General features: G+C 43.2%; 8 protein-coding genes and 2 long non-coding RNA genes across 19 annotated transcripts in view; 4 read left to right on the top strand and 6 right to left on the bottom strand.

The window, feature by feature from the left end:
* Positions 1-112,060, top strand: part of LOC110015804 — a 123,206-nt gene extending 11,146 nt beyond the window's left edge. Inside the window, exons 3-4 of the long non-coding RNA XR_002874040.1 lie at positions 110,246-110,431; positions 111,762-112,060. This is a non-coding gene — a long non-coding RNA (uncharacterized LOC110015804). The remainder of the gene's footprint in view (positions 1-110,245; positions 110,432-111,761) is intronic.
* Positions 65,858-68,617, bottom strand: LOC111948046. 2 transcript variants are annotated; one of them, XR_002874038.1, is made up of 7 exons: positions 68,272-68,617; positions 68,027-68,159; positions 67,782-67,873; positions 67,512-67,698; positions 66,979-67,445; positions 66,250-66,872; positions 65,858-66,166 (listed from the first exon to the last, which is right to left on the bottom strand). It is a non-coding gene; the product is annotated as an uncharacterized LOC111948046 (long non-coding RNA). The 2 variants fall into 2 exon arrangements; XR_002874037.1 differs by lacking the exon at positions 68,272-68,617 and having other exon boundaries at positions 65,859-66,166; positions 68,027-68,253.
* A 15,077-nt stretch (positions 112,061-127,137) lies between the features above and the next one.
* On the bottom strand, positions 127,138-143,940 carry LOC101174513 (protocadherin-12). Of its 2 annotated transcripts, none has more exons than XM_023959416.1 (5): positions 140,773-143,940; positions 132,826-132,917; positions 132,446-132,597; positions 128,932-129,099; positions 127,138-128,836 (listed from the first exon to the last, which is right to left on the bottom strand). In XM_023959416.1, exons 1-5 carry the CDS (start codon positions 143,635-143,637, stop codon positions 128,595-128,597), a joined length of 3,519 nt encoding a protein of 1,172 aa, XP_023815184.1. In that variant the 5' UTR covers positions 143,638-143,940; the 3' UTR covers positions 127,138-128,594. The 2 variants fall into 2 exon arrangements, with proteins under 2 accessions (XP_023815184.1, XP_023815185.1); XM_023959417.1 differs by having other exon boundaries at positions 132,826-132,914.
* Positions 143,941-149,251: 5,311 nt separating this feature from the next.
* Positions 149,252-152,512, bottom strand: gm2a (GM2 ganglioside activator). Its single transcript, XM_004073683.4, has 4 exons — positions 152,330-152,512; positions 151,265-151,417; positions 150,179-150,361; positions 149,252-150,111 (listed from the first exon to the last, which is right to left on the bottom strand). The coding sequence occupies exons 1-4, from the start codon at positions 152,426-152,428 to the stop codon at positions 149,956-149,958; spliced, it is 591 nt and encodes a 196-aa protein (XP_004073731.1). The 5' UTR covers positions 152,429-152,512; the 3' UTR covers positions 149,252-149,955.
* Positions 152,513-154,941: 2,429 nt separating this feature from the next.
* On the top strand, positions 154,942-173,430 carry LOC101174274 (shootin-1). Its single transcript, XM_023959415.1, has 17 exons — positions 154,942-155,313; positions 157,418-157,478; positions 161,161-161,255; positions 161,830-161,998; positions 167,053-167,150; positions 167,223-167,304; positions 167,369-167,463; positions 167,588-167,734; positions 167,811-167,964; positions 168,241-168,415; positions 168,483-168,553; positions 168,623-168,726; positions 171,535-171,549; positions 171,656-171,715; positions 171,807-171,936; positions 172,491-172,764; positions 172,880-173,430. The coding sequence occupies exons 1-17, from the start codon at positions 155,278-155,280 to the stop codon at positions 172,983-172,985; spliced, it is 1,872 nt and encodes a 623-aa protein (XP_023815183.1). The 5' UTR covers positions 154,942-155,277; the 3' UTR covers positions 172,986-173,430.
* A 3,495-nt stretch (positions 173,431-176,925) lies between these two features.
* thoc3 (THO complex 3) lies at positions 176,926-178,891 on the top strand. Its single transcript, XM_004085920.4, has 6 exons — positions 176,926-177,140; positions 177,662-177,818; positions 177,893-178,097; positions 178,175-178,336; positions 178,403-178,503; positions 178,588-178,891. Exons 1-6 carry the CDS (start codon positions 176,961-176,963, stop codon positions 178,749-178,751), a joined length of 969 nt encoding a protein of 322 aa, XP_004085968.3. The 5' UTR covers positions 176,926-176,960; the 3' UTR covers positions 178,752-178,891.
* Positions 178,892-188,060: 9,169 nt separating this feature from the next.
* Positions 188,061-241,791, top strand: cplx2 (complexin 2). Its single transcript, XM_023959414.1, has 4 exons — positions 188,061-188,187; positions 228,034-228,193; positions 235,135-235,310; positions 236,143-241,791. The coding sequence occupies exons 2-4, from the start codon at positions 228,163-228,165 to the stop codon at positions 236,338-236,340; spliced, it is 405 nt and encodes a 134-aa protein (XP_023815182.1). The 5' UTR covers positions 188,061-188,187; positions 228,034-228,162; the 3' UTR covers positions 236,341-241,791.
* LOC111948045 (sarcoplasmic reticulum histidine-rich calcium-binding protein-like) lies at positions 195,419-199,420 on the bottom strand. 4 transcript variants are annotated; one of them, XM_023959410.1, is made up of 10 exons: positions 199,139-199,415; positions 198,584-198,670; positions 198,406-198,513; positions 198,240-198,335; positions 198,056-198,169; positions 197,872-197,985; positions 197,688-197,801; positions 197,504-197,617; positions 197,368-197,433; positions 195,419-195,623 (listed from the first exon to the last, which is right to left on the bottom strand). In XM_023959410.1, the coding sequence occupies exons 1-9, from the start codon at positions 199,194-199,196 to the stop codon at positions 197,378-197,380; spliced, it is 861 nt and encodes a 286-aa protein (XP_023815178.1). In that variant the 5' UTR covers positions 199,197-199,415; the 3' UTR covers positions 195,419-195,623; positions 197,368-197,377. The 4 variants fall into 4 exon arrangements, with proteins under 4 accessions (XP_023815178.1, XP_023815180.1, XP_023815181.1 ...); XM_023959412.1 differs by having other exon boundaries at positions 198,056-198,064; XM_023959413.1 differs by lacking the exon at positions 197,688-197,801 and having other exon boundaries at positions 199,139-199,420.
* An 11,421-nt stretch (positions 241,792-253,212) lies between the features above and the next one.
* Positions 253,213-276,071, bottom strand: LOC101174032 (NLR family CARD domain-containing protein 3). Of its 5 annotated transcripts, none has more exons than XM_023959407.1 (13): positions 275,964-276,071; positions 272,878-274,077; positions 268,562-268,703; positions 268,351-268,467; positions 267,559-267,675; positions 267,175-267,272; positions 265,288-267,097; positions 265,046-265,222; positions 262,880-263,035; positions 262,483-262,653; positions 254,960-255,133; positions 254,831-254,877; positions 253,213-254,517 (listed from the first exon to the last, which is right to left on the bottom strand). In XM_023959407.1, exons 3-13 carry the CDS (start codon positions 268,687-268,689, stop codon positions 253,958-253,960), a joined length of 3,555 nt encoding a protein of 1,184 aa, XP_023815175.1. In that variant the 5' UTR covers positions 268,690-268,703; positions 272,878-274,077; positions 275,964-276,071; the 3' UTR covers positions 253,213-253,957. The 5 variants fall into 5 exon arrangements, with proteins under 5 accessions (XP_023815175.1, XP_011478895.2, XP_023815177.1 ...); XM_011480593.3 differs by lacking the exon at positions 275,964-276,071 and having other exon boundaries at positions 253,213-254,218; positions 254,309-254,517; positions 272,878-274,485; XM_023959409.1 differs by lacking the exon at positions 275,964-276,071 and having other exon boundaries at positions 272,878-273,043; positions 273,552-274,482.
* Positions 276,072-276,347: 276 nt separating this feature from the next.
* On the bottom strand, positions 276,348-284,586 carry slc25a48 (solute carrier family 25 member 48). Its single transcript, XM_004073687.4, has 7 exons — positions 284,459-284,586; positions 283,515-283,558; positions 283,260-283,331; positions 282,895-283,147; positions 281,345-281,632; positions 279,299-279,432; positions 276,348-277,808 (listed from the first exon to the last, which is right to left on the bottom strand). The coding sequence occupies exons 1-7, from the start codon at positions 284,508-284,510 to the stop codon at positions 277,704-277,706; spliced, it is 948 nt and encodes a 315-aa protein (XP_004073735.1). The 5' UTR covers positions 284,511-284,586; the 3' UTR covers positions 276,348-277,703.
* Positions 284,587-288,358: the final 3,772 nt, after the last annotated feature.

Below are 288,358 nucleotides of genomic sequence, written 5' to 3'. Positions count from 1 at the left end.
CCCTGGGTGCATGCGGCCCACTGACTCAATCTGGTCTTTCTTGTGGTATGCTGTGATCTTGTGTTTGTTATGATGCAACTCCTCGGTTCTACGAGAACATGCTTCCCAGGTGGACTCAAGTGACCGAGGTACCTTGAAAAAATTCTATGGAGTAATGATGAAGATAATTTACCTTAGTTTTCTTTCTTCTTGCCTGACCTTCCTAAATCAAATTGATAATCTCACAAAGTCTTCTGGTCCATCCACTTCCACTCTTGAGTTTATGACCCAAACTTTGGTTCAGACTAGGCCTGCACCATATGAGGAAAACTTGCGATGTGCGATATTAGTGATCAATATTGTGATAACGATATAACTTGCGATACATGAACAAATAGCAAAACAACCAAAAACATCAATTCAATTTTACTGCAACAGTTTAATTTAAATAAGAGTCAACATAACTTAAATAATACTCAAAATGACCCTCGTCTACATAGGAGGCCAACATCTGACATAATTTGGCTGCATCCAATTGAACGTGAAGGCGTCCATCCGATTGGTCAACAACGTGAAGGCGTCCACAACAAATGCAATTCCAATGGATTCTGAAGCCAAGAAAATCGTTTTTGTGCTGCTATGCAAACACACTTTGAGGGTAGCGTGTTTCTACTATTACTGTCAACTAACTGATTCTGATGAGAAGAAAAGTAGCTATGCACCGACATGCAACACTTCATAACTGTAAAGTGTTGCATATTGATGCAAAGCTGCTTTTATCTACCACAGAATCCACTGGAATTAACTTCAGCTGTGTAAACTGTTAAAGAATTGTTGTAATTCAAAAATAGTGTGTGTTATTCGTTGTCACTGGAGACAGCTCAGTTATTAAAGTGTTTAACCTGTCAGTCCAGACATTTTTCTGACTCCCTTTGACCATCAGCTTTGGTTTTCAAATGAATGTATATCAGTTGAAGTCTTCCCTTTTGTTTATGCGATGACACCTTTATTTGAAGAAACTTTAAACCTTACTAAACCTGTTCTGACAAAATCACATCATCCAAAAATCTGTTCTCCTATTAAACAAAAAATGAATTGGAGCTGAAGCCTAACAGTTTAATATGTTTATTGATTATTTAACAGTTGCTGACAGAGCATTTGTTTAAAAAAGAAGCAAGCAAAGGAACGTCACTGTCATCTTTTTAAACTTACTATCTTTTTTTTGTATTTATATCTTTCCTTTTTTATACCTTTTTATGTCCTAACTTAATTTAGTGTTATTGTGTCAGCAGTTGCTCTTTGACCTTTTTTTATTACTGTTAATACACTACATTTATGAAAACTTGACCCTTTTCTTTGCAGCGACCTTCAATAATCTCAGTAATCTGTACACAACAGACTCTGGCAAATGACCACAGGTTCTGTGATTCACTACAAACTACAACAATGGCTCCTTTTCTTCAGAACCAAAGGAGCTCTGTAAAAGGGTGAAGTGTCTTCCCAACAGATCCTGTTAAATGTGAATTAAATGTAGATTCTGATTGTAATAAAAAGCTGGAAAATGTTGGCGGCTGCTGACAATGGTTATTTGCATAAAACCTTAGCTATTTTCTGATCAACGTATCTTTAAAATGTTGACCTTTTCCTAAAAGCGCTCTCCCAACAGGGATTTCTGACGACACAAATGTCAGCTCGGTGACACAAAATGACGAGTACTCTTGCTCACTTCCTGCCTTTCAGCTCCTCGGGCGGTTTGTTTTGTCTCTTGCTCTGCAGCGTTTCGTATTTTTAGATGGAAACGGACAGCGGCGAGGGAGGGTCAACGCGAACACAAAGGTCACGGCTCACCTCATGCCCCGCGGCAAAGTGCCAAGAAAATGATGTTTCCGTTGCTGTCATTAATTCCCATGAAAATCACAGGTTGGCAGGGAGGCTGCCATTTTTGCCTCCCTCGCCCCCTCACCACAGACAATTACAGGTCATCCAGGCCCGCTGCCATGCTGCTGTTGTCTGTGGAAATTGCAAGCTGTTGCTTAAGAACCCAGGAGAGTGACTTTAATTAAAGGCTGCAGTGACCGACTGCTGCTGGCAATCAGCAGCCGCCTGCTCTGACTGCTGCCTCCGTCTGTCTGCTGTTTCCCCATCTCTCGTCTCCCCCAGGCTCCTCTCCACTTCTGATCTGTCGGTTCCTCTCTGTCCACTGCCTCAGCTCCAGGTTCACTCCTCACAGAGGTTATTTTGGGTTTCCACAGGCAGTTAGCAGCTGCTAAAGCTGCCACTTTTAGTTATTCACTTGGTTTGTTTAGGATTAGAAGATGTTGCCTCCTGACAAGTTTGACAATTTGTTTTTTCAAAGTCATGCACATAGTACCAACATCTAACGGGCACAGTGGAAGCACAAGACACAGAATCTCCAAATAATGTATTTTTAAATGACACTGTGTACCCATAAGCCATGGCTTAAATTTTAACACTGAGATGAAAACTATGTTGAGAAAACGTTTCAAAGAAAAATCTCAAGGCTTGTTTGAAGCAGAATTGTTCAAGTGGATTTCTTTACATGTTTAAGACTTGGTTTTGACTTGTTTTAAAACACAAGACCCAAACAGACTTGTGACTCAGAATTTCTGACTTGACTCGAAGATTTGACTAAAGGCTTGAGATTTGACCTGGAATAGTAACCAGAGGTTTATAAACAAATTATTTGGAAACCATGAAAATGAAAAAAACAAAATCTAAATAAATAAAGTGAATTGATTTGGAAATAAGTATCTGTTGAGTTGAACCCGTGACATGAACTGTTTGTCTTACTTGAATATAACATAAGCCTGGAGTATTGACTGTTTAAGAGAGCTGGACTGAGTGACTCCTTACCATTGCTTTCCAAACAGGAAGTACCTGCTGGCTCCAAGAAGCCAAAATCCCATAGACCTCCTTAAAGAAAGAAACAGCTATTACTCAGTCATTCGATAGGTCAGAATAAGCATTCTTGATGTGATACCTTTTTTAATTTGTTCTTGATAATCCTTGTTTTTTTTCCATGACATTTTTTCTGTAGTTTAAGCTATTCAAGTTATAAAATGACCAATCAGATGCCTCTATAAAAGGAGGTAGTCTGCTGTCAAATGTTCTAAACATTTGATCGACAGATTCTCTCGACTCTTTCAAGTGGTAGGGGTGTGGCCTTCCAACAAGCTCACTCCTGATCCAAACCGACTTGGACCAATCTCTGGTTACTGTGACTATTTCTTGATCCAACATGGCAGTTTCTGTATCACTACAAAATGGGGACGGAATTTACATAATTTGGTTGGAGCCAAAAGAAAACCATTTTCTATGGCTGATGTCATACTCACTCAGTCCAAGTCTTTGATACAGTCATTGACCAAGAGTCCTAAGACCTGATTTGGGGTTGTATCTATAATGTCGATTTGCTTTAGAAACTTTAGTTTGAAGATTGTTTTCAAGTCGTTCACTCTAACATGAAGTCTTGATCATTTCTTAAAGTTTAAATTCCATGTTTTCAGCTGTAAGACAGTCCAATTTCTACCAATCAAGAAGAGTCCAACAGCACAGAATGGCTTGCCACCAAAACCTTACGGTTGTCACTCAGTCAATTATAAATGTGGTTTTCATGTATGTTGTTGTTTTAGTGACCAGTGAAAAAGCGTTCAGCTTCCTCCAGCTCCAGTTTGTTGCGATCTTTTACTTGTATCTGTTTTTACCGTTTTTTTAAAACTATATTATTATAATAACTATATATTATTTATTTATATAAAACTATATTATTTACTATATGGTAGAGCTGTGACGGTGTGGGATTTTTGATCACCGCGGTGATGAACCAGCAGGGGGCGAGGTGTCGCGGTTAACCGTGGTGATGCGGTTAGCGTCAGACCCCTACTATATGGTCTGTGCCCTTCTAGCAAGTCCCTATGAACATCTACCAAAACTATTTGACTCTCCACCAAGTCTCCATAGCAATCCACTGGAACCGGTTTCTCCAACTTTCTCTGTGCCTGGCGAACCTCAGCGGTGGTGCCGACCCTGACTTGCTGTGAGCTGGGCAGTCCTCTTCTCATAACAGCTTCAAATCTCACTAATGATCATGTGCTGACGATAACAGCCAAGTTCTAACATCTGGTGCAGTGACCAACTCAGAGAATTGATACTTGAATTGCTGGCCTCTGCCAGTTCACCTCGGATGTCCTCACCCTTTGTTTCAAAGTTTCACTACTTCCTCTTGGCGTGGATCTTCGGTTTGGGTAAACGTAAAGCCAAGTTCTTGATTTTTTTTTTTCTCATCCCTTCAGTCATGTTTGTATTTGTTTTCTTTGTGATGTTGTTTTTCTGACATCGGCACATGTGCTCTGTCTCTCCATCTTCCTTTTGGCCACATGTCTCATTTTCTTCTCATTCTTCATCTGTGTGTGTGCTGAATTGATTGTACTTCACATTCTGTCCACATTTCTTCTCTCTACGTCTGTGGAGTGCTGGCCGACCGTGGGCTATTACTGTCTCATTAAAGGGAGGCTGGGGAGACGCAGGCCTGATAAATCAATCAAACTTCCCCTCACTGTGCCAGAGGGGAGATGGATCGAAATGGATTTTGTCCCAGCGAGAGAGTCTCCCAGGGTGCATCTTCCAAATGGTGTCAGAGGATGTATATGCTGAGGCAGCACGCTGACTTCAACAATAGCTGAGCCTCCATTTTCATACATTTAGTGGGATTACATTGGCAGCGGAAGGATGGTCTGTGCTTTCAGTCCGTCTTATCACACGCTCTCAGTGTGCATCACGGTCAGCGAATCCTGGTAATTTGACAGAAATCAAACTTGGCATGCGAAGCGAGGTGACGGAGTCCTCCTGCAGACATTTAAACTTATTTCACTTTTCTATTACATCGGTTTATGCAACTGATGAGATTAATAATGTAAGAAGGACTGTTTATGATTCACGTTTCAGCTGAGTCTGGTGAACATGCTCTACGCTACTGACCATCTTTAATCCTGTTTATACTGTAGTTGTCTAAAAATAAAATCTACTTATGGAAAACCATTAACAAATATCAAAGGAAATAACAAATCTTTAGTAAAGAATAACCATAAAATTGCACATTTTATAAGTTATACCTGTTTTTAGAAGGATTTTACTGGCACTGTTGATGTTAACCTTATTGTATTAAAATATATACTACCTTTGAAATGGCTAATCCAGAATGACTTTGTCAAACAGATAAATCTACTACACCTACATGTTTTCTAAAACAGCTTCCAAAGATCTAAAATAACTAAAAAATTGGCAGTAAGCAGAAAAACAGTCATTATTTCATTCCTAAAGTCTGCTAATGACCATCTGGGATAAGAAACTTGCAAGAAGCATCCAAATTAACAATTTTTCATCCATTTGTTGTTGTTCAAATCAAACTCACAAAGTCTGGGTTGATGGACACTGGATGACATCATAGTAAAATGTATCTGAACCTGTGAACCATTTTGTGGCTTGTTGTACACTTACCCTATCACACTAACACATATAAAAACATGTGATGCTTAAAACAAACTCCAGCTGACGCCAGGCTAAGTCCTGTCCTGACCTATATAATCTTTCCAGTCTTTCCAGACTGTAAGGGGTCTGAGACTACTCGTCTTGGACACACCAGTCGTCCCCCGTTGTACTACAATACTACATGTGACGAAAAATAATCTGAACTGGCATTTTTCTTTTTGTTTCTATTCCTTTTAGTTGATCAAAAATAGCAGACAAATCTGTCTAAAAATGTTTTTGATGTGAGCAGCTTTTCATATCATTAAGAATAGCTTTTATGTTAACATAATTGCTGCAAGGGAGGGTCACAACTTCCAACAAAGCTTATATCTGCAGCTAAGGTCAAAATCGTTAGCCTCTTGTGTCAAATCAGAACGGTGGCTCGCTGATGAAAATTACAGTGACCAAAAGTGTCTGTTTATTTGAAGAACAAAGCAAAGTCTCCATTAAAGTCATTAAACTTAATGAGGAGATTTTACTTGAACAAGACAACAGTTTAAAAGGCTAAAAAAATACCCCACTGATATTTCTCAGTGGTACAGTTTTTCTGACCTAAAGCTGCTAGCTGTCTCTTCTGATACTTGTTGAGACAGGAAATTATTTTGGGTGGAGGACGGCATCTTCTCCAAGTATCTACATAAACGGGCGCCTCAAAAGTAGTTGGCACCTATTGAAAATTTGCTGCCTCTGAGTGAAGTAGATTTGTGCTACTTTTTGTTGCTGAATAAAAGTTTCATTTTGTGCCTTGCAGCTAATAATCAGTAGGGCTGCAGCTATCGATTCTTTTTGTAATCGATTAATCTAGCACTTAATCGATCGATTAATCAAGTAATCGGATAAAACGATTTGTGTGTGTTTTTGAACGACCAAAACAAATAATGCATAACAAAAATGATGTGGTTGTAAAATGAACAAGCATTTGATTTTAAAGATCCGCTCTGATGCAAATGTTACTTTTGGTGTTTTTAAGTTGGTCTTGAGAAATGGTGGAGCTAGGACATTTTGTATGGGGGGGGGGGGGCAGAAGACTTTGAAAGGGTGGCACAACACCAAAATGGAAGGCCATTAAAAATGAAAGAATCAGAAAAACATATTTGATCATTATCATTGTTTATGTTTCGTGTAAAAATAATGCTTTTGTTATTTTTGCAATGCTTAAAGAAGCCTCGCGGTCCGCCGAAAGGCGAGCTACCGCCTGTCCCAGCCCCTGCCTCTCGGCGCCGCCTCGATGCTCTTAGCTGAGTGTCCCGCGGGGTCCGAAGCGTTTACTTTGAAAAAATTAGTGTTCAAAGCAGGCCCGGTCGCCTGAACACCGCAGCTACGGGCTCTCGCCGCCCGCCGAGGCGGCCCACGCTGGTCGCTGTGGAGGGGGCGCGGAGCGGCTGACGCCGCCCCTCGCTCGCTGCCGGTGGCACGCGCGGGTCCCGCGCCTAAGGCGTCGGGGTTCCAGCGGTCGCGCAGATGTCTTCTGTCCAGATGCTGAATCATGGAAGATGTGCTGTTGTGGTATGCCAGCTCTATTTTGCAGTAGAGACACTGCACCTTGTTCTCTTCTTAATTAAGTGTGTAATGATCCCACACTTTAGATAATTTCTGCCGTTTATTTATAGATCAATTCTCCGCCATCGCGCCAACTAAATTCAAAAGGTCCGTGTGAACAAACGGTCCGTGTGACACAATCAAATCCCTGCGCCGCGCGTCATATGAATTTAACGAGGCTTCGAGGCAGAGTTTTTGCCTCGAGGAATTTTTGTAATCGAGTAACTCGAGGAATCGTTTCAGCCCTAATAATCAGCATATCTTTTTTTGTAAACTGGCCCTAAAACTCAGTCGTACTCTTGCATTTCTGCTGTTCAGAGTAAAGTCAGTCTGTCCATCTTTTGCGCAGATGTGAAAACAGCGGCAAGCAAAGGGGAGCTACTTTGGCAAGGAGGAAAAAGACAGAGAAAAAACTAGCGCGCCTCAAAACATCTGCTGCATTGATCTTCAAACATTTTTACAGCTTGTATTAAGTTGAACTTAGTGTTCAAGACAGTTCCCAAAAGAGTTAAAATTAAATAACTTTTGTTAAATATATTCCATCCTTTTCTCACCTAGATATTTTCAGATTCTATGATGCTACAATGCTATGATGCTATGCTAATGAGCTGTCCCATGTGTTGCCAGTAGGTGACCACAAACAGAAACAATTCATTTGTGATAGAAAACTAATCACTGCATTGAAGGTGTCTAAGTAAATTTACTTTAAAAACAACTCCAAGGTCTTGGAAGTTGCGTAGTAGATCAGCAGTCACAGAAAAACAGGTTGGAACTCACATCTGTCAACAGTGATAGAGGAGAAGCTCCATTATGGAAGAATCTGCAGGTTTTTCAGAGCACAAACACTGTTGTTACACATATATTCATTACATAAAGACTTCTATTCCGTCAACACAACATGAAAATGCAATGGAAGTCCCTGAACTTACCTACACTACAGACACCATGGGCGCTTTTTACTCTCAGCTGTCCAGCCTGCTGTGTTGTGACTTTCTACTGTTCTGTAGACAAACTGATTTTTTTGTCTTCTTGATTGTTTTTGTGCTTCCTTAATGTTGTTATTGCGCCGCCTGCCTGTACTCTGAAGACGAGTTAACTTTTCACTCATCTTCATAAACGTCAAAAGCGTCTGTGACCTCTATAGGCCGTTTGTCTGATTAAATTAGAATCTATGCTCAACGTGTCTTTGGCGTTTTTACACTGGTCCAGTACTGGGACCAATCATTTTTGTGTTTGTTTAAACAAAAGTGCTTTTCTTTGTTACTCAGTATTGAGCTGATGAGTCTCAAAAAATCCAAAACAGATATGCATGTAGGCCTGCACAATATACCGCAAATTTATCGTTATCGCAACATTAAGCTGTGCAATATGCATACCGCAAAAGAGGGCGAAAATCGCAATAGATGGTTACCTTAAATAAACTCATGGCAGCTTGAAATATTGAACAAATTAAATGAATCCCTTTAGGCATTTAACCAATCAGAAAGACTCATTTACGTTGATGATCGATCAGATGAGCCCTTTTATGTTTCATGTTTGCCTCCTACGTTGACAAGGGTCATTTGGAGTATAATTTTTAAACTGTTGTAGTGAAATGGAAATTATTTTTTTGGTTGTTTTGCTGTTTGTTTATATACCGCAAATTATATCGTTATCCCAATATTAATCACCAATATCGCATATCGCGAGTTTTCCTCATATCGTGCAGCCCTATATCCATGAAACACTTGCACAAACCAAACTGACATAGCCTCCACTGAAACCTCCCTGATTTGTTTACAGACTAAAGTCCAACCATGTGCTTCAACATTTGACTCTTGTACTTTTGTGAAGCAGGCTTCCTAAATTTTGATGAAAATAAAACCGATTTTGGAGTAAATAAAAAAGAAGGGAATATAAATGAAGCCTCCGCTCGCTCTCTGTCCATGGAGATATGAAATGTGTCGGATTCATCAAATCCAGAGGAAGGTTTCCCCTGTGAGCACTTCCTCGGCGGCTGTCCAGCTTCCTGTAAGGTTTTAACAGCTGATTGACAGGCTGCTGCTGAGTCGAATGGCTGCTGTCAAACTGCAAATGAGCAGAAGTCAACAGGTGAAAATGTGACAAACAGAAACAACCCACAGAGAATACCTCCTTCCTCTTTTTGTCTGAAGCATCTTAAAAAGCATTTTTATCCGCTCTCTTAGACCTGAAAAAAAAAATAAACTAGTTAAACACAGCGCCCCCTGAAGGTTCATAGACAATGTTACCCACAAAGCCGTTCAATATTTACTGTTGGTGCTCGTTGAAGTACTATTAGTTCTAGTTATTAAAAAACATTAAATGACTCAAATCAGATACAGTAAATAGATGTTGCTGATTAAAAAAAAAACAATATTTTAATGCTGATCCTTAAGAGACTCGAGCTTGAAGCAAAATATTTTCACTAGCCTGTTGCAAACCTTTACCTCAAGTAAAGTAAATGAACTGATGTTGATGCAAACTTCACTGGTGCTGCCTAAAGAAACATCTGAACGTGTTCTGAGTGAGATGAGCCTCAAGGCTCAAATCTTTAAAAAATAACACCACCACAGGTATTAAAGGGCCTATATATTCCAATTTTTAAAAACTTTTTAGTGTGTTATAAAGTTCATCATGAAAATGAACCGCAAAGCGGTATTTTGATCTCTAAAAACCTGCGCTGCAAGCGCCAGCCCCTCCCAAGTGGTTTTTCCCATTTATACATGGATAAGTGAGGAACAGCCCCTTCCAGGAAGAGTCTGTGCTGCCAGCTCCACCCCCCAGACTAGCACAGCTAGCTAGCGGTGTTTGGTAAAACACTTTATTTTAAGTGCACAATACCAATACAATATCTTCAAATTGTGTCCTGTCTCCAATAAATGCCGGGTCTAACAGGTGCTCGTTACTTTAGACGCCCGTCTCTAATAGTGGGGGGCTCCTTTAGGACGTCATGAATGGGCAGCACCCACAAGTAGCGTAAGGCGGTGTCTCAGAGATCAAGTTGTCTTACTTCTGAGTAGGAAAAGAGTTCACGAAAATACCGTGCCGTAGGTAGTAATATGATCATATATATGTGGATATATTTTACTTTGAAAGGCTTAAGAAAAGCAGGAGATAGGTCCTTTAAACTCAAGATTTGAGCAGAAATGTGTTAAATGTTTATGTTTTTGAACCAAAGGGAAGAAAGGATCAAGAAAAACAAAATAAAGTACGAAATGAACACAACTGAAGAAAAGGGAAAAATCTTTTCAGGGTGTTCAGTAATTGTCTTTTTTGTGATTGTCTAAATAAAGATTTTAGATTTTTTTTGTTAGTCTGCTGTTCCACTAAATGAAGGCAAGTAAAAGGAAATAAGAAAACATTGAAAATGAACCAACAGTTAAAGAGTTTTTTCATTTTTAAGAACTGAACAAGGAGGCACTTGCTCATGTTGAAAATTAAAGCAAATTTGGTGAAACAAAAACAGAAGTCCTCCTACACAGAAAGCCAGCCGGAGAGACCTTAATTATCCGGCACAGCTCCTGCATCTAACCCTCCAACTGCCATTGATCCGCGCCGAGCACTCAGACACTCTCCTGCTAATGACCTCTGACAGCAGGGATGGTTGGATCACTACAGCTGTGACATTAATACAGCATGTGTGCTCTACATGTGTGTGTGTGTGTTTACAGCTTAAAACAAAGGGAAAACCGCCTCAAAAGGCGGCGTTTCGTTTTCCATCCAATTACTCAGAGAGCAGCCTTCCTCTGCTTTGTTGGACCCGCTTCTGCTGCAGAAACAGAGCTGTTAAGCTCCGAGCTCTGCCTCGCCTACTGCTAATTCAAGAGAAATTCTGATGTCTCCAGTCTTTTCAAACCCCAATTTGTCTTCTTTTTGTTCTTTTCCTGCATGACTGTTAAAATATGCTGATGAAACGAGGCGAGTCTTCACAGGGAAACAACTGTGAACCGGTGTTTTTATACCCAAAGGAAACCTGCCGCCTTGTTAGGCTGCTTATCTGCCTGACGTGACACTTTTGCCGGATCAAACGTCTCATCACAGAATGCAACCAAACAAAAGTGCTTACCCATAATCCATCAGTGCAGGTACACTATGCAGAGGGCTCTGAAATGAACAGAGGAGTTTGTCGTTAATCCTTCAGACAAGCTTCTCTCTAATTAACAAGCTTGACTTTAGCAAAACAACAGAAAAGAAATTGTGTTTTCTTGACAAAATGTATTTGTGTGGTTCTCCTGCAGCCTCTGTTTTTGGCAGATTGCAGGAGAAGCTGCATCCATCAAAGGCGTTCAGCTAATTAGCAACATGATTTACTTTCTGCCCACAAGGCCCACTTTCTCCTTCTTTTCCTATTTTTTCTTCCACCCGTCTCCTGATTTGACCAACTTTTCTTGGGTTAACAGATCGATGCGCCATCTTGCCTTTGTCTCATAAGATGTTCACCATTATTTGAACGACTAAACTCATCCAGGTGGAAAAGAACTTGGTGATGATGCAATCCAAACATCTTTTTCTGTTGTAACGGATGAATAAATGTTATTCTTTAAATTCAATTTAATTTATTTGTATAGCCCAAATTCACAACAACAGTTGTCTCAATGGGCTTCGCATCGGTAATTGAAAAAGTAAAGCATAAAATCAAAGGGTTCATAAATACATAGAATTCAATAGGAAAATACTAAATTGAACTAACTAAACAGACTAAACTAAACTGGAGATCCCCAGAGCACCATAGCTAACCCAGCTTCAAACTTCTAGCAGCCTACTAACAACTAATTGTTATTGTTATTAAGTTTAATTCAAACACATTAACATTAAGTTAAATTATCTCTAGCTAGTCTGACAAAAGGCAACAATAAATGGACGTCTAATGTCAATCTTTAATTCAAACCAATTTTTTTTTAAATATTTCAGCTATAACATCTGTTCTTCTCTATTTTAGAGTGAAAACACATTGGCTCAGTGTTGTTTTAGCCACTCATCACTGCAGATATACAAGTATGACCAACATCAACTCTGCCCTTAGAGTCAAAGGAGAATCATATCAGAGAGTCTGTTATGTAGACGTTTTCATCTTTGCTGAAGGACATACCTGCCTTTTAATGCAACTGCTTTTCTGAATCATTTGTCTAATAATATTGAACAGCTGTAGTTTTTATAAATACTCTTTTCCACCACCCAGATAATAAAGTAACTTTGTGACACCTTTATGGACAGTGATGGTGCAAAGGTGAGTCAAAGTGTCTTTGGGCAAGACACTGAACCCCACCTCGCTTCTGGTCAAGGTTGGCGCCAGTGTTTGGAAGCAGAGTGGAAAAATCAGTGTAGGATTGTGTGTGTGAATGAGATGGTGACTGTTATGCACTTTGGGCCTTCAAGGAAGGTAGAAAAGAACTATATAAGTATACCTCATTTACCAATATCCCTTTAACACCGGAGATGTTGACAACACCTGAATAGCACTTGAAAACTGTACTTTTTTAAAAAGTAGTTTAGTTTAGTTTTTTTTGGCTTTTGTCCTTTTTCAGTGATCTTGAGTCCTTAGAAAAGTGCCTAATAAATTAAATGTATTATAATTAACAAACGCTCTATGAACTACCATAACTCTTCAACCGTTCGATGCAATCAATGTAAATCAGCTGATTCTGACATGGAGAAAAATGTTGTTGTAAAGTTGTGCTAAGCTGCTTTTTCAGCGTCAGAGTCCTTTGGAAATAAATTAATAAATGTTCGAAGAGTAACGTCAACTGAAAGAACGTCAACTGAACCTAGAGCTCTGGTGTTAAAGGGCTACACAGAAAAACTTAGTTACTAGGTATCTGATATTCAATTAAATGTTATTTATATAGCCCAAAATCCCAACAACAGTCATCTCAATGGGTTTTGTATCAGTAATTGTAAAGTAAACATTAAATCAAAAGGATCATGAATACATAGAATTCACTAGAAAAATTATAAATTGAACTAAGCAGACTAAACTAAACTGGGCATCTCTGCCCTTAGACCCCCTCTTCTCGGTAAAGAAAAACTCCTAAAAACAAAAACGGATTCTGGGATAAAAAGAAGAAATCTCAGGGGTGTCCACATGAAGGAGGGATCCTCCCCCAGGACGGACAAACGATGTACCCATGTGCAATAAATAAACTCTACTGTGAAATAAACTAATACTCGGGATTTCCAATACACGATAGCTGCTGCTTTTCAGACCCAAATTTAAAGGCAACCCAGTAGTACCAAAAATGCTCCACATCCTCAAATGACCAATAGAGGCTGGTTTTAGAAAGACGAGATTTCCCCATTCACTCCAATGGGGGCACTAATTTGTACCTTAACGGCAGTGTATTTTTCTATGTTGGCTGGCAGGTGGACCTGTGAATTGACTCAACAAACTCACCCGACTTGGTCTCCCCCAGTTTTGGAACATTGTAGAGTTAGTGGAGTAAACCTGAATCACGGTGGCCAACCCACTTAAGACTTCCTTTCTGATGGTTAGAGCTCTTTCTTTCTCAGTTTGGGCTCTTAGACCTGCAACAGTGTTTCTGCGCCTCTACCAGGATTATTCCAGAGGATGAAATCAAGAGTTCAAAATGAGCACTGTGGCTGTGAGACCCTGCATGTTGAAGCAAGCTGCAGCCACACTGTCTTGTCATAATCGAATGTATTTTGAAAAACTGTCCAGTCTCTCCTGTTGGGATGAAGTCTAAAACGAGCTGAGGAGTACGAAGCTGGAGTTTCTAAATCTGGCAGCAGAGAGTGGGAGCACCATTAAGTTTGCAGCTACAAAGACAGGGACATCAAACATGGAGAGCAAAGGCTCACCTGATTGTTGCTGCTGCAGAGAAACCTTTTGGGGGGGTGAGCGGGACATGTTAACACTCACCCAAACAGCCCGAGTTGCTCTTAATGGCCTTGCCAAAACTTTTCATTTCATAATTGGCAGGCAGCCGTTGAGAGATTGACAAATGAGTGTCGGCCATCAGCGTTTTTTTTTCCTGAGCCAGGGATGCCAGAGATGGAGGAGCGGAAATCAAAATAATTAAAATAAATAAGGTGCCAAGTGATGGCAGTGCTCCCTCCAACATGGCAGATGAGAGCTGCCAGCGAGGAGGAGAAGCAGGGATGGCTCGAGTGTCAGTCTTCACCTCCTCTCAGAGACCTCTCACCACTAAACCGTTATTAGTGACAAAAATCTGCCAGCGAGTCAGTTGGCTGTGTGTAATTGTGCAAACGTGTGAGTATGTGTGTGCTGATTATCAGAGTGCACCAATGTGCCGATAATGAAAAGTTTACACTTCACCACGAGGTAATTTTCACTTTCTTTTTTAATGTTAGACAAAGGATCAAGTGTAACTGCTGCAAACATGAATGTCTGCTTGTGACTCAACACACTTGAACGCAACTCAACTGTGTGTTTATGGACTATATTTAAACACACAACTGCATGACTGAAAAGCTGACACTGACAGGTGCAGGTCAAGGGCAACATTCAAACAAAGCTTTTTGAAGAATTTCTTCTTTAGATGGATGAAGGTAAACGTTTCCCATTAAAGCTGTCGTGGTGCTGCTGCTTTACGGGGTTCCAATATGCATAAAATCCAGTTTCAACTTAAGAGTTTGCTATGATCCATGACTGCATTTTTAAATATCCTAAAGCATGTTTTTTAAAAGACAAAGGGAAAATTTTTTGTGTCAATGTGTTTTTTTAAGGTTGGGGAGAGGTTATTGTCTTGCGGCTACAGCAGCACTTTTACACTTTTACAATCCTACTTTATTTATAAATGTTCGCCAACAGGCCAAGACCCCTTTACGCCCATTAATAGGCCAGTTCACAGACTAATATACCAGTATTGCCTTAAACCAAAGACATTGCCGACCCAAACATAGCTGCTGGTTTTAAAGAATAATTTAATTCAGGACATACCTATAAAGAGATTCTGGATATGCTGTGTACTAATGACAAAACTTTAATGTTTTAGCTTAAACTTCAGCCCAGTGAAGCAATGTGAAGTCCCACTCCAACTAGATTTGTATCGGTTTTTTCAAAGTGTTCCCATCCATCCATCCATCCATCCATCTTCCTCCGCTTATCCGGGACGGGTCGCGGGGGCAGCAGACTGAGCAGAGATGCCCAGACTTCCCTCACCCCAGCCACTTCCTCCAGCTCCTCTGGGGGGACCCCGAGGCGTTCCCAGGCCAGCCGAGAGACGTAGTCTCTCCAGCGTGTCCTGGGTCTTCCCCGGGGCCTCCGCCCAGTGGGACATGCCCGGAACACCTCTCCAGGGAGGCGTCCAGGGGGCATCCGGACTAGATGCCCGAGCCACCTCAGCTGGCACCTTTCGATGTGGAGGAGAAGCGGTTCTACTCCAAGCTCCCCGCGGGTGACCGAGCTTCTCACCCTATCTCTAAGGGAGCGCCCAGCCACCCTACGGAGGAAGTTCATTTCAGCCGCTTGTATTCGGGACCTCGTTCTTTCGGTCATGGCCCATAGCTCATGACCATAGGTGAGTATTGGAACGTAGATCGACCGGTAAATTGAGAGCTTTGCTTCCCAGTGTTCCCAGTGATCTTTTAATCATGATTATGCATTTTGTAGCCTAAACCTAAAACACTGTTATTTTCTTGGACATAGTTTCTGCAGAGCAGCACGATTTCAGTACCTCTGAGTTGTGGGTGGGACTGTTGGCGTGGAAGTAACCCTCTGCTGGTATCTCTTGTTTACACTCTCTCCCACCACTTACAACCCCGTCCCAACATAAGTGGTGTTGCAACAAGGATGGCAGGAGTATCGTAGCTATCCAGCCATACAGTTTAGATCCAGATTCCAGCTCAGACCAGGAAAACAAAGACCTTCATGGATCTATTTGTCTGGCGCAGTGGTTAGCGCTCTTGCCTCACTTGCAAGAAGGCCCCCTGTTCAAGTCCTGGCTGGGGGACCCGAACCAGGCTGGGGGACCTTTCTGTGTGGAGTTTCCTCCCACCGTCCAATAACATGCTTCATAGGTTAATTGGTTAATCTAAATTGTCCCTAGGTGTGAATGTGAGTGTGCATGGGTGTGTGATTGTGGACAATCTACCCTGCGACAGAATGGCGACCTGTCCAGGGTGCCCCCTGCCTTCGCCCACAAGTGGCCCCGTGACCCCGAAAGGGAAGAAACGGAAGAAGATGAATGAATGATTTGAATAAAGAAATACTCAAAAATGCAGTTTTAATCTTACATTCTTTTAAATGTGTCTCCATCATGAGAAAAATGCTCGACGAACATGTTAAAAACACCAAAAGCCTGAATTGTATTGGAGTGGGACTTTGAACACTTCTTTTCTCATGTAATTAATCCTTAATACAGAGCTATGTTTCAAACAAAGAACTTTTTGTTTACCACTTTGTAAGTCAATCATTTTCAAGTCTGAAAGCTGATATTGACGGTGAAAGAAAAGGAAAGTGACCGTGTAAAAGTTCTGAGTTAAAGGCAACGTGGTTGAAAAGTTAGGCACACTGGTGCAACCAGTGGAAACATTTAGTCTACAGCCCTGATAGCAGATGGAGGGAACCACAACTGCCGTCCAGACCAGGGCCAGCAGGACCGCCGCAGGGGCCCCCAATGCCAGAGAGCAGGGAGAGCCCCACCCTTTCTGATGAGCCCACCCTCAACGAATGAAAATGTAAAATGACGGCTAGAATCGTACAGCAAAACTGAATAGAATACAAGTGATGGAAACAAAGCACCAAAATCTGCCTTTTTATACCTGCACCCCTTCTGTTCCCATCCTTAGCCTTTTTATACACATAAATGTAGTGCAGGAATGCATGAAAGCCCGCTAAAAATGTGAGTTTTCATTTAGAATGGGTCAGAACATTAAACTCATGACATTATTATTACATTACACTCAAAAGTAATCCCAAACTTATGCTATAAATATTCATCCCTCCATTAGACTTTTATTTACCTAATTGTTAGTTTATTGTCCGTGCATCCTATTTGCTGTGTGTGATACCATCCTGTGTGACTGTACGACTCCTGACGCACCCATCCACACAAACCCATCTGCACACACACAGACACACGGCCATTGTCTGGTTTGTATTCCCGTTTCATCTCTCATTCCCCCTCTCTCTTCTTTCATTTTACTCGGCTCTCATTTTGTGTCTTTCACTGCGCTGTTATCTAATGGAGCTCTGCTGTGATGTCCGATGCTACGTGAGATGGCAGCAGAGCAGACAGGTGAAAGCCACTTTGTCATCACTAGAAACCACCTGCGAGCTTCCAGCGTGCTCATTAGCACTTTTTTTTTTGCCTCTCCTCTGATCACTCGCCTGGCTGTTTTTACTGTCGCTAACACCCTGCTGGCTCTACGCTTTGTTCCAAATGTCAGATCGCCGTCCTGTCGCTGACAAACGCTGACGCTGATTACAGAGCGAGGCTTGGACTAACGGTGCAGGAGGATGATGGGAGAAAAAGTTCCCTCCAGCGTCTTTGCCTATAATATCCACCCATGAGTCGCCAGACCCAAACCAAAGTCCCCTATTTCAGTCCTCCTCTCTAAATGATAAGCTTTGCCCCCTCCCATTATTACATGTCTCAACCCCCTCAGAAAGGTGAGCCATTAAAGCAGCAGGTGAAGATCTGTGTAATGGTTTCAGTGAGATGCCTCCCTGGTGCTTGAGGCTGAATGCAGATTTCAGTTCAGTGCTGATTTCATGTATGAATGAGCATCCTGCAGCTCCACACAGAAATGGGAGAAAAGCTTCACTTCGGTCAGACTTTGTAACATTTAAACCAACAGATATTTGTTTTTTTCATGTTGTGTGTGACGGTTCTTTCAGAACGTCACAGTGATGCATGTTCCATTTTAGGTGCCACTACTCTGCACTTTAATCTAAGGTCAAATCAAACTCATTTATTTAGCACTTTTCATAGCACAAAATGCTCTACAGCAGAATAAATAATTTACAGCAAGTAAATTAATCTAAATAATGGAGCGGCCCCTTTAACTCCTTCCACTTTCGGCTTCTCCCATCAGGGGTCGCCACAGCGAACAAGTCGCATGGTAAATTTGGCTTGGAACCGGCAGAGGTAGAGAAGGGAACAGGGAGCAGCCCGGAGTCGAACCCGGGTTTCAAGGACGGAAGGCGCCGCAAACCAGCACGAGCTAAAGCGGCCCCTTTAACTGATGCAGATAAACAGTGGACATCAGGCTGGTAGGTGGAAATGCTAATATTTGGGAGCTCTTCCTCTGGTGATGGGTGCAGGAACAGCATCGTAGAGGGAACTGCTTTGGTTCCCCCTACATGCTGCGTAGGTGGTGAGGCAGGGCCCCCATCTAGAGCTGCAGCAGAGAGGATCCAACCAAGGAAGCACTGGAAATAAAAACCATCGTAAAAATCCAGATATAAGCAAAGAACACTTGAACATAAAAACGTAAAAAATAAGGAATATTAAAATGAGTCATAAATAAACCAGCATAAAATTGTAAATCCAAAATATAAAAAAGTAAAAATAATAAAATAAGCTAAAAGCCAATAGATGGGTCTTGAGACCTCTGCTGCAGATGGTTCCATAAATGAGGACTGTGATGCTGAGAAGATGCTCTCCATAAGTTCCGGGTACGGTAGGGAACCACCAGGAGTGGAGCCTGCGGCTTAATTTGACTCATCACGGGAAACCTCGCCCGGCCCGGACACGGAAAGGATTGACAGATTGATAGCTGTTTCTTGCCATTGCCGCAAATACTATGGCTCATAGTGACTCGGACCAATCACTGTCGACTGCAGGGCTCCAGACTGCGAGCAATTGGTCGCATTTTGCGACCAAAATTTGAGAGTGTGCGACTGAATTTTACATCCAGTCGCACATGTGCGACCAGTAAATTTGCCTCCCCCACCCTTCGTATTTTTTTATACATCAAACGTGGAAGGGGCACGTCAATGATCAATGAAATAATCAATGAGACGCAAGCCACACGGACGCAGGCAGACACACACACTCGCGCACATACTCATGAAACGCGAGCACGTACACTCTCGCGTGATACCTGTCTGTGAGGCGGCCACTGCGTGTGAGAAGAATAGGGAAAGCCACTGTGAGTGGCTAAAATGCGTGGAGGGGGCGGGGCCTAGAGATAATCGAGCGCGCGTAAAAATCTGTGGGAAGGAAACTGAGATAAATATCACAACCTGATATGTGCGTCTGAACTATGGGTAAGCGAACTATTGATTCGTTCTTCCGACCTGCGGCTAGTGTACCAGTGCCAGAGTGTACAGCAGGGGTCTCAAACTCGCGGCCGCAGGCTATTTGCGGCCCCCAAGATGATATTTTGCGGTCCCCGCCTTAATATGAAGGTTTAATGTTACTGCAGCCCGCCAGTTTGTATGAAAGACACTTTTTCATTGTCGTGCACGGAGCTGACCAACCAATCACAGTGGGGTATATGACTCTTGGGGGCGTGACAATGACAGGGTTTGAAAGCAGGAAACCTGACAGCCCCCCCCCTCCCCGGGCCACATTAAGAAGTTCCTTACTTTCCTTTTGAACGTATTTATTCGCTCGTAATTTTCTACATACATGCAGTCCGTGCTGAACTTTTCTCTGGGCCGCACAGAACCGGAGGAAGGTTTAGGTTTTGGTTACGGCGGCGCATCAAACGGGTTACGGCAGCACACCGCTCCCGTCCCGCGGGAGTCGGGTCAGCTGAGGAGAATAAATGTCCCACACCTACATGCGTGACAGCTAACGGGGCTTGAACTTTAAACACGTGCGGGCAAAAACAACATTAGTTTTAGACACACTGAAAATACGTGGGGAAAATGCAACGATAGACGTGTTTGAGATGAACCAGCACCTCGCCTGGATCGTTGGGGACACCAGGCGGGCGGGGGGGGGGGGGGGGGGGGGGGGGGGGGCTGTGAGATGAAAGCGAATCTGCAGCAAGACTGAAGGACAACAGTTGGAGTTGTCCTTAACATTCAATTTAGTTTTAATATTCTTCTCCCCCTTAGTATGATCTGTGTTATTATATATTTTATGATTATTTTAATGTTTTGTGATGTATGTAGCCTTTTTTAATGAATTGGTATTTTAAATTATTTTAATTAATCACTGCACTACAAAAACCATCAGGACACATGTCCCATAATGCATTGTTTTGTAGTCTCTAGTTTCCAGCTGTGTCCGGGTAGGTTTGCCCCTTGCTCCCACCCCTTTCTCGCGATATTTTTGTGATGATTGACAGTTGATGTTGGAGCAAAAACAAAAATATATGTCTCACACCAGGTGATCTGCGCAGCGTTGAGTTCACCTGAGTGATCTCAAACACGCTTATTGTGCATCTTGGCTGCACCTATTTAGTGTCACAAAGATAAATTTCCATCAGTTTTCTTTACTTATTTGTACTGTCATGACAGCGATGGTGCTGTCAGTTTACCTTCTTGTTGCATTTTCAAAAGTGCAGAATAAAATGTGACACTGCATTTGAAACAGCACATTGTAATTTCTGCATCTATTATTAAAGTATTTATTAGTAATACAGTGGAAGTTAGTAGATTTGGTTAGAATGTTGATTTACGGTATGCGCCCCTAAATTTTCTGTTTGCGCCCCTAAAATTTTCAGTTAGGGGCCACTGTGCTCCTAGTGAAAAAAGTTAGTCTGGAGCCCTGGACTGGTCTCAACATGGCGGCGCCCGTAACAGGAAGCATCGGTGAGGGATTTGGCCTCATTTCGCGATAGCCGGAGGTACAGCATTTCCCGTGGGTGACGTCACACCTCCATCTGTCCATTGTCTGTGGGTTTTTCCTTCCGGTTCCGGGTTACACAGCAGGACGTATTACAGGAGTATTGCTCTGCTCTGGCTCCTTCCTCTTACACACACAGCGCACTGACACACACACACACACATAGTCATTCTACAACACCTATATAGTTGGTTCATTAGTTAGTTAGTTAGTTGGTGCTGTTATTTTGGCATTGTAATTATTACTCGTACTGGTATTCATTTGCGACGTGGCCGCCGGGGGATTTTGTGTTAGGGACACCTCAACTCCTCAAAAGTCCCACACCGTCACAGCTCTATTCCAAACAGTGCATGTGACGCAGCAGCAACATGGTAGTAACAGCACTAACTAGGGCTGGTTAAAAAAAAAAAAAACATACCGGTAAAAAGTCACTGAGAGCAGCAGTAACTTATAGGCGCACGCCTCCTGTGCACTGAATCCATGGAAGTCTTCCTCCTCAGTGTGAGATTGGAATAGCGTCAGATAGTCTTCACCACACTCTCTCAGTCTCTCCTTCGTCGTAGCTTTCAGTGTCACTGAGGTAAATTCACTCCTGGTCCATCTGCGCTGTTCTGTCCGTCACGCAGCAGACCGGCTTTTCCAAACCCGTTGGTGATGGTGGATTTTTTTCACAATGCTTTTAACAATTGCTTTTAACTTGAAAACTGCGTCATATGCATTTCTTCTTGCATTTTCCATGATGAGGGTCTGTTGGTGCTATTCATTCACAAAGCAGGAATTTACATTAAACCTGCGTCTTCCTCGACACGTATACCGTATTCCCCCTGTCTCACTCTTACCCTTTCTGCTCGAGCACCCCTAGCGGCCATTAGAACAAATGCATTAAAAAGAAGAAGAAAGAAAGGCATAAATTAGCCGCAGGGTTGAAAGCGTGTGACAAAAGTAGCGTCTTATAATCCAGCAATTATGGTAGTTTATATAAACATTCAAACTAACAGTTGAGACACCCCCTCAAAAAGACAACAAAACAAAATGACCAAAAAGAAGATGGGACTGATGAACTCTGACACACTGTACTGTAGGGGTGTAACGGTACATGTAGTTGGACCGAACTGTATCGGTACAGCACTTTCGGTTCGGTTCACTCTTGTACCGCATCGTTTTTAGGTTTATTTATTTTTTCCCTCCAAATGTGTTAACTTTACGCCGAGGCTGAACTAATGTTAACTCTCTCCTTACGCTCTCCTGTGTGGGGGGAACACTTTGGCTTTGTTCAGCATCCATGAAGGGAAAAGACAATTGGATAAATCAAATGCTGTTGTGTTGACATTGTTACACAAAGATAGTTTATGCCACAGATCTGTTAATGCTCTTAAAACGGCATCACCCGAGTGTAACAATCGGGTCTACAAAGAAATAAATCTGCAAGTTAATTTTTCAGGCCAGTGTTAATTATCCAAAGTTTTTGGTTCCTGGCAGCTAATAGTTTATCTTATTTTATTAAGCAGATCACCTACACAGGTAAATTTTATTTATTGCAATAAAGGCATTTTGCAAGTTATTTTTTTACTGTCTTTTTTGTACCAAAAAATACTGAAAATAGGTAAAAACTTTATTAATCTCCCAAGGGAGAAATTAAGGTGTCCGACAGCAAAACACACAAAATAAATAACAATAAAATAATCGGTCATAAAATAGCAGTTCATATCAGGCAGATTTGTTAAACAGCCGTACCGAACCGAAACGTATCGAACCGAGCCCTATGAAACTCTGAATCGGACCGAATTGAGATTCAAGCGTATCGTTAGACCCCTACTGTACTGCATTAGAACTCACCATCTAAAAAATGTTGGAACAAACAAAGTCTCGACTAATTTTCTGTCTGAAAAGCTCGGTTACATCGGAACCTCACTGAGGAACCTCACAAGGACTCATCCTGGAGATTCTGAAAGAGGCAGAAGTGGACGGACCTGAACTGGACTCACTGACTGACTTTCAGGTCAGAGTTCATGATACCACAGTCAGAAAGAGACTTTTAGAATCCAAATATTTAGTGTTCCTTCAGTGGATTGACATGAGTTTAGGTAAACGGCATGTTAGGACTATTTCTACAACAAATATATTGAACGTTCAACATTCAAACATTCAAATTGTTTGACCCAAATGACTAAACGTAGAGAATTTTTAGCCGATTTGTACACATAATTCTTTTTACATTTGTTTTTCATGTTCGTGAAGCCCAGATGCTGAAATCCCTTTTATACCTCATTTCATGTCTTTGTCCATCTTTAATTAAAATGATTGTCTCCAGATTGAGTGAAAGCCTCTCGATTGGCCTCTTTGCAGACCTGAACATGCTGGCTTTGACCTACAAAGCTGCCCAGATGAACAAAGAGTTGAAAAGAATACATCTGTCAATGAAAACACTGCTTTGAGTTTTCACTCTTTTTTTCCTTTTATTCATCCTCCCAGAAATATACAGCAGCTGAATGCAGAGCAGCAGACGGCACCGTCTCCCAGCAGAAAGAGCATTCAACAGGGAGCACAGAGTTGCTTTCTGCTTTATTTCCTTAGATATGAGCCTGAATAAGGTCAGAGAATAACCTTTCAAGTTGTGCACTGTAAACCACACAAGAGCCGACTGAGACAGAGACTGCGCGAGCTGTGACATTTCCTTCAATCCTCTAATTTGAAGGCGATCCACTTTAAAGACGTAGGAGGTGGGGGGACTTTAGCGATTCAGTGTTTTTAGAAGAGTTTATCATTTGTTGACCTTCTCTGCCACAAAAGCTGCCAACAAAAAAGAAGGAAAGAAAGGGACGGAGGAAACAGAAAGCTCCCGCTGCTTTCATTTATGCTCGATAAAGACGTTGGTTTGTGTCATCCAGCAGCGTGTGATCAAAACCGGAGGAGGAAATCAGCCTAGATCCTGTTTTTAACAGTTTTATGTGAGCATTCAGCTTAGAAAATTATCTCCTGTTTGATTGAATGTTTTCTTACCCCCCAAGGAGTCTCTGCAGGGTGCAGAAGTGCAACAAAGCAGTGATCTAGTAAAAATTGTAAGCAGTTCTGGTCGTTTTAGAGGCTTGAATGAAAAGGAGTTTTGACCCTAGCGAGGCCTAATTCCATGATTCCTGCGACAAAATGATACACTTACATCGATTTCAGCAACGGCAGTCTATTTCTTAAAAAATTTGTATCAAAACACAAGTTTATGACCAACAAATAAGAACAAGTGTTTACATACTTTATCAGGCAAAAAAAACCCAACTTGTTAAGTGATATTAACATATTTTGTTGCGTTCGTATCAAACGTGATTTGTACGTGAAATTTTGAACTGCTGCCTTTGTTTAGACCCGCGTCAAATTTGCTGTTCAATGCTTGTCCAAAAGAGTGTTCACAAACCTGCCACTCCCACCACATGTGGGAGGAGCTACAGTCAATCATTTTTAGCCTCTACGTCAGGGGTGGGCAACTCCAGGCCTCAAGGGCCGGTGTGTCTGCATGATTTACAGATAGTCTTGCCCTACTCATGGCTGATTAACTGGTTCAGGTGTGTCCAGCCAATCAGAACATGCCAGAGTATGTTGGAAAACATGCAGGAATGCTGCCCCCAGTGCCTACCTACGTCATGGTAGTTTAGAGCAGTGTTTTTCAACCAGTGTAGTGTGCCGTAGGAAATTGCCCTCATTAACTGATCTAAAAACATTTACATCTCCAGGATCTCAGCTCTGTGTTCATCCAAACAAACCCTGATAAAACACTGAGTAGTTAGGAATATGAAAGATCATAAAATACTTTTTTCTCTGTGTTAATTTGATTCTATTAAAGTTATTTTGATTAGAATGACAGTACCGCGATTTAGCCACAGCTTCAGCTGTTTTAGGAAAAGCCCCGCCCCTTCAACTGTCTCCACCAATCATTCTTGAAGGCTTAATCACACGTCATCAGTCTGACCAATCAGAAGTGGTTAAAGTCTTCACTTCCTTGTTTCGATTTACGTCATAAGTCTCTGTTCTGACAAAAATACCAGCTAAAGCTCGTCTTTAGCGGTGTAGCTTTCCACAGAACCCGGTGTCAGACCGTGGAACAAGTGAACAAAACAATGAAGCTCAGAGACGCTTGTCTGTCTGCGGTCGGCGGATTTTCGGCACTACATCTCCCATGATGCATTGGGTTAAAGTGACTGTCTTAGCGCACAATGAGTCTCTCCTCATAACGTCTTAAAACAACGAACACACATCAAACAGTTTTTGAATCTTTTAACTTAACTTTTAATACATCTTTTAGAAAAAACAATTGCAGCTTTTTCTGCAACAGTTATCACAAAAATGCATGTGAGATTGTGGAGGGACTGTAGATCAATACAGACTTTAGAGTTTCTACTTTTTTAAATTTTTTTATTTATGTATTTATTGGATTCTGGTGTGCCACGCGATTTTTGTCAAGGTTAAAGTGTGCCGTGGCTCAAAAGAGGTTGAAAAACACTGGTTTAGAGATCAGGTTGATTAATTTTGCTGAGCTCTATAAAAGCATCACGTCTCCATGTTTTCGGGTTCTTGACTTTATTCAGAGTCTCTCCCGGATCGGTGAGCTTCAGGAGCTGCGACTGAATGACGGCGCTTTCAGCGGTCCTTCCGTCTCTCTGTGACCCATTCTTATGACCTGCTGTCCCGCATTAGTCCCAGGAGGGAAACATAAAAAATAGGAATTAAAACAAGAGGATCTCATTATTATTGTCTCCATGCAAATGAGACAAATATAAAGTTCAGGAGGAGAGCAATCAGCTTCTCCTCTAAATTAGTTTTGGACTCCACCTGCTGATTACATCATCATCACATCACTGCTAAAGCTGAGTTTGGTTAAGCTGATTGGTTAATGCGATGCAAAGTTTTTTGGTCTTGGTTGAACCTGGTTGACTTTCACGATTGTAACATCTCTACAGATAGCTGTTCTTGGCAGTAGATTAAATCAGTGTTTTTCAACCAGTGTGCTGCGGCACACTAGTGTGCCGTGGGAGATGGTCAAGTGTGCCGTGGAAAATTGCCCTCATTAACTGATCTAAAAACATTTCCCTTCTCCAGGATATCAGCTCTTTGTTCATCCAAACAGGTCCTGAGAAAACACTGAGTAGTTAGGAATATGAAAGATCATAAAATACTTTTTTCTTTGTGTTTATTTGATTCTATTAAAGACATTTTGATAAGAATGACGGTAACGCGATTTAGCTGCAGCTATAACTGTTTTCTGAAAAGTCCTGCAGCTTTTACCGTCTCCACGACTCCACCAATCATTCTTGAAGGCTAAATCACATGTCATCACTCTGACCAATCAGAAGTGTTTAACGTCTTCACTTCCTTGTTCCGATTCTTCTCATAAAGTCTCTCAGTTCCAACAAAAACACCGGCTAAAGCTCGTCTTTAGCGGTGTAGCTTTCCACAGAATCCGGTATCAGACCATGGAACAAGTGAACAAAACACTGAAGCTCAGAGACGCGAGTCTTTCTGCCGTTTTCTCGCAGTATTCACACTACATCTCCCATGATGCATTGGCTTAAAGGGACAGCGCCTCAGCGTACAATGAGTCGTTCTTGTTACATGTCTTGAAACCACAACGAACATACAGTTTGTATGTAACTTAACTTTTATTACATCTTTTAGAAAAAAAACATCTGCAACTTCCTGCTTTTTCTGCCACAATTATCACAAAAATACACGTCAGATTGCCGGGGGGGGGGGGGGGGGGTAGATCAAAACAGACTGAGTTTCTGCTTTTTTGTTTTGTTTTGGGATGCTGGTGTGCCGCGGGATTTTTGTCAAGGTTAAAGTGTGCCGTGGCTCCAAAAAGGTTGAAAAACACTGGACTAAATCACTAATTTAGCTCATTCATCTGATCTCCCAGATGAATGAGCTTTCTGAAGGAGATCTCTGACAACCGTCTTCCAAGGCTAGAACTTTCATCCACTTAAAAAGCCCCTCTTCCTCCAAATAAACTGGCACAAACTATGCATCACTGCTTCTGTGGGTATGCTGTTTTCAGTGGTTTTTAAAGCTCATTATTTTGTCAGACTAGAATTGTTCCTTGGCACGTTTTGGTACACCTGTGGTGTTTTAAGGTTTTTCAAGAATTATAGTACTAATCATTTCCATTTCAGTTAATATTACTGTACAAATTAGTTTTTCATTCAATTCAATGTTCCATTGTTCTTTCCCCTCCTGGCCCCGTGTGTTGCTACGGCTATGCACACAGCAAACCCCCCCCACACACACACACACACACTAGTCGGTGCTCAACCAACTCCAACGATTGAGATTCTGCACATGGAAAAACTTGTACTCTGAATTTAAAATGCTTTATAAATTGACGAGAGACTGACTTCCCTGTGGTAAAACTATAAATATGGACTTGGTGCCAAAACATACGGCTGGCTTTTAAATTCATTTTGTTACGTGACATATAGTCAAATTTAGTAAACTAATGAAGAACAGAGAAGTCACTCAGATGTTTTCCTGGCTCCTTTTGTATCTCATTTTGGCCTCTGTACTTTTTGAAACCATGGAAACCTGAGATAACCTGCACTTTTCCTGCCGTAATATAAATAGCTACGTTCTTCAACTTTTTGTCAAGGTTTGATGAAGTTAAAACACTTCCTTCTAAGTTATTTTCCAGAGAAAATGTGTAAAAGAGAAGTTTGATATCCCGCGTTCCCTTTCCCAGACTCTCCTGAGACTGAGTCTAATTTCATGACACAGTGAAGCATCAGTGAGGCCCCATGTGTGATATCATTTAGAGGCATCTGATGTATTCCTGTCACAGACAGCTCATTTTGCCATCTTACTTATTTCTTTGATTTAGACGGAGAAATAGATGTTTGTTTTATTTCCAAGTGTCCCCTTGCTTGTTGGAGCGGCATTATTAAAATGTGGAGTTATGGTTCAGGAGATTAATAGGTAATGGTGAGCTTTAAAGGACTTTTGTTATGCATCAAAGTGTGTTTAAAGCCATCCGAACACATCTTTGTGCTCCTGTGGTCCTGATTTCAGAAACATCGGTTTTCAAGAGAGCAATATGACTAATCAATTGTATACGGTTCAGATTTGTAGTTAATGGTAACAAAAAAAAAAGAACTTCTGATTTTATGATCTGAGTTTGGTGTGGCATGTGAGATTGTTGGGCGGAGCAAACCCACCCCCACTTCCCATCATCCATCTGTTTACACTGTCTCCCGCTAGCTTACAGCCCCTCACACCCTCAACCCAACATTAACACAAATGGCAGCAACATCAGAGCCTCTCAGCTGTACAGTTTAGATCCAGATTCCAGCTCAGACCAGGAAAACAAAGACGCTCATGGATCTAATTGTCTGCAGGTAGATGATCAAAAAGGGGTGGAGCAGGAGGACATTGGCCCACCTGCTGTAGTTTGTACTTCACTACTAAGCACATTTCCAAACTGCATTTTTTCCTCTGCTCCTGATTCACAATGATTTGAATCAAGAAATGCTCACAAATGCAATTTTAAGCCTAATTACTTTATTTATGTCCTCCATCAGAAAAACTGCTAAAAGAAAATGTTAAAAACACCAAAAACACATTTTTCATTAGAGTTGGTCTTTTATAAAAAAAAACTTTGTTTAAAAATAAATAATACAACTTAGTTTATTATTGTTTTTTTGACAATAATAACCTTTTGTTTTCTAGCGCCAGTGGTTACACTGTTTACATGCTTAGTTTAACCAGGTTTTATGGTTGAATCTACACCTGAAAACTAGGCTCCTCCGCCCCCACCTGCCTGTAAAATATATATCCATATACGATGGACGATATCATCGTCCATCGTGATGGGTGACTGACATCCCGATGGGGAGACCACCATCGTGATGCCACGCCCCCGTCACGTTGCGCGTCGACACCATAAGCCGCGGTTACATGTACAAAATATCTTGATGGGATCAATGGTCGGATTAGAATCCAACCGTGTAAATGGGCCCAGAAAAATGTTTTCAGAATATAAAAACGTTCACTAAGGTCACACTTTCCGTCGGAATAAATCATTCGCACATGCGCAGTAGGGTTTGAAAACCGGAAGGATATAGATTCCGCCGAGCGGCTTATTTTTTTCAAACTTTATTGAATGTAACAATTCAATACAAAACAATGTTAAACAGCGCCGAGCGGCTATATACAGTGACATGTCAGCTCGGTAAAATACGAGACGATCTTCTAAACGTGCTTTTAATAATGTTACGGTTATTATGAAACACCTGTTCGCTCATCATTTGAATTTTAATCCGTGTGGTCAGTGCTTTTTCTGAACGAAGCCAGGATTAGCAGTATGCTAACACGGGCTAACAACATTAGCTTTGGGTGGTGCTGCTTGCTGGCTGCACGTAAACATGTAAGAATAACATCAGCCTTTATTTAGTCGGGACACGACTGGAAACACAAATCGGCGTGATTGTTTGAATGAAAGGACTGAGCGACATTTCTGCTTTGAAGCTCAAACCGCTGTGTGTGCTGACGATCCGAGCTGTGCTCAGACACACACTTTTAGACCCGGTTCTGAGTTCGGTTGCTTGTACCCATAGAGCTGCGGGACGGATCGCAGTCTTAAGTCTCACACACATAGCGCTCATGTAACAAAGCACCCCCCCCCCCCCCCCCCCCCCCCCATCAAACACAGAGCTGTAAGTCCGCGCTCCGCCGGTCCACTTCACTAGTGAAGTGCGGGAGCGGACTACTTCTTTTCTCTTTTGTTTGTTACTTTTTTTGTTAAAGTCACTTCCCTCAGTTTATACTGGATCATCGCGGATTAGTCATTAGTTGGGAAATAAAATGAAAAAAGCCAAAAAAACGAATAGCAGTTATATAAGAACGAAAAATTTAAAAATACCCCCCCCCCCCTCCCGACGATGTCATCTTCCATCCCGATGGTTGACAGCAAACATCGTCAACGGCCAATTTAGGGGACATCGCCCAACCCTAGTATTTACACAACATGCTTCAAATGTCAGAGTTGAATCTACATAAATTTAGGTTAAATGTGTTTCGCTGCTGTGTTCAGGATTCAGGATTATACTCTTTATTCAAAACTAAATCTCAATATTCTTCTAAATGTTTAGCATTCCTTTCATATTTGTCTACTTTTTTAATAAGATGGCAGTTTTTTCCTGCCATTTAAAAAAAAAAAAAAAAGAAATTTTCCAACCTCAGCTGAGCATCAGCAGCCCAGGAGTCTGTCATTGTTGAGATCCAACAGTAAGGCAGTTCCTTTTGGGAGCTTTCTGTAAAAGTTTTCTTTGCTGAAACCTCAGCAAAACTGGAATGAAACAGTGTTTCCTTTGATTTCGACCTCCCAGTTAAAGCTATCTTCTCTGTCCAGGCTTCCCACCTTTTTCCGTTAAATACGTCTGACTCTGCATATAAAAGGCAGCCGTTTACCATTTCCAATACACGGAATTCTAACTCCAAACTCCTGGGATGTTTTTTCACCTCATTACTTTGGAGTAGAGCTGCATCTCTTTGCATCCGTTTCCTCCTGAGGCAGAAAAAAAAACTCAACAGATGTCACGTGGCAACGATTGTTCCTCAGCTGCCACGGGCAACGCAACATCTCCCATCAATCAAAGCAGCTTGTCCCGACATGCAAACATGCAGTGAGCACACAGCATACATGCATGTGTTCACACAAAAAAACACAGGCACCATGTGACTTCATACACACTCAAACCATGGGGAGTAAATGGGCTGCAGTTGCTATAGAAACAGTCGAGTCCCACAACATCCATTCCAGAGAGCCTTCAGAGGAAAAAGAAGTGTTTGTCTCATTTTTCAGATGTGTGTCTCAACACCAGGAGACACAAACACTCAAACGCACACATACAAGTAGTGCATGTGAATGTGCATGAGTGTGTGGTGGATCTCCCCCTCTGTGATCACAAAGAGCAGCTCTCATCCCTGAGAATCCCATTTCACGGCCAGGCTTAGCAATGCTGCTGTGTTAAAGTGTGTGCGTTGGTGTGGTTGTGGGGATTACAGGGCCGCTGCTCATACAGGTCGGAATTATTTCAAATAAGATGTGAAATTCCTTCAACGCTCCACCGGCTGCCAATTGGAGGAGCTGAGTGTGAAGCGCGTTGTGTATCTAGACTCAGTTTTGTTTTTTATTAAACTGTTTTAAAACAGATTTACTGGTCCAACGGCGTTTTCCAAAATAATCCATGTGGTCTTCCCTGATTGGACCACCATGCTCCAGGCATTAGTGCAGTTAGATTGAAATATGCATAAATCACAGAGCTGGGAATAAGTTTTCCCCCTTCCTAATATTTCTGTTTTATCCTTGTTACACTATAATGATTCAGATCAGACAGATTTTGTTATTTCGCCAAAGCCCATCCATCCTCTTCTGCTTATCTGGCGCTTGGCCATGGGGCATCAGGCCAAGCAGAGATGCACAGACCTCCTTCTCGACAGAAAGTTCTGAAACTGCTTCCAGTTTTTCTGTGGGACTCCCAGGCTGCCGGGGAGACAGAGTCCCTTCAGGGCATCTGGTTCCTGGCACTTCCTCTGGGCCTAAACCCAGAACTACATGCCTGGAAAACCTCCCCAAGGAGGCGTCCGTGAAGCACCTACCCTCAGTGCACACTGAAGGTTCCTGCAGAAAATCATTGTTTGTAAAAAGTAGAGGTTTGGTCTGAGATCCCAAACCAGACCCCATCTCTACCCCCATCGTACCTAAAAATTCTGTCCATAAAATTGATGCACAAACAAAGACAAATGACATTCCTGCCAGTCCAACATCCACCAGGACTAAGTTCAACTGACTGTCGCAATACGAACCAAAGTCCTGCTCTGGTCGTTTAGAGAAAGGACAACCTTTAGTAGGGGCCATAAACCCCTTATTTTCACAGCACCTTCCGCAGAACACAGCAAGGGACAAGGTTTGGTAAAGTACATGTGTACTGGACAGACCCTCAAGCGGTCTATGTAAAGTGTAAAGCTGTCCACGACTGACGCTAACACTTTTCCTCCTGAATCAGAGGTTTGAATATCAGAAAAATTCTTCTCCAAAGTATTCTGGAGAATACTTTCCCTGAGAGGGTAAGTACTTTGATCCCACTGTGGTTGGAGTGCATCTGTGGGTCGCCCTTCTTGAAAAGAAGGACCACCACTCTGGTCTACCAGCCCAAAGGCACCATCCCTGAACACCATGCCATGTTGTAAAGGTGTATCACCCAAGACAGCCCCATGACATCCAGAGATATCATCACCCAACAACACCCATCTGCTAGCTTTTTGACAACCTCAGTGACTAGAGCTTAGGTGATGGACTGGCCCAATACTGGGTCCTAAACCTCATATTTTTCAGTGGAAGCCAAGTCGTCAGAACACATGTGTCAAACTCAAGGCCCAGGGGCCAAATGTGGCCCTCCATGTCATTTTATGTGGCCCCGCGAGAGCATAAAAGGTTTTAATTTCTTAGAATTAAAAATAAAAATTGGTGTGTATTTATTTATATCTAGGGGGAATCTGACTTGAAATATCAGTTCGGGCAACCATACATTAGGACTGTCCATATAACCTAACCAAAAAAATTCAAATTTAAAAGGATTAATGCTAGAGTAGGAAGCAAACTCATGTTTTCTATGTAACAGTAATTGTCACTTCAAAAAGTTGTAATAAATAAATAAATGAGTTGTTTAACATTAAGGAGTAGTTACATTTATCTTTCATTACATTTAGTTACATGTATAAGTTATATTTGGCCCTTTGAGGACAGCTACTATGCTGATGCGGCCCTCAGGGAAAATGAGTATGCATATGGTGCGTGATTGGAACTATAATCAGCACATTAAACACATTCATCTTTGCTGAAAATTTACTTTTTCTGCTAGTCCTATGTTCAGACTTCACGGGGTTTCTGGGGGAAACCTTTTATTACTGTTCTCCTTCACTCCCTCTGTCTCGCGAGGAAATATGACAAATTTACTGCATTCCTTTTTTTTTCATTCAACAGCCCTGTTTAATAAGCACAGGGTACGAATAAAAGAAAAAGTCACATTCAGATGTCTGGTCAAATATTCCCGTAGTGGAGTGGACTCAGTACAGATGAATATTTTTGCTGCAGTGCACTGACACTCATGTCTACATTATGGGGTTTCCTTGTTTGTGATGCCGACTTCACAACAAATAACCTAATTTCATCTTGCTAAGCTCTTCTAGGACATACCGTCTATGACCCCAGACTGTGATGTTGGGCTAGATCCTTTCCACGAACAGCCCCAGTCCACACCTCCAGAGAAAGTTCAGAGGGTAGAGTAGAGCTAGTTTGAGGTTTTATCATCCTCTTTTCACAGCTGGGGGCGGGACATGGCAAAGTGATTACTTTTTTCATGTGGAGGCGAAAGAACGTCCTGTGATTCTATACGTCAAATCTTCTGAGTCATGCTGAGGGGAAAGTCTTCAAAGGTGGAGGTCTTCCTTTAAAACATCACCTAATCCTGTTTTGTTGAAAAACTGTACATGGAAACCTTAACTGTGTAGAGGGAAGATTTCAGCGTTTATGACAGGCACATTTTAAACAACAGAATAATTATAACCCTTGTATGATAGTTCCACTTGACCATGCTGAAATCTGAGACTGTCATTAAACATAATCAACAACGATGTCTTATTAGAGGGTAAAGTATTCAACCAGCTTTTAAAATGCAATATTTATGACAAATTCCATTCAAGCGAGGACCAACAGAGAGCTCTGAGGCATTTCATCAGTTCTTGTAGAAAATAGACGAAATAGTTTGTTCCTCTGAGAACAGATGATGTGTCATCAGCTGCTGTCATCTCTGTAGTGTGTTAATTATTGATTATGACAACACGTCAGGACACGCAGCTGTGTTCTTTTACTTTTAAGACCAAGAAACACTTCACATATTTGTGTTGGTATGTTTGAAGTGAGCAGATCTCAGAAAGACACCATGGACAAAGACTTTAAATCTTTTAACAAAGGAACATCAGATCTGTGCAGTCATACTCAGAAATGATGTATTGGCAGTAAGCCCTACCGCTGCACCCGTACCGTGGTGCAGCGGTAGGGCGGTCGACCCATTATCGTAAGATTGCAGGTTCGATTCCTGCCTTGCACGCCCATGTGTCGAAGTGTCCTTGGGCAAGACACTGAACCCCACCTTGCCTCTGGTGGGAGGTTGGCAACAGTGTTTGGCAGCGGAGCCGCCGCCAGTGTGTGAATGTGTGTGTGCATGGGTGAATGGGACTGTGACTGTAAAGCGCTTTGGGCCTTCGTAAGAAGGTAGAAAGCGCTATATAAGTATACGCCATTTACCATTTTAAAAATATTTTTAGCTTTTACACATTCGCTTGAACAAGTATTTAACCATCAAAAGTGAATCAACACGTGTTTTACTCATTGACTGCTCATGAGAACTGAGTGGAATGTCACTCATAGAAAATAATTTACTTCCTGCTCCAACCAAGTGACGTCAACTCAGTCGCCATAGTGATATGGACACCACCATGTTGGAACCAGGCGATGTCAGTAAGCGGTGACTGGTCCTTGTCGTAAAATATCATGAAAAAAATTTAGGATAATCAGGAACGTGTTAAAATCGAGAGGTAGGGCTGGTCGGGTGGAGATCTGGAGACTGGGTAGGCCACTCCAGGACCTTGAAATGCTTGTTATGAAGCCACTCCTTCGTTACCCAGGCAACGTGTTTGGGATCGTTGCTGAAAGACCGTTTCATTTTCAATGAAACGTGCTGATGGAAGGAGGTTTTCTCTTTAAATCTGACCATACATGGCTCCATTCATTCTTACCTTTACATGAATCAGTCGTCCTGGTCTTTTTGCTGAAAAACAGCATGATAAAGCATGATGTTTCCACCCCCATGCTTTACAGTAGGTATGGTGTTCTTTGGATGCAACTCAGCATTCTTTATCCTCCAAATACGACGAGTAGAGTTCCTACCAAAAAGTTCTATTTTGGTTTCATCTGACCATAGGCCATTCTCCCAATCCTCTTCTGGATCCTCCAAATACTCTCTAGCAGACTGTAGACGGGCCTGCACGTGTACTGGCTTTAGCAGGGGGACACGTCTGGCCCTGCAGGGTTTGAGTACCTGGCGGTGTAGTGTGTTACTGATGGTAGCCTTTATTACTTTGGTCTTAGCTCTCTGCAGGTCATTCACTAGGTTCCCCGTGGGGTTCTGGTTTTCTTGCTCACCGTTCTCGTGTTCATTTTTGACCACACGTGACGTCAGCCATAGAAAATGACATCACTGACTAACTCCAGGTGTCAGATACAGTCAATGGTAGCTACATTGCTAGCTAGTCACTAAGTGTTTAAGACCATAAAACTGGTCTTTTACTGAACCGATATTTTACCATAGAACTTGAAATTCAGTCATGGTATCTAGACGTCTCTTCTCATTTTTTTTTTAATTTTTTGACTCAATTTCAATGCAGGAATGAGGATCTTCTTCAAAATCTTATGTTTTGTAGGTGCAAACAGATAGTTGCTAATAGCTAAAGCTTGACATCTGGGTCAAACTTCTGCTGTTGTGGTTTGGTAGGTGCTTTTTGTTGACATTGTAGGAGTGGTAGTGACAATTGTTCAAACTGTTTTGCCCCTTTTCAGCTTTAAGTTAGAATTTTGTAGCAAGGATAAAGAGGGACTGCATATATTCACGATATCTTGATGAAAACCTTAAAAGAGGAGCCATAAAAAGCATAACATTCAAGATTTTAGTCATATCAGGAAATATTCACCTTATCTTTGCTTGTGATCATGTCTAAATGCAAATTCTCCATGTAATCTTATCTGATTGTCAGATATCATCTGTGTTCCCTCTCAGTTTTTAACATTTATAGATGTCAGGGAGGATTTTAGCAGCTGCTGGGAGTCTTATCAGCACTCTGATCAGTAACTTACGAAGTAGAGATTGTTCTAGTGACATGTATTATCATCATTTTCTGTCGAAATCTCTTTAAACTGTACTCATTTCCAGCATTGACATTTATGTTTTCCAGCTTGAGACTTTAAAATCCTTTAAAACAGACCATCTCAGTTTAAACTCTGTTTTTTCCTCCAACCACAGGGATGTCATTTATTCCTCCGAGACACGTTTTTGTGTTGGCGCCTGCTCATGCTGGGTCTTCACAGCAAGGGTCTTGACAGCGACTAAAAGAGAACTTTGATCTAGTGGAGATCAGTCCATTAGGGCAAGAATCCTCTAATCATTTCACTCATCAATCGACAGGCAGAGCAGCTTGCCTGCTGTCTTGTTTTCTTCCCCTCTTTTAGGTTGTTGTGTTTTCTGGGCGCGGTCGATGTTACTCGCGGTCGCCACCTCAGGTGTCTGGATTGATCTGTCTGTTTGTTGCTCTCATACAGGAGTCATTTGCACCAAACATTACGCTTTTTATATAAAAATAGTTTGCTTGGAGCCACACTAGCAAGATTTAGCTTATACTCTTTACACTAGAGCGATTATCAGGCAATGTACAGGTGCAGGTTTATTTCCCCTTTCTATTCACAACATAGTATATTGTTAGAGTTCACGAGGCTGGACCCAGAAGCAGGACAGAACAGAGATGGTTGGTGAGAAAGAGTTTTTAATCAGTCCCAGTGGTGGTGGGGAAGTTCCGGCTTAGACGGCTGGATCCTGGACGGCAGATGAGACCAAAGGTGTGGAGGATGCTGGAGGCAATGTCTGAAGGAAACAGATTAACAGTGGATTAGGATTCTTGGCATAGGCATGAGCATAGGCATAGAAATGGTTCTGACAAGGTCTAGAGTTTAGCATAGGTCAGTACTCTACCGCTGAGAGCAGACGGACTGACATCGGCTGGAAGGTGAGGAGTCCATAAATAGGCTGAAGGTTGACGAGGAGACTGGAAACAGGTGAGGCGATTAATCCCCGGTAGGAGTGGGAGGAGCTCATAATCCTAAAAGGACCCCCCCTCAAGGGACGCCACCCGGCGGACGAAAACGGTCAGGGTGTAGGCGGCGAAACTCCCGCACCAGAGCAGGGTCCACAATAAACGAACGAGGCACCCAGCAGAGCTCCTCCGGGCCATAGCCCTCCCAGTCCACCAAGAACTGGAGGCCACGACCCCGCCGACGCACATCCAGAAGGCGACGGACAGTGTAGACCGGATGGCCGTCCACCAGCCGGGCGGGAGGAGGGCGTCCGGACGGAGGGCACAGCGGACTGGAGACCACAGGTTTGAGGCGGGAGACGTGGAAGACTGGATGAACCTTCATGGAGCGTGGGAGACGTAGCTTGACACTGGCAGGATTAATGAAAGAGTCCACAATGAAGGGTCCGATGAAGCGAGGTGACAACTTCCGTGACTCTGTGTGAAGGGGAAGGTCCTTGGTGGACAGCCAAACCTCCTGTCCAGGAGCGTAAGGAGGAGCTGGAGAACGGCGCCTGTCAGCAGAGGTCTTAGCACGCTGTGTAGCACGTAGGAGCGACTGTCTGGTCGCCGACCAGACCCTGCGACAGCGTCTGATGTGATCTGCTACAGAGGGAACAGTTAAGTCAACCTCTTCGGAGGGAAACAGAGGGGGATGGTAGCCCAAATAGGCCTCAAAAGGGGACCTTCCTGTGGCGGAAGAGACCAGACTATTATGGGCGTATTCTATCCAGCTCAGATGGTTAGACCACGAACTGGGGTTCTGGGAACAAACGCATCGAAGGGCAGTCTCCAAATCCTGGTTCGTGCGTTCGGTCTGCCCATTGGTTTGGGGATGGAAACCAGAGGACAAGCTGGCCGTGGCACCCAGTCCCTGGCAAAAGTTCTTCCAGACCTGGGAAGAAAACTGGGGGCCACGATCAGAAACAATGTCACAGGGAATGCCAATGGAGCCGGAAAACATTGTCAGTGAGGCACCTGGCGGTCTCAGTAGCAGTGGGAAGTTTGGGCAGCGCCACGAAATGAGCAGCCTTGGAGAATCTGTCCACAATCGTTAAGATGACAGTGTTCCCTTGAGAGGCGGGGAGTCCGGTGACGAAATCCACTGCTATGTGAGACCATGGTCTGGAAGGGACAGGAAGTGGATTAAGAAGGCCAGCAGGAGCTTGATGGGAGGATTTGCTGGTGGCGCAAATGGTGCAAGCAGCCACATAGGCCTTAGTGTCTGAGATGATGGAAGGCCACCAGAAATGCCCCTGGACTTGGAGTAGGGTCCGACGGAACCCCGGATGGCAGGAGAACTGAGACGCATGGACCCAAGTCAACACTTGAGACCGGACCGACGCTGGGACATACTTGCGATTGGGTGGTCCACCTCCGGGGTCCGGATCAGTGGCCAGAGCTTGCTGGATGGCGGTCTCGATCTCCCAGGAGAGACTGGCAAGCACACAGGACGGAGGGAGGATGGGACTAGAGGAGGTCTCTGGTTCTTCAGGGGAATGCAGGCGGGAGAGCGCATCAGGCTTCACGTTGCGTGACCCAGGGCTAAAGGAGACAGTAAAATTAAACCGGCTAAAAAACAAAGCCCAACGGGCCTGACGAGGGTTGAGTCTTCTGGCAGAAACGATGTATTCGAGGTTTTTATGATCTGTCCAGACTATAAAGGGAAGTTCGGCACCCTCCAGCCAATGGCGCCATTCTTCCAAAGCCAATTTAATGGCCAGCAATTCCCTATTACCAACGTCGTAATTGCGCTCGGAGTGTGACAGTTTGCGGGAAAAGAATGCACACGGGTGAAGCTTCCCATCTGGAGTGCGTTGGGAGAGGACCGCCCCCACCCCGGTATCAGAGACATCCACCTCCACCACAAACTGTCGAGAGGGATCGGCTTGGGCCAACACGGGGGCGGTGGCGAACCGGGTCTTGAGAAGGTTGAAGGCAACCTCAGCTTCTTGGCTCCAAAAAAAAGGAGTCTTGGGAGATGTCAGAGACGTTAGGGGGCGTGCAATGCTGCTGAAGTTGCGCATGAAGCAACGATAAAAATTAGAAAAACCAAGGAAACGCTGAAGGTCTTTACGGGAGGTTGGGCGGGGCCATTCCTTAATGGCAGCGACCTTCGTGGGATCCATGTTAACATGACCCTTTTCTATAACAAAACCTAGGAACGAGATCTTGGGGACATGGAATTCACATTTCTCCGCCTTGATGTACAGTTTATTTTCGAGGAGTCTTTGGAGGACCAAATGCACATGTTGGACATGGGAATCAAGAGAGGGGGAATAGATAAGAATGTCGTCCAGGTAGACAAACACAAACCGATTAAGAAAGTCTCTGAGCACGTCATTTACGAGTGCCTGGAATACTGCTGGTGCATTGGTAACCCAAAAGGCATCACCAGGTACTCGAAGTGGCCTAAAGGTGTGTTGAATGCTGTCTTCCATTCGTCTCCCTCTCGCACCCGCACAAGATGGTAAGCATTACGGAGATCTAATTTGGTAAAGACCGAAGCTCCCTGGAGATACTCAAAGGCTGAATTTAGTAACGGCAAGGGGTATTTGTTCTTTACCGTGATGTTATTGAGCTGGTTTAGCTCGTGCTGGTTTGCGGCGCCTTCCGTCCGTGAAACCAGGGTTCGAATCCGGGCTGCTCCCTGTTCCCCTTCTCTACCTCCGTGCCGGTCCCAAGCCCAGCTTGACAAGGTTGCGTCAGGAAGGGCATCCGGCGTAAAACATTGCCAAGTTTACCATGCGACTTGTTCGCTGTGGCGACCCCTGATGGGAGAAGCCGAAAGAGGAAGAAGAAGACCGTGATGTTATTGAGATGACGGTAGTCAATACAGGGCCGAAGAGACTTGTCCTTCTTCTCCACAAAGAAAAAGCCAGCCGCCAGGGGAGAAGAGGATGGTCGGTTTATGCCCGCAGCGAGGGACTCCATGATGTACCATTCCATGGCCGAGAGTTCTGGTCTGGAGAGACTGTACTGTTTGGAAGAAGGTAAGGTGACACCTGGGAGCAGATCTATGGCAATGTCATATGATCTGTGAGGAGGAAGGGTGGAAGCCCTTTGCTTACTGAACACCGCTGCAAGGTCATGATACACCGGAGGGACGCCAGACAGGTCTGGGGAAACAGGTGGCAAATCAGTAGTCTGTAAAAGGAAGGGCAGAGCGAAGACAGGTAGAGTGACAGTAAGGACTCCAACTTATAATGCAGTTTGTCTGCCAGTCAATGTGGGGATTATGCAAACTAAGCCATGGACGTCCCAAAATGATCTGGCAGGAAGTAGCCTGAAAAACATAAAACTGGAGAGACTCACAGTGGTTGCCAGAAAAACACAGGGTAACAGGAGTAGTCTGGTGCTGAATCAGAGTTAGAGTCTGTCCGTTAGCTGCACTGACCTTTAAGCAGGGGTCCAGGGGGAGGAGAGTTAGTCCAGCTTCAAGGGCTAGGTTCTTATTGATGAAGTTTCCCTCAGCACCGGAGTTGATGAGGGCGGATATGGATCGGGACCAGGACCCAAAAGAGAGAGTGACCAGAAATTCAGTTCTAGCTGGGGTTTGAGAGTCAGAGACAGTGCCCTTCAGTGTCCCCATGATCACTGAAGGGCTCTCTCTTTTGGCTTGAGGGGGCAGACTGCCAATTGGTGATTTTTACTGCCACAGTAAAAACATTCTCCTCTTGTCCGACGCTCCTCTCTTTCCTTTGGTGTTAAACGCGTCCTACCAAGCTGCATCGGTTCCTCAGGGGTTAATGAGTGAGCAGGAATATCGGCAGAAGAAAAAACAGAAGGGGGCGTGACCGGACGTGTGTCTCGGGAAGGCCAGCTGGGACTTGTAGTTTCGAGAGCTGCGGCGCTCGCGGAGGCGGTTATCAATCCGAATGGAAAGTGTAATCAAAGACTCAAGGGAGTCCGGTTTATCATAATGCAATAGTTCATCTTTGATTGAATCTGTTCAGCCGTTATAGAAAACTTCCTGTAGGGCTCGCGTGTCCCAACCTGCTTCCGTGGCTAAGATGCGGAAGTCAACGGAGTACTCAGCCACAGAGCGTCTCTCCTGTTGGAGACTGAGCAGTTTCCTGGAGGAGTCGTGGTACTTTTCTGGCGTTTCAAACACTTGTTTGAAATGCCCCAAAAAGGCTTGAAAAGATAATGGAGCGGAGCTGCGATTAGTCAGGAAGGCTTCTGCCCATTCCAGAGCCCGACCTCGCAATAAACCAACGACGAAGGCGATCTTGGCTTCATCCGAGGAATACATGGCAGACTGTTGCGAGAAGACCAGAGTGCATTGCAGGAGAAAACCACGACAGTGATCGGTGGTTCCGGAAAATGGATCCGGGTTAGGAATACGTGCTTCATGAACGGGCGAGGGACTCACAGGAGGCGGCTGAGGAGGAGGAGCAGCTGAAGCCGAAGGTAAGTGCGTCAGCGATGGTCTGAAGCAGAGATTGGAGTTGTGCTAGTTGCTGTGAGATGGTCTGTTGATTGTTTGACAGAGCGTCGATCATCTGTCCTTGTCGGTCCAGGGTGGAGGCATGGGTAGACAGAGTCTGATTAATGGGGTCTGAGCCTGCTGGGTCCATAATGGTCAGTCCGTTCTGTTAGAGTTCACGAGGCTGGACCCAGAAGCAGGACAGAACAGAGATGGTTGGTGAGAAAGAGTTTTTAATCAGTCCCAGTGGTGGTGGGGAAGTTCCGGCTTAGACGGCTGGATCCTGGACGGCAGATGAGACCAAAGGTGTGGAGGATGCTGGAGGCAATGTCTGAAGGAAACAGATTAACAGTGGATTAGGATTCTTGGCATAGGCATGAGCATAGGCATAGAAATGGTTCTGACAAGGTCTAGAGTTTAGCATAGGTCAGTACTCTACCGCTGAGAGCAGACGGACTGACATCGGCTGGAAGGTGAGGAGTCCATAAATAGGCTGAAGGTTGACGAGGAGACTGGAAACAGGTGAGGCGATTAATCCCCGGTAGGAGTGGGAGGAGCTCATAATACTAACAGTATATGAAAAGACTTGACATCAAAGCTTTCATGAGCTTTCCTGTTTGTTCAGACAACCATGCTAAAGCTATACGCGATAAGATGCCAGGAAGCTCCGGTTCCCTCTACTGGGTGTATATTACACCTGCAGTAATTTGATGAAAGATGAAAGAAAAAAGGTGTGTCCTTCAACAGCTTCTACTGCTTGTGTTGAGTTACAGATTCACAGAAACTAAGTAGTTAACAACAACAAAGACTGGACCTTTTGTACCTCCAATAAAAGCGCAAATTCTGTTTGAATGTGCAGAAAATGCAGATAAAAATCATTTAACTTGTTAGTTTGTTCTGCTTCTATACTTGAGCGACCCAAACTATTTGGGAACACTCGTTTGATTCATTTTTATTGGTAAGCACTAGGTATGAAACGATTCTTTGTTAAAAACCAAACTGTATGTTTCACCCATGAACTAAATCATGGAGAAAGTGAGCCTTTGGATCCCACTGTATGGCAGTTTGTTTACACTGAAAATGTCACACATGTGCTAAATTTGAGGAGGCATTATTGTTTTATGACATTACACCAGGCTTAGTATGAGCCAACTGAAAGTTTTTGTCATCATCACTCGCTTGTTAGCAAATGAAGTTTTTCTGATTTTTATTTTGTTGTTGTTGTTTTGTAAAACAAATCATATATTAAACCTAGGCAAAACTGTGACCCAAAAGGGTTTGAATCGTGGCGAAATGGAATTGTTTCCTCATTATTCCACAAATGTTCTTCCTTTTTGTGATTTTTCTAATGGCTTTTTGTTCTTGTTGGTCAACAAACACTCACAGAAGTTCCCTGTCAGAACATGCTAGAATCCACATGTGGTTCCTGAACCTGAACTGGTCCAGAAAAAGTTTTACAGACTGTGTTTTTGAGTTCAGGCTGCTGTGTGAACTCTTATTAGCCGATGTCCTCCTAAGGGGGGGTTTGGTAAAACTCAAAATGTTAAATATTGGTTCTGATCAGATTAGTTCGATATGTCTCCGTCCAGAGGAGTAAGTTTATATTCGAGCTGCGAAACTTTAGTCCTTAGCGTTTTAAGAAGCTAAAAAATGTCCAGGGGCTTTTAACCGAGTTCATTAGCTACATAACAGACGTTGAACTAGAAGATTTCGTCTGAACGGGATGGAAGCTTTTTTGTGTTCAGAGGCTGATCTCTCTCCCGCTCTCTCCTTTTACTCCTCTTGGCCAATTTTCCCTGGCAGCAGGGGACGAGTGGAATGAGTCTCCTCACAGCGAGGTCCTTATCTGAGTGTGGAGGGGATGATGAAGACTGGAGATATAAGAGAGACAACCCAGAGGTGCAGACAGGCTTCACAAACCTTCTACAGGCTTTTTAAGACTTGAGAGCTTTTTCTTCTTTTGTTTCCTGTGGTTTGTTGAAGCATTTTTGTAAGTACAGTCTGCCTTCTAAGGCTGATCTATAGAGAATGGAGATAATTAATTATGAGCTTTTCTGATAATAATCTCTTTAAACACTTGCATTCAACAGCATTTGACACTTGATCAACATTGGGTTGACATTTGGATTATCCTGTACCTCTCTGAAAATCGATCTCCATTTTATAGAGTTAACATTCTGCCATTTGTTGTTTGGTGTTTTTCCTTCTGTAAATCTTATCTTCAATCTTGCTGTATTTATAACGTCTCAGTTCTGACTAATCACTTCAATTGTTGTGCAAAATTGACCCAGAATGATCTATTTTCTCATTAAGTACCAATACTGCGGTGATTTCTAAGTGATTAGCTCATGACTTTTTAAGGGATCAATGGGGTCTGCCTGTAAATCGCTTCTCTATCTTCTTTATAGACCAGTGCTTCACTGTCACAGGCCCATTCACCCATCCACACACATTCAAGTAGCATTAGCCAGACCACTGTCTGGGGTTCAGTGTTTTGCACAAGGACAACTTCAACACGCATAGTCAAACAGAGCAGGACATCCGCTGTACCATGGCTACCCCACACAGACACACTAGACCAGGGGTGGCGAGCACGCGGCTCTCAGCCAATGAGCATGCGGCTCTTTGCGTCTCATTATATTGTCGCGACCCAGGGGTTAGCCCTGCCTTCAGCCCCTAAGACTCATGGGAAGTGGGGAATCTGGGGGGTAAAACCATTAGTGAGGTGGCTATGAGCAGAAGTGAGGTTCATGATGTTTGGGTACTGATGGTAGAGTTCCAGTAAATGCACTGTTAAGCTGGTAAGAGGCAAATTAATACTTGTTTACTTGCTACAGTGGAGAGCAAGCTGAGTCGTTTCAATTTTCATAAACATGTCATCAATTAATTGTTTTTGTGACAAAGATTCATCATAAAACTTTAAGAAAATGATTTAAGACTTCTTATTTTTTTTACTGAAGGCTTAAATTAATTTATGCTACACTCAACTGAAATAAAACTTGAAATAAACACAATACTTGCTGTTGTGTTGTAGGGAGAGGAATGTGTTATGGAAAATAATACATCTTCAATTGCGTGTTTGTGTGTGCACGTCTTGGCAGGTCTGTGTGTGGTGTGGCTCTTTGACTCTCACAGCAAAAAAATTCGGCTCTTGGTGTCAAACTTGTTCGCCACCCCTGCACTAGATTTAAATCAGACTGTGAATTTTGCTTCTATTTCTTACTAACCTGGTATTGAACAGAAATCACCAGAGCTTGGATCAGGTTAACAGTTTGTCGTCTTCTGCTTGAAGGCATTCGTGTTGTTTAGAGGCCGTCTCTGATTGGTTAGCTTTTGCTCACAATAAACCAAACAGTCATTTTCAGCTAAAGAGCACAAGGTAGTGGCTGTTGTTATAATTTTTTGTTTGTCATTTTACATGGCAACGTTTGTGAAAAAGATTTAAAAAAGTAAATCTAACAACTTAAAAAATTGACAAAGTATTAAGTAGTTATTTTTATTTAAACACAAAAAGGAGACACATTTGTGAACACTTCTGATTAATTCAATTAATTGGGTTTATTAATCATAATGATTAATTCATTAGTTTATCGCTAGCATTCATAGACTGTAATACAAAATGAGTTACATACAAAAAATCATAAAAAGGAATTTTTTTAAAAAACGTTCACACTGCATGTCATGAAAAGAAAAAAATTATTTTGAAAAAATGACAAAGAAGAACACGGATAGAAGAAATCGGTCTCAAAGTTTACAGATGCATAAAGTGTATTTTCATGAGGAGTCTGTGGTTCCAAAGCTGCGCTCCTTTTGTTCTTTTACACAGTTTTGTTGGTTCCCAAAGACAAAAAGCTTTTCCATTCAGGAAACTCTCACACAGTGGGCTGAGTCTCTGCTTGTTTTCAGCATCGATTGCAGAGATCGACCTGCTGAGCCTCACAACACGCAGTCAGTAACCAGTCAGCAACTGAGTGACCGCTGCATTGATCCTCAGCTTTAGTGACTGATTAAAAGCCCTACGCCACTGTTTCCTGACTGGTTATTAACGTTCTGATTGCTTTGCTGTTTAGACAGCTCTGTTTTTCTCCTTTTATTCCTTTTTTTCTTGGTCTACAGTGATGTTTTCTCGTGTGGAGGATCAGGCAGCAGGGGCGTTCTGTGCGCAGCAGGCCGTGGGTTTGATCCCCGCTGCAGGTCGTCTTTCAGTTAAGAGCTGGCACGTTAATAGAACTGCAGCTCGATATCTCAACGTGCGTCTGCACTCGATTGTCGGACTGATAAAACAACTGATTGGCTGAGAGATCTGAGCATGGATTTCTACAGAAGAAAGTGTCTGCTCTCTTTGCAAAAGCTTTGCTGAATATTTTCTGTTACGACGATGACAGGATTTCTCCTCCCACAGTCAGTGAAAGGCGTCAGAGCTGCATGTTTTGATGGTACAGTCTTCTGGTGGAAACGGATTTTCTTCCCCACCCTTTGCAAGCTCGTCCTCCCACTCTACGCTTGTCTGGAGCTCAGCTCTGGCAATCTTTAAAGCTGTTGTGGCTTTGGTTGGCGAGGACGAATGTACAAAGACCCTGGAAAATCCCATAAACCTCCACTCTTTGAAATTCTCCAACCTGTGTGATTTTTGACATCAGAAATGCAGAGAGAGGCGGCAAAGATGTCGACGCAGTCCATGGAGGGAGATCAGGTTTCCCTTTCCAGGGTTTTTCTCACTTTTGTGATGCTTTGACTCATATAATCCAGTTATCCAGCAAGTCTGCTGTATTTATGATCTATACCAAAAAAGACAAAACATCTCAGCAGGAATGTAGATGGTTTGCCTCATTTGATGCTGTGGGGTCTTCCTAACCCACAAGCCCCAATGTCCCTCAGACCAGAGGATTTTATTTAAACTCCAGAGGAACCACAGTCCTCACCTTCTACTTTAAAACTCATGTAGGGATATGAGAGTACCACATAGTTGCCATCACTACAGTCTTTGTGGGTTTTTTTTAAAAAAATATCTACTACTGGTCACACAAGAAGGTGAAGAAGCTGAACCTCAGGTCAAACCTTTCCACTGTATGCATCAACCTTACAAGGTTTTTGTACCGAACTAAAGCGGAACTAATTATAGCTCTATGGAACAAGTACTGAATGCAGAATTAGTGGCGACTGGATCTACCAGCCTTTGTGCGGAGCTAAAGTTTCTGATAATACGACTGAACACCCCAGAGGCTAAAAACAATCATTTTGTCAAAGGCCTTAGGACTCTACAAAATAGCTAATTAGTTGTACACTATGCTGTAATTAGTTTTGTAGAGGTGAATATACAGCAGAGGGAGGACTTAGTCATAGATGTTGTTACCCCCAAAAAAGTAATTGCAACATAAAAGTATTTAACCCTTTAATGCCGGAGCTTTAGCACCAGTGTTGACGATAACGCCGTAACACTTAAGTCATTTACACAACTAACATAATTCCAATTGATCCTGAAGCGAATAAGAGAAGAAGCTTTGTTTCGCACACTTTCTATTGGCAGTGTTCACACAATCAACCCAAACCAGCTGGTTCTGATGCGGAGAAAAGCGGCTTTGCGCCTATATGCAACATATCATAAAGTGTTGCATATCAATGCAAAGCCCCTTTTCTTTGTGCCTGCATATGTTTGAGTTGTGTTAATTTTCTAAAAGGTTGAAGAATTACAGCAGTTCAGAGAATGTTAGTTTGCTGTCACTAATTACAGCTCTAATGTTAAAGTGTTTGCTTCCAAATTCTGAGATCGATATCCCAGATATCTGGATGAACTAAAACTATTAGAAAACAGCTACAATAGCTCTGAAGTGGGCAGCAGATGGGACTTCTTGGGTAGTCTATTGGTAGAGTCTTCACCAACACAGCAATAAAAGCAATCATAATATGCAAAATCTACACCAATCCTGAACTGGACCAGCCAAATAGTTTATCAAAGGATGAGCCTAACATGGTAAACTCTGCTGTTGGTAGTTTTAATTAGTTTGTAACATTTCTAGTCTTGTCGTTGCGTAAACTTTGAGTCGACTTGATAAAAGACAGTTGATGTGGATTAAACTGACAAACTTCTGCACTTTCAGGAAGGAGGAAGACTTTGTGTTTGTGGTAACAGCCACTTGCTGCCTGTGAAGTGGTTTGACAGCCAGCCCTCATAAAGAGCTTGAATAACAAGTGGTGTAACGGTGTGCTGCTGTTTCCAGACAGACGAAATAAAACCAGCTGGGAATGTTAAACAAGTTCTATCTTTTGTCACACTAGTCACAGAGATATAACATTCAAAAAATGGCCATTCCTGCTTCACATCAGTTCTTTTTATTTATTTATACATGAACACCTCCAGAACTTCCTCCCACACAAGTGATCCAGGTATTCTGGGTTCTGATTGGGATCATACTCTTTCCCTGCTGAAGGGAACTGGTCAGGGCCGGCACCAGAGGGGGTAGCTAAGGTAATTTTAGGTGGTACTCCAAACTGATTTGTTATTATCAAAACTATTTTCAAGCACTCTGTCCTCTTAGTTTGGTCTCAAGACATGTAAGTTTGGTCGGAAACTACGTTTTATTATTTTGTTTGTTGATGATTGGAAATATGATGGGTGATACATAAAATGTTCTCCAATTCTACAATGACCTTTACGGGCCTCTCATTTGTTTGTAAATCAACCTTCACCGCTCCAAACATCGTCCGGGTCATCCATGAATAGAAATGAGACACAAAGACACCCCTCCATGTACTCTTCAGGCAGAAAAACATCTGGTGGTAGCTCCTCCCACACGTGGCTGGGGCGTCAAGCTTATGAACACGTTTTTGGACAGGCCTCAAGCTATGGCAGGCAAAAAGTATCATAAATCGCCAGGAGAAATGGTGTAAAGAATGGCAAAAACGCCGGGTTTTATGCTCAAGCAGCAAATATGCCACGTGGCGAAGAAGAGGTGGTTGACCCCGGTACCCCCATAGACTCTCAACAGCTCCTCTTATGCATTACTGGTAGTTTTCCTACCACACTCCAACAACTCCTTCTTTAGACTTTTCATCTTATGACAATCTGGAAAATGTAATTTTATATAAAAATGAATTAGCAACTCCTTACAGTCACTTAGCAGCCCCAAAGCTACTGCAGTGAGAAAATCCTGGACACGGCCCTGGAACAGGGTCTTTAAAGATTATTGATGCTCCTGAGGTCATGTGGTCTGACCTGTAGGTCCGTTACCAGCTTTTACTGATGACCACAGAGCTGATGGCAGAACCCCGCCAACATGTGGGCAAGGATCAATCATCGCCTACACTGTCTCAGATTTCATTAGAAAAAAGGGAAAGAAGAAGTGATGATGTAATGCTTCACTTTATTCATGCTGTGATTTTCCCTAAGGACCTGAGAAAAGGTCCAGTTTAACACAACTAAGTAGAATACCAGCCACTTCACATTTAAGCTGTAACCTTTTATAAGTATCTTACGACTTTAGTTCATCCTGCTGTGGCAACTTTCTTGCTATGTAGCGTTAGACACCACAGATGACAGCGGTAAGGCCTGGTCGTCCTCAGGGAGTCTGACAGGGAAGTAAGAGGGGGAAAACTCAGATTGACAGGCATTTATAAAAACTTTTCAGGGTTTACATGCAGAGTCCAGGGTCCTTTCCTCTACACCAGGGATCTCAGACACGCTTATTGTGCATTTTGGCTGCACTTATTTGGTGTTGCCAACACGAATTTCCAATTTTTTTAGCCTTTCCTTGATCTCAGGTATCTGTATCGATTGTTCTGATCTTCAGTGAACAGCACCTGTTCTTTTACGAACCACAGTATGAATTCAGTTTGAAAATCTAGGAGTGGCTGACCGGCTGCTCTACAATAATTTGTAAGAACTCATGAGAAAATCCAAAAATAATTACTGAATTTGTTTCTCCTTTACTGATTTGTGTTTTAAAAAGTAAACTTAAAAAAAACATTCAACACAGACTCTAAATAGGGAGCACTTCCTCTCTGACTTCTCCACCTTCAATTTCAATAAGTCCAAGTCCAGATTTCCTGACAATCATCTTCATCCACACTGAGGGTCTCAGCTGTTTGGGAGGAAGTGCTGCCAAGTGTCCATCAGTAAGAAGACAAAAGAAGAACCGTTGATGGATTTACAGAACTGTAGAATTGGAGTCTTCTTTTGTGTTTAATAGTTATAATTCAACAGTGTTAACTGAACTGTGTTAATAAGGATGTTTAAAAGACTGGACTATTGTAACTCCCTTTATTGCGGGATCGACCAGTCTCTCCTCCACCGTCTTCAGCTGGTCCAGAATTCCGCTGCCCGACTTCTAACGGGGACCAGACGGCGTGATCACATCACACCAATACTGCGCTCTCTGCACTGGCTGCCTGTAGTTGCGTCCTAGCCTGAGCTAGACCCTTCCTTCAGTGGCCACCAGGTAAATTGAGTTTGAGACCCCTGCTCTACACTGAGTAAGCTTTTAGAGGGCTGCTCCGGAGGAACAAAGTCACTGAAGTCTATAATGAGAGCATGCTGGTATTTGTAGTTGTGTAGTTACAATTTCAGTTACCTTGGGTTCATAGATAGAGCTATTTAAACAATCCAAACAACAGCAATATCTTCCTGTGTAAAGGGTATGGATGGAGACCAAACTTCAGGAATTCAATGTTTGGAGTCATTGGTTGTAATTACGACCAGAACTGCGCCATCTCTTGCTAATAAACAGCAGGTCTGTCTAGCTGTTTCTGCTTTGATCTTTCCGTTCCTCTTGTCTGAACATCTGAAATACCCCTAAAATAAGACTGTAGTCCAGAATGTCTGGGTGCAGCTGATACTAGAGAAGAAAAAAACATTTCTAAGCACTCACTGCATTCCTTCTTTTCTAGCACAATTAAGTCCATTATGTCTATAATGATCTTGTATTGTCCATGACAACAGACAAAAGACAGTTTTGGATTTTGTTCTGAGAAGAGATGGGAAAGAAAAGAGGATTTGTCTTTTTTGCTCTTCTTTTTTATTATTATTACCAGGATTCTAAAGATCTTATTTAATGCCATCAGCAGATTGTAAACTTAAGTGAGTGAGTGAGTTGGGCTGCTTATTACCAGATTTAAGGTTACTGTGAAAGCTCAGCTTTGTGAACACTTTGGTCATTCATTGGGGGCATCAGGTCAACGTATAGATATAAGAATTCCTGGATTGCCTGAAGACACATTTAAAGTCTATTTTACGCCATTTTATTAAACACAAGTTAACATCATTAGTGTTGCTATGAAACTGCACGATTATTCTACACCCATTGCACTGAACAGAAACCTACGGTGGCAAAAAAGAGTCTTTATTTAGCCACAGATTCTGCAAGTTGTTCCCCCAAATCATTGACTATGGTCTGAAATGTTCATGATAGAAACACTTCAATTGTAAAAGACAGAATGTAACAGATAAATCCAGCAAATCACCTTGTTTGATTTTTAAAGAATTTTGTTGTATAATGGAGAAGAAAATAAGTATTTGGTTAGAAATAAAAATGTTCCCCTCCATACTTTGTAATGGAGCACTGTTTGGTGACAGCTCTATGCTTTGGTGTCACTGTGTGCAGATTGAAAGGTTTGAGACCAAACACTCGAGGCTGCGGTGCTTCATAGATGACTGCTGTTGGAAAGAGGAAGGCTGTCAACAATTGACGACGACTTAACTATAAAAATAATAATAATAATCGGCGCTAATTTGTTTGTTGTTGAAGCGTCTTTCTTTTTTTTTGTCAATTGAAGTGACTATAATAGTAATGATAAATGCAAATCATTAAAAATTCGGTACAATTCAAAGACTATTTCAAACAGTTTACCGATCTCATTTCCAAGCTTTTTAGCTAAAGGAGAAACTGACTCTTCAGAAGCAGATTTTTAAATTTCAGTCCTTTTGTCATTTGATCCAGGATGTGGGGGCAGAGATGGATAATTTTATAAAAAAATGTACTTTCAACCAACATGATGCAGTTTCTGTAACACCATTGATCTGCTCCAGCTCTAGTTTTGTCTTTTTGTCATTAATGAGTTTTCTGGGTTTGAAGTTAAAATCTTCGCGAGGTAAACCTGTGTGTAGCAGACTTTTTATGAAGTGCATCTGTCTTCAGGATCTTAAATGACTGATCAAAGCATCATCAGGACTGATGCTTATTTCCTGTCAGGCAAGGTCAATGTGTGCACAAAAGTCAATTTAGTGGATGATCTGAACTGCACACATCTATTTCTGAACCAAATGACAAAATAACTAAAACCTTCTTTTTGTTTGTTCCTCCATCTTTTGTTGTAAAAGTAGTGTTGGCATCAAACCAGTGACACCCATGTGTGGTCCGGCAGCAAGGCCAGAGGCTGAACAATGATGTGTAGCCTCTGGATGCTGCTGCAGATCCACATGTTCATCTGTAAAGGCAACAAATAAGCCAAAGATTCCTCCATTTCCAACACTGTCGAGCTTCTGAAGGGGCATCATGCATTAGTAATGGGCACCCAAAAGGCTGAGTTTCCTTTTCCATTGTGCATTCCTGAGCACGTTCACAGGCAAGAAGCTTTCTATTTTCTGGTGAGGGGTAGATGTATAAGAGAGTATTCTGAAAAATTCCTTAATCATGCTCGTCTGTTGTGTTTTATTGGTAATTAGCTGCAGGGTTTGTAGTCTTCTGAATAAACCAAGAACATCCTGCAGGCAAAGGAAGCAAAACTTTCAATAATCAAGACAATCAAGTTTGTACTTTTTTCTTTTTTATTGCATTCTAGCAAACTTTTTTTTAGCATTAGCCTTGCTAGCTTCACCAGGTCTGTGCTAGCATACTATGCTAGCTGCAAAGTTTTTAATGATCTCTACATTTCTGATCAGTGACGCCTCACCGCACGGGGATCCTGTAGCTCCTCCACGTCTGTGTCGACACAAACCACGGCAACAGGAGCACACTCTTCTTCTTTGAAGTCCATACATCATTTAGTTGCCATGGCGACTCATACAGGGTAACATGTGCACATGCCGCTTTCTGCTGTGCTTGTGTTTGACCTGCAGTGGCACACAGCAGCACAATATTAAGATGCCTCATTTCCCACCCCCCACCCGATTCTGGTCCCCCATCGTTATTCATGACGGATCAGGCGGAGCAGCAGTCGGTTCACACTCCAGCGCCGAAGTGTTGCCTTCATGCTCCAGTATCACTGACTCATCCGGAGTCTGATTCCATCACGATAACAGCCGCAGCTTTCCCTCTGACTGCGAATCCATTTGTTAGAAGCGGTGATAAATTCTACCGATGGGTTTCTGACGCCGAGCTAAAGACCTGAGAGTCCTCCTGCGTTTATTCTGATGTGTCGTAGCTGGAACAGACTTTAAAATATTCATACAAAAATAGTTTAGTTTTCTTGTTGAAATCACAGAACAGCAGAGCTGTGTTTATAGCGATCAACACTGATGCTTTTTCATTACGTGAAAACAGTAGGAATCTGGAAGCCCCCCCCCAATCATGTTAAAGAGGCAGATATCCTAAGAAGTAGATCATAAAAATGGACTGTTTATCCTCCATTATTGAACACGTTTCACCTTTCTTCTCATTTACTTCACATCTTCTCTTGACGTTAAGCTGTTTTTATGTCATTAAGTCGTCTGTCTCAAAACACTGCAGCAGATCCATTGGCTGACCTTTAGTTCACAAAGTTCAAGCTTCAAACATGTTCACACTTGTAAGAATCTCAAACTCTTGTTAGTTTAGTTTCTGTGTCTGAAAATATGAGGCGATTAGATCGATAATCTGAAACAGACTAAATTTATGGTTTAAGACTAAATCGTTTATTTTAAAGTCTTTTCCTTGATAAATCTTTTATTTGTTGGTAGACCAGGTCTTTGAATGAGAAAAGCATATGACTCTAAAAATCTACAGTCTAATTTAGACTAAAACCTAATAAAGGTTCAAAAAATCAAGCAAGCATCCGAGGAATCTCCAAAGGTTGAAGGTCAAGTTTTGTGTTCTATGTAGATGTTGACAATGTGTGGTTGTGGTGTGGGGGTCCCACGCTTTGTTTCTCCGGCAGAAATGATGCTTTTCATGATTGGGTTCTCATCTCGTAAACCACGACTTTGTGATCCTAAGCTTAGAAAACCCGGTGGAAGCTGAAGCGATGCCACTGTGCAGCCAGAAGAACTTTCAAAGATCCTTCAGACTTTCATCAGATTCTGGCTGCATCCTCATCCTCATCATCATCATCATCTTAATACCCAAGGTCTCTACTGGACTCTGTGAAGCTTGTTTGTAATGAGTTGGTCCTTTTATTCTATGAACTCAGTGGAACATCAACATGTATCAGTGTGACAAATATGCTGACGAACACGTCATCATCATGTCTCAATCGGACACAATTTCAAGAAGGAAGATGTTTGTTTTCCATTTTTGAAAAAACGAAGTATGGATTTTGTGTGTGCGTGTGTTGTAATCCTGTTCTCCTCTGTGGTTGTAAGCTGTGGTTGAACAGATAAGATCAGGAGGACCAGAGGAGGAGATGAGCTTCCTTTAGAGGAGCAGAGCCTCTCACAGATGGAGTATAAAGCTCATCTATCTGAGAGGAGCTGAGTTCAAGAAAGGACAAGCAGAGGTTTTCCTGTCCCGCTGTTGTTGTCATTCTGGGGGGGGCGTGGCCGGCCCTGGTGAGATGCAGCAGGTACAGATACCTGGGTGCTGTAAGTTACACCGTAGGGAAAGGGAATCGTTGCATCTCTAACGGACCCATCATGATTCAGGCACCACAAATCCAGTTGAGCTGCTACATTAAATCTGCTGTATTCAACAGACCTTTATCACATCACCACATGACCCAGAAGAACCTTCTAGAGCTGACCTCTGACCTTTGAAGAGGCCGCCAATGCGAGGCTAAATCAGACGCCTCGTTCCAGACGTGTTTTTCCATCCCTGGCTTTAGTGGACTGGACGTAGAGGAATGACGCCCACAGAGAGGCGTGGGTGTTCTTCATCTTTCCTTACATAACCACCGCGTATAGAATAGGAATCAACCGTCGTTTGGTTTGACTGCGTGGAAGCACAGTTGTGTTGACACACAAGAAAGATTGTTGTGATTTGCGGCGATAAATTCTGAAACGGAGGCGAGCGTCTTTGTGGGACCTTCATAAGAGGCAGCGTAGCCGCACTGGTTCTCCTCTCATCTCCCTGGATGAGAGCCACACTCGCTTTGTTTGCCACCAAGTTCCTCTAAAATCTACAGTACTAGAAGAAATGTTTAATATTCCTCTCCGTACATCAGATATTTTCTTTTCTCACAAAATCAGATATTTGCTCCATTAATATTCTCTAGTTTCCATTATGCAGAAAGAAAAATATAATGTTTTATACTCTGACCAAGGAAATGATGCCTTGGAGCTGTTTCACTGAAGGTGTTGGAATTGCACTGTAGGACAGGTGAAGAGCCACAGTGCCCCCTACTGGACAGAGAAGGTAGGACCTGTCACTGCAGGCTGAGCTGAAGAGGAGCGTCTAAAGAGGAGGAGGAGCTAGAAACAGGAAAAAAAGGACAAAAATAACAAAACTAAAGACAGTTTGTTGGTTTTGAGTTTGTTTAAGAACTGCTGAAATGAAACTTCAAATCCTTAAAGAGTAGACAATGACTTCAGCATTCTCACCTACAGACAAGAGTTTATGTTATGATGTTAATGAAGGGATCATAACATCCTTTTTCCTATTTTGAGTTGTTTTTGTCTTTGAGGTCATTTTCTTTTCCTTTAGCTTGTAATTCCCGTTGTACTTCTAATAGATGTAAAGAAAAAGAGATCTTTTAAATCAGAACTTTCTCCAGAAGAACTGCTACGTCCTATTTTAGTCTGATGTTAGCTGTTGGGTTGTAGTGTGTTCATCTGCAGGCAGGGTTTAAGTTCTGGTCCTGGTTTTCCTGTCAGAATGACGTTTCACTGAATCTGAACCTTGAATTTAATAACTGAATAACTGTCATTAAATAACTGGATCAATCTTGATTTGTCGTAGTTTTGGCTAATTTTCTGTTTAGCTGTTTTCGTGCAGAGGAGTAGAAGTAGCTCAATTAAAACCTTTATGGAAGTATTTTTATGAATAATCAAAGTACCAACATTTCTTAGTCTGATTTTTTAGATGAACTTTTTTATAGTTCTGTTCATTGGGTGGTCCTTTCAGTCTTTCTTCTCCTTCAGCTTTAACTTCATTGGTTGTTGATAGCTTTTCTATTTTCTCTTTTTCAGTCATTTTAATTTCCCCTCTTCAGGTGGACATCCCTGAGGTGTCTTCTTTATTTCCGGATTCCCTTTTTTTAGGATTTTTTTCTCACGGACAAGGAGGGTCTAAGGGCAGGGATGCCTAGTTAGTCTGTTTAGTTTAGCAATTACCTATTTTATGATTTCATGTTATTATACAATTACTGGTATGAAGCACATTGAGACAACTATCGTTGTAATATTGGGCTATATAAATAAAATTGAATTGAATAAATGTCTGTTTTTGAAAAGATTTCTCTGCGGGTTTCAATAATAACCAGACTAGGTGTATTTTTCACCTCACTGCTTCTGTAATAATACATTTTATTACTTTGTACTATTTATATTTTTATCATCATCTGTTTCCAGATCCCAAACTTACCCTGGACTTTCCTCAGACTTTATTTCAATACATTTCCTGGATTCTGTTGCGTTCAGGTCATTGATTGTGTTCAGATGTTTGTTGAAACAGCAGGACTCGCTCATCTCAGCTTTCCCTTCATAATTGAAAGAGAATCGTTGTTTTTATCTTCTTCTTAGTTGTTAAAGCTTGTGTCATTGTGTGTTTCACCTTTTCACCACCTTTGTTATGGGGTGGGTCTTCCTCTTCATGCTGTCTTCTCAGTAATGACTAGGCCTGCACAATATACCGCAAATGTATCGTTATCGCGACATTAAGCTGTGCAATATGCATACCGCAAAAGACGGCGAAAATCGCAATAAATGGTTTACTTAAATGTGCTAAAACAATCTCATGGCAGCTTGAAATATAAAACAAATGAAATAAATCCCTTTATGCATTTAACCAATCGGAAGGACCCGTTTACGTTGTTGATCAATCAGATGAGCCCTTTCATGTTTGATGTTTGCCTCCTACGTCGACAAGGGTCAGTTGGAGTATAATTTTTAAACTGTTGCAGTGAAATGGAAATGATGTTTTTGGTTGTTTTGCTGTTTGTTTATATACCGCGAATTATATCGTTATCGCAATATTAATCACCAATATCGCATATCGCGAGTTTTTCTCATATCGTGCAGCCCTAGTAATGACTAAATAGAAGTAGGTCCATAGTTGCTGTGACATGATAGGACGAGTTTGACAGAAGCTTCACTCACATGTTTTATAAACGTGAATCAGCAGTGGGGTCTACAGTTGTGACCAAAGGTTTTGAGGATGACACAAATATGAATATATGCAAATTGTTATTATAAAAACTTAAGCCGGAACCTTTTCAAATTCCAATTTCTATGTATGTCTCAACATTTTTGGCCATGACTGTATATGGGCGTCAGAAAATGGTCTGTAATTTCACCCTTTTTTATAAACCAACATGACCAACCTGAAAAAGTCCCCCCCCCCCCCCCCCCTGTTTTTGCCTCCTGTTTTTTGAGAGTTCATGTTCATGGAGACCCACCAGAGCAGGTGCTGCCATATTGGTATGACCGTTAATTACCTGTGGAAGTCCTGCAGGCGCATGGTCACAACACATCAGATGGATACGGCGAAGCCAGGAGGGTCGGCTCTAGTCATGGCACCGGGTTCTCATGATGATGGTGTCTGCGTTTGTGCATGTGTGTCTGCGTTTGTGCATGCGTGTCTGCATTTGTGCATGCGTGTCTGCGTTTGTGCATGCGTGTCTGCGTTTGTACATGCGTGTCTGTGCATGCGTGTCTGTGCATGCGTGTCTGCATTTGTGCATGCATGTCTGTGTTTGTGTATGCGTGTCTGCATTTGTGCATGCATGTCTGTGTCTGTGAATGTGTGTCTGCGTTTCTGCATGTGCGTCTGATTTCTGGATACATGTCTGCGTTTCTGCATGCGTTTCTGCATGCGTGTCTGCATTTGTGCACGTGTGTGTCTGCGTTTGTGCATGTGCTGTCTGTGTTTGTGCATGTGTGTGTCTGCGTGTGTGCATGTGTGTCTGTGTTTGCGCATGCGCATCTGCGTTTGTGCATGCGTTTCTGTGTTTGTGCATGCATGTCTGCGTTTCTGCATGTGTGTCTGCGTTTCTGCATGTGTGTCTGCGTTTCTGCAAACGTGTCTCTGTTTATGCATGTGTGTCTGCGTTTCTGCATGCGTGTCTCCGTTTCTGCATGTGTTGTCTGTGTTTGTGCATGTGTGTGTCTGCGTATGTGCATGTGTGTCTGTGTTTGTGCATGCGTGTCTGCGTTTCTGCATGTGTGTCTGCGTTTCTGCATGTGTGTCTGCGTTTCTGCATGTGTGCAGGCGTTTTTCTGTGTTTGTGCATGCGTGTCTGCGTTTCTGCATGTGTGTCTGCGTTTCTGCATACATGTCTGCGTTTATGCATGTGTTTCTGCATGCGTGTATGCGTTTCTGCATGCGTGTCTGCGTTTGTGCATGTGTGTGTCTCCGTTTGTGCATGTGTGTGTCTGTGTTTGTGCATGTGTCTGTCTGTGTTTGTGCATGTGTCTGTCTGCGTTTGTGCATGCGTGTCTGCGTTTGTGCATGTGTGTGTCTCCGTTTGTGCATGTGTGTGTCTCCGTTTGTGCATGTGTGTGTCTGTGTTTGTGCATGTGTCTGTCTGCGTTTGTGCATGTGTCTGTCTGCGTTTGTGCATGCGTGTCTGCGTTTCTGCATGTGTGTTAATGTGTGTGTATTTCTTTGCCTTCTGCGTTAACTTTTGTTTGTGTGTGCAAGACTGTGTGAGTGTGCATGTGTGTAACAGCCAGAGATTTGTTGCGAGTGCAGACCTGTTTCCAGACGAAATAGGACGGTAACACAATTATCTAAAGTCCAATTCTTTTGGGCCTTTTGTGTCTGTAAACCAAGTGAAGGATTAATGCATCTGTGGGCTTTGGAGGGCGGGGGGTGGGGGGTGGAGAGCTGTTGCTTCATTTCTCCGCTGAAAAGACTCTAAGCTGCAGCCGTCAGCGAGAAGAATCACACGTGGAGGCGGTGGAGGCAGAGCGGGGAGAGGAGGACTGGCCTTCAGTCAGAGAAACACGAGGAGGGGAGACTGAAGGAACATCATTTACACCGTCAGCCATCATGCGTGTAACCAGCACAACGGGTATTAACCACCGTAACAGGGGAGCAAAGCCATGCCTGCTGTCACCACGGCAACAGATGGGCAAAGCGCTTCTCCCTGTATACTCTGTTCCCCTCATCTGGCATAATTCACCATCCAGTGATGAAATAACGGGTAAGAGCCCCAATCTGAGGCTAAGAGAGTTTAAATTTACCCGAGCCGACACGTTGGAGATGTCACACTGCTGGGAGTTTGGCTTCCATCTTCAGTTCCGGTGAAAATCCTCATTTTGACTGGATATCAGTTCCAGAAGCAGCAGTCTGCCGAGGTCCAGACCTCACGCTGTCCGTCATTATGCAACAGAAGAAGGTACAGCGGTTACCAGAACTGATTCAAGGGAAGATTTGGATTAGACATGACACTAGTAACAGTGAAGTCCCTTCATTTTTTTTATGTCTTATGGTTTTTTACTAGTAAAAAAATTACAAGTTTGGTTGAAGTAGTTGAAGGAAACGGAGTCTTTCTTTAATGATAAGTTTTTTTCTCCAAGACGACTTCTCCACATGATTCTGATTTCTGGGAAGCAAAGGTGAAGGCCTTTTCTCAAACCTTTTGTAAACGTTTGCACTTATTTAGTGGAGCATTTGATTTTTTGTTGTTGGTGTTGTTACTTCCATCTTTGATGTTGTCTAGTACTCTCACTGTTGCATACGAGGCACGTAGTTCGAGTTTTTCTATTTTTTAAACTCCAAAGAAGTTTAAGTTTAAGGCGTAAGCCTTTACTTGTAGATTGAATGGTCAGCTTTGATATCAGTAATGCTGCATGCCTAAAAAAGTCAACTTGACTACCTAAACATATAGACGGGGAACCGATACTTTCACACTGAGAACACCAGAAGTCATTCAGGAAGTGTTTCAGGAAGTGTCGGAGCCGACTTCAAGTCTCTGGTAGTTCAGCGGATGGATTCCCCAACTCTTCATACAACCCCCTATTTATGAGCAAATCAATGGAGGCTGGTTTGTGGAGTAATTTTCCAATCATTTGCCCCTGAAAATAAAATGCTGCCTCCTGATCATTTACCATTTTTATATATTGATGAGTCCCACCTGTGTGCAGCTTGCTTTGCCTGAAGTCAGAATCCTAACCAAGCAAAGGTCTAAATATAAATTTTCTTGAAACGGCAGCGTCTTGTTTTTAAGGGAAGGCAGCCTCTCTGACTTTCCACAAATCAATCAAACACAAAACTTTTCCTTCCACACCTTTTCATTGGGTGTGAAGCCTGCAGGCTGTTGTAGCTCCACTGCTTTGGCTGTTTTTTTTTTCTTTTTTTACTCTGCAGAACAACAATAATAGCCTGCCTCACTGTCAAATAATACCCACAATGCAGTTTTTGACTCAGCACCTACACCCCCTGAGGGGGGAGACTTTTACCTCATGTATGGTCAGCTGAACATGAGATGAACTGTTCAAAAGATGTCCTAATAAGAAACTCGACCTCATGACTTATGACCATCCCTTTATTGTATGTGCCATATTTATGACATCAAGCGGGCGCATGAAGTAAATCAAACAGTCACACAATGTGGGTTGGCTACAGTACCCAGAATGCCTAGAAGGGCCAGATGGAAGTCTTCCTAATTAAGTCTGTTCATGTTACCTGCAAAACTCGAACTTAGCAGCAAGAACAACAGGAGAGAAAATACAGCTTTATTGATAAATATTCCCAACATTGGTCATTTCTTACACATAAAATACGTATAACTTTCTGCACAGTGGTGCAGTGGTTAGCGCTCTTGCCTCACAGCCAGAAGGCCACGGTTCAAGTCTTGGCTGGGGAGCATGAACCAGAAGACCAATGGGGGACCTTTCTGTGTGGATTTGGAAAACGTCATTGTTCAGTTGCAGGTATTTCTCTCTGAGTCTCACTGGCAGCGGTTTTGGTTTAAGATGTCCTGGATCCATCTTAGATCACTGAATTGGATCCATTCGGATTGTTCGAAATAAACTGATATTGACTATGAAGTGGATCAGCACCCACCCATTAAAATATGAATTGAATCATTGTTGAAATGAATCGTTACCTTTTGACCATGTAGGGATGTTTTTCTAACAATAAGAGCCACATTTTGGCTGGGTTCAAAAACGTTTAATATTAGGGGTGTGTATTGGCAATAGTCTGGCGATACGATATGTATCCCGATACGCGCACCGTGATACGATACGTATCCCGATATTTTACCGAAGCATATTTTCTTTCTTTCTTTTTTAAATATATCTGTGAAAAAACTCTACCTGAATTTCAATGTCTTCCACTGTAATAAAATGGTCAACTTCAACTTATTTAATGATCACAATGTTAAGCATTGCAACTGTATCTCATATACAAGTTGCGTTTACCAAAGCAAATTCAAAGTGCTTTTATTTTGGTAAGTTAAAATTTAGAAAGGGAACAGTCAACATTGTCTGATTTCCACAACAAAATATTTTTCAGTATAAGAAAAAACAAAGAATGAATGTTCCTCAACCATTTAAACATTGCTTAATGTAGTTTTTCCAGTACTTTTAAACGGTTCAGGAGCCTGAATGGTGCTTCAAAAATAGGGGGGGGGGGGGGCACTGATTCTTTCCAGAAACAATAAAGTGTGATGATGAGGCAGCAGGACAGAACGAAGGAAAGTTGCTTTAATGGGACAGAGGCTTTGTTTACATCAGTCTGCTCTGCTGCTCCTTTGCAGCCACGTTTTCTCACACACAGAAGTAAACTAACGCTCCTCGCCACGATGTCGGCCTTTTTCCAGAGCGTTGTACGCATCACTCTGATCCATCAGGTCGCTAAACTAGAATCTGTTGCTGGGAGGTTCTGCAGAACTTTGGCCCGCTTTGCCAATAGCATTTTGCTAAGTGCTAAGTGCATTAGCCGCTGTGAAGCTGCACTGCTTCCCTCGTTTTTTATCTGAGCCGCTAAAAAGCCCAGCAATCCTCGTTTTTATATGTTACTGGCAGCAACATGGCTCAGAGTTTCAGTTTGGTTCTCATCCCAAGTAAAAACGAAGTATTTCATGTCTCACAACAATGAAACAAGCTGCCTCTAGCTGACGTCTTCCTGTTGTTTTGTGTGGTGTAGAGCTGCTCAAAGAGACTCCATGTTCTCTGCTGCCAACTAGTGGTTGGAGGGTGAAGTGGACAACAAGAGTCAGACGCTTAAGGACATAAATAAATAAATATCGTCCTGGTAGCATTTTGAATCGATACAAGTATCGCCAAATGAACTATCGCGATATTTTGTCGAATCGATTTTCTTTTTTACACCCCTATTTAATATATACATTCTTTATTTAAACAGCCAAAGCACAACCTCAGTCTTGAAAAGGCTGATTGCCTCCATGAGACTCTATATCAAAAACAAGAAGAAAAAAATGACCATTTTTATGTCTTCATATGAGATTTTTGGACTAAAATGTTTCATTTTTGGGGTCTATATTACCTAAATTTTAAACTTTAAATTCTTTGAAATTGTTGATTGATAATTTGCAATAAATGACATGTAAATACACAGGGTTCCTTATTCTACTCTGTATTCACAGATTCTGCTGATTTGCTGGTGTCTCTGGTCTCTAACGCCCGCGAATAAGGGCGGAATCCTGTATGTGGGTTTAAAGTCAAAACCCCATTATATGTCACACACTTAGATGAGTGACATTTGTTCTCCACATTTGACCCCTGACCCCGGGGGAGCGGTGAGCTGCAGATACAGCCGCGCTCGGGAACCATTTGGTGGTTTAACCCCCCCAATCCAACCCCTTAATGCAGAGCGTCAAGCAGGGAAGCATTGGGTCCCATTTTTAGAGTCTTTGATATAACTCGGTCTGGAGTTGAACTTCCAGTCACAAGGCGGACACTCTACCATAACGCCACTGAGCTGGCGGGTTTCAACCATAAAAAACTGATACTTTGTCTTTCTCTGACAGCCGTTCTTCCATTTACTCATGATTGGTATTTGGTGGATTAAAGTTGAAAGAAATGGGACATCATGGAACACTTGTACAGCAAGTGTTTTAAATTCAGGAAGTACTTTATCTTTCTGGACACAACCAGACTTCCAGAATCCATCAGGTGGTTGGTAGAAGAGAAAAAAGCTGGGTTCTTCATCATGCTTGTGACACTGAAGAGAGACCCACACCATGACGACCAAAGAATGTTTCTGTGAGAACACGCTGAACGATGGCATGTTTGTCACACTTTGAATGGGTTTTGCAGCCAGACAGAGATTTGTTCATGGTTATAGCAGTCTCTCTGTGGAGGGTTCTTGTGCTGTGTTTGGCTTGCTTTTGAAAGCGTGTTATCAATAGACCACGTCTGAAAGAGAAAAGCGTCTGAGTGCTGTTTCAATGTCAGTGTCAGCTCACCACACTGCATTATAAATGCTTCCTTTCAAAAACGACTGGAAAAAATGTGAGTAATGTTGAAGTCTGAATGTGAAAGAAGTCATGAGTGTCATTACAAAGAACTTAAAGATGAATAGGCTGACAGCTGCTGTGGGGCAAAGATTCAGAAATGAAGGACCTCTCTTTTTTTTCTACGGGATTTCCAGATATTTAAGCCAGTTTTCATTTTTTAACCTTAAATGAAATGTCATCCTTAAATGTGTGACTCATAACATGGACTTACATTTTAAAAGAGAACTTTTTCTTTTAGTGATGTGATGCCAAAGAAAAGGCATTGAACCAATAACGAGCTTTCTATAAAACCATTTGAAAGTTCATCGCAGGTTGGAGGGATTTAAGTTTAAATGTCTGCTAAAGGGAATTTTAAACCAAAACTGAATTAGGTCTTGAACCTGAGCATAATATGTTCAAGAGCAAACAAACCTGGTTTTAACATTTGTTTTTGCTAGCCAACGGCGAAGGAATAGAAATGAATAATTCGTGTAGGACGGTACGACCAGGGGACGAGTTGACCCGACATCCAGGTCTCAGGTGTTCCTGGAAGTGAGAGTTCTCTGAAATGAGGAGAGGCAGGAGGCGGATGGAGGAGCTTGAAGTGTTGGTGCTTCGGGGCTGGTGGCTGAGGTTTCTTGATAATTCAGACAGGTTTGCAGAAGATCTGTTGTGTTGAATTTTAAATCTGCAAATCCCAAAAAGCTGTTTAATCGTCTTTGAATTTACTGAAACCAAAGTCAACAATAAATAATCTCAGCATTAATTCTAATTAAAGATGAATTGCTATACATCAAACAACGGACAGTTTTGGGTTGATCGTTGAACAGTCGACCAGCCCCCCACTCTCAGTAGGGAGCTGAAGGGTTGTTGGGAATTCAACCATCCCGTCTATATGCAAAGCTGGGCGATATGGCCGAAAAACATTTTTGAAATTCTTTCAAAGGTGAAATATTTTACAGTTGGACCAATTCATTCAGATTTTTTTTCAAAAGTGGCCATTCTAGACTTAACAGTCTGTTGAAATGCTAATGGTCAAAGTTTGTAAGGAAGAAAGTATCAGTTTATTCAGTAAAGTCAAAGCATTCAACAAAGAAAACTGATTGGTACAGTTGTTCAAGACACTTGGATCTAAACAATTCATCAGTTCTGACTCAGCATGTAGTGTGTTGTTGTTGATTTATCTTCTTTTGAACAGAAGAAAAAAATAAAACTGACAGTGTCTCTCATCTATTGCTAAAGTTTGATTTGAGTTCCTTTTTTCTCTTTTCATATCGTCGTCAAAATTTACTGCTATCTTGACAGTTCCTGATTATGAAGGTTGACATGGTTTCCATATGACATTTTAATCACTAACTTCTAAAACACAGCACTCAAAAAAAGCTGTGGAGGTTTGATGAGTCAAAAGATTTTTGTCCGCCATGTTGAACTTGCTTCTACGCGCAAGGTAGAAGCGTTAGGTTACAGGGGGCTGAGGTGAAGAAGGTGCAGGAGTTTAAGTACTTGGGGTCAACAGTTCAGTGTGATGGGGAGTGTGGAAAAGAGGTGAAGAGGCGAGTGCAGGCAGGTTGGAGCGGGTGGAGGAAAGTGTCAGGAGTGTTGTGTGACAGAAGAGTGCCAGCAAGACTCAAAGGAAAGGTGTACAAGACAGTGGTGAGACCAGCTCTGCTCTATGGGTTAGAGACGGTAGCAGTGAGACAGAGACAAGAGGCTGAGATGGAGGTAGCAGAGATGAAGATGTTGAGGTTCTCCTTAGGAGTGACCAGGTTAGACAGGATAAGGAACGAGTACATCAGAGGGACGGCTCATGTTGCCCGTGTTAGCGACAAAGTCAGAGAAGCCAGACTGAGATGGTTTGGACACGTTCAGAGGAGGGATAGTGGATATATTGGTAGAAGGATGTTGGAGATGGAGCTGCCTGGCAGGAGGGCAAGAGGACGGCCAAAGAGGAGATACATGGATGTCTTAACAGAGGACATGAAGTTGGCTAATGTTAGGGTAGAAGATGTTCATGATAGAGCGAGGTGGAAAAGGATGATTCGCTGTGGCGACCCCTGATGGGAAAAGCCGAAAGAGAAAGAAGAAGATGTTGAACTTCGACCATCAGAATAATTGAGCACAATGATTCCCAGCATGGCATCAAACCTGCAGCGCGACAAGTGAGAGACTCGTGGAGTAGGAACAATCCAGACATCTGCTAGACCGACAGTTGTGGGAGATCTGTGCCTAAACTACAAGGAAGGGGAAACCTAAAGGAGTCGTCCAAAAATAGTCGTAACCCTTGTGTTATCCAATGGGGTCCAGATGACCCGATCCTTACGTTGACGTGTTCTCCCTACCATGACAGAGGTGGAGAGGATTTCATGTAATCCATGGACACCAGTGAAGATCACAAATCATTGAAGATGTTACGGCTGTGGCCGTATTTGGTTTTGTTTGGTTCTGTTTGCTCTGTGTTTTGTGTATTATTTCTGTATCAGAGTGGGACTTGTGTTTTTTGTGGATCTTTGGGTTTGTATTCTTTGTCTGATTATTTTCAGGTGTGGTGGCAAGGGTGTGGCCTCCCATTGGACCAGCTGGTGGAGGCAGCCTTTAAAGCCACCATTTGGACATCCAGCCAGTGGGAAGGGAGCCTTGCTGCAACAAGTCTCCACTGCAGCTTGGCCCTCTTCTCCATTTTGTTTTTGATTTCACCTCTTGTTTAGTTGTGTGTTGCACTTTTGTATTTTGTATTCGTTGTCCTTCGTAGTTTTGTCTGTGCCCACTCTGATTAGTCTTTTGGTTTATAGTAGGGATGGGAATCGAAACCCCATGAAGCTCTCATGGGGCTTCGTGTAAATGTGCCAGAAAAATGAATGAAGCATTTGGGGCTTCGAAACCACACAGAATAGCGGCATCTGGTGGCAGACAGGACGTATATCATCTACTCCACTAAGTTCCTTGCCCTTGTAACACTTCAGTGTGGAACTAAAACAAAGACAATGTTTGAAGATTTGTGAGGAAGTGCTTGTGTTACATTGTGAATGCCATGTATAAAGTGAGAATGAGTGCTTGTGAACCAGGGTCTAACATGACTGGGTGGGATACATGTTATAGATTTTTATTTAAAAACAGAATTTTCTCCACTGTGCTGGGCTTCAGCCTGTTTCGTCTTTGGCTGACGATTTCGCCAACCTTGGAGAAGATCCTCTCACAAGGCACAGATGAAGCTGGTGTGCATAAAAACTTCATTGCCAGCTTGTAGAGATGTGGGTATAAAACCTTGTGGGTAACCCAGTATCTCAGTGGGTCCTGAGTCCTTGGGATGTGAGGTTCCTTTAAGTACCTAGAAGGACATTAATAGCCTATTGTCATGCACCAGTCTAAAATGAGCAGAAGTTATGATGAGGATTCTAATCTTTACTGTACCTCTGAACCTCCACTGTTGCACTGGCAGTTGTGCTGGTCACCTGCTGTTGAACCCCCACATGCCTGTCCAGCAGGGCCCAGAGACCACCATCTTCCTGCTGACTTGAAGGACCTTCTCTAGGTGGCGACTGTGGCTGTGCCTCTGGAAGTAGCGCCTGCATTGTTGCAGCACACTCTTTAGTGAGTCGCTCTATGGCCGTGTGGGCAGAGCCTTGGCTGCAGAACCCCAGCTCTTTAAACCTTGGGTCCAACAAGGTTGCCATTGACAGAGCAGTGACCTTCTCCAGAGCTGAAAACCTCTCATGGAGATTGTTCTTCAAGTTAGTGGCCAGTTTTTCACCAAGTGGGTGTGTGATCTGACCACACCTGCTTGAGATGTAATGTTTCAGCATTTTGACCATGGGAATGACTTTGGATGCTTACACTTGTTTTTCTGTCGAAAGCTCAACTGTGGCCTCTTGAAACGGTGAAAGAACGCTCAAGCAGTGGTGTATGGCCTGGTAGTCCTCTGAGGTGAGTGGAGGAAGGTCTGTATGGAGGGTGGCCAGAGCTGCCCCCAGTGGCTCTCTCTCCTTAAACAACCTTTCCAACATATTAAATGTGCTGTTCCATCTTGTTTCCACCTAAGATAAGACAGCAAGCACATTTTAAAGGAGAGAAGAAAGTAACACAATAAACAACTGCAAAAACATGTAAAATCTTAGATTTAAAAAAAAGAAAATGTTTCACCTCTTGTATTAATTTGTGCTCTGGCCTGGCCAGCTGTCGCTGCATCTCTGACAGCTTCTCCTTCGCTGTGGTGCTGGATTTAAAAAGACCGACAATCCTACGCCCCTTACTTCGGATATCCTCTAGTTCAGGGGTTTGGGCAAGGGACTTTTTCACCACCAAATTAAGCATATGTGCAAAACACATTATGTGCCGAAGCAGTAATATATTAGCACATGCAACCATGTTGGGAGCACAGTCTGTAACCAGGCCTGTCACCTGGAAGAAAGATTACATGTTCACAAATCATGTATATTAGGTATTGGGAGGCCATATTGATGAATGATTTTGTACTTTATTGATCTGGCTCGCACCTTCCCTTGAATTCCCCATTCTTCCATGAGAAGATTTTTGGCCTCAGCCAAGTGAGCTGCAGTGTGGGTTTGGGGAAACTTCAGAACCCCCAAGACCACAGAGGCCAGCTCCACCTAGAATGAACAAATTCAAACTGAGATACATAAACCAAAGCATTGCACAAAGCAGGGGATACCTACCTCCTCGGTGATAAAATGGCATGTTACAGCCAAGTAAGCGTCCATGTTAATGGATGTCCACATGTCTGCTGTAAGGCTGACAGCAGAGGCCCTGCTAACCACATCTAAAGCCTTCTCCTTTTTGGCTTTGTACTTCTCCTGTACTATTAGGAATTATGTAGGATGGGTCCAAAAGGTTGACAAAAGCCTAATAGTGACAAATAAAATACAGCTTATTATGTACACAAAAACATAAATAATGTAAATGCTATATAATATTAGCCACCTTACCTTGAAGCCTTTGTCTTCAACAATTGAAAATGGTTGTGCATCCATTACAATCATATCCACCAATGCAGAATCAAGTTCTTGCTTTCTTGACACTGCAAAATATACATATGAAGAAAAAAAAAATTATTTGTAGAAGCTGAGCCTCGAACCTGGAACCTCAGCATTCACATGTCACTGATTTTTCCACTGAGCTATCCATTTTAGTTCTTATTCAGAGTGCCATTAGTTGGATATATTCTTATTACCAATATGAGGTGGATTGAAGGCTTGATTTGCCGACTGCGGAGTTTCAATATGATGAACGGAGCGGAGATGTCGCATCATGGAGGATGTACTATCATTAAATGCAAATTCATGTTTGCAAATCAAACATTGCACCTAAAAAAGAAATGGAAAGAATAAAAATGATTCCTTTCAACTGACAGACATACCTATAAAACTGACATAATCAGCAATGGCTACTAATAAAATAAAGTTAATAGTGTATTACCTTATTTGGAGAAATCAAGTTGAAATGATCCCAAGCCACAGAACGCTTTTTACCGGGTGCCATGACGTTGATTCTTACGATACACGGGAAACAACAGAACTGGTCGGGAAACGTTGTTTGGGATTCATCTGTATTTATAGACAACAGCGCGCCCTTCTGATCAAACACACCTGAGATCTGAAACCTGGTTCAGGTGAATGATGCATTTGGCGCGTCATACGTCATCAATCACGTGATCTGCGCTGGTTGACACACGCTTCGAAACATTGTGCCGAAACACTCTGTTTCATGAAGGTGAACCGCGCGCCGAAGCCCCGTGTCAAACGGGTCATCCCTAGTTTATAGTTATTTAAGTGAAGCTGTAGGGGTGAACCGCCAATTTGTTTAGTACATGTTTTCTCCTGTTTTTGTTAGGTTAGGGAGGTTAGAGTTTTGTCATTTATTTCCCTTTCTTTTCATTTACAGGTAAGATTACATGTTGCAGTTAGTTGGGGTTTTGTTTGTTGTTTTGGCCTGGGTTCACCCTGAAGCCTTTTAGCTTCACTTTTAGTTATTGCTGGTTGTTGTTTATTAATATAATAAAACTTTATATTATATTTTATGGAGACATTTGTTTGGTGTTTTGTGTTGCAGTCAACTTTGGTAGCCAAACCTTTACTTTTTTATGTTATGCCCCCCCCCCTAGCACCCCTAGACATAGAAGGGGGCGTAACAAAGAAAAAAGGTTCAGAGCACTGTCTAGTGGGTCTAGATGACCCAACTCCCAATGTTAAAGGGTTAAAGGAAACCCAACGAACAAACTCTACAACCTTTCAGATTTTCACTGATGCTGTGCAAAAATGAAATGAGTCAAATGTTCAATCATCCTCATCCATAGAGAATTTAAAGCATCTTTGGAACATCGTATCTTCACTGCAAATGAGCCGTAGATGAACAAATCGACTCGAGGAAGCAGTTTTTGCGGTTTGTTTGATTTACTAACAGCTCTGCTAAAAGTTTGATTTAAGCTTTCCTGATGCACAAACGCGCTCCTCATCATGTTGGCTTAATCTGTGTGGACATGGTTCAACTTCACTGCTTCTGTTCTAATTGCTGCTTTGCTCTGTGTTTGCAGATGAAGTGTGGAGCATAAGGCAGAATGTTTGTTTACATCATTAAGGAAAAGATAAAACTGAGTAAACCAGACGAGAGGCCAGAGATAGTTATCAGAGCAGTCTTCCGAATCCTATAACATCAAAAGATCAGATCTTTAAATCCTGAGATTAGAACAAATGCTTCAAGTTTAGAACGATGTTACACACTTTGTTTACCACAAAAACAGTTTCTACTTTGGCTAAAAACAAAATAACTCAGACCTTATGGTGCAGAAACATGGTGAGCAGTCTGATTTCCTTTTAGAAAACGTTGCAGGCATCTGCCAGTAGATGAGGTCCAATCACCTTTAATCACCTTTTATTCCTTGGTTCTGTATCCACAGCTCTTCTCCTCTGATGAGGACAGGAATCAAGCTTATTCCTCTGCTCCCTGATTAATTTTTCTTTTTTAAATGTAATGAAACCATCAAATGATGGTATAATCTTGTCATTATCCCCATCCTAAAACCTTCTGTTAAGTTTGTCAAACACCCACATCCTCTCAAACAGAAGCTTCCCACATCTGAAACAATCCCACTGGAAGCTGAAGGTTAGCTAAACGCGGAAGCATCACAACAGGTGAACCACAGGTGAGACGGGAACGGCTCTGATGCTGCGAACTTTAACCCTTTAACATCGGAGCTAAAACCCTAAAGCACAGGTTCGTTGAACTACTGTAACTTTTCACACATTAACACCATTAACGTAATTCTAACGGACTCTGCAGCTTTGCGCGGATGTTTAACACTTTACGGTATATCAGCATAAAGCTGCTTTTCTTAGTTTCAGAATTACATTCGGTTTTTTTACTTCTGTCAAACAGCTGAGCAAACAAGAGGCCTTCAGATGAGAGCTGAAGGCCTCTTGTGTTGGACACATTTACCTGTTATAATAGGGGGCGATGAATCTTCTGACACACAAGGTGCATATTTGAAAAAAAACCTTTTGTAATTTAAACTACTGGGCTGCCGTGGTTCGATTCCCGCCTTGCACGCCCATGTGTCGAAGTGTCCTTGGGCAAGACACTGAACCCCACCTTGCCTCTGGTGGGATGTTGGCGCCAGTGTTCGACAGCGGAGCCGCCACCAGTGTGTGAATGTGTGTGTGTGTGGGTAAATGGGACTGTGACAGTAAAGCGCTTTGGGGCTTTGAAAGAGGGTAGAAAGCGCTATAGAAGTATACGCCATTTACCATTGATTATATTTGTAGCTGTTATTTGTTGGACCGGACGAAAAAGAAGAGAAGGGGAGAACAGAGAGGGATGTGTGTGTGGGGGGTTGGAAGATCAACAATATACCGGATGCACTTCACACTCAACTCATATGATTTCTGGTTTGGGTCCTTTAATTTGCCCCAACTTCACAAAAAAGTGCTCCAGCGCGGCGTCCAGCCAAAAATTTGAAGCCAACCAAACAGATTCAGAGCGCCACAGAAGCCGAACCGGACCTGATGCCGTGTGAGCCAAGGGTCAGAATGGGGCGTAATATTTACGTATTTTCTATTTTTCACAATTAGGATCTTTTACAAACGGCATTTTTTTATAATCTGCTCCTGATTCACAACGATTTGAATAAAGAAAGGAATGACTTTTTTGGTTACAAATGGCTTTCTTTTTGATTAATTATGAAATAGTTGGGATCAGTTTAAATCAGCTGTTTTGATGTTCGACATTTGTGTTTGTCCTGCAGGTTTTTAGTTTTCATGTTGTTGTGGATCATCATATGAGAGTGTTGAGGGTGATGAGAGAACACAAACGCTGGACGCTAAAACAGCAATGTTCAATGTGTGAGAATATATACAATGAAGAGAGGTGGTAGCAGCATTAGCGTTTGACTTTTTGTTAAAAGAACATTCCAGAAGGCTGCTTTTCCCATTCCACACAAAGCAGCTGGGAGTCTTTTATGTCTTCACAGGTTTTTTTTAAGACCGAGCTCAAACAAAAGGATGGCAGCTTTTAAATGCAAAAAGAAAGTAAAGGGATCCATGAGGGGGAAGAAACAGCTGCATGGAGATGAGCGATAGAGCAGCTAATTGTGTCCTGGGAGATAAAGACGGCAGCTAAAGAGGGAAGAAGAAGAAACTCCTTCTTGGTTATCAGCTTCCCTCTGAGGCAGCGGCTGGTTTGCAGTTTCTTCTCTGCAAAAGAAAAAAAAACGTGTTAAAAGAAAAAGAAAAAGGTATGAGGAGGCACAAAAGACGCTTATCTACCTTTGAGTGAGCAGACAAAAGGAAGAAAATCTCAGCTCCTGGCTAATTACAACCCAGCTGATGAAAGAGACTAAGAGGGAAGGTGCAGGAAGAAAATCCCTCACCTGAGGGGGGTCGCAGAGGTCGTGGTGCGTGGCTGTCTGTGTTTTTCGTCCTTGTCGTCGCACCACATCAGAATTCAAACCAAAAACCGTCTCTAAGCCAAATGAAAGCAAAGTGCCCTCTTAACTTGTCTTTCTCATCCTCCTCTTAAAAACTCCGACTGCCACTTCGGAGCGTTTTATCCTTGTGAGGATTTAAATTCATTTCCCTGAATGAAATGCTTAGCATAGATAAGACTCTGAAGGAAGAGGCTGTGAGCACGTCCAAAGACTTTCACACTGTAAATTCCTCACTACTGGGATTTTGTCCAAGCGTTTGACATCTCAATGTGTCGCCTTTTGGAGCTTATTGACGAGTAAAGATTTGGACGTCTTGTGTTCTGTTCTCTCTGAACAAATCACGTCTTTTTTATTGGAAGACCCAACAAATATGATAGAATTACCAGGACAGTCAGAGTCAGCAGTGGCTCTCAGTTATCTGTGAAGCCAAAGTAGAAGGGAATCCACAGTTTGATTGATCATAGCAGCCTCTTACAGTGTGCAGCAAAGATTATCTATGTTGATCTGGGACTGAAAAATCCAATGAAGGACATTTAAAGGGAATGAGACTAAACAGCCCTGCAGCCTTAAGAAAAACCCGTCTGTGAGGCTGACCGGGAACAAGACTTGAAATGAGGATTAGACTGTGGACTGAGGAGTGAAGGCCATGTAGTCTGAGCCTATCAACACACTGATGGGAAGGAAGGAGGGCGGATGAACTGATCCACTCATCAACCCACAACCAAAGGTGGAGGAAGAGCAACAATCTGCAGTCACTGTCATTAGTTCAGTAGCATGAGGTGCCCAAAAACTGCATCCTGTAAACATTAGGTTAGTTAAGGTTAGGTTAGGGTTAGGTTTGGTTAAAGGATGGTTAGGTTGGGTTAGGATTAAATTTTGGTAGATCAGATTAGGGAAGGTTAGTTTAGGTTGCTATAGGGTACGTTTGGGTTACATTAGATTGGCGTCTGGTAAACTGGGTTAGGTTGGTGGATGTAGGGGTAAGTTAGAGATAGGTTACTGTACATGCTTGACTAGGGTAGGTTAGGACACTGTACGTTAGGTAAAGTTAGGTTACTTTAGGATAAACGCCGGTTAGGTTATTGTAGGATTCTTAGGTTATGGTAGGTCAAAGGTAGTTTATTGTACAGTAGGATAGGTTAAGGTTGGGTTATGGTAGGGTAAGTTCAGTCAAGGTTAGGTAAAATAGAATAAGTCAGGTTAGGATAGCATCAGACATACTTTTCAGATGAAAACGGTCGATGCTCCTCAGACTGTTTTTTCTCTCTACTCCTATGTTAAAAACAGCACGCACAGGTCACATGACCTGACAAACTGCCACCGCAGAATCCAGTCGTGAACTCCTCTGAGAGTCTCTGTGATGTGCTGGAGAAGGCTTGGAGGTCCAACTCTACTGCCACGGGTGACAGATTTTGGTGAAATTAAATGTGAGATTCACTTTGATGTTTCCGGTGTGGTTTTGGGCAAAGCGTGACTTATAAAGATGTTTTTTCCCACCTTAGAGGTCATTGTGACCATCGTCACCTCCACAGGCTGGTTGTAGAGTTTAGGTTTATTCAAACGTAGCAGCAGGTTTTCCATCGTAGAGGATCCTTTAGAAAGTTTAGAAATAAAATAAATGAGCAACATTTTGAGTGCTTGATATGAAAATGAAGCAAATGAGAACCTTTACTTTGGTAAAAACAAAGAAGAAAAGGGCTTTGTTGCCATGACAACGTTGCACTGTGATTCTGTGGATGGGTTGTGTTGGAAGCAGAGGACAACCTTTGCTTTGCTGTTTGTGGAAAAGTAATGTGACATTTCCAGGCAGCTGGAGGGCAGCTTCAGGCAAACAAATGAATTCGGTCAAATGTTACATTTGTAATTATTATATCCTTTATTAACATTTCTGCTTAATTTAAAATAATGAGCTTGATGGCGAAGCTGTCTTTACAGCCAGAGAAATGTGAATTAAGAGACAGACTTCTCTGGTTCCAACAGAGTAAAAGGTGTTTGAGGGAAAAACCACCAATGTTGGACTGCTGATGTTTCGGGAGCAGAAGGGCTCAGCTGGGAGTTCTGGACCTTGTAGTGGACTGACAGTAACATCAATAGCGTCCCTGGAGCCATGCCGCTACCAAGGCTACCACTTCTTTCTATGCTTGGCGTCACATCTTCTGCCAAAGAGCTTGAATTAAGCAGCAGCGCATACTTCTGCCCTCGATCTGCCTCCCTCGCCTGCAGCCGCATGTTCAAAGGTCAGACTCACGACACACACTTCAGACGGTTTCTTTCTCCCTCCTCTGAGGTTGAAAGCAGCTCCTGCAGGTGAAGTCACACGACCTAACAAACGTCCAACCAGCAGCACATACACTCACTGGCTTGTCGATCCGTTGTCGGCGCATTGATATGCCAGATTAAGTGTGACGTCCGCTGAGAGTTAAATCCCAGAAAAGCCGTCAGCGCCTCCACTTCCTAATTTAATTATTAAACTCCTGAGTCTAATTAGTGTGGGAGGGAAAACAGCTGCAGTCACCTGGGCTCTCCACTCCATTTTCGTCCTGGAAGAATTGGAAACGACAAGATGAGTCTGGAGGGATTGGTGGAGGTCTGTGTTTGATGGATGTAGAGGTGCCGATCAGCAGGAAACCCTTGGGATGCGAACACGTGTTCAGCAACAGCTGGAACGCCACCGCCGCCTCATCTGCCAGGAGCGGAGAAGTTTGCTCGGTGGAGAAAGAGCTGTTGGGAATTTATTGACAAGTTGTGGCGGAGGTTGTCGCTGCTCACCGTCTGCTGTGCGAGTAATTAAAAGGGAGTGAATGTAGAAAGCGTTTTTGCAACCAGGGAGTGGCGGTACAAACATCAGGGAGCCCAGGGTCGGATGTGATGAGGTTCTGCAGATGTTCCCCTCAACAAAACCTTCACAGGTTTTACACTTAGCCTCATGGCATTAGACTAAATATGAGAAGGCAATAAAAAGGCCAGGTCAAGTTGATTAACAAGTAAACTTCATGCCTAGTCGTAAACATGCAGGAAACTTCTGCAGCTTGGTGTTTGTCCTGATGAACGCTGTTGGAGGCTTCAAAGCGAAAACAAGCAGCTGCAGGGCGCGCTGCCTGTTCTGGCTGAGGCGCTTTATGTGAGTCCCCATGTTGGATAAACTAAAAGGCCTTGGATGATTATTGCCGAGGGAAAGTATATCTGGGGACTTTGAAAACTGACTTTTTCTGAAGATATTTTTAGCAACAACTGCAGAAATGTTAGAATTATGGATATGGCGTTTGCTTGTTCATCCTGCAGGACTATTATTCCTGGTATTTATTTGAGTTTTTAAATGTTGTCAGCATTTGACTGAGGGCGTGGCCAGGTTGCCCCTGTAACACAGCTTGATTTCAGTTGTTTATCCACCAACGTAAATGTTAATAAATATTAAAAATAAAGAAGAAGAAAGTCAAAAGCTCTAGGACAGGGGTGGCGAACAAGAGCCGAATTTTGGAAAGTGTCCACCCTCACTACACCCCTGATTCCATGACTCGACTTCAAGACGTCACCTGAATCAAGGAGAATCGTCTTCCACCTTTTCTGCTCTGACTTTTTCTACCAAAGGTCTCAAGTCTTGCTAAACCTGTGAGGCACATGTGTGACCTCCAGCCTTCAATGGAATTATTTCTGCCCGTGTGATAATATGTGATCCCAGTGTTCCCTCTTTTATTGTGGGGATACCTTCCATAAATAACCTGCAGTAGATGAAATCTGCAAAGTAGGATAACAGATGTTTTAGGCTGTTATCAGATGGACATGAACATTTTCACACGTTTCTCTGCCGTTTAAAATCTCTAAGTTCAACCTTCATAGACTTATGGAACTCTGGCACACTGCATGTGCAGCATCTCTGTACAGCACGGAGGGGATGGATTGACAAGATCAACAGCCAATCAGGACACAGAACACAAACTAATAAAATAAAGCCATGTTACGCTGAAAAAAATCTGCAAAACAGTGCGAAAGGTGAACCACGAAGCTGTGAGGGAACACTACGATTAAAGCTACACTACAAACCCCGCATGAGCTGCTAACCCCTTTACACAATGAAAACCTCTTGAAGACCTGTTGAAAGACTGCGAGCAGCAGCTCTCGCCTCCTGGATGAAGACAAAAAAAATCATCACAGAGCAGTTGTCATAGTGATGAAAAGCATTTCTTCTGAGGCCTCACATTGGTGAGACACCGAGATCTCAGAAAAGTGAGCATCCAGCTGAGCAGTAAACTATTCTGTAACCCTTCAACACCAGAGCTTTAGCTCCACTGTTGACCTTCTTTGAATGTTATTCCAGTGGATTCTGAAGCAGACAGAAGCAGCTTTGTGCTGTTGCAGCTTTCAGAATCTGCTGGAATCACATGAAATGCGTAAATATTCAAGGAGTTGCTGTAGTTTGAGGAGTGCATGTTATCCCACGTTGCCCGCGACAGTCCCGGTTCTAAAGCGTTAATTTGTATTTCTTTTTTACAGCTGGTACTGGTCATTTTGATTTTTTTTAACCAAATACAATTCTGGCTGTTCTGCTAATTCCAGCATGTGGAAGATGATTGATTACTTTGATGAGTCCTCACAAAGATGGAGGCCAAAAGAACGGAAGAAACTTCAAAAATGTCCTGGAGCAATGAGATACACGATATTACCAAAAGTATTGGCTCACCCATCCAAATGATCAGAATCTGGTGTCCTAATCACATGTTCTGGTCACAGGTGTATAAAATCAGCACTCAGGCTATTTTCTCAAACATTTGTGAAAGAATGCAAGGTTCATGAAGACATGGATGACAGAGTCCTGACCTGAACCCCATAGAACACTTCTGGGATGAGTTAGAGTGGAGACTGACAGCCAGGCCTTTTCTACCAGTGTGTGACCTCACCAATGACCTTTGGAAGAATGGTCAGAAAGTCCTAGAAACACTCCTCAACCTTGTGGACAGCCTTTGCAGAAGAGTTGAAGCTATAATAGCTGCAAATGGAGGACCCATGGATGACAGATGACAAGATTCATGACTTGAATCTTAAAGTTCTTTGGGTCAAACTCAGAACTCAACTGGAGACGTGGTGATACTCCTTCATTGTTTCATCTAATCCGTGTTGATATAAAGTGGGCAGATCATTGGTGGTGGTAATATGATGAATGGAAATGCAGCTTCCTGAATGAATGGAAGCACTGGGAGCTGAAGACAGGAAAGATCCTGCAGGAGCTGCCCTGTTGGCCTCTCAGACAGAGAAAACCGTGATTTACTTCAGACTGTTGAGTGTGAAAGAGTGTAAATGTCCCCTCATGTATCGTCAGCATAAACGGGTTTGAATTATTCGTTGTTCCATTATACTAATGGCTCTGCAGAATGCAGCGGAGTCGATTCAGCATCACACAGAAACAAAACGATTGTTTCTGCAGACTCTCACACACAGGTGGGAAAAGGGCAAACTCTCAGCTGGTGACGTTCATCAACGGCTGCTGAAAGGTCACGCCATGTCTGCTGCACCCGCTGGACTGTTTATTGTGGCAAGGTGTCCCCCCAACCCACCCGACCTTTCCTCTGGCTCCTGTGAACTAGCCTTCCTTTTACTTAGCAGCTACAAAAGACGACGTCCTGGTTCAGAACACACCTGCTGAAGCTCCGCTGTTTTTAAAGACGCACTCCAATGAAAATTGTGTTTTTGGTGTCTTCAACATGTTCTTGTGGCATTTTTTGGATGATGGAGGACACATACACACACACACACACACACACACACACACATATATATATATATATATATATATATATATATATATATATATATATATATATATATATATATATATATATATATATATACATAAAATTAAGATTGAAATGACATTTCTCAGTACTTCTTTGTTCAAATCAGGAGCAGGTGAAAGTTGCAGTTTGGAAAAATCCTGTATCTGTGATGTAGCTGCTACAGTTGATGGGCCACTAGCTCCCTGCTCTGCTCTATTCTGATCATCCACCTGCAGACAAATAGATCCATGAACGTCTTTGTTTTCCTCATCTGAGCTGGAATCTGGATCTAAACTGGACGGCTGGATAGATCTGATAATGCTGCCATTTTTGTTGCAACAGTGATGTTAGGTTGGTGGTGTGAGGGGCTGTAAGCTAGGGGGAGAGAGGGTTAAAAAAAAGGGATGATGGGACATGTGGACAGGCTTACTGTCTGACTTACTTATGTCCAATAAAACAACAGATTTTTTTAAGGTTTTGACTAAAAACAGCATCATCATAATGAAAATACCACTGGGAACGCTTTGAAAACAGATGAAAAGATGATTGGAGTGGGCCTCTAAGAGCAGCACAGTAATCCACATAGTAAACTCTTCAACATTTGTTAATTGTATGTTTCATCTCTAGCGAGCTTTGAGGTTCATTCATGGTAGTCTCTCCTTTCACATGTCCAACACCCCTCAATGACAGCTACTGTTCCTGCGACTTTCATCATGATGCATCATGGTCTTTGTGTTCGTCATAACTCTCTGAGATCATGTGACTGCCAGGTACAAGGGTCCGCAGTCCAGGAGACGTCACTGACTCCTGGCACGATTCTTGCAAAGGCAAAAGAAGTCAGTAGCTATCATCAGTTATTAGGATCGTGGCTCTATAGATGCTGTTTTCTTTTGCATAAATCACAACTGTCCTCACAAATGGATACAGGCTGTCTGCGGGGGGAAAATAGTCAAACCTGCACATTGTTGACTCACACAAATGGTACAGATTTTTCCATTTCTTCAAACCCCCAAATCCTGTAGACTGTACAAGAAGCCCGTTAGTGCTTTTCATGTGATACGTGCACGCTCCTTGGTGCACCTGACTATTAAACACGAGGAAATTGGACAATCAGAGTGTGGTTTCTCTGGACGTCCTATGGACATAATCACGTGCACACCTTGTGTGTGTTGTGTTCAAACACAGTCCGTACTAACCACTAGAGTGTGGCGTAAGGACACCGTATGACAGCATCACCTGTACGTGTAACTTTCATTAGCCTTACATCGATACACTTACCACACGCACGACAATGGTACGTACCATTTTCATGAAACCTAAAAATGGGTGCCTGTGACCAAGACTTCCTCTGTATCTTACCTAAGATGGTCTGAGGCATTTTCTTTAAAAAAAATCTGTTTGTTTCCCAATATAGAAGATTTAGTACAGTTTATAGACTAACTGACCTAGTTTCAGTGAAGTAAAAAAACAAAACAGATAAAGGCTAGCCATGACTCTGCTGCTGCGCAATGTTCCCAACAAGTTGAGAAACAATTTCATTATATTTTACCATAACATTACCCTTTTGCAATAAGTCAAGACTTTGTGGATGGTCCCACTTTGAGGCACTGCCTGTTCTAAAGAAGCTCTTAAAAACGAGTTTTTCCTCTGTCGGTTTATTCCTATTCTTTTGTTGCTCGAGCCCTGATGGCTGAGGAATTCTGGAAAATATGTTTGTTGATTAAGCTACATAAAAAAGAAGAGATTCAGGGACCTTTGACCTTAATACCATGCTGCCCTTTTTAAAGTGTGCGCTCCCAACCAGGGAAGAGGACAGTAATGCAGTTGTTCCTGCAGTATTAGTGCACCGTGTGCACTGGCATCGTGTCGGTCTGCAGTTCTACGTTTCACCTCACAACCAAATAAAACCTACAACCGATGCAATCAGCAGCTGCTGTTGTAAAGCAGCCATCAGTTTCCATTGTTGGTAAATGAGCAGCATTTATTTTTCTGCATAGAGGATATCAGTCTTTAACCCAAACACGGAGACGTTTCATGACCCGAGACAGAGATTGCATGTGTCACATTTGCTGTATTTTCACACTTCCACTTTTTGTTGCATCACATCCTTTCATATTGCAGTGTCAGGCTGTTTTGACTTTCTCTTCTTTGAACAAACTTTTTTTTCTCTGTTAACTTCACCCTCCACAGAAATTTCCAGTCGGCTGTGCCAGTCCGATAAATACCAGGACACAGTTATGTGTGTCGGTGAACAACAGGCATTTTTTTGAAATGTTAATTAAAATATTTTGTCCACCCTCAACATTGCGAGCCTTTTTGTGGACGCGCTCTGCTTTGTGTTCATAGTGAGCGTCGCACCGCAGCACAGATATTCACAAACGATTCCAGCTTCCTTGAGCCATAAAAACCCTAAAGATGCTCTGAGTCACATCCCTAATTAAACTTTTACCATTTAGGGGCTGAACTTTGAGTGAAGAAACAACAACGCTGTGTTTATGAAATCATTTTGGTGGTGTTGGATGCCGAGGACGCGGTCGCACTGCAGCCACTGTTAGCAGGTGTTTGCAGCTCTCGCTATATTTTTAACATGTAGGCCGCTGCACCCATTCAGTCTCATAAAGCTGCTCCGCTGTGATTTAGCACACAAGTCTTGGTGGAAGCAGAGGAGGCGTGTGCACTCAGCATACTTTATCAACGTTGAATTTAAAGCCTCCAACTGCTCAGTCAGCGGGTTTGGGCGACGGCAGCAGGCGTGTTTGAGGAGCTCTGCGCTCAGCTGGCCTCCTTTTTCCTGCTACCTCAGCAGCCTGCAGACCAGAGCGCCCTCAAAGCATGCTGGGAGCCCGCCGCAGTCTGATTGACAGGTCCTTACAGCCGGAAGCGTCCAAATGTTTTTCTGTTATTTTTCTTCCGGTCTGTGTAGACACCACGAAGCAGAACTGATGACCGCAGCCGGCCGCTAACATCCATCGCCGCTTCTCCCCGGGAGGCGATTTGTTTGTCCCGCTGTGAGGTTATTGACAGGAGCAGCTTCACACGCTGACTGAGGACGCTGGTCCGTGGAGGAACATTACGCAGATCATTTCATACCGCAGATGAATAATTGTCCTCCCTGTGGGAAACCGTCCAAGATGAAACTAATGAGATCTTCCCTGAAATGCCCCATTTAGAACATTAGACTGAATCTTCAGCGCTGAAGGACTCTTCAGAAAACCCTGACAAGGAGTCCGACTCCAACCTCAACACACACACATCCAAGAAAAACCTTTCCCAGTTTATTAGTTACATGTTTGGAGTTGTTTTTTTCAATGCAATTAAATTACAAAACCAAAGAAGATGTATAAATACATAGATATATCAAACCTAGACAGGATATTTAGCCATGAATTAATTGGAACATGAAAGAAAACACCAATAAGATTCAAATATAATTAGGATCTCTCTCCCTCTTCTCTGATTTGTTTGGAGAGCTGGATTTAATCTCAGTTACCACATTGAGTTGGGATCATTACCAAAAACCAAGGAGAAACAAAAGCATGGAGATGCTTCTCCCAAGGGTCACAAGGACATGTCTGTAGATCTATCATCCACACATGGAAAACACAGGAGAACCTCAAGGGTTAGAACAACCAAAAAAAGCCCAAGAACACCTGGAGGTCATGAAGAAGGAGACGGAAAGACGGGCAGACCTCATTGGACTCAGTTCAGGTCAAAGGTCAAGATACAACAGTCAGAAAGAGACTTTTGGACAAATAGGGATCCATAAAACACTGCTGAGGAATATCTGGATGATCCACTAAACCTCTGGACTGATGGTCGGATGAGACACGAGAGGAACTGGAACCTAGAAGGAGAACGTCTCTAACACTTTGTGAGTTAGACATGGTGGTAGGAGTGTGATGGTTTGCAGCCTCAGGACCTGGATGGCTTGAGATCCTTGATGGAAACATGAATTCTACCAAGAAGAGTTCAACAAAGTTTACCTACAAACCAGATAAACACAAACACGTCCAAACTAAGATCAGTCAGGAATGAGAATCTAATTCTACTGTACTTTTGTTCATAGTCACCTTTACTTCTCATGTCTTTCTTGGATTATTTGCCTCGTCTTTGTCAGCTTTACATCGTCCATCAGTCTGTAGAGGACCTGTAATGATACCAACCATCCATGCTGAGCTCAGATATTCACCGAGGGGAAGACGAGCGACTGGGAAGTAAAGGAAGTCAGATAATGACAGCGGGAAAGAGAGATTTCTTTTCAGCCGTCAGTGTCTGGTTGCAGTTTCCACAGCGGTGAGTCACTGGGGTCTATTTTACACTTCAAGCAACTTGTCTCCTGCTGCTCTGATTTATCTGCTTGTTCAGCATGAATCCAGAAGGAGGCCTCCTGACTTCAGAGGGTTTTATCGCAGCAGAGGCGGTCCGAACGCTCAGAGGAAGCTCCTCACTTTTAATGAGTGAATATCTCTTCCTTCCCCTCTTACCATGTCGGGGGGAGGGGGGTATTCTTTCTACAGCGTCCTTCTTAAAAATGTCGGAGGTAATTATCTGTCCATCAGGTGTGTTGTACTCCTATTGGTTGCTGCTGCAAAAATCAGATCAAGCGCTGACCTTTTCTTTGCTTCTTTTCTTGCATTAAAAACCCAATGAGCAGCAGAGATTTGGAGCATCAGACGGCATTACGACTGTGACATTCATGTTCCTCAGAGCATGAACACTTCCTCTTTGATTCCCAAAGTTCACAGGCTCACATCTCTCTCGTTGGAGTCCTTTTCGCATTCAAGATTGCTTCAAATTGTAGTGTCAGCTACTCGTTCGCAGGTGTTGCTGACCATGTCCGTCCCCTTATGACCACAGTGTACCATCTTCTGATGGCTACTTCCAGCAGGATAAGGCGTCACGTCACAAAACTGAAATCATCCCAGTCTGGTTTCTTCAACATGACAATGAGTTCTCTGGACTCAAACGACCCAACAGAGGACCTTTGGGATGTGGTGGAACGGGAGATCGGCATCATGGATGTGCAGCCGACAAATCTGTGGCAACTGGGTGATGCTTTCATGTCAATGTGGACCAAACCCTCAGAGGAATGTTTCCAGAACCTTGTTGAATCAATGCCACCAAAGATTAAGGCGGTTCTGTAGGCAAACGGGGGTCCAACCCGGTACCAGCAAGGTGGACCTGATAGAGTGGACACTGAGTGTATATAAGCTGGATTCCTATTGGCCATGAAATAGTCCTCAGTTAAAAGATTCATTCCATCCAGTCAGTCAAGAAGGTGAAGGTGCCCAATGAAGTGTCCATTATCAGAAGTTATTGGACGACGCAGAGGCGTGAACCATCCAATGTGAAGCTACCGCTTGTTTTTGTAACAAGATGAAGCAAAAGTTTGTTTCAGAGAAACAAAGATCATAAATAGTTTTCTATATCGCTTTGATTGAAGAAATATCCATCATTAACTCTGATCAGTAAATGTGCATCAACAAACAACTGAACAATTTCCTTTATTGATTTGTAGTATAACTGTTTAAAAACACGTATTCACTTTGTATCGAGCAATAAGGCAAACTAGGTCATCTTGAACAATCAGGCTATTTGATCAGAACCTCTTTTTTAGGTATCTGTTATTACTCTTTGGTGGACACCCTGCAGCCAATCAGAATCGAGTATTCACCCACACCTGATGGACAGAGGTTGTGCTGAAGGCAAGAAGACCCCCCGGTTCAAGTCCCGGCTGGGGGGACCTGAACCAGAACACCAATGGGGGACCTTTCTATGTGGAGTTTGCATGTTCTCCCCCGTGCATGCGTCATAGGTTAATTGGTTGCTCTAAATTGTCCCTAGGTGGGAATGGCAGCGTGCATGGGTGTGTGATTTGTGTGGCCCTGTGACAGACTGGCGACCTGTCCAGGATGTCCCTTGCCTTTGCCCACAAGTGGCCGGGATAGGCTCCAGCAGCCCCGTGACCCTGAAACATGGGGGTGCAAAATCAAAGGCTGTGTCCGAATTCCCACCCTAACCCCTAACTACTGAAAAACTACATAGTGCGGCACTCTGCAGTGCCCTGGATTTTAAAAGCAATTTGGACACCATGCTCACTTTTTTGTTTGTTTTTTAATGGCGGATACAACGTCATTGATCTCATAAAGGTAAAATCTAATTGATATGAGCATTTTGTTATGATTATTTATGAATCCACTGTCTTCTGAAGATAAAAATGTTGATATTTTATTTTAAAAAAGACATTTAATACATTTTTTGGGGGAAAAATTGTTCCGACGCAATGCCTTGTGGTCTACATTTGCCGATCTGGTGAGCATTGATGCACGCTGGTTTTTCACAGAGACTTCTGGGAGATTTCTAGGACACTGGATTTTGGAATTGTAGATTGGGCAGCACTAGAAAATGGCAAACGCCCCATATGTAGTGCACTATATAGTGAGTAGGGAAGGAATTTGGACACAACCAAAGCAGGCATGTTCTTAGGAGGTCATGTGATGCGTCACAAAATGAGGGCTTTGGACTTTTACGTACAACACGCTTGAATCTTAAGTCAAAGAGACCAACAACAACTGGGAAAAGATTGAAATGGTCCGATAAGAGGCTTTCTCTTCACTGGACCCCCCCCTCCCTCACACACACACACACACACACACACACACTTACCAACAGAGTCTGGGATGTCCATTTATTGGCTGCTGATGTCCCGCATGGACGCCCCCCCCAACCAGACAAATCTGCTTGTCAAACAGACCATGATCTGTTTGTAGCTGCTCAGTTAAACAAATCCCTGCTGGCATCTTCACACTTCGTTATCCAAACGGAGGTTCAAGCCGCCTCACACACACGCACGCCTCCGCCCCCCGCCTCCCAGCCGCCACGCATCGGTGATGGGCAGGTCAGCCGCTGCAACTGCAATGAAGGACAACATCATTAAGCTCGATATCAGTGGCGGCTAAAGCAAACAGCCTGTCCGCCGTCATCAGGCTGATGCATTGGCAGTCACTGCCCAGAGGACATTTTAATTGTGTCCGGACACACGCGCAGACACACGAACACACACACTCCTGCACGCGTCTCCCAGGATGCCTCTGTATGTTGGTGTGACTCAGCTGAACAGTTTGCAGAGGAAAATCTTTGCATGTTGGCAGGTTGCTGTTTTTGTGTTATTGAGCGCTCGGGCACAAACAGGAAATGTTGACAGAGCTCAGCTCTCGCTAACCTTGAGAAGAGGAATTTTCCCATGGTGCATTTGGGCTGCTGGGTGAACAGAGCAGACTGAGTAGAATAAATCCTCAGCTCTTATTGAAGTTTTTCTAAGTGCTTAAGTCTTTGACCAAAGCAGTTTGTTTTTAATGGATTTTTTTCATAATTAAACTCGTCAGGAAATCTTTTTGTTAGTCGTTTAAAAGGAGAATCCACCGAGTCCAGCAAACACAAGACTTTACTCACCACATCCGTTCCTTATTATCAAAGGATTCTACTGATTCTACTTTGGTTTTCTCCGTTTTTCCAGATGTGTTCTTTCATTGGCGTTTAGTCCTTTGACCACAGACCACACTGCTCGATTTCTTCTTAAAGCTAGTTGTTTCCGTAGAATGATGTCAGATCCTGCCAGTTTTAAATTGGGAAATATAGAACAATGTGCATTATACAGAAGGACAAGACACTTAACAGGTTTAAGGCTGCATTCTGGCGTGGGGGCGTCCAGTTTCAATGAGACGTACAGACGCCATCTGAGGTCCTACTACGGGTTTTCAACATCAGGTTCAACGTAATTCTGTTGTGACAGCACAACATTCTGTTATGTCTGCATCAACCAATCAGGAACTAAGCTTTGGCCCATGACATGTTGATGATGGAATCAGCGGCTGAATTTCAAAACCAACATGGAGAAGAATCTCCTCCTGAACCTATGATGATTTTTTTTATTTGTATGAAGACAATAGTAAAAAGATCCTGTAGTTCTATTCTTATTCTTATTTTTCCCTCCTTGGTCTAATGCGGGACAGCTAGTCGTCAAACTGGGTCACAGACACAGAAGTACCGCGTCATTCAGACGCTGCTCCTGCAGCAGACGGTGAAACTCACCGTACTGGGAGAGTCTCTGAATGATGTATGAACCCAGACATGGAGAGAGGATTACCTACGCTATTCTAGAGCTCTTTAAAATAAGTAAACCTGATCTATCAACATCATCCGGGTCTTCGATGAGGTGAAAAACCTTTGACGGTAGCTCCTCCCACATGTGGGGGGAGTGGCAGGTGCATGAACACACCTTTGGACACGTGAACAGCAAAGTTGCCTCGTGTCAAAAGAGGCAGAGGACACAAATTACTGTTTGGTGTGAACATAACAATAGAAACTCGGACATAAAAGGGTTGCTGCTTTTAAATCTGAAACATTAGCATTTAGCATTAGCTTCATGTGTTTAGTTTCCTGTTCAAAGCTGTGGCGCCCCCTAAAGGTAGCAGCAAATAGTCAAAGAAGAAGTGAATAAAAAGCTAAAGTAAGAGTAAAAGCCAACGCTGCTCTGACATGGAGATTAGATGGGGTGGTCGTGGCGCAGAGGTAGAGCGTTCGACCTCTGGCAGCTTTAGTCCTTACCTTTAGTTCCTCTTTAAACCTTTTTTTGTGGATGTTGGAATGACTTTGACTTGTTTCCGCCTACAGCAGGTGGTTATTGAAATTAAAAGTAGAACGGTTTCATAGTAGTTCCAGAGGTTGATCCTCATGTCAGTCAAATGAAAAAGGTCTGTGTTAGGAAATGCTGATGGACGGATCAATACAGAGTTGTGTGATGTTGTTTATGGAGGCCTGAAAGCTGCTTTTCCCCGACTTTCTTCCTCATTCTGAAGGACTGATGTGCACTGACACACTGACACTGACTAAACGTTGGACAATGTACAAACCTCACTTCATGGGTTTGTACATTATCCAGCTGCAACAATGAAACAGGGGTGTTTGTTTTCTTTTAGCGTGTTAATAATTAAATAACTGAGCCGTAGAAATGTTTGAACACAATGAATTCCACCAGTTTTATCCTTTAAACCAGTGATTCTTAACGATGGGGCCGTGGCCTGAATGCAGCCTCCCACCACTAGGTGGCAGTGATGCGTCAGTCAGGTGTTGTAGCACGCGCCAATATGCAGTGTAGCTGAACCTAAAAAACAACTACTATGTGTCCAAATTCCCATCCTAACCCGTAAATACTAAAAAACTATATAACTTGGGACAATGTAGTGCTAATTAAGAGTGAGCCTTTCCCCCATTTCACCCAGACTGGAGTTGATCATGGCTAACAGGCCAAGTGTCTCAATAAGAGGTGAACATGAAGTAGGATTTGTAGCATGTTAAAAAAAAAACAGACTGTTGTTTTTAATTTGTGACAGATAATAAGGTAATATTTTAATTAGCACTTTATTTAAATGTAATTAACAGTTTATTCAATTTGAAACGTTTATTTTAAAAATGCCTGTTTTATTACCACAAAATTGTATTTATCAAAATGCCTTATAAATATTTTTGGAATTCTAGTTTGTGTTAAGCGAAACTGCCCTGGTTTTCCTGTTCCATGTGAAAATAAAATGTTTTTGAGATGATCACATTGTATCATATCAGGTATCAGGTTTTACTTTGATAAACCTTAAAAGGACTTGATTTGATTATTGAATAAAAATAAAACAAGACATGGATCAATTTAAATGAATATTTTAATATTTGAATGGGCTGCGAATCATTTTGTACTGGGAAAAATGGGCCCCGGTGTCAATAAGGTTCACGACCTCTGCTTCAAACCCACCCCCCAACAGAAAACAGCCGGTGTTCTGGACTCATTTCTGCTTCTGTGTGTTGGATTTGGGAAAAGGAGGTGCAAACTTGCAAAGCTTGATGCACAAAGTTTGCAGTAACATTTTTAAACTTCAGGCTGAATTTATAGGCAGATCTGGAAGGAGTTGTGGTCATTATCAGAGGTCCGTTGTGTCTCAGTTTCCTTCTTTGTCTGTTCCAGCACCTGCTTTCTCTTTGGCTGCTTTTTTTTGGAACAGCTAAATCGGATCCCCAACTACACCTCTACTCACCTTAACACCTGAGTCACAAAAAAGTCCCTCGTCCATCTTCAGCGGCTGTAGTCGGGTCTATTTGTTCAAGTAGAGCCCAGTTTTCCATTGATTTTCTATTTACTGCTGTTTGTGCCTGTTATTTATTGGGTAATTAGTCTTAGTAAATAACCAGAAATCCAGATTACATGAAAATAAGTTGCATGTTTTTACTGAGCAATGTTAGCTTCGTCTTAATTGGGATTGTCATAAATTCAGCACTAAGAGTCCAACTTTTAGCAAATGGCAGCTTGGTCATTAAAAAACAATTTGCAGTTTCAAAAAATGTGCAAGGGAGCTTTAAAAAGTCTGTTCATTTGGTTTTGCACATGCATGAACACGGATGAACATGTTTAATGACATGACTACAAGTGTAGATAAAACTCTAAAGTCAGATTACAAAAACTTCAACTTTATAGATTTAAGCTTTTCAAAAAGTGGACTGCAGTTTTACTAATACAAGGCTTTCTGAAGGGGGTCAGCTGGGGAGTGGGGGCCAGTGACATTGGTGTATTTTACATTTATATAGAACAAGAGCCTACTGTAAATATAATCATAGCATCAGCATAATTCCATCGTTATTTTCTACATCTTCCTTTAAAAACCCAACTAAAGGACAAATATGTCCGTTTAGCAGCTTTGTTCCCATTTCATGCTGTTCTGCTGCTTTTCATTTCACGCTCTACTTCAACCTATTTATTGGAGATCTGGAGGAGAGAGGAGGTGGTCATTACTAACGACATGCCCCCCACATATACGTTAAGTTATGGACCACCGCGTTGACTGTGTACGGCTGTGTCTGTTCCTGAGAGGAAACACAAAGCTACGTGGAACTGAAGAAAAAAGTGACTTTTCTTTAACCTGAAGGAAGAAGATAAAAGCTTCATCTCTGCTTTATTATTATTTATAAACATAAATCATAAATTATTTATCAACATAAATCATGATAAATTGGACAGAGACACCAATATGTTCCTAAAAAAGCCCAAGCGCACCCCCCCCCCCCCCCCCCCCCCCCCCTACATGGTTCTTTACTGTTGTCCATATTCAGGATTTTTCTTGGGTCGGTTTCCCTGACATACAAGTTCTGACTCGTCTCCTATTGAGACAACTTTCAGAATGATTTAGATTGACTTTTATTGAAATAAACTGTTTAAGTGTATGGGAATGATGTGTTAGCTTTAAGTTCATGTATTGCAAGTCATATCGTCATCGCACTGTTGGTCACTGATGTCGCTAGTTGTCTTCACACTGTGCAGCCCTGTTCCTCAGTGTTCGCTGAAAAGGTCGTGTCAGATCAAGAACACAAATGATAACGTTTGATTTTTAAAAAGGGAACTTTTAGAATCATGCATTACCTGCTGCTAATTAGCCACCATGTTGGTTGTTGCGTCACATGTATAAAAGGCTGATGTGTCACTAAGTTCTGGTCAGAACCATCGAATGGATCAGAATGGACAGTGTTTGTGACGTCACCCATAGAAAATGTTTTATTCCGGCTCCAACCAAATTAAGTCAAGTCAGTTGCCATCGTGTATTGATAATCGATACACACGCTGCCAGACGTCGCCAGTAAACATCGATTGGTCTGAGTCGATGTTTTTATCTCAACATTTTTCACCAATCGGGGGGGGGCGGGGCTTGTTGGAAGGACACACTCCTTCTACTCAAAACCGAGCTATACTAAATCCGTCAAAGGTTTTGAATGTTGGACTTGGGGGGCCAGCAGGTTCCTCCTACCCATCGAGGCATCTGATTGGTCAGTTTATAACTTAAAAAGGTATAAAAAGATTATTAAGAACATTTAAAAAAGTAGCAGAGCAAGAATGGTTACTAAGTAAAAAATAGTTGGATGCATCCCAAAGTGCTGGACAAATAGTACTTTGTGTTTTGATGATGTACACACTCAAATGAACTCTAATCCATAATTTATATAATATAACCAATTTACATATGATAAGGAATTTAATTTATTGCATAAAAAAGAGAACCTAGAACAGAGCCCTGAGGATCTCCACATGTCAGTTCCCTAAACCTTTACATTGAGATGCCAATGTGAAGACAGTATCAAGCAGAAGAGATGAGGGTTTGATCCTTTTAACCCTTGTGCTATCCTAGGCACTTTACCATTGGGAGTTGGGTCATCTAGACCCACTAGACAGTGCTCTGAACCTTTTTTCTTCAATGATTTGTGATCTTCACTGGTGTCCATGGATTACATGAAATCTTTCCACCTTTGTCATGGTAGGGAGAACACGTCAATAGAAGGATCGGGTCATCTGGACCCCATAGGATCGCACAAGGGTTAACAGAATTTAAACGTCATCCAGAGTAACTGAGGACAAAGTGGAACCCTGTGAACAAGATGACGGATCTGAGGATGGGAGACAAAAGTTTGAAAGTCGGATATCGGAGTCGGTTTCACGAACTTTACAATTCTGTCTGGTTGATGGTGTCTTGTGTACGCTGAGGTTCTAAATTAGTACACCACTTTTATAGGGTTATCACTATATTTACTAAAACTTAGATTGTAATGTGAGGATTTCAGAGGTTGCATTATCTGCATTTATTTCATTTTCTAAAAAATAGCTTGAAATTGTTTAAGAAAAAAAAATACTGGAGCATAAATGTGTAGTTTCCTTGAATACATCCTAGAAGCTGTTTATGAAAAAATGAACACTTTATTTATCATGTCTGTTGAATGTTTTGGCCTTCAGCTTTCGGATAAACTTTTGGAAAATGTTCTGCTGAAGTTTAAAAAGCCCCCCCCCCCCAAAAGCCCCCCCCCCCCCCCCCCCCCCCCCCCCAGTGGGCCAACTGGAATCAGACCGTTGGATCTGAAATAATTCTGGAGGAGTTTAGCGTGCAAACTGAACGTTTTTACGACCTTCAGCGTCTGCCTATGAACTTTGACAGCTGCTGTCGACTCCAACGGGAGATTTTTTTCTTTTCCTTTAAATTAAATCTGGCTAAAAGCCTCCAGCAGGGGGGGGGGGGTATATTTTATATTTTACTCGCGGTTTAAAATCTGCCGCACTTGCTTTCTATTACATTTACAAATATTGAGCACATGCATAATTTAACCTCCCACCCACATCCAAAATGCTGCAATCACCTTCATTATTTATTTTAAGCGCACTTGAATAATTTATCCCCGCGTGTATGAAAGCCATCGGAACAGACTGCAGCTCACTTCATTAGCAGAGCTGCCAGCCTGCTCAGGTTCCCCGGTATTAGACTGAGCCTTAGCTGGGATCAGACCACACACACACACTCTCCTTATTTATGGCGGTCTAATGAGGAAGGAGCGAGGCGTGCACGCAGACCCTCCCCTGTGATTATTTAAAGTGAGAGCGGATCCACACCGGCCCGTGACGCCGCGGCCCACATCAGGGACGGACCGGCGGGGATGACCAGCGCGCAGATCGATACTGGATCAAGCTGTTATGTCCACTTAGAGCTGATATCATAAAAATAATGGATTCAGGTTCTGATTCAGGCTTGATTTATGGCGCTGCTGCTTTAAACGTGCCGCTTAAAAAATGAGACTTTTTATAATAAATGCTTTCCAGAGTGCTGCAGATCAATTGTACTCTGAGAATGATTAAGACAGATGTTTTCTCTGTCCGCGGCCCAGTCGATGCTGCAGACTTATGCACTTTAACATCTCCGGTGCCAGCAAAAGAGGTCTTGTGCAGGAGAAGATGGATGAAGTGGTTTTTATTTTGAGTGTTACTTAAGGACAAAGGGGAAAAAAGAAAGAGGCATTGGTTTGTGTTTGGCTGTCTGGACGCTCTGACACACAATCTAATTTATGGAACCTCAAACAGAAAAAGCAACGACAGAAAAAATGCAATATACCTTTTTAACAGCAGTGTTATTGTAGATGCTGGCTTTTCTTCTGCAGGCCAACGCAAGAAATGCTCAGAAGAACGAAGTATAACGTCTTTGTTCATTTACTCATTCCAAACACAGTATTTAAGTTTCAAATAGTCAACAACTACAACCAGTTTTATTCCTAATAAGAAAGAGGAATCCCAAACCATAATATGTCCTCCACCGTGCTCTGCTGGTGGAGTCATGGGTCGTTCCTCCATGTAGGAGTCGTTAGTTTCCTCTGATTTAAACAGACTCCTGACTTTGCCGTGAAGGAGAAGTTCACGCCTACATGCTAGCAGCGCTGAAAACATCTAGCTAGCGGTTTCTCTCAGTGGTTTTAGAGATAGAAATCGTTCATGTTCCTCCTATCAAGGCGTGAAATAGCCTGATGTTAAGATCTAAATTCACCTGCAGGATTACACCTTCAGACTCCAATGACTGTTGGCTTCATTTAACGTCCCAATCTGATCTTCTGATCTATTTTCAAAGTGATCCCAGTGGTCTTTTTATCAGGATGATGCAGTTTTAGACCAAAATCCAGTATCAGAGCGGGTTTTTAACCATTTGAGTCACAGCAGATACAGAAAATGTTCCCATGAGTTCTGTAGATTTCTTGTGCTTCTGAAAAGGTCTGTGATAAGAAACATTATTTTTGTCCTCTTTTAGTTATGGACCCTTCTTCTCTTTTCTCTTTAGACAAAGAACAAATGGAAAACGAGGCTAAACGATAAGAAATTTGACTTTTGCTTTTATCACAACATTTTGTCATATATATATAAACACTTATTTTGCTTCATAAAATCATAAATTAGCTTTTTTATTTTTTTCTAATTTTCTACCCGGGTTAAGACCACGACTCCTTTATTATTAACACCATGATAAGTGTAACAACTGTAGGCTAGATACAGTTACTTTCCAGCATGAGGATTAGTGTGTTTATGTCAAGACTATTACGATAAAAGACTTTAGCAGACCTGTTTTCCCTTCATCCTGATCTGGAGACACGAGTTGCTGCATAAAACTTAACCCGGGACAAACCATGGGGTCAAATTTGACAGCTGTTTTTATTATTTTCTTATTTTTTGGCCGATTGTAATGTTGTAAGGCTGCCACCCAAAATGAACAAGCAATAAACAAATGGTCACATTAACTGAACAGTAAATAGTTGTTGTGTTCTCCAGGGTTAAAATTAGACATATTTGGTCCAATCAGGATGAAGTTTCACAAAATGAAAGCCCTGCCCTAAACAAATTGAGCCTTTATTTAATGGCGTTAGTTATGCATCTGTATCATGTTAGTAAAACTGAAAAAATGTATGACGAGAGAGATAAAAATCACAGCACATTTCTATTAGCCTCAAAAGATGTACAATGATACTAATATTTGTATTTGTTCTTAGAAAGTTTAATTTCAGACCTTTTTTAGGCCAAAGAATAGCTCTATCAATGACCGACACACTGATTATTGTACCGGAAAAACAACTTAAAATAAAATATAAAATAAATGTTTTGCCTGCTTGAGTGTGACATCGCCCATATTCTAACGTCACCAAACCGGGATGTCATACTGCATGATGATGCTGATCTGAGTCCAAAGTAATAGTGCACAATTGAGCGAAGACGGCAGTGATTTCCAGAAGCTGAATCTTTCTCCACAGCGGCTTTCATCTGTAATTAAAGGAACAATATCATATCTAAAGACACGGCACATAAACCCAAGCTCTCCGCCTATCTCCACTACGAAGATCTGACCCCCCCCCCCTGCCGTCTTCATCGCCTCATGAATAACCCCATTATTTGACTAAATGGAAAAAGAATTTAAAAAAAGATTATTACAGCGTGCCATAATGGTTTGCCAAAATCTCGTTTGAGACATGGAGCCTCGCTCTTTATCCCGGCCGACGCCACCACGAGCGCACTGAAGCAGCAGATTTAATTTATGGCGAGTTATTAGACGTTATCGGGCCGGGGATCCTGCCATCGAACGAGGGGGGGGGGGGGAACAGCTGTCCCTGTGCCCCCCACCCCCACCCCCCAAAAGCAGACAGCTCTGCCTGATGGGAGGAGCCGGGAGTTCCGGTTTCACCTCATTGTCGTTTGTGGACGCTGCATTTTCTAATTTATTTCCTTTTATCCATTGGGTGGGGGCATGGATTTGGATGTTTGTGCTTGATGGGGGTTTGTTCAGGCTGGGGGAGGGGGGGGGGGCATCACTCTCCCAGGAACTCATTTATCTGTGAATGTGGAATGAAGCTTCACGAGGGCTTTTTACTGTTCTGCACAGAAATTCCCCATAACAAAAGATTCCTGCTGCCAAAACGCGGCGCCCAGCCTCACACACTGAAACATATTGATAACTCGAAGAATAAAGCAATTTATTTTTTATCGGCTTCATATTGCACCCGGAGCAATGGACCATGAGGGAAATTTACTCTTCCAGCCCTCCTCTGCAGCACGCCGGCGTCCTCACTTCTCCACTTCCTGCGGCTGCCATATTTGCTCTGTAAAATCACTCCTAATGTATCAATTGTTCTGATCTGCCTCTGCTGGAGTGTGAACAAACAAATTGGATTGTGCCCCCCCTTTCCACAAATAGCTTCCCCCCCTTATCCTCCCCTGCCTGGTCTGCAGAGGCTGTTCTCCACATGTTTTCATGGAACATCTCAATCCATGCAATTTCTGCGGCACACACACACACATACACACACACACCCACACTCACACTGGGAGACCTGTAAAACCATTTCCCAAGGTCAGAACAAATGGCCAGACTGTAGTGGTGTAATGATAAAAGCACTCAGTGCAGCAAACGCTAAGTGCATTTACAAAAAGACAAAAATGGCCTCTCCATCCCTGCTGTGAGTCACTCCTTCAGTCTGCAGGGAGAAGCCCAACCTCTTCATAAAGATTCCTGGCTTTTATCTCCACACAATGCGCCTCACCGCCGCTTTTCAGCGTAAAGGCGGGAATGTGGTGCGTTTGAGCTTTTTTTGGGTCTGCAACCAGAGACTCGGCCCCGAGAGCCGGTCAGGATGTGGGTCTGTGTCATTCTCGGTGCAGATAAACACAATGGACGATGTTTATTTATGCAGCACTTTCTACATAATCAAATGCTTCACAAGAATCAAAGACATCAAACCGAAACCCAAAACACACACAGATCAGAACACCCAACACTGACTGGACTCGCCAAGAGTGAAGATAAAATATATAGTGAAGGATGTCTTGGAAACAAACAAAAGTTATACCTCTTCACAAAGGAGGCAATTCTAATGACATGAGCAATTATAGACCAATCTCATTCATTAATAGTATTGTCAAAGTATATGAAAAAATAATCTTCAATCAACTTTTGGAATATGGAACACTTAATAACATTTCATCTCCTTTCCAATCCGGTTTTCGAAAGCACTTCTTAACTACTTCAGCCTTGTAAAAAATTACCAATGATATTTTCTCTGGTTTTGATAATAACATGTTAACTGGCGCCTTATTTATCGATCTTACCAAAGCTTTTGACATGGTAGATCACTATCTGTTATTGGACAAACTTCATTCCATTGGCCCTGATAGATCCTCACTCCTTTGGTTCAACTCATACCTTCATCATCGTCAGCAGTGTGTGCTTTTTAATGGCAGCTATTCCAACTTTCTAAGCGTAGACAAAGGCGTTCCACAAGGTTCCTCACTTGGTCCCCTTTTATTTTCAATTTTCATTAATGACCTTCCAACTAAATGCATTGACAGCAAGATTCAACTCTATGCTGATGATACTGTAATTTACTCATCTAAATCTGATATTATTGACATTCAGCACTCAATTCAACATGATTTTAATTCTGTTCAATTGTGGTCACAATCTAATAAGCTTCTACTCAACACATCAAAATCCTATTTTATGTTGTTTCAAAAAAGATTACGTCCTGTAGCTGCAAATTAAATAAATTTAACTTAAATGGCCATGTTACATATTTCAGCAATAGAACAATTCAAATACCTTGGTTTTTGGCTTGACTCCTTACTCTCTTTTGGTGCTTATATACAGTCCATTGTCCATACAATTTCTTATCGTTTAAAATTACTTTATCAATCCATTTTTTTTAGTTTCTCAGTCAGGAAGGAAATTATCTCACAACTGATCATCCCGACTTTAGATTATAATGACATAATATATCAAACACCAATCTCACCAACCTCCGACCACTGAATGTTGTTTATAACAGTTTGTGTAGGTTTATTCTCCGTTGTCCGTTTAGAACTGACCACTGTCTAATGTTTCAGCAACTGTCCTGGCTTCCCCTCTCCTCCCAACGTCAACTTCACTGGCTATTGTACATCTTCAAATGTATTAACCTCAGTTACCCAGAATAACTCAAACAATATCTAACTCCTTTTCAGTCTTCTTATAATTTACGTCATGCAGATCAAATCTTTTTTGTTGTTCCAAGAGTCAAAAAAGAAATCGGAAAATATTCATTTTATTACAACGTAATAAAATGGAACTATCTTCCTCCATCTATTCGTTCTTTAACCTCATTCTTTGCATTTAAAAATGCCTGTTTAGAACATCTTCAACACTCATGCAACACTCATTTTTGATTGAATTTGATTTCTTTCCTGCCTTTTTAATCCCTTCACCGTAAACTAACTGCTATGAAGTGTAATAAATGTCTGTGTGTGTTTGTTGTCTTGTACATTTTAAGTTCTTCATTATGTTTTTGATATATGTAAACCTTACTCAACTGTATCTGTCGGTATTTGCTTGTTTTGTTGTATGTCAAGGACCCCCTTGAAAACGAGATGACACATTTCAAGGGGCTTACCCTACAAACAAATACATTGGAAAAAATGTCCAGATCTCATCACGGGATCGGAAATCAACCCTGATCACGTGGTTGATGACTCGATCGACATGGGATGTTGTCTGCTGATCAATGATCAGATATTTAATTTATTCTTAGCAGAGCTTCATAGCAGATATATAATTGCTAGAATTCTGCATACCATGAATGCATCACCACATTTAATTGCCGTAAAGCGCAGCAAAACACAGCATCAGTTCCAGAATGAGGCGCCTAAAAAAATGGCGGTCAAGTTAGCGGAGATCTTCACAGATTCAGATTTCCGAAATCAATAACTCTTTTAATACACATTTTAAACTGACAGCCAGTGTCTACATTGGGTTTTCCTAATGCAAACAACCAACAAATGAATTTCAGCGGCATAAAGATCATGCTTTTGTATCTTTTTAAGGAGAACCAGCTCTCCGTGTTGCCGACAGACACAGCTGCAGAGCGTCTGCTAAGGGTGCTAATTCTAGCTGTTGGTAAAAGAGGTTTAACCCCTTAAGACCCGAGCTCTTCTTTGATGTGCCTTTTTGTTTCTCTGACAGAGCACCGGCTAAGGAAATTAACTACTGCAGTAATAAAAGCACCATGTCAAACAACACCCCAAGATTTTTGAGACTCGACTGAAAATAGAAGCTCACAGAACCCAGGCGTTGTCTGATAAAAGGAATCTTATTTTCAGGGGCAAAAATCAGTCTCTGTCTGGATGTTTATGAATAAGTGATTGTTACACAGCCGTGTTTTCATTCTTTTTTAAACAATCCAACAAATTATTAGTTCAAATCATTTTCAGGGAACGAACAGTAAAGCTGCATGTCGTCTGCATAGAAATGATAGGAAATAGAGCTGAACTGGTTGATAAGTCTACCAAGAGGAGACATGTAGAAAACAAATTAGAAAGGGCCCAACACAGAACCATGAAGAACATCACACGAAGAATGAACACCCATTTAATTGGTTTGGTTTTTACCTTCAACAGCATTTCTAACAGAGAAGTGTTTTGTAAATACACGACTAGAAACTGACCAACCTTTGTTACATTTAAAAGATTCTCCTCATCAAAGTAGCTGTGAATGTCATAAGTTCCCGCCACATCAAAGCCTGACGACTAAACCTGCTGAGTCTGAAATCACCTCAACACGCCTTCTGACAAAGTGAGGCAGCTGAGAGAGAAAAATATCACCTTAAGAAACCCAAGGACAGATGAGGAACAGACATGTTTGAGTCTGAAAGGGTCGTGAAGATGTTTCTGAAGCACTGAGACTCCAGAGGACCTCATTAAGATCCTTGATCCACACATGAAGAAAACCAGAGGAGAATCTTCACAGGAGCCAGAGGACTCATCCAGGAGGACTCATCCAGGAGGTACTGAAGGAAGCAGAAGGAACATTTGGATGATCCAATAAAAATCTGGACTGATGTTGTGATGACATCTAAGAGGAACTTTCTGGAAGGAGAACATCCACAAACATCTGGACTCAAACCAGAGGTGAAAGTAAGCCGGAACGGTCCGGAGCGGCGTTCCGTTAAAAGATTTCGAGACGGAACGCCGTTCGGGAGGAGATCCGCTGTGTTCCTGTTTTCACTTCATAACACATGACAGTAGCATTTTTTTATTTGGCGTATCAACCGATAAAATGCTCTGGATCTCTTTCCCGGTCTGCCTCGTAGCTTTCGCTCTCGCTTCCGTAAACAAGCCTAATGCGCATGCGTGGAAACGTGGTACGTTTGATTTTTTGTTGGGGGACATTCAATTCGATCAGCCAACTGAGCATTAATGTTTATGCCACACGGAGGAGCAACGGGACGCGAAAAACAATAAATGAATCAAACTTCACGTCACTAATGTGATTGGTCAGTTTAAATTCAATATAAATTTAGTTCACGATAGACAAAGGAAATCTTGATATGGAAAAATAACGCAGCACGTTATTTAAAAGAAAAAGCAAAAAAAGAAGAGCATGCAGAGAAAAATAAATCAGATATTTAAGAGGAAATTCCAAAGTGAGGATGAAGATGTGCAGACGAACACTTCTGAAGGAGAGGATGAAAAAGTGAAAAGTCGAAATGCAAATTGCATTGAAGAACCCACTGAGACACCAGGGCCATCAAGCTCAGGTGACCCTTTTGTATTGCCAGAGTATCCTTCAATCTGGACAAAAGAACAGTATGAACAGTTTAAAGAGAAAAATGAATGGATATTTGCCAAAAACGGAATGCTTGGCTGCCAAAAATGCCACACTGTAAAAGATCTCGGTGTTGCCTCATCTCGGGGGGTAAATATTGCACCTAACTGGGTAGCAGGAAAGATATGCCCATCTGGACACACAAGAGATGTTCAGCTGTCGTCATTGAGAAAAAAAATACATGAGCACAAAAACTCAGCAGCTCACAAAGAAGTTGTGAAAATTTTAGAGACAGCGAAAAAAGACACTCTTGTAAACATGAATACCAAGAGTCAAGATTTTGCCTTTGAGACAACTGCCAGGGTCTTCAGGACAGCCTATTACGTGGCCAAGTACAATAAACCATTCACTGACTTTGAAAGTTTGATTGATCTACAGGAGACCAACTCAATCAACATGGGGAGATTTTACACAGCAAAACTGTGTGTGTTGATATTGTGGATCACGTGGCTTCACAAATGAAGAAAGAAATTATGACAAAAATTATACAAAATAGGAGCAAGATAACAGTATTGGCTGATGAATCAACTAATGTTGGTAACAAATCAACGCTCATTGTTTTTGTGAAAGCAAGTGTAGATGGAGCTATGGAACCTATTGCTGTTCCCTTGGACCTTGTGGACCTGGACAGCCTATGTGCTGCCCACATCAAAGAAAAACTCATAAACTGCCTGTTAAAAAATGGTTTTACCATGCAGTTGCTGCAAGAACTACTGATAGGATTTTGCAGTGATGGGGCCAGCGTGATGTTAGGGGTGAAGTCAGGAGTTGGAAAGTTGCTGAAAGACGACTTTCCATCTATTGTTCTCTGGCACTGTTTGAATCACAGACTGGAGCTTGCTGTAGACCAGGCACTTGATAAAACAGGGGGGACAAAAGATTTCCAGGCCTTCCTTGACTCCCTTTATTCACTTTACAGCCAATCACCCAAGAACATGAGAGAGCTCAGTGAGTGTGCGCACAATCTGCACATCACCCTTAAAAGGATTGGTAGAGTATTCAGCGTTCGCTGGGTGGCTTCATCCTGGAGGGCAGTCAATGCAGTGTGGCAGTCATATTCAGCCTTGGCACAACATTTCCAGAAAGCATCAGAGGACAACAGCAGAGAGAGAGCCAAGTTCAGTGGTCTGCTGTCTAAGTTGTGCACTGTTCATTTTCTCAAAAGTCTGGCACTGATGGTGGATGTTCTCACTGAACTAAAAAACTTGTCTGAAATTCTCCAGAACAGAAAAACTACTATTCCAAAGGCCCATGAGCTCATGACCAACTACCTGAAGCGCATTGAGAGCCTGAAAACATACCCAGGAAAACACACTGTTGAAGCAGAGCAGGCCGAGCAGAAGATGGAATTTAATGGACATCAGTTAAAGGTGGGCAGGTCTCCCACCATTGACTCTGCTCTCTTCATAACTGCAGTGGTGGAGAGCATGAAGGAAAGACTGTTTACAACAACAGCCAACAAAGCACAAAGTAGCGTGACAGCTGACCGCAAGGAGGTTTACAACAGGCTTATCAATCAGATGGCAGTCCTTCACCCAGAAAACTGGGATCAAGACAATCCTCGATTTGGAGAAGAGGAAGTCAGAACTTTGTGTGAACGTCTCAACATCGATGAGGCCCATCCTGGGTACGTTGAGTTCAAGGCTAGTGGAGGGAGAAGCATTCCTCCTCCATTAAAAAAATTACTTCTGGCAGTAGACACACTCTCAGCCAGTAATGCAGATTGTGAAAGAGGGTTTAGTACCATGAATAACATAATGACTGACCTCAGAGGCACCATGACGACAAAAAATGTCTCAAACCTCCTGTTCATCAGCTCATTTGGACCTCCCTTTATGAAGTGGGATCCAATGCCATACGTCAAAACCTGGCTAGGAAAAGGCAGGAGACCAGCGCACACAACAAGTGGCATGGCCCGCAGATCCCCTAAAACTGATGAGGAATATTACCAGCCTCTTTGGGACATTATGACTTAGTTCAACTAATTAAGGATGACTCAAGTTCTGATCAATTCGGATGTTCACATTTTTCATGTTCTGAAAAATTCACAATGTTCAATTAAAGATTGTTTCACAAAAACACCTTGTCTACACACGTTATTTATGTATAAAATTTGATATCAAGTGCATTTATTTCCTTTAACTGCTTTAAAAAATATATATTTGGAAATAATTTGTCATAGTACCGGCAAAAGAAAAATTCTACTTTCACCCCTGACTCAAACCAACACAGCACCAACCTGGAGGAGAACTTTGACCTGGGCTGGTCAAAAACTGGATTTAAGTCGCTAATGCCGGAAGGTATTTTTTTAGTTGAAACAAGAACACTGGCTCTAAATTCATGCACAGACATTCAAAATTGCATTGGTATGACCATTCTTTTATGCCCTGATCCTGCATTTCCATTTACCGTCTTCTGTGAGATACTGCAAAAAGACGGTAAAATCTGGTTAGTGTAAACTCGAACAAATCAGCCGTTTGGACTGTGGCGGTGTGGATGAGCTCCACCAGCGGCTGACGAGCCTCATAAAGTCAGGACAGGTTGTTGACAAGCAATCTTATATGAGTTCATCATCCGTGTTTGCTCATGTGGAAGCGGCAGAAGACCATTAGGCGCCACAGCACATCCATCACACGGTGACCTGGCCAAACGGTAAGCACCAAATAATGACATCCATTGATCCATTCACTGACTGCCGACACCCCCAACCTTTACTCGCACACACATTGCCCCTCCATTTTGCTCTTCACTGCCTCCATCAATTCCTCTTGAAGAAGGAAAAAAAGATGACGAAACCGTTGGAGAAGCTAATCTTCTGTTAGCCGTGTCACAGCCCTAATCTAATGGAACATTTAAAGATTTACATTAAGCAGCTCAATGAAGCTTGGCCTAACAATTCACTTCACAAGGTTCCTCCGTCATACGTTACGAGAAAAAGCCTCCTCCTCTGATTAAAGCGATTCATTATGTGGGCTGGTATTAAAAACCATCCTGTGTTGTGGAGATGGAGGCAGGAGGCTCTTCACCCGATATGTAAGTGCCCACCTATGGGCACTTACATATCACGTGCACACCCCATGCATGCAGCATTTGTGTGCGGTCAGTAAGCGGCCAGTCCTTGCACCTTACTAACGACTAGAGTGTGGCGTAAGACGCTGTACGTCAGCATCACCTGTACGTCATAAGTGCATGGATCTTCCGTTATCCTTAGGAATACTTCATGATACACTTACCACACAATGGTATGTTCCATTTTCATGATGTCCCATTTAAGATGACTACATAAGTCACAATGGAACTTCAAGACACACCTGTGCTTCCCTTAAGATGCAGCCACTCCACGCACCTGAACAACCCAGAGAAACCAGAGGACCCTTCTGGGTCAACCCCTTACGACCATAGTGAAAAAGACACCAAAAGACCCCCAACGGCCCCAGAACATAGAACCAAGCCCAGAACTCCCCCCTTCCCCCGCATGTCCAGAAGCAGCACAAACACCAGAGGCAACCCCCATGGAGTTCTACCCTCCATGGGGGTTGCCTCTGGTGGGGTCTGCCCCTGGTGAGTGGTCACTTGACCCGTTTACCCTGCACAGCCAGGATACCTGACCTGATTCTGCCCCCTATGGGTCTAGGCCTGGAGCGCTCTTTTGTTCGTATTATAGGCTGCATTTGTTCTTTTCTGTAATGTTCCTTAAAACATGGCTGCTGCTCAGCTCCTGGTAAATTTAGTGGGTTGTAATTGTGAGAGGTGTGACTCTGGTTGACTAAAGAGGTCTGACTGCAGGTACGACTGGAACACGTTAACTCCAAACACTTTTCTTTTTTCTGAGCAGTTGCAGAAAATTCCAGCAGCCTGATGATGCCGTTTCCAAAGGTTAATCCCGCCTTTGAGATCAGAAGAAAGCTGCAGATTCTTCACTTGTTTACAAAACAAACCCTTCATAATATTTTCCCATTAATTGCCACATTAATGTCCAGAAAACAAGCCGGCTGAGCCAGGAAGAGCTGTGACTTGCCGGTTCAATTCCACAGTTTTACAACCTTCCTTCCAAAGCAAAGGGCTGGATTTCTCTTCCTGTCACCCTTCCTGTGTTTCTCGACAAATAGGAGCAATTACCATGAGCCACACATCTCTGAGCAGCACGGCACCGCATCGCCGCCGCCGTTTCCTGGCAGAGCGAAGCTCAGCGCACAGCTCCAAGTTAAAATCGGAGATTGGACAAGAAATGAAAATCCGTTTGCCAGCCGACAGACAGACGGATGGACACAGTTGGAATCTGGACAAGCTGTCAAGTCTGTGACGCTTCTTCATGCAAGGAGACAGTTAATTTGACCCAGGAGAGAGCAAAGAAATTGATTTTAACTCTGTTAAATTAAGTCTACTGAGGGACTCCAGGGCACCGGTCTCATGGGTTCATTTTATCCCGATGTGAGGATGATGAGGAGCTCGGCTGCCGATGGCAACTTTGTCAAGAGGCGTCTGACAAGCTTAACTTGCTCACTTTCTCACTGTCAAATCACACAAAAGTTAGTCTCACAATGGACCGCAGCTTCTGCGTGACGGCGGAGACGGCCATTTTCAAAAACGCCCAAACTCACAGAAAGGACACAAAAACTCAGATAGCATTAATGCTGGAAAAATTAGAGTCCAGAAATAACCAGCGTCCTGTTGGACGTCAAACGTTTCTTATATTTTAGCCTAATTTTTAGCAAAGCATGTTATGACTCCAGTTTAGGACGATTCCAAGGGAAAAGTGTTGCCAGTTTGACATTTTTCTCACAGATTTGTGTCTGTCTAGTTGTGAGCCGATTCCATCTGGTGACACGCAGCCTTTGTCTGACTCCAGAGCTCATTTAAAGACGCTTTTGGCAGATTCTAAACAACCAGACTGACTCTAATTGACTTTCTGACTATTTAAAGAGATTTGTTTTTGTGCAAACTTTCTGAACATCTTCTGAATTCCATCCTGACACTCAGCTCAGAAAATTAGGAACACCCGACAGACATTTTCCCAACACAAACCGATTTGAAAACCCTTTTAGCCTAAATCTGAAGCATAAAAACGTACTTCACTTTGTCACGTGTTGACAAACTCAACAAAGTCTTTTTTACTTTTGGGTTTTGATGCTTCTGAAAGAAAAAAGTTAAGAGAAAAAGTTAAACTGCTGCAGAATAGACAAGTCCAAGGTTGGAGACAAACAAAGGTCTTTAGGGTAAACTAAACCTTTTCCAAATGTAAAACGGATTAAACTGAGGTATAGATGGAGAACCTTTTAGACAGAGACCCAATGAACACACCATCCCCAAATGTGAGGAAGAAGCATTGCTTCCCGTTAGTTCAGGAATTTTAAGACATGTTTTTATTGCAGTATCGACTCTTGTCAGACCCCAAGCCATCAGATCAACACAAACACCAAGAAACCTATGAAGGCAAGTGCTTGCTTAGTTATGGCGTAAACTGAGATGGAGGATTCATGCGACTCTGCTGCTTTTTGAGGCGAGGGTGAGGAGAAAAACAAGAGGGAGGCTGTTCCCCAAGGAGACGAAGACCAGCTCCAAATCAACTGATTGGGATCAACAGCACAATCCACACATATGTTAGACTAATGGGGCAAATCAGGGCTGATCGCGGAGGCAGAGCGGCCACAACAACAACCCCATGTGATGGACAGACTGCAGATCAGCAGATTGAGACCACGAAGGTGTCCAAGCAGGAATTGGCTCTGCAGACGCTGAGCAGAGTGCTAAATTGTGTTGTTTAAGCCAGAAAATGAGAAAATGTCTCTTTTCTTAATGGCTAAAATGGTCTGAGTCGTGACCTCCAGCAGATTTTATTAGTCAGAGGAATTGAACTGGTCACATGTTCCACATCCGCCCACCGTCATCCGTGTTCTCTGCTGTCAGACAGGAGGGGGGGACGCCAAACAGCAGCTTCATCCTGTTCTCCTTTAGCAGACCTCTCAGTACTAAACACTCTAATGTCTTTGCATTTCTGCTTAAAAGGTTCAACCCCCAAACAAACCTATGGCCTTTCCAGTGCGAGCCAAACTCTCCCCACTCCTATTCTAAATCTCCACTGTCAGACTAATAGATCCGTGAACGTCTTTGTTTTCCTCGTCATAACTCTGCCTTTTTTTACTTTTTCTACGCCAATGTTAGCTTGGGGTTAAGAGGGGCTATATACTAGTGGGAAAGAGTTTAGACAAAGGAATGCTGGGATATCAACGTGGGGTTACGTCCGCTCCGCCAGTCCCGCCCAAAATCCAGAGGCACATTTCTAACGAGCTCCTGCTGTCCTGCAGACAATTACAACATTTAGATTTTTCCTAAAAACCACATAATTTAACTTAAAAGACCACAGGGAACAACTTTACAATGAAGATAAATATAGCTGAAGTGGGACTTTAAACCCACACATGTTAAAATCACAGGTGACTGCAGACTTTGGACACATTCTGTCATTCTTCTCGTCAGACGTCCACTTTTGTTTGTCCAACACAAGCAATGAAGGAGAACAAAACAGTTTTAGCTCCGTTTTTTGAAGAACATCTGTAAATTGTTGTCACGGACTCTTTAATGTCGGCCTCCGTTGTGTGTAATCTAGTTACAGTAACACAGTAAGAGATGGTGTCACGTTAACCCAGTGAATCTTGGGAGATGTAGTGAGTTCTGATCCAACTGAAGCTGATCTCTTTTTCAGCGTTTGACCCACTGCTCAGGTCAGTCTTTAGCTGTTGTGTTGGAACTGAGACTCTACCCGCCATGTCGACACAGGGAAGTGAGGAGGGTGAACGCCTTTGATGACGCTGAGCTTAGACACCTGATTGGATGAAGTTGATGTTTCCAGGAAAAGGGAACTGTTTGGAAGTAGAAGAAAAATGTTTGACTTTCTTCCTAAATATTATGCTGAGAGCTTTAAGAAGATGATGTTCTTCATCGCTCTCTCTCTCTCTCTCTCTCGAGTGAAGCTGCAAAGCTCACCAGCCTCTTCTGCTAAAACCTTGCTGTCTTCTGAAGTCAGATTCATGTCTTCCACACAGTGGATGTTAATGATTTCAGAGACTTCGGCTCCACAGCTGCTGGTTTATCAGCGCAGAGGTCGGCTGTGAGGTCCCGCCTCTGATCCCCCGGCTCCTGGAGGAGGACGCCGTCGGTGTTTACCGCTGTGAGGAAAGGGCACAGCCCTCTGCAGAGGCGCCACATGCTTTTAAAATGTCATTTTCTAGTTCGCTGCCCTGAAACTCTGCTCCTCTGAAGAAAAACAAATAGTAGCTTTTAAATCACAGCCGCCTTAAATAAAAATGCTCAAAGGGTAAAATGTCAGCTGAATTCAGAGGCTTTAGATTCACAGAATGTGAACTTGACGCCACATAACTAATGAAATCCAGATCTACTAACCGATCACATGTTCCTGATTTACCAGCAGTGGTTCTGTAGGTTTTCTGGTCTTTATTTAGCAAATGTTACTGCCACATCTATTGTCCAGAGAACACACTTCAAACACACTTTGCTGCTTATGAGAAACGTCTCTTTTCTTTGCTCTAGAACTCTGGAAGCCGAGCCTCATATAGGATCAGGATCAAACAGATCCAGTTTGAATCTGGACTTTGATTTGCTTTTTAACCAATGACAGAGGTTTTTTTTCTCTGGAGTTCTGTCCTGCTGAGAAAAACCAAACCATGGAGCAGCTCAGAGCGTGACCACGTGTGGAGGACCCGAACGCAGCTCCTCTGGAACGAAGATTCTCCTCGTGAAAGTTTATTGTATGAGAAGTTATTTTAGGCTGAACATTTCCGTCCTAACAAATTCCGTTTTTATTGATTTTATTCGAATAAGAAGTGAAGCTGAATCTCTTTAGCCTAAACGTTTCAGCGTCTCACAGCTTCGGACGTTCTCACACAAGCAGCTGGGAAAGCAGGAAGAAAGCATCTGAGCGCGCTCATCAAGGAGGCCCGCACTTTAGAGTCAGCGGAGGTACCGGTTATGCGGAGGTGGGACGTGATGTTCAGGGTCAGGAGGACCCAGAGGACCTGAACCTGCTGTGACCCGCCGCTCTTCATCTGCCTGGAGCTGATCGATTTAGAGCTGCAGAGTGAGTCCAACGCTGGGAGAGACCTGCCTGCAGGGCCGCCGGATGAGTCTGAGAAAACGAGTGGGAAGTCCCAGTTATTATTAATATTTTCTACCATTTCTATCGTTTTTAAAACGTTAACGACAAATTGAAACGTAGATGAAGATGCTGCTGAAGGTCTGAATACGTAGAGATCCTTCCTGAAAGTTTTCTTAGACCGTTCTCAGTCTGAAAGTGCAAATGTGACCAAAGTGAAACTTGTATGCATTCTGTGAGTTCTGGTAAATCGCCTTTTCCGGAATCCGTTTTTTTGGTGGAGTTTTTCCTTACCGTGAAGGGGGGTCTAAGGGCAGGGATGCCAGTTTAGTTTAGTCAGTTTAGTATTTTTCTATTGAATTCTATGAATTCATGATGCTTTTGATTTCATGTTGCTGATGCCGTACGTCAGCATCAGCGAGTATCTTCCATTATCCCTAGGAATACTTAATGATACATTTATCATGCGCACGCCAATGGTACGTTCCATTCTCATGGCGTCCCATCAGGCGGCCATACAAGCCTCAAGAGAACAGGAAGACACGCCTGTGGTCCCCTTTAAGATGCAGCCGCTCCTCTCTACGACCCTCCACGGACCCGGACCACCCAAAAAAAAACAGAACCCATACAGAGCACCCCCCCAGAATGGGTTCACCTGTCAGAGCTTTAATTACTTCACTGTGGGTGTTTCTACCAAACTATCCACATTTCAGTGACCGTCCTGTCAACAGGACACCTCGTTAGAGCCCCAGCAGAAGCTCCTCTCGATCTCCTCGTTGAGAAGGCGGGTTAATGATCTCGCTGTTTCTGAAGGACCTTCATGAATGCTGATGTGTTTCTGTGCTGCCAGTCGCCCTCAGAGCCTTCAGATCAAGCTGTGGATAATCGCCTCCACCTTCATGATGCTAATGCTCCCAGAGGTGTGAAGCATCTGTGGAAAGTCGCTGGCTGGACCTTCCACCTCTTGGCATTCTTCTGGCGCCTCCGTTCACAGACTATTAGAGCGTTTAGCTGCAGGTGGAGCGGCAGCGGCGGCGGCTGAACTCATTTCACAGGTTAATTAGAACAAAAGGATCAGCCTTTGAGCCGCAGACAGCCTTTCCATTATTGAAAGGTTGTGGTTGCTCTGGTCCCTGCCAGGCCGCCGCTGAGGGGAGCGAGAGCGCCGCGCTCCATCGCGGAATAATGTCACATATCAATCAGCTGATCATCATTAGAGTGTTGTGACCGGGGGGGGGGGCGAGCCTCATAATCATCCTGAAGCAAATGGGGAGCGAGGACTTTAAGGTGCTGCACATCTGTGGAAAATGAAATGACAAGCAGGTCAGCTTTTTAAAAAACGATGAACTGATGGAAACCTCAGCAGATGAAGTAGAGATGGAGGATAAAGATGAACATTTCTCCCCCGCAGACCGCCCGTATTTATCCGTAAGGACCGTTGGGATTACGGCTTTACTCACACTTGTTTGCACTAAACTGGATGCATCTTTACTTTCTAAAAATAAGAAAAGGTTTGAACGTCCATCACAACTCCGGAGGGCGGAGCTTCTGCAAACAACAGCGAGTTTAGCTGCAAAAAACTGCAGGAAAGCGACTCTTTGAGAAACCCCTGCAGGCTGGAGTCGGTCCAATCTGCTGCTGAGGAGGTTTTATTCAAATGCAGATGGCTGGAGTTTCTCTGTTATCAGACAGAAATACAGCAGCCTGAAGCTCCAGGCTTCAGCCTCTGCTGGTGCTTTGCTCCAAACTCCACAGAGCCGGTTTCTATTCCTGCAGATGGAGGCAGCGCCGAGCTCGCAGACAAAAAAGGAAGAGAGGCGGTAGTTGAAAACGCAAAACAAACTCTCCAGCCCGGCGCCCGCAGCGGCGATGCTCGGCAGGCGGACCCACTCATCTTACAGAGAGGATTTTCAAATGCGGTCAGAGGCAGAGGCCCCCCCCCCGTTAACAAGAGAGGCCGGCGGCAGCGCTGTCAGTCAGCGGGGGATTGGAGGAGGTTCATCTGTCTGCAGGAACCCACTCATACTCACTCCCTGCAGCAGAAACGCGGCGCCATGAAGCCGACGCCCAGAATGAAAGAAAACATCCAAAATGATGTTCAGCCTGTACATACAGCCACCGGCCAGCAAGGCATGATGGGAAAACGACAGAAAAACACCCCATGAAAAGAATCCTCAATATAAGAGTATGTTCTGATCAATGCAGGTGGTAAAAGATTTAACCGTGACGAGAAAACCAAATGTTGAACGTAGAAAGTCAGGTGAATGAAGTTTTTTAACTGAACATTTTAGGAGGAAAACAGCATTAGGAGCAGATGAACTGAAGATGTTTACACTCTCACGGTCTTAAGCTTGAGCCGCTTGTCCAGTTTTTGCTTCTGAAGGTTTCGGCGTCATTTCATTGATAAGTTGATAAGAAACAAATACAATATTACCCATTTATAAAAGGACCAAAGGTCCAGGAGTGGTCATGAGTTCAGCTGTACAACACAAACCACTACATCAGGAGTCTTAAAACAAGTGCTTTTCATCCGATCTGATGTGATGTCCGTCATGAGATTCACAAACAGAACTTCTATGGTGAAGACCTTTTGGAGAAACGAGAGGCGCATCGGGAGACGTATGATCCTACGTCCACACCGTGCATGTGACGCACGTTCAAGAACACATTCAACGCAGATTCTTGAACACGCCTTTTGCATAGTGTCACTGAGTCCACACCAGGCATTCACAGACGCAAACGGTTCTCTTAACGGGTTTATTGGGTCTTTCCGAGTCCACCGTAAAAACTGCAAAATAGGAATCTTTTGACAACGGACCTACAATGTAAGCAGACGGTTAAAACTAATAAATAAATAAATCACCTCGTTGACTGCATGCCGAGTTAGGAGTTGGTCTTGTCTGTCTCGTATCCACACGTGGTACCTTTTGCGTACGAACGGGTCCGGTTCGTTGGTTTCAGGTCCGGTTCGTTGGTTTCCGGTCCGGTTTGTTGGTTTCAGGTTCAGACAGCAGACAGAAGCAGAACTTCTCTTCAGCTGACAAAGCTTTAGTTGTGCGTCTGGCGTACACATTGCCTTTCGGCTGTTGTGTTCACGCTGCAGCCACTTGGTGATTGTGTGTTCTGGGTGGGGGGGGCCCCAGGCTTTGAGCATTGAGTCTTATTACAGCAAGCATCAATGCAAAGTGGGAAACAGCCGGGGGCGTCGGCATTCGCTCCAGAAAATGAGCAGACTTCAAAATGTCATTTATGGAGGCAGGGCTGAATAAATGGACCACATTTAGGGAAAATGGAAGAATGAGACGCCAGAAACTCTGCAGCTCCTGGATGTTTGGCTGAACTTTAAAAAGAAAAAAACACTTTAGCTTGACTTTTTAAAAGAAAAGAAAACAAACCTTTTCAGACATTTTTATCTGAAAGCTGAGTTTTTTATTAGACTGTACCATTTTAAATATGTTCCTGATCACAAGGCAATATTCTGCTTTTATTTAAATCAATTAGTAGTTTAACTACATATGTAACTTCATATCATTTGATTCATTTGATCTTTAAGGTTCACCCTTGAACCATTTTTCACCTGCAGACAGCCTGGACCCACCTGGAAAGAACCAAAACCTTATCGAGGCACAAAGTGTGACACGGAGGAAAAAGTCCTTTTTTCCAGACTCATCCTGAAACAAACGTCTGTGCCGGGAGGCGTGGAGAGGTCATGGTCAGTCTGAGAAAGAAATTCTTCACGCGTTTAAAGAAAAGTCAATTGAAGTGTTCAGTAAGTGTTTCAGTTTCTATGAACTATTACTATGTGGATAATCCTAATTACAGTTGGGAGTAAAAGCGGCTTTTCACCCAAAGACATCACGCCTCTTTGTTCTAATCCTCCTGCTAGTTTTATTCAGGCCGTCCTTTTGCTCTTGTTGACTCAAAGATGAACTCCTATTAAAGATCTTTTCTCTGCAAATGTTCACTGGTATTAAATCTCTGAACTTCATCTCAACCTTTGTCCAGCCTTCCTGACCTTAGCTCTTTGTTTAACGCTGGACCGAGTACACAGACACTCGCTATCCAGCCGACGCTTCCCTCTGATTCCTGATGTTTGGAAGCATGATCCGGTTCAGAGGAAAACATCTAGGAAAAATAATATAATAGATAATAAAGATAATGAGAGCTGAGTAATGGCTGTTAAAGGGAGGCTGGAGGATCGTCTCAGGTGGAGCTTGAACAGTTAGGACCTCATGGTCTGCATCTGGGAGGCCCGAATAACAACCCCACCACCCCCTTTAACTAGATGGAGTATCCTGCCTGCAGCAAAGTGGGCCCACTCAGGTGGGTCCATTACCCAGGTGTGATTAGAGACAAGGAACGGATTTCCAGAGAACTGCAGGAAGCTTTTCATCAACAGTCGACTCCCGCCTGACGTTCTGAATGTTTTAAACCTCTGTTTTATTTCTGTAGGAGGGACATTTACATTCCTCTGCTCTTGTAGAGCCAGAGATGCTGGATTCTAGGAAGTCCCAGCAGAATACCAGAGAAGAAAAGGGATGGGGAAAAAAAGGCTGATTGTGAAAGCTAACAAACTGAAAAACAACATTTCTGACGCTGCTTTTTATAGCACAGAGTCAGATTTGCTCCGTTTATTTACGGGCTCTATCTGTGCCCAGAGAGGAAACGTCCTGACGTGCATGAGCAGAGGTCAACTTAGGTAGAAAACTGTTTGAAAACGGCCACAGGTTTCCAACACATCGTCATTTAGCATTCGTCTTATTGGAAAAAAAATTCTTATCTGAATTATCTGCATGACGTCACACTGTCTACTATCGGCCGATAATTATTGGTATACGATATTAGCGTGCAACCGTAATTTTAAGATTCCCTTAGTTATCTAAAGTCTTACTTGTGTGTCTTTTTGTCTTAATATTTTTTGTACTGGGATTGTTTCATTAATTGAGTCAGTTAATTCTCCAATTAAAGAATTGTATCAACAGTCAGGATCTGAGGTGTTTCTGCTGAGGACTTTTCATATTCGGGGCAATCTGTCCATCCGAGCCTCTCTCATCTCCTTGCATCTCTTTTCCCATCTCTCATTATTTTCTGTGTCTCAGAAGCAGCGGTAGAGGCGGCGAAAGTCGGGCGACGCCTGATTAGGAGGTTAAACCGAAGGACTGGCCTGGTGGCAAATCAATCTGCTAATAAAAACGCAGCGACAGTTCTATCGGCGCCACCTTTGAGTCTTTGACTCCTGATGCAAAGATTTTCACAAAGGAAAATGCTGGAGCAGCTCTTCAAAATGAAAAACCTGAACCTCCAGAGATACAAGGAAGTCCAATTTCACTCTGAGAAATGAATCAGAACTACATCAGTGACTTCAATCTTTGCAAAGCGTTGCCATAGCAACAAGTCTTTAATGGTAAATTAAATACATCATTTTGATCATTTTGTTCAGAGTTTTGTTGCATATCCTCATCTCAACATGTTTTCCAGCGGTGACCCCGCCCACTAAATTAAGCTACAGTCCCGCCCAACACTGACCCCAGCCAACAAGGCTACAACATTTCCATTCAACGTCAGTCAGGAGCATTGAAGTGGTCCCCCAGGGGCCACAGAGAGGGGGCCCCGAAGACACTACCATTGTTTTCATTGCTTGATATGCGATGAACGTCTTTTCCCTGACTTTGATAACTTTGGAAATATTGGGGTGTATTCAGACTGGACACATTGTAATAAAGTGAACTGGAGTTCCTTTCCCCCGATAATCGTGTGGACCCTGGTCCGGGACCAGAAACCGCTCTCTGACCCATCTTTCAAGGTGGTCTTGGTTTGTTTCGATTCATCTGAGGTTTTCTCAGTCTGAATACAATCCATGCTCGAAGCAAAAACATTTTTTTTTCTTTTTCGTTATATTTTTAGATAATAAAGGAAAGCAAAGCAACTGGAGAAAACCCACGAATGCCAGTGGGGGTCGATCAGATATTCGCTAAAATCCATTTGAGGACATCTCAGAAGACCTGCTGTCATGACCTGCATGAAGCTGGAAAGGCAGCAAAAGTATCTCGACCAGCCTGGATGTTGACGGTGAGACAGAATGGAGAAAGTTTAGCTCTGTTGACGCTCTCTCTGGTCACCCTGCCAGACGACTGCAGGAGCGCAGCAGAGGAATCCTAGAGGCCCAGCCAAAGACTTCCACAAATCTCTGGCATATGCCAACATTTTTGTAGATCCATCTACGATGAGGAAAACCTTAAACACGGACGGAGTTCATGGGAGGAAACCACTGCTCTCCAAACAAAAACACATTCAAGAACTTTGTCCCACAATCAAACCCCACTGGACACAGAGAAGCTAAAGCATCAATTATTTAACGGCTGCAGATATCAAAGCTATACCTCATCGCTCAGATTACACAGGAGCCCGGGGAGCCGCCATGCTATCAAACCTGATGGATGTTGTTCGATGGATTGTGGCAATAAATTAAGTTGAGCCACAAAAGCCTTTGAAGAGAAGAGACGCTTTACTTCTATAGATAACTCCTTCTCTGCCACAACCGATCCATCGAGTGTTAAAAGGAAGTCAAATCAGTGAGAGCGCAGCCGTTTCTGTCAGAGTTTGAACGTGTGGCTCATCCCCATGGGGTTACGATGGCTAATGGATGCCAGTTGTTCCTGGTTACTCACTCTGCAGTGGTATAGATATTACCACAACCAATCAAATTCAGAGGGTTACAGTAACTCTCAAAATTTGAAAGTCTGACCTGAGACAACCCAGAAATTCATTTCAGTTAACTTTGAGGTCCCAAAACTCAAGGAGATGCACCAAGAATCCAGGATCCCAAATATTTATCGTCTTTTCAAGTCATGAGTCAATTTTCCCCATAGAATGATCTTAGCTGTATTTCTAAAATGTGACCATGAGACCTTTGAGCAAAAATCTGATGCGACTGGTTGATTCCCATTTGACCAAACTGTTCACTGAAGTCCTTCTGAAATAAGCAAAGTAAGACGTCCATAAAACTGCAAATGTTAGCTAAGCTATTTGATAAACTGGGACTGAATTTGGAAAAACATGAAATTCATTAAAGCCGAAGGCATCTTGTGTGTTTGGGATGAACTTGACCATGGGGGTCTACACCACAAAGCCTGGACACTGATGGTGGTCGTAGGCCGAACACGTCCACAGCATTGGTCCAGGAGGGGGACGGGGGGAGGAGGGCGGATGAACCATCTAAAATACATAGAGAGACAACCATTCAGAAGTTTAAAGGGGACTGTGATTGGCTGAGCAGAAAGCCAGGCTAATTCACTATTGGTTCAGAGTGACGGCCTAACTGATGATGCAAAACCCAGCATACCTTAAAAGGAGGTGGAGCTTCCTTAATGAAATTGCGCCAAAGCTTCTCCATGTTTTGGTCATTGAAAGCGGACCCTAATTCTACGTAAAATCTCTGTACACGAGTGTGTGCACGTTTTGGGCTTCCAAGTTCAAAATTCTCCCCTTCACACGTCGCTACGCAAGACTTGAAGTCCCTTTTCAGGCTCCACACACAAAACCCGCGGCCATTGAACACGCATTGAATGTTAAACCGTTTGAAAGTTGATCATGGAGGAGAACTAATAATTGCGGTTTGTTTCCCGGCTGGAATTAAATGACAGCAAGTCTTTCTGATATCAGAATAGAGTCTTGAACATACAGCACACACTAAGAACCAACATACACAAATACACGCATGTGGTGGACACGCTTGGGTGATCAGGCTCTGCTGTTGTAGAATGGGTGACTCTGTATCGCCCCTGTCCACCAATTTTAACTGCACCTCTTTAACACACATACACACACAATGAGAGGGGTTGGTCACGTTGCTCCCTGTCCCCTCCCCCCCAGACTGAGTACAATGGACCGGCGTCTGCTGCCAGGGTGTTGGTGGCGCTGTGGGGGGCTCCTGTGTCCCTGATCTTGCGGCTATTTTTCCGTGCAGGGAGGGAGTCTACAACATCTGAGTGGGCTGGGCGGCATCCCCTGGGGCCGGGTGGGGCCCCTCTCTTGGGCATACTTGGACACCCCGGGCTTTACCAACGTTGCTCACAGCAACTAGAGCCTGGTCCTCAGGCTCACCGTCCCCTGGCCCCGTCTGGGGCCTCCGCTGGTTGCCTGCGTTCGCCCTCCTACTCGGGCGTTTGGTTTCTGCCACTTCTCCCCTCTTGACCTCGGTGGGGCTGGCGGGCAGGTTGCACGGTTGCAAAGTGTGGGCTGACCATGGGCTGCGCCGGCCTGCCTCTGGGGTTGGGGGCGGGTGGGGGCTCAGGACTCCCGGGCGGTGGCGTGCCTCTCGTCTGGGTGCAGGCATAGGTCTCCAGCGGTCGGGGCATTGCGCATAGGCCAGGTGCGCCTTGGGGTGGGGAGGGTCCTTGCCAGGGCTCCAGCTCAGCGTGTTCTCTGTTCCTCCTACTCCTCGGCCGGGGGGCTGCTGGGTCCTGACCTCCATCTCTGTTTCTGTGGTGGGGGTCAGGTGCATGGGATGGTGGTTGCTCCTGGTTCTTTGTCTGACGGGGAGGCTCTTGGATGCCTGGACCGGCCGGGTTGCTGCGCTGTCTGCCCCTAGCTCTGGGGGGGTGAGGTGCCGGGCCTCCTATCTCTGCTGGAGCATTCAGTGTGATCAAGGTTCACTCTAAGAGGCACGCATTCATTCAACCCACCTGCTTATTCACCTTTGCACAAATATGGGCATGGGTATAGTTTTCCTTTCTCTTTTTCTACACCCCCCTTCATGAATATCGGTAATGTGAATATTGTGTGTACCTGTCTATGTGCAGAAATCCTGGGAAATAAATCTTTATCATTAGTGTATGATTATACTTCTAACCTGTAAATAGTTTTGTGCAGACTATTTTGTGTCATTTACTTATGACACTTTTATGTTTTAACTTTGTAATATCAACTACCCCCCCCCCCACACACACACACACACACACTTTAACCCCTTATCCCCTATCTCTGACATCCCAATCTGTTTTCTTTCTCTCCTCTTTTGCTTCTTTTTTCTGTCCGGTCCAACAAGAAATGCATAGAATTATATATTTATATTTTCATAAATAAAGCTTAGTCTCAGATACAAAAGGGGTTTATACAAATATACTCTCAGTCTGTCTGTAGATCCATAAACTCCTATTGTAACAATAAAATCGGTCCAATACAAGAGAAACTCAGCTCTGACCTGCTTGCTCTGCTGTTTGACAGGACAAGTAAAAATAAGCAATAAATGTTTGCTCGGGAAGGTTAGGAAAAATACATTTTCTTTGGTGGGATTGTTAAAGTTAATGCTTTATAAAGCTTTCAATAATCAAATATCTTTGATATAAACTGAAGGATAACTTTTGTTTGGTTAATATATATATTTGTCTTTGGGCTAATTACTTTTCTTAAACTCGTAGATGTGTGATCTTCATTGCGACACCTGCTTTCTTCCTGAAATATCCTCATTAATCAGGCTTGTTTGGTGAGGCGCGACGCCGCATCACCTGGTTGGAGCTCGCACATGAAGAAGCAGCTGCTGGTCTTTCTGACGGAGTTGACGCTAATTATTTCGTGTATATGGATCCACTTAAAGAGGTGATCTAGAGGTAAGTACAGCGTTTCTTTATTTACACACAGACACGATGCAATACCACACTGAGCATAAAGAAAGGTAAGATGCTTTTACTTTGGATTCAGCAAAAATAAATACATAAAAACTGCTAGTTTTTACCCAGAATCCATGGGGAGGTTTAATCAAAGAACAATAAAAATGAAAAACATAGTCATCTATTTAAAGAAAGCTTCTAATTTACTAAGTAGCAGATCAGGACTAACCGTCCCATAAACATCTGAAACCAAAGGAATGGAACAAGACTTCCCTCCTGATCAAATGTCCTGAGAAACTATCCTAAAGCAAATCAGTAGATGGGAAAATCCTGCAGACTGTTTTCTTTGCTTAAAGAGAAAAGCAACAAATTAGTTTTAATCTGTGTGCTTCATCCTGAAGAGCGTAAAGGCTCAGTGAAACTGCAATCTGAAGGAATGGTTTAAAAATGATCACAGGATGAAGCCGAGGCTCTCAGACATGAACCTAGGAGATAAAGCGCCATCACCAGCTGCACTTTAGGCTCTGATAAATGTTTGCTGAGGAGTAAATTGCCTGCTGGCCGCTGGCGTTTGACCACAGTCGGCTGTGTCTCGGAGCTCTCCAGCCTCTGAACCCACATCTGAAAAACCCGGCAGAGCTTTTCTGCTGCTGAGGCCGAGAGAGCAGACAAACATTGATGTGGCCCCGGAATGGAGTGGAGGAGCAGTCGTGTTCGTTTGTCCAGCTCTCCAGCTGCTTCTACTCGGCCTCTGATGCAGTTGGACCTCCGCTGGTTTTTTGCATCTGCATCCTGGTTTCTGGAGTCAGGAACGACGGAGCCTCCTGAAGCTGGCTTGTTTTCACAGGGAACACTTTTTCTGCTCCGAAAACTGAAAAACTGTTTGGATCAAACCCCGTAGTTAAGGCCAAAGACTGATTGACGAAAATAGCTTTTGTTTGTTAGAACTTAGAATAGTTGTAACTATGAAAAACAAAGACTTGGATCTTTGTAAATGTGATGCATGGAAGACACGGATGATGTGTGGAGATCAGGTTGATTTATTTTAGTCCTACTAAAGCATCAGTAACCAGGTCTACATGTCTGGGTTTTTGATTTGATTTGATTTGAAATGGTTTATTTCAAGCACTCAAGGAATAATGCACACAACAATACATTAAGCATTCATGCATTCATTCAAAGATGAATCAAACTTAAGATAATTAGATATTAAATCAATGATTGCTTGAAAGGGAGTGGAAGGAAGTGAACTTCTATAATCCCACCCTTGTTCTACTGTAACCATTTAATTACATGTTTATTTTTATTTGGGTTATAACTTTTCATCTGATATCTATGCCTTACCAGCACAGTTTCAGGTCTGTATGCTTAAGTATCAATAAATCATATGACGACGATGAATTACTTGATAATTATGTAAAGTAGATATAACTATTTTGTATATTAACATACCACATACAGATCAGTTATCTAAAATATACTCAGATTATTTTCATTAGAAAAGTCATGTTTATGATTCAAAAATAACACCATCAGATGTTCAGATTCATGACATCATTCAGGCTACGTTCCCTCCCTAAAACTAGCGTGGGACTATCAATCCTTTGATTTTAAAAGCAACAGACGCCATGATCACTACTTTTATTAGACTGCAAATATGACATCGTTGATTTCACAAAGGGAAAATCTGATCGATATGAACCCAAATATTTATGAACCCACTGTGTTTAAATTATGAAAACGTTGATGTTTATTTAAAGAAAACTACTTTTTTTGGGCAGAAATTCTTCCAACGCAACGCGTTTGAGTTGAGTTTTCACAGAGACTTCTGGGAAATTTCTAGGGCGCTCTGGTGTTCTGCTGCTTTGGTGATTTCATGTTTGCTTGAACTGCCTGTTGTCGTCTTGCTCTTGTTAGTATTTTATTTGTGTCGTATTCTTTTTGATGTTCTGTTTTTCTTGGGATGAAGGTGCCTCCCGTTTCTCCGATGTATGTTTTGTTGCAGGTGTGACGTGGTATTTCATAAATGACGATGCATTTCTTATTTTGTTCGATCGTTTCTTTTGGATGAACCAGTATTTGCCTGAGTTTTCTGTACGGTTTAACTGGGGGGCTGATGTGATGTTTTTTCATGGCCCTTTGGATGCGTTCTGTTACTCCTCTGATGTACGGTAATGTAACCATTCCTTTGTTTTCTGATTTCTTCGTCAGTTTCTTCTTCTTCCTGTGCTCCACCTGTGTTTGTCCCTTCTTTATGGCCCATTGGGGACACTGACACCTGGTTAGTGCATTTTGTTTGTGTTTCTTCTTTTCCTTTTTGTCCTCCCCGTCCGTTACCGGTTCTGCATGATCAAATAAGGTTCCAATGTCCATAATAAATATTGGTCTGTGTGAGTTGGTTTCCTGTTTACTTTTATTTTTATGTCCCTGTTTTCGGCGTGCGTGATGTTTATTTCCAGGAAGTTGATGGAGTTGTCTTTTTCCTCTTCATGTGTGAATTTGGTTTGTCCCGTATCGTCCACGGTGTTCAGGTGGTCTGTGATCTGCTGTGTGTGTCCAGATTTGATCTTTTCCAGAATGTCATCGACATTCTCTGATGCCTGTAGGGGGCGCATCCATGAAGAAGCTGCACATTGTGGCTGATAGTGGGTTGGCCATGGGAAAGCCTTCACTCTGTCTGTAAATTGTGTTGCAGAATTGGCCAAAGTCCTCCGCACTGAAGACAACAGACACCGCAGATGGATGAGGGGGGCCTTCCTGCTCTCCCATACCTGGAGCAACATCCTCCAGCAAGAAACGCACATCAAGGGGCGGAGTCACTTGTCAAGGTCTGACAGGTGACTCCGCCTCAGTCACAACCACCTGTTTTTAAAGACGTCAGATCACCACCAGCTGATGATGACTCTGATGAAGGCAGAAGGTAGTCTACCGAAACATGTAAGGTACGTTTGACAGAAACAAACCGTGTCTGAGAAAAAAATAATTCATGAACTCAGTTTAAACCTGGAGACACAATGAACTTCATTGAATTATATAGTGAGTAGTGAAGGAATTCAGACACAACCTCAAAGACTTTCCGTATGGCGAGCTTCATCGTCTGCTGCAGGAGCTGCGTCTGAATGACGGACGCTTTCAGCGGTACTTCTGTCTCTGTGACCCGGTTTAACGACCTGCTGTCCCGCTTTAGACCAAGGAGGGAAAAATAAAACATTGGGATTAAATCAGAGGAACCGTTTAGTATTGTCTCCATACAAATATGGAAAGTATCATAGAGTTCAAACTGTCAGCTTCTCTTCTCTCTTTGTTGGTTTTGGACTCTGCCCACTCATTGCGTCACATGCCCAAAGCGGAGTTCCTGATTGGTGGACTTAAGCAAACAGATATTTTAATTCTTGACATGCAGCGATGATCAAATCCCACCGGTCGCTCGAATCGCCCTGCAGGACCTCCGATGGCGTGTGAGTTCACAGAACGCCACTGAAGCGTGAAACATGGAACTGGAAATGAATCTATAAAATCATGACAACTGTTTCATTCTTTTAACTTAATTTCAGTGAGAGCATCACTTCTGTTGTTGTTTTCAGACAGACGGCTTTGATTCAGTCCATCTTTATGTTTAAAACTCCAGCTTAATTTTCTTAAAGCTACATTGACCTCAGTGACGCCAAACTCAAGAAGTTTGAACTTTGGGGAACAGGAGAGCGAAATATTCAGCTTAAATCCACAAAATGATGAAGAGAGTGAGAAGAGGAGCTTCACCAGCTGGATCAGAGCTTTATGGGGCCTCTGTGGGGAGAGAAAGCACCGTCACCACTAATGTTTTTGAATGAAAAGTGGAGAATAAGTGCCTTGGAAGATGGATGGAGGGTGGAGGGAAGATAAATCCTGTCCCTCCAGCTGCAGGCGCCGTTCAGAGCTCATCTCTCTGCAGATGTTCACATAAATAGACGCTCCGGCAGCATCCGCGCTGTTCCAGGCCGCCAACCGTCTGTCTGTACTGCAGCTGAACCGCCCCCCCCATCCCGGCGTTGGCCCGTTTGAGGAAATGTGATGCTTCGTTCAGAACCAAACACCTGTTTGGTCCGACAGCTTCAGCCCGGAGGAAAAACGGAAGCATTTCCAGCTTCAGATTCTGAAACTTTGCCGCTCACCCATCCAAGTCCAGCCAGCCTGTTTAGTGCATGCCGTTGCCATGGAAACCTCAGTAAACAGCCCTGCTGTTGTCGGAGGGCTGATGGGAACATCTGAGGAGATTGTGTTGATAAACGACGGCTTCTCTGCAGTTTAGACAGTCAGACGTTTGAGCGGCAGATTCGCAGGCGGCTGCTGCCCTCTGGTGCCTCCTGCTGGCGTTACACCTCCCTTCATCACCACAGACGCAGGGAACGTGCAGCAGCGTCTGCACAGCTCATCTAACAGTCAGCACTAACCCAACAGCTTTATTTATGGATCCATTCTGGCCAATCCTCTGTTCGGGGTTTGATTCACGGCGTCTGGCAGGAGGCCAGCCGCTTTTTCTGCTCAGATCCACAGAAGTTTCAGGGCCAGCGGAGGTAATGAATCAAAAATGTGTGCTGTGATTATCATAATGCACCTTTTAGTGACTCTTTTCCATTTTTACGCTGCAGCTCAGCCTTTCATGTTGTGTTTTAAGCCTTAATTAAATACTGGAGCGGCCGTGATAATAGGAAATCTTTAACAGCATCAGTGAGCCACAAAACCAAAACCTCTCTTCACCAGAGGACAGCTTGGAGTTACCATCACCGAGCCGGAGGGGGGAACGTAAAGCAAAGCCACATTAGTCATGCTGTCCCCCCTCCTAAGAATATTTATGAGAAAAATACAATAAATGTTTTCTCCTGCAGCGACACGAGCAGAGAGGAGAAAAACAGCCTGCTTCTGTTTAGGGCTGAAAAATCGATAAAATCTCAGCAAATACAGAAAAAAGAACCTCCATCCTTCTGGAACAGAACATGTTCTGTACAGGTCGGTTCTGCCGTCATGTCTGTTCCATGGAAGGCTTTCTCACCAGCTTTCTTTTTCGGGTTTTTGCAGCATTAGCAAAAGAAAATTGTTGGATGGATGTGAGGAAGTCGTCACACTGACGTGCTATGAAGATTTTCATAGAAAAAACTCCACAATTAAAAATAACCCAGGTTGGGTTTCATTTTTACTGGATTATTTTAATATCGGAAAAAGAAAAAAACATGAATTGGATTCAAATAAACCCACTATAAGCCCTAGAATTTAGTTTTGAACATGAATGAGTCAAGAACTGGCTTGAATGAATAATCCAGGAGTTTTAGGAGAGAACTAAATGAAATATGAAACACAGGAAGACGAGAAAAGCTTTCTAAAGGGAAGGTATGCACGGACTGCAGGTGCTACCTGGCCACACTGGCCCCCGATTACCCCCATTTTACCTGCCCTCACTAGCTGGGGGGCTGCTTCAGGCCACTCACTCTCCCCCCAGCAACCATTTTATTTTTTCCATGAGGTCCATGTCATTTTTGTGAATCTGCAAAAGTGCGTTTTTTTGGATTTGTGCCATCGCAGGTTTTTTGTTGACCACACCCCCATTACAAATATGGTCAAATCATGAGTCATATTGTTTAGTTTAGTTTATGCCAAGGTTTCATGTGTGATAAATGTTCCCAATATTCCGGGTAAAAACAGATGAACGCCCCTCTGCGAGCTCGCCGCACTAAAGCCGTTCTAGAACCCACATGAGGAGTTAGGAGTGATGAGTCAGAAATCTTAGAAAGATTTTTTTGATAATTGAAGATGGAGAATTTTTGGTTGTAGACTTAAACTGATGGGTTTTGTGAAATGCTGTGAAGATTTCTCAAACAAAAGTTTCCAAAATGTGAAAATCAACAAATGCCACACTGTCACAAGCTATAGGTCCTGTGGCCATCCCATAATAGCTTCAAAACTTCCTTTGGATACCCCCAACACGTATGTTTTGGTTTTGTGTTTTGAAATTTTTCCAGCCCCATAAGAGATTTTGGCCCCTTTCTTTCTTATGATGGTTTCTCCCGCTGTGATGTCATCTTTTTCTAGGATGAGGTCATCACTAATTCATATTCACTGGGTGAGGATGTGGCAGGGGTGAAATGCTCTAAGGCACAGTAAGAAAGAAGAATAGTGAAAGCAGAAAAACTACAGAAATGGCTGAAGAGGCTGCAGGACACTCATGAAGAAGAGGTTACAGACAATAGAAAGGGTTCAAGTTGATCATTCAGAAAACAAAACGGACGGAGGGAAACAGGTGTAAAAACCAAAAACTTAAAGTTTTATTTCCCAACAGAAAATCTTTCACCTTTAGATCAATTTTAGTTCCTAGAAGTGTTTCAACCGTCGCTAAAAACCTTGTGTGAAACATGACTTAGTTCCATTTATGTTAACGTCCATTTTCAGATCAAAAAAGGTCCGTTTCATGTCTCCACAGCTCTGTAAACGTCCGTTTAAATAAAGCTTTTGTCCTCGAGCTTCTTTACATTGGAGTCCACTTTTGCCGTGACCTGTGGGGTAATCCTAACCGCTCACAGGAGCCGCCTACGCTGACTGAAGGCTTTGTGGCTCTTTTGCTAGAGGAGCTTTTCTTCTGGTGGCATCAAACCCTCAAACCACCAGCGGTCTGCCTGGCTGAAGGGCAGCTCATAGCGGCAGAAGGACAGAGAGAGAGTGGTTCTTTTGACTTCCTGTGTGAACGGGTTTCTCATGTTCTGCTGCTTTGGTGAAGCGGCGTCAGACATTTCTCTAAAGGCAGAATGAGACGGACGTTTCAGTTTGAACGTTAGTTTAACGTCCTTTGTTTGGACGTGGCTTTATCTTCTGCTTGGATTCCTGGGATTGGTTTGGATCTTTGTCTCACGATGACTGAACGGCGGCGTACGTGACACTGCTCCTTTGGTGACCTCGATCTGTGAAGGACAGGTGTGCAGCTCCAAAAAAAACTGTCTGGTTAAGTTAATCCCTGTTGTTTTGGTTTTTGCTATTCTTAAACGTTTTGTATTCTAAGGTATCTTTTTTAAAATTGAAGAACCCTTTAAATAGAGATGAACAGTAGAAGAGCACATTTTTCAGTTCGTCTGACTTAACATTAAAACCTTCAAAAAATGGCGTCTGACGGTAAAGTCCATCTCGTTGTATTCGTATAAATCACAGTCCATGCAGGGGGAGGGGATTCCCCCTCCCCTTTTGTTTTTCCAACCATTTAACACCTTTGGGGCGGGGCTAAGATGCAGGTCAGAGTCCTTCACCGTCTCTGAGAACCGGACGGACTGATGTCGTCCATAGAAAATGGTTTGCTTCCAGCTCCAACCAATAGGGACGTCGCCATGTTGGAGCCAGTCGACAGTGATTGGTCCGAGACGGTCTGAGTCATTGTTTCTATGGCAACCACTCACCTTTTTTCTTGACATCTGTCAAACGTTTGGAACGCTAGACGCGGGGGCCAACAGGCTCCACCTTCTTTTATTGAGACATCTGATTGGTCAGTTTATGACTTGAACTACAGAAAAAATTTGAATAAAATGAGGATTATCAAGAACGTGTTAAAAAAGGAAAAAAGGTATCAGACCAATAGAGTGACTGAGGAGCAGCTGTTTACTATGGGATTTTGGCCGCTTGGAACCACTTCCTGTTTGGAACGCCAGGAGGGAGGAGCCACTCAGTCCAGTTCTCATTTACAGTCAATGGTGTGGAAGCCAACCACACCATTGACTGCACCGCCGTGGAGGCGTGGTTTAGCTATCATAGTGTTTGTGACATCAGAGGTATTGACTCCTGAAAAAAAACTTTTTTTTTAAAGTTCACCAATCAGGAGCCTTTATGCTGCTATGATGTTGTTTTCTGTCCAGTTTAACCCTTTAACACCCAAACTGTCGCCGGCGACGGTAAATAACTAAAATGCTCCTCGAGCTATTGTTACTCTTCTTCTGTTATTGCAAATGACGTGATTCCAACTGATTCTGATGTGGAGGAAAGCAGCTTTTGGCTGCTGGGCTGTTGGTGCTCTTCAGTCGGCGGTTCTGGTGCTCATCGTCACGGACGGCAGCAGGTTGATGAAGCACCTGTAGATCCAGCGCTGCTGCTCTGCGGTTCTTCCCTGACTTGGCCTGTCAGAGCAGCAGTTGGTGACTCGGCTCCTCCTCTGCGGTTCGGCCTCTGAAGGATCTTCACCTCGTAACGCTGCACATTACACATAAAAGTTCAGGGTTGCTTTTAATTGAGTTTTTATTGGATTTTTTCTCTCACATTCAGTAGCTCACAGGCGGCTCACTTAGCAGCAAACAATGTATGAACTTGGAAGATTTATTTCCTGCCACAAAGCTGCTGCTCCCGCCTGCATGCGCTCCGGCTGGAGGAGGAGAAAAGTGTTGTTTTTGCTCTTTTTTTGGGTGAACAGTAAATCTAAACTGCAGCAGTTTGCCTTTTAAATGAATGTTTTCCCTAAAGGCTTCAAAAGCTTATTGCGCTTTTCTGGAAGTTAAGATAAACTCCTGCAGACTCAGCACAAGTGGAGGAGAAGGAACGGATGGTATTTAGGCTGAACTTTGACTCTCACGACCGGGCAAAGTTTGTCATGAAGGGGCGGGGCTTAATTGAACAGGACGAGACTGTGAAGTCCTCATGTGAGCAGCAGGACTCCCTATAGTGTAAATACTGTATGTCAGTGTTGGACAGTTTAATTGGTTTTATTATTCTAATTTATCAGCTGACGTGTTTTTGATGAACTGTGTAGAGACGACTCTATTTCACCCTCAAACTCTTCCTGAATGTTGGATGATAATCTAAATCCTGAAGTCCTAAATGTACTTGGTAATCCATGGAAAGAAAATAAAGCTGCAGTGAGATGAGACCTTCTGTTGGTTCCTGTCTGGATGAGATGAAGACGAGGGACCGCAGATTTATTAGGACAAGTGAAGAGAAAGTTGCAGTAGTCTGAACTGGAGGAGGCAGAAGCATGGACGACCATCTCCAGGTTGGATTTGGTAACATGGTTCTCAGATGATAGAGGTTGGGTTTTGCCAGATGTTGTGAACAGGAGTCCAGGAACACGGACTGAACACCGAGATTTCTGAGGCTGGACTGGGATCAGTGAGTTCCCCCTCATGTTCTGTGGTCATATGATCTTCAAAATGTGGTCCCAGTCGAGCCCGTTTGACGGCAAGTTCTTAACTGGCTCAGTGCAGCTGGACTTGAACAGGTTTATTGCACTTCAGGGCCGCCGTAGAAGCGTCTGTGATTTTACCTCTACAACACAGTACAAAAGAAACTTAATGGGCTAGTTTACTAAAGTAAAAAATACTTCTTTTTTTTTTTACAGTGTTGATTTCATATATTTTTCTGGGGTCAGAATTTTTGGGTTTCTCATAATTTCAAAGTCACCAAAGTTTTTCACCGTAGTGGCTGGACGGCTTTGCTGGTTAAATGCAGAACTGGCACATGGGAAATCGGTGTTTGATTCCCGGCCTGGGTCTTTGGACTAGACCCTTCAAGCTACTGCCTATGTAGCCATAAGAGGGGCCACGTCTGGGCCCCCCTGTGCCGGTCCCCAGCCCGGGTAAAATGTGTCAGGAAGGGCTTCCGGTGTTAAACCACCAGTGCGACTCAGTGAAAGCTGATTGGCTGAGGGGGAATGCCGAAAGGTGAACGACAAAGTTATTTGTGGAACTGTATCAAAGATTGTGTCTAAGCCAAGATGTTCCACTCTCTCCTGAGTTCTGTCTATCATTGTGTGGAAAGACAATCAGCTGGTTGTGTTGTGGCGACTTGTCTTGCTAGTCTATGTGTGTTTATTGTGTGTATTTGTTTTAATGGAATTTAAATTCCAATTGTTTTTAGAACCTGGAACATTCTGGCATTTTTTATTTTTTTAATCTGTGACAACATTTGAATCTTTAAAAGCTTTTAGATATTTACATTTCTTAAAAAGTCATAGAAAAACGTTTTCGCTTTGATGCCTTCTGCTGTGCAGTTTTATCCCACAACCAGTAGAGGGCGCACAGGTCAAGGAAACCCAACGAATCATGGTTTATAATAAATAATACATTGACATGTAGTTTTTGTACAATATTTATGTACAAACTGACAAACTCACGAAATTCTTTGTGACTAAAAATGTTACATTAAATAATTTTACCTCAGTTTAGACTCTCAAAGCTGTTGATACAATGGGATTACATTTTTGTTTTGACTCTTCATCTCATCAAGCTGTTGTTGTTTTACAGTTTTGATGTTTTGTTTAAAACTTCCTATGATGAAGAGGCGATTCTTGTTGACGCGGATCAATAACACAGAAAAAAACACGTCAAAGTTGAGACAAACTCATGAGAGGAACTGCATAAATAAATAAAACTCTTCTTCATCAGCTGAAACTTGGCAAACTTTCAAAATAAAAGTCTGGAGAAACTTGAGCACAGAAAACACCAACGTTCATTTCTATATGATTACAATAAATGATCAGATCAGAGGAAAAAAGTGAATGGGCTCAAAGGTTTCTCTGATAGTTAAGAGCGCCACATTTCGGTAGAACTGCTGGTTCTGTAGAAGTAAAACGTTTTCTAATCAGAAAAAAACTAAAACTGGACTCTGTCAATACTCGACTCGTCTGTGTGTCATTTCAATAAAGTTATGGTGAGTTTGAAAAATGTTTTTGCTCTTTTCTCAGGTCAACAATGGCTGTAGTCTTTTGTCAGATCCAGAATCGATTGGCTGTTTTGGACCAAACTGTCGGTTACTCTGTGATTTCATCATTCGGTCCCGGCAGGACGTCTGACTGGACCTCCGAGCAGGATGAAGTTTTCAAAAGGATCTCAGATCAACCAACCATTAAAGAAGGGGGCGGAGTCAGGCAATAAAACACTTTTTTGTTTTATTTTTTCTTTTAATCAGTTCAGAGATTATTCATTTTTTATTTTACTTTTAAGATTTTATTGAAAATTCTACAAAATAACTCAAAAGTTGTTTTTTTTGTAACTGTACAAAGTGCTGCTTGAAGCAGAAAAAAACAGCTTTGACATTGAAAAAACGTATTTTTACACAATCAAGACCGGCTGAACCAACAGAAACAGGACGATTCAGGTCTGTGGAAATGAAAAGAAGTGAGTTTTCCACCACAGACGTATTTTTGCAGCTCCCCAAAAAGCGGATCTGAAGGATTCTGAAAGTAGAAGGCACCACTTCATGCCTTCAAAAGGATTAAGACACGTTTCATTTGGTCAAAGTTGCTCCAAAAGTGGAAGCGGTTTCTGTCTGACAGGAAAACCTCTAGAGCGTAGTCCATCCTGTGGACCTATAAAAGAGAACATGGTTCTGGTTCTGGACGTTTAGTTTCCTGAGAGATCTTTGTCTCCTTGGTAGATTAAACTGACCACGTGACCCTAATTCTGGCTGTTTTTATGATATTGCCTTCTTATCATGAGAGTCAATAGTGGTGAGTTTAAGCGCTGGGTCTTTAGTTTTTCACTGTTTTTCCTCCCTTTTTTGGCATAAACTCCAAACTCTGCAACCAATTTCATCACCAAACACTCGTCTTCCCCGAACACAAGTCCAAGAACGACGAAAGCAACTGAAGGATGGGGAGTTTGCCCCCAAACCTCCATGTTTGATTAGCCTCTTCTCCATCCCCAGGTCCCATTGCCATGGAAACCAACCCCAACCATGAAGACCTTTGGGTAACCCTCATCACATCAGAACATGGACAAAAGCTTTCTCAACAACGTGACTTTCTACCTTCACAAAGAACCAAAGCTGCAGAGCCGTCGAGCCTTCGGCTCATTCTGGACGTCCCAAACCTTCAGCAGATGTTCTGCTGTGAAGTTCTGACCCACCAGAACTTTAAGGGACTTAACACATTTCCTGCCTTCGGAACACAGAACACATGTGGAACAACGACCCTGAGGAAATGTGGGCCAAACGAAGACTTTGATGAAGAGATTCAGAGATCTGTGACGGCGTTTAAATCACCGTGATGTTAAACCAAAATAAAAATGACAGAAGACAAAAGAAACGAGTCAAACACGGACGAGAGAAAAGGAGGAGGAGCCAGAGTCTGGCTTTGTTCTGAAGGTCCAGTGTCGTCCTGAACAGTGCAGTTCTACAGAATAACAAACGTCTTCACGTTTCTCATCGAATGGATGAAAGAAGCTGAACTTCTGCTCCTGAGGATGAACACCTGAACATCTTCAGGGCGTGAAGGAGGCCGCTCTGCAGGTCAGAGGTCAATTTTTAGAACCAGCTGACAGAGTCTCAGGTGTGTGATACATCAGGTGTGCCCCCCCTGTCGGGTCAAATGCAGCAGAAATCTCTCGTCTCTCAGTCGTGTGGAGCAGGTTTGTGGGGGGGACGTGAATGCGTCGCCCCGTCTGCCCGCCTGTCGCTTGCCGCCGCCGCATCCAGGCCCACGGAGCGGCGGTACGCCGCTGACAGCCGGTACAGCACGTCGGGCCGGGGGCCCGGGTGGGCGTCGGCCTTCTGGGTCATCAGCATCTCAAACAGCGTGCTGACCTCTGACAGAAGAGCTCCGCCCAGTGGGCCGTCCTTCTCTGGAGTTTTTCCTGAAGAGAAGACAAAAAGAAAGCAAACTGTTTCACAGAAAGACGGAAGTATCGTCAACGAGAAAACCGAAATCGAAACTACATTTAATTCTTACCAAAGGTGGAGAAGGAGGAGGAGGAGCTGAGGCCCCCCCGGGCAAGATTGTCGGTCTCAGAGGATGGAGGTTGGTCGGGAACGAACACGTTGTCATGGTAATCTGCTGTCAGGGGGACGGAGAGTCGGGCCATCCAGGACGGGTCGCTGTCCTGCGAGAAGACACCGTCTGCAGACGAACACAGACGGACGTTTACGACTGGGACCTAAAGTCCTCTGACGGGTCACCGCAGAACTTCTGTGGGTTCAGAACACGGTTAGGATAAAGACTTGAGGCGGAAACCTGTAAGAAAAATGGTTCCAGTTCCCATTAAAACAGAAAAAAGACAAGTGATGCTGTTTGTAAAGGTGGACTTCGTATCCCAGAATGCTTTGAGGTTAGAGCATCTTCTTTTTCTAGCTTTTAAATAATGTTGCGACCAAAAATACAGCGTTGCCTAAAATAGTTCCTGCTTTATCTTTTTTGTTAAACTTCAGTCTTAGGCAGACAGATGAATGCAGACTCGAGGATGGCGGCGTGAAACATCAAACATTGACGTCCTCCGTGTTTGTTTTAAACGTCCAGTGTCACCCCGTGTACTGGGATCTTGTGTTGATCACATGACCTTTGCTGGAATGTTCTTGTCGGGATCCAGGCAGGAAAAGACGGGAAGGTTTATCAGGCTGTTGCTGACAGGCTTTTCCTGCCGCCCGCATTAACCAGCGCGTTCATGCCGATCGACCTTCTGGCCTCACGCCGCCTGCAGTGTGACTGTGGGAGGTGTCTGCGCTGCAGGTCAGGGAGGGACTTATTCGACAAAGGTGGGCGATTGCCCGCAGCCCCCAACAAACTCAGGTTTACTTTGACCGTATTTTCTACAACGGGATGCAGGAAAAGCTCCATACCTGAAGCTGACCTTTGACCCGGTTTCAGTCTTCAGCAGGTTTTTTCTCTAGCACACTTCATATGTAAAGTATTAAGTTAATATAAGTGATTTTTAGACTTTTAGATTTCAAGCAAGAAAAATCAAACCTGCAGTTCTTAAAATGACCACCGAAGGCTGGTGGCAGAAGAGAGCCGTTTCTGGTTGGATCCCGTGTTCAAAAGCTTGATTTGACTCGAAAAACAACATATTAACAGTCTGGTTTCCATAATCCTTTCTTCTTTTTGTTGTGCTTTGCTTGTGTGGCCCTGGGATGGACTGGAGAACTGTTCTGGCTCGACCCCCCCCTCCATCCAACCGTAGCTGGGATAGGCTCCAGCAGCCCTGAACAGGAACAAGGTGGTGTAGGAAATGCATAGACGGATCATTTTTGACAGCTTCTATAGAAAGTCTCCCTGCAGACCAGATAATGTTATCTCCACTGTCTTACAGCCAAAATAAAAGTCCCCTCCCATCATCCTCTGCTCTGTGGTCAAAGCCTACCCAGTCGCCTTTTAATCAGGAGCAACCCCGCCCCCCTCCCCATTGCTGAGAGCTCAGAGCTTGTGGCCCGCCTGGCGTATTTTCACAAATAGGATTTTTTTTGTCTGTTCTCCATCATCAGAAGAACATTAAAAACTCAGAAAGTACAGTTTTCTCCGTTTTCATCTCTGCCCCCACACAAGAGATCAAATATTTTTACTTTGGCGACTAAAACCTTGTGGTCTCCTTCATCTAACCGCAACCAGATGGAGGCTTTAAGACTCAATCTGACACACAAAGGGTTGCCCTGCACATAAGCTCCTCCCCTTTCCTTCCTTTGTTGAGTTTTTTTTTTTTAACCAAAAAGAATTCTCCTAAATGTGTAAAGTTTGAGTTAACTCTTTAGAGATGCATGACTGATGTTAGGAGTTCTGTAGAGCAGAGCTGCTGATAGCAGGCGTGATCTCAGAGCCGTGTTCTCGGGTCATCAAAGCTTCAGCTCTCTGGCTGTCCGTCCTCAGGTGGGAGTTATTTTACGGCCTTCAGGCTAGAAGCTGAGACCAGCGCCACCCAAAAACTCCCCTCACGCTTTTGTCTTTGTCTTCTCCGTCCTTCAGAATGTCTGTTTGGCTGCTTTCATCGGATGGTAAACCCCCATGTTTGCCCCACATCTCCAACCGCCACAATACCAGGAAGACGCAGCTCAGCACACCTACTGTACGCCGGCGGACGCTGGACAAACAAGCCTCGCAGAGCTGAACAATGCCAGTGGGACGGCGCTGTGGCAGCTCAGAGTGCGCGGTTAAACTTCGTAGAGGGCAGTGGTCACGGTTCAACGGTGACAAATCACAGCATTTTTTTACGACCGTCTTCCTGTCGGGACGAGGGAGAAGGCTCCGTCAGCTGTGACTTCCACCAAAACATCACTCTGGGAAAATGTTGGACTCCCTTAACGGTGTCGACAACAAATTATAGCACCTAAGAGGAGCATTAAAAATGGATCCTCACACATAAATAAATAACAATTTAAAAAATTGATCGTATCGAGAGAGAAAATTCATTAAAATGATAATTTTTAAGAAAGATAATCTTCTCTGGCTTCTTGGCAGCTGGTCAAACAGCAAAAGGTTTTGTCTTCAGCTCCTTTTCCTTCATCATAACAGAAAACTCCACCAAGAGGGATTCTGAATTTCTAAAGTGCCTAGGATAACACAAGGGTTACTGCAGTTCCAGCGGATTCTGAAGCAGAGAAGAGCAGCAGCATAAAAAGCAGCTAAAACACGTTACTAACAAAAATTTTGCTTTTCTCCACGTCAGAATCCACTGTGCTATCCTAGGCCCTTTAACGTTGGGAGGTGGGTCATCTAGACCCACTAGACAGTGCTCTGAACCTTTTTTCTTCAATGATTTGTGATCTTCACTGGTGTCCATGGATTACATGAAATCTTTCCACCTTTATCCACCTTTGTCATGGTAGGGAGAACACGTCAAAGTAAGGGTGGGGTCATCTAAGATAGCACAAGGGTTAATTGCGTAAATAGGTCGACTCTCTACAGTATTTTTAAAGAGCGCCGGCGACATTTCTGGTGTTAAAAGGTTAAAGTCGTAGTTTGCTGTTGCACCAACAGTTAAGTCAGCCATAAATCCAACACTACACAGCAGCTCCGTAAAAACCACATGTCTTGACCTTTGACACCAGAGGTGTCGCCCTTTGACCTAGCGTGACTCTATGACAGCAATGCTATAAGCGTCTTTTCATATTGGCAGTGCAACAGTTCACACTTTGCTAACGTCAAAGCCGCTTTTCTCCTCTTCAGAATCCGCTGAAATCACGGTAATTGTAGAAACGGTTGATGAGTTGCGGAACTCCAAAGAATGTCAACCCCGGAGCTGAAGCTCTGCCGATAAAGGGTTAACGTCTTTGTGGTGAGCTTGTTCTTTGGGAAACCAAATCTGCGCTGCAGACATCGCTGACGCTTTAACATCAAACATCCAAGCGGTTGGACTCGACACCATAAACACGTCCAATTATCAAGAAAAGTTCATTGAAGCTTCTTGAGGTGTTGGTAAGTTCAGACACCTGCTATTGGGTTTGTTCCACCAGTGTGACGTCGTGGGGGGGTTCTTTACCAGGGTTGTTCAGCAGGTTGTGAAGCCCCTCCTCAATTTGTGGGTCAATGGGCGACTCTCGTCCCGGTTCCCAGTCCACGTCTCCAGCCTCGCTCTCGCCATGTCCGCTGTCTTTGGTGCTCTGCCAGTCCGAGCCGTCCTGACCTCCATATCTGTGGAGAGACGGAACGACGACAAGGTTCCAGTCTGACACAAACAGCTTCTATCAGCAACTCAACCACAAACGTCACGCCCTGAAATGAATGGCTGATGCTCTGCGACGTAGAACTTTACTTTTAGTTGGCAAAAACCCAAATGCCTCAGAACCAAAGACTCTTGGAAGCTGCTGACTTGATCGGAGCGAACATCTACAGTAGGATGATTGTAGAAGAAGCACACACCTGCCGCTGCGATGGGAGTACTTATTCCCACGAAAGTTGGGTCTGGGCTGCAGCTGACCCTGCCGGAGGAGGGACAAGAGCTGGGAGATCTGCTGCAAGGAAGAAGAGGAGGGATGCAGGTGAGTCCTCCTCTTTGACTGAGTCTCTTTGAAAGAACTAAACTGCACTCTTCACGTTAAGGACACTCTGATGATCGGGGTAAAAAGGTGGTCGTCCGGGGTTCTGCATGACTTTTCTCCTGCCAGCGGTTCCTCGTCAGGATTAACACAACACCGGTTTTACCTTCTGCTGCTCCAAACCCCTGAGTCCTCAGGGCTGTCCAACAGGATCAGCAGGTTTGAAGGGTTTTCATAAAAACTGGACATCAGAACCTGTACTGCCTCAACACCAAACATAAGGCTAAGGATCGATAGGTATCAGTTGGTTAATGTAAATGGACATTCCTCTCATTGCACTCGAGTTAGCTACGGAGTCCCACAGGGCTCAGTTTTAGGACCCATTCTGTTCATGCTTTATATGCTACCCCTAGAAAAAACCTAATCAAGAAACAGCATTAATGTTCACTGTTATGCAGATGACACACAGTTGTATTTATCTATTAAACCTGACCAGAATGAAAATGTAGAGAAACTGAATGCCTGGTCTCTGCAGGTCTTTACAGGTCTCTTCAGGTCTTTACGGGTCTCTTCAGGTCTCTACAGGTCTTTACAGGTTTCTACAGGTCTTTACAGGTCTCTACAGGTCTGTACAGGTCTCTACAGGTCTCTGCATGTCTTTACAGGTTTCTACAGGTCTTTTTACAGGTCTCTGCAGGTCTCTTTGGGTCTTTACAGGTCTCTGTAGGTCTCTTTGGGTCTTTACAGGTCTCTGTAGTTCAGGATGAGAAGGACAACTCTTAAGTATTTTAGTTTTTGTGTTTGGTTGTGAGAACAAAGAGATGCTTCGTCTCACTGCTGCTCAACTTTCTGCTGACGGCTCTTTTTTACAGCAAATCCACACTGACACACAGAAAATACACAAAAACCCACACTCCAAGGTAAGTGTGCACTGATGTGGATTTGACTTTGTGTGTTTTTGCATGAGGATACTGCTGCTGCAGGGACAGGAAACGGCCTCGACGTAGAAGCCTATTCTTCTCTGGACGGCTTCCTTCCAGGATGGATGGATGTGTGTGTTAGTGTGTTGAGGTGAACATTAAGCGCCGCTCCCTTAAGCCGCCCTGCAGACTTTTCCTCTGTGACCTCGGGGGTGTGGGGGGTGGCATGTGGATCTCAGTGAGGGCCAACGGGGCCGGCTGTTAAGGCCCGGGCCAAAAAGCCTCTTCCTCCCTTTGGTGGGACTCACGTGAGCATCTGCCGGCTCTTTGTTCTCCGTTTGGCACCGAGGCTGTTTTTAGGATGGTAGGAATTTGAGCGTAAACGTCCGGCTCTGGTAAAATCAGATTTCCTCAACCTCAATATATAAATATGATGATTAAAAATGATCAAAAGATATTTCTGAAGCTAAAGACTCCAGTGAACATCAGAGATCCTAAAACATGGCTGTGAACAGGATAGAACAAAAACAGAAATGAGGAGGACTCGTCCAGGAGGTCTGACCTCACTGGACCTCACTGGACTAGGTCAAAGGTCATAAGTCAAACATGGATCCCTGCAAAGTTCAAGACAGAAGTAAACTAACCTGTAACCTGACCTGTGTACTGACCTGTAAACTGACCTCTAAACTGACCGTAACCTAACCTGTAAACTGACCTGTAACCTAACCTGTAAACTCACCTTTAACCTGACCTGTAAACTCACCTGTAAACTCACCTGTAAACTCACCTGTAAACTGACCTGTAAACTAACCTGTGAACTCACCTGTAAACTGACTTCTAAACTGACCTCTGAACTGACCTGTAAACTAACCTGTAAACTGACCTGTAAACTGACCGTAACCTAACCTGTAAACTGACCTGTAACCTAACCTGTAAACTCACCTTTAACCTGACCTGTAAACTCACCTGTAAACTCACCTGTAAACTCACCTGTAAACTGACCTGTAAACTAACATGTAAACTGACCTGTAAACTGACCTGTAAACTAACCTGTAAACTTACCTGTAATCTAACCTGTAGACTGACCTGTAAACTGACCTGTAAACTAACCTGTAACCTGACCTGTAACATGACCTGTAACATGACCTGTAACCTAACCTGTAAACTAACCTGTAAACTGACCTGTAACCTAACCTGTAAACTCACCTTTAACCTGACCTGTAAACTCACCTGTAACCTAACCTGTAAACTGACCTGTAACCTAACCTGTAAACTCACCTTTAACCTGACCTGTAAACTCACCTGTAAACTAACATGTAAACTGACCTGTAAACTGACCTGTAACCTAACCTGTAAACTCACCTTTAACCTGACCTGTAAACTCACCTGTAAACTGACCTGTAAACTGACCTGTAAACTCACCTGTAAACTAATCTGTAAACTGACCTGTAAACTGACCTGTAACCTAACCTGTAGACTGACCTGTAAACTAACCTGTAACCTGACCTGTAACATGACCTGTAACCTAACCTGTAAACTAACCTGTAACCTGACCTGTAAACTGACTTGTAACCTAACATGTAAACTGACCTGTAAACTCACCTGTAAACTCACCTGTAAACTGACCTGAAACCTGACCTGTTACCTGACCTGTAACCTGATCTGTAAACTAACCTGTAACCTGACCTGTAAACTCACCTGTAAACTCACCTGTAAACTGACCTGTAAACTAACCTGTTACCTGACCTGTAACCTGATCTGTAAACTAACCTGTAAACTGACCTGTAAACTGTCCTGTAAACTGACCTGTAACCTGACCTGTAAACTAACCTGTAAACTGACCTGTAAACTCACCTGTAAACTCACCTGTAAACTGACCTGAAACCTGACCTGTTACCTGACCTGTAATCTGACCTGTAAACTAACCTGTAAACTGACCTGAAACCTGACCTGTTACCTGACCTGTAAACTCACCTGTAAACTCACCTGTAAACTCACCTGTAAACTGACCTGAAACCTGACCTGAAACCTGACCTGTAAACTCACCTGTAAACTAACCTGTAAACTGACCTGTAAACTCACCTGTAAACTCACCTGTAAACTCACCTGTAAACTGACCTGAAACCTGACCTGTTACCTGACCTGTAACCTGATCTGTAAACTAACCTGTAACCTGACCTGTAAACTCACCTGTAAACTGACCTGTAAACTGACCTGTAAACAGCAGTAAACCTGACCTGTTACCTGACATGTAAAGTGACCTGAAACCTGGTCTATAACCTGACATAAACCACAAAGCCTCCAAGTCTGCAGAGAACGTGGAACTGCAGTGGATTCTCCCACATCTGTGCGGCAGATCGAGTCAAAAAAAACTGGCCTGTAAACTAACCTGTAAACTGACCTGTAAACTAACCTGTAACCTGACCTGTAACCTGATCTGTAAACTAACCTGTAACCTGACCTGTAAACTAACCTGTAACCTGACCTGTAACCTGATCTGTAAACTAACCTGTAACCTGACCTGTAAACTCACCTGTAAACTGACCTGAAACCTGACCTGTAAACTGACCTGAAACCTGACCTGTTACCTGATCTGTAAACTGACCAGTAACCTAACCTGTAAACTGACCTGTAAACTAACCTGTAACCTGAACTGTAAACTAACCTGTAACCTGACCTGTTACCTGACCTGTAACCTAACCTGTAAACTCACCTGTAAACTGACCTGAAACCTGACCTGTTACCTCACCTGTAAACTCACCTGTAAACTCACCTTTAAACTGACCTGTAAACTGACCTGAAACATGACCTGTTACCTGATCTATAACTGACCTGTAACCTAACCTGTAACCTGACCTGTAACCTTACCTGTAAACTCACCTGTAACCTAACCTGTAAACTAAGCTGTAAACTAAGCTGTAAACTAACCTGTAACCTGACCTGTAAACTGACCTGTAAACTAACCTGTAAACTAACCTGTAAACTGACCTGTAAACTAACCTGTAAACTGACCTGTAAACTAACCTGTATCCTGACCTGTAAACTAACCTGTAAACTAACCTGTAAACTAACCTGTAATCTAACCTGTAAACTAAACTGTAAACTGACCTGTAAACTGACCTGTAAACTAACCTGTATCCTGACCTGTATCCTGACCTGTAAACTAACCTGTAAACTAACCTGTAAACTGAGCTGTAAACTAACCTGTAACCTGATCTGTAAACTAACCTGTAAACTAACCTGTGAACTAACCTGTAAACTGACCTGTAAACTAACCTGTAACCTGACCTGTACCCTGACCTGTAAACTCACCAGTAAACTGACCTGAAACCTGACCTGTTACCTGACCTGTAAACTAACCTGTAATCTGTCCTGTAAACTAACCTGTAAACTCACCTGTAAACTCACCTTTAAACTAACCTGTAACCTGACCTGTAAACTCACCTTTAACCTGACCTGTAAACTCACCTGTAAACTCACCTGTAAACTCACCTGTAAACTGACCTGTAAACTAACATGTAAACTGACCTGTAAACTGACCTGTAAACTAACCTGTAAACTTACCTGTAATCTAACCTGTAGACTGACCTGTAAACTGACCTGTAAAATAACCTGTAACCTGACCTGTAACATGACCTGTAACCTAACCTGTAAACTAACCTGTAAACTGACCTGTAACCTAACCTGTAAACTCACCTTTAACCTGACCTGTAAACTCACCTGTAACCTAACCTGTAAACTGACCTGTAACCTAACCTGTAAACTCACCTTTAACCTGACCTGTAAACTCACCTGTAAACTAACATGTAAACTGACCTGTAAACTGACCTGTAACCTAACCTGTAAACTCACCTTTAACCTGACCTGTAAACTCACCTGTAAACTGACCTGTAAACTGACCTGTAAACTCACCTGTAAACTAATCTGTAAACTGACCTGTAAACTGACCTGTAACCTAACCTGTAGACTGACCTGTAAACTAACCTGTAACCTGACCTGTAACATGACCTGTAACCTAACCTGTAAACTAACCTGTAACCTGACCTGTAAACTGACTTGTAACCTAACATGTAAACTGACCTGTAAACTCACCTGTAAACTCACCTGTAAACTGACCTGAAACCTGACCTGTTACCTGACCTGTAACCTGATCTGTAAACTAACCTGTAACCTGACCTGTAAACTCACCTGTAAACTGACCTGTAAACTGACCTGTAAACTAACCTGTTACCTGACCTGTAACCTGATCTGTAAACTAACCTGTAAACTGACCTGTAAACTGTCCTGTAAACTGACCTGTAACCTGACCTGTAAACTAACCTGTAAACTGACCTGTAAACTGACCTGTAAACTCACCTGTAAACTCACCTGTAAACTGACCTGAAACCTGACCTGTTACCTGACCTGTAATCTGACCTGTAAACTAACCTGTAAACTGACCTGAAACCTGACCTGTTACCTGACCTGTAAACTCACCTGTAAACTCACCTGTAAACTCACCTGTAAACTGACCTGAAACCTGACCTGAAACCTGACCTGTAAACTCACCTGTAAACTAACCTGTAAACTGACCTGTAACCTGACCTGTAAACTCACCTGTAAACTCACCTGTAAACTGACCTGAAACCTGACCTGTTACCTGACCTGTAACCTGATCTGTAAACTAACCTGTAACCTGACCTGTAAACTCACCTGTAAACTGACCTGTAAACTGACCTGTAAACAGCAGTAAACCTGACCTGTTACCTGACATGTAAAGTGACCTGAAACCTGGTCTATAACCTGACATAAACCACAAAGCCTCCAAGTCTGCAGAGAACGTGGAACTGCAGTGGATTCTCCCACATCTGTGCGGCAGATCGAGTCAAAAAAAACTGGCCTGTAAACTAACCTGTAAACTGACCTGTAAACTAACCTGTAACCTGACCTGTAACCTGATCTGTAAACTAACCTGTAACCTGACCTGTAAACTAACCTGTAACCTGACCTGTAACCTGATCTGTAAACTAACCTGTAACCTGACCTGTAAACTCACCTGTAAACTGACCTGAAACCTGACCTGTAAACTGACCTGAAACCTGACCTGTTACCTGATCTGTAAACTGACCAGTAACCTAACCTGTAAACTGACCTGTAAACTAACCTGTAACCTGAACTGTAAACTAACCTGTAACCTGACCTGTTACCTGACCTGTAACCTAACCTGTAAACTCACCTGTAAACTGACCTGAAACCTGACCTGTTACCTCACCTGTAAACTCACCTGTAAACTCACCTTTAAACTGACCTGTAAACTGACCTGAAACATGACCTGTTACCTGATCTATAACTGACCTGTAACCTAACCTGTAACCTGACCTGTAACCTTACCTGTAAACTCACCTGTAACCTAACCTGTAAACTAAGCTGTAAACTAAGCTGTAAACTAACCTGTAACCTGACCTGTAAACTGACCTGTAAACTAACCTGTAAACTAACCTGTAAACTGACCTGTAAACTAACCTGTAAACTGACCTGTAAACTAACCTGTATCCTGACCTGTAAACTAACCTGTAAACTAACCTGTAATCTAACCTGTAAACTAACCTGTAAACTGACCTGTAAACTGACCTGTAAACTAACCTGTATCCTGACCTGTATCCTGACCTGTAAACTAACCTGTAAACTAACCTGTAAACTGAGCTGTAAACTAACCTGTAACCTGATCTGTAAACTAACCTGTAAACTAACCTGTGAACTAACCTGTAAACTGACCTGTAAACTAACCTGTAACCTGACCTGTACCCTGACCTGTAAACTCACCAGTAAACTGACCTGAAACCTGACCTGTTACCTGACCTGTAAACTAACCTGTAATCTGTCCTGTAAACTAACCTGTAAACTCACCTGTAAACTCACCTTTAAACTAACCTGTAACCTGACCTGTAAACTGACCTGAAACCTGACCTGTTACCTGATATGTAAACTGACCTGTAAACTAACCTGTAAACTGACCTGAAACCTGGTCTATAAGCTGACATAAACCACAAAGCCTCCGAGTCTGCAGAGAATGTTCAACTGCAGTGGATTCTCCCACATCTGTGCGGCAGATCGAGTCAAAACAAACTGGCCTTTTTGAGTTTTTGCTGCATGTGGTGCAGCTGCTTCTCCGTGCAGAGATAACTGGGGGAGGGGGGGGGGTGCTTTGGCGTCCCGCTCGGAGCGGCTCTTTCCCCGCTGGCGTGTTTTTCTTCTCTCCCGCTTCGGCTCAGTGAAAGTGGATTCTGGGTCATCAGTCAGTGACAGAACGGCGAGTCAAAGCGGTGTTAGCTTACACCACAAATACCTCCCAGCTTACTTTGGCTGGTCTCACACAGCCCCCCCACTCACTTCATTATGCCTCTGATATGTGATATTCAGAAATATCCCTGCTTGGGGGGGGTTGTCTCTGTGACATAGTCATGCTGATCCATTGGTATTTACGTGCACACCTCCATCCAACTTCCGCCTGCAGGCGGGAAAGTCTGTAAGGTGAAGGGGGGGGGGCTGTTATCCTTATTCTGTAACGGACTTCCCTTCGAATTAATGTGAAAGCCTGTGGGGGGCAACACTTAATTATCCAACCGCTAACTGTAAGCACATGTCGGAATAAATGTGATCAAACCTTTGAAATGGGAGTAAATGGTGTTTAAATGAGAGCCAGCAGCGGCGCATTAGCTTTAGCGCTGCTGCTGCTGAGGAGAATGTGAATAAGAAGACATTAAAAAACCATCATGATGATAAGTGGAGCCATTAATGACATGGAAAACAGACACATCCATCTCCTCAAACGGCAGGAAAATTGCTCCTCCACGGTTTTCTAGTCTGTAGGAAGATGTGAAAGCGGCTGCATTCTGAGGAAAAACCAGCGAAGGCTGGAAGCAGACTCTCACCTGCACCTCTGGAGAGGCTGAGGAAAGCTCCAGAGAGTCTCCAAACACCATGGAGAGGCGAACCAGGTCACGAAGCATCCGCTGACGCTCTGCATCCTGAGCTGCCGACATCTTGGGCCTCCTCAGAGTCGCCTGAGAGGCTGCGTGCTCCTTCTCTTTTCCTTCAGGTTTGTATCGCTTCAAAGTGCTTGAATGTGAGCCTGAAGATGACGATGATGAAGGGTTTCTGCCTTGGCGGAGGGTGGCGTACGACGTGGCTGGGGTCAGAGGAAAAACCCCGTCAAGCTCAATGTTTCCCGGTTTCCAGAGGCTCTTGCCGTGGTGGGGGTGTTGGTGAAACGCATCCTCGTCTCGGTGGCCCTGGGAACAAAAGTTCCCGCTCGCCGCTGACGGTATGAAGCTATACTGACCCTCAGGTTGCTGGTCTTCTGCCAGAGGGGGTGGAGTCAGCGGCTGGGCCTCGCCGTCATCCTCAGCAGCTTCCTCCTTGCGGCCTCTGATCACGGGGATCAGCTGAATGTCCGACTTTCTGATGCTCTTCTGCGGTCGCCGAGGATGTCGAGTGTAGCTGGACTCCGCCTGTCTGCAGTTGTAGGCCCGGTTGTCCCGTTTGTCTGTCCGGCAGAACGTGGTCACCAAGGCGATGGCTAACAGGAGCAGCAGGCACGTGGAACCCAGACAGATGGCGATCATCATGGTGAAGCTCAGCTGACCTCTGTTGCCTGGTGAGGAGTTTCTGAGGTGGTCCTTCAGATTGATGAAAGCCACCTCCAGAGTCACTGTAGTGTCCAAAGTGGGCGTGCCCATGTCTGTCACTGTAAGGCCCATCCTGAAGCTCCTCCCAATGAGCTCAGTAACATTGGTCGTGTTGACGTACAGCTGCCCTGTGGCTTGGTCCAACCAGAAGAGGCCAAATTGGTTCCCCTCAGTGATGAAGAACTGGAGCTGTCCATTGAGTCCAGAGTCCAGATCTTCTGCTTTAATTGTTGAGGCCAGAAACCCAAATCCCCCCTCTCTGCTGGGGGGATTTATTGGTAAAACGTGGGGGTTTTCCTCAGCCTCGCTCCCAACCTCTGTCACAATCTCCCCCTTGTGGGCGTTGACAGGTATGCTGACAGAGGCCACGCCCTTTCTTGGTTCTGGCTCCTTGATGACAGGGTGGTTATCGTTCACATCCTCGATGTCGATCTGCACAGTGGTGGTTCCTGTCAGCGGTGGGTGTCCGTGATCCACAGCCCCCACAATAAAAGAGTAGCTGCTCCGTTCCTCATAGTCTAGGGGCTGCTGGACACGAATGACGCCAGATCTTGGATGGATGGTAAAGTGTGTGTGACGAATCTCTTCATTTTGGCCTCCGATGTAGTACGAAACTCTACCGTTGAGACCGAGGTCTTCATCGTGGGCCTTCAGCTGGAGGATGCTGTTCTCTGCAGCACTGTTCTCCTTGAGGGTAGCCCTATAAATGTTGGCGGAGAACACTGGGGCATTGTCGTTATCGTCCAGAACAGAAACGCCCAGCTGTTCAACAGAAACCAGCAGTGGAGATCCGTGGTCCTGAGCCAGGAGCGTGACATTGTAGTGCATCACCTTCTCCCGGTCCAGACTGCCATCAGTAACAACCTTGTAAATGTTTCCGTACATCTTTATCAGGCGGAAAGGAACGGAAACGTCCTTAATGGCTAGGCTAACCTCTCCGTTTTTTCTTGAGTCTGCATCGTTAACGGTCACCATGGCGACGAAAGTCCCCACCGGGGCCGTTTCCATCACCGTTGCAGCGTCAGAGGCGTCTGAAGTCCAGGCCGTGTGAATCCTTGGTGCATTGTCGTTCACATCCATCAGCTCCACCTGCACCTTGCAGTGAGCGGGAATGGCGTTGGGGCCGTGATCAACGGCCTGAATGATGACCTCATAGGACGACTGGACCTCGTAATCCAAAGGGGCCTGAACAATCAAATCTCCAGTTTGAGAATCGACATAGAAGCATTTTTGCACTGCCGGCAAATTAAGCTTACTCAGCAGGAAGTCCACCTCTCCGTTGGGACCCAGGTCTGGGTCGGATGCTCGAAGCTTGATGATGGTTGTCCCCAAAGCCGTGTCTTCAGGTATCGTTACAGTGGGATAACTGTCCTCAAACTTGGGGCTGTTGTCATTTGAGTCCTGGATTAAAACACGGATTGAGGTGGTCCCGGATTTTGCGGGGTTTCCTTTATCCCACGCCACCATCGTCAGGTCAAAAGAATCCTGAAGCTCTCTGTCCAGCTCTTTGATGACCACCAGCTCGGCCTGTTTTATCCCAGCTGGAGCGTTCGTCACTTCTAGAACAAAGTGTAGGCTGGTGGACAGGGTGTAAGCCTGGAGTCCGTTGGTTCCGGCGTCTGGATCAACCGCCCGCTCCAAAGGGATTCGCATTCCGAGGCTGGCGGTTTCTGAAATCTCCACCTCTTGCAAAGCGCTGGGGAAGCTGGGACTGTGGTCGTTCAGGTCCATCACCTCGACACGAACCCGCAGGCAGTTCACAGCGCCGCTTTTCCTGTACAGGACGCTGAAGGCCACTTCACACAGGTCTGATCCCCGGCACAGCTGCTCCCTGTCCAGCCGGCCCTGGGTGGAGACCACCCCGTCCCGAGTGCTGACAGAGAACGGAAGGGCTTTCCCCCGCTCCAGCACCTGGAACTCCTCCAGAGAACCACCTTCATCGCTCCGCCGCAGGTCGTCCAGCAGACAGCCGACCTGGGTTCCTGCGGGCTGCTCCTCCCAGACCCGGTACTGGATGGTTATTGGTGAAGACTCCGAGGACAGAGTCTCAGAGGAAAGACTCAGAGGCAGAGCCAGCAGCAACACGACAGGAGTCAAAAGGAATCTCATGTCTGTTGGCTAAACTAACATTTTCTTTTAATTTCAGCATTCAGTCAATTCAATTTTTCAGAAAACGTCTCACTTTGACGGATTAACAATTAAAAATGTCAGTTACAGCCTCATTAAGCCCAAAAGTATAAAATTGTAAAAATCTGCGAGTTTTGTCAAAGCAAACCTCCACATTTCCAGCCTGCAGAGGACACAAACCAACAAACTCACAATTAAAAAATCCTCCTGTCCTTCAGCTGCTGCTGCTGCTGCTGCTGCTGCTGCTGGCGCCCTGCCTCTGAGCTCGGCCTCCTCGACTTTGGGAGGTTAGGGAGTCCTGGGATGTGGGTTTCCACATACCAGCAGAGCTGCAGCCTATCCAGAGGTGGGGGAGGAGGGTGGTATGCAAATGAACCCAGACCCAACACAAAGAGGAGTCCTGCTGCCCCGAGGAGCCTCTGCAGAGCTCTGGAGAGCGTTCACAGAAACATGACACGGCCTGCTGCTCCGTCCAACCCCCCTCCAGGGCTGAGCTTCACAAACTCATCAGCGGCTGCCGCCTGGAGCCGTGAATCCTCTAGAGAATGTGTTGCATCCCAGTGGGACCGCAGCTCAAAGCGGTCGGACATTTACCTGATCTCCATCAGGATGACGTAGACTCCACTGACCCGACAGCAGAACCGGAGCCGCCGTGACGTTTCACCACCAGCTCCTCTCTGCAGTTGTTTTTCTCTCCATAAAGAGGCTGACCTTAATGGGACAAAAGCCACATTCCACTTCCCCAAATATGATTATGGAGCTTCGACCACGAAGCCTCGGCGGTCAAACCGGTTCCTTCAAATGAGTGCAGACGCTCGCTTCTGTGGTTCCTGCTCAACCCAGCCCCGTTTGACGGCAGAGAGATTTTAAATGTGGAAGAAATTCTGGTAGATGGGAAGATCTTGACCTGATCCCCCCCCCCAAATATGTGTTATGCATTCCTGTAGTTAAATGACAGACCCACCCACCCATTTTTTAAACCCACTTGACCTCTTTCGGGGTCACAGGGTTGATTGAGCCTAAGGATGATTACCGTTAAGATTTTTATCTTTTAGTCTCTTAGTTATTTTGCCGTCGCTGGTGACAGCTCAGGAGTTAAAGGGTTAAAGATTTTCAGCATTGATGATAACAATGCTAAAAATGCTAAATTAGGCAAAAAAAACAGGTAACGGCATTTATTCTAAAATGTACCTGTGGCTGCGATCGGATGAAAAGGTTTTGTTTCCTTTTACTTTGTAGTTTTAGAAATACCGTGAGGCGCCGAGGCCTCAACGAAAAACAAAAAAACACCGTTTCTCATGATCATTTTGACCTTTAAGACCAGCTAGTGGGGAAAATTTACGTAAAAAATCTAAAACAGGCGTTTAGAGAAACAAAAATACAGTTTTCTCACATTTTAATTTGTTTTTTTAAAAACTTGAAGAATGTATGTGAAATCTTCATGAATTGATCGCAAACATAGAATTGAAACATAAGATGTTTAATTATAATATATATCGGGAAAAAACTCCAAATAATCATAATAAAAAATTAAATTCCCATTTAAAGGCAAAGAAAAAAGAGAGAAACAAAAATCCATCAATTAAATAATGATAAAAAACACAAAAACAGTTATTACTAAAAAAGAGGGAGAAGGACTGTAAACCTCAGGGCTTCTAAATGTTAAATATTTTTTAAAGTGAAGGGATTTCTAAAGTTAACAAAATAAATACTTCATCCCCAGAATTTATGACTTATAAGACACATAAAGCAGAAGCAGGGAAAGGTTAGAGCTGCTTTCTGGTTCTAAACTCCTGATCCAACCTGCTCTACACTCTGTTCATAATCCTTAACCTCCTGAGACGTCTGTCATCGTCTGTTTCGGTGACCCAGAACCCGAGCCGCCGGCCGTCCGGGCAGAGCAGAGGTCAACCAATCAGGTGAGGTTATCTCCAGAACAAACAGCAGCGACCTCCCGTCTGCAGCAGGCCTGCAACGCCGCGTGTCTCTGCTGAAAGGCTTTCTGCAGACAAACAAACGCTCCGATGAATCCGCCACCTGTACCAAAGCAGCTCCGCCCCCCGCCGCCTCCTCATCTGGTTCACATTATTCACCACAGTTCCTCTGATTTCAGCTGCAGATCCAGACGCAGTAGCTGTTGTTTTGGCTCGCCTCTGCTGTACATCTGCACTTTCTTCTTCTGTGGTGTTCAGGGACACACTGATGTGTGGGAGCTGGCACGGCTTTGAACAGAACATGTTGGATCTTTGGTCTCTAAAAAGGACCAATCAGAGCTTGAGCTGATCTACGAGGGTCTGCAAAGAGACGATGAACAGTTTGAGGCTCCAACTCGCTGAGGAGAAACGTTCAACCCCTTACTAGTGGATCAGAAGTGATGCTGTGGATTTTTGTAGAAACGCGGCCAAAACAAAGGTGACCAAACAGTGAGGGATGCTTTTCTGAGTCTTCCTGTTGACAGTGAGAAACATTTCTGGATCAGGATCATCGTTGATCTGGATGAAGAACTCGGCCAGCGCTGTCGGTCAGAGCTTCATCACCGCCACATCTCCAAGAGTCCGGCAGGAGATCCGATCAGCGTCACATTCAGGCGCGTGTGGACGTCCAGAAACGTCACTGAAGTTCAGCGGTTCCCATCCAAACGTCATCGCTGCCAAAGGTTCTCAATTCCAATATTCTGAAAACACAGAGAGAGAATTGAACAGTATGTTCTGTTCTGCATACGTCTGCTTTACAGCAGGAATGAAGATGGAGAATCTCTGTTTCAGGTTGATTCATCCAGAACCGTTTCTCTGTGTTGGAAAAACGAGAAAAACCTGGAATCTGTTTCTGTTGTTATGCTCTTTATTTGTTATTACAGGGCAGGATGGACAGACAGCATGTTTCTATCAGGAGGTGAGTTTGGTTTATTAGGAGAGAAAGAAAAGAGAAAACATCCAGAAATGATGAAGGTAAAGTTCTCTGATGAGCTGCTGAAGAAACTCTGAGTCTCTGAGAAACGACTGAAAGTCAAAAGTTTCAGAGACGCTTTCATGAGAAATCACATTATGTGGACTGAAGGTAAAGAAATGCTCCACATTCACCTGACTGTGTGTGTACGTGTGTGTGTGTGCGTGTGTGTGGGTTTGTGTGTGTTTGCTCGGCAGGACTTGGTAGATCTACATCCACATGTTGCCTGATAAAGATCAGAGTGAAAGAATGCAAACAGCAGCCTGAGGCCACAAGATAAACAGCATGTGTGTTTGTGTGTGTGGGTGTTTGTGTGGGTGTTTGTGTGTGTGTACATGAAATGTCCTTCCCTGTATTTGACCATCTTAAGTGAGTTAAGCTGCTGTTCCTCCTCGTGGTTTCTGGTCACCGTTTCTTCTGAAAATCGAATCAAAGTTCCTGCAGAAAATGAGAAACGTGATCAAAGGAATCCGTCGTTCCTCACAAACGTTCCCTTCAGGTCCAAATGTCAGTTGTTGACTTCCTGTTGACCCACTGAGCTATGAAGACGTTCTTAAAAACCGAACTATAAATGTGGAGACCTCAGTCTTAAGCCCCTCCCCTTTGACAGCGGTCCACACCCTCTGCTCCACTGACCTTCCAGTCCAGCATCTGGGAGGCGTTCAGCAGAGGAACGGATCAGAACACGCTGGTTTCATGAAGAACCGCGCCGTCAGACCCACCTGACGGATTCAGATGGACGGTCACGTGATCCACCGGGTGTGGAGAGGGCGGGTGTTCTCCGTTACTCGGAACCAAAGACGGGTGAGGGTCTCGGGTTTACATGTATGCAGATGACCTCTGACCTTACCCATCAGGTTCTGTCTGCCCAAAGTGAAGACCACCCCACCCAAGAACAAGACACGCCCCTAAAATGTGAACGTTCGAGCATCACATTCATTCTTTCTGGTTCCTGTCGGGGGGGGGTCACGGCAGCATCATGTGGGGTGGGGGGGGGGGTCTGGCTGGTTACTGTGGTTTCTTCACCTCCTATCCTGCTCCACCTGTCCAGACCTGCAGCTTCACCTGGACTCCATGTTTTTCTGCTGGGACGTCCCATCGGCGGCGCTCAGACCTCAGTCCGTCTCTGAGCTGCTCTGAAGTTTTCACTTTGACTCCAAACTCTGCTGCAGCAGAAAGGTACCCCCCCCCCCCCCCCGCATATGCTAACAGGTTTCCTGTTGCAGGAAGTGTCTGACGGTGAAGGTCAGAGACAGGATGTCCTGCAGAGGAAAGCAGTTGGACTGTTGCACTCTGTTCCATCTGAGAAGACCTTCAACACTTCTGCTTCGTCTCCAATGTGATGATTGTTGTGGTGTTTGTGTTGCTGTTTGTGCATCTTTGTTTGTATCTGCTGTGTTTTTGTTGTTGTCGGGCTGCCTGTCAGCAGGAATCTGCAACTTCCTGTTTGTCCTGAACAGAATCAGTTTGATGAAGTCCGGGATCTCTGTTCCTGTGATTGTGGGTCTGAGTGTGTGTGATTGTGTGTGTGATTGTGAGTGTGATTGTGTGTGTGATTGTGGGGCTGTGTATGATTGTGGGTCTTCCCATGGCAGACGCACTGACCCAGTTAGCAGACAAAGAAGTCAGAAAAACGTTCTTCTGTTGTTTTCGTCTGCAGATAAATGTGTTTTGTGTTCTTCTCCATGAGAATCTTCAGGAAAACATTTGTTTGTTTTCTGATCGTTTGAAGAATTTGTTTTTAAAAAAAGGCAAAAATAGATCCAAATATGGATCCATCAGGCTCCTCCTCCTCATTCAGCCACATGGAGGTTTCTTTTTGTGCGTATCTTTTACCGATCAGCATGTTCCAGTCCTCACGGGGAATTGTCGGTCCTGATGAAAACAGTCCCATTACCTGTGTCACACCTGTGTTCTCCACATCTGACCCCTCCCCTGGGGGACCAGCAGCTACAGATGTGTTTGGGAAGTATTTGGTGGTTCAACCGAGGAGTCCTTGATATTCCCCGACCGAGGATTTGAACTTAAAACCTTCCAGTCTTCGGGCAGACACTCTACCACAAGGCCGCTGGGTTTGTTGCGTGACCTGAACCCGGAGCTTCGTTGTGTTTGGGTTCCTGACGCTCTCCTCCATCATTCAGACCTGCTGCTGCCTGCCCCAGAGCATGATGGGAAGTGCAGAAGAAAAGGTGGAGAATCGCTTCCCCGCTTGTCTCTGATGTTTGGACTTTGGGGAAATGCTGCCACCTGGTGGTGAAGCAGACCTCTGACAAAACGTCTGCATCTTCCTTAAACCCAGCAGACTGGAGTCTTCCTCATGGGGGGGGGGGGGGGGGGGGGGGGGGGGGGGGGGGGGGCTTTTCCATTTTCATGTTTCATTCAAGACGTTTCTCTAAAATTCCAGTGAAACTTTCAGGTTCCGTCAGGGTGAACTGAATCTTTTGGATTTGAATGAAGATAACATTCATGTAGTCTGGTTATAAATCCAAATAATCCTGGAAGACCTGAGTCCTCCTTTGAACTAAATGTTCTGAAAAAACATCAGTTTTTCCCATAAATCTGCAGCAGATTTGAGTTTTTCTTTTAAAACGTCACAGACGTCTGGAAAACCCTGAACTTTAGCGCAAACCAGGAAGAGAAGATGGACAAATGAGATCAAAGAAACTTTATTTCCACTGAAAAAAGGCTTTAACATTAGAGAACAGCAGGAAGTAAACTGTCAAAATAAGAGTTCCTGTTCAAATGTAAGATTTCTGTATAAAAACTGTCTTTGTTCTTCAGAAAATAAACTCTATTGATCAAATTGTGACGGCAGGAATGGAGGTATTGATTAGTCTGAAGGGAAAGTGATGTTAAAACGAGGTTCTGTTCACGACCCTGTTCTGTTTGTGTCCAGAAGAAGGTTCCGGTCCAAACTGAGGATTTTCCACTGATGAAGGAGCCGCCCCTCAGCTTCATCAGCTCTACTGAAGATGCATCAGTCCCTGTCTGGGGTTTTAGGAAGAGGTTCTTCGTGAACAGAACCAGTTTGTGGGTCCGTGAGTTTCAGCTTTTAAGTCCAGCATGTGGTTCAGAGTTTGTGTTGTTCAGAGTTTTCACCAAACAGGCAGCATTTAAAAAAGGAAAACTTTCAGAGATGGCACTTTGATTTCAAAAATAAAAACATCTGACACTTTGACTTTAAAAAAAGGAAACGTTTTCTTTCAGATCTTTTGGACCCGTTTTCCTGAATCTGGAGGATTTCTGCAGGAAACCAGCAAACAGTTAGAACCTGGTTCCTTCAACAAGCTCTGTGTGATTTCCTAAACACCTCTTTTACTCTGAAAGTCGCTCGCCGGGTGCCCGGTCGGCGCCTCAGTCCGAGTGAACGGACAGAGCGACCTCCAAACAGCCCAGCTCCTGGCCCGGGACGCCCAGGACTCCCTGGACCCTGTACTTCCCGTTGGTCAGCCAGTACGGCAGATCCACGTTGGGCAGGTAGAAGTCCGACTGCGGCAGCGAGTACAAACCCTGGGGAGGCAGAAGCGGGTCAGGCGCAGGGAGGGGCGCGGGAGGCGCGTGCGGCGGCGGGACTCACGGCTTTGAAGGGGCAGTGGCAGGGCAGGCCGTAGGTGTGCAGCGGCTCCGGACAGTCCTGCCCGGGCGGGATCAGCTGGTCCAGGAGGTCGCAGGCGTCCGGGTAGTGGCAGCTGCCCAGGTCGTCCAAACATGGGACCTTGACCCAGATCCCAGCCACCTCCTTCTTCAGGGTCACGTTCAGCTGAGGAGGAAGACGAGGCTCAGAGGAGGAAGAGTCCAGAACCAGGCGTGAGTCTTTTACCCGTCTATTGTGGTTCCACCCTTTTATGATGAGCCGCTTTTAGACTAACAAACGTGTCGTTTCCTAGGACGTAGTTTCTGCAGGGCGGGTCTTTTTAAAGAAAACAACGCTTTTCAGTTTCAAAAGGAAGTAAAATTAGCAAAGTTAAAAAGAAGCAAAGGGACTCAAACAGCTGAAGGACGGCTCGTATCACAAGTCGCACGGAAACGTTTTGACAGATTTTTGTGACACAATCAGAAGCTCGCAGAATTACAAGGCAGATTTTTCTATTTTTGAACAAATTCAAGGTTTTAGTTCCACTTACGGTTCTAAAAGGGTCATTTCTTTAGCCCAGGTTAGTTATTTGTGGCTGAGATGCTCCACAAACGGTAAAATAAACCGTTTTCTTTTCATTCCTGCTGATGTCACACTACCTACTACCACATCTGCTGCATCGACACCATCCTACATGGTTCTAGGGGTCTTTTATTTTGAAATGAAGTCATGGGAACCTCTGTCAATTGGTGTAAAATATTTCCTAAAGGCTATTTTCTCTTTGTGTTGCATTTTCCTGGAGGGTGGAGTCAGACTCTGTGGTTCCTGCTCGGTTCGTAATCTACCAAACGTCATCAGATTAGGATTGAAACCGGAACCGCCGGTTCTGCAGGAAAGTTCTTCTCTGGTTCTGAAAACCAACGATGTGTTTACTGTTCTGAAACCAATGAGGACCTGAGCAAAGTTAGAGCTTGAAATGGACAAAGATAAGAAACGCACTAAACGGTTCAGGTTACCGAGGTTTGAGCCTCCAGGGCCTCCATAGGACCAAACTGAAAGACCCGGACAGTTGCCCCTGTGTGAACTCACCGATAACGGAGCGTCCAGTTCCACAGACGTGGACCCGGAGGCGGCGGCGGTCAGCTCCCCTGGGATGGCGATGGGGTCTGGAGACACGGTCAGGCTCTTCAGCAGCGCCGGAGCGTCGGGCTTCCAGCAGTTCTTCCAGTCGAAGTTGGAAACCTGCAGAGAACCGGAGCAGAACTTTGGGTGTGAGGGTGGAGCTGCGGGACCCCCCACCCCCACACAGATCAGGCGGCTCGCCGTCAATGACGCTCATGATTAGTGACGACTCAGCAGATTCTCAGCCATCAGACGTAAAGACTTTGGTCCAGAACCGCTTTGGAACTTCAGGAACCTTTTCTCTCTGAGGCTTCGCCGCCTTTCAGTCTGAACCAGTGAAAACCAGAACCTGCAGCAGGAAGAAGTTCTGGTCTGCAGTCTGCTCTAAAGGTTACCCGCAGGTCCTGCTTCATTTAAGTCAGGAGACTCTGCACCGTTTCTCTTCAACAACCTTTGAAAACGACCAGAAAGACGTTGGACTTCACGTTTTCAGGACAGAGTTCTTCTGCAGAACAAAACAAAAGCGTTTATGAACAAACGTTTCCGGAACCAACCGCAGCGTCGCTGTGGACCCTCAGCGGCTGGACGGCTCCGATGGGGTTCAGACCCGTTCCAGCAGAACCCCAGATAAACCCGGTCTGGACTTTCATCTGGGTTCACATGTAGACGACACATGTATCCTCGTTTTCAGATCACACTAACTCTAGATCAGCTGGAGGTCAGAGGTCACGTCCAGCTGATCTGAAGCTGCATCCTGGTTCCGAGTGAAGAAGTCCTGAGAGCAGATTTCTCTCTTCTGCTGATTCAACACGTAACAGATAAACAAGAGGAGAAAATGAAGCATTTAGGAGGAAAAAAGGTTTAAATCCCTGAAAAATGGTGATCCGGCCACTAAAATAAATTCCTCCTTAATTCTTCTACGTCATAACTTTGTTTAAAACGTTCCTGGTTTAAAGGCGTGAGACGCATAAACGAAACGAAAACAGAAAACACGTTAAAAAAAATTCATCTGCGCATGCGTACTACCCTCACCTGCAGGTTTTTGAATCTCTTCATTCGTAGCGAGTCTCCGTCCACGCGAGTCAGAACCACGGAGAGAACTGCCGCGAGCGCAAGGAGCAGTCTGTGCATCGTGCAGCCGAACAGAACCGAACCGCCGCAGAAATGTCCGTCTTCCGCGCTTCCGTATTTACGATCCACCCAGCCCGTCACGTGACACCTCGGTCATGTGACTTCCGCTCTGAAGCAGAAAACTTTTTTCTTAACTGTTTCAAGCAGGCAAGATAAAAATAAAATAAATGAAAGGTTTTTGTTTAACAACTGAAGGAAGTTCAGGAACATTTGTTTGTCTGGAAACCAGAGTTCTATTCAGAAAATGTAGTTTACAGACGGACCTGAACGTCTCATTTCATCTACGAATAGAAATCTTTGTATAAAAAAAGCAACATTTGATAATGAATTCAGATCAAACAAAGGAAACGGTTTAAGGAACAAAACCGACAATAGATTTAAACAGGAACTCACAGATTCGTGTTTGAATGGGTCACTTCCCTCATCAAAAACATTCAACTGAAGTGGAAAATGTCAACTTGTTTTTATTTTGTAAACTTAAAATGTTCCAATTTAGCCTGAAGAAGTATTCAGTTGGTATACTTCCTGTAGTACACGGTCTAGAACGGGGGTGGGCTAACCACGGCATGCGGCCAAAAGCGGCCCGCCTCCACATTCGGTTATCAGAGACACGTGATTATTTTCAATCTATATGTCAGATCTATGTCAGATCTATGTCGAGCTGCAACAGAAGACAATGGACTTGGACTTTTTTCATGATCACTGGATGAGAGGACTTTAGCACAAACTGTGAGACGAAGACGGGAAGACAGACTATTAATGTTTTGTATTTCATCCGTATTATGTTCCTGACCTTTTCTTTGAAAATCAAAGTTATTTGTTTTTATTAAGTATTTTTTTATTTATGAAGCTTTATTCGTGTAGCACTTTACAACTCCTTCAGGGGAACCAAAGCTCTTCACAATAAGAGAAAGACTGAAGAGTTCAAAATCAGACTCATCAGAGAAGACTAAGAGTTTTTGTGGCCCTCACAAGCAGACGTGTGGGGCCCCCGCTCTAGCATCCATGTGGTGTTGGAAGATTTGTTGATCTTCATTTTCCTGATCGTTCAAACCCTACATGAACGCAGCATTTCTCTATGTTTGGGTTTTGCATCAAATGGCTCTAAAATGAGAACAAAAGCCACAGTTTTTAGATGAAAACTCACAAATGTTCTGTTTTTAAATATATAATGACTTTCTCTAATGAGGTGGATTACCAAAACACTGCAGTCATCTTCGGCCTTCTGTCTAATTTTAGAAGCTTTTGTGGCCCACGAGTCGAAATGGTTGCCCACCCCTGGTGTATTTGTTGCTGTACTAACACTCAAACTTCATACCAGAAACTTCAAGTGTACTACTTTCTGCTACTGGTGTATTACGGAATAGCACAAATATGATCAGGTATATTTGGATAGATTATAAAAGAACCAAAGTGAGATCCTACATTCCTTTAAAAGTGTTTCTTCCTGTGAAACGTTGAACACGGTTGTGTGTTTGTTGGTCCTTCCTAAACCTTTAGTTCTAAAATCAGGCAGGTTTGAACCTGAATTGCATTTTTGTGTAGTTTTGATCTGATTGGAGTTTTTGTCGATTTCAACCAGAAGCAGACGAGTCACAGGATCCTGTTCTCCAGACCTAGAAACCAGTTTCCATGTTCATGATGAAGGTTGGATGTTCCGGATTCTTCCTCAGCCATCAGCATAAAAACACGTCACATGTGCACAGACTTCTGATCAGGTTTTGCTTTTGCTGGTTTCACTTTTGAACGCTGATAGAAGGTCATGACTGGAGGACTGCAGGAAAACGAAAACAATACAACAGAACCAAACTTTCTGGATTAGAAAAAAAAACTTTGCTTTTTGTTTTTGGAGTCAAACCTTTGGTTTTAGTCACAGACATCTGAGGGTGCAGCTCCACAAAATAGCTGTTTGCCCGCAAAAGTGAGACCCTGAAAACCTGAATTTTGGAGTTTCATGAAGGCAGCCTGATGAGGAAAATGTTTTTCTTTTATGTGGTTTCAAATTAAAAGTTTTGCATTATGTTTATAAAAACGCTGCATTTCTGTATTAAACTGTAATCAATGTGAAATAAATAATATGAAAACATGTTATAAAACTTAAAAGGTTAATATTAAGAGGTGTAATGTAAATATCCCCAAACATTTAAAAAGAAAAACTGACTTTATGACCTGGAGGCTGTTGCGCCGTCAGCCGCTGGGTGGCAGCAGCTTCTCTTAATTCTTCGGTTGAGTCATAGAAGAAGTAGCGCTCATGTTAGCATGCTAACGGGGGAGAAAAAGATGAATTCGAAGGATTTCTATTCACTTTTGTCTGCCTAAAGACATAAACTGCTTTATTTTAAAGTGACGAAGTTCATTAAACTTTTTATAAACAGTAAATTGGTGGGAAAAAGATTTAAACTAAATAGTAAAACTGCTTTCCAAAATTTTCTTCGTGAGCACTTGAACGCATCTTGTTTTTAGAAGCTTTAAATTAAAAAAAATATTATTAAATTTTATTATCATTTTTATTACCACCTTTGATTAAAAAAGATGTATTATCAAAATGTATCGTCATTTTTATAACCGTATTTGTTTGATTAAAAAAAACTTTACGAGCATGCGCTCTGAGATGTTTGCTTTGATCCCGGGAGGGGGAAGGGGGATGCTGCCAGGGAAAAGAGGAGGAGGAGGATGAAGAGGAGGAGGATGTCCACCGGCAGCAGCACCGAGCGCCCCTCCATCCCATAAACCTGACAGAAACCAGACATGTGCTGCGTTCAGATGCAGCTCCATCCATGAGAAGACCGTCGCCCTAATCTGCGGGATTATTTCACCTCTTCATTCCAGACGAGGCACGAGCTTCATCCATGGACGGATGCGGGGAGAACGAGGCGCGAACGGAGGTGAGTGACGGAGCTCAGAGAAGTCTGCGTTCGTCCCGCATGTGCCCTCTTCCCGCGTCTATCACTGTTCAGGCGGAAACCTGCGGGCTGCTTTAATTGATCTGCCGGTTCCGGTCGCTTTCATCCGCCGGCCGGCATCTGCGCGAGGACATCAAAGAGCCCGACCCCTCCCTGAATCCATCCTCGCGCGTTTAAATCCGATAAATGTCGGTTCTCCTCTTTTTTTCCCCAAATTTTTTTATTTAGAGAGACAAAAATGAGCATAAAGAAGATTTTGGTGAGTTATAAATTCAGTTTGCCGCCGAACGGGGATTTAAGCGGATTATCGATCAGAAATCGATCAATTATTAAATACTAAATCAGGTCAGACTCAAAACGTCTCTTTGAATCACAGATTAGAATCCAGATGTCAGAGAAATAAATGAACAGTAGTGACTTTTTCCCACAGTGATGCTGACTCATCTTTATTGTGGCTGACAGACCCCCGCCCCCACCCCACATGTGACCCAAATCTGTGTGGTTTCTGTGCACCTGCCCCTCCTAATGCCCTCCATGAATCACCCCACTCACATGCGGCGCATCTGCAGCCGCTGAAACACCAGCCGGGCCTGCCAGGCGCTGAGGGCCACATCTGACCCACATCCCAGCCGCCCGCCATCAGGGCGGTTCTGGAGGCTCCGGAGCTCATCTGCTGCTCCCCCAGCCTCCAATGATAAAAGACAGCGTTCATTTTTAGACTAAGACAGGAGATGCGTTCGTGTGTAATGGGAAATTTGGTGTTTAAACCCAGAGACAAAGAAATGGAGAAATTTCTGACTCTGCTTGGGTCATTTGGGAGCTCGGTTTTGGACCCAAGCAGACCTTGTCCTCACCTGGATCCTTCCTGAATCGTTCAGATGTTCTGCAGGAACCGCGGTCGCTCCGCTTCTGTCCCACAGACAGAAACGGGCCGCTCCTCTGGTCCCTCCATGACCTCCTCTGGAGCTGCCAACAAAAACAGAGGCAACGTGCGAGGATTCGGTTTTTACATGAATCTGAGTCTTTTAAGGAGTTTGATGATCTCGCTTTAACCCTTGTGCTATCCTAGGCACTTTAACGTTGGGAGTTGGGTCATCTAGACCCACTAGACAGTGCTCTGAACCTTTTTTCTTCAATGATTTGTGATCTTCACTGGTGTCCATGGATTACATGAAATCTTTCCACCTTTATCCACCTTTGTCATGGTAGGGAGAACACGTCAATGGAAGGGGGGGGGGGTCACCTAAGATAGCACAAGGGTTAAGGATGGCGTTTCATTTTGAAGGACTGGGAGGAACATAAAAGAGGGTTCGGGTCAGTCTGACCCTCAGAGACTCCTCTGGACCAGGTGCTGGTGGGAGGAGCTTGGAGGTCGGGCCGGGGTTTTTCTTTTTTAACTTAAGTTGAATAAACTGGATCTTCTTAAATGAGATGATGGCGTCATGTCTGTGAACAGGTTCAGGTGTTTGGCAGTGACCCCCCCCCCCCCCTCTCCACCTGTAGATTTGGTTCAGTCCTCTTCAGCAGCTCACCTGAATTCTGGACCAATGGTTCTGAAAAAGGTTCAGACTAGATTCCATAAAAACTAGTTCTGTCTCTCACGTGGATCCGTGTTGTGAAGTGGGAACTGGGTTCTGACGGCGGCTCGTGGGCCCCCCCCGTGTAAGTCTTAGACCGAGTCAGCAGCTGGGGGGGGGCTGTCGTGGGCGGGGCTTTCTCTGCAGAACAGCTCATGAGGAGGACATGAAGGGAGAGGAGACACCTGCTCTTCATCTGCTCGTCTTTACTGAAGCCTCCTGTGGTCCAGAGCGTCTGCTCCTTGCTTGTGCAGAAACAGTGACGGTTTGATGGTTCGATTCCCTCTGGAGACGCTCGATGCGTTCAGGTCTCCTATCACAGGTTTGCTGGGTCTCCTGTCTGTGTCGGTTGGTCAGGAGGAACCAGGTGAGTGCACAGGTGGAGGTCCGTGAGACGCTGTGGGCGGGTCTGTGGGCGCCCCCCCCCCTCCCCCCCAGCATATGGCTGTAACTGTATCTGCGGGTATCAGTGAACATCGGTAACAGTTTGACCTGCTGTCTCTCTGCAGCGCAACAGACTGACGGAGGAGAGAGACGAGGCCCACAGGCAGCTCAAGCACATCAAGAGAGGTGAGTCCGCTGATCCACAGGACCGCCGTGAACGTATGCTGAGCAGACGTTCACCGAGAGCGGCCGAACCTGAACTTAGAAAGATTTCACCTCCTGTACTGATGAAGCTCAACGGTTCTGACTGCAGCTAAAAGTCAGCGGAAAGAAAAATACTGGAGTCATCGATGAAAAGCGCCGAGACCGGACGCAGAATGACGCCGAATATTTCTGAATAATTCCAAAAGGGCATAAAAACCTCAGAAAGGTGACGAACAACGTAAATGAGACACAATGCTGACTGTTACTCACCAATAGAATCATTCTTGATGATGCTCAATAGTTCTTCACAGCGACAAATAATATGAAAATATTCAGAAAAATGCTGAATAATTACTCTGAATATTCCAGAATAACAGAGAATGATTCTGAAAAATTCTTAACAATACTGAATGCAGAATAATGCTGAGTCATGCTGGTTCAGTCTGGATTCTCATGAACTGCTGTGTTGTGTGACCTCAGCTGTCAGTGTGACCAGAAGAGCTTTGAGGCTCTGTGACCTCTGTGACCTCTGTGAACCGTATTGGTCTCACTGCTGACCTCCTCGTGGTCACTCAGACCTTCATGCTCCTGTAGATGTGCCTAAACTGTCCACCTGGGAAAAGGTGAGACCTTCTTTACCTCCTCCTCCTCCCATCCATCTGACAGCTGACACCCCCATTTCCTCCCCCACCTTGCCTCCTCAACTCCATCTCTGTGTTGTGTGGGAGAGCAGGGAGGCGTTTCTATGGAAACGGCAGGTTTTGGAGGAGCTGAACTTCAGATCCAGACCGCTTCCTCCGGCAGGAGCAGGTCCATCGGTGCTCCGCCCTGAGCGCTCCTCTAACGGCGTCTCCGAGTGGCGTCCTGAAACACAGACGTTCCCGTTTCGATCACTCTGAAGCGGATTTGATCCAAACGGGAGGAAATGCGTTTGAGAAGCTGAACGTCTGACGTCAGAGGAGGAATCCGCTCCAGGAAACACCTGAAGCTCCTGACGACCGCCGGTTTCTCTGGGTACTTTGATTCTAAAATGTTGGAGCGGCCAGCGGGTTGGTCAGCAGGAAGTTCCTCCACTTTGAAGGATCTTCGTTGACGGGAAACCTGACGTTTCCAGACTGTGGCGTTGGGGGCGTGTCTGGACTCCTGGTTCGGCCTTCTGTCTAATTTTCTCACCTGCTGCTTCGTCAGAGTCTCAGCTTCCAAAACTCCAGATGAGTCGATGAACCTGAGAGGGGCTTTGCGTCTGCCCAGGTCGTGTTACCACAGATGCATTGTGGGACAGAGGAGGCTGTGGTGCGCCTCGTTCCATGGCACAGGTGTAGAGTTACGCTAAACCCGAGCGTTCAGGAGCGGCGATGGACGGCGAAGCAGAGACGGTTTGAGTGACGGTCGGTCGGTTCAGGCGTCTCCGGCGCCAGCAGAGAGGCCGATCCTCCTCCTCCTCATTTATTCATCCCCCTCCCCCCAGAGGGAACAGCAGTCACTCTTGTCGTGTTATTTCCATGAATGATTCAACTCTCCCCCATGAATTATTCAGAAGAACGTTGGGGGGGGAGTCAGCTTTTGTAACTTTGAACGAGGAAGACTCTGGGTGGACGTTCAGCAGAGAGAAGATGCATCTGAACCTCCTCCAGCTCCAAAACCCCAAACAGAACCGCCGTGTCCTGGACTTTGACCCGGTTCTGACGCGCTCACTGCTCTGCTTTGGAACGCCAAACGCCATTCAGGAAGTAAAAAGCCACTTTATGAATGTTCTGATGATTCACACGTTTCACCCCACAGGCAATGCATTGTGGTCTATATTGACCAATCAAGAGAGCATAGATGCACACTAGGTTTTTGCAGAGAATTCTGGGAAATGTTGGGGACACTGGATAGAGTGAGTGAATTCTGACAGACGTGGCGTTTTAGAAGAGCTTCATGCAAACGTCAGCAAAAGAGTTCAATAGGTTGAAAAATCAAATGTTTTCTTTGTGCCATAAAATAAAACTGTAGTAGAATAATTTAAGGGTTTCACAAAGTTGTAAAGGAAGACAATGAGCATAGAAATAGATGATATAGAAATGCAAATATCTGGTTAGAAACGTGATTCTGGAAGATGAGTTTAAACTTCCTCATCTCCTCAGATATTTGTGTCGTATTTTAGGCGGCACGGCGGCACGCCGGTCAGGAACAGAAACATCTATGCGTTTCCGTTTCCTGATCCGTACGTGCAGCTGCAGACGGTCGCTACCCTGCTTCAAGGTCAAAGGGCAAATGTGCAGTTCTGATGGCGACCACCAGGGTTTGCTCAACCGTAAACGTAAAAAATAGATCCAAAGGCCCTTTCAGACCTTCTCCTCCTCCTCATTCTTCCTCATCTGTCTCTGAGCTCGTCTGCTGTCGAAATGCCGCTGAAATCCTTTCTAGTAAAACCTGCCTGACCTTTGTTATCCAGGAAAAGTCAGATAGAAGAGGAAGATCAAAGAAGACGAGCCTCTGTATTTGCTGGAAAACAACAAACACATCAGCAGAGTTCAGAATCGAGGAAGCAGCAGGAGGACGTTCAGAGACTCTGACCCTCAGTTCCAACATCAGCAGGAGAATTCAGTCTCTTCCTGCTGCAGATGTTTCAGAATAAAAGCCTGTTACATGATGTGGTGTGTTGGGGGTCAAAGGGCATTAGATCCTGACATGTCTGTAGTCTGTTTGACTCACCTGGTCGGTTTAAAAACCTGCAGAGAATGGATGAGGTCTGCTCAAAACCACAGGAGGAGGAGGAGGAGTCTTGGAGCTCCTTCATCAGCGTCAGTGTCTCCATATCTGGGTCATTTTAGAGGGACGGAGGAGGAGCTGACCTCCAAAGACCGATCGTTGAGTGGCGGACGGAGCTGGCAGCAAGCATGGGATGTTTTCACGTCTTCCTTTTAAACAGTTTTATCGTCTTAAAAACACAAAAATCCCTGCAGACATTTTGCTATTTAGAGCGTGAAAGTCGTCTGCAGAGCTTTGGTTTTCATACTGAGGGACAGGAACGGGTAGAAATGACTCAGCAAAAAGCAGAAGAAGTTCTCCAGGATGAGGTTCCTGCAGAGATGATGCCGAGTCCTGAACTGGAAAAAAAAATTCTCTTCAAGGAGGAAGAACTCCCAAAGTACGCTTGAGGTTCTCTGTGGAGGTTCTCCTCCACTGTCCGCTGACGTCCTCCACAAACCGTCTTCTTGATGAGGTTGCAGAGCGTGTGGTTTGGATGCAGCTTTGTTTGCCTTTTTCCCATCATTTTGAAGACCCATGGAAAATGCCACAGGAATTTGTTTTTAACACCTTTTTTCTGATGGACATTTCTGATGAAAACAAAGCTTAAATTCCATTTCTGTGTCATTCTTTATTCAAATCATTGTGAATCAGGAGCAGACGAAAAAATGCTTTTTTAAAAAGATCGTATTTGCTAGAAAAGAAGCTGGGCGGGGCCACAAGATTTGACCTGTGAACACATTTATCCCAAAAGTTCACAAAGGTTGATCGTCTCTGTTCAGCTGCTCTGTCTGATTTTAGTCTAACCTCAGTCAGCTTGTTGCATTTTTAAACAGAAATTCCCATTTAAGAACATTAAAGTTTGAGACTTTAATGGTCGTGTGTGCATGTGTGTGTGTGCATGTGTGTGCATGTGCGTCTCCTCTTCCAGTGTCCCAGATGGTGATCGAGGAGGTGAGCGTCCTGCAGACTCAGCTGGAGGTCGAGAAGTCGTGTCGGGAGAATGCGGAGGCCCTCGCCACTAAGGTGTGTGTCTCGCACACGCTCAGTAATCCACCGTGTGAGATTAGCGTGATCATCTGACAAAGAGCAGGAAGACTGCAGGGAGGAACCGAATGTCTGTGTGATCCGCTCAGAATCAGAGACTAAAGTTCTGTCATAAATATTCATGTGATAAATGAGCTAAAATGATCAGATTTCTGTTGTAAAAGCAGCAAATCTGATGACTTCATTTCCCACAATTCCCTGGACGAGCGTGGAGAGGAACGGCCCCCTCCAACAGTTCAGTGGAGCCGGACTCAGAAGGTGGATTGTCTGGAGGCTTTTAGACAAATTCAGGAACGAATAAGGAACCGTAGTTATCCAGTCAGGATCCACCAAATGCATTCTGGGAATTTTCTTTGTGTCACTTGAAGACGAGATCGTTCAGATTTTGAGGAAGGTTTCTTTTGTGAGGGTCTTACATTAGTAAAGCAGCTTTTCTGAGACCATCTGAGGGAGAAGAAAGTTTCTGCCGGAGGTTCGGGTCCGGTGGAGGTTCAGCCTCTAATACCCCACGGGGCATTTAGGAGCATGATGTGTCTCTCTGCGTCCCCTCCAGCTCAGCTGCGAGAACAGGAAGCTGAAGTATCTGAGCCTGTCGTCCCGGCCGTGTTTGGACGAGCTGCTTCCCAGCATCTCCGACTGCATCGCCCTCCAGACGGACGGAGACGCCGAGGCGGCCGACGGCGGTCCGGACCCCTTCTCACAATGCCAGCAGCAGGTCAAAGGTGGGAGGAACGCCTCAGAACGTCACCAGCAGAACCTCTCCGTCATCCTCCTCCTCCTCCTCCTGAACACATCACATCTCTGAACTCCTGAGATCCTCCTGCTGCTGGTTTCATGTGAACATGTAATATGGAATTACGTTTCTGCCATAAACTGAAAGGGCGTAAAGACAACTAAGCGGGCGTATTCAGGGCTCCAGACTAACTTTTTTCACTAGGAGCACTGTGGCCCCTAACTGAAAATTTTAGGGGCACAACCAGAAAATTTAGGGGCGCATACCGTAAATCAACATTCTAACCAAATCTACTAATTTCCACTGTATTACTAATAAATACTTTAATAATAGATGCAGAAATTACAATGTGCTGTTTCTCATTCAGTGTCACATTTTATTCTTCACTTTTGAAAATGCAACAAGAAGGTAAACTGACAGCACCATCGCTGTCATGACAGTACAAATAGTAAAGAAAACTGATGGAAATTTATCTTTGTGACACTAAATAGGTGCAGCCAAGATGCACAATAAGTGTGTTTGAGATTACCCAGGTGAACTCAACGCTGCGCAGATCACCTGGTGTGTGACACATATTTTTGTTTTTGCTCCAACATCAACTGTCGATATCGCGAGAAAGGGGTGAGAGCATGGGGTAAACCTACCCGGACACAGCTGGAAACTGAACTGACTGAAAGCTGCCCTACAGACAGACTACAAAACAATGCATTATGGGACATGTGTCCTGATGGTTTTTGTAGTGGAGTGATTAATTAAAATAATTTAAAATACCAATTCATTAAAAAAGGCTACATACATCACAAAACATTAAAATAATCATAAAATATAAAATAACACAGATCACACTAAGGGGGATAGGAATATTAAAACTAAATTGAATGTTAAGGACAACTCCAAATTCCTGTTCTCCTTCAGTTTTGCTGCAGATTCGCTTTCATCTCACAGCCCCCCCCCCCCCCCCCCCCCCCCCCCCCCTGGTCTCCCCAACGATCCAGGCGAGCCGCCGGTTCATGTCAAACACGTCTATCGTTGCATTTTCCCCACGTATTTTCAGTGAGTCTAAAACTAATGTTGTTTTTGCTCGAGCGTGTTTAAAGTTCAAGCCCCGTTAGCTGTCACGCATGTAGGTGTGGGACATTTATTCTCCTCAGCTGACCCGACTCCCGCGGGACGGGAGCGGTGTGCTGCCGTAACCCGTTTGATGCGCCGCCGTAACCAAAACCTAAACCTTCCTCCGGTTCTGTGCGGCCCAGAGAAAAGTTCAGCACGGACTGCATGCATTTAGAAAATTACGAGCGAAAAGATACGTTCTAAAGGAAAGTAAGGAACTCCTTAATGTGGTCCGGGGAGGGAGGGGGCTGTCAGGTTTCCTGCTTTCAAACCCTGTCATTGTCACGCCCCCAAGAGTCATATGCCCCACTGTGATTGGTTGGTCAGCTTCGCGAATGTGTGCTCGCGTTTCATGAGTATGTGCGTGAGTGTGTGTGTCTGCCTGCGTGCGTGTGCGCTCGCGTCTCATTGATTATTTCATTGATCATTGACGTGCCCCTTCTACGTTTAATGTATAAAAAATACGGAGGGTGGGGGAGGCAAATTTACTGGTCGCACATGTGCGAATGGATGTAAAATTCAGTCGCACACTCTCAAATTTTTGTCGCAAAATGCGACCAATTGCTCGCAGTCTGGAGCCCTGGTATTTAGGAACTGAGTGAGTGAACCTTAAAACCGCGCAGGCGCAATTCTAACCCTGAAGTGATCTTGCGCGGTCAATTCCTTTTTGCGCGCTCATGTGGATTTACGCTCAGTGTTAAGGGGGCGTTTTTGTCACTTTTGGGGCAGGAACCTTTCTGGTTGATCTGATTGGCTGAAATTTGCATGGCTAATCGGCGAGGCAGAGGGGCAGGACCTTCATTTTTCAGTGCGGGGGGGGGGTTAACAGGCGGCTCTTGAGCTGCATGCAGCTCTCTGCCTTTTATCATATTTTCTATATTCACTACTTTCACAACCATAAGGCGAAAGTCTTACATTTTCTCCAAAATGTACAGAGCGGCCCTAATGTGTTATTGCGTTACTTCGGTAAAGATGATCTAGGAGAGAACAGCATGATGACGGTACGGAGAGAGGAGAGGACGTGAAAGAAGACCCCCCCCCCCCCCCCATAGTACAAAGGAGCAGATATGAGCACAATGCAGAACTACTTCGTTTTGGAAACCCTGGAAATGCAAAGAGACACGATTATGAGGCACAGTTTAAACTGCAAGCTATCAGCTACGCGGAGGAACACGAGCAGCTGTGGTTCGGTTAAATTAGATCTTCACAGATTCGGACTTCCTGCTTCAATAACTCTTCTGATAAACGTTCAAATGTGCCAGCAAGTATCTCAATCCTTTTGTATTAACACAGAGAGTGAACTACAAAGGCATTTTTACAGAAAAAAGTTCGTTTTTATTGCCTTTTAATCAGAATTGTTCGTTTCAAGCTGTGAATGTAAACAGAGCAGCGAGCCGGCTGCCAAGGGACCGTCAACAAAGTGCAACCTCTGTGGAACACCATTCTGTAAAAATCAGTGAACTTTTAAAAAGCGAATAAATGTCTATATTTATATGAACTGGTAATGAAGACTCGTCAGCATAGTCATGCTACATTATTATTTATTATACTAAATTTTGTTAGAAAGTCAACCTCTATTTTATTTCTTATAGCTCTTAAAATTTAATAGAGATATGAATCATAACATAAATGCTCAATAGCTCTGAAGATACTAAAGCTTCTGTCACCAAACCTCCTGTACTGACTAATCATGACCTTATTTTCCTACTAAAATAAAGATTTTGCAAAAAAAAAAATTTTTTGGCACCTTCAGAGCTATTCAGGATTTTTGACCAAATCTGATCCGTTTGTAATTATAAAATATTCCTATAAATAAACAAAGCGAACTACTGACATTCTTTATTTTAGTATGACAATAAGGTCATGTCAAGTTACTGATAACTTTAGTCATGATTCATATCTATTAAAATTTGAAAAAGTATATGAAACAAGATAAAATAAAGATGGAATTTCCTACAAAATATGTATTGTAACAATAACATGCTTGATAATAGTTTTATGATTTTTTTTGTAAGATTATTGATTTTTACACAGTGGTGTTTCACAGATCACAGAGGTTGCACTTTGTTGACGGTCCCTTGGCAGCCGGCTGCTGCATGTCTGCATTCACGGCTCAAAGCGAACAATTCTGATTAAAAGGCACAAAAAAATTATCTTTTTTCTTGTGGTTCACTCTCTGTGTTAATACGAAAGGATTGAGATACTTGCTGACACATTTGAACGTTGATCAGAAGAGTTTTTGAAGCAGGAAGACTGAATCTGTGGAGATCTTTCTAACTTATCGAACCTCAGCTGCCAGAGAATTTAAAATAATGAATCCATGGTTCACAAGTGAGGACGCTGGAAAACCAACTCCGACAAGACAAGAAGACGCAGCAGCAGCTGAGTTTCCGCGGAAAAGGAAAGACCTGTGTTGGAAGATCGACTGGAGGGTCAGCGCTGCTACTTCCAGCAGATGACCGTGAAAAGCTGTCCATCCTCCCCCCTTACCGGGACGCAGCAACGGGCGAGTTACGCCACACTTTGGGACTGCAGGACTTAAACTTGGCCTGAGGTGTCTGCTTTCACTGTTCTTTGGAGCCGCATAGCAAAGAGACGGACTCTGATGAGGAAAGGGAAGCCGGCGTGTTTGATAGAAATGTAGTCCAGCTGTTCCAGATGCAGAAGATGAGGACTTTGATGGATTAGAAATGCTGATTGATGACTGAAAAAATAAATCACAACCAACTCAGTTTTGCGCTCGCTGCCTTTTTTAAACACACCAGCGTGCACGTTTCACCGGTATGTGTGTTAACGTTAAATACAGAAAAAACACTCAAAACTGAAACGGCGCCGTTTAATCCAGTGCTGTTGTAAGGAGAGGAGAGGAGGGGTTATGGGAAATAACATGACTGTAATTATGTGTCTGTCTGGCAGGTCAGTGTGTGGTGTGGCTCTCTGACTATCAGAGTTAGAGATGTCAGCTCTTTGTGTCAAACTTGTTTGTCCCCCCCGTTAGAGGCAATCATAGGAAAAAAAACGCGGATGTAACGTGGATTAAAACATTAACCAACGACCCAAAACTAAGGTAAGAAAGTGCAGCGGGTTTTTCTGTGCTGTCATTTTTTCTCATGTAAAATTCACTGCATTTGTTACCGTTTTAATGCTTTTAAGCCACGTTACAGCCGCCGTTCGATTTCTATTAAAGCCCCAAAATTAAAGTCCCGCCCCGCTACTTGGCATGCAAATTTCAGCCAATCAGATCAACCAGAAAGGTTCCTGCCCCCAAGTGACAAAAACGCCCCTGAATACCGCCCCCAAGTGACAAAAACGCCCCCTTATCACTGAGCGTAAATCCAGGTGAGGGCGCAAAGGAGAACTGACCGAGCAGAATCACTGCTCAGTTAGGATTTCAGCCGTTCAGTTGTAAAATACGGGGTCGCTTGGTTAGAATTGCGCCATCACAGTTTTAAGGTTCACTCACTCAGTTTCTAAATACGCCCGCTTAGTTGTCTTTACGCCCTTTCAATTTTTGGCACTTATGTAATTCGATAATGTAACCAGCAGCAGGTGGGAGGTGGTTTAACAGCTTCATGCCGTCCTTCATCAAAATCTCCGTTGGTCTGAACTGCAGGATCAGAATTATCATGTCTGCAGAGATCCTCTCCAACTCTGCAGGCTTTTCTCAACCCGGCAAGAAGAGGAAAAACTAACCAGACGTTCTGTTGGAGCGCCAGCGGTGGGACTGTTCTTAAATTACCCAGAATCCCATTTGTAGAGTTTGTTTGCTCTCTCTTGAAGCAGTTTCTGCTTGGGAGGCTTCAGTAGCTTCATGACGCTTCACAAACGTCATGAATCTGCTGAAGCTTCATGAGGCTTCATCAGCTTCATGCAGCAGTGTCATGAAGGTGGCCGAAGTCCCAATCGTAAAGGTCCAGATGCTTGGTTTGGCAGAGCTGAGGGAGACGGTGAGCAGCCTGTTGGAGGAGAAGAAGAGCCTCCTCTGTCAGGTCCACGAGCAGCAGCAGAGGATAGAGGAGCTGAGCTCACAGGTGAGGAGCTGCAGGTCCGAGAGCTGCTAGCTTGACCCACAGCCTTGACCTCCTGACCTCTTCTGTCGGCAGGCGGAGAAGGACCAGGCGGAGGTGAAGCAGCTCCGTGAAACGGTGGAGCAGCAGAGCAGAAACATCAAGAGGTTTAACAGAGGTGAGCTGCAGCAGGAGCTCTGAGGAGCAGCTGGAACTCCTCCTGATCGTCCTCCTGTCTGCAGTCTCCCTGATGGTCGCTCAGGAGTACGAGGGCATAAAGGAGCAGCTGGACCTGGAGCAGAACCTCAGAGTCCAGGCCGAGACCTACGCCCACGAGGTAAGGAGACCAGGCAACACACACCACTATGCCTCCACCGCCGTGTTTAACCATTGAGTTTGAGGGTTTAGGATGTCATCATGGCTGGACTTAGTCCAAAAGGTTCCTCCTCGTCCTCCTGCAGATGCTGGTTAAGCAGAAGGAGGCCAACAGGCAGAGCATGCTCCTGCTGCAGAGCACTGAGCCCAGCATTCAGCTGCTCAAAGCTCTAGAGGACGTCGCCGCCGTCACCAAAACCCTGGAGGAGGAGCGCCTGCAGCATCAGCAAAAGGTGAGACCTGAAGGTTTTCAGACGGTCTGCGGGGACCTTCATCACAAAGACGGCTGATGCGGTCCCAACCGTGCAGGTCCAGAACCTGGAGGCCCAACTGGAGCAGAGCTGCGTGAAGGAGCAGCTGGAGGCTCTGCAGAGGCAGCTGGAGATGCTGGAGGAGGAGAAGAAGGAGGTGGAGGGACAGCTGGAGGAGGCGGAGAAGAAGAACCGGGAGCTGGAGGACACGGGTGAGATTATTTTAGACTTTTTTCAGATTCCTTTGTTTTCTATTATTAGTGTTTTAACGTTTGCTGAATAGTTTTCTTCTGAATTTACTTTTGTTTTAATATCATATCATTATGAAATGAAAAAAACTGGATTAAGAATATTTGTGGGACGTTTCTGCTGCTGAGGTCAAACGGTTTTAGCTAAAAATCAACAAAAGGATGAATGACAAAAGAAAACGTCGCTCCTGAAGTCTGAGGTTCTCAACGTTCTTCATCTGTGCCTCCTCTGCTCCGCAGTTCTCCGGCTCCAAGAGACCCACCACGAGATCGCCACGGCAACCGGCGCCTGCCCTTCTCCCCCAGCCCCTGAGGTTGCCCCGCCCCCTGCACCTATCCCACAGCCGCCCCCACCTCCTCCACCCCCACCCCCACCTCCTCCGCCCCCTCCCCCGTCCAGGTGCAACCCCCTCAGGTGAGGCGACCCCCCCGTCAGCTCTGCTGTCATGCGTGTCTCCGTGCTGACGCTCCTCTCTGCTCAGCTCCCTCATAGCCATCATGAGGAAGTCCTCCAAAGGCTCCAAGGCGGCCGTGAAGGTGGAGGCCCCCCCAGGTGAGAGCCCGGCCCGCCGCTGTCGGCTCGCAGGTGGGGGCAGGTCCCTTCAGCTTTCTGTCTGTGCAGCTGCCGAGGGGGTGGATGAGGTGAAGGTGAAGGCGGTGAACGAGATGATGGAGCGGATCAAACACGGCGTGGTGCTGAGGCCCGTCAAGAGTCAGGACGCCAAGGTGAGGGGGCCTTCAGAACGGTCGGCGTTTAGGCGGATCTAGTCCAGTGCTTTTCAAACGGTGTGCCGTGGGAAATGACCCATTCACTGATGTAAAAACATTTCCATCTCCAGGATTTCAGCTCTGTGTTCATCCAAACAAACCCTGATCAAACACTGAGTAGTTAGGAATATTAAAAGATCGTAAAATACTTTTTTCTTTGTGTTTATTTGATTCTATTAAAGACATTTTGATCAGAATGACGGTACCGATTTAGCCGCAGCTTCGACTCTGTTTTTGGAAAAGTCCCGCCCCTTTAACTGTCTCCACCAATCATTCTTGGAGGTTTAATCAAACGTCATCAGTCTGACCAATCAGAAGTGGTTAAAGTCTTCACTTCCTTGTTCTTAATTCTGCTGATAAAGTCGCTCAGGTGGTTCATCTCTTAGAAAAAAAACAACCGCAGTTTCCTGCTTTTTCTGCCACAATTATCACAAAAATCCACGTGAGATTGCGGCGGGGGGACTGTCAATCAATACAGACCATGAATTTCTGCTTTTTTTTTTTTTTTTGGATGCTGGTGTGCCGCGGGATTTTTGTCAGTGGCTGTGGTGTGTGCTGTGGCTCAATAAAGGTTGAAAAACACTGGTCTAGTGGGTCTAGATCAGTGTTTTTCAACCAGTGTGCTACACTTGTTCCACGGTCTGACACCAGATTCTGTGGAAAGCTACACCGCTAAAGACGAGCTTTAGCTGGTATTCTTGTTGGAACTGACTGAGTTATGAGCAGAATCAGAACAAGGAAGTGAAGACTTTAACCACTTCTGATTGGTCAGACTGATGACATGTGATTAAGCCTTCAAGAATGATTGGCGGAGACAGTTAAAGGGGCGGGACTTTTCCTTACACAGTTATAGCTGCAGCTAAACCGTGATTCTTATCAAAATGTCTTTAATAGAATTAAATAAACACAAAGAAAAAGTAATTTTAAGATCTTTTATATTCCTAACTACTCAGTGTTTTATCAGGGCCTGTTGGGATACACAGAGAGCTGATTTCCTGGAGATGGGAAATGCTTTTAGATCAGTGAATGAGGGCAATTTCCCACGGCGCACTTGACCATCTCCCACGGCACACTAGTGTGCCGCAGCACACTAGTGTGCAGTGTGCCGCGGCACACTGGTTAAAAAACACTGGTCTAGACCCACTAGACAGAGCTCTGATCCTTTTTTCTTCAATGATTTGTGATCTTCACTGGTGTCCATGGATTACATGAAATCTTTCCACCTTTATCCACCTTTGTCATGGTAGGGAGAACATGTCAATGGGAGGGGGGGGTCATCTAAGATAGCACAAGGGTTAAACGTCTTAAACCACAACAAACACACATCAACCAGTTTTTCAATCTTCTTGATGAAATCAGAGGTCAGAGGTCAACAGTTTAGTTCTCCTTCAAGGTTTTTGTTTCTTAACAGCCAAACATCCCAGAGTTTGGTCCAAGTCATCTTTCTAACTGAAACACTTTTCTAATAACGTCTGGATTATTTTAGATGTTAAACTTAAGAAGAAGTGATAATAACATTTAAGAAACAGGATGAAGGTGAAACAGACACAGTTCAACTAAACTGAAACAATTTAATCATCTAAAAAGAAATAAAATATTCTATGAAAGTTTTCAAAGACTTCATCTTTGATTAAGACAAAAGAAAAACTAATAAAACTTCAACATGTTCACTTTTTGTGTAGCTACAGAAAACATAAATATGTTAGTGTTTGTGTAAATTTTATCAAACATATTGTGATCATGGTGTTAAAATACTTAAAGTTGCCTTTGCACTAATATTTAAAAAAATATAAAAAATAAATAAATCACTATTTAGAAAGAGTATATAGTTGTTTTTTTGCGAGGTTACATAAAATTACATGTTAATAAACTGGAGGGAAAAACAACTGCCAGGTTAAAATGTCAAATAATTTAGATGAAAATCATTACAAAAAACTAACTTAACTTTTATTACATCATTTAGAAAAAACAGCTGCAACTTCCAGCTTTTCTGCCACAATTATCACAAAAATGTACGTGAGATCATGGAGGGACTGAACATCAATACAGACTATAGAGTTTCTCCTTTTTTAATTGTTTTGGATGCTGGTTTGCCGCGGGATTTTTGTCAAGGATAAAGTGTGCCGTGGCTCAGAAGAGGTTGAAAAACACTGATCCAGTCTATTCAGAGTCAATATTAGCTTTAGACTTATCAAGATTTCCACGTTTTCTGGCAGGACCAGCGAATTTCTTTAGTTATTTTGGAGGACGATCCGCTGAATTTTAAATCTTAGTCTGTGTGTAGATTTACATAAAATCACAACCATTTATCAGGTTTGCACTGCTTTTATTATATATTATATATTGTAACAAAATATGATGTATTGTTTATTAATAGAAAGGTTGGACATCTGTTGCATCTTGTCCAAAAACATAAAGACCATCACCTGGGTCTTATTTTCGTAATGATCAGAGATTTTTCTTTTTAAAATCGCCTTTTATGGTCATTTACTGTCTGCTAAAATGGTTGTTTGCTGACATGTCCAACATGGCGTCTCTCCCACATCAGGCTAGCGTAGCGTCTCTAGCGATAGAACTCATGGTCCGTTTCTACTGCTAGCTTGGTTGTTTAGCAGTGCAGCTAGCTTCCTGTCAGGTTTTTCAGCTTCATGTCTGGTGTAGTTTCTGTCTTTGGGACGGGGGGGGGGGGGGTCTGGAACCTTCTGACGCTCCTTTCCTGATCGCTTCTCCTTTCTCTCTCCACGCGTCTCCGCTGTGCCGCTGCAGAGAACGGCAGTGAAGGTGAGTACATTGAAGCGGTGGGGAGGTGACCCTTCCAAAGGCTTCACTGGAAAAAAGATCAAGCTTCTGGAGAGGAGACACTTGTTAAGATCTCCTTTTCCTGCAGCCTCCAGCCTGTGAGGAGACGCAGCAGGAGAGCGCCATGGAGGAGCTGAAAGGAATTCTGGTGAGTTCAAAAGGATGCTCCCATTATTTCCTGCAGCCTCCCGTTTGTCAAAAACGTCCCGAATGTCCTGATCCTGGGAGCGTCTCTGCAGGAGACGGTGAAGAGGAGCCCCAGCAGAGGCTCCCAGGATTCGGGGCCGTCCCCCCCAGGAAAGAAGGACAGCGAGCTGGAGGTCATCCTGAGACGCCGACGCAACAAAGCGGGAGAGGCCGCGTCCGGAGGTGACGTCACGAATATGAGCGATGAAGTCTGTAAACAGGGAGGAGACGTCAGGAACATCAGCTACAGCTCTGCAGAATCTGATGACGACGTGAAAAGAAAGACGGAAAGGCAGAAGTTTAGGATTCCTGCCAACATCTGAGCTTTAATCGGCTCATTAGCTGCAACGTTTCAGATGCATTTAGTGTTTTTCCACCGTAAACATGTATTTATTTTAAAGGGAGGGAGCCCCGCCCCTTTCTTTGTCCAATCGGAGTGTCTGATGTTAGAAAGGATCCAAAATAACGATGATCAACACGTTTCCTAAAATGTGCAAAAAGGAAAGATGTGCAAAAGTTATCAGGGTAGCAGATAACTTTTGCACATCTTTGCTCTTTAAATGACACCACCTTATTTGTTTACATTCATGTTACATTCTTTTGTTTGTTATATTCTATTTTCTCTTATGACTACTATTCTTCTTTTATTGCTACGGTAACAAACAAAATTCCCACGTGTGGAATCGATAAAGTCTTAAGTCTTAGTCTGATTCAAACTGTCTCCACGCTTTTTGCAGACGAGGGTCACATGACCCACGTGTCGTCCTCCGACAGCCTAAATGGACGACGCACCAGCAGCAGCTCGGGGAAGAGTGCAGAGAGCCCCGCGGGGCCGAGTGGTCCTGCAGAGACCACCGGGACCCGGGTCAGTCCAGAGAGGCGGGCCTCAGGACCCGGACTCACTGTGGCCCGGAGGAAAAGCTCCGACACGGGCGGACAGAGGACGTCCTGCAGCTCCACGTCTGAGAGAGAAGCTGCAGAGTCTCCGGTCAGCAACGGCTGCTTCAGCAGGTGAGGCCTGTGCAGGAAAGGGGGCGGAGCTGTAGGTGCTGCCCGTCATTCTCCACGTCTGCAGACGACGCCCATTTCTCCAGCATCTGTGCTGACTGGTGTTCTCCGTTCACAGCGTTGGGACAGTGGATCAGATCCATTCTAACGGAGTCGACCCCGCCCACGCCGAAGGGCCCGCCCACGCCGAGCCACTCAATGGCAGCAGCGACGCCGAGTGTTGACCCCGGTGTCGTTTGCGTGGCCCCACCCTGTGTGATTCGTGAAAGATCCGATCCTTAACGCCTTTTTGCGACTCCAGTTTGAACCGAGCGGAGAATCAAACGTTTGTTAGGCCGACTCTAGAAACCACAGAAGAGGTGGCTTTAAAAACCTGATCCTGGTCCATGTTCTGGTCCAGGTTCTGGTCCAGGATCCACACTGAAAAAGTTGAATGTGCAGCGACTGCAGAACACCCCCCACCACCACCATAAACCCCCAACCGATCCACCTTAAAAACTGGAATTTCCAAACAGACCAGAAGATAAAACGTTTTAGAAACAATTCAAAGAAAAAGATTTCAAAACCAAATTAACCAGAAGAAAGTAAAATAAAAACACAAATATGTCCAACAGGACATGAGAATCAGTAAATAATAAATACAAACAATAATAAAACATTTATACATGCTATGAATCTTTAAAAAGTTCTGTATTTATTCAAACGTTTATAAAGAAAAAACTAAAATATTAAAATTAATGTTTTATTAAAAAAGTCAAATTTAAAATACAATAATAAACAATTATGTTTGAATGAGCAGATCATAAAAAATTATTTTAATTGCCCTTTCCTGAGAGAAAAACTCCTAATACCCCCCTCCCCCCCATCCCAAAGCTGCTTGGTTGATCCAAATCTTTTCCACATTTCTGTTTTTCTCCGCTAAAAGGCGGTATTTTCTCCATTTTGAGCTTCTACCTGGTCGTCATGGAAACAGTCCTCAAACAACCTTCTGGGCTTTGAGGAAGAATCAGAAATAACCCAAACATCCGTCCACCAGGGGGGGCTAACGTGTCCGTCACTTGCAGGTTCCTGACAGCGTTTCTAGAACAGAAGCCAAACTTCAAGGAAATTCTTTGGTTTGATTGGATGAAAGGACGAGCGGCGGATGGGAAGCTCGTCTTCCTACATCCCCCCCCCCTTTGGGACGGCTCTGTATGCACCGCAGCATCAGCATGAACTCTGGGAATGACCCCCACTTTTCCTTCTGTGGAGTTTGGAGGAGGAGTCACAGACAGAGATCAGCCTGGTTTGCAACACGCTTCTTCCTCCTGAGCGTTAGCACGCAGCCTCCTCGCTCTGACGGAACCAAACCGGGTTCTCCCGGCAGCTGCTGAGGTTCTGGTTCTGTTGAAACAAACAGGACCGCATGATTTGACCCTTTAACTCCTGGAACATTGAGGAAGGTTTCCAAAAGCGTGGGAACTCCGTGTCAGTGGGGGGTTTCCTCTTTGATAAACCGGTGGCGAGCTGAAAGCTCCGGCGGCGGCGAGCTCGGCAAACAGCAGATGACGTGATGGAGAAATCAAAGCTTTTTTTAGAATCGAGATGCCTTCAGTGCTGTTAAAGTGCAGCCATGGGAGCAGAAAACAGCACGACCCCCCCCACCGTGTCGAACCCCCTCCTGCGTCCTCACGGCGGGACGCCGGTCCTTCCCAGGGTCCGGATCAAAGGCAGGTGTGATGCTTGGGGGGCCGATGGATCCTCAGGAACACTTTGAGGCCTTGATGAGGAGATGTGGGAGGGGCTTGTGTTTTCTCTCTACCTCCTGCTGTTCCGTCCCTCCCCAGGAGAAACGATGTCTTCCTACCCTCAAACAGCCCGTTGGCCTGTACGCACAGGTGCCGCGGACGCCACAACCTCCAGCTGTGCTTATAGGACCCAGACGGCGTCGGAGCCTTTCTGACGCCACCATGAAGCGTGGCAGCGGCGTGCGGTTCCTCTGTGACCGTTTTCTGCAACGTCAGCTGTTTTTGACATGAAAAGCCGAGTTTTATTCCTCTGAATCCTAAGATGAGAGTCTCATTCCAACCGCCGACTGTGTCTGAGAACTGGACGGAGTGGCCCCGCCTCCCTGGCATCCCAAACAGGAAGTGGCTCCAAGAAACCAGAATCCCACAGACTTCTACAGAGAAATAAACAACTGTTCCTCAAGTTATAAACGGACCAATCAGATGCCTCAAAAGCAGGAGGCGGTCTCACATGGATTGTTCAAAGCGTTTGATTGACAGATCCTCCAGAGCTCACTTTCAGTGGAAGGGGTGTGGCCCTCTCAAATCCTTACTACTGATTGGCCAGAGTTGTTGCTATGGAAATGTTGACTCTGACCAATCACTGCTTACTGACAATTCCAACATGGCGACGGCCGCATCCTGAAAAAAATGGCGTCCGCATTGACTTCATTTGGTTGGAGCCAGACTAAACCATTTTCTAGGAATGACGTAAACTCAGTCCAGTTCTCAGATGCAGTCAGTGGTTCCGTCTCCTGCAAGGAGCCTTCGCTAACTGCTAACATTCTTAGCTAGCAGTTAAAGGTCAGTCGCTCGCAAATCTAACTGAGGTGCAACACTTTAGTCCACTTTAGCGAGCTAGCACCTGCTTTAAGCTAACAAAGATCATTTTTTTCACACATTTTGTGAAAAATAATGGGGGAAAAAACCAATATATATTTTCTCGCCGTGCTAAAGCAGATCCTAGCTGTGAGCTAAAGTGCGCCGTTCCGTCCGGGTCTGACCCGAACACAAGTGCTTCTCTGTAAGTCCAAATATTCGTCATCAAGCCTTAGCTCACTGCTTACCATCCAGACTTGCTGCTATTGGGCAGCGCTAGCATGTAGCATCAACCGGTTTGGCTATGCAGGACATGAAGAAGCTGCAGCTGATGCAGCTCTGCTGAGGACCTCCAACAGTTCAGTCTGGGATGTCCGTAACTATGGCAACAAAAACCTGGAACAAAAATGCTGGTGTGTTTCTGACTGAAACGTAGCAAAAGCCAAAACGTTTGACCGTAGATTCAAACACGATCCTGAAGTCAGGACAGGAAGTTCGGCTCTTACTGAGATCTGGGAAACGACCGAGTTAGAGGCACAGAAATATGCAAATAGATCCACATTTTTTGGGTGGAATGACACACAGCTCCCATTTTGCATGAATGTTGTCTACATTTTCTGCTGAATTTGAGCAAACATGGTCCTGCTAATGTTTCACAAGAGTCGGCTCCATTATGGCTAACGATCGACCTTCATGCAGACGTGAGGGACGATTGTCTCACGTCAGTCACCATGAGTTTCCATGAGGTTCCAGACCCAAACCAGACGAGAAGAATTTGACCCTAGAAGCTGCTGGAAAACCTCAGTCAGAGTGAGATCACCTGTGCAGGTAAAACCCTGCAGCTTTGACCCGCCCCCCCCCCCCCCCCCCCCCCCCCCCCCCCCCCTCTGATGGGGGAATTGAACCCTCACACTGATTTTCTGCATCCAGTTTCCATGTTTTTAAACCGGAATTTTCACACCTGAAATAAACTGCAGTTCAGATCAAACCAAACAGTCTTTGTCTTTTTCATTGGTGAATTATTAGCAGAAGTAAGTAATGAAGTCACTTTTTAAAACACGTCTACATTTTACAGATTATTTTACGGTCTGCCTTATTTGTTTGTACTAAATAAAAGCACATATCATATGAAGTATTAGTTATTTTTGACCTGATGATGTCAGCACCACCTTTGCAATTTTCTTTCATCTCTGGAATCTAAAATCAGGGAAAAGAAAAATCCTGTCAGTGACACAAAAAGTGTTTTATTTGAAGAATACTGTCATTTCTTTGTGACACTTTAGTTCCAAAATGCTCCAAAAATATGAGAATATGTCTATGTTTAATGCCTGTAAAGATAAGATTAATTATCTTAAATAATAAATATTTTATCTTTATTTATTTATTATCAATGGGGAAATTATCTGGATCATCTGGTTTTTCTATTTTCAAAAGTCTTTTCCCATAATTCCAGTTGATCCAAGAATTTCCCAAAAAGTAACAATAGTTCAAAGATCTGTCTTCAGTAACGCGTCAACTCACTGGTCGATGAGTAAACTGCACGCGCGGTCCTCCGGCCAGCAGGGGGCCCTCGCGCTCTCCTCTAAAAACCATACGTCACACAGTGGGACCAAGATGGCGTCGCAGTACTATCAGGAGATGCAGGAGAGCTTCAGAAATAACAGCAAAAGTCGGGAGTTTCCGGCTCATTCGGCGAAAGTTCACTCGGTGGCGTGGAGCTGCGACGGCCGGAGGCTGGCGTCCGGGTCTTTCGACAAAACCGCGAGCGTTTTCGTCCTGGAAAAGGACCGCTTGGTGAGAAACCGGCTCGTTTTCTGCTAGCATGCTAGCTTTAGCACAAAGACAGACGCGCGTGCCAAACTCCTTGGAAGGTTATTTAAAAACAGAGAAGTGATGGATTCAGAGGAGAAGGCGGTGTTTTGTCACTGTGGATCGCCCTTAAAAAGTCAAAATAAAACTAAAGTAATAATAAAAACTATTAAAAAAAAAGAAGCAGCTGATGTTTCCAGCTGGGAGTTACTTGAAGGGGAAAATATTCACCTCAAGTCATGAAATGTTCCGTCAGCTTCTTTAATCCATCATCTTAGTTGATGCACATCTGAGGTTCTGAAGCTAGTGAGGTTCTGGGTTTGAATCCTGACTCTGAGTTTGCATCAGGAAGCTGAAGTCTTCCAACTTTCATGTTTCTGTGTTGGACAAAGACTTCAGCGGTGGAGGAGGAAGACCCACTGCAGCATAAATGTTAACTCATACCGTTTTAGAACGGTACTAAACGTTTAATGGCCACCAACCACTGAAGTGCGTCTTCTCCCCAGGTCAAGGACAACAACTACAGGGGTCACGGCGACAGCGTGGATCAGCTGTGCTGGCATCCCAACAACCCGGACCTGTTTGTTACGGCGTCCGGAGACAAAACCATCCGCATCTGGGACGTCCGCACCACCAAGTGCATCGCCACCGTAAACACAAAGGGTAACCGGGACGGATCTGAAGACCCGGAACGATGTCGAGGAACGTTTTAACGTCTGAACTGACTTTGTTTCCAGGTGAAAACATCAACATCTGCTGGAGTCCAGACGGCCAGACCATCGCCGTCGGGAACAAGGACGACGTGGTGACCTTCATCGACGCAAAGACGCACCGCTCCAGGGCGGAGGAGCAGTTCAAGTTCGAGGTGAACGAGATCTCCTGGAACAACGACAACGACATGTTCTTCCTGACCAACGGCAACGGCTGCATCAACATCCTGAGGTCAGAGCGCCACTGTCGCATGCCGACCCGCGCCCACCGGTCACATTGAAATAAAAACAGGTTCTGGTGCTGCGCAGTTACCCGGAGCTGAAGCCCATCCAGTCCATCAACGCTCACCCGTCCAACTGCATCTGCATCAAGTTCGACCCCACGGGGAAGTACTTCGCCACGGGAAGCGCCGACGCGCTGGTCAGCCTGTGGGACGTGGAGGAGCTGGTGTGCGTGCGCTGCTTCTCCAGGTGGGTTGAGCCGCCGAGGGTCCGGCGTTTGCTGCGAGCTTTGTTCGAGTCTCTGCTCTGCTGCAGGCTGGACTGGCCGGTGAGGACGCTGAGCTTCAGCCACGACGGCAAGATGTTGGCTTCAGCGTCGGAGGATCACTTCATCGACATCGCGGAGGTGGAAACGGGTCAGTAAACCTGCAGCCGCACAGGCGGTGAAGATCCCGCCCACTCGGCTGTCACTCAAAGCCCATCTCTCCTCCACCCTACAGGGGAGAAGCTGTGGGAGGTGCAGTGTGACTCCCCCACCTTCACCGTCGCCTGGCACCCAAAGAGACCCCTGCTGGCCTACGCCTGCGACGACAAGGAGGGCAAGTACGACAACAACCGCGAGGCGGGGACGGTCAAGCTCTTTGGCCTTCCCAACGACTCCTAAGGGGGGCTGCGGGCGCTCTGCAGTAACGTCCCGTCTCCAGCAGAGGGAGCTCCTCACTCACCCCCTTTTATTTTGTACTGTACAGCTGTAAAATACTTTTTTATAATAAAATCATTTTTAACCTGCAGAAAAACTTAAAACTGTTTCTGATTTTACATTGAGTTTAACTTATGCTTGAACTGAGCTGCAACTATCGGAATAAATATTTTAGTATTTGACTAAAATGATAAATTATAGAAATGTGTATCGGAGTAAGATGCTGGAGAAAATACTATAGATAGAAAAACAGTTCCTCCTGTGCTGGGACACTTCAGTTATACGTGTGGGTTGAATTTCACGGATTTGGTCCTTTATTTTGACCATAATTAACCCTTGTGCTATCTTAGATGACCCCCCCTCCCATTGACATGTTCTCCCTACCATGACAAAGGTGGATAAAGGTGGAAAGATTTCATGTAATCCATGGACACCAGTGAAGATCACAAATCATTGAAGAAAAAAGATTCAGAGCACTGTCGGTGGGTCTAGATCAGTGTTTTTCAACCTTTTCTGAGCCACGGCACACTTTAACCTTAAAAAAAATCCCGCGGCACACCAGCATCCAAAAATTTTAAAAAAGAAGGATAAACTCATAGTCTGTATTGATCTACAGCCCCTCCACAATCTCACATGCATTTTTGAGATAATTGTTGCAGAAAAAGCTGGAAACTGCAGCTGTTTTTTTTCTAAAAGATTCAATAAAAGTTAAGTTAGAAGATTTAAAAATAGTTTTAGGTGTGTTCGTTGGTTTCAAGACGTCTAACGACAGATCTCCTTGTGCGCTGTCCCTCTCACAACCCAATGCATCATGGGAGATGTAGTGCATAAAACGGCCGAAGATCGCTTTTCGGAGCTTCATTGTTTTGTTCACTTGTTCCACGGTCTGATACCGGATTCTGTGGAAAGCTACAGCGCAAAAGACGAGCTTTAGCTGGTATTTTTGTTAGAACTGAGCGACTTTACGAGCTAAATCGGGACAAGGAAGTGAAGACTTTAACCACTTCTGATTGGTCAGACTGATGACATGTGATTAAGCCCCTCAAGAATGATTGGTGGAGACAGTCAAAGGGACGGGACTTTTCCCAAATACAGCCGGAGCTGCAGCTGAATCGCGGTACGGTCATTCTTATCAAAATGTCTTTAATAAAATAAAATAAACGCAAAGAAAAAGTATTTTACGATCTTTTATATTCCTAACTCCTCAGTGTTTTATCAGGGCCTGTTTGGATGAACAGAGAGCTGATATCCTGGAGATGGGAAATGTTTTTAGATCAGTTAATGAGGGCAATTTTCCACGGCACACTTGACCATCTCCCACGGCACACTAGTGTGCCGCGGCACACTGTTTGAAAAACACTGGTCTAGACGACCCAATTCCCAACGTTAAAGTGCCTAGGATAGCACAAGGGTTAAGAGAGTAGGAAGTGATGATGATGATAAACTGCTAAGAAAACAAACTACTTCTTGCAGGTCAGAAACTAAGTTTTTTTTTTTTTAAACTTGTCCTGTCCAACAGCTAGGCAGGCAGATGAGAGCTGAGGGCCTCTTGTGTTGGACATATTTTGCTTTAACAAGAGGGGTTATTAATCTTCAGACAAACCAAAGGTATGTCTGAATAAACCCCTTTTGTAATTGAGGCCAAACTTTATTAATTTCAACCATGTTTGAAAATCTTTGGTGTTGGAAAGGACGGAAAAGGAAAGAAGGGAAGAAGAGGGAGGGATGTCAGAGGGGGGGGTGATAGTGGGAGGGGGGGGATAAGCCCATGAAGCAGCATAGAGCAGACAAGTTTACTGGTTGTTTATCGTTACGGTACGGTTCAAATGTAGTACAAAAAGGGCGGGGCCTGTCCACACACACACTCAAATGTCATCAACACACCTGCTAGCTGCAAAAATACCACATGTCAACATGTACATAAAACAGATAGTGTTCACACGCATACTTATGCCTTTAAACCAACTAGTGTGAGATATTTCATTCATTCAATCATGCAAACTATAAGTGCAAAGGTGAGCTAACACCTGTGCTCAAGTGAGTGTTTATGTTCTTCTAAAATGGATGGTGGAATGTGAAAAGAAGGAGGAGAAGCGCCCAGCCACCCCCACACCAAGACCCCCGCCGCAGCAGCAGCGGCAGCCGGAACCTCCCAACGCCACATGGCAGCAGGCAGGGGACAACCGCCCCCCGGGCGACCAAATCCGCCACCCAGGCCAGGACCAGCAGGACCGCCGCGAGGCCCCCAGAGCCAGAGAGCAGGGAAGCACGGGGGAAAGAGAGCGGCGCCCCAGCCCAACCAGGAGAGCAGCCCCCCCGCCGCACCGGAAGAGCCCAACGCAGGGCCCCACCCGAGAAGGACGCCCACAGCCCCAGACGAGCACCCCACCACCACCCAGGAGTTCCGGGCATCCCCCCGCCCCAACCCCAGGTACGAGTCAGGACCCCCCAAGGGAGACCCGCTCCGCGCTCCAGGCAGCCACCCACCCGGCCCAAGGGAGGAGCAAGGCAGGGGCCAGCCACCCCCACCCCGGAGGGGAGCACCCCGGGGAAAAAGGGGGGCCCACAAGGGGTGTTGTAAACATGGCCCGACCAGGCTCGGCCACTGTTGGAAGTTTGGCGGGGCCCAGCACCCAGGGGCAGGGACCCGAACCCACCCCAGGGACACTGACACCCCCGGCTCAGGTGTAATGTGAACCCCCACCCCCCCCCGAGCGCAGAGAGCACCGCCGGGCCCAGGAGACCGGCACCCAGGGGACACGGCAGCCGCCGCCAAGGGACCCGTACCCCCACCAGAGAAGGGGTAGGGGACAGATGGTCCTAGGTCCCACCTTCCTTGCAAAATGTGTGTATGTGTGTTTGTGGGGGTGTGTATATTTTGAGGGGGAGGGGGTGTGTGTACTAAGGGGGATGCAGTTAAAATTGGCGGGTAGGGCACTGAGGGGACATCTCCTGATTACTCACAGTGATGTCCCCTCACCCTCCCCACCAAGGGGCCCTAAATGTCTAAGGTGCGGTTAAATTGGCAGGTAGGGTGCCAGGAGGACATCTGCTGCTTGCTGGCAGTGATGTCCAAGCACCCCCCCTACCAAGGGCCCTACATGTCTAAGGTGCAAATAAAACCGAAAGAGGGGGGGCCCACTCCATACGGCAACCAGAGCAAGAGCAACCGGGGGCCCCAAGAGGGTTGTCCCGTCCCAGAGCCAGGGAAGGGCCGATCCCAGCCCCAGGTGTAGATGGTCAGCCCGCCCAGCGCCGCTGGGCCCCCCCCCCCCACCGAGCAGGGCCCCCCGCAACCCCCCCCCCCCCCAGCACAGGCAAAGGGACCCCCCCCCAGGCCAAGCCAGGCCACCACCACCCCCCCGCCCCCCCACACCCAAGCCCAGAGGACCACGCCCAGCCCCAGCCCGCCACACCCAGGCACCGGACCCGACCACCCGACCAACGGATCCCCCGCCAGGCACCGGAGGCCCAGACCCCCACCCCAAACCACAGCAGAAGGGCAAGGAGCAGCGACGACCAAGCCCCCCACCCCCTAAGTCATGGAGTCAGCCACGGGAGACCAGAGAGACTGAATTCTTTCAAAGTTACTTGAACTTTGGGCTGACGTTTTTTCCAAGCTGATATGATCAAACAGCAGATTTCTGTGTTGACTTATGTTTATATTTTTCTTGTTTTTCCAATTTATTAAAATAGTTTTTTTGGCAATACAAAGAGTTATGAAAATGATAGATGCTAATCCTTCTTCTATATCGATGGCACTCATGTCACCAAGCACACAAAGTGACGGTGAGGCAGTGATTGAAACCTTAAGCCAGACTGATAAATCGGCACATACCTGCTGCCAGAGAGCCTGGACAGGAGTGCAGAACCACAGTGCGTGCATGTAGCTGTCGGGTAGATTATTATCACAGTGCTCGCAAATGTCTGAGTTACTGAGACCCATCTTGAAAATCCTCTGTCCAGTGTAGTAAATTCTGTGAAGAGTTTTGAGATGGATTAGCTGCAAACTAAAACTACGTTTTTTTTATTAAATTAAATTATTTGCAGAAAGTGTTTTTCAATAGAAAATATAAGAGTGACTAAACATCAAATGGGATTCTTGTCGGATGTTTTGTTGAATCGTTTTAGTTAGAATTGCAGACTCGTCCTCTAAAGATGGAAGCCAGCGGCTGAGCGTGAAACAGGCGTGATGCCCGTCTGCCAGGTCTCTCTCCCATCCCTTCATCACGCCGTCACAGACGGTTTCAAAAAGTCTGGATCCATTTCTGCTGCGACTCGTTGCTCTTAAGTGAAGAAAATGACAGAATTTAGCCGACGATTAAGAGATCAAACACAGATTTACACAAATAATGAAAAAGTTTTGCTTCTATTTGTGTCAATTATTTCTTTGATGTTTATTGAGGTGGATTGTTTTTTTGGACGTTGTTGAACCTGCAGCCCTTGAGCGTCAAATCCTCATCCTAAAAACCAGGAATTTTCGCTAATTTTTGTTCTTCTGTTTTGATGCGACTGTGGAAGCAAATTACATCCAAATTTTCATGTATTTGGGGGAAAAAAAAAATACTGATGATTTTCCTTCTAATATTTTCAAGAACTACAAAAGCAAAGAACTACAAACCTCAACTGCTGATGGAAACTAGAAGCTGAAAAGCCTCAAAGTGTCACAGTCAGGATCCGTTTAGTTTCTGTCTTCATCACCATGTTTCCTGACTTCATCCACAAACATCACAGGACAAAACGTTGGACGTCGATCTATTGACCAGCATGAACCGTTTGTTTGTGTCTGTGTGATGCAGAAAGCCAGTTCCAGCCGGAGTTTAATGAGAAGCTGTCAATAAAGTACAGGAAAACAGCCATTTTCTCAGTAACTCTCCATCAATAATCTCTAAATCATCACAGGAAGTCGTTACAGACTTGTTCAAGTAAAATCACAGAGATCCCTACTATCTCTGTCTTTCAGTGAACCAGCATGTTCCAGTAATGAAACTCTTCCTTATCTCCTCGCTTTAGGACCACGGCTGCTTTTTTCAGCAAAATCTGTAAAGTAATCTCAATAATCAGATTACAGCGAGTTGACCACACCCACAACAGGAGCGTCCAGCAGGTCACTTTGCTGCAGAGAAGCTTCAAATAATTACTTCATTTTCTTCTTTATTCTGTTAATCCAGAACATTCTTCATTATTAACCAGTTTTTTAGGTACTAATTAAAATGCAGATGAAATCTGTAGCGCCCCCCCCCCCCTTCACCCACATCAATACTGCAGTTAAGTAGATTCAATTATTGACCCGAATTAAAACGATTGATTTTGTTGAAAAACGTTTTAACTCTCCTAAAAAAGAAAAAAAAAGGAAATAATTTCTTCATAGAAATAAAAAATAAATAAAGTTTATTTTTACAAAAATATTTTATTTTAGTTCAAGGACAAATGTGACTGTGAACAGATCAATCTTGCTATTAGCAAATAATTAGCAGGAAGAAATTAAACAAAGTCCAAAAATTAAAGAAAGACAAATATTGAAATATTAATCTCTGGACAAGTTAAATGGTGGGAAAGTAAAATATCTGAAAAAACACCTGACGCTTCACTGACAGGTGAAACTGATTGATAATTAATGCCATTCCCTTCACATTTTCATGACAAATGTTCTGACCAAAAGGACTAAAATGGTTAAATAAAACATAAATGACTAAACGACTGAGGCGGTGAGAACTCCATTCTGAACTGACCTAAAGTGGGAATTGTTGCATTGGAATCATTTTTCCAGATGAATGTTGGCTGAAGTTCTGACCTCGTATAGAGCACATTATTTTGAAGGATCAGACGTTTTTCCCATTTTCCTGCAGTTATTAAAATATATCCTAAGATTTCATTAACATGTCAATGAGTAAAACCACCAGTGAAGCAGGAATCTTCTGAGGAAAGTTACATTTCTGCTGCTGCTGAGACGGCTGACGGTTCTGTGAGTCTGGAGAGGATCTCGTTTCTGATTTCTTAGAAAAAGCTTGAATTCATGTGAACATGTCTTTAGGGAGGAGAAGATATTCAACTCAAACATTTCCCTTCGACATCCGCTGAGCGAGAAAGAGCAGTTTGATTCCTGAGGAGGAAAGGATTTCTGACTGACGGTTTTCGGAGCTGCAGCTTTACAAACCTGTTTACAGGAGAACGAATCCAATGAGGAAGCCCCGCCCACAGAAAAACCAAAACAGGCTGCATCACAACCACATTTACAGGCCCCATCTGTCGTAGATTTCATTTTACAATCATGTTTTCAGAATAAAAGTCATAACAAATGATTGAAACCATGAAGATATTAAACCTGGATGATGTAAACGTGAGAAGCATTCAGACCACAACATAAAGAGAAAGGAGGAGTGAGGCTAAAACTGCAGCAGTCCATCTTCATCACCTCACTTCCAGTCACCTCTCAGAGAATGGAGCCTTAGAGCAGCTCAGAGCTCTACACGCGTGGCATTATCAGCACAAGTATGAATGATCTACCGGACAACAATGAGAGAACAGCTATTTGTGACGTCTACCGAAGCTCCAAAAGAAATGTCCTTAACGAGGTTCCCTTCCTAAATGAGGTTCCTGTACTTAACGAGGTTCCCTTTTTTATCAAGGTTCCTGTCCTTAACGAAGTTGTCTTAAATGAGGTTCCCGTCCTTAATAAGATTACCTTTCTTTTCAAGGTTTTTGTCCTTAACGAGGTTTCCGTCCTAAATGAGGTTCCCTTTATTATCAAGGTTCACGTCCTTCACGAGGTTCGCTTTCTTATCGAGGTTTCTGTCTTCTCATCCGTTACAAAGTTCCTGTCCTTAATGAGATCCCTGTCCTAAACGAGGTTCAAACATTGACTGTAAATGAGAACTGGACTGAGTGACCCCCCCCGGCGATCCAAACAGGAAGTGGTTTCAAAATAATTTTATAGAAAAATAAACAGCTGCTACTCAGCTATTTTATTGGAGTGAAGAACCATTTTGGCTCTGATGCATCTTCTTGATAATCATCATTTTTTTCATTATGCAATTTTTCTGTTTTTCAAACTGGCCAATCAGATCCCTCAATTAAAAGTAGGTGGAGCCTGCTGGCCCCTACGTCCAAAACGTCTAACAGATTGTATTTTCAAGTGAGAGGGGTGTGGCCTTCTAAAAGGCTCACTCCTGATCGGTGAAAGTGGTTGCCATAGAAACCATGACTAAGACCGACTCGGACCAATCACTGCTCACTTAGGTCGACTGGTTCCTGCATGGGGACTGAATTGACTTAATTTGATTGGAGGAATGGGGAAGAGCGGCACACTTGCTCAGTCCAGTTCTAATATACAGTCAATGTTAAAAAAAACGTAGTTTAAAAAATATACTAACTTTAACAACATTTTATCCCGTCTTTGTTCGCCTCATGCCTTTAATTTGAAACAAATTTTGTTTTGCAGGAGCTTGTGTCAGTGTGCATGTGGCGTTATAGCGTGACCTGTGCGCAGAGCACCTGTCAGGTGTGTTTGCGTCCGCCTGTGTGTGTTTACTTAGCGATAAGTGAGGCTGCTAATGACGATTTAACAATCGGTCCGTTAATGTTCCACCAGCAGCAGCTGCTGCAGCTCTGAGATCACATGACCCCTGAATGCAGCAGCAGCTCATCTCTGTCACATGTTCTCATTCTTCCTGGGATGCATTTAACCATCCCCCCACCCCACCCCCCTGCTTTGGGTTAACTTTTGTTCATTTTATCGGCTTCCTTTAGTAGCCTCAATTGTTGCACATTAACCTTTATTTTTTTAAACAAGTCATGTGGAATCAGAATATTTTTAAAAGTAACATTTTAGTTCTATTATTTTCTTTATACAGATTTTTTATAACTTCTGCAGTAATTAGAAAAAAGCCTTAATTCTGTCAATGGATCAGAAATGATGGTAAGTCTACAACGACACCCCTTTTGAAGTAAGATCACCATGGAAACCAACGTTCTAAGCTACGTTCACACTGCAGGCTGAAACGACCCAATTCCGATATTTTTGCCCCATAATTTTTGGCACAGATTCGGGGTTCTCTTCCCCGTTCTGACCCTCAGATTCTCCAGAGCGGGTTAATAAAGAGTCCAAAGCATTTATTCTGGGGGAAACCTTTTATTACCGTTCTCCTTCCTTAGTAACACACAACATGAATGCGCGCCCCCACTGCCCCCCCTCATTGTCTACCTCACTGCACGCGCTCTCTCCTCTCTCTTACACACACGCGCGGCCCCAGCACATCCACATCCCCATTCCACAACAGTGGGTCCAGACGACCCTGGCTCCATTGCCTTCTTAAAATGAGAAGATTGTAATTGTGCTGCTCCTTTGTGAAATAAATGTAATAATGCAAAAAGAGCTCAGCTTTGAAAACACTGTTGTTGACATCCATTGCTAACGTTAGCTACTTCCACAAACAACAGTGACGTCCTTCACCGTTGAGGACTCTTCTGCACATGATGGTCACTTCTGGGTCATTTCACGGTCACACAGGAGATCACAAAAATTCACCTGTAATTGGAAATGTTAACGGCCTTGGGAAAAAAAATCTAATCTTTTCAAAAAAATCGGAATTGAGCATTAAGCCCTGCAGTGTGAACGTAGCCTAAAAGCCTGGTGTCACTCAGATGTAGAAAAAAATTGGAATCTATCCAAGTAGATTGGGCATGACCTGCAAACAATAAAACATGGAATGTAAACGGTGTAGGCGTGGTCTATATACGATGAAGGTGTGGGATGTATATATTGTAGGTGTGGCCTGTAAATAATATGGGCGTGGTCTGTACTTAATGTGGGCGTGGTTAATGTCAAGGTCAGCTGACAGAAACATTTAATTCCAGCTGTGAGTTTCAGCTGCTGGTTTCGTGTAGTTTCCATGATTCCTAAATACAAACTATGTTTTGGAAGTTCGTCGTTTGACTTTGTATGAAGTCATTTAGTGTGATGCTGCATTTTTTGGTTTAAAGTATTATTCTGAGAAAATAGATTCTATGGTTTTCCTTTGGATCGGTTCCTCTTTATTTCAGAAATTTAATGTTTAATGGAAACCTATGTTATTATTTTTAAATCTAGAATAAAATGTTTAGGAACTGTGGGTCTTTGTGGGTGGGGGCCTCAGAGGCCATCATCTTTGCTTCCCATCTTTGCTTTATTGGGATTTTAGGACGTTTTTCACCCCGTAGTGTAAACAGTGAAGGAGGTGTCGCTGCTCCGCTGCTCCCTCCCCCGTCTTGGAGGAGCAGAGAGGAGGCTGTGAGGTAATGGTGCGCGGGGGGGGGCGGCGGTGCTGGAGAGAGAGTCGGGATATAGGACGGACATCAAACGGAGCCCCGGCGTCAGACGCTCCGCACCTCGTCCGCTGCTTTGCTTCTCCTCAACCGTCAGGTCAGTACACACAACGGGCGCCAAAATGCACCGGAAACCGTTTTCCCCGGGTTCTCTGAGGACTGCAGATCTGCTGCATCTCGTACCGGGGGGCGCGCGCGGGGCTGGGGCGCTGGTGCGTGTGTGCCCGCGTGCAGACCGAGGCTGCAGCCTGCAGGCGCCGGACGCTGCGCCGTTGCGCGCGGCGGCAGCCCGCGGAGAAGGCGCGCTTTTTGGTGTAGAAAAAATACGGATGCTGCGCGCGCCTCCGCGCAGGTGAAGGCGGATCTCCCGGCGGCTCTCCTCCTGCAGGGAGAGATGAGGGAGGCGGCAGACGGAGGAGGGCCTGGCCGCTCCGCAGCTCCGAGAGGCGGAATTATTTATAGCCGCCGCGGCATCGGTCAGACGCGGAGGACTGGAGCCGCGTGCGCCTGATGAGGCATGCCGAAAACGCATCCTGTACACGGCGTGTGCACGCGCATCTACGAGCACGCGCCTGACAGACTGATGGTCTGTGAGGAAATGGAAGCTGAAAGGGGGAAGAGGCCAGAAACCCCCAAATATTCATAATTCTAATCGTATGCTTCTGGGATTATTTACAGTAATCCGACCACATAATCTGAAAATAAGTGTAAACATTAAATGTAAAAGTCAACATTTTTCCTCTTTGTGAACATGAAAGCACCTGTTCAGGTGTCCCGTCTTACCTGAGCTCCATTGGAAAGAGCTGGTATAGAATCCTAGCAGTATTTTTTTAATCAATCTGACTTTTCCTAAATAATGTTGTTTTCAAAATATTTTTCTCATGTTTGTGGGCAGCAGTTGAAAGCGAGAAACAAACTGACCTGCTTCTGAATCAGTGATGCATGAAGGCAACAAAAATGTCTGCAGACACCCGTGGAAACACACAGTCAGCGCAGACGGTGCAGAGTGTAGACGGTCAGACGGTGTAGACGTGCAGTCAGCGCAGACGGTGCAGACAGTGTAGACATGCAGACGGTGTAGACGTGCAGACAGCGCAGATGGTGTAGACGTGCAGACACCGCAGACAGTGCAGACGGTGTAGATGTGCAGACAGCGCAGACGGTGCAGACAGGAATGACAGACTCAGTGTCGTCTCCAGGATCCAGTTCTCTCAAAGATCTCACATTTCTTCTGACTCGGAGGTGAAACGGAGAGCGGTTCCCAACCGCAGCATCAAAATGAATCTGTGGTAAAAGTCTCTGAAAAATGATACAACAGATACCAGATTATAATACTAACCTTTCTGTTTACAATATTTTTTTTCACAACTTGATTAAAATAGACTTTTACAAAGGAAATAACAGAGGCTGATGAAGAGCTAAACAACTCCTCTTCATATCAAACGTGACTTTTCTCCTTCTAGAAAATAAATTGTACAGATGATGAAAGGCATTTGAAAAGTTGACGGTCATAAAAACAATTTTTAAATTATGCTACAGAAATGCTTCCATAAAAAATGGTTCCATTGTTTTACAGACAGTTGAATCTGATCAATCCTCAGATTCCTTTTTTTAAATGTTTTCTCATGGATCCAACATGAATCATTTGGTAGAAAAGCTCACATTTGCAATGAAACTCACTTTATCTCAAATCGTATCTGGAATCATTTGATAAAATATTAGATTCTTTTTTTAGCTTCTTCTGGATTAAACCTGAATACTTGGACTTTTCCTAAAACTCCCGTTGGGAGAGATCAGACTGTTCACATGTTGATGTTTAGCTGTGGATGTGATGTTACTGTGTTGCTTTCACTGCAGCTGTGACCTCCTGTTGTAGACGAAGAAAGCTCTAAACTCGACTCTGTCCGACTGAAGATGCTGTGCTTTGGCTTTCAACAGTGGAATCTGTATCATTTAAAAACATCTGAACTCTGAAATGATCAAAAGAATCTGAGATTGTAGAGATGAGAGACTAAAGACCACAGGAGAACAGGCAGAAGATGTGAACAGCGAACAACAACCAGCAGAAAATCTAACCGAGCATCAGAACCCAAAATAGGATTCATTTCACTCTGGGGCACAAAGTGACATGAAACAGAAACACCAGATGACCAGAAACATTTGCTTTCTGGTCCAAATGTTGCAGCATAAAGCAACATTGATCAGTTTGGTGAGGCATTGTCTTTCTCGGTGTGTTCACATCAAAACTATAAACTTCAGTGTAGGTGTTCACGCCATCTTTTGGCATCAGAAGCTTCTCTTCTGGAACGAGTCCTTGTTGCTCCAGCTTGATGCCTGCTTCATGAACAGATATCAAACCTGTTTTCCTAAAAATCAGATGAAGCTTTGATAGTAGAGTAGAGCATAAATGTTTGAAGTCAGTCAGAGAGATCCAGAGTTTGTTCTCTCTTTCTGGCTCTTAGATTCTTTGCCAGCTATAGAAACAGCGATCAGTGGTTTGACAACAGCAACGCTAACAAGAGGAGGAACTGATAATGACAGCCAGCAAAGAGCCTTTTCTATCTGCTGGAGGCTGTTGGCGAAGAAAACCAGTGATCTGAAAATGTGCAGCCAAGTCCGAAGTGCATCAGTTCTTTATAGAAACGACTAGAGGGTCAAACCGACCCATTTCAGCAGCTAAAGTCTGCAGTAAAAGACATTTAGTTAGGAAGTTAAAATAATCCTAATTTGGAATCAAATGATTGCTTATTACAATGTGCACTTTAGAGATAATCCTAATTCCTGATAATTAAAAGTGCCTGCAAGTGAATCTAACTCTTTAACTTTGGTCTCTGACAGACGGAATGTATTAAAAACGAAATTTGAAACGCATAAAAGCACCGGAACGACGGCGTGTCAGGACGGCAGACGGTTCTTCGACGTCAGGGGTCGGGAACCTATGGCTCAGCCACATCTGGCTCCCAGACAAATCTTTACTTATTAAAAAAATAAAATAATAAAAAAGTTTCATTAGACCAGTCCTTCTCGGGCGCGATGCGATGCCAGTTTGTAACGTATGGTGTCAGTTCAGCGCCTAATGTATTGGGCATCAAAATCCCAAATCTGTAACGGCCTGAAACCTGTAAATTGCCGTCCCGGCAGATGTGTGCTCCCGTTTTTGAAAAGGGGAGGGGTAGTGGGGTTGGGGGATGTCCCCTAAATTGGCAGTTGACGATGTTTGCAGTAAGCCATCGGGACCGACGATGATATCGTCGGGGGGTGGAGTAATTTTTTGTTATTTTGTAATTATTATTCGTTATTTTACTTTATTACTTTATTTATTTTATTTCCCAACTAATGACTCATCCGCGATGATCCAGTATAAACTGAGGGAAGTGACTTTAACAAAAAAAAAAAAAAAATAGAAAAGAAGTAGTCCGCTCCCGCACTTAATTAGTCAAGTGGACCGGGGGCGCAGACTTACAGCTTTGTGTTTGAGGGGAAGGGAGGATGCTTTGTTACGTGTACGCTATGTGTGGGAGACTTCAGACTGTGATCCGTCCCGCAGCTCTACTTGAACGAGCTACTGAACTCAGGGGAACCGGGTCTCCCGGCAAAAGTGTGTGTCCGGGCAGAGCTCGGACCCCCAGCTCACACAGCGGCTTTGACGGTGTAAGCTTCAAGCAGAAATGTCGCTCAGTCCTTAGAAACCGTTCAATCACGTGGATTTGTGTTTCCAGTCGTGTCCAGACTAAATAAAGGCTGATGTTATTCCCACATATTTACGTGCAGCCAAGCTGCAGATTGCAGAATTTCCCGCATGGATTTTATGTTCATCAAAGGCTAAATGTTGTTAGCGTGTGTTAGCCTCTCTTAACTCTGGCTTCTTCCAGCTCCGTTCTTCCACAGAAAAAGCACTGACCACACGGATTAAACTTAAAATGATGATCGAACAGGCACTTCATAACAATAACATTAGTGAAAGCACGTTTAGAAGATCATCTCGTATATTAACGAGCTGCTATATATGTATGTAGCCGCTCAGCTTGTTTACTGTGGGACTCATTTCCTCCTCCGGTATTTCAAACACTACTGCGCATGTGCGAATGATTTATTCCGACCCAAAGTGTGACCTTGTGAACGTTTGTTACATTCTGAAAACATTTTTCTGGGCCCATGTACACGGTTGGATTCTAATCCGACCATTGATCCCATCAAGATATTTTGCACATGTAACCGCGGCTTATGGTGTCGACTCGCAGCGTGGCGGGGGCGTGGCATCACGATGGTGTTTCTCCATCGTGATGTCAGTCAGCCATCACGATGGACGATGGTATCGTGGTTTAAAAATAAGAGCAGAGTAAGACAAAAACAACAACAACAAAAGTACTAAAAAGCAAAGAGAGAGAAAAGAAATGATGTAGATCAGGAGTGTCAAACATACGGCCCGGGGGCCATATCCGGCCCGCCAGGTGATTTACTCTGGCCCACACATGAAGAGTAAAAATCATAAGGATGGTTAAAAAAGAAAGCAAGTTTCTAGTCCATTCCTGTGGCCAGTTATGATTTTTTAAAGAAACAACCGAAATGCGCAATCCCGCCACTAGGGGGAGCAAAGGAAAAGCTTAACAGGTGAAACAACATAACTCTGCATGTGCCAAAAGCGAAACCTAACAGCTCTGCGTCTGGGTAGGATGCACTTTGGTTCCCTATGAGCCTCACCGCTGTTTTCTTGCTGTAAGGATGATCAGTAGTGACACAATAATGGCCAAAATGTTGTCGAAGAGTGAAGTGAAGTAAAGAGATTTCCAGGAAAAATGGACAGAGTTTTTTTTTTCATGAAGCTGAATGCAAAACCCGAATGCTTTGTATGTCATCAACAGGTCGCAGTGCTCAAAGAATACAACATTCAGCACCACTAAGAGACTCACCATAAAGAAGAAGTTTCTGGATTGCTTCAGTGTCAGATGTAAAATATTCAGTCAGTATAAAATTGAATAGACCAACTTTTTTTAATTGGAATTCATTTTATTTGAGATCCATTGGCCCTAACTGATTAAGTTACTATGTTGGTTGAGGCATTTTTTCCAACTAAGTAAAAAAACAAAAACAAAGCTGTTATTTTGCTTTTACGTTACTTGAGATCAGACGGGTTGAATGTTTGACACCCCTGATGTAGATGGATGATTCACTGTGGCGCCTCCTAAAGGAAGCAGCTGAAAGACATGGAAAAAAATCTTTAAAAGAAAAAACTCTTAAAATTCAAAACTAAGTTAAATTTAGTAAAGAAATTTTAAAACAGCTAAAAAAAACCATCTGACGCTAAGCGGAGGACGGTTGCTTCCGTATTATTTATTGATTGAATTATTTTTTTCAGCATCAAATGGTTCAGTTGGTCTAAATGTTTCTAGTTCAAATAAGGACTGACAGATTTTTTATTTTTAGGCACTTCAAGCTTCTTTTCTGTTTTAGACTAGAACAGGGTTTCTGTGGCAAAATAAAGTACCAGTAAATGTTTGTTCAAAGTGGATTTATATTGATTTTTTCTTTTGTTAATGTTAAAAGACACAAGTTTAGGTATACTCACACAATCTTTATAGATACTAACTTAATATATCTTCACTGCAGTGAGTGTGTGTGTGTGTGTGTGGGGAGAGAGGGAGGGTGCGAAACATTTTCTTTTATCTAGGGGGGCCTTGCGAAAAATAATTGAGAAGCACTGCCTTAAAACGTAAAATATCAATGTGCATAAATGAATACATGTGAGGTTCAGAAAAAGTAGCACCACAATGCTAAACGATACAAATTGTTTAAGTAGGTTAAACTGACGAAAGGGAAAAAGAAAATGGTAATTATGCTAAATAAGATATAGAAATAAAAAAAACATGTTTTTCTCCATATTCTACTATTGTATAATATTTAATGAAATATCACACGATAATATGAGCAACAACATGCTACAAGCTCAACTGATCAAACACTAAAGCGAGTAAAGACGCTTTATGCTGCACAGAAATGCTAGTGTTAAATATATACACACACACACACACACACACACACACACCTTCTTGCACATACTACATAGTGAGGTCCAGGGAAATCGCCAGAGAAGTGAGGACCAGCCTTTCTGGTTCACTTACATGAGTGTAAAACGCCCTTTTGGACACCAGAGGTCGTCCTTTTTAACAATATGAGGTTAGATTCTGGGTAACATTAAGTTTTTGATAAAAGTTTTAAACTGTGTAAGTGAGGACCAGCATGGAAAACACACTCCAAGTTTTTAGTTTTCCCGTGGATGAAATACTGATGTTAAAACTTAATTCCAGGAGAGAGTTATGGTACAAAAATTCTTTATAATCAATTCTACATTTGTTTTAAGTAATTGATTTTGCAACAATTGATTGTAAAACGGACTATGCATGCTTTCAAAGAAAAATAAAATTCAATTACAGTATTTTCAGGCTTTTTCTTTATTGAACACCTTTTAACAGCAAATCTGCTCATAGTAAAAAAACATAAATCCTTTAAAAAAGCATAAATCTTTTAGAAAAACAGAAATCTTTTGGAAAAACAGAAATCTTTTGGAAAAACAGAAATCTTTTAGAAAAACAGAAATCTTTTGGAAAAACAGAAATCTTTTAGAAAAACAGAAATCTTTTAGAAAAATAGAAATCTTTCAGAAAAACAAAAATCTTTTAGAAAGATATAAATCTTTTAGAAAAACAGAAATCTTTTAGAAAAATATAAATCTTTTAGAAAAACAGAAATCTTTAAGAAAAATTTAAATCTTTTAGAAAAACAGAAATCTTTTAGAAAATTTAAATCTTTTAGAAAAACAGAAATCTTTTAGAAAAATTTAAATCTTTTAGAAAAAAAGAATTCTTTTGGAAAAACATTAATCTTTCAGAAAAACAGAAATCTTTTAGAAAGACTTAAATCTTTTGGAAAAATATAAATCTTTTAGAAAAACAGAAATCCTTCAGAAAAACAGAAATCTTTTAGAAAAATTGAAATCTTTAAAAAAACTGAAGTCTTTTAGAAAGGCTTAAACTTTTGGGAAAAATATAAAACCTTTAGAAAAACAGAAATCTTTTAGAAAAATATAAATCTTTTAGAAAAACAGAAATCTTTTAGAAAGACTTAAATCTTTTGGAAAAATATAAAACCTTTAAAAAAACAAATCTTTTAGAAAAATATAAATCTTTTAGAAAAACAGAAATCTTTTAACAAAAAATAAATCCAGAAACATAAATATATTGCACTTAAAAATAATAGAAATTGTGCATAAAATTAAGTAACATTAAATTAAAAGAGCAAAACAGGATAAATAATCCTAAATCATATTTTTCTTTTTCACTTTAATGATTTCATTGTAGACGAAGTATCTTATATCTTTCCATGACCTGTTTTTTAGTTCAGGAGACTCCTCGATGCAAATGCTGCAGTCAGTTTTTCCTGGTACCCTTCTAAGTCCAATAAAGCCGGCCATCTTTTGTGTGACTGCAGTTCTTTCTTCTTGGCTCCATGGCTTCTTAATGATTGCTCTTGGCAATTCTACAAATAAAAAAGAAAGCAAAAGAATTGAAGAAAAAATCTTGCAAAGTTTGTAAACAAATTTATAGTTTGAAAAGTCACATGTTCTATTTTTCTCAAATCTCTGTTATTCTCAAAGTAGCTTGGGTAAATACATGACTACAGTAGGTGACCAAATATGTTCATAACATTTTCTTCAAAAACTAAAAATAAAACACAACCAATGCTTGAGTCTTAGCCCAACCTTCTGCAGATTTCATCTTCTTTTCTGTAAAAAGCCAGACTCAGACATTTATTTTACTTAAGCTTCCGGCCCTTCGGCTTCCCCTCTGACTGCTAAAAAATACTTAATAGCGAGCACCAACTAGTTCCAATGGTTCCTAAGTCACTATAGCCGAAGTTTGTTACCCTGCATGGTTAAATGGCATCAGCTGACTCAGAAGCGGCCAGAAAATATTCTGATAGCTGAGGAAGAAAATCATGGAGAATAATTATCATCTGGATGAATAAATGGTGGATGAACACGGCCTCTTCTGGAGGAAGCCACGCTCAGAAACACGCTGCTGTCAGACTGACGCGCCATGGCCAACGCTTAAATCTGCAGGACCTCTCGCACTTAACTGATGAAAGAGGAAACACGGCTCCTGGTTTTAAGGCACAGAATGACAGAGAGACAGTCCTAATGTGTGTTATAAATTACACTACGGTCTATTTCTGTGAATAAAATAAAAAACTCTTTATGTTCAGCAATATTCCAATGTTCTTTAATGAATGTTTCACAAAGCATTAAACATGTTTCAGAAGGTTTCTTGATGTGGAAGGATCGGTGACGGGCATTCTTCGGCCGCAGCAGGGGGTGGAGTTGGGGGGTGGTTCTCCGTATTCACGGGTGTCTCTGGTCCCTATGGTCCCTAACCCCAGCGAATATGGGGGGAATACTGGAAATAATTAAAGATCAGTACAGTATTCCCTCCATATTCATGGGAGTAAGGGACTGGAGACACCCAAGAATCCACAGAATCTGCAAATACAGGAAACCACCCCAACCCACTGCGGAAGATTGTCCGTCACCGATCCTTACTCATCAAAAATAGACTGTACCGTACTGTACTTTATAACGCACATTAGGAGTGTCAATCTGTCTCTCTGTGCCTTAATACCAGGAGTATGTTCTTCCTCCTTCATTAGTTAAGTGAGAGCTCTGCATCTCTTCGCCGCGAGGGTGTTCCACGTCCCGCTGTGCCACGGAGGAGAAGTGCTTTACTTCACGTGGGTGTGATCTGATGCACAGAAGTTTACATTCAAATGTATATAATGAATTTTTGTTTTAGCGTGACTTTTTAAAGTTATAAAACCAATGTTGTTATGCATTTTACATTTTAATGTAAAACACTAAAATTTGAGAATTCATTTCCATTCATTTTCTATACCCTTTATTCCCTTTCGGGGTCACAGGGCTGCCGGAGCCCATCCCGGCCACTTGGGCGAAGGCAGGGGATGCCCTGGACAGGTCGCCAGTCTGTTGCAGGATTTGAAAATACTTTAATTTAAACTTTAAATGTACATTTTTAGATGAAATGTTCTCTTAAACTTGTCCTTTTCACAGCAATTAGAAATATGTTTATATAGACATACTGGAACTCATCTTTTGTAACCTGACCCTGCCTCTGTTTGCCTGCCAGCTGCCCGATCGTTGCCTCGATTTTTGCCCACCCGTGTCTCTCCTCCGAAGATCTTTTTTAAGAGTTAAGATCTCCAATCTTACCTCTTTTCTTTTAAATCAACTTTTTTTTCTTTTGTCCACCATAGCTTGAGACCTGCCCGCCTCCATCTGAGAGAGATGTAATTAATACAGGTCTTAAACTACAGTTAATAACTGAGGTTTTCAAAGCTTAACACACCATCATCATCATCAACGTCGTCATCATCATCGCCACCACGATGTTTCGGTGCTTCCATTTTGGTGTCTCCTTTTTTCTTTCGTCCACCAGAGCTTGAGGCCTGCCCGTCTCCATCTAAGAGAGATGTAATTAATACAGGTCTTACACTACAGTTAATAACTGAGATTTTCAAAGCTTAATGCACCATCATCGTCATCAACGTCGTCATCATCATCGCCACCACGATGTTTCGGTGCTTCCATTTTGGTGTCTCCTTTTTTCTTTCGTCCACCATAGCTTGAGGCCTGCCCGTCTCCATCTAAGAGAGATGTAATTAATACAGGTCTTACACTACAGTTAATAACTGAGGTTTTCAAAGCTTAACGCACCATCATCGTCATCAACGTCGTCATCATCATCGCCACCACGATGTTTCGGTGCTTCCATTATGGTGTCTCCTTTCTTCTTTCGTCCACCAGAGCTTGAGGCCTGCCCGTCTCCATCTAAGAGAGATGTAATTAATACAGGTCTTACACTACAGTTAATAACTGAGGTTTTCAAAGCTTAACGCACCATCATCGTCATCAACGTCGTCATCATCATCGCCACCACGATGTTTCGGTGCTTCCATTATGGCTTCTCCTTTCTTCTTTCGTCCACCAGAGCTTGAGGCCTGCCCGTCTCCATCTAAGAGAGATGTAATTAATACAGGTCTTAAACTACAGTTAATAACTGAGGTTTTCAAAGCTTAACGCACCATCATCGTCATCGCCACCATGATGTTTCGGTGCTTCCATTTTGGTGTCTCCTTTTTTCTTTTGTCCACCAGAGCTTGAGACCTGCCCGTCTCCATCTAAGAGAGATGTAATTAATACAGGTCTTAAACTACAGTTAATAACTGAGGTTTTCAAAGCTTAACCCACCATCATCGTCAACGTTATCATCATCGCCTCCACTCTGTTTCGGTGTGTCCCTTTTGGTGTCTCCTTTTTTCTTTCTTCCACCAGAGCTTGAGGCCTGCTCGTCTCCATCTAAGAGAGATGTAATTAATACAGGTCTTACACTACAGTTAATAACTGAGGTTTTACAAGCTTAATGCACCATCATCGCCATCATCATCGCCACCATGATGTTTGAGTTCATCCTTTTTCTTTTTTTCACCAGAGCTTGAGGCTTGCCTGTTTCCATCTGAGAGAGATGTAATTAATACGTTAATACATTATGACCTGATGAGATATAAATCTTGTTTTAGTTCAAATCTTTGTAATATTTTAAAGGCCTAAACCATGCAAAATCTATTTTTAGAGCATTTGTTTTAAAATGTTAATTACTCACTATAAAAAAAACCAAAATGGTATTTTGATCCATTCACACATTTCCGAGTATTCCTCTAAAAACCTGAACTCTGACCATCAGCCCCTCCTAACCCACGTAAATAAGCGCGTTCTAGCGAACTGACATAGACCAGTGAGAACAGCCCCTTCTAGGCAGAATCTTCGCTGCCAGCACCCCCCCTTCGTAGGCTAACACAGACCCACTTTTAGGCCCTTTAATGCTGCTGTATCATTACATGATGACCAGTGGTTATCTGCATCAAATCTACAGGAGGAAGTAAATGTAAAAAGCAAACAAAAAAAATCCAAACATCAGTCTTACCTGATGAGATGCATTCTTCAGCTTCTGTATGGCATTCAGTTCGATCAAGATCTGCCATAGCAGCCTCCAACTGCAGGACAGAGAAAAAAAAGGCTAAATCAAATTGTTATTGGCAGCCTGAATTAATATAGGCTGCAAATAAAAAAATACACTTAAACCATGAACTTCATGAAGTGATGAACTTCTTTCAGTTCACCACTCTACTCCCCTCCTGAGGTTTTTCACACACACATTCACACACACTTTCACACACACATTCACACACACTTTCACACACACATTCACACACACATTCACACACACACACATTCACACACATTCACACACACTTTCACACACACATTCACACACACTTTCACACACACATTCACACACACACACACACACACACACACACACACACACACACACACACACACACACTTCTTCCTTTGGCAGGGATCGCCACAGTGAAACAACCTCTCAGTCGAGGATGAGTCGCATGGTTAACTTGGCAATGTTTTACGCCGGATGCCCTTCCTGATGCAACCCTCCCAACTTATCCGGGCTTGGGACTGGCACAGAAGCAGAGAAGGGAATAGGGAGCAGCCCGGATTTGAACCCTGGTTTCACGGACGGAAGGCGCCGCAGACCAGCACGAGCTAAACTGGCTCCACATATATACACACACTACAACAGTGTTTTTCAACCGTTTTTGAGCCACGGCACACTTTAACCTTGACAAAAATCCTGCGGCACACCAGCATCCAAAAAAATAGATAAATAAATAAAAAAAGAAAAAGCTCAGTCTGTATTGATCTACAGCCGCTCTGCAATCTCTCATGCATTTTTGTGATAAATGTTGCAGAAAAAGCTGGAAGCTGCAGCTGTTTTTTCTAAAAGATGTATTAAAAATTAAGTCAAAAGATTCAAAAACTGTTTGATGTGTGTTCGTTGTTTTAAGACGTTAAGAGTAGAGACTCATTGTGCGCTAAGACAGTCACTTTACTGCATCATGGGAGATGTAGTGCCCGTAATCCGCCGACCGCAGAAAGACCAGCGTCTTTGAGCTTCATGGTTTTGTTCACTTGTTTCAGTCTGATACCAGATTCTGTGGAAAGCTACACCGCTAAAGACGAGCTTTAGCTGGTATTTCTGTTGGAACAGAGAGACTTTTTTGCGCTAAATCGAAACAAGGAAGTGAAGACTTTAACCACTTCTGATTGGTCAGACTGATGACATGTGATTAAGCCTTCAAGAATGATTGGTGGAGACAGTTAAAGGGGCGGGACTTTTCCTTACACAGTTATAGCTGCAGCTAAATCGCGGTATCCCGTTATTCTTATCAAAATGTCTTTAATAGAATCATTTAAACACAAAGAAAAAATAATTTTAAGATCTTTTATATTCCTAACTACTCAGTGTTTTATCAGGGCCTGTTTGGATGAACAAAGAGCTGATTTCCTGGAGATGGTAATTGCTTTTAGATCAGTTAATGAGGGCAATTTCTCACGGCACACTTGACCATCTCCCACGGCGCACTAGTGTGCCGCGGCACACTGGTTGAAAAACACTGCACTACAACATGCTAAATGTGCTACAAGCTAAATAAGCATTAATCCTGCAATTAAATACTTGATGAATTCTTAAAATATAAACTCACAATTACTTAAACATAAAAATATACATTTATTGGCCTAAATTTTTTTTGTCTTCATATCAAACTGTGTTTTTAACCCTTGTCCTATCCTATAGGACAGTGGTCCCCAACCTTTTTGTCACCGCGGACCGGTACAACGCAAGGCACGTTTACCTCGGACCGGTGGGGGGGGGGGGGGGGGGGGGTTGGGCTGAGGTGCAACGCAAGGTGTGTATCACGTGATATTTGATGTCGCGACTTTGACGTGCGTTAAGTGTTACGGATGTAACAGAGAGAATCCGGTCACTTTTCAAAATAAAACGTTTCTTTCGAAAAAAAAACAATAAAATGGAAATTATTTTTTTCTTTCTGTGCGTCCCGACGTCAAAATTTCCCGCGGACCGGTACCGGGCCGCGGCCCGGTGGTTGGGGACCATTGCTATAGGACCCCCCCCTTCCATGGACGTGTTCTCCCTACCATGACAAAGGTGGATAAAGGTGGAAAGATTTCATGTAATCCATGGACACCAGTGAAGATCACAAATCATTGAAGAAAAAAGGTTCAGAGCACTGTCTAGTGGGTCTAGATGACCCAACTCCCAATCTTAAAGTGCCTAGGATAGCACCAGGGTTAAATGCTGACTAGCTAGTATTTTCCATATGACTTTTACCATCAGAGTTATAAACATGTCGATGAATCTGTGGAAATTTTCCTTCTGAAAATCTTGTCGCTATCGGTTTTGTAGCTGCATGTTTGATGAGGAAACAACATTGATATAGTCTACTTACAGGACTATCGCGTCTCTTTGAGGTTCTTGGAAGTTGATGTCATGTAGGTGTATTTTTATATTTATTAAAGAAAAGAATGAAAAGTTTTTTTTAAAGCAGGTACTAAAATTCAGGTTCTCGGTTAACGTTCATTACTTGTATCTTTAAAATGTTCTCCTATTCATCCCAATGTTCTGTTTTTCTCTTATTCTGGATCCCGATTGTCTTGAACTAGTCCTAAAATGTTATGCAGCTACCAGAACTATCAATGATGACAGTATATCAGCGGCTGGACTATTATCTGCTTCCAGTGAGAGTGTGGGGAAGGCCACGCTCCCATTATCAGCCTCTCATCACCGTTCTCTTCTCATGATGGAAATTGTGGTTCGTTTATCAACCAGCGAACAAAGCGGGAACGTCGCTGCCTTTGTGCTTTTGAGCAGCGAGATGTTTGAGTGACAGCCGTACACAAAGGGCTCGCCAGGCGTGTTGGTTATTTTCACTCTGTCCATCACCCCGCCGATGCCACAAACAGACGTCTGCACATGCCGCCGTGGCGTTGCTGATACACCAACTGCTCTGCTTGTGCACTCCCAGCCGGCTAAGGAGAAACGCCTCTACTCCATTCGAAGCTCCATTTCCTTTTTCTTTTTGTCTGAAGCATAAAGTCTGTCTTGTTCAGCAGTAAGGTAGCCTCCACTGGCTGTGCCCCAGCGGACACCGCATCAGACGACTAGGGTGTTGTAAGGACGCCGTACGACAGCATCACCCGTATGTCATAAGTGCCTGGAACTTCCATTATCCTTATGAATACTTCACGATATCCTGACCTCACCCATGACAATGGTACATTCCATTTTCATGGCCTCGCTTGAGGTGGCCTGAATAAACACCTGTGCTCCCATCCTCTCTCCAACCCTCCACGGAACAGACAACCCAAAACCCACATCACCTGTACAGGTGTGGGGGCATGTGACTAAAGCTTAAGCTGCTCTTCAAAGCCTTCTCCTTTATTTGGCTAGATAGCCTTTTAAATACAATCGAATATATTTGAATTATGTTGACAGTTTTTCATTAACCTTTTCTCAGCCTGTTTTAGAAATGAACACTAAACTAGCAAACGGCTTCGTTGAGTTTTGTTCCATCATACGTCAATAATTAATTAATTTAATGTTTTATCATGTAATTTAGCCTTTTCAGTACCCTTTTATATTGTGTATCATCTTTTCTGGCAGTTTTAAACTTTTCATTTAATTTAGTATTTCTCTGTTATTTCTCTGCAGAGGATACTTTTTCTCTGATACTTCCACCACCATGCTTCACCAGAAAAAAATGGAAAATGCTAAATTATATCTTTAAAATTTGTGGGAGGCAATGAAACGCGGCACAGGCTTTGTAAAAGAATTACTAAACGGCAAGGATAGTTTTTGAATTCATGTAAACGATTTCATGAACACTGATGATGGCCTTTGGTTTATCTCTGAGATGGGAAGAAGATCTTTAAATAGAATGTTCTCGTGCAGATAACATCTAGTTCTGTGTGTTCTCCTGCTTTTACCCTGTCAAAGCCTGTGCGTGGGAGTAACACTGTCAGCAACTATCTATTTAAATGCATCATTTATTACTTGACTGTAACTGGAAATACATTCACTGCTGAATTTAGCAGTAGTTTTTGAGCTGGAAAAAGCTTCACTACTCTCAGTTCGTCACGCAGGACTTTCTGTGACTTTCTGGAATGGCTAAACTTTGAAGAAAAACATTTTGTGGGACATTAATAAAAAGTTGGAAACTAGTAGTTTAGTGGGCGACATAGCTGTGTAGTGGTTAGGGGTGTGTATTGGGAAGAGTCTGGTGATACGATGCGTATCCTGATACACATCTTACGAGTCTATGTGGGGTCCATGTCCTGGTGAACTGTCTAAGGTGTGCCCTTCAGTAGCTTTTAATCTTCTAGTTTCTTGATAATTATTTTAAGCCAGTGTAGGTGCAGTAGAAGGCGTGGTTCCTTTGTGCTAAGGTTCCCCTGGGTTAACAAGAGAGTGCGTCCCTGCACATCTGGATCTGGGACAGGTCTCTTGCTTAGGTTGTGACATTTGGAAAACAGTAGCAGAGCTTGGGGCCTTCTTGGGAATTAGAGGCAACAAAAACTGCTCTGGCTGGAGATCCCATTGTTCTAATGGACGACTTCAACGCCAATATGGGCATTACAGTGGACTGCCGTGATCAAGAGAAGGGGCTTCCTTGATCTGAACCCAACTGACGTTTTGTAATTTGATCTCTAGGCCAGTCACAGTTTGTCTAAAACACAAGGGTGTCCATCAATGCACGTAGCAACGGGACACCCCAAGTCTTGGATGCTTGAAGAGAGAGGTGGAGTTTACAACCAAAGCGGTGGCTTCAAGCTATTGTTTCTGTTGGAGCAGTAATCCATGAACCAAGTGGTCGTCACTGAAAGTAAATGACGCCGGGAAGCTGAAGGAGGCCTATTGATTCTGGCTTTCTATAGCCAAAAGCAAACATCTTGATTGACTGGTCAATAAACGTTCCTCCATTCATCTATGGTCATCAAGTTTGGGTCCTGACTATACGGATACCATCCCGGATACTGGCAGCAGAGAATGTGGGCGTTTCCTTAGAGGTAGTGTAAATCATGATAAGCCCTGAAAATATGTCGCCAGTAAACATGCTGAAGGCTCTCATAAAGACAAAAAAGCGGATCTAATTACCATTGTCAGGCCAAATCTTTTTTGCCCCTCTCCTATCTGTTTCCCCATTGGTTGTTTGCTGTTTCTAGCACTGCGCTTTTCTGGACTGAGGGGTCTGAGGTCTTTCCAGGGATCTGCTGTAGCCTCTCCTTTAGTTTGGGGGTTACTGCCCCGAGTGCTCCGATGACCATAGGCATCACTGTCACTTTCACCTTCCAAGCTCTCTCCAGTTTTCTCTGAGTCCCTGCTATTTCTCCATTTCCTGTTGGTGGTTTGGCATTACCCACCTGTCAATCTGTACATGGAAGTCCCACAGGGTTCTATTCCCCGAGAGGCACAATGAGCAATTTACATGATCCTTAGGCAAGACCCTTTATGCTTCTGCCTACCGCGGGTTCTGGGGAATCAGAGCACCCAGATGGAAAGTGGGCAACTGGAACAAGACTGAAATGGACCAGAAATCTATGTCGAAATTTTATTTTTGTTGGGCTGTAGATCTGCCTAATTTTTCACCTTCCTTTATATATAATGATGGCTTGTTCTTCTTCTTCAGTGGATGTTTTACTGTCTGTGTGTGTGTGTGTGTGTGTGTGTGTGTGTCTTCATGCCACAGCTGTGTTACATTTTTTTATTTGTCCATTAGATGACTCACAGTAAAATATTTGACAGTTATTGCGTCTTAATGACCACTCAGACGTTTAATGGACTTTAGGCGAGTCTGTACAGCAGGACGCCTCCCTCTCATTTGGTTCACCTGCCTTCATTTATTCTGCATTAGCAGATCAGCCTCAAACTCAGCTGAACTCGGTAGCACGTGTGTTGTTGAAGTCCTCTTTCCTTTAGTTGATCCAAAGCGCTTCGGTTTGCCGAGCGCTGCCCCTTTGGCATTTGTTGCCGTGGATCGCCATGTCAGCATTTGCTTGTAGAGACAGCAGCTTGTGAAGCAGCAGGAGGGGGAAATAACTCAATGTCGCACACTAAGGTCATGTTCAAGATTCATGTTAACTTTGTGACTATGACGTACCTTTTTTGTTTTTCAAAAACTTTTACTCGGGTAAGCTTTAAAATGTGGTGGCAAATTTCTAGGATGTTTTGGAAATATCCAATCAACACTTTATTGGTTTTCCTTTCTTCCTTTAAGTATGAAGATCTGTTTGAGTTCAAAAGAATCATGATCTGAATGCAAAGAGGAACAGTTTAGGTTTTTCTCCTCTTTTTTCTTTCTTACCTAAATAAAAAATCAACAGCATTGCTCATCGGACAATAATGTTACACAAATGGGGGACGCACATGAAGACTGAGACGGTGAATTTGAGGGTAATACTTTGATTAACCTCAGTCCTGCATCAGAGTCCTATCTGCTCTACACTTTCAGACAACCCCCCCAGAACACACTTGGCTTTATTGTTTAATCAGCCATGTAATGAACCTCAGCATCCTGAATCCCTGGGTAATAACCAGCACGGCAGCTTCCACAGCAGGGGTGAACATTCACGGCTGGTTCAGGCCTGTTTGGGCTGACCTTCCGATTGTTTCTCCAGCCGACCTCTCTGTGGGTCTGCTGCTGGCTTCATGAAGCTCCCCGGCGTTCCTAAGTCCTGTTTGATGTGCTGCCGTCGCAGCGTTTGTCATGGAGCTCCTTACGCTGTCAGCCGCTGACGGCGGAGCAAGTTAGGATCAGGGCTGGAACACTGTTAAGCCGTGACCACAGCGTCTCGTTTGACTGCGTGAAGCATGAAGCGGGTAATGATTCAGAATCAGTCATTGGAAGCTCTCTGGGAAAAACTCTACATGCAGTACACACCACATCATTCACACATACAGCTTAAACGACTGAGAACCTTCTTTACGTCTCAGGGGCACATCTGACGGGCCATAACTCCATTTTGTCTGATTTCAATACCAGTGGATCACATCTGCGTCATACCTCCAACCTTCTAAGGTTTCTGATAGGAAATGTAGTCAAGAATTGTCCTCATTAAAATAGAAGAAGAGATATAAGATGAAAAGATGGTTTCCAGATTTCCAGCAGAGGCGGTGAGCGACCCGCTGCAGAGCTGTTCAGTGTCAGTCACCCACAGTTCCAGCTGCCACGTCCACTTTGTTGAGGAGGAAAAACCATGCAGTCCATAACTGGATTATACCACCCCCCCGCCGCCTGCAGCCAGAAAGCCAGGGCGGATGCAGTCACGGAAAATGTGCCTGTTTGAAATCAACTGGAAAGATCTTTTAATGAGAGAATCTGCTCGTCACAAAACAGCTCTGGATTCAGCAGGTCACCAGATGCTGATACTTCTAAAAGGCATCAAAGTTTAACCGAAAAACTAGACTGAAAACAAACCAACAGACTTCACCTTTTCTAGATAATTTTTACAGTTTCTACAAAAAATTATTCTGGGTTTTATATGTCAGTACAGAGACGACAAAGATTCTGAACAGCTGATGAGGAGCAAGGCAGAAAACGTTGGACCGAGAAAGGCTCAAAGAAGTCCAAATACCTGCAAATCTCAGTAGCATGTTCTGTGCTAGTGTGCAAGTCGGCCCAAACTAATGACTGACCACCATGCCATGATATTTGTGACAGATATTGGTGTCAAATTTTCAAACAACACAATTTTCGACCCAAATGTGTTACACAACCCTGAGCAAGGCGCTCGCTAGCGCCGTTCGTGTGATACGTGTGATACGTGTTCGTGTGGTACCGCGCTCCTTGAGCCTAGCCTGACCATAAGAAATGAGGAAATCTGACAATCAGTTTGTGTGGACATCTTACGGGTGACCTACAAGCACGTACGTATCACGTGTGTGTGGCATTTGCGGTCATTGAATAATGAGCAAACACTCACACCTCACCAATAACCAAAGTGTTATGCTGCGTACACAGCAAACGCAATCCGCGCATCAAATTTGCGTTGGCCACCTCTGTTTGGACGCACGGCGAATTCGCTGCCTGTCCAAAAGCGTGTTCGTAAGCTTGACGCCCCAGATGCATGTGGGAGGAGCTACCGCCAAATGTTTTTAGCCTGGTCGCTACATGGAAGCATTGACCGTGTATCTCATTTTCAATACATGGAAGACACCAATAATGTTCAGGGATCAGGTTGATTTATTTTACAGAGCTCTACAATCCCGTCTCCATGTTTGGGTTCATGACATCAGTCAGAGACTCTCCCGGTACGGCGAGCTTCACCGTCTTCGAACGAGCTGCATCTGAACATCTGAATGACAGACGCTTTCAGCGTCGTTGAAGACTTGCCGTCCCGCATTAGTCCATGGAGGGAAAATGAAAATAAGAATGAAAACTAAAGGAACTTTTTATTTTTTGTCAGTGAAAGTAAGAAAAATATCATAAAGTTCAGGACAAGAACGATCAGATTCTCCCTGTGTTGGATTTGGACTCCACCCATTAATCGCATCGCATATCACATGTCCAAAGCTGTATCCCTGATTGGTTGAAGCGACGCATCATCTTTGCCAAAGTTCAGATTTTAATAACTCCGGATGCACCGCTTTGCCTCACCCAAATTGCACAGCAGGACCTCAGATTGTGTCTGTACATTGAATTAACTTTGATATTGGACGCCTCTCTCTGCGCAAAGTGTGTTCGGTGTGAATTCAGCGTAAGGATACTGTACGACAGCGTCACCCGTAAGTCATAACTGTGTGCAACTCACATTAGCTTTACAAATATGTCACGATACATTACCAGACACCTGAAAATGGTAAGTTTAGATTTTTATGAGGTCCTCTGAGGTGGCCATATGAGCCTCAAAGGAACTGAAAGACACACCTGTGCTTCCCTTTAGAAGCAGCTGCTCCTCTCTGCAATGACCTTCCTAATGTTTGAATTTGAACATTTTCCTGATTTTCTCTACAGGAAACTATCATAGACAGCTACAGTAAACAGCTAATCTAAAAATATTTCATGTTCTGTGTTCTCACATCTCTCAGTTGACACAGAAGAAAACAAAGTGACCGTTACTGCCCTCCAGTTTTATTGCTTTGCTGTTCTGCTGCTTCTCATATTTTGTAATCTTAGTGCTTCTCCGTTATAAAAAAGGCTGAATTTGGCTTTTTATTCTTTCACCATAAAGGCCTGTTCACACCGGGACGAATTTCGCCGGCGATTTTCGCCGACGTTTAACGCCTCGTGACTAAACAAAGGGCACCAATGAGAGTGTGCACACCGACGCGAAAAAACGCCAGGCGTTAAAGCGTCGAAAAAAAAAAACGCCTCGGGTTCGTTTTTTTTTTTCGACGCGTCGCGTCGAAATCTACTCGACCAATGAGAACGGCGCTTTTGCTCACGTGTCTGGAGCTTCTGAAGTTACAGTAAAACACAACTTGGGGGCGCTCAAACACAAAACTGCCTTGCTGAGCACACATACCAGCGAAGAAGATAGACGCCAAGTAGCGTCTACACTGCCGCGAAGCAATAATGACGGACATTCTAAAATATCCCCGAACCAAGCACCAGTTGGAGCAACTGGTGCTTGAAATATTCATGTTTTCTTTGTTTGATTCTGACAAGCGCGTAAATACTTGCTCTCTTCTTCTGAGTGAAAAGCGACTTTAAGAAGCGTAAAGTTGCGCAGCGCCACCTTGTGTACAGGAGTATTTCTGTTTTACATTAAGCGCCATCTAATGTCAGGGAATGAAATTGCATGTTCACTCCACTCATCGTCAGCGAAAATCGCCTGGGTGTGAACACAAAAAACGTGACGAAAAACGCTGGCGAATAACGCCTGGCGAATATTCGTCCCGGTGTGTACGGGCCTTAATTCATATCTGTACTGCCAGCATCACTGCTTCACAGTGGAAGATGCTACAAGCTAGCACAGCTGATGTTTACTGTATGACGATATGATTTTTGTGCTCGGAATAAGTGATGCTACCAGAAGTTGAGAGATGTGGAAGACTGGGACGGTTATAATAGTTTTGGTAGAGTTTTTAATGTGTTTACCAATGTCCAACATGGGACGTGTCTGTAGCTTCTCCAAGCTGAAAACTGTGTGAGGAGGACCCCATTTCTGATCTCCCTATCCTTCCTCATGCAGCTGGTGCTTCTGATCGGCTCTTTCTTGTGTCGCGCCCTGACTAACCAATCAGATGATGCCAGGGGTGGGAAAACACCTACGGACACGGAGTGACATTTGCCATTTGAGCTAAGACTAATTTTTCCGTTGACCTTATATCAGCTCACTGGATCAATAAAAAAGGCCAACACCGATATACGCCAAAACGCCAAATGTCAACCGACCCCTGATCCAGACAGGACTAACCTCAAGTACAAATTAGATCAAAATCAAACTAACCAATGTTTTGTCATAACAAAAAGAGACTATGTGAAAAATATTATTTTAAACCTGTCAAAGGAACCGCCAAGCGCAGCAGTGGGGTAATGATCCTCAGACATCAGAGCGAATTTGTCAGATTTAGTCAGTTTCGTGCCTTTTGTTGTGTTTGGTTTGACACTTTGCTCAAAGAACAGAAGACGTTTTTGTAATACTCTTATGAAAGAACCGATGTCTCAGAACGTTTGGTTTTTTTGCGAAGGAAAACATCTGAAATCCATCTGGAGTTGTTCAGTATTTTTGGTGCTTTGCTGCATGGTAAGTACAGCTCTCCATCTCCCAGCAGCCCTCATCTCTGTACTCTGGAAGTGTACAAAGCGCCTGCCCACACAACCGCCCACCCTTCCAGCAGTCTGATGGCCACTTAGCTTCTCCCTCTTAATCCTGATGGAGGAAAGAGGAGGGGCCGTTAAATGAGACTTATTGACGAGGAAAAATGGCGAGGGGCGGGGGGAAAGCGGCATCTGTCACAGGCCCAGTCAGGGACCACTTCAGAAAGATTTTGAAATGTATTTTTGAGCGGATTCAGTCAAAAGCAACTTGTTTTAGTGGCGTCTTTTTATTGCGATTTGGAGCTGGATCCATCCTTTGCTGCTACTGTGGCTCCAATTTATAGGAAGACAAAAATAGCCTCAATTAATTATCAACTAAAAATTTGGGAATTTATGAAAAGGTTTTGCCTCTATTCTTGATCCACGTGTAGCTACAGTTCTCACTGATTGCTCTATGAATTGTGAAGCACAATTCTTACTTCAAAGTGATTCACAAAACAGGAAAATGCATTAAACTCTCAATACAAAACAGTGCAAATATTAAAAACATACATAATCATTGTAAAATGTACTTTAAAAGAAAACAAAGAGAGAAGAACATGGACAGAGGTGAGGATAAGGACCCTTCAGTTATAAACACGCTAAACAGGAATGTTCTGAGTCTGGATTTGAACCTTAACACAGTAGAGGTCTGTCTCTCAGCCTCAGGGAGACTGTTCCAGCTTTTAGCTGCAGAAGACTGAAACGCTGATTCCCCCTTGTTTAGTCCTGACTCTGGGCCCCCACAGGAGGCCGGTCCCTGAGGTCCTCAGAGTCCCAGAGGGTTCATATGACGCTAACATGTCAGAGATGTACTTTGGAGAGACTTGGAAACAAGCAGAGCTGCTTGAAAGTTGTTTCTTTGAGCTACAGGAAGCCAGAGCAGAGACCTGAGCACAGGACTGATGTGATGGTAAATTACTGTAACTCTTCAACCGTTCGTGCGATTAACGTAATTCCAACGGTTTCTGTCGCGCAGAACGGCAGCTTTGAGCCGATATGGGAATTGGAATCACGATCATTGCGTAAATTGCCATGAAGCTACGGTGGTTCATAGAGTGTGTGTTTTTTTGCTGCCACTGGTGACAAAAGGAAATAGTTTCAGATAGCAAAGACTGATTTTTGAACAATAACCTTTCTACTTTCTAAGTAGTAAAATCTTTGATCTTCTTTGTGCCGTTAAGTGATTACCCACTTTTTTATGCCCTTGTTTCATTCCATCACTGTTTCCTTAAACTTTACATTTCCTTTACTACATCTTCCTCTTATATCTTCTCTCCCTCCTTGCTCCTTCATATATTTATAACTTATTCTTTGTCCTTTTCTTTTTCCTCCCCCTCTTTTCGTTGCATTCGTCCTCATTTCAATCCATTTACTCCTGCTCTCCACTTCCGCTCTATCTTTTCATTTTCTCTCTTTTTTCAGTCACCCAACCGCTAGACAAATGGATGAATGGCTGGATGGTGATGTATGGCTTGCTTTGCCTCCTTCCATCCTCCACTGCCTTAAGGCGGTATGCAGGGGAGGTTTGGATGCACTATACAGTAAATCACAGAGAAGCCCATTGTTCTGGGCACAAACATGGCCTTCCGCTTCTCTACACTGTTCCTAAGATTTAGAGTCCACAGATTTTGCTTCTGGTTGTTTTGGACCAAGTGTCTGTAGATTTACTGTTTTTAAATATGACATGTCTTTACCTACATTCTACACTCACTGGCAGCTGTATTAGTTACACCGTACAACTGCCCATATTTCTAATCAGCCAATCACATGGCAGCAACTCAGTGCATTTAGGCATGTAGACATCCGAGCATCAGAATGGGAAAGAGATGATTTAGGTGCCTCTGAACGTGGCATATGTGTTGGTCTGAGTATTTCAGAAACTGCCCATCTACTGGGATTTTCACCCACAACCATCTCTAAGTTAACAGTTTTTTTTTAGTTTTAGCTTTCTAAGGACTGGAGTTGGTTGCTGCCCCTGTGGACTGCATCTGCAGGGGCAGTTCATCTGAATAGGAGCCTGATCTATTCATCAGAATCCAAACTGCTTCAGGTCACAGGATCTTAAACTGTAAAACTTTACCGAAAACAAAGTTATTTGGTAACAGATGGGACAGAAACAGATTTGAAAAACAAAGAATGTTATTTCCAAATGATGAGAATCACACAGTATTCAATACCTACCTCACTGTGGGAAGTAAAACTTATTTATCGTAATTTTTTATTGTACATTTTGTGAATTTACATTTTTTGGAAATTCCTTTTCTCATGCATGTCTGCACTGAACAGTGATCGGCTCTCATTTCACTTCATGCACGTGTGATGCAGATTGTACATGTGTACAGTGACAATAAAGGCATTCTATTCTTTTCTATTCTATTCTATTCTATCCACTTAAACTTCAAGGTTATCATTTCACATGTGCATTAAATGTGATATTAATTGTTTGTGACTTTCTACTTTGTCTCTCTTAGACTATGCTGATGTCAGATGTTTCAAAATAAAGCCAAAGACGGTATTTTACTGAAAAAGTTTTAAGTTTGTGAGATGCTTTTTGTTGATGGTAAAACTTTAAAAAGTACTTTTGTGAGTAGATGTGGGAGGAAGCTAGACAACGAATGATATTCTGGATCAGTACACATAGTAAATATTAGCAGCTGATGAAATGTCAACAAACGAACAGTCTCTTGTTCTGTCAGAGGTACGGCAGTGCTGGAGGATCTTTTGTCTTTCTGGCTCTTTTGTCTTCAGGCTGAGTGAGTTCACTCTGAAAATGTCACTGGTTGTTTGGTTCCACTCCATCACCAGCTGCTTTTGCTTCGGCTGCTGTTTTTATTTTACTTTTTTATTTGACTTTTCAGTTTTAAGGCGTTTCATGCAAATTTAATCCAATTGTTCAGCTTTCTGACATTGTCGCTGTTCTCTGTTCACCAACAAGCTTTGTGTTGTTTTTCTTGTATTTCACAATAAAATGCTGGATGTTTTCTTCCCTTCAGTCTTGAAAAATCCTACGACTCTTACATAAGTGTACCTTTTAAATTTCTTTAAAGAACAGCAGTCAACATGTAACAAGAAGAGCATGTTGGATTCTTGCCCTTGCCTGACGTTTTCCTTCATTGCTCCTCTCCTTCGTGGGCTTTGTTCTGCTGGAAATTTGAGCTGCAGGATGTGACCAACAGCTGCTGGTTAATAAAGATAAACTAATCTCCGGGTCCACTGGTAGAGCCTTTCAACGGCTTAAATGAAAGCTCAGATTCAGAAGAGTTCTTGAAAGGTTGGGGTTATTATTTAAAAGTGACAGGATGAAGAGTAGTACTTTAGGATTGAATAATTTTAGGACTTGTTATAATTTCAATTGATACATTTTTGTGTATTTTCAGCACCTCACATACAGAGTATCTTACTCTTTTGGAACTCCTAACATATCGCTTTCATCAGCTGCTAATTTATGAAATTAAGCTGTTATCATCTATGTTACAATGTAAAAAGTATTAGACTATACTATACTCTTATTTCTCCAAAGATCTTCATAGAGGTTGTTTGTCAGAACATTTCCAGCTGCAGACTCAATGTGTTTGTTTTAGACATGTGCAAACAGAAGCGACAGAAAGAGCTGCAGGAACAACAGAGTAGAGATTACACGGGATGTTAGTAGCAGATCATACTACATGTATACCATACTGGCAGCTGATAGCTGTAGAGTAATTCACAACATGCCTACATTCAATAAATAGAAAAACCTCCAATCCTTTTCTCTCACTTTTACTCTCGACAGCCCTATCTATTCTATCTAATCTATCTAAATAAATAAAGCATTTTTTTCATGTGAAAACCCGTGTTTAGGAGCAAAGTGATGGTAAATGAGTGTTGTGAACCTTCAATGGGATGCAGCAACTTGAAAAGCCTTAGAACACGGGTGGGTAACTATGGCCCGGGGGTCATATGCGTCCTTCTTTCCTTTAAAACCACTTTATCAGGCTGGCCAAACTGAAAAAAATTATATTGATGATCCTTAAAGTTTTAATTGCCCTGAATTTCTGGTATCTACCCGACATGGCACAATATAAATTGGTGCAGACAGTTATTCTGCATTTGATGTTGGAAGATTTGTTGTCATTCCGACATTCATGTGGGATTTCCATCATTCCAGCACCCCGTGGACACAGCATTTATCTAATTTTGACATCAATCCATTGGTGCAATTTCCACTAAAATGAGAACAAAAGCCACAGTTTTGAAATAAAAACTCCAAAATGTTCTGTTTTAAAGTATATATTAAGTTTCAATCAAAATGAAAGCATGTTTTCGTCCAGATTCTGTTATTTTTTCTCTTATGAGATGGATTACCAAAACACTCCATGCATCTGCTCCAGGGGGGCATTCCAGAAAGCAGGTTATGCTAGTCACCATGGTAAGTTTGAGGCTAAGGAAGTTGATAACCTCAGCTTTTGGTTCCAAAAATGGAGGTATGTTTCAGGGTGTGTAGTTGCCATAGCAACTCATGCTCTGAACATAAACTGGTCTGGAGCAGGTTTAGTTGAAGGTTAGTTTGTTTTCAGAGAGGTGAAGCAGCATGGCGTGTCCATTTGAAGATGATTTAGTGGATGAAGAAGCTCAGATAATACTTTTTCCACCATGAGAGGGTGATAAGACCACATATGGACGTTGGAAAGATAAACTTTTTACTTTGATCTAAATTAATTATTTGCTTCAGTTAAGATAAATCATTTTTTTAGTTCAGTCATCTTAAAAATAACACGTAGCTATCAGACATTTATTTTACTTTCATTCAAATCAATTCAAGTAACCCTTGTGCTGTGAAATCTTTCCACCTTTATCCACCTTTGTCATAGTAGGGAGAACTCGTCAATGTAAGGGTGGAGTCATCTAAGATAACACAAGGGTTAAGCAGGTGTAACTTTGGTGCTGCTCATCGGCACCGCAAGGAATTGTGGGATACCATTCCTTTTCCCTATCTGGACGAATTTGGGTTTAGGGGAAGATTTTTGTCCAAATGTGTTCAGTTGTTAATCTGTTTTACTGTGTTTAGCCGAGTTATTTTACCCAATTATGTTTAATTCTTTCTGCACCATGAGTGAGAGGGAGGAAGAGGAGGATGAGGTCATTCAGCACCACTAGTGCAACTGTATGGTATAAGAACTGAAGTTACAGTCAGAGTCGTGATAATTAAATACATGGTATATCTTGTAAATCCACACTGTATCATTTATTTTAATTTTATAAAAATGAGAAAATCTGCAGCCTCTAATTTAGACACATGAGAGTTCAAGAAGAAGAATAAATTAATATGGAAAAACATGTAACTGAATTGGAGTAATATGACATTTAGTTAGATAAATCTGTAAATTTGTGACAGACTGCGACAGACTGGCGACCTCTCCAGGGTGTCCCCTGCCTTCGCCCACAAGTGGCCAGGATAGGCTTCAGCAGCCCTGTGACCCCGAAAGGGAAAAACGAAATAGAAAATGAATGAATGAATGAATGAATGAATGAATGTAAATTTGATTTGGATAAACAATTATTGAGTTGGATAGACATAAGAAATTAGGTTGAATAAATTTAACTCAATTGCTTGTTACCAATAGAATCAATTCATTTAAGTTGGATAAGTTATATATGTATACATCACAATTTAATTGGAAATCAGATAGAAACTTGTGTGTTTGCTCCGTTAATTTTCTCTAAGCAGAAACTCTTTCTGAAGCTGATCCGTTTGATTTACTTTTTTGATGGACATATAATCTTCATACGCCGTCATTAAAATCTCAGACTCCGTCTCACTAAAATATAGCACTCTCTTTTTTTCTTCACGCGTTTCCATGGTGACTCGGGATATCGGCGATCCATTGAGAATGTCTCTATGTACTTGACGTGCAGGTGCATTAACCCAGGGTTACCAAGTCGAGCGTAATTACGCCAACTAGAGCTGTGACGGTGTGGGATTTTTGATCAATGCTGTGATGAACCAGCAGGTGGCGTTGTGTTGCAGTTAACCTTTGTTTATACAGACACGTAACTTTGCGCTGCACAAAATAGTTCCCAAACAAAACATGTAGTGATATTCATATTGGTGTTAGGGAGTGATGGAGAACAGTAATAAACCCCCCCAACACAAAATCCTAGCGGCCGTGTCGCGCACTCAAGAACGCACACAGCTCGTAATGGAAATGAATACAATAGAAATTAATGGAACCAGTAAATTTGTCGTATTTCCTCGCAAGACGGAAACTTCTGTTGTAGAATTAGGATGTGTGTGTGCTGCTGAAACCACACGCGTGCGTGCGTGTGTGTGTGTGTGTGAGTAGAGTAGAGGGAGCGTGTATTATAGTTCCAATCACGCACCATATTCAGAACTTTAAAAAAAAATTAAAAAAACGTGCGGTGATGCGGTGATCGTCACACCCCTAACACTAACTCATATCCAGTCTTTTGGAACCGACATACCCAGAGTAAGCATGTTCAGGCGGACTTCAGCCAGAGTTCAGGGTTAAAGTCAGGGGAGTTTAATCTTGCTTTCTGGAATACCCCCCCAGGTCCAGCCCATCTGTCAAATTTTACAAGCCTTTGTGTCCACGAGTCAAAACGTTTATCCCACCCCTGCCTTACAAGAAGCCTCGTCACTCTTTCTCTCAGCATTGTTTGTCTGCATGATGTCTAAAACAGAAAGTTCTGGGAAGATATTTGGTTCTTGTCATCTATCCATTTTCTGAACCTGCTGAACCCCTTTCAAGGCCACAAAGTTGCTGAAGCCTGTCCCAGTTACTCTTGAGCGAAGGCGGGGTTCACGCTGGACAGGCCCCCGGTCTGTGGCAGGGCTGGTTGTTAGATTCTCCCTGCTAATTCCCATCAGAAGAAGCTTTAAAATCATTGAGTTTAAAATGAAAGACTTGTCATCAGAAATGCACCAATTCCAGTTATTTTAGTCTACTCCATTTTCTGATCTTTAAGGGGTTTGACCTGCTGGTTTCAGTTTTTGCTGATTTGGATTATCTTTCAAAGAACTGTGAACCAAACAAAAATCAACTTTAAAATAAATTTACAGTGGATGCGGAATCGCTGTGGCGACCCCAGAAGGGATAATGCCGAAAGGTGAACAACAACATACTTCAGCTACAACTGCTAAGTCTCAACATGCCCATTATTGGGGGAGTAACGGTACACGTAGTTGGACCAGACCGTTTCGGTACAACAATTTCGGTTCGGATCAGTGTTGTACCGTTTCGTTTTTTTTTTGTTTGTTTACCCCCCCCCCCCCCCCCAAATGTATTAACTTTGCGCCGAGGCAAAACTAATGTTAATCGCGAGTTTCCGTTGAGATGCTCAATGGTGTCTGCACTCGAGCGCATTTAGGGGGGGGGCAGAGCGTGGCAGCGCAACAGTGTGAGTGTGAGCGCACGTTCAGGGTGTGCTGCTCAGTTCACCGGAACAGTAATAAAAGAACGAAGACTGGTTCTTTTATTAGCCCGCTCTGGAGGTTCTGAGGGTCCAAACGGGGAAGTGAACCCCAATGGAAGATCTGCCTTAGGTGGAGAGGATCTCCCCTAAATTTTCCAACCACGGTCAGAAACCTCATTGCAGGAGGTTCAACAGCTATTAGGTGAACGGGTGATGGTGAGCAATAGTATCACGGAGACGTGGCATGATACGTCTGCATGATTCTGCAGATACCCCACCCCCCCATCTCCATGCGCTCTCCAATGTGGAAAGACTTTGGAATTGTTTGGATGAAAGGAAAAGACAATTGGATAAGTTGAATGCTGTGTTTCAACATTTTATTTTATTGTTACATGAAGATAGCATAGGCCACAGATAACAATGAAAATGAAAAAAATCGGGTCTACAAGAAAAAAAAGTGCAAGTTAATTTTTTTTTTTTTTTTCAGGCCAGTGTTAAGGATCCAGAGTTTTTGGTTCGTAGCTAATAGTTGTATTATTTTATATAGCAGATCACCTACATAGGTTAATTTTATTATTATATAAAACCAATAAATGCATTTTGCAAGAAATTAATTCTGCCTTTTTTTCACCGAACAAATACCGAATATGTATTGAACCGAGCCCTATGAAATTCTGAACGAACCGAATTGAGATTTTAGTGTACCGTTACACCCCTACCCATTATCAATATGGTTTATACAACACAGAGGTAATCCATTCAGATGCACTTCTGTTTCTTTATAAACATGAGTTTAAGATCTGCAGAAGAGACAGCTTGATGGATGATCTGAGACGAGGCTTTCACGTTAGGCAGCAAAAATGTCAAACAAAGCATCATCTGTCTGTGTCGGCGCGCTGTCTGCTTGTAGACTTTACAAACCCCGTCATTTGTTTTGGTTTTCGTCTTCTACTCTGCAGAAATCACATGCAAGTTTTGGAGTTGGAAAATCCACACAGATCAGTTCAGAACTGCTGCGCGTTTTCAGATCAATTTAATGACTAGATCAAATCAGGAGTAACCCTTGTTCTATCCTAGGCACTTTAACATTGGGAGTGGGGTCATCTAGACCCACTAGACAGAGCTCTGAACCTTTTTTCTTCAATGATTTGTGATCTTCACTGGTGTCCATGGATTACATGAAATCTTTCCACCTTTATCCACCTTTGTCATGGAAGGGAGAACACGTCAATGGAAGGGGGGGTCATAGAATAGCACAAGGGTTATGTGATGAAAGTATAATAGCATTCTGTTGACTTAAAAAAGAGACACTTCACATTTAAATTAACCTGTAAACTGACAAACTCAGAGAAAACGCCAAAAAGGAGACATTTTTTGTCCGATTATTTTACAGGTTCACTTAAAACCGGTTGAAAAGAACTTATATTTAGATAGCTAACCCCCCCCCCCATTCCTGATCAAACCAATGCAAAAAAAAAAAAAATGCAAATTCTGCTGTTAGCATAAATGGTGTCAAAGTGTGTCAAAATATATTTTTGACCAGTTTAAAATAAAAAACCCAAAAGGGATAAATGAATTAGGACAGGAAAAAAAGAATGTAAATTAAATTTAGCAGCCATCTATTACCAGCTCAAAAATGGAGAGGACAACCAAAATTAAAAATTCAATCATATCTGGGGCTGAAATAGTATATGACTGAGTGCTGCCAGTGGAAATCAGTAATTTACTTGCATAGTGACAGAGCTCAAAGAAAATCGGTTATGCCCTATTAATGCTAAAATTAGATGATTAAAGTTAAATTTAGCCTCCTTGCACAGAAACCCGTTTATTATTCAAGACCCACATTCAGTTTTTAAGAAGAGAAATGAAATGAAGACACAGACGCCTGGGCTTCCTTACAGTCTGTGCTGAGGGAATAATTTGTTGGCAGGAAGTCACATGAATAAATAATGTGCTGGAGTGCCGAGGTCACTGGCTGACAGATCTGGGAGCGTGCGACAATGTTATCCGTTCATCAATTATTCATCCTGCCACGTCTGCAACATTCATCATTTGACTTTGGTGACTTCTGCAGCATCAGTTGGTCATTTTGTATCATAAGACAAAGAGTTGCGTTCTTAAAATAACCCACAATAGACTAAATCTGCGAAATAGTCACATTATTTTAATAATTATTCTAGATGTTTTAAAGCTGTCCACACTTTTTACACTTTTCTTGAACAGACATGAATGTTTTCTTTCAAGTTTAAGCTCTAAAAGTTTAAACCTTTATAGAAAAAAAAGGTCCAGGATTGGAGAAGGACTGAATTATAGAAAGAGTTATGTAGATTTGGCAAACTGAACGCATTTGTAACAAAAGACCGGCACAGAGGAGATTTGATTGACAATGGACTACAGCCAATCGGGACAAAGTACACAATGTGGTGTGAAAAAAAACAACTAAATTAGATCATGGAAACTGCTAGGTTAACGGCTTTATAACGAGGGAACACTGACACCTGATCTTAACACATGATATCCTTTTTTATCGTGTTTTTATAATTGAGACACCGCCTCACTGCTGAAGTATCTACTATTACTTAATTTTACTGTAATAAGAAAAGATATGGGGGGAAAAAATTCTACGTCAATGACCTAAACTGTAAACATTATGAAGCTTTGACGGAATTCCGTAAAAAAATAAAAAATGGGTTGAATTATTGCTTCAGCCTTAAATGTTCTGCATTGTTTCTGTCTGTATCAGAAGTTCTGAAAAGTGGAACTTTTTCAGCCGAGTGTCAGTCAATCAGGAATCAGTGGAGTCAGGGAACTGTTGGCAGGTGGGGGAGGAATCTCTCAGAAACAAGCACAACAGACGTTTGGTATTGTCAAATAAAAATCCACTATTATCAGGTTTGCAGAATTCCATATGGTTGTTGTTGTTTTTAACCACATAAATTCAAATCACTTTTTATGACATTATTTAAAACAATGGCAAAAGATCCGCTTTTATGCTCATAACAGTACTATTTTTATAGCAAGTTCGTTTCTCAACATTTTTATTCAGGATATCGAGAAAGTCCTGCGACAGCCTAGCGACCTGTCCAGGACGTCCCCTGCCTTCGCCTACGAGTGGCTGGGATAGGCTCCAGCAACCCCATGACCCCGAAAGGGACAAAAACGGGTTTAGAACATGAATCAATGAATGAAATACTGTATACAGAGAAGTGGACACCAGGAGCCTAACTCTTTCTCACATCTGTCACTAAGCTCCAGAGAAATGTTGAAAAGACTTTTCTGCTGTGAAAAGTGATGTTATAATTATTGCATTTCCAACATGGCAGTTCCTAAAGGGGCTGGTTCTCAACCATGTGGGACATCAGAATGAGCTTTATTTAGAATGAACCTTCTCCATAAACTTTTACAGCCTAAACATCCAAACTTTTTTTTAAGGTGCATCCAAACTGCTGAAAGCAAAATTAAAGCAAGATCTCCCCAAATGAAACAGGCTTTTTACATCACTGAAGGGTGACAAGCATCTCTGCAACAAGCAGTCAGTAATTCTGACTTATTTTTCCTAGATACCTATAAATAAACACAACTAGCATCTGAACAGCAAGTAGCCCGAGAGTTTTTTGGGATTCTCCACCTTTTCCATCCCTCAGTGCGTTTGGACGTTTGCTTTGAAGAAACAATCAAGCTGAACTGATGAAGTAACATCGATTCCGGTGGGAACAAATACTTTAAGTTTTTAGGACATAACTTCACGAACCGCACGGATCAGAATGCTTCAGGGGAATCGTGGCAGAAGGATAAAACAAGAAGAAAAGCTCGGTTCTTTTTTTTTTTTTTTTTTCGTATACTTTATTTATCCTTTATTTATGGGGAAATTCTTCTCCGCATTTGACCCCATCCCCTGGGGGAGCGGGGAGCTGCAACTGAACTTCGCTCGGGAGGCAGTAGCGTTAAGGGCCTTGCCCAAGGACCCTCACTGAGTGATGTTAACTGCTCGTCATTGATATGGTAATTGCCCCCAGTACCATTGTTTCTTCCCCTCCGGGAACCCTGGATTCATGCATGGTAGCCGCTCACCTTACCAACCGAGCTACTCAGCCGCATTTGTCAGCTGTCAGTGTTGTGTCACCCACAGGTTGAAAGACAACCTGGTGTGTTTGGGCGCGTTAGCTGTACACCAAGTGATTTTTGGTTTTTTTCTGTCTTTGAAACTGGCTAAAGGGGACAGAAGAGCGTGATGGAGTCCCAGTTTGAATTTTAAAGGAGACAATAAAGAAATCAAGACAGGGAAATTTTGAATTGAAAACTTTTGTCTTAAAAGCTCTTTAACCTGCCAGTTATAAACTCTGTTCAAATTAAGTTAAGTTAAATTAAATAAGTATGGACTGGACTAATGTAAAGCCAGGTTTTAGTTGACTCCATTTTGACCACGGGGACATCACCAAACACCAAACCTTCCCAAAACATGTAGCAGCTATGCAAGACAAGCATGGCTGACAATGAAACAAGGTGCTTGTTAGTAATCTGTTAAGCCTTTAAATTACCTCTGTAACTAAATCACACTTTAAATTACCATAACCCTTCAACCAATGACTCAATTAATGTAATTCCAGCTAATTCGGAAGTGGACTTAAGTGGCTTTGCGCCATTAAACAACAAGCCGATATCACTCTACGGACAAAGTGATGCATATCAGAAACTAAGCTGAAGTTCTCTGAATAAGAATTCAGTGGAATTACATCAAAATGTCAAAGGTAGTTCTGAGAGGGTGAGTTTTGTTTGCTGCCGCCAGTGACAACTATGGTGTTAAAGGGTTAAGTTAAGGACCACTTCTCTGTTTGTGAGTCATTAAAGCTCAACGTGAAACTAAGCTTCCATCAGTGTGTGACTGTAAAGCACTTTGGGCTTTCATAAATGTAGAAAAGTGCTAAATAATTGTACACCATTAAAGTAATAAAGTACATAAAAATGAGCTTCCAGTCAGAAACAGGCAGTATGGTCAAAAAATTAAATCTCTGATTTTTTTTCATTCCAAATTCCATTTCAGATTTTAGTTAATTTTTCCCCCTGCTGTTACTTTTTTTTTTTAACAAAAACGTTTAATGCTATAAATCCTTCAACCATTGTTTTCCTGTTTCTCTTTCTTTATTCTAGTATGTTCCACCATTTTTTCTGCTTAACTCCGTCTGCAATTGTTCATCTATTACAACCATTCAACTATTCAAATGTTCAACTCTTTCAGTTTCTTCCAGCTTTGACTTTTGCTCCTTCAAATCCTTGAACTTTTCAAAATATTCCAGGATTTTTGCCTTAATTAAATACATGGGGAATCCTTGGTGCAGAAGCTCGCTGGTTCGATACCCGGCTCTGGAATTTTTCACAAACATAACTTTTTTTTGTTATTGTGCAGTTTTCACTTTATTTATGGTCAACTTTGATAATTTCTTTATTAATTTCTTCATTTTTTTGCTAATTCTTACCCTTTAAGCTTCATTTTCAATTATCAATACAATAAGCCCTTGTCTTTCGCGGGCGTTACGTTCCAAAAAGAACCCGTGATAAGCAAAATCCGTAGAAAGTAGAAGTAGAAACCTCTATTTTTTTTTTTACAATTATTATACAATTAAATACTCAATTATACATTGAAAAGAAAGAACAAACCATTTTACAGCCTCAAGCTTTGTTTCACAAATAAAAGTACTTTAGAAACGTTTTTTTTCAACAAATAACTTCTGTACCTGTCAAAGAATAATTTTAATCATCAATGTGAACAGAAGGCTTCAAATTGCGGAGATTAGCCCCGCCCACCGCGACCCGAGTCATTGGATTAAACGGGAGAAAATTTAAAATGATTATGAAAAAAATACAAAGTACAGTTGGACAAATAGTGACTCAGGTGTATTTACTGCTGTTCAGACTGAGCCGCTGCATCCTGACTCCGCTCTGCAGTGTTTTCTTCTTCTGAAGCCCGCGGTGCAGCTGTGTTTGTTCAGGAGAAGAACATGGTGATTGGCAGATGTTGTCGCTCTTTTTTCTATGGGTTTTAGAGAAACTCGAAATTGCAAGAGAATTTGCATGTACGTAATGTAAATTTGGCAAGCTGTTTTACGTAACATTTGATTTATCCCGTTGTAGTTTTCTGCTTACGCTGATTGGAGTTTGTGGTTTTGTGCCACGGTGATAATTGATCTTACTGGAAATATAAAGACTTGGAGATGGATCATTATTCAGGAACCTGTACTTGTAGTTTCCATGATCAGCTCTGACAATAAAGCATTTTTTCCAGTTATAATATGGTGACCTAGAGCCTGTTGGTGTTGTGTACTCACATTTACTGCCATGGAAAGGAGTTGGTGATAGTTAAGGGGTCCTACTGGTATATTAGGAAGCATTTCTGCATCAGAAGATGTGGACTTCTGTCTGATAGTTGTAGGGATCTTGGGACATTCTAGGGTAGATGCGTTGTCTCCTTTAGAGTTGTTGGTATGATTTCGGGCCACTGTAGTCACATGAAAGTGTTTTTTTAACCAAACACTGAACCTTTGGTTGTTGTGCATGATTGTTATGTGAAAATGGGTAAATAGAAAGCACTAAATACGTGAAGCTGGCTCCAAACTAATGGAGCCGTCATGCCTGAAGTCACACATACTACAGGGAACCACCCTTGGAGCTCGTCCCTTTCTTTCCCCCCCTCACGGACATGCTGCATTAACAGACTCCTGTCTGCCTTTCTCCGGCCACGAAACTCGGAAACAACTTCCAATTAACCGGATAGGATCGGCGAGGCGTCCTGCTCAGCCGTGATGACATTATCCCACGCCATGCACCACTGCCACTGGGATTATGAAATGAAATAAAAAGTTAGAAGAAAGTGTTTGGGGTGCTGGTGGATGTGGATTGCCTTCGGGTGCTGTCACTAGTGATTGTACGGAATTCTTGGCAGTAAACGAAAAGTTATGTAAGGATTTAAAACTCCTTCATTATCAACGAAATGAAGAAGTTCGGTGTGATGGAGAGCAGCTTTAGCTTCCGGTCCAAAGCCGACCGCCCACTGATAAGGACTTACATAACCTGGTCTGAAGAAGAGGAGCTGGAGGAAGGTCATGTGTTACTTCTGTGTTTGTCAGCTCTACATATCAAACAGAATAATGTTAGAGCTATCATGACATAAGGAAACATATGGACTTTGCTAAGACTTAAAATGAGATAAACATGATTTAAAATGGCAAAAGTCTGTGATTCTTTCTGTGGTTTCTTTGCCATGATAATATGTACAGAAATTATGAGGAAAGAAAAAGATTAGGAAGGTCAGACCATTTTGACGATGGTAGGATCCTTTTGAGGATAAAAAATCTTCTTATACTTTAAAGTAAAGATGATATCATAAGAATACTTTTTTTAAGTTCATTAATAAAAGACAAGTTAAATAAAAAAAAACTTAAATATTTGTTTTGCAACTTTGGGAATACAAAGTTTTCATAAAATAAAAAGTTCTAACAGTAAAAGTGCTATATTTATTCACATTATTTGTTTTTCCACGCACTTAATATTTAAAAGCCCAGTCGAACAGAAGCAAACACGTTTAATTAAGAAATTGGCAAATTCCTATGATTAAGGAGGCCTTTTTCTGTAGTAGAGAAATCTATAGTTTTATAATGAAATTAGTTTTAATCAAAATTAAACTGCAATGTTGCATAAACCTGATTGATTGGAGTTTGACTTTTTAAAAGCGACATTTGGATGCTAATAAAGAAAAAGAAAAAAGCAGAGAGCTCTTTGAGCTGATTTATTCTTCTGTTGTTGATATTCCCTCACTGAAATCTTTCTTTGCTTCTTCCAGTGAATATTTCAGTTTTGTGCACAGATTTGATCCGACCTTAGAAAAACTGCATAACTACGTTTCCACACATGTTGGAAAGACCGACTCAGACTTTAGATGGGTTTCTGTCTGTGAACGCAGCTTCTTCCTGCACACGGTGTGGGATGCTCAACAACGATAATGTTCACATCTGCAATACCTTAGGCTGGATTTTGTCCTCGTGGAGGAATGGGGGGCCCATCCCCTCAAGCGTTCGGACACAGCTAAAAACAGACAGTTTCTTCGCATCCCTGAACAAACTGCAGTCTGCAACCCCATACGGTTTCATCCAGGTCCATTCAGCCCCGGCAAATATTGGCATCACAAAAATGACACCAGGCGCCAGCGAGGGGAGTGATCTGCTTTGAAATAGAAAGGCTGTTGTAGGTCGCCAAGGGCCAATCAATGTGGAGGATTTCATCACTGCTGAGCGAATAAACAGATACGGGAGCAGCAGCGAGGGCAGACGAGGACAGCAGGTGCGGCTGCAGGTCCTCTCATGACCACCGTTCAGCTGCATGCAGAATTTAAATCCTGAAAATGGGGTCTCTGCTGCTTGCATATAAATAGTGTTTTTTGTTGTTATTAAAGCTTTATTTAACCATGTTAAGAACATGTTCTTGTTTAATAAGGAGCTGGGAACAAATACTATGACATTTTAGATGTTCATTGGAGCAATGTAGCCAAAAGTGTAGAACTTTCTTTGGTACTTGATGAAATAATTCCAGATATGCCTGCAAAATAAATCACAAATATATCTTTATCGCGATATCAAGCGGCGCAAAAGACTGCGAAAATTGCAATAAATTGTTACCTTAAATGTGCTAAAGCAATCTCATTGCAGTTTGAAGTATTTAACCAATCAAATAAATGCCTTTATGCATTTGACCAATCAGAGCCCTTTCACATTGTTGACCATTGGATGGAGTTCTTTTATGTTAGATGTTGGCCTCCTATGTAGACTAGGGTTGACTCTTACTTAAAATAAACTGTTGCAGTGAAGTGGAAATTATGTTTTTGGTTGTTTTCTTTTTATTCATGTATTGCAAGTTATATCATCTTCGCAATACTGATCAGTAATATTGCATATTGCGATATTTCCTCATATCGTGCTGCCCTAATTCCAGTATAGTGGAAAACAATTTACAGTTTTCCCCCTGTACTCGTGGGGGGTTAGGGACGTACAAGATTTAATATCTGATATATGAAATAACAAATTGGAATGGTTGCTATGGCTACTAAAATCAGTCCCTCAACTATTTTGCATGCATTTTCTATGGTTGTCCTGGCACAAAAAACTGAAAGAACGATTTTCAGTGAAAGTTTTTTCTTGTGTATTAAAAAAGAGCTACCTAAAGGGAGAGCTGCTCTACTGCCTCCTTTTCTACAATAACCATGCTAGCATTCACAAGAGAAAGCTTTTGTCCAAACTTTGCAGCAAAGCGATTAGAGGATGTTGACGTTTTGAGATGTTTTTTTTATTTTTTCTTAAAAAATTGACTCAAAAAGTTGCAAGACTGCCAATGTATTGTATTCTTCAAGACAAAGTCTGTTTAAAATAGTATTTTTTAAATGTATCCCTCGAATTTGTTGCTCCTTTTTACTGTTTTTAAGAAGTTAAACAACAATTTTGATCGTTGCTGCACTACAAGCCACACTGTCAATGAATGCTCTAGTTTTGAACTTATAGGGTGCATTACGTGAAAATGTGTATCACTCTAGAACTTGTTTGTGACACGCCACATGTTAGCAAGCTTAGAACCGTTAAGCATGCTAGCGTGTTTACGATACCTGCAACTCCCAACTTTGTTAGGAACACATGATAAAAAAGTGATACCACTACAACAATGTTACTGTGACCCCACTAACAAACTCCCAACCTTGTTAGGGACATGCAAAAATAAAAGAAGTGCTAAAACACTGCTGCACGTTAGCGTATTTACAATAACACTCGTAAAAAAAACAAAAAACAGAGTACATCTTGACAGAGCGCTGTGTACTTCTCAAAAGCAATTCAAGACTAGTAAGCTCAACTATAACTAATCAATATATAAAGAGATTCTAAAGGCGCAGTCATCTTGTCAAATTTTTGAAATACATGAATGCATTTAAGAGGGCTTAGAGTGCCAAAAAATACTGTATTGCTAATATCTACGATGTGTCCCCACTGTATACACTTAAACCGACACAAATCAGTCCATGATAATCAGAGAGAGCGTAAATTACAAAGACATGTGGCTGAACTGAAGATTTAGCACTTATTTATAGTTACTTAAGTAAGGGTTAATGGCCGACGAAGTGTGCATTATTACTTTTTAACGCACATCGTGGAAGCCTGAACCGTCCGAAGAAGTGCGTTAAAAAGTAATAATGCACACTTTGAAGGCCATTAACCCGCTTACACCATGGTCACTTACAAAAGAAATACATATTAACCAGTTTTTAGTCCTTAATTCTTGTTTTTTTTTCCGATTTGGATCACTTTTCTCACAAAAAGAGGACTTTTTTTAATGTGATGCGGCGTTACAAATAGTCCGCGTCGCGCCACATCACCGCTGCAGTCAAGATTCGGCGACTGATCTTTCCGATGGGTTGAATAAAGCATCAGTTCAGAGAGAAAGTTCTCCTCTTACCGCTTGTTTTTGTCCAGATGATGAAGCGAAAGGTTGTTTTAAAGAAGCCGGTGCAGTGATACATAATATTTAAGCTAGGTGACCGGAACTTCTTTTTTCACCGTGCGGTTATCAGGTTTTAATGCACACCCAGCAGCCAATCAGAATCGAGTATTCACCCAGACCGTGGTATAATGAAAATTAATGCTACTTTTCTCATGTTTTCTTTCTTTCTTAAAAACCTTTTCCTGTTTGGCAGATCTGGTGAAGAGATTCAACATCACAACAAAGGACAAGAAAAGTGAGAAGGACTTCTGACATCAGCAGCTGTGGTGGCTACATGCTCAGCAGTCTTTAGGAGAAACATCAGAACCAAACTGCAGGAATCATGGATTTCGTGATGAAGCAAGCATTGGGTGGTAAGTTCTCACCTGAAATTCTGCCTTCGAGAAACATAAGAACTATTTTTTTTTGCTGTAGCCACAAATGGAAAAGCTGTTCACTAGAGAAGAAGCATCAGTGATTCAGGGAGCCAGACAAAGCTCTCGTTTTAGTATCAGATGAAAATCAGCAGCATCTTCAGGAGGAGTTTGGGTAGTCCTTGTCACTTGATTCCAAGCTGTAACTTGGGGATTTTAAGAACAAAAAATAGTGTTTTCTTTTTTATACTTACCAAAGAGATAAAAGTCCTCTAATAGTTTTTGTAAAAGCTGTTTTGTCCCTTTCGGGGTCATGGGGCTGCTGGAGCCTATCCTGGCCACTTGTGACCAAAGGCAGGGGACATCCTGGAGAGGTCGCCAGTCTGTCACAGGGCCACAATCACACCCATCCACACTCACACCTATGGACAATTAAGAGTCACCAATTAACCTATGTAGGTTTTGGACAGTGTGAAGAAGCCGGAGACCCCGGAGAGAACACACACATACACGGGGAGAACACGCAAACTCCACACATAAAGGTCCCTCATTGATGTTCTGGTTCAGGGCCCCCAGCCGGGACCTGTACAGTGGGCCTTCTTGCTGTGAGGCAAGGGCGCTAACCACTGTTCCACCGTTCAGCCAGTTTTTGTAAAAGTGCTCGTGGAAAGTCTGCCAATGTGTGACCCATATTTGTCAGTGTATGCCAAGAGTCCAAGATGTGTTATCAAATGTTTTACCAAAAAAAGTGAGTGTGAAATCTATTTGCCGTGCTAGTTGTCATGAATAGCTGTTGGATACACAGACACAACCCTGTGAAAAAGCACAGATTGTGCAGGAAACGCTTTCCAAGAGTTGAGAGGTTTTTTTCTCCCATACAAACCTTAGAGTTACAAATGCATGATGCATTTAAGGCCCTTTTTCCACCAAAGACATTGACTGTTTAGCAGGAGTTTTAAAGAAAAACAGCATTTAAAACATGGTGTATTACTCTGACACCTCCTGTAGTAATGCTAACGTTTTACTGACAGCATTTGTAGTTAAAAAGGACCAAACATTTCCATTTGTTGCTTTTTGGCCCAGAACCACAGCCATAGCAGGTCTCCACAGGTAGAACGTCTGAGGATTTTATCTCCATACCAAACAGCTTGCATTTGTGGGTTTGTGTGACCTAATCCAGCGCCGGTCGTAACTGTGCACAGACCCACATTAGGATGGTCTCTGTCAGCATGGAGCCACAGAGGAGCCAGTTTGGATGTTCATGTCGGAGAGGTCATCCCTCTTAAATCAGCCTCGTCGTCGGCTCAGGGAGCCGGAGTGCAATGAGGTTTATTCCCTTATAGCGCTGCCCGCCTTTCATCTTCCTCCTTTGTTCATATCTCTTCCTCTTCTCCTTCTTCCAAATCAGTTTCTCCATTTTTCTTTCCTCATTGCCGTCATCAGCGTAGAGATCGATTTGCCTTTGACATTTTTATGAGCGTCTCTGATGTGTACAGAGTCACATTTAAAAATAAAACAAACAGACACAGTAGAATTAAACGAAAGCAGCAGCGTGTGCAAAAACGAAGCACATCCCCTGGTTCTCCATCGGGATATCAAAGTCACCTTTCCTCATTAAGAAGCTCAAATAAAAGATGATCATCTCTGACAGATCCAGATGGGCCCGGCCGGCTCTAGTTTTCATTTCCTCTGCTGGCAGACGAGAGGGCGAAGGAGCGCAGTAACAGGAAGCGGCGGGACGGCTTGATCAGATACGGATTCTCAGGTCGTGTCGCGGCACAGCAACAACAGAACCGGGCCGTCCTGCATGAAGCCGAACACCTGATGGATGCTGCAGCTTTTAAATCGTTCCACCGCCTGCGGTGACTTATGAGCGCCTAATCTGGAGAAAGAGGTGATCCATTATTTAAATGGGCTCGATTTTTCAAACCCTGCAGCCCCGTTATCCATCTGAAGAAGTCGATGGTGCATGGTTCCTCTTCATCCTCTCAGTATTGCTTCTTAACCTGACCGCCCCAATTCTTCCTCCTTCTTCTACCTCACCATGATTTTGTCCCTGAATATGTTGAAGCCTTACTCCTAAAGGGGGGGGGGGGGTGCAGGCAGTCTGCTGGCGAGAAATGGTCAAACAAAAAACACAGTTTTGAAATAAAACCCCCAAAAGGTTCTGTGTTAAAGTATGTAAATCATTTTTTAATCAGAATTAAAGCATGTTTTTTGTCCAGATTCTGTGTTATTTCATTCTCTCATGAGGTGGATTTCCAAAACACTCCAAGTACCTGCTCCTGGTCCGGCCCTTCTGCTAAAAAAACCCCTCTGTGGCCCCCAAATCTAATAGTTTGCCCACCCCTGATCTAGAGTGTAGTTTGTGTGGAAATCCTTCGATCCTGATCCGTATTTACGGAAGACTCATCGATTCCTTCACACCTGGTCTACAGACTGAATCAGGACCTCAACAGACTTCATGTTAAAGAGGTGCAACCTTTACCTGAACCCTAACCCCAATCAAGAGTTCCACCATCACTTTTGCCGGGGAATTTTTACCCAACATAACATACCCAACAAAAAGTACTTGTCATTTGCAAATGAAAGGCTCTTTAGCCTTGACCAGAGGAAAGAGCAACTGCAGCAATGAGTCTCTGAATGCAGAGTGAGGACAGAGGCTGAGCCTGTAAAGTTTGGACCGCAGAGCTGCGATCCACTAGCTGACATAAACAGAGGTGAAGGCTGACTGGAAACAAGGAAAAAGGCCAAAAGATGCTTGTTGATGTAGCATCACATGCAGACAATGATAGAAAAGAAAGAAGACAGAGAAAAGTGGAGGTGAAAAGGTCAAAGCTGCAAGAAAAAAAGCAACGTAAAAACATGATGGAAGCAGTTGAGGATGATTTAAAGGACAGATAAGGAGAGCAAACGGACCGACATGAGAAGGTTAAAGACTCTGAATGGTCAAAGGACAAAGCTAGAGCACGCTGGAGAATAAACCTGTTAGAACAACCTCTCTAAATTCCGTTGTTCCGGCTGGGTTTTGTTTTTAGCCATTTGGGGCATTTCCGATTATGTGAGAGTCTAAAGTCACACATGCAAACAGTTATTTCTGAAGGTTCATTATAGAAAATGTTTAAATCAATCAAACACAATAACACCAAGCTTCAACTCCAGTGTTGACACTGTTATTTACTGTAACTCTTGAACTGTTTGCCCAATGAACACAATTCTAACAGATTCTGAAAGCTGAGAAAAGCAGCTCTGCATCGATATGCAACACTTTACTACTTTGAAACTTTAATGTATTTTTGAGCATTTTCTGTTAAAATTATTTAGATTTTTTATTTGACCATTTATTTTTTTATAAATGCATTAATATATATATATATATATATTGATTTCAGCATTTTGTATAACGTAGCATATTACAAAACTTCATTCCTTCAGACTTTGCTGAACTTATTTTAGGCTAATTTGGCCTTTTTGAACATTTAATGGAACATAACATGTCTGGATTTATATTCATTGCATTTAATACAATTTATTACTTAATGTAGTATAAACCAATTCTGTCTATTAGCAATTTTGATATTTTTAAACTGATTTTAGTTTTATACCACCTGTTTGTTTTCAGCTAAATAAAGCTATTTGTAAGATTCATAGTTTTTCTGTTTCCAATCACTTATTGTTTATTATAAGACTTCACTTGTTTTTTCCTTATTTTTTTTTCTTTTCCTTTACAGTATTCAGAGCAAACATATATATATGTATTTTTTTTTTATTCATTTTTATTTGATTCTTCCCCTAATGCAGGACATTCCTAAAGTTACCAATCTTTGTCCATATTTGCAGTTTTTAGCCTTACACATTTTGTAAGTAGACTCAGTTGTTCAGCAGTTTTGTTTTTGTTGAACATCTTCAGCTGTTAAACATTATCTTGGCTAATTTAGCATGAAATTTCTCATTTAGCATCTCTGCATCTGATTTCTCCTTCTAGCATCCCCAACTGAACCAGCAGAGAGATGAATTCTGAGGGAAACGGTTTCCATGATAAAGAATCTCTGACTGATTGTTCAAATGAAACTTCAGAGTGATTTTGCTAAAGTTAAAGAGGATTCTGAAATCCACTGACCACCGTGTGTCTCTGCCTGTAAAGTCCTGTTTTATTGCTCAGAAACAGAATGTGCATGAAGGCAGGCGGCATATCCACACCAGCTGATGTTTGCACACACCAGCACCCCGAGTTTAAACACACTGAAGTATCTGCAGCAGACGGCCTGACCTTCAGCGACCCCCCTGTGAGTCCCTGTGAACATTTCTCTCCTCCCACCAGCTGAGCTGCAATTTGTCAGCATCAGGTTTGCTGCCACCACACTGCGCTGAGGGGTCATTAGAGCCTCGGCATGAGCCCACTGCAGAGCGCCAGAACCCGCCACCCTCTGGTTACAAACCCCAGAGGGAAGCCCAGAGCGCCTTTAGCCACAGGTCTTTTCCTGAGAGTCGCTCCCATTTAGCTGCTGTGCCTTCAGGCAGTCAGGAGATTTGAACCAACAACTTCTGGTTTAAATTGAAGTTTTCTTTATGACAGCTGTACTGCACGTTACATACAGGTCTCTGTCTCGTCCATTCAACCATTAGGATATTCAATGGACAATAAAAAGCAACATTTCATGATTATTTGCCAAAATATCAGTATTCAATAAAAAAAATAATGCAAACATTTAAGTTTATTAGAATAAAAACTTTCCAAAGGGAAATTAAAATATGAAATAATCAAGTTAGTGTAAGAAAGCTCAGACCAAAGGAAATCTGTCTAAAGCTTTTTAACGATAAGGCAAACTTTCTGATTAATCTGGTCCATCTGTGGAGGTTCTTTATGAACCAGAACATACTTTATATTTTGTGTGACCATGGTCTCTTACTTCATTGCCTGATCTGGAAGAGCAACACTGCTGTGGACGTCTCACATCTCATCTCATCTAATTACTGGAAGGACACTTTAGTGGATAACGTGGACCAAGCAACAAATGATGATCTTGGCTGCTGCAGTGACGTTTCCTTACACACTGCTCCCCTCTGTGTGAAACAAACTCACTTCTACACATGGTGGAAAGACCTCTGTTCATGGGGAAATGTTGGTGAATGTTCTCATTAATCCAGAGGATGTTGTGTTGAGGTGGAGTCATGACCTTTTAAATCAAAGTCCAGGTCCCAAGACTCAAACTTCAAGCTCAAGTGGGGATGTATCGTTGGATTTTTCCTGTTGGTTTGATACAACTTTTTTTTTCATGTAGCTATGAAAACTTATGACGAAGTTAATCAATGTTTGGACCTTCATCTGTGGTCATGAGCTGTAGGACACATCTTCTGAAAACCCCTTCATAATTTAAAAGAAAATAAACGTCAGAAAAGCTTTTGTCAAACTCAGATCTGTAGGGAGGATCTTCATTGAGTCCTCCAGCTAAACAAAGGTGTAAAGTCAAAATACTGAAGTCTGAAGATAATTGATGTCACTGTCATTAAATATGAATGGACACACACACCAGTCATAGCAGGGCAACAGTAGTACACCTCCCCACACTGTTTACATGTCAGCCTGTATAAAGTCATCCATCTCAGCAGTACTGTGAATCACAGCCAGCTTGTAATTTGGCTCCAACCTAATAAAGGCGTTTGCGGGAAAACCAGGCCAGCAGCCTGAAGGGGAGATCAATACTCAGTTGAAAATTTCTCTCTGCTGGACAATCCATAAGTCATGGACTCTCAGGCGGACCTGAGTTTACCATTGATTATATCAAGGCAACATGAGCAACATTGTATTCTGGATGGAGACACATCACATCACCTGCAAACGCTGTGTGTGCAGCATTTGCACACGGTCAGTACAGAGACAATATTCACACCTAACTAGCCACTAGTATGGCGTAAGGACGACGTACGCCACCATACATCATCTTTACAAATACTTCACGATACTCGTACCACACACACGACAATGGTACGTCTAAGGCCTGCACAATAAATCACAAATTTATCGTTATTGCGATATCAAGCTGTGCAATACGCAAAATTGCAATAAATGGTTACCTTAACTGTGCTAAAACAATCTTATGGCAGCGTGAAGTATTTAACCAATTAAATAAATCCTTTTCAGCATTTGACCAATCGGATGGACGCCTTCACGTTGTTGACCAATCAGATGGAGCCCTATTATGTTAGATGTTGGCCTCCTATGTAGACTAGGGTTAACTCTTACTTAAATTAAACTGTTGCAGTGAAATGGAAATTGTGTTTTTGGTTGTTTTACTATTTGTTCATGTATAGCAAGTTATATCAACATCGCAAAATTGATCACTATCTCATACTGTGAGTTTTCATCATTTCGTGCAGCTCCAGTACATTCCATTTTCATGGCATCCCTTGAGGTGACTGTACTCGTCTGAAAGGAGCTGCAGAGATCTAAGATCTAGCTGCTCCTCTCTATGACCCTCCATGGACTAGGACAACCCAAAAACCCACAGACCCCTAAATGGGTGCATGTTGATTATGGCTGTAGATGAATTTTCTTGTTCCACTACCCAAAACCATTTACATGGAAGGAAAACTATTTCCTAAAAACTACACAAATTTCAGAAATTCAGAGTAAAAATGATACAGTTTTAAAATGCTTCATTGAGGAAATAAAATGGTTTATAGCTCTATGTTAGTTAACTGGTTTGTAATAATATTAATGATGGCTCTGTGCTTTTTGGAAATCTCATAGAAACAGGATTTGTCCATAAACATCTCAGCTGTCAGGCACAGTGGTGGAAGAGTGATAATGTGGGATTGTAATACAGCCACAGGACTAGAACAATTTACAGGAACTGACTGGAAACCTAAAGCCAAAGCGGGATTCAGTGGCTGATAATGAGCCAACTTTAAGGCACAACATTTGTTTGACTCCTGTCCAGGGGCCACCAAAGACATGGGTAAGATGCTAGGTGGGGAGGAGGAGAAGGATCCAGATGCAGCCAAGAAGGAGGAGGAGCGACAGGAGGCGCTGAGGCAACAAGAGGAGGAGCGGAAAGCCAAACACGCCCGCATGGAGGCGGAGAGAGAAAAAGTACGGCAGACTATCAGGGACAAGGTGAGACAACACTAATGTCAAATTGACATCCTCACTCAGAAGCTTGTTGGACTGTGGAAAAAACACAAGGGTCATTAAAAAAACTGATGTTTGATGTGTGCAGTTTCTCCATTTACACTGCTGGACTGACAATGAGGCATACATTAGGGCAGGTGTAAAAACAGAAAATCAATATTTATGTGGAAACTTAAACACTTTTTTTTCGTTTTACATTTTTTTTTTTTTTTGTTTTTCTGCACTTTCTCATGCATGTTTTTTATCGTTTAGCATTCAGAGAGACTTTTTATTACTAAAATCCATGGACTGGTTTCTTTTAATTGTTTGTAAAGGGAGTGTATGAACGGAGGGATAGTGGAGCAGCTGGAAACCTTTACAGTGTCATGAATCACAGAAAACGTGCTTGTCTTATATTCCAGTATTTCAGTATTTAGTGGCACCAACCTTCATCAACGTGTCAGAGCTGGTGACATATTTTTAAATAGTTTTGATCTAAGCTTGATGTTCAGGACTTGTCTGATCAGACAATTCTGACAGCTACGGTATTTTTAGGATAGATTTGGTGCTGCGGTATATTTAGAAAGACGCTGTTCGACCGGCTCTCGTTGTCAGGAGCTTCTGAAACTAAACCCTCATTATGCCAAGAATAGCTCCGTCTAATCAGCACTGCTGTTTGCTGCCTGAAATAGCATCAGTGCAGCAAACAGAACACGCTCTGAAGTGTTTTTACCAAACAGCTTTCCCATCATCATCCAGCTTCCACTCCCAGTCTATGCTGGTTAGACGTGACAGTTTTCCACAGAAAAGATTAGACTTCTTTACTCTCTCCATCCAGTATGGGCTGAAGAAGAAGGAGGAGAAGGAGGCAGAGGAGAAAGCTGCCATGGAACAGGCCTGCGAGGGGTCTCTGACCCGCCCGAAGAAGGCAATCCCGAGAGGGTGCGGTGATGACGAGGAGGAAGACGAGGAGAGCATCCTCGACACGGTTCTGAAGTTTCTGCCGGGACCACTACAGGACATGTTCAAGAAGTAAAACAGAAACCGAAAGACATCAAAGGAACCCTGAGAGAGGGGTCCGGTCTGCTCTGGGCCGGGGTCTTTGGGGTCTGGTTGACGAAGGAAAGCCTGTGGGTGGAATTATTTGGGGTATTTCTAAGTAGGAAGGGTTTGATTGTAGTTAGTAGAAGTTTAGGGAGGGGTCTGACGTTTAGAGGCTGCACACTGCCTTTAGAGATCTTTTCTTTTGTCCTTTTCTACCTTCCCCTTGAAACTAAATCTGTCAACCGCTGGTTGCATGTTTCTTGCGGTTTATTGCATTACGGAGAAGCTGAATCCTTCGAAGGAAAGAGGGTTTTGTTATTTTTTGTTCTTCAAATGACACTGCCACTTTGCTTTCCACACCATACAGATCGTTTTCTACCTTTATCGCCTGGTGGAGGGCCTCGTGTTAGAAAACAGCGTTTAGGTTTGTAAGACACGTGCCTTCATGCCATTAACAGCAAGGAGTTTGTTTTGGAATATTGTGTCAGATCATAGAATATCCATCAGATTTTTCAAGAAGTCTTTTTCAAACCAGATTCATGGTGAAATCCAGTTCTGAACGTTGTTTTAAAGTACTTTCATTGAACTGCCAGTTGTTTACCAGCTTAGACTGCCATCATAGACTGAACTCCTTTGTGAAAAGACAAGAAAGTTCTGGAAAAAAGTTGTCCAGATCCACAGAGCATCAAAAGAAAACCGATCAAAAGTAGTGGTCACAGTGGTCTTCTCCAAACTTGGAGCCCTGCCTCTTCCCAGCCCCCTCCTGTCCTGCCAATTACCTTAGCCAGGTGGTTCCACTACAGAAAAACTCAACACACCTGGTCCAGGTAATCAGCAGTAAGTAGAGCGTAAAAAACCTTGGAGGACCAGGGTTAAGACCACTGCTGTAGACAATCAAAGCATGAATTGATGTGACTCCACATTCCTCTTCACGTGTTGCCAATTCATTTCAATAGAAAGAACCTGAAGATAAAACTTTATTGTCTTCTGCCATTTTTTTTTTCAGTTTTAAAGATCTTACAAATCCAGACCAAAGAAACCCTGCTGAGACCTACTGTTTTTTTTTTTTTGTCACCACTCACCTGTGTGCACCGGCTCTCACTTAAGCTCAGAGTCAGCCAGAAAAAACATTCCAACTAGCATTCTGACACTTTTGCAAAATTTACCAGAACGGCTCTGGTAGAATCTAAAAACAATCGGATCACCAAGGTACAGAACCGAGCTGTGGCGTCATCTTTGAGTAGATCCATCGCATGAGAAAACATTCTAGGTAGTGAGAATACTACATTTACTGACAGTTACTGGTAACAACAAGGAAAGACCTGAGACCAGTTCCATAAAGCACCCAACTATAAAAACATCTGCACCAATTTCAAAGATCTGATTCCCTTTGCTAGAACTTCCTTTATCTACACTTGCTGTTAAACCCTGCTGCTCTCAGTGTACCTGAAAGTTGCCAACACAAAGCTGTAACGCCAAGTGGACAAGAATGGGAAAATAAGGAACCGAGATGATCGTAGATGGCATGCATGGCTTAAAAAGAGATCTCAGATGCTTCCTTTATCTTATGAATCGACTGAAGCTCCACCATCAACAGTTTACGAGAGCAGCCGAGTATCCGGGTAGTTGAGCGGTGAATTAATTCAACAAGCTGTAAGTGTCGAATGTTCAGGCAGCTAAAAGGGAAAGAGGTCCATCAGAAAAATGTTTAGGTTTCTCTGAGCTTCATCAAAACTCTGTGTGGATCCTTCCTGGCTGAGCAATTTAAGAACAATTCTGCGGAACCTGCTTTTCTTTGCAAACATAAGAATATAAAAATAAGGCTGACACCGCCCCCCCAGCAGAAAGATGTCATGACAGATAAGCAGCTTCTTGGCAGCAAAACAACAGCTGAGTGTGGAATAGAATAAAAAAGGATTGCTTCAACCGAGCAGTACAGTACGGTCCAGACCAGACCGGTATTTTGAGCCTGTCCATTATGAAACAAATCCATTAAGCCAGAGTGAACCTTACCATTTTTAGGCTCCCGTTGGTTGTCGGTCTATTGAAAAATAGAACGGTTAGGGTGGAGCTACTGTAAAGGCCCGTTGATTAGCTGAAAGAAAGAAAGTTCCAGGAAAATGCTTGTATTCCTCTTCGCCGCCCGCAATCTTCTCTCAAACAGCATGAAATGCTTTGTAGATACGACGAACCAAAAGCCAAGCAGGAAAAAACTGAGCTGCTGGATGACGTTGTTGTTACCTTCACCCTGCATGCAACGTGATGGTCCAACTTTGAGTGGAAATGCTCCCCTGAATTTCCTGGACCATTCTTAACCAGACCGGAAAATACATACCGCTCAGTGGAAACGTGGCTGTAGTGATTCCTAGTCCACTTGGTTTGACGATGTTCCCGTCCAGAATAAATCAGTTACTGTGGATGCAAAAATTACAACAGTTTCCAAAGGGGTCTTAGCCCTTTGTTGGCACTCCCAATTATCTTATATAAACAAATCAGCCTCAAGTCATTAGAATTGTAAATGTTTAATTAGTTTGTCCCAAAAAAAAAAAAAAGAGTCTTCCCAAAATCTTCTCTTTCGCTTCTGGTAATAGGGATATGCTTAAAAAAAGAAAACTTTAGGAAAAGTCGGGAAAAACATTTACGTAGACTCAGGTGAGTGCAGACTAAGTTGTGCATCAGTGTGTGAGGATCTCAGAGATTTGAATAATCTGTGCATCTTCAAGTCAAATTTGTTTGATTTTTGTTCTCCAACAAGTTGCAAACTTTTGCAAACACAGTGAGCAGAATGGGCTCATCTAGCAAACATTTTGTTTGCTAATCTAACAAACAAAACACTAAACTAGCTTTTTCTTTATATTGTTGTAAAAAATATATTCAACGCAATAGATTCTTTTTGATTAAATACCCAAGGTGCATTGTGGAACTGATCCAGCTGGCACATTCAGCAGATATATACGCAGATATACGCACTGCAAAACTTATTTTATTTTCTTGTTCAGATAGGACTTCACTAGAAAAAGCCATATTATTTAGATCGCAATAATTACTTTAAGCGTTAAAAAAGTATGAACATTGAAGTTGAACTGTCTTGTTTGTTTTCTGTGCAAAAAAACCTCAACATAAAGTCAGAATTTAGACATTTGTTTGTACATTTCTCCCTTTCCTCTCTAAAATTGCTTAAACACATTTACATCAAGAAAATGTACGTAAAGAAAAAAAAGAAGCCATTGTCGGAAATGTCTTAATGTGATAAACGTGTACCGTAAGGGTGTGTTTCTATGTGTGTCTTTCTACATGTCTGTAATGTGAAACCATGTTGTCCTGGTTGATCCTACATGTAAATTTGTCTTGAAGCTGTTTTGTGCAGAAGCAGAGGCCTCCTAGATGTGCCATGTCTTAAAAAATAACATAAAAACTACACACACAAAACTTAACACATTCCATTTAAATGTTGAGCATGCAAATATTTCTTAGAAACAATAATAAACCAAATGTAAAATAAATAAATAAATTAAAAAAAATACTATGTTTGAAGATTTTCAGTCCTCCAGCTCATGTTCTCACAGGGTTCTTCAGGTCAACTGGACCTTAGAGGCTGATCTAGTAGACGTTTCTCAGCTCATCTGAGTTTCTCCTGCAGTTCTGAGACCATTAGTCTTTCTTTTCTAAGACCACCCCCATTTTTTTACTGAACTAATCCATTGAAGGCTTTAATACACAGTTTAGCTTCCAAGATAACATTGTTTCTATATAAACAAACTATTTGAAAAGAATCTACTAAAAAGAATTATAGACACAATTATTGCAAATGTTCTTCTTAATTCTAACTCAAAATTAAAACCTCCAAGCATGCAGAGAATGAAAGATTTAAAAAAATATATTTTAACAGTTTCTTTCCCAGAAGTCTTTAAAATGCCTACATTTACACATTTAAACATCATACTTTAGTTAGTTTTGTCACTTGGACTGTTCAGACCGTCCATTTCTTCTCTGTACAGGATGAGTAACAGACCGACATACTGAAGGATCAAATCTTTCTTTTGTCGTGTTCTCACTTCCACTCCTCACTTTTAATGCAATTTTGATTTTTAACGCATCTCATGGGGAATTTAATGGAAACACTGTCGTCAGAACCAGATGCAAACATTTTCAGGTGGAACGAAGAAATAATCATAGAAAAACGTCACAGCATGATGCTTTTTATTCTGTCTCTATTCAATCTGGCTTTAGGACATCAAGCTCAAAGGCTTTTATTATATAGTAGAAGGTTAGGGGAAGAGAGCATGTGCGGTCAAAATGTTTTTTTAAATCAGGTTTTGTAGATGTGGGAGGAGCCAGACGATTTTTTAACGCGCCGTTGGAGCATCTTGTTGAGAACATTCACCCAGATTGTGTTTTGCTGCTTCAACATACTGCTCCTCACTGGGACTTCCACAGTTTCTCTCCAGGCTAAGCCCCCTTTACCTGCATGAAGTCAGCTCAGACTCCCACCTGCCTGAAAATTAGCGGAGGAAAGGGTCAGATCCTGGCGTCTCTTCGCGGAAACTACAGCCATACGTCCTCTGCATGTAAACCTGGACTCACGTGGAGGCGCCACCACCCGTGGACCGCCTCTGAAAAGGGCTACAACTCTGTCGTCTGTGTGTGGGGGTGGAGGTACTGTCAAGCATCCACCATGTCTTTGCTCGTCCTGGAGTTGTGTTTTAATCCATTCTGCTTCAGTCTGTTCTGTGTCAACACCCCGCCGTCAGCGTCTTTAGGGCATACGCTAGGTTATGTATTTAGGAGGTGGAGGTGGACGGATGCTCTCTCCATTCTAATGTTAATGGGGGGAGGGGGGCTGTCCCAGCATCTTTTAGTTTTAAGAGCCCAGATATTCTAACCCACAGCGAAGCCTCTTCTTCTCGCTCCGTTTCTCTCGTTAGTCAGACTTTATAACATTTCTCTTATGCCGAGTCCTGCCGCTCCACCTGTGGAAGTCGACTATGGGACTTGTGATTTCTCCAAGTCCTTTTCCACTCCCACTGTGAGGATCAAACTCTACACATTCCAGTCTTTTTGCACTAGAGCGTGTTACACTGGCAGCTACTCTGTTGTCCACACAAGCCCGAAAAAAACAAACGGAGGGTTTCTGATCATGTGACCTCGCAGAGAAAGACCCAGAACCACAAACACATACACAGAAGTCATGCAGACTATGTTATTTTTAAAAAATAACAAAGTTCCTCTCCCAGATTTATTTTATTTTTTTGTTTAGTTTAAAGTTAAATAATTTTAGGGTGCAGAAGTTAAGAATGTAAAATATGTGTTACGCTGTTTTTCTTTGCTGCATGTCATCTATTCCATGTGAAGCCCAGTCACTGTCCAGAGTCTCACCAACAAAACTGAATCTTTTTGGGAAAGAAAATGCATTCCACTAATAAAAAATGTTTGTTAAAATCAACCTGTCTGCTGTGGTCACTTTCATTTGATTATCTACGCATTTCAAAAATGTGTAAAGTAGTGTGTTTGAAATTTTATTCACAAAACAAACAAGCAAAAAAAAGACAAAAGCAATACTGACACCCACTGTTTCAAATTGGTAACTGCAGCTCAAATGTATGGATTACAGTTTTTCTCAGTCGCTTAAGTACAATTCTCAGATCAGAATGAAATTCCCAAAACTATTTGTTCAGTCTTCACATCATGATGTCACTTGTGCACATCATATAAGCCGTTTCTCACTTCTTTGAACAAGTTGCAATTGCTTTGGGACATCCATGCAAATGATTATGTACAATTCTCTGCTCTTTGCTACAATATCAATTGTTTATGTCATGTTGATCAAAATGTATTATATAGTTCACTGTGCAATAGTCTTACTCCTCAAAACACCTAGTCATTATTTCATCGTATAAGTCATTCACTGCAAAATGGTTGACCAAGTTGTCATAATGTGACAAACTTATTTCCATACATCTTACATGTTACATGCAGAGGCTGGATAAGACACTCTAAAAGATTCTTTCCACGCTGCATTGCAAGAGAGGATATTCGCTGTGATGTGGATGAGAATTTGTGGCCTAACATACAGGAACGACAAGAGGTGTAGGAAGACCACACCAATTCCTACTGCACTGCCTGTACTGTTGTACAGAATATTGTCCCATCTTTTTTTCCCTTTGTGTTACTGTTTGCAGTGGGTTTTTTCTATGTTGGTATGACATGGTCTGTCAACAAATTACAATATGAACAATAAAAGTCTAAATGTGAATCTTGTCCAGTCTCTTGCAATCAAACAAAAAAGGTGTAACTTCCATTTTATAATAATTGTCATCCAAACTTTAGCCATAGTTTACATCAGAACCTCCCTTTAAAGTACACAGTTATATTGACAACATGACTAAGTCATTTGACTGTCTTGTTCGTAGACAACGACACAAGGACTTGACATTCTGATGGCACTGATATGTTCAATGACATTAAGACTTAGTTTTGAGAGATGAACTAAAGATTTTGAGCAAGTTACAGGCTTTTGCAAGAAATCCATAGTGTTTTGCTGTTTGTACAAATTGTTTCAATTCTGATCTGAGAATTGTACTAAAGCAACTGAGAAAAACTGTAACATTTATGAAACCCGTTAACCCTTGTGCTATCCAATTGGGTCAAGATGACCATTGACGTGTTCTCCCTACCAATGACAAAGGTGGGTAAAGGTGAAGAGGATTTCATGTAATCCATGGAAACCAGTGAAGATCACAAATCATTAAAGAAAAAAGGTTCAGAGCACTGTCTAGTGGGTCTAGATGACCCACTCCCAATGTTAAAGTGTCTAGGATAGTACAAGGGTTAAATCACTATCAGGGTCAAGGGGTTGCTTGAGCCTATCCCAGCTAGTGTTGGGTGAAAGCAGGGTACACGCTAAACAGTTAACGTCCGTCCAAGTGCCACAGAGACAGTTTACCACACATTCATGTCAAAAGGACAACTTAAAATGACATATGAACCTATAAAGCATGTCTTTGGACTGTGGGAGGAAGCTGGTAGAAATAGATAACAAGATAATAATAATTAATTGATACTTTATTTATCCCACAATGGGGAAATTCTTCTCCGCATTTGACCCATCCCCTGGGGGAGCGGTGAGTTTTTCTGGGCCCATGTACACGGTTGAACTCCAACCCGATCAAAACATTTTGCACATGTAACTGAGGCTACTGATGGCGGCTTAGCTGCCTTCCACCAGAGGTAATGTGAGGTTCAATGTCTTGCCCAAGGACACTTCGACATGTGGGCAGACAAGGCGGGAATCAAACCTGCAATATTTGGATCAGAAGTCAACCGCTCTACTGCTAGACAACAGCCTCATAGTTGTGAATACTCAACTATTTTAATTTAAGAAGAAAAAAAACCTACGATAATATGGAAATAACTTCTAATGAAGATTTGCTGTGCATCGAATACTGAACATAAGGAAAAAGGCCAAAATAAATTATTTAATTTTTATACCATAAAACTACATTGTCAAGTTAAGCTTAAAAAGTTGAACATAAAGACTGTAAAGTTGAGGTAAAAACTACCATATTGTAATCATATTTTTAAAATATAACTCTAAGGCTTTTACATTTACAAGTAAATCATATAGATTTTTTTTAAATCCATTGCTGTGATTACCTTTATTTCCCCATTTCTCTAAAAAAAAAAACGTGTCTAAAATAGCCCAAAAGTAGCAAAGTAAAAGTACTGCGTATACTTTCAAATTTACTCAAGCACAAAGTATAGCAGAGTAAAATACCGTTTACAGTTTAGGGATCCTCTCATAGGAACGTGTCCTGTTCCTGAGTGGTTCACTAGTGAAAACAACAAGCTAACTGTTTTAAGCTAGTGGCGAAAACGAGCGGGAGAAACACAGAAACTCACTCCCGCGCGCTCCTTACAGGCCTTTGTGCTCAGGAGTCCTCCGCCACTCCTGCTGGTTCTCCTCCTCCTCCTCCTCCTTCTTCTCCATCTGGTTCTTCTTCACCTCCTCCTTCTCCGCCGAGGAGCAGCTCGCGGGTCTTTTGATATCAAACTTTATTGACAACAGACAAATGCACAAATTCGAGAGTCATAAACAGAACATTCATAGATGCACAGTGGAGGTTTGTTTCCGCCAAAGGAAAAAACACGTTTAAAAGAATATGCCGTAATTATGAGAGAAGAGAAATATAAATAAAAAGACAAAAAGTCACAACTAAAACATCAAAGAATAAAATAATATATACAAAGTCAAACATGTGATATAAAGAGCCAAAAAATGAAAGATAAAAGGAAAACACTTCATGTCAGCTTCAGTTCAATTCAATTTTATTTATATAGCCCAATATTACAACACAGGTTTCTGAATGGGCTTCACATGGGTAATTGTACAAAACATAAAATCAGTTCTAAAATTCAACAGCTGATTGCTAAACTAAACTAAACTAAACTACCCTTTGACCCTCCTTCTTGGTCAGTGTCAATACATCAACAGAATCTTGATGCGTTAAAGACCCACCCCAACTAAAATCATATTTTTGGTCTTTCAACACGTTCTTGAGGCATTTTTTCATGATGGAGGACATGTATAAAGGAAATTCAGATGAAAATTGTGTTACTCAGTATTTCTTTACTCAAATCGTTGTTAATCAGGAGTAAATGAAAAACTGCTGTTAGAAGCTCTTCCTCCTCTTTTCTGGTAGCTCCAACCTCAGCATTCTTTTACCAACATCATCATGTGTGCATGGATCTCCAGAACTTCTACCATCATCTGCTCCTCTGATGGACTCATTCCTGATCCCTCTCCCAAGGAGAACCTCAGCATCTTCCTCTCTGCTCCTCAAGCTTTGCCTCCTCTCTCTAAACCAACAACATGGCTGAAAGTCTCTTTACTCAGTCGTTGAGTTTTTGATGTTCCTGCCAAGTTTTTCCTTCTTTGAACGTTCACGGTTCACAGATCTTTGCAGTCGGACCGGTTTGGAGAAGTGAAGAGGCAAGAAGCTGATTATGTGCAACAAGGCAGAGCTGAAGTTAAAGATCAGAGTATTGGGTAGTTATACTCAACTGGAATTGAAATGATCAATGAGTTTCTCCTCTAAAGACTCCAAAATGATCAGAGGAGTTCAGAGAAGTGAGGAGGTCCTCCTGGTTTCTGTGGTTCAGAGACTGCATTTGATCCAACTTGATGTACTTTTTTTTTCTTTTGTGCAAACCACTGGACAGCTACCACATATTTACTACACAGTTAAAATACATTTACTCATTCTGTTGATTTAAAAGAAGGTCTAATGATGGTCTAATGTAGCCGGTGCTGTATCGGCAGTTTTGGGGACAGCGTGAAGGGCAGATCAGGCAGATCATACTGCCAGCCATTTTGAAGGATGAGATACTCAATCAGATGCACACCGTAGCTGGGCATCAGGGAGTAGAGTGAACCTTTAAGCTGGTCCGTTGTCGGGCTTACTGGCCTGGGATGTACAGAGACGTGGAGGCTTTTTGCAAGACTTGTGAGCGGTGCATTGTTTCTAAGAACCCTCACCCACAGGTAGTTGCACCTCAAGGACATTTGCTGGCTTACCGGCCATTGGAGGTTGTGGCTATGGACTTCACAGTGTTGGAGCCCTCATCAGACCGGCGTGAGAATGTCCTTATCATGACTGATGTCTTCTCCAAGTTTACTGTCGCAGTACCAACCCGTGATCAGCGTGCAGTAACTGTTGTTAAGGCTCTAGTAAAGCACTGGATCCAGCCCTATGGTGTCCCCTCTAGGATACACTCTGACCAGGGTAGGTGTTTTGAAGCAGATGTGGTGCAGGGTTTATGTAAAGTATACGGGATCAGGAAAAGCCGAACGACCCCCTATCATGCTCAGGGAAACGGGCAGTGTGAGCGCTTTAACAGGACTCTACATGACCTGTTGAGAACACTGCATCCACATCAGAAGAGACGATGGGTTGAATACCTTCCTGAGCTGCTGTATGTGTATAACACCACCGAACACCATAGCACAGGTTACTCACCATATTTCCTGATGTTTGGGAGGGCCCCCATTAGGCCTTTCGATATTTGGCTGGGTCAGGATAGGGAAGACTTTGAGGGTGACGAGCATGCTTGGGTGGTGGAACATCAGGAGCGACTGCGTTGGGCTTATCAGCAGGCGGGCCAGAATCTGGACCAAGCGGCAGAAGCTCGTCGTGCTTATGCAGGCCATGTAGGGGGTGATGCATCCCTGCTGCCGGGCCAGCTGGTGTACGTAAGAAACAGGCGGTTTCCCGGGAGGCATAAAATTCAGGATGTGTGGTTTCCTGTCCCCCATAAAGTGTTGGAGCGTCTGGGTGGGGATTCGCCTGTGTACTCGGTTGCGCCTGTCGACTCCTCTGGGCCAATCCGCAATGTTCACCGTAATGAACTACGACTGTGTGGTCCCACTGTACAGAGTGGGGCTTGGAGAAGACATCAATCATGATAAGGACATTCTCACGCCGGTCTGATGAGGGCTCCAACACTGTGAAGTCCATAGCCACAACCTTCAATGGCCGGTAAGCCAGCAAATGTCCTTGAGGTGCAACTACCTGTGGGTGAGGGTTCTTAGAAACAATGCACCGCTCACAAGTCTTGCAAAAAGCCTCCACGTCTCTGTACATCCCAGGCCAGTAAGCCCGACAACGGACCAGCTTAAAGGTTCGCTCTACTCCCTGATGCCCAGCTACGGTGTGCATCTGATTGAGTATCTCATCCTTCAAAATGGCTGGCAGTATGATCTGCCTGATCTGCCCTTCACGCTGTCCCCAAAACTGCCGATACAGCACCCCATCCACCTCAACAATCCGCTTCCATTGTCTTAACAGCTCTACTGCCCTGGGACATAATTGACGCCTCTCTGTCCGGCTTGGCCCCACACCCCGATCCCAAAACCTCCTAAAGGTAGAGATCAAACCATCACCAGACTGCAACTTCACCAGGGCCTTAACGTCCAAAGTGGGAAAACTGGTAGTGGAGCTAGTGTTAGGCACACCGACTGAACCTGTATGTGCCTCCTGTTGCCCCACATACTGCCGAGAAAGAGCATCAGCACCTTTGATCTGCCTGCCAAAGCCCAACAACTCTAGTTTCATGGCACTGTAGTTCTCCATATTCCGTTCCGAAGATCTAAGACCCCTACTGGCAAAAGCCACGGGTCGGAGTTGTCCGTCCACATCTTGTGATAAAACAGCCCCTAGTCCTTGGTGACTCGCATCTATTTCCAGAACAAAAGGTTTGCAGAAATCAGCATATGCAAGAACGGGTGCCGAAGTGAGTTTCTTTTTCAAACATTGAAAAGCCTCCTCACATACGGAATCCCATAATTGCTGAAACCCATTTGTGGGCCGACCACCCTTGCTTGTAGATAGCAATGAGGCTAAGGCATGGAGAGGTGCTGCCATCTTGGCAAAATTCTTTACGAACCTCCTGTAAAAACTTGCAAAGCCTAAAAAGGACTTTAAGTCTTTTAAGCAGCTTGGCCTCTTCCATTCTACAACAGCTTTAATTTTGTCAGGATCTGTAGCTACCCCGGCAGCTGAAACCAAATGTCCAAGGTATGCCACTTCAGATTTCAAAAAGGAACACTTTTGTAGTCTGACTTTAAGATTGTACTGTTTTAGACGGGAAAACACCAGATCCAGACGCTCTAGATGTTGCTCAAAAGAAGAGGAGAAGATGATTATATCATCCAAATATAACAGAAGGGACTGATACCGCTGGTCACCAAATAATCGCTCCATTAATCGCTGAAAGGTCCCCGGAGCGTTACACAACCCAAATGGCATGCGTGTAAATTCAAATACACCAAATGGTGTACAAAAGGCTGTTTTGCAGCGATCCTTTTCAGCCATTCCCACTTGGTGGTACCCACTAGCTAAATCGAGGGTAGAAAACCATTTTGCCCCATGAAGAGCATCCAAAGACTCATCAATCCGCGGAAGAGGAAAAGCATCCTTTCGTGCATTTGCATTTAGTTGACGGTAGTCAACACAAAGCCGAAGTGAACCGTCTTTCTTGTGCACTATAACGAGAGGAGACGAATACGGGCTACTGCTCTCGCTGATGATGTCCTGTTGCAACAACTGAGTAATGTGTGCTTTGACTTCTTCATACTGACTAGGGGGAATCCGTCTGTAACGCTGTTTTATGGGGGCATCATTCAGGACAGGGATTTCATGCTCTATCAGGTTAGTGAATCCCAGGTCTAATTCTGATTTTGCAAAAACATCCTCATGTTTTTTCAAAAGCTCCCTTACCTTTCTGGTCTGTTCTACGGTAAGTCCCTTTAGGTCAAGATTGCCCACCTCTGATCCCGCAGTCAGCTGTTCAGTCCTCACATCCACATGCTCCTGTACCACAACTCTTTCTTCTCCTGGACTGACACTTTCAAAGCTGATGCCAGATGTACCGAGTGGCAAAACATCCACACAATGTAATGAGCATAGTCGGCTTTGCGGCCGAAGCTCCACATCTGAACATTCAACATTAAGCACTGGGATGGCCACATGGCCATGGTCTATAGGGACTAAAGCTTTGGAAACAAGCAGTTCCCCTGGCAATCCCCCTTCTTCCGCGCTAAGTGCCTCCACAAGAGCAAAAGCATCTGAGGAGGAGTGGCCAAATTGTAAAGTTGCTGGAACAAAACACAGTACACCAGCTGGACAAGTAAAAGGAACAGTGGAGTAAACATAAGTGTTCGTTGAACCAACCTGGTGAGACTGGCAAACTCTGAAGGCATTTTGCCATGCATCAGGGACCGAATGACTGCGCGTTTCATAACCATGGCCTTCACTCTCATAAAAACACTTAATCACGTTCATCCCCAAAATGCAGGGGACAGTGTTTTTACGTTGCCTCATAAGGTTTGTCTCTGGATCTTTGACCACAAGGATCCCTCTACCTTTTATGGTGACACCAAATGCATGAACATCTCTTTCAAAATAGCCCAAATAAGGTATACTTAAACCATTTGCGGCAGAGAGTGAAAGCCATTCACAATTTTTCAAAGACGGACGGAAATGTTTATTGAAAAATGACTCAGTGACTGTTGACACATTTGAACCCGTGTCCAAAAGACATTTCACCTGTACATCACCAATGAAAACATAGACAGTGGGACAAACTCCAATTAAACATTCAACCTCGAGTATGTCAGATTTCTTTGCTTCAGAGCCCATCACGTCCCCTCCTGTAGTTGGGCTCATCACCACAGGGGCAGAGAGTTTCCCTGTTGCTCGCCAACAATGCCCGAGTTTCCACGACCAGAAGCGTTACGTGATGCAAAAACGGTCTTATTTCCCGGTGCTGCCCCTCTACACTGACGAGCAATATGCCCCGCCCTCTGACACCTAAAGCAGATGGGTTTACCTTCCGAGTCGAACCGTGGTTGGACCCCCCGACCAGCTGTCTGTCCGATCTCTACTGACAAATCTGACACCTTCTTAGCCAAGTCAGTAATTTGTTGCTGTTGCTGCTTCATAAGGCTGATCATTTCTGCATTTGGATCCACAACCGGCTTAGCTGTAACCACGTTTACATTCTGGACCTCCTTTTCCCCCTCAACCTGACACACATCAGCTCTACGTCGGCTGTAAGACGCAGTCGCGTCCCCATCCTCCCACAGCAAAGCTTCCTTTCGTAGGTTGAAAAACGAGATGGCAGAATCCTGGCGGATGATGCGCTTTAACTCCCGTCTCAGAACCGAATCCCGCACATTCTCAGCAAACTGATCCCGCAAGGCAAAATCACTACACCAAGTGTAATTTACTTCACAGCGGTTGATTTCATCAATGATTGCCATGAGCGCGTGTGAGTACTCACGGATCGTTTCCCCGTCACGTTGTTTTCTATCAAAGAAAAGCTTCTGCAGGCGAGTCAACGAAGACGGCTGTCCATAAATTTCTTTTAATATCGCCAGCACACAATCCGGGTCGGCCCTTTCTGCAGAAGACCGGTATTTTATTTCCTGCTTGGCCTCGCCCCCAAGATGGTCATATATATACATTGCCTTCTCGCTCTGCTGAAAATGACGGAAACTTAACACCGAGTTAATCTCATCCAGCCATTCGTAAAAGTCCGCACACGAACCCCCGGAAAAAGTGCGGCATTTCTTCTCCTTAGGGAGGTAAATGACACAGTCCTTCGGCCCAGTGGATGACGAACCACCTGCTGCTCCGTCCAATTGGGACGCCGCCGCCGAACCAGACCCAGCGGGTGAAGCTTCCTGCTCCCGCAGCTTCTCAGTCAACGCGTCATTCATGTTCCGCAAGGCGTCCATGGTCGCTTTGTCCACAGCTATCCGGTCCTTCAAGGCCTGCAGCTCCGCTCACAGCTCCTCCATGACGACAGCGGCAAAGGGAATCCCCGGAATCCCGTGATGACGTCAGCCACCGAACACCTGATCCAGCCGCTGCTTTGGTTTACGTGTCAGACTCCGGCCGCCTCCACTCAGTAACGCAACGGTCCTGCTCACAGCGCCAAATGTAGCCGGTTCCTCCGCAGGTGCGTGCCACGACGGCAGAAACAAGAGCGAAGACAATAGAAAGGTTCAAGCCCTTTTATTTTTATATTGTCAAACCAAAGCAGCGGCACTGCAACCAAAAGATGATGACATACAATAATGTGACATACACAAAGAAAGAAACAGGTGAAACGTTAAACACACTAAATATATGAATGTGAGAACAAACACATACCAGAGACAGCAACTCCACGACACGACACACCGCAAAACCGGAAACGGCCAAGTGTTACATCCCACACACACACCTGCTCTCCTTATATATTGTATCACGCCCCCCGAACCAAATCCCCATTGGTCACACTAAACTCCTGTTTGCATAGATAAAAGTCGATTTATTTACTTACACGTCAACACAGCTTTTGGTCTGTTTTGATTCTGACTTCCACATTTACTGAAATCTGGGGGAAAAACTGAGAAAAGATGACACAATTTTAATAACCTGGAAAATCCCAAACATGACTTTTCCCCCATTATATCAAGGTTTCGATGCTTTTTTATTAAAATTGAATTATTAATCAAAGTAAAAGTAAAGTTACATTTTTCTATTGAAACTGTGCAGAACTCTGGCTTTTTTATTTAAAAAAAGGAAAATAAAAAAACAAAAAAAGGAAAATAAGCCTTAAATGTGAATTGTTAGCAATTACAAAACTTACACAGCAATGAAATACTCTATTACAAAAGGACTCAGTTACTCAAAAGGAAGTCATAATGTGGATTTAAGTAAAAACAAACAGAGATCCCATCTGTTGAACCTGCAGAGAAGTCCTCAGGTGAGCCGCGGCGGGAAATGTGACTCAGGCAGGTGAGACATTGAGGGGAGGAGCTTCACTTCCACTCATTTATTCAGTCTCAGTTTTTTATTAACAGAAAAATGTAACTGTCTAACTAGAAGGAGCTGCATTTCCAGAAAAACATGCAGGGTTGAATATATATATATATATATATATATGGCTGTCCTTCGTTGTCGAAGTTGACTGTCTTGAGTCTGAGGATTAAAAATGACAGGCTCTCATGTGGGCTGCAAGTCCAGCACGGGATCTGCAGAAGCGATCACATTTGAAGCATTTGAAATCGGTTGAAGTTGCTACGGAGTGACGCCGGTAATGTGCCTGTTGGTATTCACGTTGGCGTTGGTCTTCAATGGTTGTCATGGCTTCCTTTAAAGTTTCACGCCATTTGGATTTTTGTAGGGCTTCTTCTTCCCAGTTGAAGTGTGGGATGCCTGCTCTCTTCATGTGTCGCTTTAGCACATCTTTATAGCGTAGTTCTGTCCACTGCGGCTCCTTTTTCCTTGAGAAAGTTCTGAGTAGAATACTGCTTTGGGTAATCTATTGTTGGGTTGTGTCGGATGAGGGACATCCGACACACGTGTGTTATTAGGGCATCAACGCTAACTGTGTTGGCACGTCTCAAAACCTCAACATCTGGGATACGATCTTGCCACTTGATTTTGAGAATGAAGCGAAGGTGGCGAAGCTGAAGTCGTGTTAGAGCCTTGATATGTCTGCGGTAGAGTGTGGTGCACTCGACGGAGTATTGCAAACTGGGGATGACTGCGGCTGCATATACCTTCACTTTGGTACTAGTACTGATGTCATTTCCAGTAGAACATGCAGGGTTGAATGTTATATTGCTGAATGAAAATGAAACCTAAAGGGTAGTAATTGGCAAAATAAAATAAAACAACGATCAAAGTTGACAGTAAATAAAGTAAAAACAGCATAATAACAGAACAGACATGTTTGGGAAAAATTCCAGAGCCGGTTATCGAACCAGCGACCTCATACACCAAGGATTCCCCATGTATTTCAATGGAGGCTGAAATCCTGGAAATCCTGGAATATTTGGAAAAGTTCAAGGATTTGAAGGACCAAAAGTCTCAGCTGGAAAAAGATGAAAGAGCTGAACATTTTAATAGTTAAATGGTTAAAATAGATGAACAATTGAAGGAGGAGTTAAGCAGCACAAACTGGTGGAAGATACTAGAATAAAGAAAGAGAAACAGGAAAACAATGGTTGGTTGAAAACTTTATAGGATTCTACCCAGTATATCTAAAATACGCCCCCTAGTGGTCCTAGTTACTTCCTGCACTATAGAAATCCTTCATTGATGGAATCCATCACCTGATGTTCTTGTGATTCTGATTTACTAATCTGTCGTAGCTTTCACTGGGACCTTCAGAGTAAAGGTCAGAGTTAGTGTTTGGAGGGCACAGATGTGTTTCTGATCCTCTTTTGGTGAATGAGGGACTTTCCTCATCTTTGCAAGAATTTGTGAGAAAAGTTTCCCAAAAAAGGGAACTCCAGAAAAAAAAAAGACACTTTCCCCGCCTCTGTTTTATTTTCAGTCAGAACACAGAACTTTGACACAAATCATCATAAAAACGTAAAAACAAAATATAAATATTTTCCAAATGGATATTTAGTAAAACCTGACAATAATAAATATTTTCAGTCAGGATGATAATAGACCCCCCCCCCCCCCCATTATCCTTATGCAACAGTGTTTCCCTTTTACTGAAATGACCTTCATTAAGACGCAACAGCAGCAGCATCAAAACAATTGCATCTCCCCCTTAATCAGGACGGAATGTCGTCTTCCTGCTGCAGAGGCAATGGGCAAGTTCTTTCGCGGTCCGCCGTCCTCCCTGGAGGAGCTGAAGTCCTGCTGGAACTGAAATGCGATGAAAGCTTTTTTTGAGCACGGTAACAGAAAACCCGCTGGATTTGCACTTTACCCAGAGAGTATGACACAAGGAGGAACACAAAGTCAAATAACACACAAACAATGTTTTCAGGACCACGCCTCCCAGAGGTTGCCCACAGGTCAAGCTCGTTTTCAAGACATGGTGGCGTAAAAATCCTTGTGCAGTCCACAGGATGTTGGGGGGGAGGGGGGGGAGGAAACATTAAAAAGGTGTACGTCCCGTCTTACTGACCATTTCTCATCCGCAGACAGCTTGTATCCACCCGTAAAGACGGTTACGGCGAAGGCTTTAGCGTGTAGCGAGTCTCTAGCTCAAGGCTGAGTGTGAGTCTGCCGGTTCCTCGTGTTCTGGGTTTTCTTCTACAGAGAGCAAAGACGCACCGAGGAGGCGACAGGTAAACCCGACCAGGTCCACAACCCAAAACCAGCCCTCAGGGGCTCCGTGAAGGTGGTGCTGAAGGTGTGGAGGTGGGTCAGCATGTCTGAAGACACTCTATAGAAGGACAGAGTACCGGCGGGATGGTCCAAGTACACGGCTACTCTGTGAGGGCCGGAGGAGGAAGAGGAGGAGGATGAAGGGACGGCCTTGCCTTTCTTGTTGTGCCACACAGAGTAGCTGCCCTGGGAGAAGTACAGAGTCCAGGACTGAGTGTTCCCGCCGAACCATTCGTGGTTCCCCTCTCCTCCCCTCACGGTTCCTCTGTAACTCACAGACACGTGAACGCCACCCGTCAGCTCCGCCTCCCAGTAACAGCGACCAGCCAGAGTGTTCCCACACAGCAGCTGATGGCTCTTGAGGAAGCGGTCCGGGTGGTCGGGGTACGGCTGCTCCTCCTCCACAAATGTCACCCCCCTTTGGTCCTCAGACAGTTTCAGGTTCTTGTGGACTGTGTTTGGGTCGAAGCTGAGTTCACAGACGTCTGAGGGGCAGAACAAAGCAGGAAATCCTCCGTGACTCAGCACTTTCAGATTAAACGTTTTTAGATTGATTTGCTTGAGTTTTTATCTACAGAGCCTTTCAGGAAAACAGATGCTTTGGTCAGATTGTTGCATTCAACAGTGATAATGGCATCAGTTTTGAGCTTAAGTCATATAATCACACGGTGCACCCCAGGGCACAGTGCCCGGGCCCCCATTTAAGCTGTTTTGGCTGTGAAACTGAATCTATGACCAAATGATATGTAAATAGAATTAAAAAAAAATCAGAAAACTTTGTGCGTTTTAAACTCTTACATTTCTTCAATCCTGGTCTTAACCACTGGACTCCGGCCGGCTCCAACCTGAAAAACGTTTCATTGTGTATCACCATGGAGACGATATTCCTTTTCATGTTTTTGCTTTATTGGATGACATTCTTTGAACCTGAGCGCCTCCAGCTTGCAGTTCGGATCCTCCCGTTTGGCGGACAGAAGCTTGGTTCCCAGGGCTCCTGGACAGTTGTAGCTCAGGTCCAGCTCCTTCAGATGGGACGGGTTGGAGCTCAGGGCTGCATCCAGACAAACACAGCCGTTCTCTGAGACCTGGCAGCCCGACAGCCTGCAGATACCAACGGATGTTCAGTCTCCTCTATCAAAGCCAATGTGGTGGAAAAACAAGATGAAACCAGGAGGAGCTGCATTTCCAGAAGAAACTGCAGGGTTGATGCTATACTGCTGAATGAAAATGAAACTTAAAGGGTAATAATTGGCAAAAATAAAACTTAATGAATAAAGAAATAATCAAAGTTTACCTTAAATAAAGTGACAATAACAAAAAAGATATTCTTGTGAAAGATGCAAGTGCTGGGTATTGAACCAGTAAAGTTGTGCTCCAATGCTCACGTGTCACGCCATGACGCCACCAACCAGCTTCAGTGGGCGGGGCATATAACAGCTGTTTTTGATCATTTAGTGTTGCAGCAACTCTACGGCTCTGCGACTCTCTGGCATCCAGAATGATGTAAAAGAAAAGTAAAACTAACATCTTGACACAAAATATATCTTTAAAAAGCCCACAAAAATACCTACGTTCTCTATATTTCTTACTGGAATTGATTTGACATTCTAGACGTGAGGGAGCTTTGTTTGTAAAAGTTGAAGGCTTTTTTCCTCCGTCCACCGGCACAGCGTGTGATGTCATGCCAGAGAGAGGGGAAATTGTCGAAAAGAAATCAAAGTTTGAAGTCCATTTGTGAAAAAACTGTCCAGAGTCCAAAGCGTTGTGAGCATTACGATGTTTTACTGGTCTCTCTAGCTGAAAGAATGCCAGAACAAGAAGCTCCCAAACACGGTGAACTTTGGTGAAAATGTCAGAAGCCTCTCCCATTGAAACCCATTATAAGGATGAAATTACCACAAAGTTTAGAGGTTTTGATTCAAAAATTAAAGCATATTTTAAAAATCTGAAAGAAGTGGAATCAGTTTAAAGTCGTAGTTTGATTTGTGTCTCTAACTAAAATTATGATGTATTTGAAATGGTTAAAAGAAGCAAAAGCTTTCAAGGATTCCCCATGTGTTTCAATGGAGGCAAAATCCTGGAATATCTGGAAAAGTTCAAGGATTTGAAGGAGCAAAAGTCATAGCTGGAAAAAGCTGAAAGAGCTGAACATTTGAATAGTTGAATGGTTAAAATAGATGAAACATGAGGGGCGCTGTGGAGCGTTGAACATGTGAGACGTGTTCGCTGCAGCTCCTCAAGAATGTGACTTTATTCATATGTTACACCTTTTTTTTTAATCATTTGCACGGCGTCACAATTTAAAGGTGACTTCTGAAGCCAAGTCTCGTTTTTTCCGCTCCGAAAATCCGGCTGAATCATGGCATCTCGAGGGAAATCCGAGACGGGGAAATCAGGCCGCAACAAACCTCCAGCCTCACCTGAGCTGCCCACCGACCCCGCCTCGGATGCTAGCGATCGTATGCTAGCACGCATGGAGGTAATGATGGAAAACATGCGGGCGGGAATAGTCAAAGAGTTTGAGCAGATTGTATCTGGTGCAGTTAAAAAAGAAATTACAGCTGCGTTTGGACCGTTGGAAGCCAAAATCACGGCGCAAAACGAGACTATTAAGAGCCTTGAGCAAACTGCTAATGACCACGACAGCCAGCTAACTAGCCTACAGGCTACTGTAGCATCGCTAACAGACAGAGTCGGGAGTCTGTCACAGAAATGCGAAGATTTGGAAGGACGCTCCAGGCGGAATAACATACGGGTGGTCGGCGTGCCTGAAGGATCTGAAGGTTCACGTGTTACTGACTTTGTCGCCACACTGCTTCAAGATTTGCTGAGTTTGGACAGTAAACCAGTTCTGGATTTGGCTCATCGCACTCTCGGCGCCAGACCCCGGGATGGAGATCATCCGCGCCCATTCATCGCACGAGTCAACCTTTTCCAACAACGCAACGAAATCCTGCGCAAGGCCGGGGCATCTGCCCCTCTCCTTTACCAAGGAAAAAGGGTGATGATTTTCCCGGATTTTACGGCCACCGTGTCTAAGAAGAGGGCAGCGTTTGCTAAGGTGAAAAAGGAGCTGCGCTCGTGTCCAGGTGTGAAGTTTGGACTTTTCTATCCTGCTGTGCTGCGCATCACTCTCTCCAGTGGTCAACATCACAGATTTGAGGACCCAGTGCTTGCCATGGAATTTGTGGAGAAACATCTGAAAAAAGTGGTGGCTCCAGACTCGGTTTGATTCTAATTTCACTACGAGACTTCAAAGTTATTCTGATTACATTTGTGTAATTCTGTTTGCCTAAACGCTTACGGTGCTTGTTGGTACCCTTGTTTGCAACAAAAGATGATGGTTTCAATACATAACTTTGGTTTAGGAAAAGAATGTGTGTATATATGTATGTGTGTATGTATATATATATGTATATGCGTGTATGTATATATATATATGTATATATATATTTGTGTGTATATAGAAAATAAATAAATAATAATAATGATAATAATGATTGACATGAATGCATGTCATAGTATATTTTAACTTTTTATTTCACTAATACAAATTTGTTTTTTACCACCTTCTCCCTTATTGTTTTTATTTTTGAAGATTATATTTAACAGTTAGTTTTTGTTACGCTAGAACTTTTTTATATATAACTATGCTCACATAAGAAATAGGGGAGGGGTGAGAAAGGAAAAGGTTATTGCTGATGAGTGAATGATCCTTTGCACTAGTTAAGCGCTGACTTTTTTGTATATTCTGTAGATATAAAAAAGGTGTGTTTTTATTCTTCAATAGTCACATTCCCAGTGGAGGGTTTGGTTTTAACACCTCTACTACAGTCTAGTTCAGAAGTTGGAATATGTGGGGAGGGGGTGGGGGGGTTCTCGCGCATTCCGTTTGGGGGAATGCTTCAGCGACTTTTTTGGGGTTTTGTTTTTTACTAGCAGGTTTCATTTTGTTTTTGTTTGTTTTGTTTTTTTCACTTCATGGTTGTATTTTCACTTCTCTCCGACTGCACCCCTCTTTCTATCTTTCTTTTTACTTGTTTACAAGATGTCCAGACATGTTTGCCTTGCCAATCCTGGGTGTTAAACTAAATGGTCTATTGCTATGCTGTCAACAATAGGAAAGGACCTCCGGTTCATCAGCTTTAATTGCAAAGGGCTTAATAATCCTGTGAAGCGCAGTAAAGTACTTCATCATCTACAACAACTGGGGTCTCAAGTTGCATTTCTACAAGAGACCCATCTAAGAACCGTCGATCATTTGAAGCTGAAAAAAAGCTGGGTGGGCCAAGTCTATCACTCATCCTTTTTGGGTAAAGCTAGAGGAACCGCCATTCTTGTTCACAAATCTGTTCCCTTTGTCTCTGAACAGGTCGTCTCAGATACAAATGGCAGGTATATCATTGTCACTGGTATACTTCAGGGTTTAAAAGTTGCACTGGTGAATGTTTACGCACCCAACAGCGACGACAATGTTTTTTTTAAACGTTTATTTTCTATTTTGCCAGATCTATCTTCCCACCATCTAATTCTAGGGGGTGACCTCAATTGCTGGCTTGATCCTGAGTTAGATCGATCCTCCATAAAACCAGCTGCACTTTCACGGTCTGCCAAAACAATTACAGCTTTCATGCAGGAATTTGCGGCTACTGATTGCTGGCGTTTTTTTAATCCTTCCAAACGTGAGTATTCCTTTTTTTCGCCAGTGCATCGTACGTATACTCGTATTGATTTATTTTTAGTTGACAATAGATTGCTCCCGTCAATATCTAGGTGTAGGTATGATGCTATTGTCTTGTCTGATCATGCCCCCCTTTTAATGGACATAAAATTTAGCACCCTAAATTCAGAACGTCCACCATGGCGGCTTAATGTTCGTCTGTTGGCCAATGAAAATTTTGTCAGTTTTGTCTCTGGGCAGATTGACTTCTTCTTAAGTACCAACCAAACTCCGGGGGTCTCTGCCTCTCTCCTCTGGGAATCCCTCAAGGCTTTTATTAGAGGGGAGATAATCTCTTATATTCACTATGAACAAAAATTGAGGCGTGACAAAATGAATAACTTGAGACAGCAAATATTACAGCTGGATGCTATGTATGCAGTCTCGCCTTCTCCAAATATTTATAAAGAGCGTCTCTCTCTTCAAGCTGAATTTGACACCCTTATGACATATCGTACTACTGAGCTAATGCTTCAGTCCAGTACCCAGTTTTTTGAACATGGTGATAAAGCAAGCAAACTTTTGGCACACCAAATTAGACAGGTCTCAGCCTCGCGGCAAATTTCAAAAATTCAGACCCCTTGCGGTGTTACTACAGAGCCCTCTCAGATTAACCAAACCTTTAAAGAATTTTATGAAACATTATACACGTCTGAAGCTACTCCATCAGATGGGGACCTTGACTATTTTTTTTCAACATTGAAAATTACTACCGTCGATCAGGAAGATGCCAATACTTTGGGCAGGACCATTTCATTGTCAGAAATTAGTACTGCAATTCTGTCTCTCCAAGCAGGTAAATGTCCAGGCCCTGATGGCTATCCTTCAGAGTTTTATAAGAAGTTCATAGATAAGTTAGCTCCGTTGTTATTAGACATGTATAATGAGGCATACTCTGAGGGGATGCTACCTCAGACACTTAACCAAGCCATTATTTCTCTGATTTTGAAGAAGGAAAAAGACCCCCTCTCTTGCTCCTCCTACCGACCCATAAGCCTGCTAAATGTGGACTTCAAAATCTTATCAAAAATTCTTTCCATCCGACTGGAAACAATCTTACCTAAAATCATCAACCCTGATCAGACTGGGTTTATCCGCAATAGACATTCTTTCTTCAACTTGAGGAGACTCTTTAATATAACGTATAATAACTCAAACAGCAACACACAGGAAGCCATAATATCGTTAGACGCTGAAAAGGCTTTTGATAGGGTAGAGTGGGCTTATCTATTTCATACAGTTAGGAGATTTGGTTTGGGAGATAACTTCTTATGCTGGATCAAACTTTTATATGCTAATCCATTGGCTGCCGTTAGAACCAATAGCACTCAGTCCACTTACTTTTCACTTCACCGTTCAACCAGACAGGGCTGTCCTCTAAGTCCACTTTTGTTTGCTCTAGCGATAGAACCCTTGGCTATTGCTATTCGCAATAACTTGAACATTAAAGGAGTGCATCGATATGGGGTGGAGGCAAAGGTCTCATTGTATGCAGATGACCTACTTCTCTATGTCTCTGACATCAACCGGTCAATACCTGTGATATTGAGTGTGCTATCTGATTTTAGGAAGCTATCAGGATATAAACTTAATTTGAGCAAAAGTGAAATTTTCCCCCTGGACCCGCGTATTAATGCATCTTCCCTGCAAAATTTCCCTTTTAAAGTGGCAAATGACAGCTTTTTACATCTTGGCGTTCAAGTGACAAAAAAACCACAAGACTTATTTGGAGCAAACTTTATCCCTCTTTTGTCAAAAACGAAAGAAGATTTTGAACGCTGGTCTTTGCTTAAGTTATCTTTAGTGGCACGCATTAATTGTGTCAAGATGAACATATTGCCTCGCTTTCTGTATCTGTTTCAGTGCTTACCTATTTTTTTGACTAGCTCCTTTTTCTCCCAAGTTGATTCTCTTGTGTCCGAATTTCTTTGGGATAAAAAAAATTCACGACTGTCAAAGCACTATTTACAGAGGCCCAAAGTGCTTGGAGGAATGGCCCTGCCTAATTTTAGGTATTACTATTGGGCATCCAACATAAGAATTTTTAAATATTGGTTACAATCCAGAGCTTCTCCCACCTTAGACTGGTTAACCATGGAGTTGAACTCGGTAAAGCCAGTGTCTCTCAATGCGCTGTTATATTCTCCTATACATTTCCCAGTAAGAGAACATTCTAAGAACTATATAGTTAAAACATCTCTTAAGATTCTGACTCAATTTAAGCGTTTTTTTGGATTACAAATCTACTCGCATAAAGCACCTTTAGCAGCTAATCCTTTCTTTACGCCATCTCTTGTTGACAACGTCTTCTTAAAATGGGCCGATCTTGGTTTACGGACCTTTAAAGATCTGTTCATTGATGATGTTTTTGCCTCTTTCCAACAATTATCAGAAAGATTCTCCCTCCCAAAGCAACATTTTTTCAGATATTTACAAGCCCGCAGTTTTGTTATTAGTACTTTTCCTTCATTTCCTAATTTATCTGAAACCTCGACCATGGATTCTTTGCTCTTGCCTTCTTCTTCTTTGAAAGGGTCCATTTCTCTTATTTACAATCAGATATCAGCTATCCGGTCGAAAACTCTGGACACTATAAAAGCTCTTTGGGAAGATGATCTAGGAGAAACTTTCTCTGACAGCGTATGGTCTCAGATTCTGATGAGAGTACACAAATCTTCAATATGCGCGAGGCACGGTCTTATGCAGTGCAAACTGGTCCATCGCGTTTATTTTACAAAATTCCGTTTATCTAAAATATTCCCTAATATTTCTCCAGCATGTGATAGATGCCACCAATGTCCAGGAAACCTTATTCATACGTTCTGGCTTTGCCCCAAGCTCCTGGGTTATTGGACTGAAGTTTTTTCAGTGATATCACGCGTTATTGAGAGGAACGTGAGCCCAAACCCTCTGAGTGCCTTATTTGGAATTTTTTCAGGGCCACCTTCCCTATCAAAATCTCAAAAGGACTCCCTCGCCTTTATGACTCTTCTTGCAAGGAGAGTAATTCTATTAAAGTGGAAATCACCACACTCCCCATCATCTTCGCAGTGGCTCAATGATGTTCTGTACTTCATCAAGTTGGAAAAGATAAGGATGACATTGAATGGGTTCTCTGATAAATTTGAACAAAGGTGGCGTCCATTATTCCAAACGACACAGCAAATACAATTCTACTCTTTTCCAGACTAAGTCACTTCTTCTGGGGGCTCCCTTTTATCTGATTCCATCTCATGGATTGGTTTACTTCTTGCTTATTTTAATTTACTCTTCTGAGAAATCTGGGCATGTGTTAAATTATAATTGTTGGAATCTATTATATTTTCTGAAGCTTTAATAGAGAGGGTTGGTGCGGTTTTGTGTTTCTCTTCTTATTTTTATTTTTCTCTTGATTTTTGGTGTTTTTGTTTTGTTTTTAGTTTTTTTATTTTATTTAACTTATATATAAAAAAAGAATATTGTGCAAAAGTACTTTTATTTCGACTGGTGTCTGTGAATTGATGGACATTTTGTACAATTTCTGCATAAAACAAATAAAGTTTGGAAAAAAAAAAAATAATGAAAAAAAAAAAAAAAAAAATAGATGAAACATTGTAGGAGGAGTTAAGCGGCAAAAAATGAAGGAAGATACTAGAATAAAGAAAGAGAAACAGGAAAAAAATGGTTGGTTGAAAACTTTATAACATTCAACCAACTAGAAGAAAGGATTTGTGAAGTCTGTGGTTTTCACCTGAGAGATTCCAGCCGACAGTCCAGAGTCTTCAGTGCGGCAGACAGATGCTTCACGCCAGCATCCAGCAGGTCGTTGTTGCTCAGGTCCAGGTCCGTCAGAGAGGAGGAAGAGCTCAAGACTGCAGACAGAAGCTCGCAGCTTTCCTCTGAAAGACCGCAGCACTGCAGTCTGAGGAGAAGCAGGAGGAAACCTGCATTACGGGAGGGAAAGGAAAACCTTTTCTTGTCTCCTAACAAAGAGACAAACTGTGAGCCAAACAGAATAATCTCAGAGCAGAAATGTTCTGAAAAATACGTAGAAATTCCATCATAGAACTGCTTTCATGGTCACTTAAAGGACGTTTAAGAATCCTGCAGCTCTGGACCTTCTTGCGGGACACTGACCGCTTTCTCACCTGAGAGTCTCCAGGTGACACTGTGGACCTTGGAGTCCGGCCGACAGCAGCTCCACTGAAGCCTGCAGCGGGTTGTTGCTCAGGTCCAAATCCCTCAGGCGTGTCTGGAGGTGGAAACACTGCAGGCTTTTCTCAGAGAGCAAACAGCCGCTCAGCCTGGAGAGACAGGAGGTCTGCATGAAGACGAGTTCTCCTGGCTTCACCTCTGAGAGGTTCCAGCTGTACTTCACTCAGTGTTCTGGCATCCATAATGAAGGAACATGAAGGAGTTCAGACTGAGAAAATATCCAAGTGACGCCGGTTCAAATCCCCTTTGTGCGACTTTACGACGACACCCCTGAAACTCGTCCTGATTTTTGATTAGATCAATCGTTAAATGTAATGATTGAAAGTCAAACTGTTATTTGGTGTTTCAGAAGCTGTGGCCTGACGTCACAATCTCAGCAGACGTCCTAAGAATGTTCCAGAACCGAGCGGGGTTTGCTCAGAGGAAAGGTCCAGAACTCATCCTGCATCTTTCCTGCAGTCTGGTCTGATTTACAGGAAACGTTTGGTTGAAGCCGCCGCCGCCGCCGCCAACAAAGGCTCAGCCAGTTCTTAGCCCAGAGGTTCACTTATTTTTCCACTCTGCACTAGTTTTTACATGCTGTGTAATAAACACATGAAATTATGTTTGTTTAAGTAAAGTTTTTCTACTGACTTAGAGAAACACCACAACACAGTGACCGTTCATTTCATGGTAAAAATCCAGGCGCCCTAAGAGTTTCCACGCCGCCTCAGCATGCGACATGAGGCGGCGAGGAAACTCTTAGGGCGCCATTGTTTGCTAACAATTCCCCCAGTGAGAAGCAGCGCTCCGTGGAAAAGCTTCAGACGAGGGTTCAAATCCAGCCTTTGAACAAACATTTCTACCAATGTATGTTTGTTTGTTTTTTAAATATGTCCTCTTTTTACTTTATTTTCATTTTTAAACCCTGATATTTTAAGTATCCAAATTTCAATTTGATTTGTATTTAATCATTTGGTAGTCTTTTTTAAATGTAGTTTCTTTTACTTTTAGTTTGAAATTTTTTTATCCTCCCTTTTTTATTTAACTTTCTTTGTTTTTATTTTTCGGCTGCAACCCAAAATAAACACAAAAAAGTCAAACCACTTTTATTATTCCAGAAAGAAATTGATCTTGGGTTTTCCGGCAGATCACAGCAGAACTGGGACTGCAGTCAGAGGAGGCTGGACAGTTCCCTTCTGAAAAAGCGTCTTTGGTCGGACTGCTTTTTCTGTTAGAGCTGCTACTGAGTGGAACCTCACACCCGTAACTATCAGAAATCAAAACACATATCATTTATTCAAGACACAATTAAAGAAATGGCTCATTGACACTCAGAGCTGTCAACACTGAGTAAACCTCCTCTCACCGATCCTCGCTACTATCTTGTCTTTTATGTGTGCATATGTTCTTCTATGTGTCTGATTTTGGATTGTTTTATCACCAATTTGTTTTTAGGGTAACTGCTAATTGTATTGAATGCATTGTTTAATATATGTAAGTAATACTATGTAAATATATAATTTTATTTTGATCTTTTAGGGTGATTTTAACATCTACTCAGGGACTACAGATGAAAAATAGCCCTTTGGCTAACTCTGGCATATTGACAGAAATGTTTATTAATATGCACTGTCCCCTATATTAAATAAATAAATAAATCTCAGCAGGAAAGGAAAATCTGGATCTGGATTCAAGCGGAGCGGAGCACCAACAAACAGTAGAGGTTCATCATCTAAGTACTACTGAAGGAGGGTGGCCCCCCCAGCGGTGCCCCGCCCCATGTCCATCCTGACGCAGGAATCAGGAAACTTTATTGTCATTTTATCATGATAAAACGAAATTAGGCTCTCTGGTCCCGGGCCAGCCGTTTACATTCAGACATAATAAATATAGTATCAATAATGATATCAGACTGTTACGGAGTATTGCACAGAAGTATTTTTCAATTGCACAGTAACGCTGGTAGTATCGGTGAGACTGACCATAGAGTCTGTTAACAAAGCGTAGTCATCGAAAGCAGTCCTGTTAACGGTGTTGGTACCGGGAGCATGAGAGGCCGCTGCACTCCTGCGCGCCGCCATTGTTAAATTGGTACCACCTGGCTCTGCAGCACTGACCTGAGAGTCTCCAGAACACAGTTTGGACTCTGCAGTCCTCCCCAGAGCAGCTCCAGTCCTCCAGACTCCTGCAGGCCGTTGTTACTCAGATCCAGATCTCTGAGGCTGCAGAACCGGGAGGTGAGAACCGACGCCAGAGCCTCACAGCTCCTCTCCGTGAGGCTGCAGAAGCTCAGACTGAAAGAGATCCACAGTCAATTATTGTGTTTCTACGTCTGAAGACCGTGAGTGAGTCTCCTTACACAGCTTTGCTGGACGCTTTGACCACTGGCATCAGCCTGAGAAGAACGTCTTCGAGGGTGGAGAACTTCTGCACGTCAAACACGTCCAGGTCTTCCTCGGATGACAGTAGGAGGAAGACCAGAGCCTGAAACTGAGCAGAGGACAGTTTTTCTGCGTGGAGATGACCGGATGTCAGAACCTCCTGGATCTTCTTCAGCAGAGAATCGTCGTTCAGCTCGTTCAGACAGTGGAACAGGTTGATGCTCTTCTCCGTCGACAGCTCTTCCTCTGTGATCTTCTTGTGGATGTGCATCAGTGTTTCCTGGTTGCTCTGTGAGCTGCTGCCTCCTTCTGTCAGGAGACCCTGCAGGAGCTTCTGGTTGGTCTGCAGAGAAAGACCAAGGAGGAAGCGCAGGAACAAGTCCAGGTGTCCATTTGGACTCTGCAGAGCTGCGTCCACAGCATACTTGTGAAGATGATGAAGGTTCGGTTTGATAAAACGCTTCGAAAACTGTCTGGTCAAGAAAGATGTTTGCGTTTCCTTCAGCAGGTTGACTCCAGAATTGATGAAGGTCTGATGGACATGAAGAGCAGCCAGAAACTCCTGAACGCTCAGGTGGACAAAGCTGAACATCTTATCTTGATGCAGTGCCGTTTCCTTTTTGAAGATCTGAGTGAACACTCCTGAGTACAACGATGCTGCTGAGATGTCGATGCCACACTCTGTCAGGTCGCATTCATAGAAGATCAGGTTTCCTTTCTGCAGCTGCTCAAAAGCCAGTTTGGCTAAAGACTCCACCATCTCTCGGTTCTGCTCAGTCCAGTGTGGGTCGGCCTCGGTTCCTCCATCGTACTTCCTCTTCTTCTGCTTGGTCTGAACCACCAGGTAGTGGACGTACATCTCCGTCAGGCTCCTGGGCAGCTCTCCGGCCTCTCTGCTCCTCAGCACGTCCTCCAGAACCGTGGCGGTGACCCAGCAGAAGACCGGGATGTGGCACATGACGTGGAGGCTCCGGGAAGTCCTGATGTGGGAGAGGATCCGCTCCGTCTGCTCCTCACCTCTGAATCTCCTCCTGAAGTACTCCTCCTTCTGAGGGTCGGCAAAACCTCGGACTTCTGTCACCAGGTCCACAAACTCAGCCGGAACCTGACTGGCTGCAGCCGGTCTGGAGGTGATCCAGATGCGAGCGGACGGAAGCAGCTTCCCACTGATCAGGTTGGTCAGCAGAACCTCCACCAAGGAGGCCTCCGTGACCTCAGACAGGACCGGGTTGTTGCGGAAGTCCAGAGGAAGTCGACACTCATCCAGACCGTCGAAGATGAAGAGAACCTGGAACGGATCAAAGGCCGAGATCCCTGCTTCTTTGGTTTCTACAAAGAAGTGATGAACCAGACCCACCAAGCTGAACTTTCTGCCCTGCAGCACATTCAGCTCCCTGAAGGTGAACGGAAACAGGAACTGGATCTTCTGGCTGGTTCTGCCTTCAGCCCAGTCCAGAGTGAACTTCTGCGTTAAGCTGGTCTTCCCGATGCCGGCCACGCCCTTCGTCAGCACCGTTCTGATTGGTTCAGGCTTCTCAGGTGTTGCTTGGAAGAAATCTTCTTCTCTGATGGTTCTTTCCGGCCTGTCCGCTCTTCTGGTTGCGACCTCGATCTGCCTGAACTCGTGCTCTTCTCCGAGCTCTCCAGCCCCCCCCTCGGTGATGTGGAGCTCTGTGTAGGTCTCGTGCAGAGGAGAGCTTCCTGCGTGAGCCACGCCTTCCAGCACACTCTGGACGTTGGTCTTCAACCAGGTCCTCAGTCGCTGCTCGCAGACGGAAGCTCGATGCTCTGGGGAAGAAAAAACGTTTTTAGAAGCCAACGAAGCTTTCAGAGAAACCTCTGGCTCTTCCTGAAAGTCCTCTCACTTTCCAGCGGATGATGGTCCATCTGCTTTGAGTCCAGACATGTTTGTTGTTCTTTTGTCGTCTGGTCACCTCCAGCTGCTGCGCCTTCGTCTTCAACGCTGAAAACATCCATCATCGGCATCAGTTTCAAAGATCTGTGTTTGCAGTAAATCTCTTCTGTTTGGTAATTGATACAAACTTTACTGGCAAAGTGAAACATCAACACAAAAGAAGTGACTTCCTTCCTTCAAGTTTTTTTAATACATTTTAGCATCTTCAGACCTTTTTTAAGGGTTTGTTCTGGGTTAGTGTTAGTTTGTTCAAAAACCTCAAAATAATGAAGAACTTTATGACGTAACAGTTCAGAGGATTAACTTTCGACTAAAACTTTGAGTTTCCACTCACAGCGATCGATCTGGAAAGGTTCTGTGGTTCCCAAAGGCGAGAGGGGGCTTCATCGACTGGTTACTCCTGAGAGACCAACATCCGGACTCAGAGGACTTTGGACCCGGATGCTGGATCCTGAAACCAAACACACCAACATGCTGAGACAAAACCCTCCTCTCACTTTCACCTCCCTGAGCGATTGACCTATAACCTCTTAAGGCTAAAGCTAATATTCAAGCTAACCCTCCACACACGTAGTCCCAGGGCTCCAGCTGAGCAGAATTAACCACTGTGGTAATGGAACCGGAAGGTAAAGTCCGCGCATGTGGACCCAGGTCTGAGGAGGTTAAGGTAGCCGTCATTGACGTACTGTCAGCACAAATGTCTCACAGTAGGGATGCACGATATGAGGAAAAGTCGGATATGCCAGATTACTGATTCATTTTGCGATGAGGACATAACTTACGATACATGAACAAATACGAAAACAACCGAAAACATAATTTCCATTTGACTGCAACAGTTTAATTTAAATAATTAACCCTCGTCTACACATCTAACATAAAAAGGCTCCATCCAACTGTTCATCACCGTGAAGGCGTCCATCTGATTGGTCAAATGCATAAGGTTGTTTTTTTTGATCCGTTAAATACTTCAAGCTGCCATAGGATTGTTTTGGCACATCTAAGGTAACCATTTATTGCAGTCTATGCCGTCTTTTGCGATGTGCGTGTTGCACAGCTGGATATTATGATATCCATAAGTTTGCGATTTACTGTGGAGGCCGATCTCAAAGTGAATAAAACTCACAGGGATTCATCTGGAAAAGTTTTTTGGCCCCCAAAGGCGAGGGGGGGCTCCATCGACTGGTTACTCCTGAGAGACCAACATCCGGACTCAGAGGACTTTGGACCCGGATGCTGGATCCTGAAACCAGAAGACATGCTGGGATAAAACTCCAGGGTCTCTAAAAAGACGCCGTCAGAACAAACCATGACTGGAATCATCCAAAGGTTCTCACCAGAGTTTGGGTTCAGGTTCATCAGCAGGAGAGGCGGGGCTTCTGCTGTGTGTTGGCCCATGGTGCATTGCTGTAAATGGATTATGATGTTTGACGGGAAACGTCTGCCTGCGGGTCACGACCTGCATCCTGTTACTCTGATCTATGAGGGACAGTAAAGGCAACATTCAAGGGTCATCTGTGAGGAGAACATGAGAGGAGATCTGCTGAACACATGTTGGTTCTGCAGGACAGAACTTTTCATGCTGTTCTAAGACCCAAACAAGGTCACTGAACAGTGAACTTCCCCCTAAAACCTAAATATTAGCCTAAAATCATAGCAGAGGTGATGCTTACAGATTAACTCTTGTGATGTCTTAGATGACCCCCCCCCCCCCCCCCTTCCATTGAGGTGTTCTCCCTACCATGACAAAGGTGGATAAAGGTGGAAAGATTTCATGTAATCCATGGACACCAGTGAAGATCACAAATCATTGAAGAAAAAAGGTTCAGAGCACTGTCTAGTGGGTCTAGATGACCCAACTCCCTACGTTAAAGTGCCTAAGATAGCACTTTAACCTTTTTCTGAAGGATTTAATTATGTCCATTTGAAACTGGATGTAAACATTGGTTCACGTATGTAAATTAACAATGGTTAAACATTCCTACATGTGTGCTTGATTTATTGCTTTTCAAGCAATAAATCAAGCTCTACTTATACTTTAGTTAATGATCACTGTATTTAATTAAGCAAATGTGATTTAAGTGACGACCTTGTTTTGGGTTTTTTTCTGTCTTTTTAATCTATGCATTTCATCATTTCTGTAATGAGTTTCATAAATGTGTGTAAATTCTTTATTGCTTTGACTACAATGCTTGAAATCAATCAATCAATCAATCAAAATAAATCAATCAATCACGTGTGTGGCTGGTTTGGATTTCCTCTTTTAGGAAAATCCTTAAGTTTTATTGAAGATCGTGCGCAGAATAAAGCTTTGGGCCGAACTTTAAGACATACAAATGAAAGCGGCGTGCTGCGTTGTGTGACCCGCAGGCGCAGCCCCCCCCCCATGTTTGACCCGCCCTCACCCTCCCCTTCTGCCAGCCTGGTCAGACCTTCATGTGACAAACTGATTTAAAAATAAAACAAACTTTCAGAAGAATCTACAAAAGTACATTTTTGGCAGCTGAGGTTTATTGTTAACCACACCAACATTCCTAATATGGTCATATCGTGTGTTAAATTGTTTAGTTCAGCTTGAGCCAAAGATTCATGTGTGACATTTTCACAATATTCCAACATGTTTTCCTAAGAGTTTGATGAATAGACCACCAGTATCATAGAACAGCGTGGATTCATAAATACTTATTTATTATTTTTATATTATATATTTATATATATATTTATATATATTTATTATTAGGCTTTTTCTTTGGCAAATGTTTTGTGTTTAAAAAAACGTGACAGGTTTTTTTGTGTTTAAATAAGTGTTACTGAGAACGTTTCCAAATGGCATTAAAATCCAGGACGCTGTGTCGTCTTTTCGGGGTCGGAGGTCGGAGGGGATTCAGACACAGCTCAGGCTGGATTATTAGCTTAAAGGTTGTAAACGTTGAAAAAATGATGTTCAGCAATAACTTATAAATGTTGCAGCAGAAAAGTTGAATGTGGCTGAACATTTTTGAAACTGATGGTTTTTAGGACATGTAGACAATCAAAACCCAGTTTTAAGTCTTTGCATTTGTTTTTTTCAGCGTCTGCAGCCACTGTAACATGTGAGGCCGTTGCATAAGAGCCAGCTGTGAAGAGGCCGCCCACACTGTCACAAGACACGGCGGCGTGGGACGGCCTCCGCCGGAGCTTGTTTGTCATCAGAGTACAACATGTGACTTCTATTCATGGAAAATGAATCAGGAAATACGATTACAAAAGACCAACAGTTTTAGGTATTTTAGCAGTAAAAAAGGATGAACTCAGCAAAATAAACATATAGAACAATAAATGTTTGAACATATAAAATGTAGTATTTCCTCTAATTGTAAGCTGATGCACATAGCGTAGAACGGTCTGCTTTGGATTTTCTCTTTTGGGTTTTTGTGGTATTTGAGGCTTTTGTATTTTTGGTTTTGGACATTTGAACAACAGCATCATTTATTTTTTCTATTATTTTAGTATCTTTATTTTAGTATCTTTAGCTTTATTGCTATTTTGAATTTCTGGAAGGTGATTTACCAAATTTGCATTTTTGAACTTTATGAAAATCCTGAAAGATCATTTTTCTGTAAACTTAATGTATAGAAATAAAAGGAAGCCTTTTTATATTCTATACATTAGGTTAAGTAGTGAAGGAATTCTGACACAACCACAGAGTTTTCCCGTTTTATTTATATTACTCTTAATTTTAGTTTCTATATTGATTTGTTTCCTTGTCTATAACTTGTTTTTATATGTTCTATAATATTGAATTTTTCTGCATTGACTTGCATGACCATATTCACCACTTAAAGGTAGTTTAACTCTTTAGCCCCAGAGCTTTAGCTGTGATCCTCGTAAATCAGCCGATTCTGTCGTGAAGAAAAGCAGCTTCACGATGTTACGCAACACTTTACGTACAGAAAAGACTGCTTCTCTGCGTCAGAATTATGTTAATAGTGTAAAAGAGTTTTGTTACGTCAAAGATCGTCTTATTTCGTTATTGCCACTGACAGGTCTGGCTCTAAAAGGTTAAACCAGTTTCATAATTTTCATCCACATTTAGATGAGCACAATTATCAGCTTTTTAAAGCACATATGTTCATTTTTCTTTGTATCTTTTTTATTTGGTTTTGGTATTTAAAACAAGCAAACAAACAAAAACACATTTGACTCTTCACTCACAAACATTAACCTACTCTTGAACTCTTTAAATGAAAAACATGTAAAATGTCAAAAACATGAAAAAAAACTGCTAATTCGCTCAGTTTTCAGTTCAGAATAAACTTCTGGTAACAAACACTTTTGTTTTCTTAAGTTCTGCCAAACTGGTTTGCAGTTTTCCTGAAAAATCTACATCTGATGGAAGAATGACAGATCTGTCGACCAATCAGAAGCCAGGAGAGATGGAATTTACAAGCAAAATACTTTATAACCAATAAAGTGAAAGAAATCTCATTCAAACTAATCCATAAATTCTATCCATCCCAACTATATCTGCAAAGGTTCAAAGAAGATATTGATGTAAGCTGTTCTTTTTGTCAAGAACACCCTGAAGATGCTGTACATTTATTTTGGTTGTGTCCCTTTTCCACTACTCTCTGGTCTAAAGTTTGTCATTTCATTTCCGCCCACACTGACCCTGACTTTCGCCTGTACTTAGAAAATGTTATGTTTGGCATCACCCACTGTCCATCTCATAAAAAAGAACAGTTGTACTTCATTAACCTTTAGTTGTTTTTATGCAAATGGCACATTCATAAATCAAAAGTTACGAATCATACCCCACATTTCTCAATCTTTATCAATGAGTTCAAACAATACATTAAGACAATAAGAAACTCTGCTAATAAGAAAGCCATCAAAACATTTGATCAGTGTGTCAGTTTCAATATAACTGCGTAAAATGTTTTTAACCCCCTGGCTTGTTCCTTCGTTGTTGCTGTTTAACATTGTTTTGTATTGAATTTTTACCTTCAATAAAGTTTGAAGAAAAAAATAGGGATCAAAGGGGCTGCTGGGATATCTCACACCCAGAATGCTTTGCTTTCCTTTGGCTGAACAATGCTCCTATTGTTGCTGCTGGAGTCAGCAGAGAGCCTGTTTGAGGAGCCAGAGCCCTTTGGTTGTGATGTCAACAGAAACATGTGCTGCTCTGTTTGGGTTAGACGTCTGCTGTTTTTCTGGTCTTTAGTATCACTACCACAAAAAAAAAAAGTAGTAGTACCAAAGCTCGTTCCAGGTGTTAGATGTACCTGCTGAACAGTTCAGAACTTGGAATGATGGTGTCAAAGAAAAAGAGCATCTCAGGTTGTCCCTTTTTCAAGCTAATTTGACCCTTCTTACCTTACAACATGTTTAAATTTGTCTTCCATTTTTTACTCCTAGTTTCAGGTTTAGGATTTTAAAAGTTAGATTCAAAATAATTTCAATGCCTTTGTAGTCGTTTGACCAAATCAAGCCCCTATTTCCTCGTTGGCATTCCTAGCATTATCTACTATTTTCGACCAACCACAACTATTTTCCTCTGTCGTGCTAATTGTTGGCTAAATTAGCATTCTATGGTTAACGAAGCTTTTGTACGAGTCCCTTTAGCATATTTAAAAACATTTGTAGCTGTCAGTATGTCATAAGGAATCCTCACCTTGTGGATAGCGTGCTGTTCGTCCCTCAGCTCTGAGTCTGTATCTGCCCTAATACAGGAAGTTGTGAGTTTTACTTACAGCTGTTGCGAAATGTTCTTCTTGTTCAGAGGCATCTTGGCTGTGCAGAAACATGCAGAGGAGCCGGAGCCAAAACGTTCAGCTGAACTGCAGAGAAAGGAAGAAAAATGAAGAAAAGAAGCACGGCAGCAACAACTGAAACCCAATGCTGGGGGTAGAGGGGGTGCAACATGATGTAACTTGATGCAAACGTCTGGAAAGGTGAGTTCCTGGCCCTCCCATACTACCTGGAGAACTGGGTGGGGCCATGAAAGAATAAAAATGAGATAAAAAAATAAGAGAGAAAAGCCGACAAAGAAAAAACATGATGATCAATTGAGGAAATAAATAAATAAATTACACCTTAAAAATAAAGGACACCCCCCACCCCCAATCAGGCTTTATTTGCTTTAGACTAGTAGGGATCTTTGGTGGAAGCAACCACCAATTTTGATTGTGTCTCCTCTCAGTACATACTATACACACTAAACACCAACATGCTCTCACAAAGGGCCCTGTGGTCGACACGTTTGGGCCATCAGACTCCGATGTTAAAGAATGGGGGGGGTCTGTCTCGCCCGGTCGCCGAATTTACTTGCACATCTTAAGTACACACACAGCGAGAGGGGGATGGTCACGTTGTTCGCTGTCTCCCGTCCCTGGTCCTCAGGCTCCAGTTCGGTGGTGGTGGTCCGGTGTGTGAGGGTGGTTTGCCTGTCATGCCGGCAGATAAACAGCCGCTTCGGTATGGGGAAGCAGCAAGCTCAAGCATCCTAAATCATATGATATTTTTCTTATTTTCATCGAGACAACAATAAATCGATCATTCTTGTTTTTATTTTTCCCCTCTTGAGTCACAGAGACACGGAGGTAGCCGCGGAAATCCGCTTTGACATGGAGACATGATTACCAATGCTTTTGTAGAGCTTTTTAAAATAAAACAATCTGATCTGATCTGATTGAAATCACAGATAGAATTATTCTGATTGTTGTGTTCTCATACTTCCCTTCCCTGTGTCTTCCTGGAATGCTGCGGTCACTTGTGGCGTGCTCTTGTAATCGCCTTCGCTGAGGTTTCATCATTAAAGCAGAAGGATCTTCAGATTAGGGAAAGTTCTCATCATGACTTTCAGGGGCTGAAGCTGTGGAAGGAAGAAGTCTGTCATTGTTTTACATCGTCATTCACACCGTGATGAAACTGCTTAGTCATGTCAGCTGGACTTCATGGAAGGGTTTGGTTCCTCATCAGAGGATGAAGAAACACTTCAACCAGATGGCCAAGATCGTTGTAGTACACTGAAATAGACTACTTTGTGTGGAGGGTTAGCACTTTATTCTTCTCTTACAGATCGACACTTTTATGTAAGTATTGATGCATGCTCTTCTAGAATCTTTTAAATGAAATTTGGGGTTCCCCCAGGGTCAATTTTAGGTCCTACACTTTTTAATTTATAGATGTTTCCTCTTGGGGACGTCATCGGGAGGCAAGGCGTTGACTTTCACAGCTATGCTGATGATTCACCACTTTACATCGCCGTGTCTCTCAAATTGTATTGTAGATAGAAAGTCAGAGGCAGAAAATGAGATCATGAGATCGTTCAAAGATTCTCCCGGAACCGGCAGCTTCTCTCCCGTTTGTGTGACAGCCGCTTCTGTGTGTTTCTGTGAGTTCGTTTAAATGTGAAAGAAATTCACAGATTCAGACTTCTGGCCTCAATAACTCTTCTGATACACGTTCAAATGTCACAGCAAGTATCTCAATCATTTTGTGTTAATACAGGGAGTGAAATACAAATGCATTTCTAAAGAAAAAAGGTAGTTTTTTTCTGCCTTTTAATGAAAAGTGTTCTCTTCCAGCAGGAAATACACACTTTGCAGTGAACAGGCTGCCAAGGGACCGTCAACAAAGTGCAAACTCAGAGACAAAAAAGATTTTGTAAAAATCAACCAAACTTATAATGTCATAGAAACACAGCAGAAGCGGCTGACATACAGACGGCTCCCAGACAGAGTGGGAGAGAAGCTGCCGGTACCGGGAGAATCTTTGAATGGAGACGTGAACACCAATGTTTTAGCCCAGTGGAATTTTCAGAATAAAAGTAAAGCAACTTCCGTTGCAGATATACTTCCGTTTTGAGTTAAAGTGTCGTGTTGTGAGTTAATTTTTTTTAGCATTGTGATGGACTGTATTGTGTTATTTTGTGTGCTGTTGTGGCCTTTCTGGGCCACCGTACTTAACCTGTAAACGAAAGAAGAGAGAAAACAATGGCAAACTCTAACCTAACATAGACAGGAGAAAACACAAGATGGCCACAGCTTCACTTTAAAATATAACGCCGAACAAGAGACCACACAGAGTGAGATCAAAACACAAAACACCACAAAGTAGAACACAAGTGTGGAGAAGAGAGACGAGCGGAACTGGAGGCCTGCAGCAGCAGAGCTCACTTCTGAAGGCCTGGAGGTCAGCTGCCTCCATCAGCTGTGGACGCCACCTCTCCACCTCCATACCTGAAAATGATCCGACACAGATCCACAACACAGAACAGAGGGTCCACTCTGACAGAAACAAAATACACAAAACACAGACATGAAATACGGCCACAGCCACGACAGGAACAGACTCTGTTCTGGAGCGGAAATGACATCATCGTAACGTCTGTCAGTCGTGTCCCACTAGCCCCGCCCCCACGTAACAAATGAAAAGTCTGAACTGTAAAGAGGTAGAGAAATAAAACTGGTCAATAGGAAACCGCAGCTAAAACCTTTTACGCTGTCTGTAAATCAAGTTCTTTAATTTTACTCTTTTTTTCTCCAAAATTTGTAACATTTCTTTGATGTTTACAAAGTATACTTTTGAGTTTTAAACCGTTTTAAAAATTGTAACTTTAAAAAAATGTAATTAAAAAACCAAAAAGTAATTCACTGGTCCTGAAAAACACCCTAGAAAGCAGTAATGAGAATATTTGAATCACCTCTACTCACTGCTGGAACCTCTAAATTTAAGTTATAGTCAGAGCGGCCCCACCTGAAACCTTCATCCTTTCATGAGTTCTCCCCATCAGCAGCAGCCCTCACGCAGATCAGATCAGATCAGATCAGATCAGATCAGATCAGATCAGATCAGTTCTACCTGTTGTCTTTGGCTGAAGGCTACAAAGGAATTCCAGTGATCTTTCTCTTCGCAGGTTTGGTTCCTGGGTTTCCTACTCATCCCTTTCAGGTGAAAAGGTTCTTTGTGTTGATGTGCCGCCCCCTGGTGGACACAGAATGAGCCGCCGGCAGGTGAAAGGTCAAAGCTGCTGCCTACGTACGTCATGAGACAGATCGATAGTCTGTTGAGTGTTTTTGGTCAAAAGATTATCAGGTCATCACATGACCGCACGACCTCTGGGAGACAAGGGACAAAATGTTTCTTCTAAAGCTTTATTTGTGTGCAATAAGACGTCGTCATTGATGTATTTACAAACATTTACACCAAACTATTTCAAATAGTTCCCTTTTTTTAAAGTGTTACATTCAGGTAAAAACAACACAAACAGATCTTCTTAATATAAGAAACAAGAAATGTGGCAGGATGGATGATGATTCTAGCTTCAACAAATCCTCTAAAATTGTCAGTAAATTGTTTATAAAAGCAAGAAGGTAAAACAGATGAAATAAAAAAAGTCAGATCAATCCAGTAAAAAAGAAAAAAGGGGAAGCTTCACATTTGGATTGTGAAGGCCACATCTTCCAGAGATCCTCCTTTTTTCCTGTTTTTCTGGCAGAGTTTAAACGTTATGGGTAAATGTCAGTAATTAAAATGAAATGGCTCCACATGAGACGTGAGAATATCCTGTAAGTCCCTTTCTTCACTCCAGAAGGAGTTCACCAAGTTCAAAAACATCCCAAAGTTATAATTAATGCTTCTATTGGAAAACTGCCATCGTTGTAACAAGCTTTAGGATGTAATACATCACTGAATTTATGCGGTTATTGCCTAGACAAGTGCAGATCAAAGCATAGTAAATTCCTTCTTACATAACTTTTATGTGAAGCCACAAACTGATTGAAGTCCTTTCCTTCCCTTTCTGCTGGACTGTAAATGAGAACTGGACTGAGTGCCCCTCCCCAACCATTCTTTCTCTGATACTGTAGTTCAATTATTCTAGTTATAAACTGATCAATCAGAGGGCTTAATAAAAGTAGGCGGAGCCTCCTTGCCCCCAGGTCCAACGTTCAAAAGATTGATAGACATATTTCGTCTAACCGCTTCCAACTGCTAGGGGTGTGGCCTATCAACAAGCTCGATCCCGATTGCTGAGAGTGGTTGCCATAGAAATTCAGATTGGCTCGGACCAATCACAGCTGACTGACATCGCCTGACCTGGCGACTAACATGGCGGCGTCTGTATTATCAAAAAAAACGACTTGACCTGGTTGGAACAGGAAGTAAATCGTTTTCTATGGACGCCGTCCCACTCAGTCCGGTTCTCAGATCCAGTCAGTGGTTCCGACCGTCTTTATCTGTAAGCCAGTCTGGTCTCATGAGCGTCCGGCACCAACCATCTGCCGGGTTTGGACCGTCTTCCCAGACTTCTGGGGTCCGACTCTCATGATCAACACATGGATTACAGCTGGAAAGAATACGTTGGAAACGGGGCTTTAAAAAAACATCTGTGGCAGTTTCCTTTGTGTGACTCTGCCCCCCTCCGTTGTCACGGTAACAAAGCCCTTCCTGCTTTGCACCAAAACGGCGACTGTCCTTCACTTCCTGCTGGCGTCCCTAAAAGCTCCTGAAGAACTGCAGGGAAAGTTCGTAGGTCAGGAACATGGTGGAGCTCATGGGAAAGCCTCGGATGGCGTTGACGGTCGCTCCTCTGAAGAAGACCTGGTCAACGACAGCAGTGGTTAGCATTTGCCTTCCTATGCATTAGCTATAAAATGTAAAATATGGTCAGCAATGCTAACAGTTACACGAAAAACTGGTTTTATTGTATTTTTCCAGATTGTTTTAGAAGAATATTTCATGGGAACAAGCGACAGTCTGAGTTTTAACCCTAAATTAAAATTCATTTTAGGGTTGAATTTAGATTTACAGTGAAACGTATGCTAACTTAGCATACGTAGCATGCTAAAGCTAAAGACTCATTTATTTTTTGACTCATATACATGTTTTAAGTAGATTAAACTCATCTGTCTATTTGTCTGTAAGGTAATAAAGATCAACTGTCTATCCTACTCTGAAATCTTCTTCCCACGAGTTGACAACAGCCACGGTTAACATCTCTGGATGATGTAGCATCGAGACGCCTTCACTGATCAGTGTGATGGGGCCAGGTTAGCACAATTAGCACGCCAGCGCTAACCTCTCCAGGTCAAACGTCAGACTGTAGCAGTAAAGAACTGACCGCTTCCTCTTTGAACGGCTTTGTTTGAGCGTTGGCACGTTTGTGTCCAGTTTCAGCCGCGGTTGGACTTTACTGTTGTTTTATCGTGTTGTACTGTGAAGCACTTTGTGATTTTTATCTGGAAAGGTGCTATACAAATAAAGTTATTATTATTATTATTATTATTATGTCTGAACGGCGGTTGCATCAGCTGTTGACTCTGGGGGTCAACAATGATGCCCCGTGGTAAATTATCAACAGCTTTGACCTCCGTGCAATAAAGGCCAGGATGAAGGTTTTAAACTGATCCCGGACGGGATGACAAGAATCTTCTGACCTCGTGTTGAGGTCAGGACGCGCCTTCAGGTTGTCGGGGTAAAACCTTGAGGGGTCAAACTGCAGGAAATAACATCAGGTTTAATGATTAAAGTGAGATATTTTCCATGAAAAAGAACCAATGAAGTGCAATGAGGTGTGCTACACAAGCAGTCTGCATGGCTGCTGACATCACCACACATTTACATGTTAAGTCCTTCTATGCAGAAAACCTGCTGATTATGAAGGAAAGACTTCACCTGAACCGATGTCTTTCTATCCTAAAAATAGAAACAAATAAACTGTTGAATGAAGTTCTCATTCTCCATTTAAGATGTTAACTTTTTCATTGGGGTACCTCAGGGCTCAGTGTTAGAACCCCTTTTTTGGTTAGTTTTAATTCTCGCTTTTTTATTCTAGCAAAATGTTTATAGTTTTTAAAAAAATTAAATAAAATGTACTTTTCCGTCGGAACTTTACTATATTTATAAAATCTCGCATTAAAAGCTGCACAAAGGCTGTTTTTGTTGTCGCAATGAGCAAATAAACCCACATTTATTTTTCATAAATTGTCGTCTTTTTCACTTTTGAAGCTCCTGTAAGACCATTTCTGAACTGCCCGTTCCAAACGCTTCCATCCCAACACGGGCGTGGCCTTCAGGCAGCTCTTGCTCACCTGAGCACCCTCGCTCCTGTAGCAGTGCAGGATGCAGTGCAGGAGGCCCCGGTACTTCCTGTGCAGCTGGGCGTCGGCCTGCATGCGACTCTTCACCACGTCCGCCGGCGTCGCCGTGACCCAGGAGATGGACCCTAAGGGGCAGCAGGAGGGGAGAGCTCAGCTCCCATCAGCAGAACCATAAATAACGGACTCAACAGGTGAAGCTGGTTCGGAAACAGCAGATCAAACATGATAAAAAGTATCCTTTCACAATAAAAGCCCTGGATTCCTGGAGATTACGTCACAGGAGCAGCTGTCCGTCAAAGCCACATCTGGTTGTTTTCAGATAATTGCTGACGGCTGTGAATAGAGTCATGTGATGGGGGGGGGGGGGGGGGGGTTTGTCGTCACGTGTATGACCTGAGATCAGAACCTCTAGTCCTCTAGTTTTCTGTGCCTGAAAACATTTCAAGCTGACTCAGTCACATGATCGCGGCGGTCAGTCCACATCTGGAGCACATGCAGTTTCCAGACGGACTTCCATAGCAACGCTCCGGGATCCGACTCTCAGGAGAACAACAAGTCCTTCTGGCAAAGCTGCAACTTTCCCAGAACGAGGAGGTCTTCACACGTCAATAAAGCAGAGTAAAGTACAGGAAAAACATACAGAGAGGGAAGGTCAGAGAGTTCCTTCAAAGAAGATTAATCCTGATTTTTATCTACAGACTTCACTCATTCCATCAAAAACCAGGATTTTTCTTCAAAAACGTGTCAATAATTGAAGTTCTTCTCCGTGAATCTATTCCATCTGCCTCCTGTAAGCCTGACTTTACAATTCTGCATCTATGACCTCGATCGTGTTCATCTGGACTGCATATGGATCACAGAGGGAAAAACATCTTTAATGAATAAAAGCTCAATGCTGTTGAGAATCCACTTCCTATCAAATGTTTCTACAGAGTCTTCTCTAAAACTCTTCTGGCCTCTAAGCTTTACAGGCAAACGACGCCTAACAGCCTTTCTAAGGCGGACTAAAAGGACTAAAAGTCCGGGATTGAATGAGTTTAAAGTTTTACCCGGATCATCATTTGACCTATTTTCAAAGTGTTTCCAGTGGTCTTTTTACAGAAAAAAATCCAAAAGTCTGTGTCGTTTTCAGGGACATAGTTCCTTCATTAGCCTAGAAGATCTGGACGAGACTGTTTGTGAGGAGTAAGGCCGCCCTGACTTCCCGTCATCCATCTGTTCACACCCTCCTCCTGCTGGCTTACAGCCCCTCACACCCCCAAGCTAGCATTATCAATGCAACACAAATGTCAGATCTGTGCAGCTGAACAGTTTGGATCCTGATTCCAAAGACGTTCACGGATCTATTTGTCTTACAGTGGATGAATCAGAAAGGGGCGGAGCATAGAGCTTGACATCACAAATACAGTCTTTTTTTAAAACAGCTTTTTTTTCATTTCACAAAGGTTTGAATACAGAAAAACTCAGAAACGCAGTTTTAATCTCAATTTTCTTTAGAAACGTCGTCCATCATCAGAAAAACACCAACAGACAGACATTTTCATGGGTCTTTGAAGAGACGGAGCTGATGGTTGTGAGGAAAAGCTGGAGCAGACACCCTCAGGAGGACAGACGCCGTGTCTCACAGGGAATCTGTCTCCGGGATGTCAGACGGTCAAAGCAAAAAAGACGGACGGCGAGCAGAAAACGGATTTTTGTCCGTTTTATCCCAAAGGCTTTCTGCTTCAAACCCGGACATTCTGAGCAGGAAGTAATCTGATACACTTAACAAGTCACGACTAATAGATTACAACACACGACTTCTGTCACGGTGTGTGATGTCACTGTAATAGATTACTCAAGTAATGAGTTCCTCCTAACTCTTGCTGGTTTCAAGTCATGGAAACCTTCACTAATGTTCATTTTATGGACTGAACCTCTTCTTTGTGCATCAAATATGAATGTTTTCATCACATTTAAACTCCTGACCCCCCTTATTGCTGTACGCATCCTGGACCCGGACGCAGAACCGGACTCAGAACCGGACTCAGAACCTACCTGCCAGACCTCCAGCCAGCCAGATGGAGCAGGGATGAGGACCCGCCGAGCTCTCCGGCGTCAGCAGCCGACAGAAGACGGAGTAAGGGATGAAGTAGAGCGCGTACCCCGGCACGTCCCTCAGGACCATGGCGCCGGCCCCCCGGTACAGGCCCTGGACGCCCTGGGTCTGCAGGATGCTGCTGACGCAGTGGATGGGCCCCCGGTAGAGCTGCTGGTTGGAGACGGAGACGGAGCGCAGGGGGATGTCGGAGCCGCTCGCCACGTTTCCGGCAAAGCTCAGGTTCTCTGGGGGGGGGCGGAGAACGGCGGCGGCGTTAGAGTCTGATGGGGTCGGCTGCAGAGAAGCCGCCAGCCGTCAAACTTTGCTTTTCAGCAAGTTTAGTCTCGTAAATAAAACCACCTTTTTTTTATTTCTCTGATAAAACCTTTTTGACTTTCAGGCTCATCCAGACGCTTCGAGCGGAGACACTTTGCTCCGTCGTAAAACAATCACGGCTGTTTCCGCCGTCGCTCAGGAACGGCGTCAGGAGAAACAGAGCGATGTGCCGACTCAGCGCCTAAACTTATGAGACCTCCGATTTATGAGAATTTAAAGTTTAACAGAAAGGCGCGACGCAAACGAAACCACTGAAGCACAAATCCCATCCTCTGAAACCAGAAAGTTTGGATCATTTTACAAAAAGGATTAAAGCTTGGACATTTATTTAGGCCTTTCTCTGCTCTTTTAGGACAAAAGAAATCTCACATTGAGGTTTAATGCTGTGAAAACTGAAAACATTAGTTTAAAATAAAGTATCGATAAAATGTTTTAAATCTTTAGAGTAGATCCATTTTCCTCCAATAGATCCTGTTTTAGGAGCTTCAACAGCCCAACTATTCTTATTTCTAAACATTCTTATTAAAAACTAGAATGATTCATTTTAAGATACATTTATTAAAAAAATATGTAAATGTTTGTTAATATAAGTTCTGTGTTATAATTCAAATGAAACAGTAAATACATCTGTTTTTTTACCACTCATCATTCACCATTACTTTGTCTAAAAACATTACTTAAAGTAATACTTTTATTTTATATTTTTACTTAAACTAATTTGTTTTCAAGATCAAAGGATTTAAAATAATCCAGATTTATTGTCTTAAACAAGTTGCTGCATCTCACTGAGAAATCACTGGTTCCTTTTGTTTTCTATTAAGTGTAAAAAGATATTTAAGGCAGAAATCCGTTTGGGTTTTTGCAGACGTTTCTATCTGCAAACAGATCAGAACCAGGATTGACTCTGGATTTAACTCGGATCCTTTCACATCCCTGAGAAGTTCTGCCGGGCCTGAAAGCGATGAAGGGGCCTCACTGTTTAGGAGGTTCTGTCCCGACACAGCCAACTCTTTCACTTCCGGGTTGAAACGTCTTTAAAAAAGAAAACAGTAAATGGAGCCAGAGCAGTTCTTTAAGTGACCCCTAGGGGGTGCTTGATGTAAAGCAACACGATGATGTAATAATTAAAAAAGTATGTGACGTTCAGCGGTTCTGCCTGCCCTCTGCTCACCTGCCAGAACCGTCTGCGTCTGCATCTGCAGCCTGATCTTGACCAGGTCCACCGGCGCCCCCAGACCCACCGACACCATCCCCGTCAGCATGCTGGCCGCCGTCAGGTCCAGCAGGCTGCAGGGGTGGCGCCCGTCGCCGTAGCGATAGGTGCTGATGAACCTCTGCGCGTTGCTGAAGAACCCGAACACAACGGAGTTGTAGACGGTGATGCTGGCCAGCGGGAACGACATGCCTTTGAAAAAGCCCGCCACCTGGAGGTTCACGGGAGAAAAGCGTCATCTCCGTCCTTAACCCACAGAAGAACCAGAACCAGAACCAGCAGCCGGGCTGAAGGTGCCACAGAGGTGGAGCCGGGCCGGTTACCGTTTCCTTCCTGTAGATGGAGAGGATGCAGTGCAGAGTGCTCCCGTAGCCTTTTCCCGCCTGCAGTCGGGTCTGAAACACAAAACATGGGCTCTGCTGAAGCTGGACCAGGAAAAACCCGTTAAGCCCATCGATCCTCTGACTCCTGAAGGTCTCGTGGAATGTTCCGCTTTAGAGTCTGAGGGCTTTCAAAAGCGTCAGAAGTCCTAAAAGCGTTGGTGCGGCGATGACAGAGCGGGTCCGGAGATGCCGTACCTTGACTGTGTCCAGCGGATGTCCCACCACCACGCTGGAGGCTCCTGCAGAAGAAACACAGAGGAGTGAACGCCATGACGGAGGTTGACCTGTGGACCTGCAGCGCGGGCCGGGAGGCTGGAGAAACGTCAGGGGTGTGTCCGAATTCCCACCCGAAAAACTAGATGGTGCAGGACTGTAGAGCCCTGGATTTAAAAGCATTCGCTAATCTAGTGAGCATCGATCACTACAAAATGGCAAACGCCCCATCTGTAGTACACTATGTAGTGGGTAGGGGAGGAGTTGGGACGCCGCCGTGGTCTTCAGGAGGCGGCAGCCGTTTTATTGATCGTTTCATCTGCAGCTGGGAGGACCTCAACATCTGTCTGAGCGTGAGGGTCCTGGTTCCTGCAGCCTCCGGACCCCCATCTAAGGGATTTTTCATCGGTGGATGGAAGCTCGTGAGGCTCCAACCCAAACCTCGGACTTTCCTTCAGGCCAGCTGGAAGATCTAGTCCTGGAGGATCCACAGATCCATCAAAGGGATCCCACTTTTGATCCAGTTCCTGTTCCAGGAAAATCATTTTATGGCACTAAAAGCGAATGTAGGTCGACTTTAGATTACACAATCACAGGGCAGGGCTGCCCCCCCTCCCCCCGGGGGCCGCGCGCGTCCCTGCAGCCCCAAGAAAGTTTCTGCCGCCCACACCCCCCCACCCCAGGTCTAAGCCAGATGTGGGACCTCAGAACCAGATTCGGTCCAATATGATCCAATATGAGGCCACTGGTCAGTGTGGCACGGAGATGGGGGGGAGCGGAAAATCCGCGTAAACAAAAACGGGGGGGGGGGGTCCAAACAACCCCCCCCCCCGCTCTCCCACAATAAAAGTTTGACTTTGTGAACTTTAATGAAAAACAGAAATAGAAAGGAGCATCAGGTCTCTGTCTGTCTGTCTGTCACTCACCGCCGATCCATCCCGCGAGGAAATCATCCAGACGGAAGTTCGAGCTCTGCATCTTTCACTCCGAGCGGCTTCACGCACGCGCCGCCCGGTGTAAGTATTTGTGCACACGGCCGCGCCTGCGCCTTTTATCCTTTCTGAGGACAAACAAACACTTTAAAGAAGGTGTTCGATGATAAGAACGGTTCAAGGCAGCGGCCAATCAGAAGCGAGGCTGTCCCTGCAGGGCACCCAAGCCGACCAATCAGCTGCGCGCTCCTCCAACCCGGCAGCCAATCGCGAGGCGGACATGGAAATGAGCCATGAGGAGCAGAACCCCAGAACCCGCCCACCGTCAGCCCAACTTTGAGGGTTCCGAGCACAGAACGTTCTTCCACCGTCCAGAACCCGTTCAAGTTCCCGGTAGAACGGAAACACGAACGGATCGGTTCTGCAGGTTCAGCTGCAAACATCTAATAACCAACATGGTTTCTGTAAGAACATTTTATTTATGTGACACTTTTAAACTCCAAACGCTTTAATTGGTTCTCAGCAAAATGATTCTTTTATTATAAATTCCATTTTAAAAGGTCCAATTATGTTGTTTCTACATTAAATGAGAGTAAAAGCTGCATTAAAAAGGAGATATTCATAGAGAAAAACAGAAGCTTCTTTTTTCAGAACAATCACATAAAGTCCTGAGACGCCTGATGTTCTGTTCCACCCTTTCATTCTGACTAATCTATTCAGATATCTCTTCATGCATTTTTATTATTTTTAGATTCTGAGTGTTACAAACCCTCAGCTTCTGAACGCCTCGTGTTTCCTAAAAGGTAACAAAGTAGAGAAGAAACATGAACTGAAGTATTTCTGCTGTTTCAGACCCAAAACAGTTCTGTTGGTGGACAGAAACTCACTGTGTCACTCAGAATATAGTCTTACTATTTTACAAAAAATATACATTCACTGCATTAAAAACAGATGTTTTTCTTTACTAAAGAAACTTTTTCTTAAAAACATTTTTAAATGGCTTGGAGAATTGGTTTTAGTTTCGTCTAACAACTTCAAACTGTTTGTTCCCTAAAGTTGTCTCCGTATTAAACTCAGATCCACCTGATTCTGTTTTATGAATCCACTTTTAAATGTCATAATGTGTATAATGATGACAAAGGGTTTCCATTCTCTTCTATTCTATTCTTTTCTATTCTAAGCAGTGGTTAAGAAAGAGTTAAGGTATCTGTCAACACACTAAAATCATATATGTTAATGTTTACGGGACGTGATTGTTCATGTTTTCACCTCTACACACTGATAACAGGAACGCTGCGTCTTCGCCTCAACAGAAAATCTCTGACAAAAATAAAAGAAGCTTTTCTTAGGAAAACAAAATAGTTTCTTTCTCTTTTCAGTTCCAAGACAAACAAACCAAATACTAAATATGAGGCTTTCTTTACTGAAAATCAGCGATGCTTTGTTTATCCATGGCAGATAACATAAAGACAGGATTTATTAGATTTAAGCAGTGACGTGCAGTCAGGAGAGTCATTATGGGAAAAAAAGAGAAAAAATAAATTCAATTATTATATTTAATCAGTAGTTTGTGCTTTGCAGTCATTTTCCATTTAAATGTAACATTTTTGGGTGTTTTTTCTTTTCAAAATCGCTGAATTTCCGCATTTGCCGTTCAGATACTAAGAAATGACGTGCGATGAGGCACCAGCCCGCTGAGCCTCACCTTGGATTGTGCAATACCTATGCAGACAGATGGTACTGCTGTCTCTCTGTAAGTCGGTTCAATCACTTGTTCTATATGAGCTGAGTTTACATAATTTAGCAGATGTATATGATGTACAGTGTTTGTTTTTATAAATAACTGTATGTGAGGGACGTGTTTCTTGTGCTGAGCGCTAAACGCCGGCAAAAAAGCCGCTGGGTGAGGCCAGCAGTTCTCGTGCCTCATGTTAGGGGGCGCCGGTGAGCCCTGAGATTATAACGCTAAAAAATACTAGAAGAAGTGACAGCAAGCGGCAAGTCATTTTCTTCAGAAGGAGCGGCGTATGGACTTTATTGACAAGTAAAGGTAAGACAATAATAAGGTTTGTGCTTTTTCTAGGCTGCAGTTTGTATATGAAAAAAAAACACATGTAGAAATGATATTTTAAGCAAAACACGTTAACTGTTGTCAATCAAATGGTGAATAAGTTACTCAGTATGTTTTTTTCCCCAACTTTATTGAACAAAGTATTAACATACAAATCCAGCATCAATGAATCAGGTAGAACATCAGCAGTGGTAGTCGATGTCATCAATCCAAACTTATTGAATCATCTCAAGTAAAAAAAATAAGATAAAATTGTCAGAAATATATCCAAAATAGAATCTGCTGATAGACAAATAAAGTATATTAAAATATATAAAAGGGGATTACAAGATAATAATAATATTTACAATACAAAGTTTTCTTAGAGGAGGGGATTACCTATCAAACAAAAAGCACAAATTGTTTCAGTCTTACTTGCTTTGGGTGTGTTAATTTTTTTAATATTGTCATAAAACTGGAGCAACTCGATCTTAAATATTGTGAAATTGGGAGTTGTTTTTTTTATTCTGCACTTATGCATGTAAACTTTGGAATGGAGAAGTAACAAATTAATACTTTTTTCTACTTTTTTATCATCCGAATTAAAATATGCGACTATTTGTTTCAAATTTAAAACAACGTAACAGTTAAATTTGCTGTTTACAAAGCGTTCTTATTGGTTCCAAAATTCACGGGAAAATTTAAAAAGAGAAAAGATGAAGAACTGATTGAGGGAAGTTACTCAGTATGGTTCATATGTTTGTAAATCTGACTGATGACGTCAGTGCCTCACCAGCCATTAACCTCACCGCACGTCACTGGATTTAAGTTAGAATGGGGTGAATCAGCTCTCATCGCCTCAGGCGTGGAGTTCATGGTCTTCCTCACATAAAAACACCAACGATCACCTGACGTCTCAGCATTTACCCCGTAAATACTTGAGAGATTTATTCACATGAGCCAACGCTGATGTGGATTAAAGCAAGATGAACAGGATCTGATGCAGAGATGTTTCATGTGGGTGAAGGTGAAATGGAGAATACCCCACACCCCTGACCTCACCCAAGAGCAACCAGCACCTCCTGAAATCCAGCTTTTAATGTTGAAATAAAGTTATGAGGACACATGCATTCAGAAATACATGCAAATCACAACAAGAACAGCATAAACAGACTCTTTGTTTTGCTTCAAACATTTATCTTTACAAACGAGTTAAAGAAATTCAATAAAGTTTATTGTGTTTATGAGATCAACTCACTTCTTAGGTTATTTTTTATCAGACACGATTTGAGTTTGTCACATACCTGACATGTTTCCAAGGAATCACTGAAGTGATTCGGCCGAAACATGTCAGGTATGTGACAAACCCAAAACCGTGTCTGATAAAAACTAACCTTAGAAGGGGGTTAAAGACAGAAACTGTTTCCTAAAACATCGGAAATATCTTTTTAGTTTGGTCCCTGGCAGAGAAGCTGAAAATCTAAACATGGACTCATGTTGAATTCTTTTTTTGGGTTTGCAGGTTTGCTGATGACTCAGCTCTATTTTTAGGTCATGTTTCAGAGGCTAAAAGTACTTAACAGGGGGTTACCGGGGTCATAGAGGTCAAAGCTGATCTCACATGTCCATTCATGTTCAAAATGATTAATTTAAATCCAGCAAAACGTCCCTGAAATGTTTCATGACACATCGATGCATCAAATGGGTTAAAACTTTAGATTCTTTTGGTTACATTTTTGAATTTTATTAGCAGAGAACATATGGATTACAAACAGAAACATCAGCAAATCTTAATTCTAAAGCACACAGAGGGAAAACATGCAAATACGATGGACGTGTTTGTT

This window comes from Oryzias latipes, chromosome 10, assembly GCF_002234675.1.
Source record: "Oryzias latipes chromosome 10, ASM223467v1".
NCBI lineage: Eukaryota > Metazoa > Chordata > Actinopteri > Beloniformes > Adrianichthyidae > Oryzias > Oryzias latipes.
Note: the sequence above shows the minus strand (reverse complement) of the source record. Positions and strands in the feature narration are given on the sequence as shown.

What these genes read in the sequence shown, in the direction of transcription:
- LOC101174513 (XM_023959416.1), bottom strand. Translation starts at nt 143,637, where the DNA reads ATGAGATTCCTTTTGACTCCTGTCGTGTTGCTGCTGGCTCTGCCTCTG. An exon ending in CAGCCTCTCCAGAGGTGCAG is followed by an intron (nt 132,918 to 140,772) that starts GTGAGAGTCTGC and finishes TCTTCCTTGCAG; the next exon opens with CAGATCTCCCAGCTCTTGTC. An exon ending in CTCCTCCTTCTCCACCTTTG is followed by an intron (nt 128,837 to 128,931) that starts GTAAGAATTAAA and finishes TCTTCTCTTCAG; the next exon opens with GAAAAACTCCAGAGAAGGAC.
- gm2a (XM_004073683.4), bottom strand. Translation starts at nt 152,428, where the DNA reads ATGCACAGACTGCTCCTTGCGCTCGCGGCAGTTCTCTCCGTGGTTCTG. An exon ending in AACTGGACGCTCCGTTATCG is followed by an intron (nt 150,362 to 151,264) that starts GTGAGTTCACAC and finishes CTTCCTCCTCAG; the next exon opens with CTGAACGTGACCCTGAAGAA. An exon ending in GCCACTGCCCCTTCAAAGCC is followed by an intron (nt 150,112 to 150,178) that starts GTGAGTCCCGCC and finishes CTGCCTCCCCAG; the next exon opens with GGTTTGTACTCGCTGCCGCA.
- LOC101174274 (XM_023959415.1), top strand. Translation starts at nt 155,278, where the DNA reads ATGGACGGATGCGGGGAGAACGAGGCGCGAACGGAG. An exon ending in TAGAGGAGCTGAGCTCACAG is followed by an intron (nt 167,151 to 167,222) that starts GTGAGGAGCTGC and finishes TTCTGTCGGCAG; the next exon opens with GCGGAGAAGGACCAGGCGGA. An exon ending in CATCAAGAGGTTTAACAGAG is followed by an intron (nt 167,305 to 167,368) that starts GTGAGCTGCAGC and finishes TCCTGTCTGCAG; the next exon opens with TCTCCCTGATGGTCGCTCAG.
- thoc3 (XM_004085920.4), top strand. Translation starts at nt 176,961, where the DNA reads ATGGCGTCGCAGTACTATCAGGAGATGCAGGAGAGCTTCAGAAATAAC. An exon ending in TCCTGGAAAAGGACCGCTTG is followed by an intron (nt 177,141 to 177,661) that starts GTGAGAAACCGG and finishes TCTTCTCCCCAG; the next exon opens with GTCAAGGACAACAACTACAG. An exon ending in GGCTGCATCAACATCCTGAG is followed by an intron (nt 178,098 to 178,174) that starts GTCAGAGCGCCA and finishes GGTGCTGCGCAG; the next exon opens with TTACCCGGAGCTGAAGCCCA.
- LOC111948045 (XM_023959410.1), bottom strand. Translation starts at nt 199,196, where the DNA reads ATGGCAGATCTTGATCGAACTGAATGCCATACAGAAGCTGAAGAATGC. An exon ending in CGACGTTGATGACGATGATG is followed by an intron (nt 197,802 to 197,871) that starts GTGCGTTAAGCT and finishes CATCTCTCTTAG; the next exon opens with ATGGAGACGGGCAGGCCTCA. An exon ending in CGACGTTGATGATGATGATG is followed by an intron (nt 197,434 to 197,503) that starts GTGTGTTAAGCT and finishes CATCTCTCTCAG; the next exon opens with ATGGAGGCGGGCAGGTCTCA.
- cplx2 (XM_023959414.1), top strand. Translation starts at nt 228,163, where the DNA reads ATGGATTTCGTGATGAAGCAAGCATTGGGTG. An exon ending in GATGAAGCAAGCATTGGGTG is followed by an intron (nt 228,194 to 235,134) that starts GTAAGTTCTCAC and finishes ACTCCTGTCCAG; the next exon opens with GGGCCACCAAAGACATGGGT. An exon ending in GGCAGACTATCAGGGACAAG is followed by an intron (nt 235,311 to 236,142) that starts GTGAGACAACAC and finishes CTCTCCATCCAG; the next exon opens with TATGGGCTGAAGAAGAAGGA.
- LOC101174032 (XM_023959407.1), bottom strand. Translation starts at nt 268,689, where the DNA reads ATGCAGGTCGTGACCCGCAGGCAGACGTTTCCCGTCAAACATCATAAT. An exon ending in ACCTTTCCAGATCGATCGCT is followed by an intron (nt 267,273 to 267,558) that starts GTGAGTGGAAAC and finishes GGATGTTTTCAG; the next exon opens with CGTTGAAGACGAAGGCGCAG. An exon ending in TGTCACCTGGAGACTCTCAG is followed by an intron (nt 262,654 to 262,879) that starts GTGAGAAAGCGG and finishes GCTTCTCCTCAG; the next exon opens with ACTGCAGTGCTGCGGTCTTT.
- slc25a48 (XM_004073687.4), bottom strand. Translation starts at nt 284,510, where the DNA reads ATGCAGAGCTCGAACTTCCGTCTGGATGATTTCCTCGCGGGATGGATC. An exon ending in ATCCGCTGGACACAGTCAAG is followed by an intron (nt 283,332 to 283,514) that starts GTACGGCATCTC and finishes TTTGTGTTTCAG; the next exon opens with ACCCGACTGCAGGCGGGAAA. An exon ending in ACAGGAGCGAGGGTGCTCAG is followed by an intron (nt 277,809 to 279,298) that starts GTGAGCAAGAGC and finishes GTCGTTGACCAG; the next exon opens with GTCTTCTTCAGAGGAGCGAC.